The sequence below is a fragment of the Bactrocera dorsalis genome, chromosome 1, assembly GCF_023373825.1.
Source record: "Bactrocera dorsalis isolate Fly_Bdor chromosome 1, ASM2337382v1, whole genome shotgun sequence".
Taxonomy (NCBI): Eukaryota; Metazoa; Arthropoda; class Insecta; order Diptera; family Tephritidae; genus Bactrocera; species Bactrocera dorsalis.
The window spans coordinates 111,505,241-111,793,598 of record NC_064303.1 but is presented as its reverse complement, the minus strand read 5'-3'; the positions used below and the strand labels follow the sequence as shown (position 1 = coordinate 111,793,598).

The 288,358-nt window shown below is 36.9% G+C and overlaps 5 protein-coding genes across 8 annotated transcripts in view; 2 read left to right on the top strand and 3 right to left on the bottom strand.

Moving 5' to 3' along the window:
- Positions 1 to 1,569, bottom strand: part of LOC105230767 (splicing factor 3B subunit 2) — a 3,248-nt gene extending 1,679 nt beyond the window's left edge. Inside the window, exons 1-2 of the mRNA XM_011211738.4 lie at positions 1,412 to 1,569; positions 15 to 1,355 (exon numbers count right to left, since the gene is read on the bottom strand). Coding sequence (XP_011210040.2) covers positions 15 to 1,355; positions 1,412 to 1,423 — 1,353 coding nt within the window. The 5' untranslated portion in view covers positions 1,424 to 1,569. The remainder of the gene's footprint in view (positions 1 to 14; positions 1,356 to 1,411) is intronic.
- Positions 1,570 to 4,778: 3,209 nt separating this feature from the next.
- LOC105230768 (SUN domain-containing ossification factor) lies at positions 4,779 to 37,702 on the bottom strand. Its single transcript, XM_011211741.4, has 5 exons — positions 37,005 to 37,702; positions 14,000 to 14,173; positions 13,613 to 13,794; positions 10,660 to 12,827; positions 4,779 to 8,816 (listed from the first exon to the last, which is right to left on the bottom strand). Exons 2-5 carry the CDS (start codon positions 14,131 to 14,133, stop codon positions 7,188 to 7,190), a joined length of 4,113 nt encoding a protein of 1,370 aa, XP_011210043.2. The 5' UTR covers positions 14,134 to 14,173; positions 37,005 to 37,702; the 3' UTR covers positions 4,779 to 7,187.
- A 20,141-nt stretch (positions 37,703 to 57,843) lies between these two features.
- On the top strand, positions 57,844 to 150,257 carry LOC105230770 (cryptochrome-2). 3 transcript variants are annotated; one of them, XM_029552258.2, is made up of 5 exons: positions 58,407 to 59,294; positions 59,352 to 60,247; positions 70,295 to 70,430; positions 115,762 to 115,855; positions 149,974 to 150,257. In XM_029552258.2, exons 1-3 carry the CDS (start codon positions 58,631 to 58,633, stop codon positions 70,316 to 70,318), a joined length of 1,584 nt encoding a protein of 527 aa, XP_029408118.2. In that variant the 5' UTR covers positions 58,407 to 58,630; the 3' UTR covers positions 70,319 to 70,430; positions 115,762 to 115,855; positions 149,974 to 150,257. The 3 variants fall into 3 exon arrangements, with proteins under 3 accessions (XP_011210045.2, XP_029408118.2, XP_029408117.2); XM_029552257.2 differs by having other exon boundaries at positions 115,759 to 115,855; XM_011211743.4 differs by lacking the exons at positions 70,295 to 70,430; positions 115,762 to 115,855; positions 149,974 to 150,257 and having other exon boundaries at positions 57,844 to 59,294; positions 59,352 to 60,418.
- On the bottom strand, positions 60,447 to 61,652 carry LOC105230769 (uncharacterized). Its single transcript, XM_011211742.4, has one exon. It carries the CDS (start codon positions 61,484 to 61,486, stop codon positions 60,485 to 60,487), a length of 1,002 nt encoding a protein of 333 aa, XP_011210044.2. The 5' UTR covers positions 61,487 to 61,652; the 3' UTR covers positions 60,447 to 60,484.
- A 1,201-nt stretch (positions 150,258 to 151,458) lies between the features above and the next one.
- On the top strand, positions 151,459 to 282,239 carry LOC105230771 (uncharacterized). Of its 2 annotated transcripts, XM_011211744.4 has the most exons (7): positions 151,459 to 153,191; positions 252,877 to 253,367; positions 255,621 to 255,698; positions 258,585 to 258,717; positions 266,647 to 267,097; positions 267,698 to 267,795; positions 279,317 to 282,239. In XM_011211744.4, exons 1-7 carry the CDS (start codon positions 151,619 to 151,621, stop codon positions 279,682 to 279,684), a joined length of 3,192 nt encoding a protein of 1,063 aa, XP_011210046.2. In that variant the 5' UTR covers positions 151,459 to 151,618; the 3' UTR covers positions 279,685 to 282,239. The 2 variants fall into 2 exon arrangements, with proteins under 2 accessions (XP_011210046.2, XP_049314168.1); XM_049458211.1 differs by lacking the exon at positions 267,698 to 267,795 and having other exon boundaries at positions 279,317 to 279,424.
- The last annotated feature ends 6,119 nt before the right edge of the window (positions 282,240 to 288,358 follow it).

Sequence of the window (288,358 nt, the reverse complement as noted above, 5' to 3'; positions counted from 1 at the left end):
TATGAAGAAAATACCTCATTATCTTCGTCATCATCATCATCTTGCATCTTGTCTATTGGCTTTTTGGGAATAGCTGCACCTTCATTCTCCGTAGTTGTTTTGTCCTTCTCTGTGACCTTCGGTTTGTTCTCCAATTTAAATATTTCGAAAACGCGATAAAATTGCCTATACATTGGCGCTAAATCGGCTATAGTTATGCGCTCCGGTATATATTCTATGGTCACATCATCATCACCGGTAATCTCCGATTTATCTTTCTTTTCAACAGCGCTTTCTTTTTGTTTTTGTTTCTCTTTATCCTTATCCCTATCCTTACCCTTTCTGTCCTTCTTATTCCTGCTCGATTTATTTTTATCTTTGTCTTCAATTTCATCATCCGAGTTCTTCTCATTCCGTGCCGCCTGTGCGTCGTCATCTGCTTCTGCCTCATCGGTTTTATTTTCAGCTTCGGCAGATTGATCATTGTCAACGTCATTTATGCGCTCGTTGTCACGTTGCTGCCTAAGTTTGCGATTTTGCTTCTTTCTACGTTTTTTCTTTTTATTTTTTTCGGCACGGCTTTGTTTACCACCTTTCCCAGTTATGCCACCATTCATTTGAGCCTCACCTTCATCATCTGAGTCATCACCAGCATCGCCATAGTCATTACCTATGACGCCAGCATTTCCAACGCCACCACTGTTCGCTTCATTCGAAGTAAAATCTTCCGCATTCACATGAAATTCAGCCGCGCGCTGATCTTTTAATGCCAAAACATCTTCCAGCGCTTTCGGGAGAACCACTTCGGTAGGCTTTTTATTTTTTTCGTCATCATCGACATTTTCACTACTTTCGCCAGCTTCACCTACATTATCCGATGTTGTGGAACTGCCCGTTGTGTTACTACCGTTACCACTTTTAGGTTTCTCAAGCTGCATAGACATGAGTGGCATGGGCCGACCGACCGGTTCATTTTTAGGTACCTCCATACGAGATGGTGGTGGCCCCTGATTCCATGGTTGTGGTGGCGGTATTTGTTGATGCGGTGGTGGTGGCATCTGTTGAGGATTCATTTGTTGCATGGGTATTTGCTGAGGATTCATTTGTAATGGCGGTTGTAGAGAATGCTGCGGCGGCGGTGCCAACTGCTGTGGTGGTGGCTGCAATTGCTGTTGAGTTGGTGGCGGTATTTGCTGTGGTGGTGGGGGCATTTGTTGTGGGGGCGGCAGTTGTTGATGCGGCATATTAAGACCGGGTGGAAATATTGGCGGTGCCGGTGGTCCAGGTAACAAACCTGGTGGTGGCCGCATGCCAAGCAATGGAGGTGGACCGCTTTGCATCGGTACGGCACCTGGCGGCATAGACATTTGTGGAGGCTGTGAATTTTTATAATTAAAAGTCTCTCCTATTTAACAAAATGAAATAGAAATACCTGATCACCCATCTGGTTATTAATTAACAATACTTCAATACTTTTTCAAACACAAAAATGATTTTTGCACAGCAGCTAAACACCTTTTAGAAACAAACGATGGGAAAGTCGCGTTTAAGCATTTACATTTTCATGGTTGTTATCGATTAACCGAAACATTAAAAATCGATAGTGAATGTGGTACGGTGGGATAATGGTATTTAAATCTTTTTTTATGATTTAATAGTTTATTAAAACAATTGACTTTTGAACTTTCAATATTTAATAAAGTTAAATTAAGCCTGCTAGTTCTCAATTAATAAATGTTTTTAATCATAGGTAATTGAAAATTGCATCATATTACAAAATGTTTCATGAAATACATTGTTTTACAATTTTTATTAGCGATCTTAAACGGCGTCAACAAATCCCTCCATGGTAATGGTATACAAAATTTTTTTATTAATTTTTGATCCTAACTAGTTACAAAAGTAGTTGGTTACAAAGCTACTATTTTTAAAGCAGTTGAAAAGTAACTAAGTCCAAAGGCAACCAGTTCCAAAAGTAACTAGTCCCAAGCAACTGGTCCGAAAGCAACTAATCTAAAAGTAACTAGCCTCATAAGTTGAACAAAACAAAAATCTTAGTGTTCAAAGTTCTGGCCTCCAGACGCATATAAATTTACCAGCTCTCAGCTACGGCATAGCTATAGGCTGAAATGGAACCAAGAAATCTTGACAATTATGCAAAAAAACAGTTAATCGTAAAAGTATCTGGTTGCAAAGTAATTAATAAAAAAAAAACTAGTTTCACGGATATCTAGTTGCAAAGTAACTAGTCCAAAAATAACTAGGTCCATAGTAGCTGGTCGGAAAGTATCCAGTTTCAAAATAACTGGTCCCAAAGTAAGTAATTGCAAAGTAAGTGGTTAAAAAGTAGCTAGTATGTAAGCCTGGGCCTTTCTCTCTCTCTCTCATGACCTGGTGATTGTAAAACTCCACCGTGAAGTAGTATGGTGGACAGGCTTACGGAAATCCACCTACCGGAAAGCTGTGCATAACGAGAGCTCTAAGAACCACCGGTGCCTGGGCACAAAGGCATAGTGGGCAATCATTATTTCAGTGGAAATATACAAATTTCCTACTGGCACATGATTAGAAAACTCATTGAACACAGTATGATGGCGGCAGACGCCTACAGAATGGGGGGGGAATCAGATTGAGAAGACTGCAGAAAATGACAAGAGCAAGGCAACGGGGAAACAATGGAGCACCTATTGACAAGGCTATGTTTTAAGCATTTTGGCAACTCATAAATTTTGTTACAAAGAAGAACACAAATCGAGCCATCCGGGCACAAGCTGCACGGTCCCTTTATCTTTCCTCGTCGTCCCCTCGCCTACACGGTTTGTGCGACAAAAAGTGTCCTCGTCCGAAAAGTAATAGGACCGCATCGACTGTACTTCGGAGCGTGCGCGCAACGACTGGATTCGGTGGAGGGCGTTCCTAGCTAACCAACGAGCAGCTGGTCAGTTGTCTCCAAGCACCTGGAGAATCAGAATTAATATTTTCGAGCGACGTGTTTCTGTGAGTGGTGCAAGCCGAAAATGCAGCGTTCTTTAGAGCAGATTTACGCAATTAAATTCTGTGTGAAACTCGGTTAATCTGCGACATAGACGTTTAATAAGATCAAGCAGATGTTACTTTAGCAAGAGGTGGTGTGTTTCGGTGGCACCAGCTTTTTGGAGAACCGATAAGAGGTTGCTGATGAATGAGCACATCAAAAGTGAAAACGATGCTCATTGGTTCTTTCTTGACCCAAGTTTTACGAAGGAAGTTACTAGTTCAAGGTAACTCCCCTCAAAGTAACTACTCTCAATATAACTGGTAAGTATGTAACTAGTCCCAAAGTAACTAGTATTAAAACAACTGGTCCAAAAGTAAACAGTCTAAAATTAATTAGTTTTAGAAGTAACTAGTTTGTAAGTTGATAACAGTTTTCCAACACGTCCTTTTTGGAGGGTCGGGAAGAGGTCGCTGCTGAAGAACGTGCTGGGAGACCTGCGACTTCGACAAACACTCTTAACGTGATTCGTGTGAGCAAAGTTTTGAACTCAGACCGTCGAATAAGTATATGTTAAGTTTATCAAAATCTGTGGTTCATGACATTGTGACGGAGCACCTGAACATGCGCAAGGTGTGTGCGAAGACGGTCCCAAAAGTGCTCACTCACGACCAGAAATTGCGGCGAGTGGAAGTGTGCCAAGAAAATTTGAACATGTGTGCAAGTGCCTCCAATTTTTGAATAACGTAATCACAGGTGACGAGTCATGTATCTTTGAGTATGATCCCGAGAAAAAGCGGAATTTTGAGATGACAGAGGCGATCCAAGCAGCAGGCACCTCGGCTCTCAAGGCTATTTCAGAGAATGCCTTCCGCGATGCCTTCAATGCTTGGAAAGCGCACTGGCAGCGCTGCATCGATCTAGGATCTTATTCAGAATTTTTTTGAATAATTGTAATAATTGATCGATTCAATAAATTTTTTTATATCGACTCAGTCCTATTACTTTCCGGAGAGCCAAATAAGCAGTTAAGCCAGTGTTAACAATTTGCCAAAGAGCTATGAAGAGGAAAGGTATGCGAAACAAATCTTGATGGTTATGCAAAACACTGTTAATAGCGAAAAAACCTTGATGGTTATGCAAAAAACTGTTAATAGTAACTAGTTTCAAAAGTATCTGGTTGCAGTAATTAGTTTCAAAAGGAACTAGCCTAAAAGTAACTGGTCCGAAAGTAACTAGTCCAAAAGAAACTGGTCCGGAAGTAACTAGTTGAAAAAACTAGTTTGTAAGTTGATATGCTATGAAAATATAGTACTATGAAAATTTTAAAATACAAATGTTAATGAAAGCAATTGCTGTTTTTTCTCAAGGCTACATATTCCGGAGAATGCATTCCGTGACGCCTTCAATGCTTGGAAATCGCGCTGACAGCGCTGCATCGACGCAGAAGGAACCTATTTTGAAAGCTTTTAAAGAACTGTAACGATTGGTTCGAAAATTTTTTTCAAATCGTCTCAGTCCTATTACTTTCCGGACAAACCTTATAGACTACTATCCAATGCAACGCTACAATCTCCGTCAAAATTTTTCATATCGGATCGGATGATACATCAAAATCAAGATAAAGTAAGGTTATGGGTGTAAATTTTTAGCAGTGACATGCTCGAATTACACTTCAAAAGCAGCAATTTTGCGCCTGATATTCCTAGAATGAATTAGCAGTAGAAAATGTTAACGAGTTCATTCTCGGTTAACAGCCCTCCCCGTTTATGCTAAGTTTTTTAATGCACGCAATTGTGTATATGGCGATAAATAAAAAAATACATTTTCGAAATTTATTTCTTTTTATTATAGTCTTATATGAATGTGGCAATTTCGTAAAGTCCAATGTATATTTATTTTACCTAAAATACTACTACATCCTTGTTTTATTAAATAAATAACGCCTATAGACAAAACAGCTTTATGGCATTGCATTATTTTATGCTATAAACGCAAATATCTCTTACAAATACATAAAGGTACGCGCCCTTACATAATACAACTACAAGCATGAAATATACACACGAAAGAAGAATATTTAAGAGCTTACACTCAATAGCAACTTTAAATAAATTAGCCATTGAATGTGCAAATGAATCAAAAATAATATCTGAACAAAATTTGTAAGTATGTATGTATGTAACAAATAAGCTTATATGTACTTATGTATAACAATTGCTTTAAAATACATTTTATATGAATAAAGTTAGAATATAATTTACAAACTAGTGAATGCATGAAATATTTACGTTGTAATGAAATGATAACAATATTTTATGATGGTATGGAATAATGCAATAAAGGAACTTAGAAATAGTAGATATGAAAATACAACACACAATGAGAAAAATGAAAAACTGAATTAAAAGAAGCTACCAAAATGGCAATTGTGTATGAATAACAAGTACAAGTAAGGATTATTCCAAATATTTGTATGTTGTTTATATGCACTAGTGTGTGTATGCCAGTAAAGAAAATACAGTACTATGAAAAATTTAAAATACAAATGTTAATGAAAGCAAAATCTACGCGCATTGTTATTATCAACACAATTGCTCGATGAAAATATGTATGTGTCGATTAATCGCTGCTGTTTCTTTCTCTAAATACAAAATAATTCAATATTCTATGTGTAACTACTTAAATTGAAAATTTATTTTGCAATAACAGTCAATATTTAAGTATCTAGATGACTCTATATCAAGGTGTACATATGTAAGTCTTGCCGAAACGGATACTTTCGATTTTTTTTTACTTAACAGCCTACAAATATGTTTGAGTACATAAATGTACTGCACATTTGAACCACTCTATACACACAGGTACATATTGGTATGTACATAAATTTGCTTATAAATAACAATATTCAGGCGATTTAAAAATTTTGTTAAATAAGTCTCAAAAATGTACTATCTTTTTACAATAATAACAATTTTTTCGCCACATACAATGGCTACTTACAACAGTTCATATAAATAGAATATTTCCTCCATATACATGCATACAATATATACAAAACTAAAGTATTCATGACATATATTAAAAATATGACTGAAGTGGGATTTGGAAAACTTTAGAAAAACATTTAAATCACAAAATTACATAAGTTTGTTTTTTAAAATTTCGAATGAGTAAATTTTACATGTTGTCTGGTCTAATTACGAGCATTTGTATAATAAAAAATCTTAAATTTATGCAGTGAAGCTTTGAAGCTACACTCTCTTCGCGTACTCTCTTCCCAACTTTTCATCAAATCGTTGACTTAGTAGTAATTTTCTTATTTATTGCAATCCTTCGAATTGTCAAAATTGTTGATCGTAGCCATATAATTATTTTGAACTCTCTTAACTAAAAACTAAATCAAAAACAAAATTATTTTGTATGAAAATATTGAATAATATTTTTAAAGAAATAAATTTATTACAAGAATATCGGCAGGCAAGCGTAAAATGTCGTATATTAAGTGTTTAATAATTGAAAATGCTTGAACTGAAGAAAATGTGCGTATAAAGCAATGCAGAGTCTTCAAAATGTATAGAATTTGTTAATTAAATTTGAAAATATAAATAAAAATATTTAAATTAAACAAAATAATGTGCTGAACTGAAATTTTAAGTGTTCGAATGCGCTTTGAAAAAAAAAAAGTATAGATTTTCTGATATTTTCTAACCCAAAAAAGTTACGAATACGCTTCAACATGTTGAATATTTTTTTTTTTGAAAACTACAAGCAGAGTTCCAACAATTTTCTAATTGGACCACCCTATTATAACTTCGTATGCAACTACACGAATATGCACGAAGTGATCGTTACTTCATATTTGTAAATTTGTGTAAAATTTCAGACTTTAAGCTTTGCGTTTTACGTAGAAAATATATAAGAAATATACTTCTTACTGGGCTTCCTGTTTCAACCGCATTATGCTATATCAGGCGACTGAAATCCAACAATAAATACTTTGTGTGTTCGGATAATTATCTGATAACACTTGACGCACTGTACGTGAGCACTTATGTCAGAAATCATTTAAATACACACTGCTTAAATGCACTCAAATAGGCGCTTGAATTTCAAAACTTAACTATTTCTAACGGTTTCTCTCTCATTCTCCTAAGCGCACTGTCTTTAGTCAAACAATTTATATTAATTAAGCAAATAATAACTACGCAAATACTATACACCTCAAAATGGTCTAAAATACTTTGCGAAATATTTTATTGAAGCTGCGATTTTTCTTTTTTGTCGATGTGGATGAAGTGGAGCTGCGATTACTATTGCTAGCGATGCTACTGCCATTGCTATGGCTGCCATTAGTGTTGGTATTACCATTACCGTTATCTGTGGCACTCGTGCCAGTTGTTGCCACACTGCTCGCGGCTATGCTTTCGCCCGATGAAAGTATGGCCTCTTCGAGTATGCGAAAAGAGTTCTCCGTACGACTGTTTGGTAGTAAAATTTCCGAGAGTGATGATGAGTCCAAACTGACGGTAGGTGATGCGCGCATGAAACCACCACTTGCTGACACCGAACCACTTAACGCCTTCGGCTCGGCGTTTTTCGAGCGATACCATTCCCAGGAGGTGGATTCATGTGGATGCTTTGTCGATTTACTGTTACGTAGTTTGTTGCGGCTTTTGCCGAATGGTGATTTAAAGAAAGCCGGCGCTGTTAGACGACTTAGCTTTTTGCTCGCCTTCTTACTATCCGCGTTGGCGCCAACCTCGGTCTCCACACCATCGTCCACTTGATAGCCAGATGGACCTTCAGGCATAAATTCGTTGTATGCCAGGTCCGATGTGGGTATGAAATTGTCGAGATCATCCTCTTCGAGTCGTAGACTTTCATCGTATTCCGCTGCACTGTCTATATCCAGTAATGCCGTATTATTTGAATTCGCGCTGCCCATAAAATCGTGCGATACGGAGGCTTGTCGGCGCGGCAGTTGCGTTTTTCGTCTCGATTTGTTGCCAGCGGACTTATTGTGGTTTTCAACACCAGATGCTAGTGGCGGTGCACGCGGTGGTCGTCCACTAACTTTGTCGAAATTTTCCATCAGCTCTGCAGTAGTAACGTTTCCGGCATTTAGCTGGGCGAGATGACGGCGTGCCTGCTGCTGCGCATGTTCGGTATTTGGCCAGGAATGTTTTTCACCTTTGCGTCGTTGCCTGATATTTTGAGCGCTTGCTTCGCCTTCCGCACGCACGATAGTTGTATCATGCGAGAGATTCGTTCCGCTCATATTGTTGCTGTAGCAAATGGACATTTTCCTTTCACGCTGTGTTGGATTTTTCGCTGCATCGCCAACAGCTTCGACAGTTTTACCATCACTGCTTTCCTTCAGTATCATAAGCGCCTCCTCACTGGGTCGTCGCATTTTCTCACCGCTCTGCTGATGATCTGAGAAATCTTCAAATGACTTACGTCGATTGAGTTTTTTCTGCATTGCAGCCACCGCGCTAGCTGTCTTCTTGCGATTCGTGCTGGTGTAGAGCGCTAGCACTTCCTTGGTTTGGCGTCGCATAGAACGATAGAAGAGTATACTGACCATGAGTACGAGAAAGACGAAGGCGCCTACAAAGATGATGACCACGATGCATGCGTGCACCTGCAGCGACAGGTCGTCCAGTTCCTCCTTCAGTTGGGTATTGCGTTGCGCGAGCAATTGTTGTAGCTCGCTTTGGCGGCGATTCTGTTCCTCCAGCGTGCGTACTGTTTGCACCGTTTGCGTGAGTGTGAGTTGTAGCTCTTCCACTTGTTTCTTATAGCGTCGGGATAGTTCTTCCAGGTATTGTCCCGATAGGGACATATTCCGCTCAAGCGCCTGCAGGATAAAAGAGTGAGTAATAAAATTAATTGAATGTGCGATAGAAATAAATATGTGCAAAATAAATATGTATGTATAAAAATAGTTAAATATAGTGCAAAGGCACCTGAAGTCGGATAGCAACTGAAAACGCAAGGATAGAGTTAGTCAAGTTAGAGTGTGTTTTCGACGAAAAGCAAGTTTGAACTCACAACCAAGTACGAGACAGTGTAGCAAATTGTTAAAGACAAAATGTATTTTCAACTTAGAGATTTACTTTTTCCGACTGCGAGGAAAAATTAGCCACGAGGTATTGCGCCTAATAGTAGGCAACAATTTATTTATATAGATTTTTTTGGGGATTTTAGTGCATTATTCAAATTAAGGGTTGTTAGGACAGAGTTTTCAATGATATTCTCAAATGTTACTGCCGTTACTCTACTCCACTTTCAAGAAACCTTAAGCTTAAACCGTATCAACCATCTTTTGTGATTTTTTGTTGTTGTAATGCAATTTCCTGATTATATTTGCTCCTATTCCTCGACAAAGGTTGGCTCTTTTTTAAAGCTTAATATGATTGAGAGAGTTTTTAATTGATTTTTTATAAATATTGGGTAGTCGAAAAAGTCTTTTCGTATTTTGTCATTAGATATCGTTGCGGTCGTGTATCTCCTGTGCTGAGCGTTTTTAATTTGTATACTAAGTTTTAGGACACTTGCTAACTTGGCGAGGAAAAATATTATATACATTTGACCCACTGTTCTCTAACACCGATTAATTTCTAGACCTGCGTAATACTAAGAAAACAAAAATACATCCACAACAACCAACCAAAACAAAAAAAAATGTTTACGTGAAGAAATCAAAGAACCTTGCGTTAGTTAAGCTAAACGGAGCAACAATGTCGAACACGCAAATTCGCCATTATTAATGCCCACCCACTGAAGCCACGTCCAAGACATGACAATAGAAGGACGAACGGCTTGCTGCTGCACCTTGTTTATATCAAAATTGCAGGTTTACTAGTTTAAATAGACGTCTGCCTCTGTACTTCAGTTAGTCGATCAGCTGACATGACTAAAACAATAATAAACTTTGAAGGATACTATAGTGAAAAGCAGGAACCAATCAGTTGAGTAAATGAGTAGCCCCAACCCTTTAAATGCGAGAATATTAAGAAGGTACTATTTGTCTGTCAGGATAACAAAAAAGTAACAAGTTCGCTTAGTAAGAGTAACTTTATGAATCACTCATTATTCACGCCCTGTCAAAGGTTCTGCGGAAAATTTATGATCCTTTGCGTGCTGGCCACGGCGAATATCGCATTCGATGGAACGATGAGCTGTATGAGATATACGACGATATTGACATAGTTTAGCAAATTAAAAGACCGGCCGGCTAGAACATGTCATCCGAATGGACGAAAACACTCCAGCTCTGAAAGTATTCGACGCAATACCCGCCGGGGGAAGCAGAGGAAGAGGAAGACCTACACTCCGCTGGAAAGAACAGGTGGAGAAGGACCTAGCTTCGCTTGGAATCTCCAATTGGCGCCATCTTGCAAAAAGAAGAAACGACTGACGCGCTGAATATTTTGGAAATCCATTAAATAGATCACCCAGAGCGATGGAAGTAGGATTTATAGAAAAAAAGGCTTCACAATTCACACAGTTGGGCGTAATGTACTGTTCATTTTGAAGTAAAGCGTTGAGCCGCTTTATTTGCGCGATTCAAAGGGTAAAAAATGAGAGATTTTAAACCGAATTAAAAACTTTAATGATTGATTAAATAAAGCTAATTTTTTTCAATAATCAGTTGAACCTTAATAAATATTTAACAACAACTATACGCCGAAACATACCTTAATACGATTGGACAAGCGTATGAAGACGCTCTCCGATTGTGGACCGCTGGGTATTTTCTGCTGTAGATTCACGCCAGGCTGACTGCCATGCGCGCTCGCCTCGCCGCCACTCGGCGCTGCTGTCGTAGAAGTAATCAAGTTATCGATGTTCTCCCAAGAGGCGGCATCCTCTTCACTGCGTGAGCCCAATGAGGGTGTAACGGTAGTGGTTGGCGTTGGCTGCACCGGCGGTGGCGCGTTATCGCTGCTCGTGCTGTCAGCAAGCACTTTTAGACTGTCGCCGTTTGCAGGTGGTATCGAAGTTGTTGTGCTGCTTGGAGCGCTGCTGTCATCACTTGAGTCACCGCTGCTCTGCTGCTCCGCTGTGTGGCTGCCAGCGCTTGGTTCGCTGGGTTGCGATGGTTTTTGCAATTCTTGTTGTTCGTTATGTGCAGGTACATTGAATATATTTACATCGGGTGTTGGTTCCTTGCCACCGCTTGTGTGTGGCGCATGTGTTGTTGTCGTTGCGTCGTCTATGTTCGCTTGCGGTGGACGTGCAATTTGCTCTGCTTCCGCTGTCCCACTTTCTGTTGTGCTTGTTGCTGTTGTTGGTGGTGGTGGTGGTGCACCTTCACCGTTAAATGTTGCTTCAGCGTTTTCAGTTGTAATGTCGTCACCGAGTTTTGTGGTTTCGCTTGTAACTAGCTTCTTTTGCGTGCCGTCGATGATTCGAAAATCGTCTTTTTTCAATTTCTTGTCGATAGTTAGATTTAAAGGCGGTTCCGTAACCGCATTTTCGTCTTGCGTGTCGTCCGCTGCAGTTGTTGTTGGTGATTTCGCTTTTGCTTGCGTCGCTAGCATTTGACACAGCGCGCCTACATATTCTCTCGGCAGCAAATTCAGGTAATAACTGTTTTTCACGTCCATTTGCATGCGCATACCCAGTTCGCCGTTAGATTTTGCTTTCAGTTCAATGCCAAAATCCTTGGCGCAAATGCGCGTGCGCAGTAGATCTTTCAGCAGCCATGGCACTCTAAGCAGCGCTTGCAGAGACTGATACTCACAGGAGAGCGCATTGTTGATGCGCGCTACTAGCGGTTGACCACAGTCGACGCAGTTATATGGTCCCGTTGCCGGTGAACGACACTGCGTTGTGTGTGTTTGCGTGATTGTTAGTGTCGTATTCTGTTGGTTTGCGGGTTTGACAAGCACTTCGGCCGCTTTCTTGACGATCGAGAGTACGGCGTCGGAGGCGGACTTAAACAGATTCATATCAGGACTCTTCGCATGTACTTGTTCTTGCCCGAATTCATCGTCAAAATCATCCAAATCGATGTGCGGTGTATCTTCCGTTTCGAAAGCTTCGAACTCTGATGTGCCAAAGACGCGAAAAAGTGACACCGGGCAGAAATGCTCTTTGGAGTAGTGTGAGTGTATGTCAACGCGCACAAATTTGCCAAACAAATGTGGATGTAAGTCAAAACTTTGCACATTCCGCTTATCTTCTGCTATGAAACGACCCACATTCGACCAATCGCGTGTGGGGAAACGATTTGAGACAGCGACGGTGAAATTTTTCGGCGACGAAGAGAACAACTCAAAATTGGCCAATTCGACTTTTTGCGCTTGTATCGCCTCGCAGAGTTCGACGACAAACCAAATGCGATTGCCACAGGGGCTCAACATGTACTCGTCCTTTGAGGAGCTCAACACTGCACCCGTATTGCTCGCATCCGCATTGGAGGCGATTATTTTGGCACCACAATCGGGTGATGCATAGTTCTTGTTACGCATTTTAAGTGGCGCTGCACGTTTGCCATCCCCATTGGTGTGATTCTTTTTCTGCGTGGCGGTATTTACTACCTCCTGCTCTTTTGCCTGCTGCTTTTCAGCGGCCTCCATTTGCTTTTGCGCCCATTCGGAGAATACTGGTATGGGCACCTCTTCGACAGTGAGATTAACGGTATTACCGTCATTGTTATCACCAGCCGCGATGTCTGCTACGGCAGGGGTGGCAGTGGCTGGACTATCGCTTTCATTTTGTGTTGTCCTCGTTGGTGCTTTGGTGGCATTAACAATTGGAATGTTTGATGGAATTTCGCTGGAATTGAGATCTGCGCCCGTCAGCGTCGGCTGTGTGTGTTCACCACCGCCAGAGTCGTCAAATTTGATGATTTCTTCGTCTGCAAAGATTTTTTAAATATTGTAAGACATTTTTTTTTGTTGAGGATTTGAGCAACTATAGATCCTCAGAGGTATAGAATATGTGAGGACAGAAAAAGGAGGAAAAATTGATAGGTGTGACTGCATACTACATGCAACAAAAATTGGAAAATTTCAATCTAGTTCTTTCTAGCCTTCAAATCGAATTAAGGTAACTTTATAAGAAAGATTTTTCCTTTAAGCAGATGTTTATCTTGATTTATACCGGTATATACCGATCCGATCTGAATAATTCCTATGACAAATTTCGTGAAGACAGCTTGTCAAATAAAAAAGCTTTCCATGCAAAGACTTGGTTTCGACAAAGAGCAGAAGAAAAGAACGTGTACTAAAATTCAGATCCATATTTCAAAACCTCAGGGATTAGTTCGTGTATATAAAGACAGACAGATGGACAGACGAACATAATCGACTCAGGCGGTATGCTGATAATTTATATGCTTTATAGGGTCTCGGACGTATCCTTCTGGGTGTTACAAACTTCGTAGCAAACTTAATATACCCTGTTCAGGGTATAATTAACTATTCTTTACGAACAGGACTTAATTTCAGAAATCGAAGAGAAGGTTCGGTTAACGCTAGGTTACAAATAGAAAGAGTACAAGGAAATTTCTCTCAGTTATTGAATTATAGAGACAAGGGATGACCTATGTTATCTCAGCGAACTAAGACTTCCATCCCTGAAGAGTTTACACAACCTAAGGAGGCTGTAGAACAAATAAAGAAGTAAAACTTTGATACTCACCCTTTCTTATAGCCTCACTGCTGTTCTCCAATACGTCCAATGTATGATTTTCATGCTCTCGCGCAATGGTCTCTTTGGCGGCATCAATGACGAGCGCTTCGATATTGCCGCGCGTGGGCTCCAGTATTTCCAATGGCAATTCTGTCACAGTGATTGTAGGAATCTCCGTGATATCCGGCAAGCTAGAAAAAAGCAAAGAGAAAGATAATAATTTAGTCTAATTTTAGTATTAAAACTTTATTAAATATATAGTATATAGATTTTTGGGGAATATTTTGAAAAACAATAAAACCATTTTCAAATTTTCGTCTGTAATTAACTTTTTGTGTGCTTGTTGTTATGTACAAAAATATTTGCATTTATAACACATTCATAATTTTTATTTACCTGAGAAACATCGTCGATATGGCAATCAATTGCGAGAACCAAATCACCCAGAAGAAGATCAAGAACATCGTCAAATTCGTTTTGACTTTCTTCACTTCACCACAAACGAAATTCGTTACGATTTTCAGCAACATTATGATTTTTCAATTATTTGATTGCTAATTTGCACAGATTCTAAGTAAACAAAGTGGGTACACATATACACAAACGCTATTACACACTGCTTTCCATTTAATTGTAACCGGGCAGGAGTGAAAAAATATATTTTTAAAAGAGTTTAATAAAAAAAAAACCCTTTTTGGAGGCGTCTGTTATTATTTTTATATTTTATTTAGTTAAAAAATAATCACTCAACAGCAACAACATTTAATTTGTACCAATTCGGCTTACGGCGCGTACTTGCCAATTCACTGTTAACACCAATACATGATTGGTCAGTTTAATGATTACATGCAAAAAAAAAAAAACAAATAAATGGGGCGCAATAATATCCACCCACACGTTGGCAAACAAAGCAATTATAGTGTAATATATCGAATTAACGGTTCCCATTAGCAAATACAAATTGTACGCCAACTCGTACTACCGTTAGATTTCACATGAGAAAATTGTAGAAACTACTCAGGTTGCTATCAGCAATACACCGGCGTTCAATTATTATATATTAACCGATAAATCAATCAAAAATAATAATAATCACAGTCAGTATGACAACTGATTATCGGGTTCAAACAACTTTTGTGTTTTTTTGGCCCGTTTTGGACGTTCCGAGCAGTAGTTTTGAGACACGTCAGCGTGACTGTTTAAATGCCAACCTACTGAGTAGATAAGAACTGAGTTAACGAAATTTCGAGTACAAAACGCTTTTCAGTCCGCGCTGAAATAATATATGAACAAATACATGCACATTACACCTACAGGGGTATTGAGGAGTCAAAACAATGATAAAATGCACCAGCAACAACTGTTCTTGGTGCAAGATAACAACTTGCGAAGCCGAACTGCGGCAGTACATTACCAGAGGACAATGCCAAAAGATCTTAAGTAATTTATATGCGAGCACTTGTATAATTATACAAGTGTTTACATATGTACATGCCACCTACCAATGTACTTATAACGGGTGATCCAAGTAGAGGTACTTTTTTCATAAGCCTTTTCTGACATATTACGCGTGAGTCGTTGCAAGCTGTCAAACTGTTATTTTGTTCGGTTTTGTTTGGCATTTCGCTCTATGCGACTCTTGAAAAGTTCAAAAAAAAGATCCGACGTTTTCGAGCCAAATTTTGTTCAGCAATGAGGCCAATTTCTGGCTCTGGGACTAAGAGCAATCTGAAAAGGTTCAATAGCTACCATTTCATAAAAAAAAACCATTTTGTTGGCCCGATGGAATCATCGTCGATATTTCTTCAAAAATGATGGCAGTGAGAATGTAACCGTCAAAAGTGACCGTTATCTCACGATGATAACCGACTATTTGATGCGTGAATTTGTGGCTCGTGATCTCGGCGACATTTGGTTTGAACAAGACTTTCCACACATCGTATCAGTGAATGAATTTATTGAGAGAATACTTCGAGGCGATAATTTCATGGTTGATTGATTGGTCACCATGATCGTTTGATATGACACCCTTAGACTTTTCTGTGGGGATATATAAAGTCTAAAGTCTATGCGGACAATCCCTTCGATTCGCCAGTTACAGTCGAAGTGCTCGAACGAGTCATCGAAAATTGGAGTCAATGGTTGGACCATCTGAGACGTAACCGCGGCCAACGTTTAAAAGAGATAATTTTTAAAAATAAATGTTAAAGAATATTCTTTGGAATGATAATAAACATTTCCCATTAAATTTGAAGTTTATGTGTTTTTTCTTTAAAGAAGTAGAGAAAATGGAAATGGATCACCCTTTATGTAGGTAAATACATTTGTTGTTGACAATACAAAATGAAATAAGCATGCAAAATTTAAGTTTTAATTAAATTTAAAAGCGGCACCTATTTATATAATATATATGTAGTATATACTTATGTATATTATCAGGTGTTACGAATGGACAACAAGTACAAAAATACAGTGCATTTAATTTTATTTCGAACTGGTAGGGAATGTCTAAATTCGAACGAGACTATATTTAAAAACGTCTAAATTATTTGCAGAATTTCATAGCTTGAGCTGATATTCAGCAAATGAAAGGTGGAACAAGTTCGAAGCCGCCTTTTTATGGACCGAGATATTGACAACATTAAAACATGCGCGCCGTTCTCCTCCTTAAATTCTATACTCTAGAATATTGTCCTAAATGCAAGTTGATCTGATCAATAACGAGATACAAGAGAACTTGTGCACTCGAGGCAATCTAGGCTAAGTGCCGTCTTTAAGCGCGTACTGTGCAAAGACGGTTGTCAAGATTTCTCGTGAACTACTCAACCGATCTTGATGAAATACACGTCGAAGTCGTAGATAATTCGTCTATTTTGTCAGCCTCGAAATCCAATGCAGAATAACTCTTGCCAACTGCTATTTTGGACTGAGTAGGCAATTGAGAAGTAAAGTCCTCTCTCGACGAACAAAGACCAATCTCACAAGGCACTTATCATTCCCGTCCTTATATATGGTGCGGAAACATGGGCGATGGCAACATCAGATGAGTCGGCGCTAAGAATTTTTGAGAGAAAGGGCTGCGAAAGATCAATGGTTCTTTGCGCATTGGTAACATAGAATACCGCATTCGATGGAACGACAATAAAGAAGAAGAAGTAAATAGTTGAAGAGTTGTCAGCCGGTACGACTATTTTATGATAAGGTCAGAGACTATCTCGCACAACCTTTAGCTCAGATTGGATACTGGCCCGTAGTGCAATGACCATAGTACACATTTAGAATATGAAAGACCTGATGTTTTTTCAACCCTCCTTCTAGTCCAACATTTTTAAGTAGTCCAAAAATTTCTTCTTCACACTTCGATAGTTTAGATATTCAAAAATATCCAGAGTATTTTTCAAAATTCAAAGTCAAAATACTTTTTTTTAAGTTATAGCCGTAGATCGGTTTGAGCGAACAAAGAAACTTTAAACGTGCTTTAAGAACCCTAAGAGAAGAACCATGTAAAAAAAATCACGGTGTAACCTGGCAGACTGTCTATCTTTTATGGTGAATCTCACGGTGAACATTTTTCACCCGCTTTCTAAGGAAAAACTAGCTTCCAACGATTGATACCTGCTGCTCGAATGCTGAAAACTTAATATGGAGTATGTGTATGTATGTATATGTATATGTATATATTTGAAACATATACTTAATATAGCTTACATATACATAGCTATGGGAGGTTACACTTCATAATGAGGGTCTTTAGAGCTTATTTGTTCAATTCAAAAACACAATTGTAAAAATTTGCATTGACGATTGGATTCTAAATATATTTACACGCATTACAACAACTACTAATTAGTTTAAAATATTTCTGGGTCCTTTAATAATATGCACCCACGCATTTGCAAAACTGCGCATATGAAGCGTGACATTATTTTCATCTATTTATAGCATTTTTGTGAAATTTTCGCATTCGCACGTCAAAAGCGCATTGTGTATGTTGGTATGCTGGTATGTGAAACAGTTTTGACACACATTTCGGCAGCCTTCACAATCGTCGCAACCGTGTTGACATATAATTACATATTTTTTCAGACATTTCCCCACACAATGCCGACTTTTGCGCATTTTCACCCATAAAAAGTGGCAGCGGCGAGAGAGATGCAAAACAAAAAAAAAAACTCAAGCGAGAATGCAACATTGGTCACACAGTCATTAAATGCGTCAAAGCGAAATTGTGTGTTTTGTAAAATTTTCTTAGAAGCGTTGTTGTGCATAAAATACGTAAATTATTCGTTATTGTTTGCACGTTGCATTTGACAATGAAATTTTGTCAAAAATTTCGCAATTTGTTTGCTATATTGTTTTTTGTTTTTTATTTTTTGCCTTTCGTTTTGTTCCGAGTCACAGCTGATTGCTTACTTGTGTCTGAATAACAAATATGTTAATCTACAAGTTTTTGTTTTATTCACCAGCATACAACACAACGCAGCATCACCTGCTGTGCATTCACGAATTACATACAGACACCTTATCTTAAGCTGCACTTTTTATAGCCACACTTCGCGCAGCTTGCCAGTTTGCTAGTTTGTCAGTTTCGCATTTTGCATTTTGACATTTCTTCGCAGCTAACGATTTGCATTCGTGCATAAAACACTGTTGGTGAATGCTGTCTGCCTAAGTAGCTTTAACGCGAAAGCATTTAATTTGTATGTAGATAAAGAGGCGAGATAAAGCGTCGCTTTTTTTCGAAACACGCACGGCTAATTGCCTGCACCGTCGTGGCTGCCGTCGCCTCACCTGAGACGGCTAAGCGCCAATTAAGCGCAGCGGCTGTCATTTGCATTTAGTGTTACAATTTATAATAGCTTTTGCCGAAGCTACATACAAACTATACATACAAGCCTGTAGTAGTTTATGTTTGAAAAAATCATTACAAATGCATGAATAAAAAAAACCATTACTGACACAATTATTTAAATATGAATTGTTGAAGGTGCTTTACATCGTTATTATTACTTTTGTTGAAATTTTTTTAAACTGAATTAGTTAAGAATGCTATTTTCTTTATAAGTAGCGGCTTGAATTCGCTGAAACTAAATGTTAAGTAACTAATCGATAGAGGAACTTTTTTATTGCTTTTGTAACTACTTGTACAAGGTGATTCACAAATCTCAAACTCACATACCGAGCAGCGAACTTACAGAGTACTTGAGACATATCAGCGATCAGTCGCATTTCTATTTCAATAGGCACCTGTATTTGGTGTGCAAAGAATCTTGAAGAGACTCTGCAGGCTCTCATTTTCTATGGCTTCACAAAGGACTCCATATAACAGTCCACGTGCGATCACCGATCAGCCATCTAACCCAATCTAACCTGTAGGTTCCCTCAAACTCTTAGTGCACCGTGTAGAAAACCTGGTCAGCGCATATAATATAACAAAAAATGGCACGGTTGATTTTCAGAAACTTATCTTGAGGTGAATTTTTAATCAGCAACTTATTCATAATATACAGGAGCTTGATGTCAGGACCGTACTACTGGTAAGGTATGCATAGGAGCCTTTCTACTAAACGTACGGAGCTTCTGGTGAGTCCCTATCGTTGTATGTAACCTGGCGTTGTCCTAATGGAACACAATTCGTCTCCTGTTGGTTATAATCGACCCCTTCTGGGCGATTGCTTCCTCAAACGGTCCAAATGTTGACAGTTCAGCTTCGAATTAGGAGTTTGGTTGTTGAGAAGCAGCTCATAGTACGAGTAGATGATTCCCCGCCAATCCCACTAAACACACACCAAAATTTTGAACATCAAGCGATTCGCAGTTGGAAATACGGTCCAAGAGGTCTTCGACAATTGGCCTTTAAGAACCTGGTACAGGAACGGTGTTGACGGAACCAAAATTGCGCGTGATTTACTATAACTGTATCAGGATTATGCACACTGTTCAAATTTTTAGTCTACATTGTTGTTTTTATCGAAGAAAATTTGAAATATGTATGAAGTATTTTTTCTTACTTTTTTTGTTTTGGCAATACGAAATCTTATCTTTCTAATGTCATTCTAATGACATTTCTAATGTCGCACTTATACGACGCGAGATACAGATTACCACAGCCATTTAATGGAAAACTCCTTTTTATAATAGGACATACATACGAGTACATTTTAACACAGAAGACAAAGACAACCTTTCCTCGTTTCGGAGGTTCCTATATAGAAAGGTTCCAATAGGTTGGTGTAACAAAATCAAAATCCCATTATAAGGGTTAGCTTTTAGTGACTGATACTATAAGAATTGGATTGATCAATTGGTAACTTTGGTTCAGTTGATCCTAACAAGCCAGATACACGAGAGATAAGGTCAGCTATAGAATTTTACCTAACCTTTCAGAAAAATGCCTGAAACTATTTCTTAAGGGATTAACAATCACTTCTTTCGCCTATCGAGAAATAAATATTACAGAGCTCACCTTATTTAAGCCGAGAGAAACGTTTAACTTGCAGAGCCGAATTTATACATTGATATTAGCTTCATAATAAGCCGACATAATTTCGTGACATATGCCAGAAAGACTTAGAAACTCGGTCAAATGTATAACTAAACATATCGGCAGTACCAATTAATTTTTAAACTGTTATCTTTGAAACAAGAACTGTAATCAAAATGAAATCAGAAGAAAATTGTATTACCAAACTATGTAACTAGTACGCGAATAAGAAGAAAAAAGCAAAACAAACATAAAAAATTAATAAATAAATAAATAAAAAAAAAAACAGATTAAATTCAACGAAGAAATAAATTATAGCCAAAACAAATGCACTGATATATTTTCTGCCTGCATTTGGACCTACATCGCCGGCTACTTAATTGAAAATTTATACTCGCTTGTCATGCTTTCTATATTTTTATCTCATCCGCGCTTTTTATAATACAAACAATGTCTTTTTTTAATACCAATATATGTAATTCATTCACATATACATCTATATGTATGTATGTATGTTGGCAAAATTTGGGGCATTGACCGAATGTGACGAAAAATGAAATCAAAGAAAACGTGTAAACGTAAACAAACGCTATGAAAAGGCCAAAACACGTGTTGGCAGAGCAACAGGTGGCGCCTTAGGAGGCGCTACCTAGCAGGGGGGCGACATTATAATGCGGTTTCATGGCGTGCTTCTCGGCAATTGCCTTCCTCACGCCATTTCTGCAACTGTGCACACTTTGCGTTTTTGTTTTGTTTCTTAATTATAAATTAATTGCGTAATATTTTTATTTGCACAAATTGTGAGTTAATACATACTTGAGTATAATCACGTAGCACAAACATATGGTTTTATAAAAAATATGAATTATACGGCATTTTGACTTTCCTTGACGTTGTTCTTGACTAATAGCAACCAAACAAACACAGACAAGTGCATTTAAAAATATTTGGGTGAATAATATTATATTTAAGGTTATATTTTTCTGATGAAACTATAACACTTAAATTTTAAGAAACAAAAAAAACCTAAACTTTGGCTGCATAGAAGCTTTAATAGCCTTTTCACAGGTACATTATATCATAAGGGTTTAAAAAATTGTTAATCTTGATTTTCATCGGTAAGTTTATACGACGAGTATATACTGTAGCGGTTCGATCTGAACAACGAGCTGCCTTATATAAGAAAATATGCCAAATTTCGAGAAGATATCTTGTTAAATAATCATGTTTTTCACACAAGGACTTAATTTTGATGGATCAATTTTTCCAAAAGCTATATCCTACAGTGGTTCGATATTGGCGATTGCCTCGGAAACTGCCACATTTTCTTCTTTACGAACGTTCTTTCTTACCTTCGAACTTTTTTATAATTATTTTCAACTATAGTCCGACGGAAGGAACTTATATAGATTACCGTCGCAGAGAAATTTACGTAGATCTAACTCTCTTTCAAAACTATTCGAATCACGATATTCTTATCAAGTCATATACAAGATCCCAGAGTTTAGCATCAGATTGTGACTCTCTTCGTACCTTCTGACAATTTTTTAGCAAATTGCAGAGTGAAGAGAATCTTAGATCACTATATGAGATTATTTAGAATTTTTTTTTCTGTTGAAGCCGATTAATCGGTAACTATTCATGGCAGGGTCTATATTCTACCAGAAACCGGGTACGACAGAAATAAATCCAGTTATGAAAGAGATGTAACATTTACTCATCTATAACCTTAATAAATATTCTATGCGGTTTAAATTATAAGGTTCATCGATTGTCTCAGAATTCTTTATGTTAGGTGAAAATAAAACCTCGACAATTGACTAAAGCTGTCCGGACTTCATTAGTTTCTCGTAAACCTTTGCAACATTTCCTTCTTAGTTCCTAAGTTTTATAATCTTTTTAGAGAAAAATACAACTGCGTTCAAACCACAACTGCAACTTCTTATTCCTTCACTGCGCTAGTAAGGTCCACGTTCCATTTCATTCGTAAGTCAAGTAAGGCAATACAATACGAACATATTTCCTTTTAAATGGCTTTTACATAATCCCGAAATTGAAAGCAATAAATATGAAATTCCATTACAGTAATTTTGAGTATTTTAATTTACAGATTTACGCCCAGATTTCTGAGCACACCATGACAACGTAAACAACCACGACAGACAGACAGACAGAGACCGACGTAAGTATATTTCGGCGTAAAAATATTTGCATATCTCGCAAATGTTGATAGAAAGGAAATGACAACCGCCAATTCGGCAACATTCCAGCTGGAGCCCGCTAGGCCTAATGCCGACATAAAGCAGAGAGGGCAGGAGAGGCAACGGAGTCACTGATTTTAACACTGGAGGACTATAATCGTATTTGCATTATTTCAGCCACCTGTAATATGCAAATTGCAGGCCAATGCGCCAAGCAGGTAATAAGGAACAACAAACAAATCGAGTACAACAACAATATAAATGGAGCTATATTTGAATTAGCCAAAGTTTCGATCTTCGGTTAGCGCTTGGAGTCAAGCAACGTATTGGCCGCCACAGCGAGGCGGTTGTGCCACTTCACACCACAAACCGACTGCGAGTGTAATCTGATCTGATTTTACCCGAAAGACAGACGGCGCAAGTGCAAGTGGTAAACAATTTGCGTTGGTGTTAAGAAAACAATTGGCATTAAAGCAAAGCAGCTGCGCTTCTGGCGTCTCGTGCAGTGTGGCTGCGTCACGGCACGTACAAACCAGATAATGTTGGTGCTATTGGTTGAAAACGGCAGTTGTTTGTGTAGTTGGGAAATTTGTGGTGTGGTGTGAAGTTGTGTTGTCTTAGGCATGCTCTACCAGCAACTGAGCATGAAACTATTACCTTTAAGCAGCAAGCGAAACACTTGTCTACATTTGTTGACTTTGTGCAGCGGTTATTGCAGGTTGGTGGAGCGAAAAACACAAAGTTTTTGTTGCATAATATGCGCTGAAGAGTAAACGTCAAGTTAACACACTCAAAAACTTACTAAAAATCAAAATATATATTTTTTTCATTAGGGTAGTTCTAAGGTTCTTTAGAATCGCTCATCTTGGTGTGATTGTCTATCTCTTACTCTAGTATACGAAACTTCCCTTATGGAAGAAATGATATTCTTCAGAGGCTGATCAAAAATTTTATAACCACTACCTCGGCTTCTGCATTGTTATGGTAAAAGAGCGCCTTTTTCTTCGCTAAATAGGAATTTTTATGCGATTCGGCCTCATCTTAACCATCGATAGTCATCACTTTTTCGGCCGACAGTCTTCGCATTAAAGTCCGTGACAATGGATCAGAGATTGTTACTATAGCCGAAGTCAAACACATAAAGATATCTTTCCAATACTTTTGTTCTTAAAATGTCAAGATTGACAGAGAGTGTCGTATGAGAAATTGTTTTGCGGTTTTTGAATTTATCGGTTCAGATGTAGATTGAGGTATTCATAATTTTTAAAAAACCGGAGGGTCCCTATAAATATAAGGTGGGTTTATCCACTTTAGCAAGCTTATGTATCTATATGCTGCATATTATGGGAATCTTCCACGCAAGACCCCACCAAATCTATACTAAATGCGGGACAAGGAGACGAAACCGTTGTTGCAATTAAGCCACCGCTTGCAAATAAACGAATTTTCAATGAAACAATATTGCAAAAAAATATTATACACAAACGACTCGTAAATGAGGAAACAATTAGCGAAAACAATGTGTGGCAAAAAATTTGCCTCAAAACCTAAAATCACGATTTGCGATAAAAAATTCAGTTCAAGCTGCAAATTCGTTGAGTGGGTCGCGTGAAATTCTTTAGCGCCTCTAGCGCATTGTTGCTACGTAAATCAGCAATCAGCAGCGCGGTAATAATATAGCTAACAATGTGAGCGTATGTGCATATGTATGTGTATTGGCTTGTGCGGTACGCCTGCGCTGGAGGGACGCAAATAAAGCTAAAATTAAGTTATTTAGAGCAACAGCTGCACCACACACGCCTTCAGACATATTGTTCGCGGATCATAAGCATATGTATGTACATCTATACATACGAAACCTACATACATATTTAACTACGAGTTTTCGTTGTAGATAGAGTAGAAGCCGAAATCAACTTGTTTGTAAACGAAATGAAAATGAAAGAAAATTAATAGTTGAATGAGGAAATAAACAATTTGGAAATGTAAGCAAATTTTATTTCAGGATCCGGAAACAGTGACACGTTAAGCACACGGAAAGTGTTAACATATGTATATATCCAGCATTCCTTGAGAGTTTAGCGGGAGTACACATGATTATGTTAGACCAAATACGGCTGGGTATGATTTTCAGTACCATCTTGACTTCACTTCTACTGGATGCCAGGCCACAAAGGCATCGAGGGTAATGAAACAGTGGACGAAATTGCCATAAATGGAGTACGGCTAACATCCGAAAACGTGATCAACATTGGGGCACAAATGCATTGTCTATACGACGATCTTGACAGAAGCATGGCAAAGAAAATAAAAACCCGATGTAACGAGCTATCTTTTTAGGAACATGATAGGAATACTAACGGATCACTGTCTGGTGGCGGCACAGGCCCGTAAGATGCGGCTGAAAGATCGAGAAGCCTGCAGTAAATGTCTAGAGCAGGGCATCAAGGAAACGGTGGCGGACTACGCTGTAAGTATTTGGGGTCCCCACGGTATGGTACTCGAGGAGGTATCGATAGTGAGGCTACAGAGTCTGTTAAAATTCGCATCAAGGATGACTACTCCTCTTGGAACTAGCAACTAAACTAACTAATTGTAAGACTTCGAGTAAATAATTTTCGTGAAAAACTATCTTTACATATCTTCAAATATTAAATACGTATACGATGATGAGGAGATGGAATCGAAAAGAAAAATGCGTAAAAAGAGAGTTATCCACAAAGAGTGAAAAGCAAAAGCGAAAAAACTAAAAATTTTGCTTAATTACCACAAGAGGGCGGTTAATACGCCTTGTAAGACAATAAGCAACAACACGCAATCAACTTTATTATTTTTTTCATACTTGGTAGACAATATTATACAGCTGCAGCTGCACACACGAAGAGTAGACAATCAGGTGTTCAATTCTAGGCCGCTAAAAATTGAACTTCGGGATTCATAATTACTAAGGGAAGAAATTTTAATAAAATTACTTTGATAAATACTTTGAGAAAATGTACTGATGACACAAGCCGGCGACTGGTTTGATGACTCCGAAAATATGAAAGAAGTTTGACTGGGATGTTATTAAAACAATGATTTCGAACTTGACACGAAATGGTTTGGACTTTCGAGTTCCAACTCCTGTTTTAGAGCTGGAAAATAGTATTAACAACCAGTAATATTTTCAACAAGCAAGAGTTGTTAAGGTTACAGAAGAAAGTAAGAAGGGTTTCAACAGCTCCTGGTCACGGGGTCAACAATGATTAGTCAAACAAAGAGGCCTTAGGTTATAATAAAAGGAGAGTTTCGAATATACGACTGACTGGTACTGTCGAGATTTTTCCAATTTTTTTCCCAAAACAACGACTACAGATATGAAAATCGAAAATATTTCAACCATAAAAAAGTAAACAACGAAATCCCGGGTGCTAATTTCACCCGATTTGCAAGACATAACATAAAAGTACTTCGGGATTGTACTGTTTAGTGGGCGCGTGTCATTGTGGTGACAAGCGGCATTTGCACGCACATGAGAGTGCATAAACCTTACACTGGTGATATGCAAAACGCACACGCGTTCACACTTGGGCACGCATATTCGCGCATGCGCTTGTGAAGAGTGCGCACAAGCTGTATATTTAGCGTGCGCACACGCGTTGCGAATTCCAAGGAAGTGTACATGCAACAGTATACGCATGCTCAAGCGCATGCAAGTATGCAAGTATGTATGTGGGTAGCATGTAAATCATTCAGCGACACTTGGGTTGCCGGCTGCCGGCTGCCTCACTGTCTAGCCCAGACCAATCAATCTCCAGCGACCGCCACCGGCAACGGCCGGCATTGCTGCGGGCTGGCGACTAAGTGGGTCAGAAAGTCTTTACGGTGTATAACAAGTTTCTACAACAAAAACAACAACTACAAACGTTAATGCACCTACAATAATGAGTTATACCAAGTGCTGCGTGTGTGTGGTCCGGTCCATTGCTCTGTACAGTAGCTAGGCGTTGTTGTTTTAGCTTATCGTTTTTGTTGTTGTCGGTGGGGTTGTACAAGGAAGTAGCTAAATTGCATCATAAATTTGCAGAAAACGTGTAGAAAATACGCAGACACGACACGAAAGCATTATTAAAAGTGAAAAATATGAAAAGTGATTAGCAATGAAAAGTTGGAAAATTGTGTGGGAAGATTTTTTCGAAATAATTACCATTGAAGGGATCAAAAATTATGACCGCATGCAAAAGTATATAATTATTGTTAACCAACTAAATGATATGCAGATATTACACACTGACAGCGCCGGAATTATTTCTGTTAAAATTTTTGCCGATTAGCAGATTTGTGAAGTGTTTTCTCCATGTATAGCTTAAGCTCTGATAGAGGTCTTATATCTTAAGGCGTTTTATGTGAATTTCAAATCTATTTTTTTTCATATACTTAATGTAATCTGCTACTAGAATTTCAGAGCCGCTGAGGAAAACTTCATTAAAACGGCAGGACCTATCGACTCGAACTTTTCATCCGACCTTCCAGCACCTGGAGCGTCAGAACAAACATTTTTTCGCGACGTGTTTCTGTGAGTAGTGTAAAACGTTCGTTAGAGCATCGACCTAGGCGCTTATTTTGAAAGAAATGTAACGATCGGTTCAATAAATTTTTTTAAATCGACTCAGTCCTATTACTTTCCGGACAGCCAAATAAGCAGTTAAGCCTGTATAAACAATTTGCTAAAGGGCTATAAAGTTGAAGCAAAAGAGGAAAAGTATGCAAAATAAATGTCTTTAGATTCATTGAAAGCAGACCAAATAATGACGATTATAAAAAAAAACTGTAATTTTTTTACCGTAACTAGTTGCAAAGTAACTGGTCCGAAAGTAACTAGTTCAAAAATAAGCTGGTCCAAAAGTAACTAGTTCAAATGTAACTAGAGCAAAATAACTTTTACGTAACACTTTTTAGTTGGGAAAGAAGGTTCAGAGTTAAAAAAGAAAAATATGGTTGACATAAAGACATGTTATCTGCACGGAACATATTAAACATTTATACGGATGGCTCGAAAATAGAAAACAGAGTTAGGCATAAGGCAGCCTTTTAAATTACCGGACTTGCTATATTTCAAGCATAGGCCGTTGCTATTAGTAAAGTACCGGAGTTAGCCTGTAATGTGTCAGCAGACAACTCTAGAGTCTTGGAAAGCAGGCCAGGTGCGGATAGTGTACCAGAACCAAGCGACTTCAGCTCTACTGGGTGCCGGGGCACAAAGGCATCGTGGGCAATGAGATAGTGAAGAAGATTACCAAGAGTGGTGTACAGCTACCACCAGAAAACGTGATTAACATTGGAAATTCCAAGCATGCGACGATCTGGAACGATCAACCAATCAAAAACTCTAATCAAAACGGATCAAACTACGAACTCCATACTTTTTAAAGAGAATAAAAAATAGAACTGCGATCTCACCACAATTCCTGAATGAATTTTAGTGCCACATCCCACACATTTCATTGCCGGCGTTCCAAAAATCATGAACAAGTGAACTTAACATTCACTTTCACACTAGTCTGGCGCACATAAACCCGTACGAGTGTGTGTGCTCTGAACTGTCGGCTGTAGGATCTGTCTGCGTCTAACGATGTCGGGTGGTGAGTGGGTGCGACTAAAGTGATAGAAGTAACGGCAATGCGCCATAAAAAGCGAAGTGGCCATAAAAATGTGCACACGAAATGCCAGAAGAAAAAAACACCGCGTCGCGCACAAGAGCGCCTAAATGATACAAACGTTCAGGAAAAGTGATCTCGGCATATGTTTGTGAAAACACATAAATTACTCATATTGAATACCGCTGGCGGTAATGTCTGGCTGCGGCAAATGCTTTGCATATTAATAGGCCAGAAAGCAAACCTTTATTACCACAATTAAGATGATATTAAATAAACGCTTCAAAAACAAAAACAATCACAACAACAAGACTTTTGCTTAATTGCCATGAAGATATTGGCTAAGTGAGCGGCGAACGAACCACACTGAGGTACCGCGTCGTCGATGCACAGGCTTGCTTATTGGTAGTCGAGCCGTTAGCGGATTTTTGAGCCATTTATTTGACGCTCAACCGGCTGCCGTTTGTTTATGGCAATGCCAGTATTTGGATGGAAGTCGTGAAAATATTTAAACCAACAAATGCGAACAATAATTCATTAATAGTTAGGCACAATATTCGTATGTGTGCGGAGAGGGGTCTGAAAGGTCTTGTGCGCCAAATCAAAAAGCAATGCTTGTCTTATAGGTATCTATACTTGTCGGTAGGTGGCGCTGAAGTTGCAAAGGTCCAAAAAAATGAGTTTACTTAATAATTCTGTCCATAATTGGTGGTATATTCTGTGGACCAATTAGACTTACGATCACCTAAACCTTTATAGCAATTAGCACTAGAAATATGTATCAGAAAGTAATCTCATGGGATTCAATATGGTAAGTAAAAGGCAAAATTCAATTAGCAGTTCCCCTAAGTTATTTACCACTAATTCCACTTCCACTAATAGTACCCTTCGGGTCTCTCTTGATGTAATAAGGTGCTCGACGATAAGAAAATCAAGTTTTTGATATGCTATAGATTTGAAATCTACGTGATTTGAACCATATTGACCGGTAGGAACCACAGTTTTTGAAATTGCAATAACATCTGCAATCATATCTAGATTTTCAAGTAAGAGCTTATCTACTTCAAATTAACATCACAGAAACACTATATGGCCTTGAATGAGAACGCTAACAGTTTCGAATGGTTACTAGACTGATCTTCGTTGCGCATCGAGAGCCGATTTTAATGAGTTAAACGCATATCAAAGCTGCCAGTATGAGCACAACATTTATAGATTATGTAGAAATCGTACTTGGCATACCGCTTCTGTGGGCGTTTAGTATAACCTATTTTTCACCAACATACATACATACACAGGCTCAGGCTCACACAGATGGGTTGCTTTGCAGGCAATGTAAAATTTATTCGTTAGCCATTTTTGATGACTTCAAAACAGAAAAATCAAAAAAAAAAGAAAATTCGAGTGCAATTAAATTCGCAGACATTCGAAATGGCACTCATGAAAATTGAGATTGCCTTGTTTACTTTCAATTCAATGTTAAGCTGAACTTTAATGTGCCAATAAGCGTGTCTTTAACAGTCACCCGCAAGGTGAACCATTTCGGTGCATAAATATTGTCAGTAGATATGATTTCGTGACGCTTTAAGTGCCAAATTTATGACTGTTTGAAAGAATTTTAATTAACGGCTTTTGCATACGCTTATGAATGTATGTATGTATGTGTGTGTGTGTTTGGGCAATACGAGGAAAATTGGTATAAAAATTGCACAGTGAAATAAAATGCTAGGAAAAGTTAGTTTTACCTTTCGCTTTACGGTTTCCTTTCTGGTATGTGGTTGTATTTGTGTGTGTAACTGAATTTTCATAATTTTTCGACTGAATAAACTGTAAAATTGTGTTTGCAATAAGTTCATAACTTCCTCGAAACTGATTTAGTTGCAGTTTATGGGAATTCCGTTCACAGATACAAAATATGCATGGATATAAGGATATAAAATGGTTATAACGAGTTTCCCACGAGTATGGACTTGCACGTGTCATTTTTGGAAGAAAGAAAAAACTAAAATCTTCTAAAACGATGGAAAATTGTATGCAAAAAATAAATAGGGTTGACGAAAGCTCTAACCCAAATTTCCTCTTGCTTCCTGAGTACTGAAATCAAAATATCTCACTGAAAAATTGTAGAGTTGGACGTAGCGACAAAATCTCACCCTCACTATGAGCACTAACCTAAAATTATCACAAATGAAAATTTTATTTGGAATCTGATGAATCATATTGACGAGATCCCCGATCTAAACGGGACCGCGCCTATATGGTCGACTGGATGCAGTGAAACGCAGAAGCTGCAAATTTGTCAGAACAGCATAATGAATTCATCTCCAAGTAGTTTGGAGAAATTATCCCTGTAGTCACCTGCTTGGTGCGGAACCGCCTCCTAGGAGCATAAAGAGGTCCTTACTAGACGAAATAAAGCTATACGCCGACCAGACTTCGTTCTGGATACTGCAGCAGGTTAAAGTTCTTTATCAAGAATAGACCTTGACCATGACCTACTAACCCTACACATCTGACAACTTCTCCCTTTGGTCCGACTCAGTCGAAATAGGAAGTTTCCTTGGCCTACCCTTGGACGACGTCGATGACAAGATCTAAATCTTACCATCCTAAAGGGGATTAGGTACCCGTTACAACAACAACTACAACGAGATCCGAGGCACTACCTAACCTTAACTCGCTGAATCCTCATAATGACTCTTTAATTCTATGCTGTAGTAGATTGGTGCAAGAGCTTCACTATAGGATCACACCTGCTTCCAGATTAACACAATGGAAACGCTATATGGAAGCTTTCACCATGCTATAGAGTACTGAGTTACGCACCACCATTACGGAGGGTCTGCCTAAGGATGTGATCGGATCAACTTCAAAAATTGCTTTCTAAAAGCTGTCGCCCCTTAATAAGCAATTAAAAGCCCATGCTCGAATCGTTGTCATAAAAAATCGTGTAAAAAAACCTTTTAACCGTTTTAAGCGGCTTCGATCTTCTGGAGTATTTTGGTTTGGAAATATTTTACTTAGTAATGCAATGAACTCTAGTTTGAGTAAGGCTAAAAACAAGTTCCTAGAATACAGATCGTCCACAGAGAATCTGAATTTCGTCTTATTCCTAGAATAAATTCTTAAAGTTAGGTCTTTTCTGAGGGCTCTAGACTGCCTTATATCGGTATTCTGCGTGAGACGATTGTCTCATGTCTCTAATTGTCACAATAGTAATTTAGTGACCCTGTTATATACTGTATCTGCCAGAATACCAAAATAGGAGACAATCGTCTCAAGATATTAATCTAATAATTAGTTAGTTACCGATTTAGGTTTGCGTTCTAGCCGAGATCTAGTATACTTAGTTCGCTGGACTAATACTATAACTTAACTTAGCATATTGGCACAACTCTTCTTTTCTCGATACTTTAAACATTTCGTTTCAAATTAATTCCATTGTCAACACTACAAAAGACTTGAAAATCTTTTTATGAATAATAAAATAAATCTTTATTATATCTCTATATGCAAATAACGCAATTACGATAAACTAACGTGTCACTTAAAAGTTGAATAATGATAAACTGTAAGCAGTTATCTACACAATATGCATGTAACGGCAAAACCGACAAATTCCGACATAAATCTTTCGAATCGGCTTTAACTTTTCGAAAAGCATAAAGGCGACTGGAAAGAAAACATGAAAATGGAAAAGGAAAATATGAAATGGAGAGTGAGAGCGCGAATAAAAACAAAAACGAAGAGATAAGCTTCCTTTCTGTCTATTTACTGTTAGCTTTCACAGCACACTGAAATGCACATAAACACACGTAAATGATTTTCAATTGTGTATGATTTGTTATAGCTATATTTATTACAGTGTGTGTGTGTGTGTGTGTTCAAATCAATATGTTTTGACGCTCCAAAATGCCTGCAATTATCTTTATGAATATTCACAGTGGGAAAATTCGCATAAAATTCGCAAACTTGAGAAATTTGGTGATTGTAAAATTAAGCGTATTGTTATGCGATAAATAACAGTACATATGTATGTATTAGTTGTGTGTGTGTGTGTTATTGCGGCAAATGAAATGCATTTGCATAAGAAATGTTGATTGGAAAATATAATTAAACTTTAGCGACTGCCTTTGGTAGGCAAAAATTCAAAGGAACATGTAAAAAATGACGGAAAAAGTGATGCAAAAGATAAGAAAAACTTAATAGCTGAAGGAAAATTTATGATAATGAAGAAAAAGCTGCGACGCCAATTAATGTTATTTGGTGAGCATGATAAACAATATACGTCAGCGAAAATTAAATGCTTTTAGCAGCTAATAAATTATATGATTTCTGCAACGCAGCGTCTCCGGGGCGTATGAGTGACATTTATTATTTTACACTCCACGAACTTTGTGAGTAAATAGTGCCGGTAGGTGGCACTGTGATTGCGCATACCAAATGTAAGGCAAACTTAATCCAAGCCTTTATCAAAAATCCTTAAAAGTCAGATAACGAAAGTTAGGCAAAGTCATAATCTTGAGGCGGGAAAAGGTGGAAGTAGAGTAGCTGTGGCTGACACTTTTCATTTAATGTTCCGACTATCTAACGAGTATGAAAAATATGATACATGAATCAGCTTAAGCTACTTAAAAGTTTATTCGACGTCTATCAGTGGGAATCTAGAGGCTCTTAGAACAGTTAACTACAACATTGAATGCAACAAGAAACAGCAGTACTACATTGTTTGATTATTTCGCGAAGCCACTGCTAGTCCTTTACAATTCAGACTCAGTTTATATTTCATATTACGAACTCAAAACAGTACCGACGCTCAAAACATTTAACTTGATTCCGATTTTTACGTATGCCATATTCCAGACCAATATCTCAAAGACTGAGAAAATAGTTCGCGCATACCATATACAGAGGACAGACGAACATGGCTATGGCTGATCTTTTATATATATAATTTATAGGGCGTCCGACGTTTCCTTTAGGTGTTACAAACATCGTGGAAAATTTAAGGGTTACATAGGTTTAGGGGTTTCAAAAAATCGAATTTTTTTACTGTCCTAAATTTTCAAGTTAATCCGCATAATAGTATAGCCTTGAGAACTTGTGGTAGGCTAATTGTGCCGCCTTTTAACGCACTCGAAACTGTGCTTTTGAAGTCGGTTGGCAAGATTTCTCGAAAATGGCGTCGCAATAATCGAGTTGAAAATATTTTTTTTCAAAAATTTCAGAATTTCTTTGTTAATAGTGTATGTTTGTAACAATAAAAATTCTAATAAAATTTTTAATTTTTTATAAGAGAAAAAAGTTGTTGAAAAGGAGCTTTTTTTATTCGAGGAAACCCATGTGATTCCTTAATATAATAAAAAAAATATACCTCACCACCTGACACTTTTTTCATAAAATATGTTTTCAATACATAAAATATGTTTCAAATACAAACTGTCCATCAACCATTTTTTTTTTCCAAAATATAGTTGTAATGCACACGCAATTTTCAATAAAGATCTTCATTTCTGCTAATTACTTTGTAAGAAAATTTTGAACATGGCGCCTAATTGTAGGCAACGCTTGAAATAAAATGAGAATTCTTATCAGCAAATATTTTTTCCTATAATTTATATTATATACTTTTTTTAAGCAAAATTAATAAGATTTCTGTTTGTTAAGATAAAAATATAGCTGTAATCAAATCAGGCTGCAATAAGCTAACCTTTAAATAGAGAAAAAATGTGGCCTACATTTAGGGTGTGGTTTTAATTGAAGCAATAAAATTCACTTTAGATTTTTGACGCTCCATCTTTCTTAATTATCATTGAAAAGCTTTCAACTTAGAAAGTACTCTGCACCACTTAGCTAAGCATATAGATAACTCTGGTCAATGAAGACCTTTCCCTAACTCAATAAAAGATAAACTAATTGACGAAATTTAAAAGTATGCTGAATGTGGTAAGTCCTGCCAAAGAAAGCGAAATTCATCGACTAACAAAATACTGACCAAATTATATAAAAGGAAATTGTAGAAAAAAATATATATTTACATATTTATACAGCTGTTTATGAGTTTATTGAATCATTGAATTTTATGAGTTCTGCGAAAGCATAAGCAACGATTATATAACATAATAAAAGCTTCGCTTAGCTAAATTATTTTGCTAAAACTATTTAATTGTGAATAAGCATGCACTCACACATACAGACAAACATACATAATGAATACAGTAGGCATGCGCGGCGCCGCAAATTGATGAAGTGTTGTAAAAAGTGTAAGTTGCAACTTTTTTTCTGGCTTTTTTTCTCTTAAAGCATTTATTATACGTAATTGGTGAGTTGGGCCGGCGGAGTGCAGATGAGTTTAAATGCGGCATTTTGCTTTGTGACGGCATGCAGCTACAACAAGAATATGCATGACAACAACAATGACATGAATGATGGAAACAAACGTTGCCATGCGGCGTGTGCAGTCATGCAACAAGTGGCAACATATGGCGGCCTGGCTGGCTGGGTGGCTGCCGCAAAGGCTACTGCACGAACAAATGCGGCAATAACAAAGCAGTGGCAATGGCAATAAGCCGGTTAATAAGCAGATTTTGAAGGCCAACGCTTGTAGTATATAAATTTATTCGAATATAAGTATAAATGTCTATTTGTATATATATGTGTGTGTGAATGTATGTGGCTAAGTACGTCCATATGGCAAATTAAAGTGTTAAACCAAATTAAATGTTGCAGTTGTTGGAATGCTGTCGCGATTTTCTTTCATTTTACTTTTCAATTACTTTTGCTCTAATTTGCGCTTAAAGCGCTCAAGGGATTTCAGTTGTAAATTGTGTTAGTTACTAAATTCATTCAATAGCAATTATTATTGTAAAAATTTAATGATAAAGTAAACGTTTCAATTAAATTCCTATAAGTTTTTGAGAGTTCAGTGTTAAACAATTCACTTTCTCATGATAAATTGTTTGAATTTCAACAAATTTCAAAAAAAAAATTAATTTTATTATGAGAAATATATTATTTTTTTATATATTTTTTTTATTTATTTACTTTATAAAATATATTATTATTTTTTTGACTTGTGGGTATTTTTCCTACGAGTTAATAATTTCAAGTTGATTTATTTAATTTATTTTTTTTTTGAAATTATTTCTTGATAATATTAAAGTTTGTGCGATGCAATATTTCATACAAAAATGAAAAAAATACGAATTTAATAAATTTTTACGTATTTTGGCACAACAATATTGTGAGGCTTTCAGGGCATCACAAATAAGTTAAAATATTCATTTATTTGAGTTTTCATTAAAACTCATATTCGCGTACTGAGGAAATTATTATTATATGGTCAAAATGAAAAAATCGCCTGAATATGACTTAGTGACTCGAAGTGTCTCAAATAATTAATTGAATATTTGAAATAAATTTTACTTTTTATAGCCAAACATAAGTTTAATTTTCGTTTTTCTTTTTTCATTTTCAAAATTATATTTAGTAGTTGAAAAAGTCTTTCCGCATTTCTAATCAAACTTCAATATATTTTTTTTTTATTTATAATGAACTTTAATGAACCAAATATGTGCCAGCGTAAAACTTTTCTGATTTTACGGAGAAAAACTGCGAAAAGTAATTTTCACAGGCTTCTCTTGAAGCCAATTTTACTCTATTAAGGGAGTTCTGCATTGACCGAAACAAATGGTAGTCTGATGGTGCAAGATCATGGCTTTATGGTGGATACATAAAAACTTCCCAGCCAAGCTCTCCCAGTTTTTGCCGAGTCTTCAAAGATTTGAGAGGTCTAGCGTTGTCCTGATGGAAGACGAAGCCCTTTCTGTTGATCAGTTCTGGTCGTTTTTTTCGATTGCTTGCTTCAATCTCATCAGTTGTTGACAGTAAAATGTAGAATCAATCGTTCGACCAGGCTGAAGCAGCTCATAGTGGATGATTCCTTTCCAATTCCACCAAACACTCAGCATAACTCTTCGAGGTGAGAATTCTGATTTTGCGACCATTTGTTGAGCTTCACCACGCTTGGACCGTGATTTTTTCGCACATTATTGTTGTAATTGCTCCACTTTTCGTTTTATTTTATCATTCGCTTCAGAAATGGTTCGATTTCGTTTCGTTTCAGCAAAGAATCGCAGATGTTAGTTCGGTCCATTAAATTTTTCAATGGCAATTCTTGTGGTTCCCACCATCGAGCTTCTTTTTATAGCCATCCTTTTTTAAATGGTTCAAAACCGTTTGTTGGTGAACGCTGAGTTCCTTAGCGATGTCATGGCTGCTTATGTGACGGTCCTGGTCAATCTTTTCCATAATTTCATGGACTTTTTCAACGATAAGTCGATCAGAGCTAGGTGCATCTTCCACATTAAAATTTGCAGAAGCGATTTTTCACAAGAAACATTATTCCATCAGTGTAGATCGAAATTTCGAAATTTACAGAACGGAGGCGAGCGAACCATTGTTGTGCGTTTCATTGGTGGCTTGCGTGGCATTCCTCCTTTTTTTTCAAAAATTTCGAAATGTAGCGAATTTATTAATTATTTTCACTAATTTTTAAACAGCTGTAACTTTTTTTAAACTTTCCTGATTTTTTAATTTTGTTTTTGTTAAATAAAGCTTAAAATCTCACCTTTCCAACATTATATAGTATGTATAGACTGCAACGACATCTATTGACAAAATACGAAAAGACTTTTTCGACTACCCCATATTTTTTCATATATTAAATTAATTTTGTAAGTTTTTATGAATACTATTTACATTTATATATTTTTTAATTTTAATTTTTTACATAAAAAAACATTTATATAGTACATAAAATTTATATTAAGTAAGGTTATGAACCAAATGTTATTTTTTATTAATAATTAATTAAAATTTAGTGAGCGTATTTTTTTTTAATATTATTCACACACAAATTAAGTTTTTTTTATTTATTTTAAGCATAATTATTTATATTTTCAATGTCGCCATCCTTTATAAAATAAAGATGTAAAATCCTTACATATTTTATTCACTCCTTAAATAAAAAAAAAAAATATTAAAAAATAACAAATAAAAAAAATAAAATTTTCTATTACGCTTTCGTGAAAGTGCACTGCCGGCACTGTAAATCACTTAACAAATATAAAAATATTTGAAGAAACGAAAAAAAAAATATTTTTTTGCAACTCTGCGCAGAAGCACGCAGAAAGGATGCGTACGGAAACGCACGAAAACAAAACAAACGAACACAAACACACTTTCAGCGAAGCCGAACGCGTAAACACTTGCAATTAACTTCTTCTATGCAAAACGAAAATCAAACTTAGCGTCCTTAAACGTAGACGTAAATATATGTTAATTTATATGGCAGGACATCAAAGCGTCCACTCGTCCCTCGAATGGCACTTGTGTGTATGTGTGTATAAGTGTTAAATAAATTAAGGAGGCGTATGGTGCAGTAATGCAACGCGCGCGTCACGCGGTTTAACGCGACACCAGAGCGCCGCTCGATACGAACGCGTGGAAAACTCAGTGGAAACTGAACGATAATCCAATGAAATTGTAATAATTATGGAGCGCGCTGCGCCACAAGTGTGCAAATTGCCAGCGCTGTCTGCGAGTGAGTGGCAACACCGAGTTGACAGATTGGCGGCGGCGGAGCAAACCGCAAGGCGGCAAGCGGCAGGCGAAAAGTATGCTGGCAAAAAGTGCGATACACAAGAAATATGCAAGGCATAGATATAAAGACACACACCAACTGCTGCTGAGCAGTCAATGCATTTTTGAGTAAGTTGCCGCAAAAGCAATAACGCCAAAAACAACAGCAACAACACACACAACTGTGCATAAGCCAAACCAAAAAAGTGGGCGACATTAATAACAACAAAATATAGCGAATCGAATGTGAGCTGCACATGCACAACACAACAACAATGGCAACAACAGCAATGTCTGCAATGGCGCGTATGGATTTGCAACAACAGCAACAATTGCAGCGAAGCAAAGCAGCTGATTGCCGACTGCAAAGCGGCAACAGCAACAACAACAACAACAACATGTGTTGCAGAATCGATAAGAGCACTCAGCAGCGGCTGAGGAGCTTGTGTGTGAGAGCGCACGCGAGCGCTCATTCGCTCTCACGCGCAGGTGGAAAACTGAGAAAAACTCGGGAAAATTCCAGAGCGCAGAGCGTCCTGCGTTTTTGTTGTGAAAAAATGTTGTCATATTTAATCGGCAGCGTCGTGGCAATAAAAGAAAAACAATAAAAAGAAATAAAATACAACAATGCCACTAACAACTAAAGAGCAACTAAGCGTAATGCGTACAAGTAAATTAACCACAACAAACATGTAGCCACAGGTGCAGCGCCTGCGTTCGATGCGGTCGCCTTCCCGTTGTCATAAACGCAAAAACAAAAACAAAAATAAAACCATAAAGAAAGAGACTCGAAAAGAAATAATAAATAAGTACAACAACGTAACAATGCCGCTTGAGGCGCTGTTGAAAAGCAGCTGTCAGCCAAAGCAATAAAAATAATGCGTGGCAAAAGAAATGTGCGACAAAGTAAAATGTACAACAAATACACGCATATGTAATTAAATCAATAAAAATCAAATAATTGTCCAACTAACTGAGAGCGGCAGCAAAAAAATTGCCTCTGGGCCACAGTAAATGGCAATTAAAAGTTATTATCAATTTTACTTCGATAATAGGCCTGGGCACGCTCCTATTATGGTCAATCAATTTGGCTCACGGCAATTAATGTAAACAATTTAGTTTAGAGCGTTATGGAAAAATGCGTAACAGCTGGTCCTATAGCTGTGGAAATCGACCTAATGTGACACCAAATCAGCTTTATCCTTTTCAGTTTGAGCACAATGGATTCGGAATCCTTGTAAGGATAGCTGCAATTTTTAGTGAACTTATTTTTATGAACAGCACTGTCATCATCTGTCACTTTCGGCTTTTTTTTGTTTTAAAAGTAAAAAATTTCTTCAATAATTTGTCAGACTGGATCAACATACGAGAACTTCTGTTGCCCATTAAGGAGACATTCGCTTTTGGGCTCGCTCAGTGGCTTCATTCAAGCGGCACGAATCCAGCAACACGAGTCAAACGAGCCTCTGCAAACTCTTGCGCTTGCCACTTTTTTGATCTTCCGACACAAGCAGACGAAGAAGTCGGCTGTATCGGTGACTTTTTAAAGTTCCCTTTGGGAATTTTAAACTAACCACGTCACTGAGAGGTCGCCTCAAATCTCATATACAGAGATGAGCACTGAGGAAAAAATATATATTTACAAGAATATTTTTAGAATAAAATCACTAGCCCATCCTACTACCGTCACAACAAAAGTTAGAAAAACGTAAAAATAGTTAAATGTAAGATGTAAGAAATAAGTAAACATTAAAGCTCACATTCCAGCGTGTGTGGGCTGAAATGCATTACAGCAGCAACAACAGCTTAAGCCGAGACCCTGCTAAGTCAAATGACGAAACGAATGCGTTTTGCTGCGCATTGTCAGCTAATGACACCCAACCCGGCACCCACCGGTAAAATGCAACGGCAGCAATTTTATAGGAACTGCGACTTCGTATGCAAAGGCGTTTTGTGGCTATGACTCGTGTTTTGGCCACCGCCACTGCCAAGGAAGTGCTGCGTCAAATTAATGAGTCACTGTCAACATTGCTCCGATAGTTGTAATCATTACTTTTGCTTTTTCTACAGCGCAATTGCAAATGTGGAATTGAATGTGATGTTTTTTGTGAGTTTCTACGTGGGGACCGTGGTATGTATGGGCATTAAGCGGAGAGCGGTAATACATATGAAGCAATTTTCTTTTGCGAACCTTTTAATTTGTTTATTACGGGTCTTTATAGCTTTAAAGTATAGGGTTTATGTTGGGATTTACTGTCATAGCCAATGGGAAAAGTGGGAGAATTTCTTTAGGTGGATTGCGGCTTCGAAAAATGAACTCTTGAGAATCTAATATTATGTAAAAATTCGATAGTCCTTCAAAGAGAGCTTTAAAATAAGCTACTCTCCCTGTTTAAGATATAATGAAATCGTAAAAAAACAGTCACTAAAACAGAACCTGTCTAAATTTTTAACCAAGCTGCGATTTTCGATTGAAGAGTGTCCTACTTCGAGCCAAGGTTTTTTATACTGACCAAAAAACGTAAATTGTAAATCTCTGGTATTAATTTTCAAACTATTATCAAAATAGTATGGCTCATAAGATAAATCATATATCATGTGACGGTATCGACAAAGAATTATTTCTTCAAGAAACCAAGGGTTCAAAAAACAAACAGAACATAAAAAGAGCTTAAAAAAAGAGGTTAATTCTCAAATTCCAAAACAAGTCGACAAATTTGCTTTAGATATATATATTTCAGCATCGGTCTAAATTCCCAAAAAGTGTCATATCAAGCACCCCGGGTTCGATCAAAGTTACCGGTAAATAGAACAAAGGTTTTTCTTGTAGATTTCACTCCTGCGTAGTTAATTCGGAGCAACATATTAAAAAATGTTATAATATGTCATATGATCAAAAATGAACCGGATTTATGAAAAAACGGAAGCTATATTTTCACGTATTTTATTTGAATTATCGCCTTAAAAATAGGCACTCCAAGCATCTCAAGGCTTACTCCTATATTCCGCATACTTGGGATCTGAATGCCATCCCTAAAGAAAATTTTGTTTTTTTCGGTTTCGACTCATTTTTTGGAGTGCCATTCGTTAGATTATTGGACTGTGGACTTCTTATTCAGAAAATCACGTCTCGTCACCAGTGATGAGGCGTTTTATGAATGTGGAGACCTCCACTACGTCGTCTGGTATCTCTTACTTGAATCAGGTCGACGTTGTTTTCGTAAAATATTCAGGTATTTTCGTACAATTTTAGTACTGAGTACTGGGTATGAATCGGCCAAAAAGTTAACTGAAATGTGTTGAATTGATCGATAAGAGATGTTGAGATCCTCTGCTATTTCTCATAAAAAATGTACTAATCTAGAAAAAAATATCTATTCCGTTTGCACGCGCGATTTATAGAACCAATCCGGGTCAAATATTACAAAATGAGTTCTTTACCTTACTTCGACTATATTTATAGAACATTGCAACGTAATAATAACTAGTCGGAATTGCGGAACTATGGTCTTATTTCTTCTTAGAAACTATTTGCTCGAACAAAAACTTAACTCGTGTGAACAATAAACTCACTGCCATTTTGAAATTGCATTACCGTTATATAACCAATTTATTATTGACACTTAAATTTATTTGTTTATTTCATTCAGAAAACTTACAATTATCGGGCACATTTAAGTGATCTACAAATATTTCTCATACTGAGTACCTGAACCTAAGGGAATTGTAGCAATGTTTTGACATTTTAATGCGCTTTTAAGGCATTAGGTAATGCAATAACAAATTAGACGCGCGTCTTACATAACGAATAAGTACACTTGGCGCTTAAAGTTCGTGCCTATGAGGGGAAAAACGCGCATCTACTACTTCCCCATTGCGACTCGACACTTCCTCCACACACACATACACACATAGCGACACAGCCACACGTGAGCGCACTTAGTGTCTCAAGACACACTTGAAAAAGACATTTTCTATAATTGCAAACGGCTTGAAATATGGATAAACAAAGCAAAGAGTGACTTTAGGCACTTTTCGGACACTTAAGACTTAAGCCCAGGCACTCAACGGCCGCCGTGCTCAACTGACCTCAAATATACTCGTTGAAAATTGTTCGCTGGCAGTGTTGCGCTTCGTGTGCTGCTCATTTCGTATGCGATCGGAATCGGTAAAAATAACAAATCCACTTCATTAACATTTACATAATAGTTTTTTGTTAGTTTAACATGCTGTTTTATCGCTATTGGCGGCAGCAGCAGCAGCAGCAGCGGCTGTTAAAAGTTGCATTTTCGATGTGAATTTGAATTCGCGTTCGCATTCGCGTTTGAGTTGGAAGTTGTTCAAATGCAAATGTAAGCGCCGAAACGTTTGACTTCGACTTGACAGCTACAGTTGAACCGATTGTTGCATTACAATTGCTCTATTCAACGATGTCACTGCTGATATAGTGTTGTTGTTGCGCCTGCTGTTGGCAGTTGTTGCTGTTGTTGGTGTCATTGAGTGCATTTATCTTAAGAATTGCAGCAACAAGCCGCATTGTGACAGACTTACACACAAGCAGTCAGATACCGGCCACGACGACGATGGCGATGACGACGAAGACGACGACTCTGTCGGCTGTTAAGCGACAGACGAGTGCAGATAACAATGTCTTATGTATGCCTGGCATTTAAGCCGGCCGGCCGGCTGGCTCGCTGGCTGGCTGCTTGACCGGCCAGGTCCCGGCAATGTTGGAGTGTCTAATTTTTATTCGATGTTAGTTTTTGTTTTTTCTCGGTCTCTCGGCTGGCGTATGCGTTCAACAAAAGTGAAATTGTTGGCAATAAATTTTTGGGCAACATAAAACAAATAAATGCAACAATATAATTTGTCCAATGCTATGCTAACGGCAAAGGTTACCAAATTGCAACGCCAGCACACACAGCCACACTTTCTTGTCGGCATTTCTATCTACATATGTATACACATACTCATGTATGCTTGAATGTATGTATGTATGTGCGTTCGTAAGTGTGGGTTTAAGTGTCGATATACCCACGCTGGACCCCAAACGTAATGCAATGGTCACGGCAATCTGTGACGAAGCATGGTGGCGGTCGTACCGTATTTTCTTAACACAGTGTATGAAAATGATCGTTTCGGTAGGAAATTAAGAAATCAATAACTTAATCAATAAACGATCAACTTTTTCTATCTTCAATTGAAACTCCTTACTTGACTCCATCTCGAAATTGACAAGAAACAAGGATTTCGGAGTTGTGAAGGGTTTCGGAGTCAGCGACCAATTTTACTTGGGCATCCAAGCTCTAGTTCCTGAAACACAAGACTTTTTATTGGCCTTTTTATTGATTAATATTATATTATATCATATAGAGTTCAGAAGAGAGCTCAAATTCTTGACATTTCTTTGACGGAAAACTTCGGCCAAAAATAAGGCTTTTTATCTTCGGAATTGTATTATCTCTTTTTCTCTCTTCATACCTCGCTCTCAATATACAGATTACTATAGACATTGCCGCTGACGTAGTATAGGTTATATAGAATTTTCGACAAAGTCAGTCAGTCAGTCAGTCAGTCAAAGACAAAGTAAAAGGTGACAAGTTAGCATCCGGAGTGTTCTGGCTTTGAAACTCGGGCCTTCCAATTAAAAAATAATCTTCGAGAATTTTGAAAATGTTCCACTTCTCTCGAGGCAATTTTCGTAAAAATAAATTTAGTGGATAATATTGCATGATCATCTTTTCAACCGAAGAATACTACACAAAGTCGAAGAATTCAAAGTGCTCTGAACTTAAGCCATCACGACACACCGAATCCATTGGAAACTGCACCACTGTCCGACAACAAGTCATAAAAGTTCGGATAAGGGAAGTGGTGGGCGGCCGTAGGTGTATTCCCATTGGATTGGAATGAATTGTGGCGCTGTGTCACAGTGGTTTGGCCGTATTTCTCCCGCAAATGAAAACGAATTTTCCTTTCGGCCACATTTGCATGTTGATTTATTAATTTATTTGCGACTTTATTGTGTACCGCCGCCATGGCACGCCGCATTGTCTGGCCGGTCGGTGGTCAGTCAAGGCAAGTCCAGTAAGTACCTACTGTCCGCTGAAGTCCGGCAGTGACGGCAGACGCCGGTGACTGAGTATGCGAACCTAATCAGATGCCGGTCAAATGAAAAGACGGACAAACCGACAATGTAGATACTATACAAACAAAGAGTGAAGTCGCCGCTAAATGCGCGACTACGTCAGGCGGGAGTTGCTAGTGAAGAGTTGAAAAGTAAACAACAACTAAAAGTGCGCATAACAAATAAGGTGAAACAAAAAGGCGAAAAAAGCAAATGATGATGGTAGGAAAAATTGGCATGAAAAAACCAACCGGCTGATGCAGGCAGGCAACAAACCTTACTAACAATTCTGTCCGTTCGTCCGTCCGTCCACTCGTGTAGTTAACCGTCTACTTGTACATAGCTGTCGCGTCCAGTTCATTCAGCAGCTTTTGAAATACAAAGTGGGTAGGCTGTGACGGTGGCTGTAAGGATGGCGTTGGTGGCATACAGCATCTCGACGGCTTTGGGAGTGCGCTGCTGCGACTGCCGACTGCCGGCTGGCGGCCTGTGAGTTTTTCAGATTGTCTTTCCGCCGACTTACAAATGAATGAAATGTTTACTTTGCAATGTTGTGTGGCGATAACGAAAGGTGGGTATTTTCGTCTATTTTTTATCGCGTCTTTACGAAGTTTTTCATTGATTTTTTCCACCGCGTTCAAGCTTGCGCATATCAATTGCGAATGTTTGGCTTTGCAGAGCGCCTGTGAACTCACCATATATGGCGAATGGCGCGGCAACGAGTCGAGTTTAAATGGCAGCAGCGGAAAACAAAAAACAAGTAACGGTTAAAAAATCAGTTACTGCCAGCTCAAGTACTGCCACATACATAATGCATTGCCGCCTCCTTCAGTGGCTTACGACGCAGCCCAAAAACACTTGGACAGTTGCAGTTAAGTATCTACAAGCCAGGAAAATGCGCCACAGTCGTAGATCAAAACACCAGCACCATGACTTAAGAGCGTGGAAATGTGTTGTATGGAGGAAATAATGCAACAAAAACAGCCATAAATAATGCAGCTGGCAGAAAACGCCGAAAATAAAAACAAGAAAATTAAAAATAAAAATACAACAAAAAAGCATCGCACCACAATGGCGAACGTGAAAAATGCGTCACTCAACGAATTCCCAGCGCAATTATTGCCAGCAATCACTAGACTGAATTGCCAGCAATTGCAGCAACGCACTGATTACATCGCGCATTGCGCACCGCTTATGTGCGCGCGAAGCCAACCAGCTAGTATCGACCGCTTGGGATTCACTTTTATACGCCGGTCGATCGGCGCGTAAGATCGCGATCGCTGCGCCATAAAGTTGAATTCGACGGCAGGCAGTCGAGCTCGAGCTCATTTGCATTAAGCGCAAATTTGCGAAGTTTAAATGAAAATGCGCTGGCGCGGTTTGAAAAGGCAACACACGTACACGTTTAGTCTCGGGTTGTTGCTGCGCAGATCGCGATCGCGATCACTGCCATCGAGCGTCTCCCAATCCGCAGCGCGTTGCGGCAATTCCGTGCGCTGTGCGATCGAATCGGAGTAATTGCAAATTTTGAATGATTGCGCGGCGGCGCTTATGCTATCGAAACAACAACAAAAATGCGAACAGCATCAAATCAGCTCGAAGACGTCAGTTCACGCATAAGATTGTAGATTGGTAGTTGCAGACTTTTTTATGCCAACATTTCTGTACTCCCGCGCGATGTGCCGGCTGCCCGCTTGTCTAGCTGTCTGTCGCATTTAAACGGTGATCTCGTCATCATGATCATGACTTTTCGCTGTTTAGCAGCCAATGACAACACAAAAACGACGCGCTCAACGGCAGCAGCAGCAGCAGAATAAACAAGATCACACATGTGTCGTGTGCGGCGTCGGCGGTTGCAACGGCGGCACGGCGGTGATGGCAAATATGTATTTTGTGAGATTATCGTCGCTTGTTATTTGCAACGATCATCGTTTATTGCTGCGGTATTTGTGCGAAAATTGTTTTGTCTGCGACTTGATAATGAAAGTGAAAGTACTAGCGCGGCGTACAGGTAAGTGTCGGGCCCCTGTACTCGCATGTGGGTATATTAAGTAAGCAAGTGCAAACGTAAGTACCGCTGCCTTCGCCGCTGCTGCATATGTAAGTATGTTTTTGTTGTTGGCGTGTTAAAGTAATCGTAAAAGTTCAGCTAAAGCGTAGGCTATGTCGAATTGCTCACTCGTCTGTCCCTCCCGTCAGCTCTGTATGCGTACAATGGCCAGTCAGGCAATTTACAATAACAAAAATGTAAACTTGCTCATTATAAATCAAATAATAGCTTAATTGTCTTCAATTTATTCCCCTCTTTGTTATCCAGTTCATTCATACAGTGTCGCCCGATTTGTGGTTTCGAAATCTCAGGGTTGTAATTTGACAGCTGTCAAACCAGCAGTATAAGAAAATTGGTCGCAAAATGCGTTGAACTCTTTAATAATTCGATGATATCCTTTAGTTTAACCCTGGTAACCTTATTAGGGTGCAGCTTCGCTAGTAAGCTAGGCTTGTAAAAATATTTGTGTAGTCTAAGACTATAGTTTCTGCCAGGTCTTTATATAAACTTTTTAACATTCATCTGAAATGACTCTTATTAAACTTGCGAGTTGCCAAAACCTTTAGGATTGATGCTGTCAAATAAAATATTATGAGGAATTTCATGTCATTTCATTGCATTCAGTATTGAAGCTTCGTTAACATGACATTTGACCAAATGAAGAGCGTTGGTAACTAGAATTTTTAGTTATGATAAAGTTTTGAACGTAAGAAATGAGTATATACGACGAACTGGGACTGGGACTTCCGCGACAGTCGGAACTACGCATTTTCGAGCCAGGATTAATACCAACCTAAGCCTATCAATTCGGCAGGATTGTCCAAAACTTTTAGTGCAAAAATAAAACTTTCTTCAGGACGAGGTCTAAACTGTATTTAATTAGGACGCAAGTGCTTCAAGGAGGATGGAGTAATGTGTAGATGTTCACGTAAGTGAGGAAAATTCTCTGAGCGTCATTCACTTGGGTGTGGCCAGAAACGATTCTTCTAGACCAAGTATCATCTAGGTAGCCAAAAAACATCCGTTTGTAGGCGAGCTAAAGTGAGAAGGCGAATCATCGTAACCTACCTAGAGTTGTAAGCTGGGTTTGGGACCTGCCACGTAAAAAACGCCCTTAATGAAAAGGAACAAAAAGCCATGGAAGAGAAATCCCCCTTTTGATGACGACCATGACAAACGAAATAAGGATTACGATTTGAGGGCATGCACCTGCAAATAGGTTGAGGCTAACCGACTTCGACGAAAATATTCATCAAGCTACCTGGCTAACTTCTGATCGAAAAACCGCCAAACAGATGAATCATGTTGTGATAGATGAAAGACACGTCTCCAGTGGGCATAGTCTCTTGCGCAAACTGTCGGTTCTGCGACATGGAACAGGAAACTCCAGAACACCGGATTTTAGATTGCTAGGTTCCTCCTACGTGGACAGGTATCACAGCACCTTAGTCACGTTCAGCAAGCTCCTGGAATTTTTCAGAGCTCTGGACCTTTGTGAACATATGTGCTATAGGAGAGGACTCAATAGACCATAGATCGTAGTGCAAAGCCTCAATTAATTTCTATCTATCTATCTACATATTTATGCTCTGAACATTTGTTTCATCCAGAAGGAATTCGTGTCGGGGTGCTCATAAAATATATGTATCGATCTAGCTATGTCCTGCTCATTTATCCGTCGATATCGGTCCACTATAGCATATACCAGTCATACAAACTGGTCAATCAAAATCAATACAAAGATCCTCTTAAACAAGTATAAGAAAGCTTCGGTGGAGCAGCCCAAGTTCACTTTTTTTTCAATTCTGTCTCTCCGTTCGTATGTTTCCCTTAACCTGCTCTATTGAATTTAATTAAGCAAATGCTTTTGTTGTTGTTTGTTGTATTTTCGCTTTCTTTAATTGTTTTTGGCTGCACATTTTTTTCTAAATTTTCTAAACAGGACTATTTCACTTGCTTTGCTTTTGTTTAAATTAATGCGGAGCACTATTGACTTGTTGTTGTTATGTTTGTACAAACATTGATTTGTTGTTGTTTGTTTTTATTGCACATTTTAATTGACATCATTTGGAAATGTTGCAACCCGCAGCGGTGTTTGTCAATACTGCAGGCAATCCGATGTGCCGACACACACACACACACACACGAACACACATTGCGACCGCGTTGGTACACTTTATGCGTGTAATAAATTGCAACTCTGCGTCAACAACTGCCGCGGCTGCTATGTGGCTGGGGCTGAAGCTTGGTAAAAGGTCAATGCATGTCCGTTGAGTATAAATAAATAAAAACAACCACACACACACGCTCTTTGCAGCCATATACACATGACTGTGTGTGTGTATGTTTGCAACCACTCATAGAAACATTAAATGCTTCACCTCTTCGCTGCTGTCTTTCAGTTTGGCATGAAAAATGGTAGCATAAAGACAACCATAAAAATTGTTTTTGGCATATAAATAACTGTAAATGTGTAAAGCGACGCCGCAACGTACATAGATTCCTTGTAATTAAGGCGCTTGTGTCTGTAGGATTTTCTCGCTTAGCGATTTTAATAGCGCCAAAAGCCATGTTGTGTCTGCCGCACCAGACCAACAATAGCAACAAAAACATATTTGAAGATCAAACACAGCGCGCTTGCTGCGCCACTTTGGTGGAGGTCACGTGATTCCATGCCGTTGTGTGCAAGCAAATTGTATTAAGGAAGGCATAAAAGTAAGGGTTTAATTGAAAAATGTTGTTAGGGTCACAACGCCTGCGGCTCGACCATTTATAAATGTTACGAGTGCTAACATTATGATTTACTGCGGTCGAAATGTGACAGGTTTGATGGTTATAGGAAATTTGGAAAAATAGCGAATAGAATAATTTAAGTTATAATATTAGGAAAACGATAATCTTAGCCATTAGCGAAAAACGGATAGTCTTCTCCGAAAGACAGTTGGGTTTTTAAAGAAACTTTTGATTGTAATTATTGCAATCAGATTACTTTAAATGAACGATGAGCTCGTTTGCCATACTCAATAATATCGTCAAGCTTGGAATTTGGTCGCTGAAACTCCAACCGAAGGTTAGATATTTAAACTAACAGGCTATAGTCAACACCATATATTGGAAACATGGGATCCATACCTTCCACATCCTGAAACTACCGAGTAACAGGTTTAAAAAATTTCGACTTACCTCAACAAAATAGTTTTTAAGGATGTTTCGATTTCGAAAATCTCTTTTTTGAGACCGTCAGACAAGGGGTGCTATTTGAAAGATGTGGTAACCAATAGAAAATACATCGTCAGAATTCTAAAACTTATCGATCTAAACGGAGTCATATCTCCGAAAGTACAGACCTTGGCAGCGGCTCCAAGTCAATTTAGGTGACGTAGAATCGGCTGATGTGGAAATGTTGTCAAACCACCAACCATTGCAGACAAAAAGCTCGAGTTGCCGCAGAATCGAGAGTTACCATTGCGCAGCTTCGTTCTGAATACTGTAGCAAGTTAAACTCCCCGCATGATCTCTCCCTATAGTCCGCCCCGCCGAAGCAGATTATTTCCCTACCATTGGATGACCTCGCTGACAACTTATCTAATCCTAACCATCCTAACGGGATTAGGTTCCCATTACAACAACATTGTCGTCAGAATGTTAGAGCACGTAGTTGTCAGCAGGCAAGACTAAACTATGCACGACAGTTCAGTTAATTCAAAGATTGCCCGAAAAAATGGTTTTTGAACATCGTAGGAGTTTTCATCACTGCACTTACTCTTATGATCATACCTTCCAGCGATAGTCGGCTCTACGTATCCGAAAAGGACCCGCATTTATATGGCACCATAGACTGCCAACTCGACAGAGTCCCTCAAAATTATTTTAGGAATCTTTTCTCGGCTACAACAACAACTTAGTTTCATAAAGTTGGAATCAGCAGAATGCTTGCCGAATATGCAGACTTCAGTCGGTTGAAACGGAATATCTTCTGCTGCTTCCAATGTTCCAATTTGAAATAAATTATGCACAATAAATTATGATTCATTAAACCCATCAAGCAGACAAATTGTCCTCTTTTAAGTCAGGCTTTCTTGCGACCTCCCTTTCCCACTAACAAACCACCCTCTAAGATCTGTTTAAGGGAGTGCTTATTAGAAAATTGTTTGACGGCGATCTATATTTTCATTGGTCCTTTTAGTAAATGTGAAATTTAGTCTAATTAGAAGATGCTGTATTGGTCTTCTTTCATACAGACAAAAAACAGTTTTTACACATAACGGCAAAAGTTCTGAAAACGCTGTTATGGAGTTCATGCCTTAATTCTTAGCTTTCAACAGTAATTTAGGCAGCTGCAACTGAAATCGCAAGAGAGGGAATCAATGGAAGCAGCGAAGTTGTTTTTTAGAGGTAACCGAGCCGCAATTAAGACACCAAACAAAAACTTGCTGATCTCTACAAAAACTGGTACTCTCTAGTGCTCTCTGTGTCACTCGTTGAGATCTCGAACAAAAAGGAAGGAATAATTGTAAAAGCAATTATGGATATCCAAAGGTGTTGCAGGAATTACCAGTCACAGAGAATAGACTTTCAAAACTTGGATAACATTCACAGATGAAATAATCGAGTTGAAAATCCCTTGTAAGTCCCTGATCAAGAAGATGGGATAGGGTTGTAGTCATGGATTATGTGAAAACACGAATATGTTATTTAAAGAAAACAAGATGCGTTCTTGGGCTATGCCGAAAGGCAGATTAAAGTGGAAGTAAGCTACGAAAATACAGAAACTTCGCTACAGATAAAATGGGGTTATAGCGGAAAAATTGTTGCAAAGCTTAAGAAAGTGCGAAACAGTGACATGCGTCCAAATTTATCAGTGGATTTGTTTTTTGACTCATATTCCCTCCTATTCTCACCTCCCGCAACATTTTGGTCGGCGTAATGGATCGAATCACGCGAGAGGCCGCTTTTGTGTAGGCTACAAAGGAGAAGTGGAGCAAATATCATACTTTTTTTTACCGAAATTTGACTGATTTCTCACACAACTTTGTGGTTTAATGGCACTTTCGAAAGCACTTGCCAGAGGACATGCGGATGAACACCCCAACGACCCCTTTCTAAAACACATTTCAATACACAGAAAGTTACATATAATGAATGAAGTGATAGTGTGAATGTATGTATGTGCATGTGTGTGTGGCGTGCAATACAAATAGCGTTGAATTAAAATTAACTACTAAAAGCAACATCAATCACAAAAGATAAACATTTGAATACATGAATGAATGTTTTGTGGAAATTAACAACAGCAGGATCAACAACAACAACAATAGCAGCATAGAAAACAAGCATCAATGTGGCTGTACTCGTAACATATACATCTATTTACCGTTAAAGCTGCTATCGTTAGTTAACTACCACTTGTTGCGCTTGTCGCTCGTTCAGACTCACACACACACACACGCGCGCGCGCACCGCGTCGTGCCATATCAATCAATTACAATTGAAAGTGATCACACAATTTTATTGCCAAATGTGTGCATATTTTTGATTTATTCCTTTGACTCTGCGGGTAAATTGATTTCTGTTTGTTGTTGCTGCTGCTGCTGCTGTTTCCTCTCTTCCTTTTTTGCACTCTAAATTAGCTTAAAGCGCGAGCACAGTAACTCCTAGAGGTGAAATGTGCATTAGCTTAAGTGGGTGAATCTGTGTGTGTTAGTGGCTGAGCGTGATGTGCATGTGTGTGTGTGCGCGCGCAAAGCAGTTAAGCCGCGGCTTATATCCATACTAAGTAATATTCCTAACGCGCTTAGCTAGTTGAGCTCTAAATTTATCAGCCAGAAGCAGACGAGTGCAGTTGGCGGCCGCGCTAAGCGTATTGAGAGCGGTGTCGGGCGAGCGCGCGCGCGTGCGCTGCGCTTGGACAGGCCAGGTGTCGACTGTAAATGCGTTTTCAATATTTCATTTAACCGCGGCACGTTGGCGTTTGACATTTTTCCCATTAAATGTGACGGCAGCGCGACGGCAGGCGATTTACTAACTCACGTGGCCGCAATGAGGACGACGGCCGCCGCTACCCTTACCGCGCTAGCCAACTGCTACGTACTACTGACATTTGGTGAAATGCCTTTATAAGGATGTTTGATGACGGCGGCGACGGTGCGCAGCCAACGCAAACGATTTATGCATCAATGAAATGCCCACACCGAGAAAATTAGAAAGTAAAACTGTAGTAGAGGTTATTGTGTGTGCGCGCGCAGTGGGGTGGGGGCGGTAGTTGGTGGCGGTGTTGCTTAGCGCTTTGTTGGCCGTCTAGTGGCATGCAGTAGAAGCTGACGTTTGGAAGCGCAAAACTGGAACTAAAGCACGCGGCGCGCAACAAAGGCGCACACATACATACATACATGTTGACGTACAGTTAGTTATCAGCAGCGTGGCTTAAATGTGTGCGCCATGGCAGTCGCCATTTATCGTGGGAGCACCATTGCGCGCCGCGTAGCAGTGCGGGCGGCCGCGCGCTAACGCTGTATAACCAGCGCGCGCTATGTGGGTTGCTAAAAGCGCAGATTTCTTCCTTTACTCTGGCAATATATACATATACATATATATGCTATATGTTTTTTAACTTTTCACATATTGTTTATGCGCAAAAATGCTGCTGTAAAAATTATGCATTTATCCCTAAGGGGTGAAAATGGTGCGCGATTAAATTCGCTCAGCGCCACCACCTTCCCAGCGGAGGCGCGCTGTGGTCGGCAATTCACATATGCGTCGCGCCATCAATGCGGGCGGTTTTAAGCAATTTCAATTCATTTCATGCTAGTGTTTCATTGTTTTTGTTTATTTTTTTTCAAAATATTTTATTTTCACCGTTTTAATTTCGTTGTCATAAAAAATTACATTTAAATGCGCAACGTCGGGTAATTGCAGGCGTTACTGGTCAAGTGGCAGACTGATAAATTGTTATGGACATGCGCGCGCATTAAGGCGATTTTGCTTTCGATTTTCCAAAACTTTTTGTTTTTTTTAGGTAGAAATGTTAATTGTTTCTCGGTTGGTGACATGGTGTGGGAAGCTGTTGAACGATAGCGCTGAGATGTCAGTGAACTACTCGAGGAGAAATTCAGACAGCAGGACGCAGCGCTTGCTGAGATTGTTTTTGGGAGGTAGTGAAAAGGATTGAGATCATTGTAGCTATTGGTGGTTTGGGATTTTCGACAATGTTCACTGGAGGACCCGAGGGCAGGTTTTTAGGGAACCCAAGAGGTCTCCGAACTATCTTAGATGGCAAGCCATAGTTTTTCTTAGGTGATTTGGGATTTGGAGGACCTGAGGGTAGGTTTTTAGGAAAGCCAATAGGTCGCCGAGAAATCTTAGATGACAATCGATAGCACTTTTTTATGACTAAAATTATGAAGGTATACAAAGAAAGAGTTTGAAAAAACAATCGGATCTACGAAGTTGAGAATTGGTCCACATTTCAACAAACATCATTGAAAAATTGTCACTCCAGTAAAAATTGATAAGGCAATAGGGTAAGTACGGAAATAAAAATTGCACAATTTTTATGGGTTTATCGAAAATAAACACGCTACAAGTAATAATGGTATTTTTTACTAAGGACGCTACAAAAGTACACCGCTCATTTGACATTTCTCTTCAGTAAGGTTTGCCATTTTATCATGGAACGATAAACGATACAACAACGAGTCGAAATTTTTAAGATTTACTATCGAAATTCGGAGTCAGAGGCCACAATTTTAAGAGCTGCAAAACCTATTGCCAAGAAAGACGGATCACATATGCGGAACGGACCTGGAATTTTATTCAACCAAGGACGGAATACTCTACAGCATACTTCCAAATTATTTGAGAAATGTGTTCTGCGCTACAAAAACAACAAATCACTAACATATGCATATATTTAAATTAATATTTGCACAACTAAATCCCAAAAACAAAATGGTCCACAATTTTGATATAAAATTAGATTTCTATAAAAAGTATGAAAAAAGTTTGAGACAATTAGGTGGAATTAGCAACAAAGATACAAGGTTTGCCTAAATATATTTGAAAAAAATGTAGATTTCAAGAATTTCAGAACAAAGAATGCTAAAAATACTTTAAAACACGTGGCATAAACAAAGACTATAAATTTAGTTTTTTTTAATATTTGCATGTTTATATTTTAATTATATACCTACACAAATTTTATTATATACAACATTTTTATTACTTATACATATTTATAAATATATACAGAAAAGTTTCCCATAATACATACGGGAAAAATAATATATAAAAAAATCGATGAAATATTTTCGAATTTTATGAGAAAGCAGTTGAATATCAGAAATTGTAAAAATAAACTAATATCTAAGCTAGAGTGTGGCAAACATAGTCAATTTCAATAAATAATTGTTAAATAAAGGAAAAATATTGATAAAAAATAAATATACGCAATTCTTTTTTTATTTTAAAACAAAGTACAAACAAATATTTTCGCCACAACTCTATATACTTATTTTAAAATGCGCATAATAATACGACACGCTTCTTTCTAAAAGTTTTCGGTGACAGCAGCGACCTTCGAAAGAGCGAAATACACATTAACTCGTACAGACATGAAGTCGAACGGAAAGCCAAATGTGGCAACCTTGAACTTAACACCAAACCAAGGGAAAATTGAGTGCCGTTTACCGTACATTAATTGCATTGTTGTTGGTGGACAAGAAATAGAATTGCAGAATAAATAGAACATTAAATTGAATAAACAGACATATTTTTTACGTAAGTTGCGAAATAACTTTAAACAATCTTTAGATTTACTATTTTAATGTTTTTTAAATGGGTGTGTGCAAAAATGTGCTCGACGACAGGCATTGTTTGCCACCGCCGCCGATAGCAGGAACGGTAATAGCAAATGCAAATAGAAGATTAGCGTGTCAACGCTGAGCAAACAAAAAATAGAAGGCCTGAAATCCACTAAAGTGGCACCATATAATTACGTATAAATTTTTGTATACATTTAAAGCTTCCTATGTGTGTTATAGACATCAAAATTGTAGATTCAATCTTCAATGTTTCAATGAATGAAAATACAATGCGTTTAGTTACAGTTATGTTTTTTGAAAAGATAACTAGCGACAATAAGTAGAGTATTTGGAAATATGTGTGTGCATATATACATAAATACTTACATAAAATAACCATAACAAAAAGCTATACATAAAATTGTGGAAGTGAGGTTCCGCATTGTTTTTTATTTATTATTTTTTAGCAATTCTACTTCCAGCGCTAACAGCTGATTTAAATAAAAATATGTCAATGTTTAAATTAAAAAGTTAAAAAAGCGAAATTTTCACAAAACTTTTACAGCTAACTACAATTCTAAATAGTTGTGAAAACCATCTGGAATAAATTATAAAATTATTTGTGCGCACAGTTTTTCCCCCTTGCACATAAATATAACACAATACAATTAATGTGAAAACGAAACATTGTGTTGATAAGGTTACTTTAAATTCAGTCTAAACAACTTGCTTACATATGTACATAAATATGTATCTGTTTAGTTAAGTAGGTACATATTTTTATAATAATGTTGTTTTACTACTGGCAATCTAAAATGACTGATTGCTTGATAACACAAAGTATTTTCACTGTAATTTATTTAAACACGTCATTAGACATTTATTGTTGTTGGGTTCAAGCAAGTTTTGAACTTGGGAATTGCGGTCGGAATTATTATGAAATTATTCACTGTAATTATCAATTCATAAGTACTTGTCTTTTTCTACTTTTTTTATACATTTAACTTGCTGTTTCACCAAAAAAGTTTTATTAATAAGTTTTCATTGACAATGCAATTAGGATATTTATAACATATGCACATATAACCAAGATTTTATAATTATTATTTTTTGATTACACTCTTAATTAGTGGCATACAAACGAAATTGCGGAAAATATTAATAATTAAATAAGAAGACATGAAAAATAATAGTTTATTAAGCTACCCCATTTTGGCAAAAGCAATATTTGACACACAGGCATGTAAAATATTCGCCAAAATTTCATTAGTCGCCAATGAACTGTGGCAATCTATAAATATTGAGGATTTGCTGACACACATTAACAACAAGAGAAATATTTATAGTATTTTCCTTATTGCAGGCCTCTTAGTTTTCCCCCCTGCTTGTTGTTAATGGTCATTTTCGCATTTCATATTTAATTTTTCACCTGTTTTTTTTTTTTTTTGCTTTGATTTTGCATATTTTGAACGAAATTCCGCATTAAGAAATTGTCGATAATTGCGAGACGTGCATACATATGTAAGTACATGTATGTATATTTACAAATTGTACTTAAGTACTACAAAGATGCCGCTCGCCAGCCAGTCGTTTTGTACAAAAAATAATGCACTTTTAAAGTGTGGCCGTAAATATTTTTAAATAAATGGGTTTTTTCTTTCCAAACGCCCCTCTTTCAGTACGAAGGTACATACTATGCATATGTATACTTATGGATGGTATGTATGTATATATTAATTAAAATTAGCTGAGTGCAAAGTGTAGTGAAGTTTGCAATGCCAAAAGATAAATGAGTAAATATGTTTACATTCGTATACATATATTAGTGTTATTATTACATTTTATCAGCTGAAGTTCACAGTGCATACTGGACTTTACTACTTAACAATACAACATTCATATTTACTTTTCTTAGCAAGGCATGAATAAGGCGACGAGTGAGCGTCCGCAGAAATAAAGCTTGAATTGCAGTAGTTTCCTCAATGATTTGATACGCGACGCGAGTGTTCTAAATATAAGTTACGAGATTAATTTTATAATTGTAAGTTTGATAAGAGGGTAGAATGTGGAATTAATATTATATCACACACATACAAGCATTTACAAACATAAAAATGTATTATTGGACGAAAAATTATATTCATTTGTTGAGGGAAGTAGTTTTACATAAACAATGGGCGTCAGTAAGGCAGTCACGACGCAACCACAACAAAGTTATTAATGAGGAATGTAAACAAGTATTCAGATCAATTTCATACGCAACCACTTAAGTATTATTTAACATGTATCATAAATGGTTATTTAAAACGTTTAACGCAAGTAAATTGTCGCATTTGTAAAAAAAATATAAAAATAAGTTGATATCGCTACATTTCATAATAAAAGAACATTACTGAACGAATTTCATCAGTAATCAGAAAGTTCTGTGTGAAATGGTGATTAAATGCATGTTTACTCTTCAGAAGTTATATAGAAATAGATTATAAAATGACTTACCTTTCCTGCACGCTCTCGCGCTCTGCTTGCACATTTTGCAAGTCATCATCGAGCAAGGCAGGTGCTTCAACTGCAACAGCGATCATTTCCTCATTCTCGTTTTGATGCGCTGGTTCAACGGCTTCATTTATAACTACAGCACTTTTTTCACGTATTATATCATTTCTATCATTATCACTTGCACTTGCACTATACATAACACTACTTGGCAACAGCCAACCTTCAGCCGACTCTGTTACTGGCTCTGTTGTGCTATCGTCGAAAACATTGTTCGGCGCATTAGCAGCAGCTGGAGCAGCTGTTTGTGGTGTTTGAATATGTTCACCCTCATTTTTTGTTAATTTTTCCACTTCTTCATTTATCGGTATAATTTCTGCATGCGCCTCTATTGCCGGCGGTGCAGCAGCTGCTTTGTGTTCAACAGCTGCGCCAGCTTCAACAGGAAGCGTTGTCGATTCATCACTACATGCAGCTACAAATTTAGCATTCTCTGTGAGAAACACAAAGAAAAGAAAACAACTGAAAAGAAAAATATTTAATTTATTTTATTAGCAAACCAGACATGTAAATATTTTGTAAAACATATTTGAATATACATTTCGATATATGTATGTATTGCATGCAATTGTGTATGGTCAGCAAATTTTGCGCTTACCTCGTCACCGATAGCAGGCCCAAATAAGCTAATTGCAAGTTGATACGCATATTTTATGCATTCACACATAATACGCACTTTGCAAAGTATATATTATAATTTTGTAATTACTTCTATTTCATTTAAAACACATATTTTAACGCCTTGCTCCCGCGTCACTTTTTGCAATTTTTTTTTCTTGTTTTCCAGTATCTCCCAGTACGCTAGGCACACACGCTCACCGCTTTCACTACACTTTTGCAACCGTTTCTGTATTCACTAATAAAAACATTTAAAAGGCGAATTTCAGGCACTTCTTTTGCATAAAACTTTCTGCTCAAGATTTTTCGTCTTATCTTTGCTTTAATTCGGCTGCTAAACGGTGTAAACTGTAATTTTTTGAATGAAATATGAGCTGCGGGAACAAGAACCTGTACAAGAATCAACTGGAAGCCGTTCAACGAAAATTAATCTGCAAACAAATAAGAAAAATTAAAAAACAGAGAACTGTCAAATCGGAAGACAAACGTCAAAATCCACAAAGCTGATTGGAATTCACGAATGAGCTGTTAAAGCAAACGCAAGTAAATCACACAGTGTTGTTTCTTTCCCATTGAGCGGGAGGTTTCGTTGCAAAATCAGATGTTAATTTAATTTTTTACGTACACAAACAACTTTTAAATAAGAGAAGTAATGAAGTTAATGAGTTTAAAAGTGAGCTACAATTTAGATGTCATAACGAGTGCGTTTTGATTGAGAAACAAGCAGAGAACGTATAATATCTCTGCAACAAGTCCGGTAAATAGGGAAGAGTGCTGCCAAGTTTCATATATACTTCCAATTGGAATTGGAATGCAATTTTACAAGAACAGCTGTTATTTGTTCCGCTATTTGACAGAGTCAAGTGCATTTTTCTTGCGTAAAATTTTAAAATTTGAATTTAATTCCGGCAATGAGCCATGGAGTCAAAAATTACGTTGGTGCATTGGTTTCGCAAAGGACTACGTGTACATGATAACCCAGCATTAGCTCTGGTTTTCTCCAAAGCAGTAAGCCAACCCACAAAATATTGCGTGCGACCGATTTTTATACTCGATACTGCGTTGTTGGAATGGTTGCGCGTTGGCGCGAACCGTTGGCGTTTTCTGCAACAAACACTAGCAGACTTGGACACAAATTTACGGAAATTAAATACGCAATTATATGTGGTGCGCGGTACACCAGCTACAGTTTTTCAACGCATCTTTAAGGAGTGGCGTGTGAGTTTACTAACCTTTGAAAGTGATATTGAGCCATATGCATTGAAGCGTGATGCAGAGATTCAACGTTTGGCTAAGGCAGCTAGAGTAAAAGTGGATGCATTTTGCTCGCATACCATATATAATCCAGATTTAGTAATTCAAAGAAATGGTGGCAATGCGCCACTAACGTATCAGAAATTTTTAAGCGTTATCGAAAAAATAAATGTGCCATTGCCGGTGGCGAACCCCGAGAGATTGTCAGATGAACAAAAGCCCCCCAAGGATACAATGGAGCAAGAAAACACGAATTGCTATGCATATCCGACATTAGACGAACTTGTGAAGCGGCCCGAGGAATTAGGAGAAAACAAATTTGTTGGCGGTAAGTACTAGCAGGGCTTGGAAGTCTTTGTTAATTTGCATATAAATCTTATTGCAGGCGAGACGGAAGGTTTACGCCGTTTGGATGCTTCGTTGAGCAACGAATCATGGGTTGCTGCTTTTGAGAAACCAAATACTGCACCGAATTCGCTTGAACCCAGCACAACTGTGCTTAGTCCCTACCTGAAGTTTGGTTGCCTCAGCTCACGCTTGTTTCATCAGCGTTTAATGTCGATACTTAAGCGCCAAACCAAACATTCCAAACCACCCGTATCATTGTTAGGACAATTGCTCTGGCGTGAATTTTACTACACAGCCGCAGCGTCTGAGCCAAATTTTGATCGTATGTTGGGTAATAAATTCTGCATGCAAATACCATGGGAAACCAACGAAGTACATTTATCAGCTTGGACGAATGGGCGTACGGGTTATCCATTTATAGACGCCATAATGCGTCAATTGCGTCAGGAGGGTTGGATCCATCATTTAGCGCGCCACGCTGTTGCATGCTTTCTAACACGTGGTGATTTATGGATCTCTTGGGAGGAGGGCCAAAAAGTATTCGAAGAATTACTGCTCGATCAGGATTGGGCATTGAATGCCGGCAATTGGATGTGGCTCTCAGCCTCAGCATTCTTTTATCAATACTTTCGTGTCTACAGTCCGGTTGCTTTCGGCAAGAAAACCGATCCAACTGGCGCTTACATAAGAAAATATGTACCTGAACTTGCCAAGTACCCAGCAGGGTGTATTTATGAACCTTGGAAGGCAACTTTGAGCGCACAACGCGAATATGGCTGTGTGCTGGGCGAAGATTATCCACATCGTATAGTTATTCACGAAACTGTGTACAAGGAGAATATAAAACGCATGACAGCGGCTTACAAAATAAATCGTGAAGTGAAAGAGGGCAAAAGTCCATGCGATGAAAGTGGAAAGGACAAACGTAGAAAGGTAGGAAGTAGCACACAGTTGACAAAGAAGCTACGTACCTAATACGACATACGACGTAGTAGTATATAGTAGTATAGTGTTTTTTGTAGTAATAAGTTACTATATGACAGAGCTTTGTTATGTTTATTAAACAGTTAAGTTTATTAAAAATACATTACCAATGACATGATATTTACAAACTGACATAAAAATTTGAAAAAGATAATTGCATAAAATATCCTTGCAACATTTGTAGATTCACTTCTCATAAACGCAGATTTGCATATCGTCTGCTTTGTCCTTATCGTTTGGATCCAAGCGGTAGCGATAAGTTGAATCGCGCAGCATACGCTTGGGCATAATGATCTTGATGCCTTTAAATTCGAATACATTGTTACGCTCCTTCGGTATCGGTGGCAATTTAAAGCGCTCATCATCGCCATAGGCGTCAATGTCGACAGTGCCCTGCTTTTTCTCCTCCTCATTTGCGAAGGCATCTATGTCCACCGGCGCCTCGCAAATTACTTCCACATCGTTGATGGTATTTTTTGCTACCTTTGAACTGGCTGCCGCAAACTTCTGCTCACTGCTTGCGTTATCCACGCCAATTGCTTTAATTGCTTCCTCAGCGTCTATTATTGTCTCCTGTTTGGGCCCTTTTGCAGCTGGCACTGTTTCAGCCGCCATTGGCACCGCACTTACAGCACCATCATCAACTGGTTTCGCAGCTGCTCCATCTTCAGTTTCTTCAGCTACTTTTGTGGACATTTTCCGCGGCAAAATCAAATCAGGCATGTTTTCGTACATCATATCGTCGCCGTAGCCATCGATATTGACCACCGTCGGCATTGTGCGCACCAAAGGCAGCACTGGGCTATTGTCTTGTTTAGCTGCGTTAATGCGTTCTTCCAGATCCATATGTGCCATGCGATCTTCGAAGTCCATACGTCCATAGCCGCTATTTATGTCCACAATTGTCATTTCGGGTAGCTTTTCCTCTTTGGTTGTAGTCGGTTTCGCCTCGTCCACAGTCACAACATCGTTCATATCATGATTATTGCTTTTGTTGGGTACACTACTATCCACCACCGCCTCGGATTTCGCTAAAACGTGCACCGCTTCGTTGGCTAACGGCATTTCGTGGCTGCTGAAGTTCGGTTTTGGCGCCGTGGTGGAAATGACTCGCTTCAGCGTTGTTAAGGTGTTCGCCAATCGATGCGGTTGCATCCATATTTTCGCAGCATAACTTAAGCGTGACATTTTATTTGTTTTTTTTTTCGTTGAAAATTTGAAAAATATATTTAACTCCTTGTAATTCTGCTGTCGTCTATTAAGAGGTTTGCTGATTTCTCTTTATAAATTCCGTTATTTTAAATGCAGTTCTTTTACGCAATAATTCTAACTTGAAATTTATGTACTTACATATGTATGTATGTAAATGAACGATTTGAGGTTAGCTTATATTTTTTTGAAATTTTAATTTCAAAAGAAAGTATTTTTTTTACTTTAACATGAAAAGCTTTCAAAAGAGAAAAGTAATTTTCTCAAAGTAGTTATGTGAATAATATTTGCTTGAAAATACATATGCGAAAATTGAGGTTAGATTTATTTTGGACTATAGATTGACTGATTTGAAACAAAGCTTTAATATCGCCTGGTTATGTTGCTTAGTACTCTTTTTCAGTTTACACATATTCCTTTTTATGCTACGTGAGATGTTGTTGTTTTAGGATCGGAAATCAACTCTGAAGTAATTTGGAGTAATATTGCCAAAGGTACGTGTCGGTTATGTAGACTCGATTGTCGTGGGAACGGCCTATCTAGTCCCTTGCTTTCAGTGCAAAATCTGGCAACGCCACTAAGGTCGCTGATTGACGCTTTTACGTCGTAGACAACTTTGACCCAATCCACTCTAACGTTCCAGCTGTTTTCCCGCTTTGTAAGATGGCATTTATTCTAAATACAATTTGAGGTTATGGTCGACTCCCATAGGGGTTTTCAGTTCAGAGGAGGTCTTTGCGTTGTAGTCTTTTCACATCAGGCAAGTAGTTGTAAGGAAAGCTATCGAGATAACACTACTTGACCGAATCTAAATCGCGGTTACAAGGCCTCTTGTTACAAAAGCTTGTTCCGGTTGTTGTAGAAAAAATGTAGACCGTTTTGATGGAATTTCCAACACAGTCACTTAACGGTAGGTTCAAAAGAGAGTTGCCTAAAATAATACTCACCGATCCAAACGGGGTTAGATCGCCGAAAAGACTGCCCTTGGTCGGATGAAATCCGAGTCAATTCCGGTATGTAGAACCGGCAGTCGTGGGAATTGAAGAGAGTTGCCTCGACAGGGTTGTCCATAGGGGAAGGTAACCGTTCCTATATATATATAAGTCGGTCCATAGGGAAAGGGGAAGGGGTTCCATAACAGAACATATGTTATTGCTTCGTTCCTTCAGCAATCTTGAAGCGTTCGTTTTATTTGGTATTCTTTAAAATTATCATAATTGAGCGCATTTAAGCTCAACGACCATTCCATTCCACGTTAAATGTTGGAATATTTGCTATAATGAGATATATGTTATAATGAAGCTGGAAGTGTTTCATCTTTGGCCCAAAACCGCAAGCTAGTTACAACAGCAAATGCATGCGAGTGTTGCGAAAATTCTATCTCACTTCGCAATGCTCCAATCAGCTTAATATAATCGGCAAGAATAATAATATCCAACATTACCATGCCCTTACACACACATACACATTTATACATTTATGTAACCGTGAGCCTAAAGCTTTAGGCATCCAACGGCACCGACAATCCAAACACTCGGGCGACAATCGAAGCCAGAAAGTAGTTATCCTCAGCTCAACCTCTACCCTCCAGCTGCAACAAAAGTGCAAGCATTGCAGAGGAAAATCAATTAACACAACGTACATGGTATGCCGAATGACAAGCGACCGGTGAAGCTGGTAGGCTTCGATGCTTTCGTGGTGACACGAATAACAATGGCCCACGAATATGAGAGGTAAACCAAATAAACAACTTGTTGTTGCATAAGCACAGGCGTTCACACTTACACACACTAACAAAAATAGCGCCGTGTGAGTGGAGCAGGAATTGTTGCAGCTTCACAGCTGTCCAATCAACCTAATAATTATCAATTTCTTGTATAATCCGAACAAAACACGGACGCTCCTATGCACTCGTCTACAGCTGTGTGTGTTGTTTGTTACTTGGAGGTGTTGTAATTTAGTTTGCTAGTAAATGCCGGGCATTTTCTAATTTCCTCAATAGTTGTGCGAATATTTGTTGGAGCCGAAATGCTGCTGTTGAGTACTGAGCTGCCATCGATGGCATGAAATTAGTTCAATTTGGCGACAATGGGTTCAAGTTTTGGTACCAACGAGTGATGAGAAATGAAAGAGGCTTTAAGAAAAATATTTCATTTGAGTCATCCTTTGTCCTTGTTCCTTGTCTTCCTTACATTCCCGTAGTGAGGTTAGGTTCTCAACCGATTCATGTTACCTTTGATTAGAAATTCTGTTGGAAAGCCTAGCATACCTCTCTTCTTTCTTCTCTGTCTCGCGATCTGAAATTCTACTTCAAAGTCCAGTGAGAAAATTGAGACTCTGCTAAACTTACAGTTATTTTTCTGAAATACATATGGTGGAAGAAAAACGATTGTTCGCACTTTCCACGACATTCGTGTCTACGTAACCGGAACCGGTCCGATTTGTCCAGAATAACGTTCCTCAGCCGTTTTTAAGTGTAGATCTGTCTTGAATTGTAAAGAAATGTATTCGTACCGTAGAAAAAGTATTTCGACTCACTTCTTGAGACGAACACTCCCCAGCTTTTGACGTAGTGGGGCGATACTAAGAAGTTTCGACATTGTTGCGTGAGCTTCGAAGAAGTATTATTATATTAGTATAAACCAGAGGACAAGAGATAGTCGAAACCGTGGATTTCATACGACGAAAGTGCTCGTAAAAAGACGAAGCCTTGTCTTTCGATCCGAAAGTTGATGACCACCGTTTTCTTGGATTCAGAAGTTGTGATATATGTACATGGATTACTTGATATAAGGCAAATCGATCACATGACTCCTTAAAGTCAAATGTTTGGGTCGATTCAACGCTAAATTGTAGATAAAACACCAAAACTTCCACTATGAAAAGTCACAACTTCGACGGCGCCACACTCAAATTGGTTGGCTACGACCTGCTGTTTCATCCACTATATCCTGTTCGGCTTCTTCTTGTTAGCAAACCTTAAAAAGACTCTCCTGTACAGAAAAGAGTCGAATGCGGAGGTTACGCCGCTAAGGAGATATACTTTGAAGACAACAAGACAACCAAAAATCGTTTTTTCGAACGTGTTAGCGAAGTTTAGCAGGTGTATCGTTAGTAAAAATCGCATCTTTTTTAAATTTCCGTTAGTTTTCATCGGTTCGACCTCCGATGCCTTTGAGTAAGATCCCTCATGTTAGCAAAATAGGTGGAACCGGTCCATAAATTCGCCAGTAAAGTATACTCGAACCCTTTTTTAAAAAGAATTTTTCCAATCACCTGGTTTTCTTTTCGAGCATCACTGCTCTTCCATCTTGCAACGGTATCTTATATTCGACTCCACTCGAAGTTTGTGCCTCCTTATTTATTCACAGCCAGTTTTCCATGTAAAGTTACATATGTGTACGTGGACGCACGTGCAACAAAATTACTAAATATGTTTTTGTTTTTGTTGGCATTTCATAACTGTGCTGCATTGCATTAATTATTATTAGATTTCATTTACAAATCATATGTTGCAAGCACAAGGTACTAAGCATGCTGACAATAATTCGAAATTATTTATACTTGTGTCTGTTTATGCAGAAACATTCGCTCGCTTGCTGTCGAAGTGTGTGCCGAGTGTTTATCTTCGTATGTTTGCATATTTTAAGGCGAGTTAGCATAATTTTAGGCGCACAAGCTTGCTACTTTATGTTTATTCATACTACGGGTGTGTATGTGTGTGTGTGTGTGCGGCATGTGTTGAAAGGAATTCAACTAAGCACATGTTTACTCATATATGTATCGTATGTGAGCACACACACACATGCACTTATTTATATTTGTGTTGTATGCACATATTTACATATAATGTATTTATGCCACAATATTTATGTGTCAGTGTGGTAAAATTCTGTTGTCATTTAAATTTTACACTCGACTTGTGATTGTCATCACAACACACACACACGCACACTTACATAAGCATATTTACATTTAATATATATTATGCATACATGTTTAGCCTCCTGTTTATTTACACAAACACATTTTGCGAAATTTTCATAACGGGTTCCACTAAGATTCCACTTAAAATTTACCTGTATAAATTAGTTAGATGCGATTTTCAACAAATTAGCGCCTGAATGTATGCTTTATGATATATTAGGCCAGTGTAGACCCATAACTGACTAGGTCATTATCACGCCCACAAAAGTGGCATCATTAAAAATTATAAAAATATATAAAACCTCGCTAAAGGTTTCCAGACTCTAACCAACGCGGAAATCCCGCGGACTCCGTCCTAGGTGTGAACCAATAGACCTTATGTATCGTCGAAGTCGGTCAAGTCTGCTTAAATCTGTTAAGGTGGCTCAATCTGAGCACAATCAAGTCCTAGCGGCAGCTGGACAGTCAAAGAAGAAGTTTCGAGCTACTAATACCTCACGTTCTTCAACACGTTTCAGATGAGATCAATAACTTTAATGCACCTGTTTCGTTATAGTCGTAGTCCTTCAAGTGTACCTATAACAGTAACAATGATACTTTAAAACTAAGCTGCGTCTCATTCCGCTTCATCGACTATACCCGACGAGTCATTTTTTTACTTTTCGTAAGTTTCCGTTGCTTTTCGCCTGGAGCTGCAAGCACTGACCGTTAGTTCTTCGACAGTGTGGTCGGTGAAGCATCAGAAAGCTTAACATCACTCCCGAGCTCTCCACCAGAACTTGACTTGCCTGAAACCAACGCTATTGGCGCTTAGGACTTTGCGATAACAGGTGGAATTCAGTTTCTAGGTCCAAGAGATGCCTCCGCATGACGCGAATTTTAATATATTCTGGGTGTGGCCGGAGAGTATGTTAAAATTCTTGTATTTTTCGTCTACTATTTCATTGCCCTCGATACCTTTGTGATCTTAGACCCAGTAAAAGGGAAGTTGCTTACTTCTGGCAACACTTCTATAGCTGCCCTGCTTCCTTCTGGCCGATATGCGATACGAAGTTATTGCTTTGATTGCTGCTTGGCTGTCTACGTAGATGTTGACTCTGGAATTGTTTAGAGTGTTGTGTGTAGTTAACATGCGTTTGCAAAATCCATCTTTTTCTATGTTTACCTTGAATCTTCTTTCTCAACTAAAAAGTGGGATCATGTAGCGGTGCTTGCCAACCCGTCATTACCCCCCGAGCTATCTATGTGAATAGTCGCTCCGCCGTTTTTGCTGCGCAGCTATCAGCGAAGAGTTCTATAAGTGGCAGACTTACCACCAGTTCAAGAGCCGCCGTTGGAGTGGTTCTTAGAGCGCCCGTTATGCGAGCCTCTGAGCCTTCCGGTAAGTGGATTTCCGTAAACCTGTCTACCATACCACTGCACGGTGGAGTTTTACAATCACTGTGTAGCACCAGGTCATTAGAGAGAGACAAAAGGCACCGGGTGGTGTCGAGCATCTGCTTACACGCATATACTAACTGAAAATTAAATACAATTTCGTTAAAACTTGCAAATTAGTTCAGAAACTGTTATCAACTTACAAACTAGTTACTTTTCAACCAATTACTTTGCTCTTTTAAACTATTTACTTTCGGTTTAGTTACTTTTGGATGTAATTACTTTTGAACTAGTTATTTTTGGACCAGTTACTTTGCAACTAGTTACTTCCAGATCAGTTATTTTTGGACTAGTTACTCCTGGACTAGTTACTTTCGGACCACTTGCTTTTGGACTAACTACTCTTGGTCCAGTTGCTTTTGAAACTAGTTTTTTTTTTAACAAATTACTGCAACCAGCCACTTTTAAGTACATAAGCACTAGTTACGATAAAAAATTAATTAACAGTTTTTTGCATAACCGTCAAGATTTGTTTTGCTTTCGATGTATTTCAAAACATTTATTTGCAATAATTTTCCTCTTTTACTTCCTCTTCATAGCTCTTTGGCAAATTGTTTACACTGGTTTACCTGCTTAATTGGTTGTCCGCTTTGTTTTTTATTCCATTTCAGCCTTTAGCTATGTTGTTGCTGATAGGTTTGTAGGCCATAAATTTTTACACTAAGATTTTTATTTTCTTTAACTTATAAGTTGCAAGATCCATAGTTCATTGCGTGCCATAATCGCTCTGCATATTTGTATTTTAATCATCATCTCGTGGACTTTCCCTCATTTGCCGCTCCCTGGAGCATATACATATATTTCGTTGGTTGGTGAATGTCATCTCTCTATGGACGGAGTGAAGGATACGCTACTCCTCTTCGCTTGAATAACTCACTTTGGAAATTTTAATTTAATATTAAATAAATTCCCATTGTGTGGGCTTAGCTTTAGTCCTCAAAAGATCTATGTAGTTGTGTTCCGTATCCAGTTATCTATTACATAGCTATTTGAAGGCCTTATAACTTGTTAATGACTTCACTTGTCCTAACTCAGGAAATGTTGTTGTGTAACATATATTCGTGGAACAACGCTAAGCCTCTTGAACCACAAGTCGACAAGTTGACAAGAGCAAGTAAGAGTGCTGTCATAAAAGGTTAGGTTCGGTTAATCTGGTAGACTAATGACGCTTGAAAACTAGCCTGTCCTTAAGTTTGTTGGAAATACCCCGAAATTCGTTTCAGTCAACCCAACTTCCGATTAGTACATACATGAACTCTGCGTCCTGCTTTACATAAATTCCTGTAAATTCCAATCTCTTAACTCAAACAAGTTTCACCATATTTCTACTATTATGTCGTGGAATTGATTTCGGCTTCCTTACGAAGCTTCCTCATAAGCTTACAGTATACGTAATAGACTCATGCCAATTCAACTTCTAATACAGTTAACACACATTTACTTCGGAAGAAGTGCAATAAATATTGCCTTTGAACTGCTAACTTTAAAGTTTTTTCTTGGTCAGACACACAAGGAAATTTACTTAAACACCATTAAAAAAAATATGACAAAAGAAAGCCAAAAGACACCGTTCGGCGATGTCCTTGTGCATAGTCACTTTTTCGTCGGTACGCATCTGACGGCACAGCGATGGATTATCTTAATGTTGTCCGCTCACTAACCGGCCATTAATATCGACTGACTACCGGCCGGTTGGGTTCGTTCTGCTGCCACACCACACTTTACCTTTTGTTCCCTTTGATTTCCTCTACCCTCTGACTTTGGCCAATCCAGACAGGCCCTGCAGTCCGGCTAGCTTTCATTACTTCCTGCACAGCATAAATCACGTTTCACCGGGCCACCGAAGGAGTTGGCTTGCATTTTTTGATTTTCGGCCATTTTGAGTGTGTGCTTAATATTGTGTATCCTTTGGTCGGTCGGTGAATTATCGTGTGCCCGTATATTTGTATGTTGCAGTCGCTCTCGGATATTGGCAACGCATATAAATTACCCAAAAGGTGCATAAAATCATACGAAATTAGCAGCTACAACACAGTGCCAAAAAGGCCGGCTCACATTGTATTGTTTTTGTGTGTTTCTTTCAGTCTTCTGGCTATAAATTCTTAAATTCTCATCGACTTGAGTGGCCCATGGAAATTACTACTTTTAAATGTGTCAAGGTCATTTCCCGTTGCAATCAGTGTTTGATAACTGACTAAATACTTTAAAGTGTTTTCGAATCAACTTTTACCTTTTTGGCGTCTACCAAATAATTATGAGAGCTCTATTATCATACTAAATCCAATGCTTAAAGGTCTATTTATGAAAACTGCGATAAAGCTGGATTTTGATATTGCCAGATATTTTTCGCTTATCAACGATTGTAAAGATTCTACCAGTTGGCGAGTTAGCGTTTCGATAAAGTTCAAAAATACATCGTTTTTCCTACGAGAATCGGTTCTACATAATCGGAACGGACACAGGTTTTTATTCACCAAATGGTTTTATAGTTACGAGTATAAAAGCTTTCTGAAAGTCGATTTAAAAAAAATTATTGAACCAACCGTTACAATTCTTTAAAAACTTTCAAGATAGGCTCCTTGTGCGTCGATACAGCGCTGCCAGCGCGATTTCCAAGTATTGAGGGTGTTACGGAAGGCATTCTCTGCAATCGGCTGCGATGTCTTGTAAGACCTGATTGACCTGATCTTTCGTTTGAGTCTCTTGAGGACTTCCACTTAAAACTTGGCGTTGACGGTTTGTGTGTGGAGTAGACGGTTTGTCTTTGATCTCAAAAAAGACAATGAGCATCGTTTTCGCTTTGGATTTGCGAATTCTTTCGGTCTTCATTAGCGATCTTTTCCCGGCCCTCCAAAAAGGACTAGTTGGCAAACTGTTATCAACTTACAAACTAGTGACTTTTCAACCAGTTGCTTTTGAAACCTGTTCCTCTGGAACCAACTACGTTTGAAACTAGTCTAGTTTGAACCCAGCTACTTTGGAACTTGTTACTTTTGGACTAGTTCCTTCTAGGCCAGTCCCAGGGGCCACAGCTGGGCCGTAAGACGGCTGTGGAAGCGTTGGAATGCCGGCCTTGGTTAGGTAGCTGTTCACAAGAAAGGCGGCGTGAGGGCGTTGTCGTGATGCATCTTCCAATCAGCTGCGATGTCTTGTCAGACTCGATTCACTCTTCGTTTCAGACTCTTAATCAGGCTTACTCTACTAGAAGAGGTTCCAATAGAAACGTCAATAAGATGTTGAAATATCTCTTTTTTTGGGATCGTGACGAAAAATTGCTTGATGGACTTTAATAACCTTTGTTAAATAGGTTTCTTTTATTTATTTACTTTATTTACTTCTTTTATTCTATTGCTTATTCTGGTTCAGTTTGTTGACCGTTTAGTTAGTATGATATTTTAATATATATTTTTCTATTTTTTTCAGAATTACTGTGATTTCGGAAGTTAAAGTGAAGTGTTTTACAAAGTGTTAAAGTGGTTAAAAAATATAATTTGTGCAATAGTACATGATGGAAGGCAAAATCAGCTGACTCATGTGGTGATCTGTCCTCATATAATGGGTGAGTGGTACAAAAAGTTTCATTATAGTTTCTCTTACGAATCGCATAACTTTAATTATTACTTAAGCGTCTGGTGTATTGGAATATATCCTTCCTTTTAGGTCTATGTCTTCATATCACAGTTTTGAAGTAAAATAAAAAAACATGTGTTAAGTTGAAAAGCCTATAACTATAAGTGTAAAACTCTGCCTTCTTGCATTATTTATAAAAAAATTATCATAAACCTATTGAGAATTCCAAAAACATCTACGTTGAATGGAATGAAATATTGAACTCAAGTTGTCGCGTACTTATTATTTTCATAATTTTTTCTGAGTTTTCCATTTAAATATTACACATTCCCCCTCTTCCCTCTGCACCCAACAACTGTGGGATTGCATTCATGTTCGGTAGCCAATAACGCCTTGAAGTAGGCTACATAAATTGCACTTTGTCAGCGTGTAATGAAAAATTCCAGCAAATGCGTTAATAAAAATTGAAAGAAATGCATTTATAAAACTCTTGGCGAACACTTGGAACATTTTTCCCAGAAAATTCCACACGCCGGTGCACGGTGTACATAATTCTCGCAAGTGAGAGTAAATATAAGTTATTTATATACAGTGTCAGATGATATTGGTGTGTGTGAGTGTGTGGGTGTTTATAGTTATGTAAGTGGACTCGAAATTGGCATTGGCAATCGATAACCATTCACAAAGATTTCAATGCCATACACATGACGATAGTCGTATTGCAGTGACCTTGGGCAATAAATTGCAAATTATTTGCGTTACAAAAATGCGTCAGTGAAGAAAAATGAAGTGTAAAAATTGAAAAATGGAAATAATTTAGTACGAAAATCATAGTGATATAATTTTAGGTAGTTTTGTTTTAGTTTATGATGGAATAGGGAGGTCTTGATACTTATTTCTGTTTTATTCCTTAGTTCTTGTACTAATTGATCCTCGAGGGATATCAAAGTTCTTTACTTGGATCATATTAATGTATTTCTTACGAAGCAGCCTACAATAAAAGCCTTTCCTGGATCTGACGTGGCCTTATTTGCTATAAAAATGAGCAACCACCTGATCCAATAACCTTCTGCATAATGCCTTCCGTGGCGTCTTCAATGCATTGACCTATTTTGAAAGTTTTTAAAAAATTGTAACGATCAGTTCAATAACTTTTTTAAATCGACTCAGTCTAATTACTTTCCGGACAGCCAAATAAGCAGTTAAGCCAGTGTCAACAATTTGCCAAAGAGCTATAAAGAAGAGCAAAAGAGGAAAAGTATGCAAAGTAAATGCTTTTAAATTCATTGAAAGCAAAACAAATCCTGACGGTTATGCAAAAAACTGCTAATTAATTTTTGGCCGTAACTTGTTACTAAGTAGTTTTAAAAATAACTGGTCCGAAAGTAACTAGTCCCAAAGTAAATGGTCCGAAAATAACTAGTCCCAGAGTAACTGTTGCGAAAGTAACTAGTTCCAAAGTAACTGGTCCAAACGTAACTGGTCCAAACGTAACTGGTCCAAACGTAACTGATTTCAAAAGCAACAAAACTAACTAGTTTCAAAAGTAACTGATTGAAAATTAACTAGTTGGTAAGTTGATAACAGTTTTCCAACTAGACCTTTTTGGAGGGCCAGAAAGAGGTCGCTGATGAAAACGATGCTCATTGTCGTTATTGACGTCAAAGGCGTTGGCCAACTACTAGAAACGTAAGACGTCTAATAAACTCTTCTCTGTTTGAAGGATTCAACTTTCCTTTTTTGATGAGTTTAACTTGTTATTGGCTGTAAAAATTTTTCCAGTTTCCAGCTGGGGAAGTAGTTAGGAAGAAGAAGATGTACAATAATTTGAACATCACCCCTTGAATGTTTTTTTTACTAGATGAAATCTAAAACACCTTAGAGTCAGTCATCTAGGTCAACTTGCGGGAATAGAAATAATCGCCTCAGACATTTTGTGATGAGTTTAAGGCGCTTTGTCGGAGTAAGAGATGCTAATATAAAGAGTTGCCTGGATTGTTTTTTACTAAAAACAACTCTACGTACAGCCAGGGTTTTATTTGTAGCTTGTAGCCAGATTTTTTCATAACATCTTGTTGCAAGTAGAGAGTCGGATCATAAAATTTATCATTAAACAAATTTCAACTGTGCACATTTAAATTTTATTACACTTTTCTCATAATTTCACTAACTACAGTTACTCGGAGTGTGTGACATTTATTTAATTTACACTGAGCACAGAGTCATCATCATCATCGTCCTTATAATTATGGGGAATGAAATTTTTAGCAGTCATCTCAAAGGAACCTGAGCACTTTTTATAAATTGAATTACACGAATGTACAAAAACACACACAAATACACAACTCGTTGCACGCACACTGCCACACGCAGCAAACCTCAATGAAATTACACCCTTTGTGTGTGCATTAGATGCCGTAAGCGCCTCAACGTGTCTGAGCGACTCGCATTTTGCGGTTCCATTGCGACGTGCCCACAAAGTGTAGCTTGTGTGATTTTATTGTTTTTGTTTTTTATTTTTGCTTGTAGATATTTTTGTTCTCCCTTTATTTCGGGTTTTTTGCGTTGTTTCGCTTATGCAAGCGATGTTTGGAGGGGGTGACCCGGGGAAATGTGAAAATCGCGCATTTAAATCGTTTGGAAATGTACTCCAGGGAGTTGTTCGTTGGGTGTGGGTTGTCGAAATTTCAAAAGAAAGGCAGAACAGTCGAACTACAAAAGCGCAAGGTATACTTTTGGGCGCTACAAGCCCACAGGTATTGGCTCAAATGCAGTCCGCCACTCGCAGTGACGCTTAAACAAATAACGGATTGGCTATATGCAATTGTAACCGTAACGTTACACTTCTATATATACTATATATATGTAATTATGTGTACCTACGAGCATATATGTACATATGTATATTTATTCCTTTGTGTTTGTTGAACAAGCGTTTTAGCGCGAATGTGTGATTTCACGCCACTTCCAACTGCCAGTGTTTCACACCAACGTCCTTTTGCCCGCAAATACTTGAAGCGCTTTATGTGCCGATTTGTTAAACAGCGTTGCCAGTATGTTTGCATGTAAGAATATACTAAATATATATACATACATACATATATATATAGTACGAGTATATATGTGATAATTGAAATAACAAATTTAGCAATTTAATGTAGAAATGTATATTCACAACTACTTGTATTGTTTAAATACTAGGCCTGTTTGATAAAACAGTGAGTTTTTGCTTTTTCGGAACACATTCTTGGTGGACGATACCTTTGACGTCAAAAAAGGCAATGAGCATAGTTTTCACTTTAGATTTGCGCATTCTTCCGGTCTTCATTAGCGATCTTTTCCCGGCCCTCCAAAAAGGGCTAGTTGGCAAACTGTTATCAACTTACAAACTAGTTACTTTTCAACCAGTTGCTTTTGAAACCTGTTTCTCTGGAACCAATTACGTTTGAAACTAGTTTCGTTTGAACCCAGTTACTTTCAGACTAGTTACTTTTGGAATTGGTTACTTTCGGACCAGTTACTTTGGAACTAGCTACTTTTGAACTAGTTCCTTTTGGACCAGTCCAAGCGGGCCACATCTGGGCAGTAGGGCGGCTGCGGAAGCGTTGGGATGCCGACCTTGGGCAAGTAGCTATTCACAAGAAAGGTGGTGTGAGCCGGGGCGTTGTCGTGGTGCATCTTCCAATCAGCTGCGCTGTCTTGTCGGACTCGATTCACTCCTCGTTTCAGACTCTTGAGGACTTCTACGTAAAACTGGAGGAGGAACAAATTCATGGTGGACGGTACCTTTGATCTCAAAAAAGACAATGATCATCGTTTTCACTTAGGATTTGCATTCATCAGCGACCTCTTCCCGGCCCTCAAAAAAAGGCCTGATGCCACCGACACACACCAGTTCTTGCTAAAGCAATATCTGGGTAAGCGGGCTTGATCATATCAAACGTCTCTGGCGCAGATTTACCAAGTTTCAGGAAGTAAATTTCTAAAATTAAATAAAGAGCTTAGCCATAAGGAGAAAAATCTGACTTTCACTACCTCAAACCATGTTATATGGAAAAATTAAAAATGCGTTCTATTAGTCAAATAGAACAGGGCTCAATGAATCGAAACGATCACACAAAAATCTTTTGGGGAATTCGCCAGAAGACTAGTTATGCGCAGTTAAAGCTGTGGTACTTATTTCGGAAATACTAAAGCACAACATTGAAATTTCCTGTCTAATCAAACTTGCCTCGTAACCGTCTACAAATATGTAGATTTCCTTGCTGCGAAACAAAAGTCCTCTGTCAACCGTTGATTTGAACAAATGAATGGATTTTATGTTTGAAATAACAACAAAAAAAGAAAGAAAAAAGTGAATGGAAGGCTAAAATCTCCTGTCACAACATAAGCGGATATGAAAGTTATTTTTACGGAAGAAAATATTTTGACGCGTGTGTGCTTTAGCTGGTTTGGTTGAAATTATTTTTTAATAGCTGAAATTGTGACAGGAGTTATTTAAAAATTTAATAAACAAACAATTGCCAGTTAACTTATGAAAATGCTTTATGGATATTTGTTTTGATTAAAGAAGTTGTGTTTTTAAATTTAATTCAGTGGTTATGTGGTAAAATAAGAAGTCTAGGAGACAAGGAGTTTTTAAGCCTTTTGAAATTGCAGAAGACAATTGGTAATCCAAATAAATTGTTCGACTCCTTCTTCTTTACCGTTAACAACAGCCAGATTCTTCTCCACCTGATCTCTCTAACAAAGAAGGAGAACTTCCTTTGTTTTCATCGACGGGAACTGAATCGAAAACTTTCAAAACTGCAGTCTTCTCCTCCATCCGGACAACATGACCTCGGAATTGTAGCCACAGTCTCTTGATTTGGTGAACTATGTTATTGTCGCCGTATATCTGGTACAGCTCATCGTTATATGGACTGCAGTACTGCCGTAGCCAATGAACATGATAAATAATTTCCTTGTCTGAAACCTCGAAACATTAGCTTCCACAGCGGTATTAGCTTTGAGGGGATACCAAGTTCAGACATATCGACATAGAGGCGGTTCTTTTTCTAGCTGTCAAAGGCGGCTTTAAAATTGACGAAGAGGTGGTGTGTGGTGGCCCTACAAGAGTATGCTCCAGTCTTGAAACTTTTCGATAATCGCCGCATCTTTTGTTAAAATGCCAAAAACAGCCCACATCCACGCTACGCTACATAGTTGAGTAGTATATAGTTTTATACACATTTATATTGCGACCCGCTTGTTTCAAGATATATATTATATATTATTTGATTTTGATCGGTCATGTTGAATGACTCCTGCATATATGCTGGAGTAGTCAAATCTGAATGATTTGTTCGGGAATTTTAGAGCTGTTATGTATAAAATTTTTTAAGGATATCCTTTCAAATTAAAATTTTGTGTATACAAGGACTCGAAACGAGCTTGATCAGTTGTACGGCAGTTGTGGCATCGTCCACCACGAATTTTCGAGGAAATTCTCAAGAGACTCAAATGAAGGGTCAATCGGGTCCGACAAGACATCGCAGCCGATTGGAAGTTGCACCACGACAACGCCCTAGCGCACACCACCTTTCTTGTGAACAAGGCCGGCATCCCAACGCTTCCGCAGCCGTCTTACGACCCAGATGTGGCCAAAAGTAACTGGTCCGAAAGTAACTAGTACAAAAGTAACTGGGTTCCTAAGCAGCGAGTTCCGAAATAACTAGTTTCTAAAAGTGACTGGTTCCAAAGAAACAGGTTTCAAAAGTAACTGGTTGTTAACAGTTTTCCATCTAGGCGCTTTTGGAGGGCCGGGAAGAGGCTATTTCGAAGAATCCCTTCCACGACGCCTTCAATGATTGGAAATCGCGCTGGCAGCGCTGCAGCGACGCAGAGAGAGCCTATTTTGAAAGTTTTTGAAGAATTATAACGATCGGTTCAATAAATTTTTTTAAATCTGCTCAGTCCTATTACACTCTGTACAAACCTAGTATATAGAGTCACACGGACAGATGAACATGGTAATTCGACTTTACTCGTCAAGCTGATCATTCATATATACACTATATATGGTCTTAGACGTTTCTTACTTGATGTTGCAAACTTCGTAGCAAAATTAAAATACCGTGTTCAGGGCATAAACATTGAAAAGTTAAAAAAAAATGTTCCAACGTGAAACCGAAGTCAAGCAAATTGTGTCCAATGAACAGTGAAGTGTAATAAATCTGACCAAATAATGTGCTTTCGTGTGTGTATTTATACGAATCTGTGCACAATCAACTCCGTTATTCCAACATCTATACTCCGTGGGCTATTTACTGTCTAAGAGAGGGAAAATAGATTGCAAGAAAGACAAATCATAAAACAAAAAAAGGAACACATTTCCTTTGCCAAACAGATTCATTTCAATTTGCAATTTTCACTACTTTTGTATTGTTGTTGTTGTTGTTGCTCAGTGGCAACCTGAAAATGGCGTGTGAAAATTACGCTAATGTTGCTCTGGTGAATTGAAAGCACTATTAAGGTAGATAGTTGAAGGCAAGCTTGCTCCATGAATGTATATACATATGCGTGTACTCGTATTTACACACACAGGTGCACACATGTGCGTGTGCTCGTGTGCCTTTGTTCCTTTTGATGATGACCAAATGACTGTGCATAATGTTTGGTTACTTCCAATTTTCCTTAACCTCAAATGCATGCTTCCGGTTTCCTTTCGTTGTTGGTGTTCCTGTTGTTCTTATAACTTTTTGTTGTTCCGGTTGTCTTCTTTTTGTTGTTCCTATAGCTTTTTGTTGTTGTTGTTGCCCGTTTGCAATTTGTACGGTTAAGCATTTCCAGCTCTTCATTTGCTTTGGTTTAAAATTTTGACTGAGTGTGCTAGTTGTTGTTGTTGTCGTCATTATTATCACCTTTCTACTCGCCATGTGTTGTCTACTCGTATGCTTTAAGCATCGTCTACCGCATATTCTGGTTTTGGTAATCCTTTGATGCTAGAAAAGTGCAATTTACCATTCAACCAATTTGCGGCATATATTTTGTTGCACAGTGTAAAGCTGCTTAGACTCTGTGTCATTAGTTGGAAAATTTTTCGGTTGACTGTGTGGTGATGAATCTGAAAGAGCGATGTTAGGAGCATGATTGGGGTGAATACTAAAATCTTACTTTTAATTGCTTTCACTTTACTGGTACCGAAATAACGGGATTTGGAAGTTGTGAACTAAAAATGCTGTCAGGCTAGCAAAATGCAAATGTTTGGTGGTGGCTACATGTATCTGAGTGTATCGTATAGTTTGAAAAGATAATTATATACATATGTATCTCGGATTTGGCCGGTCGGAAGAAATTCGGAGTGCACCACACCTCGATAATCGAAGAAAACTGACAATAATCTTGATTTTTGACGTGGTTTTTTCGGCTTCGGCTCACCTTTGCCACGATATTCGGGCGACTGATTGTCTGTTTCAGAGCCGTAAGCATATATCCTACACTCATCGTCAGTAATAATGCGTTTCAAGACATTAACGTGACGCCGGTTTTCGAAAAAATTGAGTGATTTTGGAACCAATCGTGCTTTTAAGAAAAGCTTAGACCCAAATATTCTTTCAAATTGGTTTTCACTGCTCCTTCCGATATTGCAACGATGCCAGTAAGATCTCCGACTATTAAAAGTCGATTCTCAGGCACCAAATCCTTTATTTCATTGACGTGTTGATCATCATTTGATATTGACAAGTTTTGCCTCGAGATAGCTGTGAAAGCACCACCGAAGTCTAGAAGCTTTAGTGTTAGCCCACTAAGATATGAACTCCGAAGAAAGAATTAAAATATAACGAAAAGCGCATTTGAAGTGAACGCCTTGTTGGAGAAGTTTATCCAAAACCCAAGTCGTTACTCTGTTTTTCTAGTAAAGCAGTTTGGCCTCAAATCCCGGCAATTTATGTATCATATATTATAATAAACATTGAGTCGTAGTAAGAATTACGTAAAAGGCAGGGTATCTTTGCAACCATACTCATTTAGGAGACAGCCCCAAGTCTATCGGGTTGATACTGTGGGTCTCAGAAGATAGCAAGTCGCGGGTGACCAGTTCAGGAAAGGCACATAGCAATCACCCAAGAAATATTGTAGCAGTATGCTAGAATTTTATATATGTGGTAGAGGTCACAGTTTTCTTCTTTGAGCTTCAAGGAAATCATACAAAAAAATGCCAAGTAAAATGGTTCGGTGGTTCAGAGACTTATTGCTTACTGGTCTACTCTGGACTTCTGATAGATGAGCTTATAAGAGTTTTCTAATAATTATGAACCAATAGTTCAATGGGAAGTAACGTTCCTTGCTTTCGGTAGGGTAATTTTAAACTCATAACAACTTTTCGACTGGAACCAAGGGCGAAACGTCTACTGAAGTTCGGTTGTGGACTTATGTTTTAGTACTTTGCGCTTTGTAAGCTCAGTTGAAGGGCAAGCGACCTCTCAATGATTTAATATTGTTCAGCGGTTTTGATTTTTGCCTGGCCACTTAATAAATAATCGCGCCGTCCTTCGCTACAGCTCAAGTGAGCCATCCGAGCAAACGTAAATCTCTTTAGAATTGCGATGCATTTTTGTAAAGAAAACAATTTCCAAAAATTTAATAACACTAAAAGCTTCATTTATCTTAAACGTCCATCCGCGATAGCACAAGTGTCTTTCGCTGACCCAGTGCTCCTCACTCTTCGCACCTCAAACCCTCGTTTACACAAAGTAGTTGGGCGCTGCTCGACTAGTGTATGTATGTACGTTGACGTAGATCAGCACTTACGTTGATTTGCTCAATGCACACAATGCACCCTGTTGTACAACAACACCAATAACTGAACAAGAATTGGTCACATGCGAGCTGCAACAACGTCTTCTTGTAAGCTGCCGAACAAATTGGTCTCTTGCGGTGGTTAACGGCACGCATACAGAACTGAGTATCTTGCCGCTGCTTGCAACGGTACTTGTGGCAAGAACATTCAAGTATGCACTATTGACATTTCAGCAGCCCTCTCTGCCAATTCGTCGTCACACCAGGTATTATGTTGAACCCAACAATCGACGTTCGGCTATTTGTTGTGCTCGCATTGTCTGCTGCCTGTCAGCGCCTGTATGTGCTCTGTGTCTGTGTGTGCGTGTGCGTCGAACATGTGTTTACGTCGTCATTTCCACTCGACACCTTTTCTACTCGCTCAGCTTGCAACATTCTCCGTTTGGCTGTCGGTGCAACAATGCAGCATTCACCAGACTTTGTTGGCTCGTTGCTTATTGCATTGGAATTGCTTAATTTGGCGCATGATTTAGCTAATACCCGCTGATGCTGAAGCTTAAGCAGCTATTGACGTTATACAATACACCAACTCGGCGTGTGGCACGGCGAAAGACTTGTTTGTTATGGGTCTGATTTGCAACCAAGCGGCTAATATTCGCTTGAACAGTTTATTTTTTAGCGTTTAAACGAAGTGAGCGAGAACGCGTTAAGTTCTTAATGTGTTAAGGAAAAGCTACATTGACTTTGATAACTCAGCCTTTGTGGGAAATTTTTACTCTTTGAAGATTTTCGTTATGTTTCCCTATGTACAGTGAAAAGTGGTATTAGATTTTGTTGCTTGAGGAATTTAGATCTCGACCTGTTAGTATCCTGGGTCGCCAAACCTTTCCAGTATTTTTGGCTGACCTTCTCCTATTTGTGATACAAATTAACTCATTTGTCCAGTCTTTCACAGTTGCTTAGAGGTAAAGGGTTCCTAATGAAGTTTGTCGTAGAAAATCTTTTGTTGCCGGTCGTGAACTTACTCACTACACGATGAATGAGTGTATTAAACATATTCGTAAATTCTGTAGGTTCCCACTGACCTGGGGAGAATCTGTGTTCAAATTAAGTAACTAATATCTGGTCGGCAGAGCTTCAAACTTGGTGCACAAGTCATTCGAAGATTAAATTTCAAGATGCACTAATGGTTCGAAGATTAGCTGAAAATTATATTGAACTGGTAATTTATAGCTATGAGGAATGTGGCTCAGATCACAGTCCTTCACCTGGTATTCGCTTGTGATTGCTTCTTCTTCTCCTTTATTGACGTAGACACCTCTTACGCGATTATAGCCAAGTTTACAACAGCGCGCCAGTCGTTCTTCCTTTTCGCTAGTTGGCGCCAATTGGGGATTCCAAGTGTAGTCAGGTCCTTTTCCACCTGTTCTTTCCAACGGAGTAGAGGTCTTCATCTGCTTCCCTCGGCGGGTCCTGCTTCAAATACTCTTAGAGATAGATTGTTTTCATCCCTACGGACAACATGACTTAGCCAGCTTAACCGCTGTCTCTTAATTCGCTGAACTAAGTCAATGTCGTCGTATAGCTCTTACCTTATCGTTCCATCGGATGCAATATTCGCCGTTGCTAATGCGCAAAAGACCATACATCTTTCGCAGAACCCCTCTCTCGAAAACTCGTATCGTCGACTTATCAGATGTTGTCATCGGCCATGCCTCTGCACCATCTAGCAGGACGGGAATAATGAAGGACTTATAGAGTTTTGGGTTTGTTCGCCGAGAGAGGAAGCCCTTGCATACAATAAAAAGTGTAACGAATGTGTGACCAGCTCAGAATTGACTCATGGTTTCGAATGATCCAGATCCAAATAAATATTTACAATCCTTAAATGCCTTAAAGCTTTAATGTATCCAAACCAGACAGATAATTCAGGTCTTCAAACATTAAGTCGATAAAAGAAGAGCTTCCATCGAAGAAGACAAGTCCAAACTGCCAGATAACCGTGTATTTCCTGTTTCCCGTTAGCTTTAGAAGACAGTTTCAGGTTAGGTTAGGTTGGTAAAATAATTGGATTTGGATTGGATTGGATTTGAATTTTGGTGATACTATATGATGCCGCCAAAGAGATTGATGAAGAAAAAGAATATGAAAATGGCATGAAAATGAAAAAAATTTCTTACCGGCGAGGTTTTTGGGCTTATAGAATCATTTATGAACTGTTGAATTCTGAAAAAGCCGATGAAAGGGTTTTAAAATTTATAAAATTTACATACTACTTTATTTCAATTCCTGCAGGTGAATTGAGCTTAACCACAGTGTTTCGTGTGCTGATTATTTCGAAGTTTGGGATTTGCCTTGTGTGGTTTTTTACACACAGCCACTCGCTTTCATTATGTCGAGTTGAGCTCAGTTCAGTTGACTTGAGTTGTGCAGACTCGCTTTGATTGAAGAAGTAAAGTTTGCCGGTTTTTAGAAACACCCTTGTGGAATGCAGAGTGTTTGATGCGGTTGGATTAACTTTGTGACATTTGAAACGGCGATGTCGCACTGATTTTGTGGAGTGGATGCCGAATTGAATACTTTGATGCATATAAAGAGACTAGTAGTAGTAGACTAGTATCAAGCAAAAGCCATATGGCTTTGCCTCCAAGTAAAAAAAATAAAAAGTTTTTGAGAGATACCTTGATTTCAGTGCCAGCTATCGGATATGTTTTGGGTGCAAATATTTTATTTCATATAGTGAATATGACGGTCTAAGAATAGTCAATATGATTCTTAAATTATTTTTTTCCGGCAAAGAGTTTGAATGTTTGTAGTGGATGCAAAAGCCTAATTTGACCTACAATATGGTTTTTAGAAATATTTTGACACCAGCGCCCCCTATCGTGTGATCTTAAAGTTAAATTGGCTATATGTTTCAAGTGTGAACGAAGAAAGATAGCAGATTTGTATTTTTTCACATTGCCTAGACATAGTTTATTCTCTAAAGAAAAAAATTATCTCTTGCATTTCTACCAAACAACAATAAAACAGATTAGTCTTCGGAGTTTCGTAAAAAATATTTTATTTTTCGTTTGTAAATTTATTCTTCACAAGAAGTTATTACATCATGTTTTTAATCATCACTCTGGTTTACCTTATCTTCTCTCGAAATTTGGATCTTTTTAATTTCCTCAAAATTTTAATTAAAATTGTCTTTAAATAATTTTTCGGCATACCATTTTGCAAAAGTTTCTTGTACAGAAGCTCATCTTATCATATGTTACTTGTCATGTGTCACGTCCTATGCAAAGACGTCTGTCAAAGGCCACTTGCATCTCATCTGATATGTACCTCACCAGTCAATTGTCAGCTGTAATCCTTGAATTAAAACAGTTAACTCTCTCCTATGGAATTTTATCTGTGAAAAATCATGTTAAATTTTCTACAATTTTTAAGTTCGTGTTCTGTCAGCTGTCAAATGTCATGTGAGCATCAAATATTAAGCTTTGGTCCGAGTTAAATTTTCGGAAGCTCAATTTATATTTTTAAGCTTCACTAAGCTGACTCGCAATAGTTTTTCAAAATTTCTGTCAACAAAGCCAAAACTTCGGCATCCAATAAAAAACAAACAAACTGCCGCTGCAAAGTGAAAAGTGAGTGCAACACTTGTTTTGGTGTGACAAAAATATTTGACAGCATAAGCAAACACTCACACACATACATACATGCACACTCACAGGCTTGTGGACATGTCTATCACGTTGGTGAGAGAATGGCAGCAACGCATCAGTTATTAAGTGCAGGTTTGCATAAAAAAAATAAGTTTGCATAAAAAAATAAGCGCCTGCAAAATGAATTCATGCAGAGTGTCGCAAAAACTCTGTGTGTGCACAAAAGTAACGTATACGCCTGGGTGGACAGTAGCTACTACAATTATGTATGTATATACAGCGCATGACCGTGCCACACATGCATAAATCATACAATATACACGACGCTATGCTTATGTGTGTGTGTAATTGTGCATACACGCGCTTATTACAACACATTTTTATGTTCGTACACGTGCCTGTATGTGTGTATATATGTCCGCTTCTAAGCTGGCATTTTTATATGCGTTCAAGTGTTTCGCATTCGAATAACATTTGCAGTGGCACATAACAGCATATCTGTTAGATAAAAGAATAACATATAACATCTAAAATTCGAAAGTACCAACCACAATATGTATATCTCCAGGTATGCAGTGCTTGTTGGCTTACTCTAGCACCACTAGCAGAGCAAAATAGCACAACCAAAAATGCTGAAATAATTGAAATTTTAGTTTCAAACACACGTGTGGTCTTATGCCACCAGCTTAATGGGAATGCAACAAAAAATGTATAAATTCGTTCGGTTGCACCGAAGCTATAGCATTCTTCACAGTTGCATTTCTTATAGCATAGAATGGTATGCAAATATCTTTATGTTGCTTTTGGTCGCTCAGTTTGTATGGCAACTAAGTATATGCTATAGTTGTCTGATCTGATAATATATGGTAATAAGTAGTCGAAAAAGTCTTTTCGTATTTCTAATCAAACTTGAACTCATTTTTTTTTTATATTTATAATGAACTTTAATGAACCAAATATGTACCATTTTGGTCGACCACTTTTTGCCATTTTTCTGCTAGAGACATTATTCCATCAGTGTAAAACTTTTCTGGTTTCTCGGCGAAAAACTGCAACAAATAATTTTCACAGGCTTCTCTTGAAGCCAATTTTGCTCCATTAAAGGAGTTCTGCACTGACCGAAACAACTGGTAGTCCGATGGTGCAATGTCAGGACTATATGGTGGATGCATCAAAACTTCCCAGCCAAGCTCTCCCAGTTTTGCCGAGTCATCAAAGATGTGTGTGATATAGTGTTGTCTTGATAGAAGACGAAGCCCTTTCTGTTGATCAGTTCTGGCCGTTTTTTCGATTGCTTGCTTCAATCTTATCAGACAGTACAATGTAAAATCAATCGTTCGACCAGGCTGGAGCATGTTATAGAGGATGGTTCCTTTCCAATCCCACCAAACACTCAGCATAATCTTTCAAGGTGTCAATCCTGGCTTTGCGACGATTTGTTGAGATTCACCATGCTTGGATCATGAACTTTTTCGCACATTATTGTCGTATTTGATCCACTTTTCGTCTCCTGTTACCATTCGCTTCAGAAATGGTTCGATTTCATTTCGTTTCAGCAAAGAATCGCAGATGTTAATTCGGTCCATTAAATTTTTCACAGACAATTCATGTGGTACCCAAATATCGAGCTTCTTTTTGTAGCCAGCCTTTTTTAAATGGTTCAAAACCGTTTGATGATGAATGTTAAGTTCCTTAGCGATGTCATGGCTGCTTATGTGACAGTCCTGGTCAATATTTTCCATAATTTCATCGACTTTTTCAACGATAGGTCGACCAGAGCGAGGTGCATCTTTCACATCGAAATTTACAAAACGAAAGCGAGCGAACCATTGTTCTGCCACTCGAACTGATACAGCATCGTCTCCGGGAACTTCATAAATTTCATTGGTGGCTTGCGTGACATTCTTCCCTTTTTATACAAACATTTTAATTTATCCATTACTTTCACCCATTTTTCGGACAGCTGTAACTATTTTTCATATTCCCCGAATTTAATTTTTTTTAGTTAAGTGAACCGTGAACTATAACGTATGACACAATGTGATTGGTAGCACTGGAGATATACGACTACAACCACATCTACTGATAAAATACGAAAATACTTTTTCGACTGCCCAATATATTCAAAGATTGGAGCGTCGCCTTGGAAAATAATGTATGTCGAATTTCGTGAAGATATCTCAAATGAAAAGCGCAGGGTATAAAAACCTTACGAAAAACTAATAAAATTCAAAAATGTTGACTCCAACGTTGTCTAGTTTGCTGTTCAGTCCGTAAGTTTAGATAGGTTAGTTTAATTCAGCACTACTTTCTGTGGAAATACTCATTTCATTTGTTAGTTTTCTGTTTCATGTCCAATCCTTAATTCAAAACTAAAATGCGGAGTAGAAATAATTTCCTTCTATTCTACTACTATTCGGGTATTATTCGATGAGTCGTAATGATTCAGAGCAGTTACTACTCACGAAAAATAACTGTAAAGTATCAAGACAATTGTTGAGGAGGCGTCAGCAAAGCAAATGCTTTTCGAAAATTCAAGGATACCAGATTATTAGTGTTGCTAAACTCATGAATATTGAAACTGGGTACCAAAATTTCACATAAAGCCTCTCTTATCTACGCTATTATGAATAATTCCTCGTAAACCCATTATATAACGGCAATATCACGTTTTCTGTATTTTCCTCATTTAATTTTCTATTGTTGCACAAGAAAAATAAACTTTATCGCACTTTAAAAGAAAATTTCAACTCAAAAGTACGACATCATCCATTAAATGCCAGCATTTTCGCGTTTCCACGTAAACGAGTGCTTCGCAAACTTTCCGCAAAAAACACATAAACAAGAAGAAGCAGAAAATGAAATACGATTAAAACACTTAAAAGAAGAACGTCAACAGGAAAACAAAGAAAGTATTAAAATGACGCATTTAAAAGAAAAACAAAAAACCAAAAAATGAACGAAATTAACACCTACACGCCTAGACCTATGGCAACAACAAAGCAATGTTGCCAAGCAAACGCGTCAGACAAGCGATTTATTCATTAAATTATGCGCAGGCAGTCGACATTGCACTTACTCCATCACTTGTTCAACACCTACCCCCACACTCACACGCTTAATCGCACACCTACTTGACGCAGGTTTCACTTGTCAGCGCTCAGCGACCGTTTCCATTTCTGTCAAGTGTTATTGTAGTTGCGTAAATATGATACAGTGAGACGGCGAATTAACAAACGAATCATCCACCGTAAAGGGGGTTTCGTTTTGGGACCATAGATCATACCGAGTTTAAGAAAGTCGCGTTTGTCAGCACTAAGTTCAAGGAGTTTATGCTAAGAACTCATTTCAATGAGGTATAGCGGGTAATGGAAGAGCAGAGGGTGCTGACGGCCTGAGCCCATTGTGGAACTAGGTATATGTATAGTGAATTGAAAACCGTGATGTACCAAAAGTGCGGTGGCGCCAAATTGGAGATTCCAAGCGAAGCCAAGTCCTTCTCCACCTGGTCTTTCCAACGGCGTGGAGGCCTTCCGCTTACTCTGCTTCTCCCGGCGGGTACTGCGTCGAATACTTTCAGAGCTGAAGTGTTTTCGTCCATTCAGACAACATGACGCTGTCTTTTAATTCGCTGAACCATGTCAGTGTCGTCGTATATATCGTACAGCTCATCGTTCCATCGAATACAGTATTCGCCATGCGCCAAAGAAAAGAAAGAACACGAAAGGAATTCGCCTTGTCTGAAACCTCGTTTGGTATCGAACGACTCGGACACGTCCTTCCCGATCCTGACGGAGCTTTTAGTCTTGCTTAACATCAGTTTACACAGCTGTATTAATTTTGCGGGGATACCAAATTCAGGCATCGCGGCATAAAGGCAGTTCCTTTTCGTGCTCGATTCGATTCTTTTTACTATGGTGGATCGTCCTCCCCACAAAAGCTGACCACAGGTTTGGTCTGAGTGAAAATAACTGACAAATTCCTACCAAATCCAAATTGGACCCCAAAAAAGCTACCAAAAACGTAGAGCGTTAATTTAGACCCTAAGTCCCGAAAGCTTATTTTGGTATCGGGTTTAGTAAATTATAAAGGACTGAGTGAACAGATGGCGCTAACACCATCGACTCGTCGCGATTTAAGCACCCTGTATAAGCATTGAAGAAGCCTGCGATGTCTGGTGAAAGGAATTTGCGTTGAAATTTCAACTGTAAAATGATATAATTCGCTTAAGCAAGAGCTGTACGGTTACCACGGACAGTTACGCAGCTCATACACGCTCACATATACATATATTTATGTCTACATATGTATGTACCACATATTTGTGTATGCATAGCGCACACCGGGCATACATATTAATAGCAAGTGCTCATATTCCGAAACAGCCGCCTTATTATTGTAATTTTTTTATTCTTGCTGACATCTGCGCAGCATTTCTCTTTCCGCCTGCACTTATGTACGTGTGTGTGTGTGTGGGCGTAAGTGTTTAAGCTGCAGCTGCAATGCGTTTGCACCTCAACCGTGACATGTTGAACTTTTTGATAAAAATGAAGTGAAATAAATAAAAAAAGAAAAACACGCTCGTGAAAAAGTCCAATTAGCACTTTTGCGCTCAAGCTGTGCGCTGCTCACCGGCTGCTGTTCGCCATTTGCGCAGCATCACTTTCATTTCAGCCATCGAAAAGTGTGTTGTTGTCCTTCAGCCGAATGTGCGTACGTCGAGTATGCGAAAGTGAATTTTGCCTGGCACTTGAATGTGCAGTCATCAGCGATGGCATATACACCTGCAATTGTAAATATATATATATACTTATGTATGTACATATCATATGTTATATGCATATTCATGTGTTTATTGTTTGTATATACTCAAGTTGCCATTCTCATACTTTTATTAACATACTTCTCGGCGCGCAGCAATGAAGTACTTGTAGAAATTTCATTAAGATGTTACTACGAAAAAGTTGGGCCGGAAGCGAATATTTTACGTTTTACGTAATTGTAAATATTTGAGGAAGTTCGAGTTGTTTTCAATAATTTAACTTTGCCACGGATCTCAGTATTCCATATCAGCGGTCGTAGTCAACCATTTCCGTCCATTTTGAGACCAAATTACTTAACATCACTGAACCATTATGTGCGAATTATAAAATACATATCTTATTTTAAGTTCATACCTAGTGTCATGAGCGTATGAAGTGAATCACTATTTTAGGTTTATGGAAGTTAAAAATATATTGCTTGCTTTGCGCCATTTTCGGTGAAAAATCATATAGTGCCCAGGGAAATATTCCCTCTGAACTTTATTAATATACATAACTCACATATTCAGCGATATATTCCGGTGTATTAACCAGCGGTACATAAATCTGTTTAGTAAATAGGGATGGTTTTGGTCCGATGGAGTTCATTTTAACTGTACTATGAGACCACATTTGTGGCAACGCAGCTACGGAATATTAACTTAAGGGGTTACATAGCATTCCTCGGTTAAAAAACAGCATATTTTCAAAATTTTTTTCTCATATAAAAAGTGTAATATTTTATTAGAATTTTTTATTGTGACAAATACACACGTTTAAAAAAGAAACTCTGAAATTTTTGGAAAAAAATAGTTTTTAACTCGGCCATTGCGACGTTATTTCCGGTGACCCCTCGGAAAAAAAATGCGCCCGGGTTGGCAGGTTAACTACTTACAGGATCATTTAAAGTGAACAAATTGTTTGTTTTAGTTAAAACATTAACTTAGAACTTCGGACGTAGAAAAAAAACTGAAATTTGGATTTTTAGAAGACATTTTTACAAAAAAATTAAATTTTCGCGACATTTTTTTATTTAAATAGTTGTAATCGAAAAAAATCCTTCGTCCAAGTCTTTAAGAATTGTATCTCAAAGACCTGTGTAAAATTTTATGAAGACCGGATGAGTAGTTCCCAAGAAATCTTGCCAATTGACTTCCAAAATATAGTTTCGAGAAAACGCCTTTAAAGACGACGCACTTAGTCCAGTTATCCTCCAGCTATCCTCGAGCGGATCAACTTGAACTTTGGACAGTGTTCTAGGGATGTTGTAGAATTAATATTAATATTTATTAATACAATAAAACAATTCTATTTTTTGAAACCCGTACACCCAGGGGTAACATTAGTACGAATTCTTAGTGAATTAAGACAAAAATAGAGATAACTATCTCTACCAAAATTGTTATAATTATATATACGAGTAATTATTATATACATATAAAAAAATGATATTTATCCCCCTAGTCCACTATTAATAAATCTGAGTGAAAGTTACGTCTACCCATACAACATTTTTTGTGAAATTTCATGTTTCTCAAACCACTTCTTCAATTTTATCGAAATTGCTTGTTTTGGTACACTCTATTATAATTATGACCGTTTCTTTGAACATTTTCTAAATACTAGGACTTCAGCCATGCTTATTAAATAAGTTAAATTGTTAAAAAAGTGCTCTCCCATAAGTATCCGAAAGTTTTATAACCCATATGAGAATCGCAAAGGCTTACGAAGAAAATAAGTAAAAAACACTCGCAGTAATTTTCATTGTGCCAATCCAAAGTTCCAAGTTTTCTCAGACTCCCTAATAGGATTCTCAATAATGGCTTCAATTAAACAGACAGCCAAAAAACAAGATTAAGGTCTTACATTTATGTTAAAGACGGGTTTAAATCTTCTTAATTTGACTTTCGTTTTAAATGCAATTTATCAGACTTAAACAGACGTTGTACGGAAACTAGTTTTTTAAACTAATACTTCAACCTTGCTTCTTATCGAAATGAACCAGTATATAGGGCTTACTTTTCAGATGGATAGAGTTAACTAATAAAATAGCATTCTCTTTTGAAAATTCAGTCAATTTTCAAGACTTATAACGGAACAAAACACAGAGCATAGAACTATATCATATCAAGAAATACATCTTCAGTTGGTCACCTAGTTCCCGGGACCCTTTTAGACATTTTTTGTGAGGTTCTCTAACTCAAAATATGTTTTTCTCTGAAAGCACACCCTTTATTTGTGCACATATATTATGTACTACCTATAATGACAAGCAACCACAAAATAAACACTGTGTAACTTGATGAATTATTTAATTTCGACCATTTAATGTGACTAACTAAAATGTACGCAGCAACAAAAGCAACATCATAGCCAAGGAGGCTATGTGTAACCGGTGAAAGCGGCTCTTAACGACGAACCCATATCACAATTGAAACACGAAATGCTAAATACCCCGCACAAGGAAGAGCTTTCTTTGTAGATTTAACGTTGGAATAAAGAAAATGCTTCAATTCGCACGTCTGTATGGGCGTTCTTGTTGTTGTGCGCGTAAAAGTATGCACGCTTAAGGAACGAAAGGTAGAATCCTGGCATAGGAGCATGGAGCACATAAAGGGCGTAATACCATAAATAAACAAAAGAATGTGTGCGGCAAAAATAATAAAGTAAAAGCGCAAATAAAGTAAATGAATGAAGCCAAGAAATGCGCAGTGAGCCGGAAATGTCTACAGAATTGTGCCAATCGAGCGGCCAAGCAACACAGCGGCTTTTGTCTGCGGCGTTCGCACGTGCGACGGTTTACCTTACAATGGGGCACTTGACAAAGCGTGTGCTCAGGTATTTCTGTGCGAGTATATGGGTGTACATATGTATAAATATGTATGTGTATATGTAAGCGTTCTGATTGTGAACTGTAGATTTGTAGGTGATACAGAGGATGTGATAAAAATTGGGTTCGGTGTAAATCACTCAAATAGCTTTGATGTAAAGGATTTAAAATGCTAGAGGTACGAATGAGAGTTTTTCACTGATACATGAATAGTTGATGGTTTCGTAAATCCGCTAGATGCCGCCAAATGGTTTTGATATTTATACTCTTCAAACCAGTTCCTACAGAGTTTTATAGTTTTTTTCACGTAACGGTGTACACCTAAAACTAAGCGATAATATATAATATATACAACTGTATATAAATGATCAAGATGATGAGAAACTTCTAAAAGCACAATAAATCAATAACTCTAAATACGCCAGAGACATTAAATTTTACGTCTGAGATGGTATAAGGTTCCTTTTTCGGAAGCAGTGTGAAAATTTCAACGATGGGCGTGGCACCGCTAACTTTTTGGTGAAATCCCATGTCTTGAGACCACTCGAACCGATTTCGACAAAATTTAGTACGTGGCATTCCTCTTACTTTCTTATGTCATAGTGTGTAAATGAACGAAATCGGACAACAACCACGCCTACTTTTCATATAACACAATTTTAACATTCTTGATTCGTTCAGTTTTCAGTACACATATCAAAGAGCAATTAATATAACAGGATAAAACTTTGCACGAATAATTTCTTTAGTATGTGCCTCCTTATGACCAAAAATTGTTTAAATCCAATAAAACTGTTACAGCCCCTGGGTACCGGATATTTCGATCCTGGTACCTACAGTTTAATTTTGATCGAAAATGTCGGCCAATGTGTGATATAAATAACTGAGATTAAGGGATAATCCTTCTCTTAAAATCGTTTGTCTGTACGTCAAAAATAGGTTGAATAGAACCAATACGTCCCTTAGCTCTCATATACCTAATATAAAGATAATCGAACTTCCGGGTGTCTTTGTACCGCAAATATCAGCCAATATGTGAGTTATCCCAATGAAAATAGGAGAGCGTGTTTTATTCATAACAGTGTATATTTGTGTCTAAAATAGATAAATTTGAGCGAAAGCTTGGCATAGGCTCTGTATAACTAAAATCAGGATTTTCGAACATCCGCCTGACTTTACTCTATCGTATATGATTGGTTTTACACCTTATAGTATTTGCCTACATTTGATTCTTGCAAGTTGGAAGGCTATAAAATGTTCGGTTGCACACGAATTTTACTTGTTTTTCATTTAGTTTTTGTTATTTTATTTTTCGTTTCCAGTGGGCTTCGAGCTACTTTTAATTTTTTTGCTTTTAAAAATTATCTACCCTGGTCTCGTAGTGCTGAAACAAAATTATTAAAGCAAAAAATTGAAAAAAAAAATTCTAGTTGTCCTTTTTTTTGACACCCACTGTATGCAAACGCACAGATTTTCACCACACACATTGAAGCGCAAATCTTTTTACTTACACCACTATTTATACAAACATGTGTAACTCCATGTCTTCGACCGAATTAACCGAAAGCCGCCTAATCGCTACAATTTGTTTAGCATACACACAAAAAATAACAACAACTAAAAAGCTGTACGCGTCAATTTACCTTTTTCACCACTTTTTTGCCGACTTTTCGTGCATTTATGTTGCTATTTATGCACCCATCTACATACATTAGCCCCACATACTCAATTTCAGGCCAATTTCTTGTATTTCATTGTTTTTTTATATTATTTATTTTTTCTGTTGTTGTTGTTTGTAATTTTTTATGCTTGTTGCTATTTGCGTGCAAGCCATGATGGTCTCAAATGGATATTTGCACCATTAGCACAAAGTGCGCGATTTTATTGTTACACATTTGTTGCTGTTGTTAGTACTGCTGCTGTGTAGTACGTGTTGTTGCTGCTATTATTGTCGTTATTGTTTGCTGCTGTTGTTATTCTTGTTTATTTTGCAAAAATTGCCAATTATTTTGTGCAAATGTATATTAATCGCGCTCCTTCCCCCTCAGTCATCATCGCCTGCAATTGTGCGCAGGCATTTCAATGGCTGTGCAACGGTGCGTATGAGTAACATGCGGCGACGTTGGAGTGAGTGGTGCGTTTATGATGCACAAAAAGTGGCTGGAGGCGGCAGAGGCAAGGCTATTGTGTTGGCACACAAATGACAGTGCTGTTTTTATGTATTTTTAATGGTTATGAGTGGGTGCGTGTGTGTGTGGGTATTGAGGGATTTTATTTTATTTTTATTTCTTAAATTATATAATCCTTACTTGTCATAACTTTTCTATTAAATTTTAATTCTTTATGTCTTATCTTATTATTATTTTAATTTGTTTTTTCTACATCTTTTTTCTTGTTGTTATTTTTATTTTCCTTTAATTTTTTTCGTTTTTCTTGTGAGAATTCGCTCCCCAAATCCTTAGCTGCAAAAATGTCTACACAGCTTTCTGTGTTATGCCGCAAAATGCTAGAAAATTGCAAAGTGAAAGCAGCAGAAATGCATGCGAAATGAAAAGAGAAATATTTGCAAATGCGAAAATGCGGAAAATAAGCTTAACAACATAAATAGATGCACACACTTATCTTCAAAGTAGATTTGTGTTACCAAATTTGTGCTTACTCATATTATATCTCCCATATATTCGTGCATATTCGTGTTATCCGACTTACTGTGCCCCTACGCATATTTCCATTCACTTCCACTTCGAATTTGTTGATTTGGCGAAAAATAAAGTACACATGCATCAATTTGTAATTTGTTTGGTATTGCAAAATATTGCTGATGCCCAATCAAATCAGAAAAACAAAAAAAAAAAAAAACAACAAAAAACAAAAAAAAATACAAATTAGAACGGAAATATTCGAGAGGAAGAAATAATTATGAGTGCTCGGCCATAATACGGATATACTAAGGTATTTATATGCAGTGCTCATATTGTGGTTTCTTTATGAAGTTGGTGAGAAGTGGGCAAACAGCAAGCAGTTAGTTATATTGGTTAGTCTTTTCGTGTTTCTAATCAAACTTCAACATATTTTTTATATTTGTAATGAACTTTATTGAACCAAATATGTACAATTTTGGTCGACCACCTTTTGCAATTTTTCTGCTAGAGACATTATACCATCAGTGTAAAACTTTTCTGAATTCTCGGCGAAAAACTGCGACAAGTGATTTTCACAGGCTTCTGTTGAACTTAACTTTACTCCATTAAGGGAGTTCTGCATTGACCGAAACAAATGGTAGTCCGATGCTGCAAGGTGAGGGCTATATGGTGGATGCATCAAAACTTCCCAGCCAAGCTCTCCCAGTTTTTGCCGAGTCTTCAAAGATGTGTGTGGTATAGCGTTGTTCTCTTGATAAACGAAACCCTGGATATAGTGTTTTAGAAGCCAACAGAATTATGGACTTGCCATCCTACAATTGCTACAATATATTTTACTTTTTTTATTTGAAAGCAACGTTTGTTGCGAATATGTTTCACTGATTTCAGCTATGTTTTCATCCTACCATTTCGTGCCCCAAATCGCGTGCATAGTCATGAATGAATTCATTTCAATTCCGCCATTGCTTTTGTTGTCCATGCTAATCACGTATATTCTAGTTGCTAATGATTCTGTTGTTGTTCCTGTAGATAGGCGTAATGAAGCTATTTACAGGTAATGAGTTCATTTAAGAAGCTTAATACATAAAATGATCTAGCTTTACCCAAATGGCGTGAATCGCACGGACGTAAAGTGGTTTAAATTGTGCTGGTGTCGCTAGAATTTAGCTTTAATGTCATTGACCTTAGATCTGTGCGAGAATATGTTAAAGGATGTTAGTGAAGTGAACGATTTCGGGATGTGGGGTTGAAGTGGCTATATGTTGTCCTTTGTCATAGCTATAGAAAAGAAGAACTTCTGTGGTCGAACTTATCCATTCCCGCCAGTTCGGTGGCATGTCTAAAGATATGCGCTCCAAAGTGCTTAAGTCTTAACCTCCCAAACGCCGGACAGGCAAGAAAGAAGTGTTGAGTAGTTTTCACCTCATCTTCTTCCATACAGCTTCTGCAGATTTCGTTTGGTTAGATTTCGAACCTTGCAGCATGGACGCCAAAAGGCTTTTGCGACAGCACATGTAGCGCTGGTGGCCCAGCATTGGCCAAGCTTCCGCGAATCTCACCTATCTATTAGTAGAACACAAGAGGGTACGGGAACTCCGATCCACTCCCATTATACCGATAGCGGTTCTATAATGCCTTTCCTTGTCAGCTTATCAGCTTTTAATTTCCTGTGATTCCGCTAAGGCCTTGGTACCCACAAGACACGCGATGCCATTAATAGCAAGTTTAGGTACTCCTCGATCAACCTTGAATGCACTGTTAATGATTTAAGGCTTTTATCGGCTCTATGTTATCTGAGTGAGTAGTCCCTTCTCCTTAAGGAGGCTGCACTTCGGTCTTTTCAAAAGCCCTCCACCAAAATAAAGACTCCATAGAAAATAATAGGTGTTGTAGAGCCAGAGAACCATTTTCGATGAGAGACCCGACCTTTTGCCAATGGCTCCTCTACAGCAGTATAAGGCAATCGGTGCCTTTCTTTGATATTCGGCTTAAATGAAAGCTTCCTATCCAGGATGAGCCCTAGATATTTCACTGTATCCGCCGGTTGCAGACGGATGTCTCCCATTTGCGGCAGCGGTGCCACCGGGATCTTATATCTTCTAGTAAATATTAAATATATATTGTGAACTAATCTTACAACCCACAACTTTGACTTAGAGTGATATTATTTTCGTCTTCCCCTTTACAGATACCATGAGAGATACATATTTGCCTTGCAAGAAATTTCTTGCGGCTGTCTTTGGCATATCCCTTTTTCCCAGTTCTCACTAGGTTTTTGAAGTATTCGTGTTTTTATTGCGTAATCTTTCACCTAACAACCCTCCTTAAAGCATATTTACACCGCGAAAGTGCTGGTTCCGCAGACGACCTCACAAACAAACCTTTTTAGTTCATGTGGTTTTTCTCAGAACTTTAGGAGACTCATCCGATGTCGATAGATAGATAGTCATGCGAACAGAGAAGTCTGCAATCTTAACTTGTCTTAAACACTTCACTACAACAACAAACGATATTAATTTAATGAAGTCATTCTACAGCCTCATCATGGCGTATTTTCCGCTTTCGTTGTCACACAATTTACAGTAATAATTTATTTTCCTTGCATTGCTTGTTGATTAATCAAATAAATTAGCCCTTTAATTACTTCAACGGTTATTAGTATGAAATTAGAATAACTAGACATTATGCTCACAATCACAATAAAGGTCTCTACCCCGCTCACACTCGACTGTGCGGCAAATGGTAGTCAGCGCTTTGAAGCGAACTCGGTTGCTGATTAAATTTACATAAAGTTAGCAACGGTACTTGTGTGTAGCGGAATTCTCATTACTGCTGATAGACTTTGTGAACGCCAAGGCTACGAGTCCATCATTTATTTACTTAATCGGAGATTATTAATTAAATACGCAAGACGAGCAAATTGATAGTGTCATTCATCAGTCAATAACAGGAAATGATTTTGTAGCGAATGAACAGGGCGCTTTGCTATTTGCTGAGATTTACTCAAGTTGGCTATAAAATAATTTTATGACTTGGCTGAAAGCTTCATGTCTAGTAAATGCTGTTAAGAAATAATATGTATTTGACCTACAACATTTAGCCAGTTTTAGTAGCAGCCAACATAAAATCCATATGTCTTTTCATGGTGGTGTTCCACTTGTTCAGAATATGTCTTTAATTATTGGTGTATTTAAAAGAATAATTCAAATTGAAAGTGAAAGCGCTAAAATTTTCTTAGAATATCCGCTAATGTGCGAACTAATTTGATAATTAATTTATAGCGTAATTGCTAAAATATCAAGTAACGCAATTTCCGGATCCTTTTTTGAAGTGCCACTAAATTAATTTGATTTTCGTTATATTTTTAAGACGGAGCTTCAATTAATTTCGCAATATTTCTTTTATTTTTGTGCTTATTCGTACTTTTTGGAAAAAAACGCTATTCAGATTGATGGTTATTGAATTTCGGACTCATGAGTTCCACGAAAAAATACTCAAGCGCCTGCATATGACTAGCAGCACTGACCAATTAGTTGGAAGAAAGCGCAAAAAGCGCTCACGAAAACTTCTACATAAAGGGTCCTTTATGCAGTATGTTTAATTGTAAGCATGTATGAGTAATATATATTTACATTTATACCTAAATATATTTGTATATACAACTTTTTACCCACTTTTCACCAATTTGTGGTTATGTGAGCTCCTCTTGATTTATAAATATTGACATTTATTTGCTGTAATCCATATGCTGACGATTATTAGTATAATGAATATTGAAATTAATGAGCGCATGAAATTCCAATGAATCACTCGTGCGCTCGCATACAAATACAGTTAGTTGGCATTCCAAAATTGCAGCGAATTAGCGAAGAATAAAGCTCTTAAGCTGGAAAATATGCAATTTCATTCAATAAAATAACTTTACAAAAAAATCACTAAAATTCAATAATGATGATGGACTGCTTTAGGCGGGATATTAGTTCAGTTATAATATATAATATTCTGGTAGACCAATAAGCCACGCATAGACCAGTTTTGATCCTTTGCGATACCAGATGGAGTTCAGTTGCTATGACCAAGAGGAGTAGTCAAGAGTTTAGGATGCCTGCGGTTGACGGAATTTTAGGAGACTCTGCGGACCCCAGATGTTTACCCCGTAGTCTTGCCAATGCGGGATAAGTGTACAACAGATGCTCCATTGTTTTCCTGATGCCTTGCTCTAGACATTTTCTGCAGTGTTCTCGTTCTGCCTGCCCCCATCCTGCGGACGTGTGCCGATCTACCGTTTTGCACATGGCTTTTGCTGTTTTTGTTTGGTTACTTCTGGCGACACTGACGTCTTGCTTTCCACTTCTTCTTGATTGCTGCTTGAAAGTCTACGTAGATGTTGACTGTGGAGTTGCCTGAAGGTGCGTTCGAGGCCAACTCCGCGGCTTTCGTAATAGAAAAGACCTCAGTTAGAAATATACTGCAGTGGTCCGGCAACTTATACCTAACTCTGGACAGTATGTTCCAGCACCAACCTTCATCGTCCATTTTCGAGCCATCCGTATAGATGTTTAGAGTTTTGCCCAACCGCCATTACCCATTAAAGGTTCTATATGTAAATTCTCCAGCAGCCTTGTTATTTGCTGATATAACTCTAGCTTGTTTCTTGCAACCTGTTGGTCTAGTATTGGATTCTCGTTTTTTTTAATCGACTTTCGCTTGATATATTGAAATTTTCAGCCAGTGTTTCCTAAATCCACTAAAACCCTATTCTAGTTCGATCAATGCAACCTTGATAGTTCCTCAATCTCATAATAAGAATGAATAACGTCACAGTGTGTCAATGGAAATATTTCGATCAGAAGTAATTATCTGGTTTGTACAAAATCGATTAATTTTCTCATTCTGTTGTGGATACATATGTACATATGTACATATATGTATGTAATTTGAATTTTGTCGTAGGCTTTTAAGGCAATTATTGCCTGCTCTCGACAGTATTGTGTCATACGTCAATTACCTTGTCATTTAAACCCCCCCTGCCTAGCCTATACACCAAAAAATGGCATATCTTATGCATGCATCAACAAGCACACACACATACAGGCAAGCACTCAGTCACGTTGAAAAACATAAACAATAATGTCAATAACAAAAACATACAGAAACATATGCAAATAATGCTTGATGAGCTTTTGAAGCAACCTTAACTTTTCGACTCTCATTAGTGTTTAACTTGTCATCACGAGAATACTTGTAGACGAGGATGCCCGATTGGAAAAATTGTGCAAATATTTGCCTTTTGTACTTACAGTTTGCCAGGGTGATTATTAACGGCATAGATTAGAGTTAGAGTTTAGGTTAAAGTTTCCAGGATGTTAGGACTCTTAAAATTTTGGAGATTGCCTTATGTAGCCAGAAAAAGTTACTGGAGTGTTATGCCTTTGTTTTTCGTTTAAAATGAAGTTTACACTTAACTTAGTTTTATTTCAACGTAACTTAATTTTTCTTAGACTCAACTTTGTTTTATTTAAACTTAATTTAATATTTTCTTGACTTAACTTAACGTGAATTAACTTAACGCAAGTTGACTTTACGGTATTAAACTTAAATAAGTCTGACAGTACGAAAATGAAGTTTATACGTAACTTAATTATACTTAAACTTAACTTAATTTTACTTAAACTTAATTTAGCTTTACTTAAAATTAACTTAATGCAATATTTCCTTGATCTAACATAACTTCAATTAATTTAACTAACCGTAAGTTGACTTTACGGAATTAAACTTAAATAAGTCTGACAGTACGAAAATACAGTTTATACGTAACTTAATTTAATATTTCCTTGACCTAACTTAACGTAAATTCACTTAACTTATCTTTAGTTTAAGGGAATTAAACTTAATTTTCCCTAAAAGTAACTTAATTTAATATTTCTTTGACTTAACTTAACGTAAATTAACTTAACTTATCGTAACTTAACTTAACTTAACTTAACTTAACGTAACTTATCGTAACTTAACTTAACGTAACTTAACTTAACTTATCGTAAGTTGACTTAACTTAACGTAATTAAACTTAAATTTGTCCAACTATGCGAACTGAAAATTCTTCAAAATTCCAGAAATCGAACTTCAGTTATTTAAGCCAGAAACTAATTAATGCTCCAGTCCATTGGAGAGCGTGCGATGGTGAAGTCGTAGTAATTTTCGCTTCCCTTCTTTAAACTTTATGTTTCTATTCCTGCACAGACCTCTTCTAATGGCTCTTGATACCATATATCAATAAAAAATATTTATACTTTCCCAACCTTACAGGGTACTTTCTTTCGTCATCTTCATAAACATATTTATGAAGCCTTAAACACTAATGCATAACTCAAATGAGTTCATGCATCATTTAAACATCATTTCGCCCTCCAAAACATGGGCGTGTGTCAACACTTATGTAGGCTATAATATACCGAGGCGGGCGACACACGGTACACCACATACGCCTTTGTCTCTAACAACACAAATTATACGCACTCCAAGGCATTGAGAGCGGCACCGCCGCTGGGAGTACACAGTTTTCAAAATGAAAAAAAAAAGATATCCAATAAATATGTTAGTGCGCGAGGTGAGCAATGAGCTGAACTGAGCTGTGTATAAAGATGAGCGTGCTGATGACAATGATTACTTCCGTTTCCGTTATGTTGCAGCGCCGCAAGACATTTTTGACGTTGCTACCAAAGGGATTTGACGTCAGCGTCGGCAAGCCGCGCGTAGCTCCAGAAGTGGGGGGGAGGAGCGTGTTAGAGGTCGCGTTGTCAGTGTGTTTGTCCTCTGAACTCTACTTCCCCTAACAATTTGCTGTTTTTTCTTGTACGAGTAGCTCATCCCTCCAAAGATTTGCTTTGTTTATTTACGTTGTATGCTTCTTGTTTACTTTGTAGTTGTTGTTTACCTTGTAGTTGTTATTTGATGGCTTCGTCCGCCATTCGTTGGGTTGGGTAAATATTATAGTATTTATTATCTTTTGCATTGTTTTTGTTATTACGCGTTGTGAGCCATTGCTATGAGCTCACTTACTTATAAATATTTGTTGTTGCACGCTGTTGCTTTCACTAAAAATGTCTTTAAGTTTGTTGTTGTTGGTGTTTTAATTTCATATCACTTGAACTCGTACCACCTGGCCGCTTTGTTTTTCATGTTTTCGCTTAATTTTCCCTTGACACCAGCTGTGTCTCCGCGCAACATGTTTCTTACAACAACCAACCACTCTCCGCCGCACCATCACTTCTTCCCATAGCTTTACCAATTCTCTACTTCATATTGCAGCCTTTTCTTTGCCCGAATGTCTTGTCAAACTGATGGTAAGGTAGCGATAACAAGTTACTGTTACAAAGTCCCCATTGAACGCGATATATTTCAAAGACGACTTTTTGCGCATTCACCGTTAGATATACTCATAATGTATGCCAACAGCTGGGCAGACGATAGTGGTAGCATTTCAGGGCCATAGAAAACAAAAGACTTCTCATATACATATATACTATATATATATATACATATATATCTTGTACTTGTATATATAATCTTGTTATATTTACTTTCGTTGTTGTTGCTCAATAATTGACAATCAGTAGCTGGTTTGGTGTTGTGTTGAAATGTTGTCCTTGCTCCAACCCATCATACCATAAATTCAAGCCGGCAAGTTGGCTTGGTGTCGAGCTCGGGGGAAAAGCCAGCGTAGTCATGCATGATTGATTTTGTTTGGGTAGGCGTGTGTGTGTTTTTGTTATTGTTCATGCGAAGACTCTTGATTGTGCGTATTAATGCACATTGCTACACTTGGCTTGAGCTAAAATAACAAAGAAGAACTTGTGTCACTTGCCTTTTTGGCTTTCTAGTTTTGTCAAATAATAATCCAGGTGTCGATATTCAGTTTACATACATACCTTACATACATATGTACAATATGTTACGACTCACATAATATGTAAGATTGGGTTTAAAACCCCCGTGGGGGTTGTTAGTTTGCTTAGGTAGAGTTCTGGATGGAAAACAGCAATGTAAAAATGGTTTCATAATCTATCTATCATCTATCACTAGTTTTCAGATGACATACAATTTTTACAAGAAGTACCACCTTCTTCAACTTTCGTCATAGACAGGAACCGGTAGTATTCACTTTGTTTTCGGATCAAAAGAGCCTCCAAACCATGCTTCCTTAGCTTTTGGCTAGTCACTATCCATTGTGTGGTCTGACATTGTTCTGATTGATTCTTCTCCATTGCTGTCTAATAGTTGCCTAAACCTCGTTTGGTTCTTCCCGATCCTGACGGAGCTTTCGGTATTGCTCAGGGGATGTGTAGAAGTTCACGCAAGTGAGGAAAGTTCTCTGAGCACTATTCACCTGGGAGTGGCCATTAATGATTTTTTTACATATGGCTGAAGCAGTTCACCACTTTAGGTCTTAGACCAAAATCTCCTCTGGGGGGCCAAAGAATATCGGTTTGAAGGCGAGCTAAAGTGAGAAAGCGAAAAATCCTTCCCAGGCTGGATTTGGGACCCGCCATGTAAAAGAACACCCCCTTGAAAATGACAAAATAGCCTCAAAAAACAGCTCACAGTATATAATTCCCTGCCGCCAAACACATAGCAAAACTTCCTGATTGTCAGTCTTTACTTGGACATCGTTTGCAACGGGTATCCGGGATTCCACCACGACCATTTTCGCTAGACAACCCACTTTTCACCAAACATTTGTTCCACAAACGGATGATTTGGTCGCAGATCGTACAGGGTTTGTCCGGAAAGTAATAGGACTGATTTTCTTCCGCCGCGACTGGATTCGGTATAAGGCGTTCCTAACTAACAAACGAGCGGCTGGTCAGTTGTCGTCGAGCACCTGGAGAGTCAGGACAAAGATTTTCGACCCACGTGTTTCAGTGAGTGGTGAAGCCATTTGAGCAGAGGTACGGGATTAAATTCTGTGTGAAACTCGATAAATCTGCGTTAGAGACATTTGATATGATCAAGCAGGCTTACCCAGATGTTGTTTTAGCAAGAAGTGGTGTATTTCGGTGGCACCAGGCTTTTTGGAGGGCTCTTCCCGGCCCTGATGAATGAGCAAATCCAAAGTGAACACCAATTTTTACGTGTAAGTCCTCAAGAGACTCAAACGAAGGGTAATCCGGTCCGACAAGACATCGCAACCCTGTTTATCCAGATTAATTTGTTAAAAGGCATATGTTTTCTTTGATTCTTATTCCTTTCAAAACCTTCATACTCACAGTTTTTAACGCATATGTTGCGTATACGCAGTGCGCGACATTAAAAATAACTGCTCAAGCCATACTTTGGTATTCTGTGTTATTACATTAATTTTTATTTGGCTAATTTTATGCATGCACATTTTTTTGCTTCACCGCAGTTTTGCACATTTGGAGCTGTCAAATGAATTGTCTTCACTGTCACAGTTTACCGTGACAGCTAATGAGAATGCGAATCACATTGAATTAGCGTCTGGTCAGTGGGACATGCTACAAAAAATGCATATATTATTTAAATATGTATTTATTTATACACTCATACTTGTAAATATATGTATGTATACGAGGTCAATATTTCCTTAAAGCCTCACAGTTGATTTGCTTATTGCTCAAAGCTACATAGTAAATAAAAGCTGACAGGCACTAAGCATCAAAGCTGACGTTTGATTTACGTAAATAATGGAAATATATGTATAATATACACATATGTATATGAATAGCAAATAGCAGACTTTATTTAATTTGTGCAACTAATGTATTGCATACTTAAGTTTTCTGTTATTTTATTTCTGGTTACTTGTATGTCCAAGTAAGTGTTTTATATCACAAAAGGTGGGTTAAGACAATAACCTCGAACCTTTTTATTGTTAGTCGGAAAAGTCTTTTCGTATTTTGTCAATATTGTCATGGCAGTCGTATATCTTCAGTGCTACCAATCACTTTGTGTCATACTATATATGTACCCAATAAATGATCAGCGTGACGATATTAGTCGATTAAGCTATGTTTGGCTGTCTGTATATACGCGAACTGGTCTGCCAAGTTTTTGAGATATTGGTCTAAAATTTTTCACACACTACAAGAATTGACCTAACGAGTTCCTAAGTAGCTGATCCAAAAGTAACTAGTTTGAAAGCGACTGGTCTGAAAGTAACTAGTTCCAAAATAACTGGTCCGAAAGTGACAAGTTTTAAAATTAATTGGTTGAAAAGTAACTAGTTTTTAAGTTGATAACAGTTATCCAATTAGGTTTTTTTTTGGAGGGCAAATCAAAAGTGAAAACGATGTTTTTTTCGACCCAAGTTTTACGTGGAAGTGCTCAAGAGACTCAAACGAAGGGTCAGGTCAATCAGGTCCGACAAGACATTGTACAAAACTTCGAACAAATAGTTCTAATCGGACCACCATGTCATGTAGCTGGTAAAAAAACCGATCAATATAAACTGAGATAAAAATTTTCTTATATGATTTCATAATATAATGCATTTGTCAAACGTATTATAGCGTCGGTGCAGCCGAAGTTAACGTTATCTCTTGTTTTTACTCTTTATAACGATTTCTTTGATGGGCGTACTTCTAAATTATGGAGTCGGGTATTAAGTTAATATAATTTACTGGCTAGCAAATTCAAATACGTTCTGTTCTACGTTCTGTAGGAATGTCTGTACTCTTATGAGTATATAGCACATATACATATGCATATGTACTTCTACATATACCTACATAGTATGTAGATAAAGGCATATATACATACATAGTATACGCACATGCATCCGCCAGTGCCTACATACGATGTGCTAACTCAATTCAATTGCAACGCAATAAAGTTACAACTTTCGCTGTTCCGCTTAACTCAGCTCAGCTTGACTTCAGCAGCAACAGCGCCGCTCAACTCAACTCAACTCAATTCCATTTGACGTCTGTCCTTTTCTGCCTTTGCATCATTCATATACTTCACTGCGACGCTAACAATTTGATTAGATTGACGGGTAGTCGCTACATCTTTCTTTCTTTGTGCGTGTGTGCCACGTGTTTGCTGCCTTGTCATATTTCCACGCGCTTGTGTGTGTGTGTGTTTATACATCGATGTGCGTGTGTTAAGCAACTCGACAAAAGTCAATCGTCGAAGCCAATTTCTACTACTCAAAGCACAAGAAATAAGTGCAAGACGAATGAAAGACAGGAAAAAAGAAAGTTGAAAATAAAATGAATCACATCAGCTTAGCTTAGTAGCTCCGTTAGAGCTGCTATTTGTGCTGTCAAAATGGCAACATCACTTTTCTATTTCCTGCAGCAACGCATATGTAATTCGAAAAATGAAGTAAATAGGAGGGCTGCCACTACATGTAGATACATAAAGATGTAAACATGTAAACACTTTCCACAGTTTCAACTCACCGAGCAGCGGCTTCAATTTGGCGTTTTTTCTCTGCTTGCGCTAAAATTATCACTCTCACACTTACATACACACAATATAATGGTACTGACATCGCTACAGACATAGTAAACCTTATTTTCAACTTATTATTATTCTCTTCTACGCTTTCACTATCAATTCGACATACTGACAGCGAAATCTAGTTTCTTGAAGTGCATGGCAGCTCAGATTATACGCACACCAGCACATATACATTGCCATATTTGTATGCTATTGTGGTAAACAACTCCTCATACCGTTGGTTTTCCTACAGTTCCTCGCTATTTGCCACACACAAGTAGTCCTGTTTGCTTCTCGCTGCGCTGGTATAAATCGAATAAGCGAAAAAACTGCAAATGCATAACGAAATCGCATAACGTACAAGTTATCCGGTGCAAATCATAGTCAATTCGCATGCAAATCCTGTCAAAATATGTACACATTTGTGATTGTGTGTGTTGGATATACTGTTGAACGGACAACAAATAATATTTCGTGAATTCTAGGGCAAAATTTAAAGAAATGCAGTTCAATGAACCTTAAAGGCTGGAAAATTTTGCTTATAGAGTGAAAATTCCCTGAAGTTATTTGGTATATTGCACTGCAAAACTCTCTTTTTCTTTCTCGCTATTTTAACCTCTCTTTAACCCCCTTTGGTCCTCTCTTTTGCCTTCTTTTTATCTGGATATCACTATTTTTCCCTCGCTTTATCTCGACATCTCTTTCTTTCACTTTGCAACTTTCTAGGAGTGTATTTTAAAGATTTAAAGTTCAATGAACCCGCTATTTTTCTAAAAATTTCTCTCACAACAAAAGATAACAAGAAAATACCCACAATCCAACCCCCCGACCCTCTAAAGTTTTTTATCTTTCTATTTTTCTTTCGCTCTCTCTTTATCTCTATTTTGCCCTCTTTTTATATCACATTCGTTCTCCCTTCACCTATCTTTCGCCCTCTCTTTATCTTTCTATCGCCCTCTATTTGTATATAGCCTCTCTCTCTCGCTATATCTCGAAAACCTCTCTCTATCTTTGTATATTTCTAGTACTGCATTAAGAGGAAACCGCTCTGAAACTATTTACCATATTCAATTCTAAAACGTTTTCCCTGTCTATCTCAATTTTCTTGCTCTCTTTATCTCTGAATGTCTCTCTCTCCCTATATTTAATTCAATATCTCTCTCTCTCTCTGCCTTAGATATTTTCTAGCATTGCAGTTTAAAGAAATGAGGTTATATTCAATGTCAGTTTCTCAGCCTTAATGTCGGAGTAAATTTGCAGAAGGAACTTTTTGTGAAATATTTTACCATATTGAACTCTAACACTCTTTTTCTCTCTCATTCACTATATATCCCTTCTTTCACCCCCTCTCATTCTCTAATACTCACTTTGTTTCTCTTTCTAACACTGGCCTCTCATTTTCTACCTTTACATCTTTCTTTTCTCTCATTTTCTATAGATCCTTTTTAGTCACTCCCTTTCATTCCCTTATTCTCACTTTTTTCTCTCCCTCTCTTCGTCCTCTATTTTCGTACCTTGGCATCTCTCTTTCCTTTCTCTCATTGGTTTTTCACTCCCTCTCATTCTCTAACTCTCACTTTCTCTCTATATCTATCCTTTGTATCTTTTTTTTCTGCGTCTTCTAGATTGGAGTTTTATACAGCTTCTTAAAGCATCATATACCCATGTAGATGGTACTGGACGATAGTTGGCAGCTTGTCTTTCGAATATCAAAATATTCACACCGATATTCAAACCTTCTGGGAGTCTCATACTTTCTCATAAAAGCCAATTTGATGCTAGCAAGCATCTTAAGCTCTTCACAAACACTTATTTAGACTTCGGCTACGATGTTTTAGTAGTTGAAGTCCTCATTATGCTTAGTCAGTCAGATTTGTTGCCTGTATCGAGACTTGGTGCTAGGGTCTTGTGCAAGCTGACGGCGGCTGAATTTTCCATGACAAAGCTTATGCTTGGAATAAACTTTCTATGTGCGGGTCTGCTATCATAAATCGAATTTAAGAATGGAAATGTAAGAACATTAACATTGTCATAAATTTCTTTGTTCATTGTAACCCCCAGTTAAAACTAGTTCAAGTACAGTCGAAAAATTCCAACGATGAAATTGAATACACAAATAATACATAGTAAACTTTGGGATTTAATCTTTTGGATTTGGAATATTTGTTATTTGAATAACTACGTAACCCTTCAATTCTATCTATTCCGAAATTAGGATCACAGTGTTTTCTTGCGATATTAATGATATCTCAGATTTAGTGTGTTGCTTGACCAAACTCACTTCTTTAGAGTTTCTCCTTCATTTTCTTTTTCTGCAGGGCTCTCTAAGGTAATATCGAAGAGAAGCTGATACAAGGCTATACTGGTCCGCTGGCTCGCAAGCCAATAGATCAAGAAAAGAAGTGGTAAACTATCAGCCTAGTTGTACTATTTCAGCGCGAAATAGAAAATCTTTTGTTGTTTTACGAAATTGCTCGCTTGACCTTTCCGCAGTAAAACTCCCATCTCGGAAAGCCTTCATTTACACATTCTCACAATGCACTTAAAACTATGTATTTTCCATCGCTTAGAGCAAAAAAGGAAAGAAAATATTTTATAATCTCTCGATTGAGTGCTTTTTTTTTTTCTTTTCTTCCTTCATTTCCCAACGACCAATTCAATGCCTAATTAATCTCTGAAGTTAAACTAATATTTTCTTACACATTTGCACCCATGCAACCGTGTGTGTGTGTGTGCGATTGCAGTAGATTTCCCAAAAGCAATATTGCCACAGCTAAATCGAAAGAGAGAAGAAAAGAAAATCTAATTTCATCCGATTGATTTATTGCGAAGTGCAAATAAATGCTTTTGTCTGTGGTGAATGCACAACACTCCACCCGGATCGGTTACGACGTAAGCTCCGGCTTCAGCTTCATGTGCTGAAAGTGGCTATGTGTAAGGCTTCAATAAAAGCGCGTTTCCGGTTACGCAATGCGCTTCCGGTACTTACACATACACCGTTTATGGAGACTTGTGCGCTTAAATGCAGTTCTTTGGAATGCCATAGAAATCAGCGAGCGCATAGAAAAGAAGCTGCATGAAAGCACCTTGAAAAGACAGTCCCTTAGGGGGAAGAAATTGGGTATTATGTAATAAACGCTATGTTTGCGGCAATAAGGGACATGTGGGAAGATCTGAACATATGTGCTTGCGAACGAGTGGAGATAGTACCTGTATTAACAGTGGTGGGTGTAGAATTGAGATCAGCAAAGTTTTGAAATATTAATGTTTTAGTTTTCGATTTTGTGTATGCGCATTGTATTGTATAGTTTTTTTTATTATTTTTTTTTTGATTTTTTTTTTTTAATTTTTAATTTTATATTTTTTTTATTTTTTTTATTTATTTTTTTATTTTTTATTTTTTATTTGTTTTCTTATTTTTATTTTATTTTTTATTTTTTATTTATTTATTTATTTAATTTTTTTTAATTTTTAATTTTATATTTTTTTTATTTTTTTTATTATTTTTTTTAAATTTTATTCATTTTTTTTTAACGAAAATTTTTTTTTAATTTTTTTTTAATTTTTTTTTTTAAATATATTTTTTTTATATATTTTTTAAAAATTAAAAAAATTATTTAACAAATTTTAAAAATAAATTTTTATACCAATATGATTCTACTTGTACTTATTTCCCGTGCCACCACTGTAAATATGCGTTAGCCTTTGCTAGACAACATGTATGCATCTGTTTGTCGGTCGTCCGCCTGACATTTTATGAGCCCAATCCCAGCATATTTACTTCGCCGGTTGCTGGCTGAGTGTGCCGCAAAGTTGCTTTGGTATTTGTTGTCGATCGCTTGTGTTGCAGGCGCGTTGGCGAGGTGCTTGCAAGCTTGCGGTTGTGTGCCAGCGCATCGCCAACGCCACCGCCTTCAAGGCCATTACTGCAGACACACACGCACAAAGGCACTTATCCACCCGTACACCATGCACTCGACTGCCAAGCGCGGTCGGTCGCTCGCTTGGCACTCCGCTGCGCGTCAAGTGATTTATGACTGCCAAATGAACTTCGACATTGACAAAATAAATTCCATCAGCAGTGCAGCGAAAAAAATCGAGACTGACAGAAAAAAACGAGCGGAAATTATAGAAAGACAGAGAGCGAGAGATGAGTTAGGAGTAGAACTAGATAAGGCTGCTGTGCTAAGTATGCGCTGTGCAACAACGTAATGATTTTATGAGCTTGCAGTGTAAATAACAGTTACAAAGTAGTCAGCGCTGATAATTTGTTTTTCATTTGGCACAGAATGTCATGCGGTACGCCAAATATTTTACTGCAGGCATTCAGCAGTGCCGCCAGTGATGCGGCGGCTACTTTGTCAGCCACAGACTCGTCACTGGCAAAAAATGCAACAACACCACATGTCAAATCACATGTACACAAACGCACCCACACATGTCTAACTGGATAAGCAGTGTCAATCACAACATTTGTTTCTATTTGCTTCTTTGTTTCACAATGTCCGACTGTCTGTGCAGTTTTTGCTCCGCATTCTCAAATAAATTGTATTTGTAAGTGTAGTTTTTTCCTTTTCTCCTTTCTTCGTTGAAATCGCATCCATCGGCGGCTCATCGCCGTCTCATCATCAACAACGGCGTCAGCGTCAGCGTCATCCGATTGATGATTACTTGTAACCTTCGCGTGGATTGGTCGTAAGTGACGCATTTCTTAGGGATTACTGTCATTTTATCTGCGCTCTTGTGTTGTGGCTTTGCGTAAAATAAGAAAAACTGTGTCACAGTGACAGAAACTCTCTATCTTATTATTCCACTCTGTGATAACTTCTATTAATAGCTGATGCATTTCTTTATATAATGATAAATTTGAGTGACCTAGACAATTTCGGCGTTTTCATGGGACTTTTGGACCTTTTCGATCTAGCCTGGACTGCTTTCACTTAGCATTATTCATCAACTACGATAACCGCTGTAGGAACCCAGGTGTTTATCCTTTGCTCCTCTCGAAGTTTTCGATGTAGGTCACACCTTATAAAACTGTGAAAGCATTTCGCAACTGCTCCCTTCTTCTAGTTCGGAGTAGGCTCAACGGATGAAGTCCCACGTTTTGACTGCACCTTGGTCTCTGGGACTTAGCAGTAGATCAATGTTTCTTCTATGGCCACTCCGGATTTCGCTTGAACATCATCAAAAACTGCTGTGATTTGTCCTCTAGGTTGCAATTACTGGTTGGAATACGAAAACTTTTTCATATCCAATATTTCAACGAGAATATAACCCACACAGCCTCATGAGTTTGCTACTGCCTCATTTGCCTTTTTCACTTACAAGATCGATCTGCTAGTATGAGAACGGAGACTTTTGTCACATTGTCATCCATGGTGGCCGTTTTCGCTGATCTTTTGCGTGGTTCTAAAAGCTTGTCGGTAAATCATATAGAAACTTGTCGAACCAATTTTTGACAGTCATCATCGAAGGGGAAAGGTCATCGTAACCAAGCGGGTGGGTCCTTGATTTCACAAGGTGCTTTATTTCACTTCCAAAAAAATCGAATCACCAACCGATATTCTTTTTTTTACTATTTTTCTAATCTGCGGATACGCCTGCTTCTATCCGCTGCAAAAAATTTAAACAATAGTTGTCTACTAGGACTGTCCTGCGCTAAGGTTGTTCCTTTCTTGAAGTTCCCTGATATTATCAGGAGCGACCCTCGTTCTTATCGGTATAGAGGATGCATGGTGGTTTCATGTCCAGAGAGTCATTAGGGAGAATGTCAACAAATGTGTCCTTGGCAGGAAGGCCTTTCTAGTCGGCACGAATGGGGGTGTGGACATTGGAGTGGTTCATGGCTGTCCGCAGGGTTCCATCTGTGGTCAATATATTTGAAACCTTATGATGGACTCTCTAATTGGACGACCTTCTTCTTCGGGTCCATGGTCGCTCGCGGTCTGAGCTAAAGCGGGCGGGAAGACACCTCTTAGAGCGGAGTGATTGGGGTCTCGGACGTCGTGCTGTTTGCACCATATATAGTGGATTGTTTGGTGGGAAGTAGCAACGACAGTATTGGGGACCCAAAAACTTCTCTCAATACAGCCTTATATGATGCTTGCCTGTATGTCGCACCGCCTCGACGGATGCTATGCTGGTTCTATTAGGTGCACTATGTGGTCCAACCTCTGGTCACCAGTCCAGAGCTGTATGGAAGTAGTAGTTTCGGCTGCGAGGTCTCACTGGAGATTAATTTCTGGTACCAGCGGGAGCTGGAGCCTTTGGAATTTGCTCCAGCCTGCCAATATTAGTTAAAAGAAAACACATATACTGGGTATTCCAAAATTTGGTTTTTCCATCATCATCACCGAATTAGTCTAAACTTGCCTCAAAATAGGCTAAAAACTACAATTCGGTCTCATATAAAGGTTTTTGAGTTATAAATAAAAAAATATATATTTTATAACCCTAAACATTTCAATTGCTAAATCATCTGATTGCCTTATTGCATTCCATAAATCCCATCAAACAGACTAGCGAACAGATGCCATGGCGTATACGCAACCCAATACCTGTGAAAGCAAAAGTAACAACACTTCCCACAAAATGCGCAAACACTCGCTATACTGTGTAATCTAACAGCATTTAAATGCAGAATTAAAGTAGATCCACTAATAATACAACAAATTTGCCAGCAATCACCGTTGAATGGCATTCAAATGGCGGGAAGTGTGCTCTTGGTTAAAACATGCGCCGCCTAACACATGTGAAGTGCATTGAATTGCGATCAGGTTGTGTCACAGCCATAAGCCCACTCTGGCAAATGCAATTGTTTGTGTTGCACGAGTTGTTGCCGTTATTATTGCTGCTGTTGCTGTTGAATTTGTTGATATATGTCAGCTGCGCAAATGGGGTCAGCAATGATGTGAAGTCAATGCTAGCGGCAACTTAGTGGCAACAGCAGCAACAGCGGCGCTGAATTACAAAATGAGAAAGCGCAAAAAATGGAATGACAACAAGCAAAACAAAACAAAAACAAATCTAAATTCAGCGCTTAAATGAAACTGGCTTAGCAGTGGTGGCAACAGCAGGCATTATTGCATACATTTATGCTACATGCTGCATGCAGCATGCCACATATGTACACATGATACCTACATTGATACGGGATGAGCGTTTTTGTGGGTGGGTACATGATAGTGTTGTCACATTTTTCGCTTCTTGATGTTGTTGTTGTGCTGCTTGAAATAGTAAGCCAGCTTCCTTGTACTACTTTGAGTTTATTCTTAAGTTTTTTGACTGTTTATACCCTGAACAGGGTGTATTATGTTGGAGACGAAGTTTGTAATAAAAAGAAGGAAATGTCAGAGATCCTATAAAATATATAAAAATATATGTATATAAATGATTAGAGTGACGAGCTGAGTCGATTTAGTCCTGTCCCTCGGTACGTCGGTCTGTACTCGTATACCTATACGTGACCTAGTCCCTCAGTTTTTGAGATATCAATCTAAAATCTTGCGAACGTTCTTTTCATCTCAAAAAGCTGCTCATTTGTCGGAATCGTCAATATCGGACCACTATAGCATATAGTAGCCATACAAACTGATCGTTCAAAATCAAGTTTTTGTATGGAAAACATTTTTATTTCACAAGATATCTTCAAGAAATTCGACATGGCTTTTAGTTTAAGATATCGCTACAATCTCTGGGCGTATTGTTGAGATTGGACCACTATAACATATAGCTGCCTTGCAAACTGACCGATCAAAATTAAGTCTTTGTATGGAAAAATTTTTTATTTGACAAAATATCCTCACAAAAGTTGTCCAAGGTAACCCCACAATATCCAAATGTTTTGTTCAGATCCGACCACTATAGCTATATGGTACCCTCATATGCTGTAAGAGTAAGAATACCCTTGTGAAGGCTATTGTAGCTTGCATCGTAGCTGAATTTAATGTTTCTTCTTGTTGTACGAAATTTATTTTCTCAAAAAAGCATTTTGTTGTTGTTATTTTTTTAAATAATATTTTCCTTTTTTTTATTTAGTTTTTTCATATTTCTTATTTTTTTATTGCTCTTCATCGCTCATTCTACTGTGCTCAAACTGTCTACTTCTGCTGCCACATACCATCCGCCACCGTTAGCTGAGGTTAGCTCTTGTGGCAGCTGGCAGTCAGTATGTTAGTGTAAAAAATACCGTTATTATGTAGAAAGTTTTTTCTGTTGCTCTCTTATTTGTCACAGTTTACTGTCTTTTTTTGGTCCCCACATTCTTGTTGTTGCTTGTTGTTTGCTTTGTGTTTTTGTTTTTTTTTTGTTGTTGTTGCTGTTGAACGATTTTAGCATTTCAAATGTGTCGCTGACATTAGAAAATCAGCGTAAACTCATGTAGCCGCAAGCATAAAAGAACTAAGTGGAATACGAATGCGCTAAGTACGGCATGTGAGTGTGTGTGTTTTAGTGAGCCTTGCTAAAAAATACTTGATTTTATTTCTACGAGTACTATAGCGGTACTTCAGCAAAAACAAGTACAAATGTACATGTGTAAACGCTTTATGAAATGGATAGTTGAAGCACACAAAAAAGACGAAAATACCGAAAAAACACCGCAAAGGGCGAAATATGTGCGAAGCAAGAATATGAAAATCTGAAAAATTATGCAAAATGAGTGACGAAACGAAAATGGAGATTTGTGTTTAATTTTTTAAAGCGACAGCGAATGAGTGAGCGACTTGAATATTCACGTGTTTGCGTTTGTATGCGCGTGTAAATACCGTTAGTTGGCGCAATGCGCCCAATAAGAAATCTATTGTAGTTCTTTGTGAAAAAACAAATGAAAACTGCTTTTAATTAAATGCCGTTAAATGCCAAAAATGTTATTGAATATTTTATATTTATATTTATTTGTTTAAAATGAGAAAATTTGTATTTTTATTGTAAAAAAATATAAAATGTTCGTAAATGTGTGTATTTACATACATACATATGTATGTATATACTTTCCATTCATGGTTTAGTGAATTTTCCAACTGTTTATTATTTTCCATTTATTAACATATTTCTAAAATAATAGTTATCGATTCAAATATTTGTGCTGATATCGTGTGATGACAAATTAAAACAGTATTTTGGTATTTTTTCCCAATTTATTGTACTTTTTGTATGCTTCAAGGCAAAAAAATGAAGGTTACCGGCGGTTTGAAAATTTGAATGAAAAAAAAAATTATTAAATAGAAAAAAATTATACGCCAATGGAAAAATTTGTTTATTAAATTGTGGCGTTTTGAAAAAGTTAAAAACATTTTTTCTACAAGGTTGCCACCCAATCAAAATTTTTAATCAAGTAAAAAAATATTTTTAGCTTATTAGTTCCTAAGTAAAGAGTTTCAAGAAAACCGTCAGTTGGAATTTTTTTGTTGAGGAGTTGCCACCCTTTTAAAGCTTTTTATTAAGTAAAACTGCAAAAATTAAAGTATTGTTTTCTTATGTATTCTATAAATTCGAAAAGCGGGCAGTTTAATTTTTGTTAAAGGGTTGCCACCTTTTTAAAGATTTTATTTTCGTAAAACAGCTAAGCTTAGATTATTATTACAAACTAGGAATCTGAGAGTTTGACGAAAACGTTTACATTTTTTTTCAGGGTTGCCACCTATTTAAAAATTTTAATTCCGTAAAATAGCTAAGCTAAGATTATTATTACCATATATGTATGTAGGTATCTGGGAGTTTGAAGAAACGGTGTAGTGATTTTGTTATTCTTCAAGATTGCCACCTACTTAAAGATTTTAATTTAATAAAATTGCGAAAACGAAAATATGATTGCCTTATATGTATCTAAGGGATTCAGAAAATAATTTTATTAGTTAAACTTCCTTTTATTATTATTGTAATATGGGTATTAAGGTAAGAAAGATATGCTACAACATAAATATCAAAATCAAAAAGTTTATGAAACGTTTTTGTCGAATTTGCCTTTCGGAAGGGTTACTAACTATTTGAAAAACTTCAAAATTAAAAAAAAAAGATTTATTTCAATTTTGATATTCTATGGCCGATATATAGAATAAAGTGTAGGATATTGCTTAAAAACTTAAAAATATTTTGCTCGTCTTAGTTAAAATTCGTGGCAATGAAAAAAGTCCCATGGCCATATAATGAATGACACGAAGCTATTGGTATGAGTACCACCTTACGAAGTCTACTAATAAATAGTGGACCAACTGCTAAGAATTGAGAGCAAGAAAAGGTCAACCAGACCTTTTACAAATTTTAAATGCGCAGCAGTTTCATAACTCTCCGCCTTAGTCTCAAAAATCCCTGCATTGCAAAACTAAATTGAAGTTAGTTTCAGTTTACGGTTTTCTGAATATTCTTGCTGGGTTTTCGCGTAATACCCTTATACTTATATTTATATATTGCGCGAATTAGCACAAATAATGGTGAGTTTTGATTGATTGAAGCGTAGAAATTTTTGAGGCAAAAAAGAAGTTAGAAATCCGGCAGAAGAACCACTCTAGAAAATAAAGCTAAGATGACTACTGTCGCATTGTGTTGAAACGTGAGTTATTTGAGTAATGTCTGTTTGTTGCCTGATGCTTGAAGCTGATGTAACTTCAGCTGAAGTTTAAATTTATCTGTGTGAAAAGTGGAGTAATGATTTCTACTCATTAGTATTCGCATTATTTTGATTGTAGCTGACTTTTGCTTGAGGCTTTTGGATCAGGCATTTTCAGCTTCATAGGGGACGATGAACTTCCTCCGGTAAATATATAAATATTTCGATGTGGTTCAGTATGTTAACGGTTAGTTTTTGGTACATACTTTGAAACGGGATCCCAACTACAAACTACTAAACTTTGTTCTACTCTTTGAGTTGTATGAAATTACAGGGCACGCCTTTGTGCCTTTTGCGCAAGAAACGCTCTCTGTACCAGGTTGGTGAGTTAGGCTTGAAATTATTATATCATTTCCCTCTTGATTTTTTTGTTCCAAGGTTTTTCAGTTCCTTTGGAGATATAAATTATAATATCACTAAGATCTAGCAACTGTTTTACAATGGACAACTCTCATCTAACCTATTTTTTAGGACATTATTATGTGCTCGGATATATGTATATGTAAAGCTAATAAATTTTAAATCTTTTACTTCCAGCAGCACAAGTATGGCTTCGACATTTAAACTGGTGAAGATGGTGAAGTCAATATTTTCATTAAGCTGAGGCCGTTCGGTAGACCTAAGCTAATGTGTGGTAAGTGATCATTTCAATTTCTTTTACTGAACTGAACTTACTGATTAAGATTGGATTCTGTGATTGGGTTATGAAATGGCTTAAGGCGAAGAGTTAGAAGATAACCACTTGCTTGAACATTTTAAGTAAAAATCAAATATTAAATAGAAATAGTTTAAAATGGGCATGCCCCGAAAATACTTGAAAACATTACATTTAAAGCCTTAGGAAGCGGCTTTCTCTAAAGTCTTGCTTCAAATAATTGATCTAGGTAACACCTAGCTACATTTTTTGAACCCACAGACTATCAGTCTCCGCCATATACTAAGCATATTCACATTAATCGAACTAACTTTCAAAGAAAAAACTAGTAAGTTGCTCAACCGAAACGTCTAGGTAACAGCACCACCCAGCCACCAACCGTTCTTCTAAGTCTACATATTTCGGAAATGCAATTACAAATTAATAATATTTAACAGTTTCAATACGATTCTTTACAAAGAGAGAAATACAGTTGCATAGCGTACGGAAGTGAGAACAGACGTGCTGTATAATAAGCGGTACTAATGTTAACACTTAATAGTAGTATGTTAAGCGTCTACAGAGTGCTGTAAAATAGTACTTCAAAGACAGTGTGTGTGGTGGAAGGTGTGAAAAAAGTATATGTGTGTTATTTACAGTTGTTTCTATATAAATTTCTATGAATTGTATTGAATTACATTGCTGCAGGACTGAAGTAAAGTGTGCCGCAGCAATAAATGCTGGCTGGCACAATGGAAATTACCGGAATTCCTACGTATACTTCTATACTTATTTATATGCGTCGAGCTATTTAGAAAGAAAAAGCAAAAAAAAGTTATGATTTTTGAATAGGAAAGTCTGTTTTACATTTTTTTGTTAGATTTTTCCATTAAGTGTTTTAAATTTGATAGCTCTTTCGAAGTTTTTGTTTTACTTTCGGTATAATTTTTTATTGAAATATTTTGTTTCCATATTTTTGTGTGTATTTATTTCTTTACTTTGTATACTAAATTGCATGAATTATTGTTAGTAAATTTTTTATTTTCAATTTTATTATAACAGTAATATTTCCCATAAACATATACTTGCAGGTTTAGCCTTTCTGTCTGGTTAATGGAATTGTCCGCCTAATATAGCGTCTGTTTAATAGAGGTTTAATTGTATTTTTCTATTGAATATAATAATTTTTGTTTACCTTTTGAATTTTCTATAAATTAAAAAAAGAAAGAAGTTTTCAAAGTGACTCCTCTCCGCCTCTCATATTTTATTTCCCTTGAGAATCCCTTATTCCATCTTTTTTCTAAAAATTTTAAAACCAGTCTATTGAAGGCAGTTGACTACTTTCTCTGCTCTCTTAAATATCTTCTTCATTCGATATACGATCGCCTAAGTATTGGCCACGGTTATAGACATTAAAGTAAAGCAAAGCCCTTAGTTGATTTAAAAATCAAAAACCAAAAAGATCCAAAACTACTTATAAAGCTTATTTTTCTAATTGTTACTGATTGTCGCAATAACTTAATATTGATATTACTTTGAAGTACCGCTAATTTAATCTTCTTCTCAGTATTATCATTTCTGTAATCATTGAAGAGTTTTACACTCTTTTAATGTTAATGCCCGCAATGTTGGTAAACTTATAGTGTGATGGATTGAAAAGGCTCACCAGTATTTAAGCTCATAAATAACAATAAATAGCTTTTGCGAAAAAAGCTAAGCAAAAAATAACCCAACATTTTTGTGAAAAAAATAATAAATCTATAACTATAAAATTATAAATATTTTATGGCAAAAGCAATTTTTTATAACATACTATTGCGCTAATAAACTTTTGGGACAGCTTTTAACATTTGTTATACTGTTAATGTAATGTCTGCTGTTAACATCTGTCATACTAAAAACATTAAACAAAGCTCTAAAGTGCTGAATAAGTTCTGATATACAGAAATTAGTACTAAATAGTTCGCCCATAATCATTTAGCAGAACTTCAGCAGACTTAACAGAAAGTTTTTTATTTAGTAACATCATAGGAAGCCGTTATTTAACTACAGAATTTCCTCTAATCGGCATAACATCATCTCATGCTGTAAGAACATCTCTTAACGCATTATTATTTTCATCCCTTCAAAAGCTGTGTAAGCAAAGAGAAGGTTAACATAGTGTTAAAAGAAACAAAGTTATGATGCGCACTCTTTTCTATAAAAATCACCCTTGTTTTAAGGGATGTTTTACTTAAAGGTACATTTGTGTATGGTTATGGGTTTGAGTCTATGTTACAAGTTTTGAGAATTTGTAGTTAAGGCTAAAAGCACTATTTATAGTAAAAGCTTCAGAAAACAGCTTTAATTGCTTGAAAGCGTTTACCTAAAGCATCAATAATGACTATGGGTCTTTTGAAAATAGTAGAATGAAGTGAAAGCTTTTCAACGGTCTTAAACTTTAATGAACCGAGTGAAGAAGGTTGAAAAAGAATTTGTGAGAATAGTTATTTTCTAAAAGACAAGAAGACAGCTTATTCGGTTATTTTTAGGTTGCTCAAAATACTATCAAAACTTGAGGTGGTAGGTCCATCCGTTCTGTAACTAAGATTTCTATTTGTTCTATACAAAGTAATATAGTATATGGTATAAGCATCAAGATCTGGACTTAAGTACGAACATGGTTCAATACGTTCTGAGTTTATTCGCTCGATGGCACCAAAAATTGTAAAAATTGTCATGTCAGTAGATTGTTTGATTACTTTTCTTGAAGACAAGAGCGCTGCATATAGTTACGCTTCTTCAGGTTTTGATGAGCCACACAAGGATGCTTCGAAAAGAGGTTACCACAAAAGAAAAAATGGCCAATGTTCAGGATCTCTGAAACCACCAGAGACCAAGAAATAGTCGAAATGGTGGACTTAATCCTAACAAGTGAACTTAACCTAACTTTCCTCGTAAAAAGTGAAATCCTAACAGAAGCCGGAATTGTAAAACCTACCAGTTTCTACACTATTTGAGAGGGGCAAAACGGTCACAAGCCTCCATTATGCCGAACTTTTAGACCCTTTCGACGCTTAATTGCAGAAATAACGAAGCCATTTGGTGAACATAAAAGTGGGAACAGTTCCACAAAGTAACGGTTTTACTGCCGCCAACTCTCCTGTTACAAACCCATATCATACATAATAGTAACAGCGAAAGAGCGCTGCGAATAGTTGCATGTTACCGATTAAAATATATAGAGCTCATGCTAAAATCTATGTACGAATTCGCCGTAACATTTTCGGAGTTCTGCACCACCCATCCAGCATCGGTCACGCACCTTAGCTGGCAGCAGTCGGTCGGCTGGCAATTCAAAGAAGCAACAAACTTCAGTACTTCCCATTGCCTTAGACATTGTCGTTCAACTTGTCGGCGGTTCCGTTGATGGACAACGACGACACTTTTGTTAGTGGCAACAGTGGTGGCGGCGGCGACGGCGGCGACAATGCCAGCGCCTGATTTCGCTACTGCCATTGTGCCAGTGCGGTTTTGCTTGCGGATGCCGATTAACGACCGGCAACGACCCAACAACCGACGCAACAGCAGCGGCAGCGCACACGTTCGGCACCCAACAGTTGCGGCGATCTCGCTAGTTCAGTGTTGGCATTCAGAACGTACGGATGTCCTGACGCGTAACGAAGCACGTTGAAATGTACCGTTATACGCGCACCGAAATCGGAACGCGTGCGTGTGTGTGAAAAGCAAAAGTTTTTGCCAAAAACAAATAAAAAATTTATAAACGCGTGTGCCAGCATGCAGAACGCGTGAAGTTTTGCATGCGTCGCACCAACACAAACACACACACACTTGTGAGCGCCACATTTGGTTGACGGATGTAAAATAAAAAACGCGCGATTTTGGTGCGTGATGGATTGGCGTCGTGTGAGTGTGCCATTTTGTGTGGGGAGTCCGTGCCGGATAAGTGATATGAAGTGCAAAACGCAACAAAAAGAAAACGAAAGCAAAAACAAACATAAGTGAAAAAGCAGTTGAAAGCAATGAAAATATTTGTAATAGGAAAAAATTGCAATGCGGAAGCAAAATCATAAATTCACACGTGAATGAGTGAGAAAATTGTGACGATTTAATACCATTGCTGTTCGGGGGATATTTTGCGGGCACTCAGCGCACACACACACACACGTACATAATGCACGTTGAAGTGCCGACAAGTGTTCGTTAATAAAATATGCCGATTTAAATTTAAATGAAAGCATAAAAAAGTTACGAAAAATAAACTTTTCCACTTTTCTTTATATGCCGAGGTCTTTTACAGCAAAAAAAATATATGTATAAATAAACAACAACAACATAAGCAATTGTTAAAGGCAGAAAAAGCGCGTGTAATTTGTAGTGAAAAGTTGGCAACAAGCGGAAATCGCTGCTGAAGTGCGAACAAATGTGGCACACGCCTTCCTGCACATCCCAAAACAAATACGAAAAGTAATAATGAATGCATGTGGCGGCCATAAAAAGGTAAATTTCCAGGTCGAGTTTGCAAAATAAAGATGAAAAAATATTCATAAATGGAAAAAAATGTAACAAAAGTAAAAAATTAAAAATAAAAAAAAAAAATAATATAAAATGAAAAATAATAAATAATAATTAAAAAAAAATTAAAATTAAAATATTAAAAAATAAAAAAATAATAATAAATAAAATAATAATTTAAACTTACATATAAAAAATTAAAAAAAATAAAATAAATGTCAGAAGTAAAAAACTTATAATTAAAATATTTAAAAAAATTTAGACCAATAAAACAAAAAAAATCAAGAATTAAATGTAAAACATATATAAAAAAAGTTAAAGTTGAAAAACCAATAAAATAAAATAAAAATATAAAATAATAATAAACAAAAATAAGTAATAAAAAAATGAAAAATAGTAAATATTAAAAAACAAAATAATAATAAAAAAATTAAATATAAAAAAGGAATTTATCTTCAAGGAATTTGTTTTTAAGTTTAAAATCATAAAAAAAAAGTATGTAAATGTGTTTATATCCAATAATCATTGAAATATAAAAAAAATAAACCAGTAAAATAAAAAAATGAAAATAATAAAAAAAAATAAAAATGATAAAAAAATAAAAATAAAAAAAATTAAAGAAATTAAAAAGAAACTCAAAAAAATTGTCAAAAAAATATCAACAAAATTATTGCCAAATTTAAACAATCCAATAATAATTAAAATATTAAACCAAAAAATAAAAAACTTTAAACCAATGAATTAAATAAAAATACAAAAATAAATTAAAATACAAAAATTAATTTGAAAATACAAAAATAAAAAATATGAAAATTATTAGCACCCAAATAAATATAAAATAAACACAACAAAGAAAATATAAATTTTAAAACCAATAAAGAAATATAAAAAAATGTTAATGCAAATGTAACTGTAGAGTATACTTGCATAAGTACATATATATTAATCTATGTTATTGTTGTATTTGTTTGTGCGACGTTTTTCAGCAGCTGCGTTGTGTTCCAGCTGTCAAAGTAGGACAGCGACCATATGTAATGTGAAACTGTAATGTATTTTAACTACTTTGGAGGTGTTTAAAAGTTAAATTTGAGTAGTTATACAACAAAAACAAAGTTTGCTCAACGTTATAATATTACACAATGCTGATAATATATTTTAAATATATAAATTAATTTGCAAATTGTAATTAATATAATGCGATGCACTAATAATTCAATTATAAGTGCCAGTAATGCCTTCGTTTTAAACAAAAATAAACTGATAATTAAAAAAAAAAAACAAAAAAAAACAAAAAAAACAAAAAAAAAACGATAATAAAAAAAACGAAAGTAAAAAAAGAAAACAAAAAAAAAACCTAAAAAACTCCAATTAAAGTACACACGCCCAGCTGTGTGAGAGCAGTGTGCGAAATTGATATGGACTTTAAATACTGTGCTGCAGAGCCACGTTTTTCTGTCGCAAAAAAATTAATAATTGTATGCAAAAATTAAAAAAAAAATGTCTTAATAAGCTTTTGCATTAATTTGTTTCGTGTAAACATTTAATTTTGTTTGTCTATTAAGCATGCAATACAATGGAAAAAAATACAAAATAAATTCTTTTGTTAATTGCTCACATAAAAACCAATTTAGAAGCACATGGAGACAGTCAAGTAAAAAAAAGCAATGCATTTTTATACCCAATGAGCGTGAATTCTTTTAAAACAACAGCATTAATATTAAAGCCGAACTCTTTAATAAATAATTCATTAATTACCTACCAAGTAAATGATAAATACATAATTAATTAATTGTCAGCAAATAATATTAACTGAAGCAAAAGGTTGAAAAATAAAAATAATAACATTTAAAAATTTAAATCAGATTTAGTACAACATAAATATTGCATAAAAATAAATACAATTTCCAAAAATTGTAATATAAATTTACAAGTAAGGTAAACTATCTTCAAGTCAAATGAAAGTTACTTAATAAGAAAAACATATATTTTATGAAGATCTTTAACATTATTTTGATCATTGAATTTGTATGCAAGCTATATGCTATGGTGGTCCGATCTGGGGTCGAATCGTTACATCCGTGAACGTATCACTCGTCACGTAAAAGTCTGTATTTCGTATTATGACATACATGATCGTAACGCTTACATACGTGATCGCAACGCTTCTATCGTAATCTGGCATGATGACACACGTGAACGAGTATATAAACGTATCCGTTCGTTCGAATCGTCGTTCGAACTTAAACTACCAATCGTAATATACAAATTTATGGAAATGTGAGCAAAATTTTTTTAAACTTTAAGTTTTTTATAATTTTTAGGAATAAAGAACATAAACAAGAAACCAATGAATGGAATATCTCATTAAAAATAAAAAAAAAATTATTTATCTGATCAAATTTTTGTATTTTAGTTGCCAATAAAAATAAAATTATCTACAAGGATAGGGATACATACATTTTTGAATTAAAATTATTTATTTGGTCGATTGCGGTGAAGCGGTTCGCCACCCCATTGTCCATTTCTTGTGTGTGATAAGAATCGCAATTTTTGAGGGTCGTAACTAATTGTAAATTTTAGGCAGATGTTATGTAATCCCTCACAAATGTTAACAAATCTTCCACTTTTGTGGGCTAATACCTTCCTCTCTTGTCATATCTTCAAATACTCCACCGTCTTTTTAAGATTCCTATGCTTTGTTCAACGATACATCTACAAAGAAAATTTTATTAATGAGGATTCATAATTTTTTTTTATAACTACGCTATTGCTACGATCTCCTAGCAACCTCCGCACTATTTTTTATGCCCATTACTTTCACTAGAGCTCAAATAAAAAAACAAACATGAATTCATTTTGATATTTAATTAGCTTTTGTTAGTTTATTGAAAATTTCGCAACAGTTTTGACAGTTCCACATCTATTGTGACCTAAAACTACGATCCAAAGCAGTGTGGAATTTAAAAACTATTGTGAATTGAAAATACATTACGATCCGTTTTCTATCGTATGTCATAATGCCAATCACCGCATACGATTGACGCATCGCCTAATTTTTTTTCGTATGTTCGCCGACCCGTGCACAGATGTAACGATTCGACCCCTGTACAATATGTTTGGAAATGGTAGTTTTTGCTTCTATGCAAAATTTCGTAAAGATACCTTGTCAAATAAAAAGGTTTTCCATACAAGGACTTCCTTTTGAACTTCTGAAAAAGAAATGTGCGAAATTTCAGATCGATATCCCAGAAATTTGGGGACTATACGGATAGACATGGCTAAATCGACTTAGCTTATCCTCTTTTCTTTATTAGCGTAACAACCGCTTACGTCCATTGATTGGTCAATATCATCCATAGCTATGCTATGTACATATACACATATATTAGGGTGGGTCAAAAAACGCAACATTTTTTTTCGCTTAGTACTATGAAAAATAAAGGGCAGTTCATTTTCCTACAAAACTATTATATGAACTCTCCGATTTGTAATGATTTTTTCTTTATTGAGTTATATAATTCATAGGAAAAAAATTGCCTTAAAATATTCAATAATATTTATAAAATATTTTAAAAGACCTTTTAGTCGAACATTCAATTCAACAAATTCTATGAAACGATGTATTTTTTCAAGTAGTTGGAAGCGGAGATGTATCTGACAACATATTTTTTAGAATACCGAGCAAAAAAAATACATATTCGTTTTTTTACCCACCTTAATATACATATACATTAGTGTGTTTTTTTTTTGTTGAACTATTAATTTTTTTCTGTCCCGTCACGAAATTTCCTTGAAAATAGCCTAAAAAAGTTCCCTGAAAATTTTAGCCGTTAATATTAACATTAAGAACTGGACCAAGGCCTGTAAAAATTTTCCATAGAAAATACACTACAATCGTAGGTTTTTATCTTTAAATTCCTACAGATCAGAGGTATTTTATGGCATCACTTTGACTTTAGACGCATATTTCTCAGAATTCTTCACTCTACAAAAGTGCCCAGTGCAAAAAAGTCGTAACTCACACCGCCGAGGTAGTACGGGGCTCTAAACCCGATTTTTCCAAGAAATTCGCATTTTTTTTTGTATATATCTCGTAAATGACAGGAGTTATAGAAAAAACGTACATGACAAATTTGTAGGAAATTTTATTTGCTATAAAAAAGGTTCGAGGTCAAAATCGCTATCATTAATAGTTCTCGAGATATTCGGCTTTTTAAGTACAGTTTTATAGAATTTTTATAGATGTAATGAAAAAAAGCTATGAAAATTGCATACAGCCTTACTTATACTTGATATAAAGGGATATCCATTTCGAAGTTACCTTCTTTTTTTTTCAACGAAAAAACACAGAAATTTAATTCGTTATCATTCGAAATAACATTCTTTGGAATTTATTTTTTTTAAGATATTTCTTTTGAACTGCTGGTCACGGCTTCGTCTCAGATCCGTTGAGTACAATTTTCGATGACACATTCGAGCATTTCGACTGATAACTGGCAAATGACACGCCTGGTGTTTTTCTCCAAGGCCTGCATTAAAGTGGGGCTGCCCGCATAGTCTTTATTCAAAAACGTCGGCTCTTCTTAGAAGTTTTCAAAAACCCATAGAGCGAAGCAATGCCGCTTGGAAGGTCGAGCGGTTTCAGTTCTTACACAAGCTGTATTTTGCACGTTTTCAATTTAAGATATCGACTTAAAATGCGTCAAATCGTTCCATGCGTTAGTCCGCCGCCGAATCGATTGTTCACTGCGTGCTGTTCGTGGTCTATTCGGCCGATTATTATACAATAATGAATGCTGAGTCTCCAGATGGATGATTGTGTTGCGAATAGTCCGCTCAGTAGGCCGATTATGTGGACCATTAGTTAAGCAAGGTGCGCGAAACGCATTTTTAACAGAACGTGAATTTTCGTAAAAGAGTTGAACGATTTGTAAATAAAGTCATACCAAATGTATGTCACAACGTCATGGCGCTCTTAAAGTTTAATTTTCGTTAGAAAGGAATGTCGTTGGTAAAATCGCATTTTTCTACTTAATACTATTCTCCAATGTTTTGTTTTTAATCAATTGCCATCTTCAAAGTGATTCGACCAAGCATTTTTCCATGAATTGCCAACTGTCATATAATATTCGTGTTTCTCTTTTAGTTTTCTGTTGAGATTCCTGGCAGCATGGCTTCTTTGAAATTTCTTTTATACTCGTAATAAATATATAAAATATTTATCTCAATATTTTAAAGATAATTTTATTCATATTAATATTCTTATATACACATGTAACTGACAGAATTTCATTCAATGAAAAATTAATAAAATACACAAAGCATAAACTTCATAACTTTAATTATCCTCGACTAAAGTTTCTCAACTGGCACATTTTGGCCATTTTCAGTTTGTTCCTAGGCTATGTACAATTGCAATGTGAGCGGGCTCACAATTTATCGTAAATTACTCAGCGCCGCCTTAAATTCCCACAAGCGTAATAAATATTATTTTATATAAACATACTCGTATAGACATACATACATATGTATATGTATGCATGAATGCTTTTGTTTTCTCAATACATTTTCGAATTTTTAAATTGTATTATTACCGTTGGCAGATTAAACGTTTATACCTGCCTGCCTACCTGTTTTAAAACACAATTTATTATTAATTGAAAAGTAATTTGTTTCGTCATTAATTAATTGCGATATCATAATTATGGCAGTTAGTGTTGAAAAAACTGCGTGTATGAAAAAAGATAAAAAATATAATAGTAATTAAGTAAATTCATTATAAACGCTTATCGGCGCAATAACAATAAAAACAAACATACATATTTGCGAAAAAGAGCAGCCAAATAACGTACAAGCGAACACATGGGTGAATATTGATGAAAATTTTTAAATGGCAGGAAGTTAAGGAAATTATTTATATAAATTTTTTTATAAGGGCTTAACGTGAAAAATAGTTCAGATTGCTGTAATTTGAGATATGCGCTTTTTATATGATCAAAATGTAATATAATATTTTTGTTGGGGTAAGCGAGTGTCACATGAAAGCACAACTCGGTTAAAGTTTCCTTTAAAGTTTTTAGCAAAATGGCTAATATGTAGTTCAAAAATCTTCTCTGTGTTCTTTTGCCGCTTACTTGTGAGCTTGCTTCATGGCATGTGTGGCCATAATTTGCTTGGCATCGAGTGAGGGTTCTAATACAGATACAATAGATAGCCTACGTTCATACTCCCCGATTCAAATGCGCACTTATTGTGTACTTGTCGCATTTGAAGCGGCGAGTATGGAAGTAGGCTTCAGAAACAAGTTTACAGATAATCTCTAACTATAAAAGGTTCGGACTTATAGGCATTATTAGCTTACATAGCGAAGCAGTTTACCTTTTACGATATTCATTATACAAGTTACATATGTATATTGTATAATATGATTTTCAAAACCTCGACGATTTGCGATTATTCTAGATTAGGTTACTTCATCATATCAGAATTTTTAGACAAGACAAGTTTTCGTATAAAATTTAGATTTGAAGCATCCAAATTAAGCATGATTGTTGCAATCCTACAAATGCTTAATAGGATTTCATACACGAAACAACATCTGGAAATTACCAAAAATCCGCAAAATCTTAATGCTTATATGGAACTCAGATTTACATGAAATAACGTTCCTAGACTCATAAAAAAGACAAAAAATATGTAAAATATCAATCCGACTACATTTTATCAAAACTTGTGGATTTTTTTATTTTTATGTGGCAACTCTATTTCGCAGTGTAATTAAATTAAGAACCTGAATGATTTCTGAAAATACTTCTTAAGCTCTTTTACATGTCTTTTAAAGTATTTTTATCAAATTTTTTAAAAGGTGGCAACTCTATTTCGAAATTTACTTTTAAATTAAGCACCCGAATGATTTCTGAAAATACTTCTTAAGCGCTTATGACATGCCTTTAAAAGTAATTTGCTCAATGTGTATTTTTTCTGAAAGGTGGCAACTCTGTTTCGAAATGTATTTAATTTAAGTACTCGAATGCTTTCTGAAAATACGTCTTAAGCTCTTTGACACGCCTTTAATAGTATTTTGTTCAATTTGATTAAAGGTGGCAACTCTTTGAAAAATACGTTTAAACTAAAATATAGCAAGTATTTTCTAAATATTTTTAATATAAACTCTTTCACTCGAAATGCTCTTTTACAATTTTTTTTTGAACAAGTGGCAACTTTATCTCTAATTTTTTTTTTAACGCGTGAACTTATCACAATGTTATTTTTGGTACCTTACCTGTTATGTAATAATTTTCAATATTTTACCAGTTTTTTTAAAAAGGCGGCAACTCAGTGCTATATTTTCACATACATGGCAACTCTGTTCATAAAAATTTTATTAAAATGGGAAAGATAGAAATTCATATATTTTTTATGTCTATGTTTTCAAAGTCTTTCGTACACAATTTTTTTATTTTTTCTAAATTTTTTCAATACTTGGCAACTCTAATGAGAAATATTGTTTAAATTATATTGCTAGAATACCCAAAATACTTTCGAGAATGTGCAGACCGTTTGAAAAAAAAAATGTTGAAAAAATTTCAGCTGAAATTGTTAGTTTTGAAAAAGTTGTTGCGAAACAGTTCATCTGCATATGTAATCTTTTTGACGATTATTATTACTTTTTTAGACGCTTATGTACGTATTATACATATGTATGTCTGGCTGTATTTACGTTTGTTAAGCTTAACACATTTCTATTTCACCCAAATCTCATTTGAATATATTTATGTTTTGTTGTTGTTTTGCTGCTGCTGTTTTTAGTATTGTTGTATTTTTTAAGCAACATTACATGTCAAAAAATTTGATAAAACAATTTATTTTCTCGCATAGTAGTTGAAGCTGAAATTTACATGCCACACTACACACACACACACACACACTCATATCCATGTAGTAGTGACTGTGTAATAAGTATGAAGTGCTCATATGTATGTCTGCGTGTAAGGGATTATTTTAATACGGGTGTAAAGAGCTCGAGCGCCGGTTGACTGTGACAATGTGTTGGATTGGCAGTATATATACACATGCATACATACATAACTATCTTCGTATTTGTTTGTGTATTTGTGTGTGTGCGTGGGCGCTTGCTAATCCAACCTTGTGCCAGAGAATGGGTTAACACGCTTGCGGATTTGACACTATCGGCTTATGAGTGTCATCAGTTTTGCAGAGCACAGCATGGCTGGTGGGCGAACACGTCTAAGCGCCTTGTGCAAGTGATAGTGTACACACATATACACGAAATGTTTGTGAAAGTGTGTGCGTGGGTCTGACAGCTGGCCGCCAGGCAAACAGGCAACTCGGAAAACTTAAACGCAGCGACGGCACATGGTCGGTGCGTGCCTAAGTGTCGGTGGCGGCGACGAACCTAATCAACAAAAATGTCTATATATCTCTGTAATGTATATGAATGTGTATAGAAAAGTCTTTGCATGTGTGTGTGTGACTCTGAATTTCTCTGAACAAGTGTTAAAGGCCTAAGGCATAGCCATAGTTAAATTTGTTTGAAGACATCTATATTGTATAAGCAACGTGAGTGCGCCTAAAAGTATGACTCAATCTTTTTTGTTTTTTTTTTGCTGCCAGATGACCTCTTGTCAATGATAAAAGCACATGTGAGCCGAACAACTCGTAGGATTTATTACATTTTATTGGTCAATTTTGCACAGCTCAACTTGGCAGTTCTTGATTTATTGTGTGAATGGCGAGCGCAAAACGAAAAAAGGATGCTGTCGATAGCATGCTTTAAGGCGCATGCATGCAAACTTGAAGAACTTTAGTAACTGAAGAAGTTAGATTTTCTATATCATTTTATACGTGGCTTGAAATGTGACGGTAGATGTACAAAAATATATATATTTTTATGTGCTTTCTCGCTTTAGTGTGCGATTTTTAAATTTCCCTGCTTCAGCCGCTTAAACCCGCTTAAACAGGTACACAAACGTAATACCGGATCGATGCGCCATCGTTCAAGTGCTGCTTAAGTAAGCTGCTTACTAAGTTACAAGTCAACCTCATGCCGCGTAGCATACTTTTAGGATTAAGCGCGTAGGCTATGTAAACAGCATGTGGTAACGGTTGCCATACACACACATACATGCTTGTGTATGATGTAAACAAGACGAAGTGAAGGTTAAAGCGCAGAGATGTGTTTGAATTTAGTTGGTTGCCGCTATATCATCTGTTTATATATATAAGCGCCTGGGTGTATGCTCCTCTTACGACATATATGCGCCTGGATGTATACTTCAGTTCCAACATATATGCGCCTAGTTGTATGCCACACATAATCATAAACATACAGTTGTGTTTGTATTGCACTCATGCATAATTAGCCTTGAATTTTTGCTGCTTCTGCGAGCGCGCAAGTGCGTGCGTGTGTATAGGTGTGGTGTAGCGCAGCTCATTGAGTGGGTAAACAGTAGCGCCGCCGACAAAAAGCAACACAAACAAACCTTGAAGTCGGCCATACGCCTAATTAGCTGCTTCGACTTTTGCGTTGCGCTTACACAACACATACAAACGTACATTGGCTCATATATGTACATATTACTCACACGCATACACACTAATGCATATTTATGTGTGTGCACATGGAGCACATACTAACTCTGCTTCAGCCACACGACCACACATGCACAGGCAATTAGATTAAACGATTATCGTTCGCTTGTGCGTGGCGTAACATTTTGGGGCGCTCTGTTCTGGCTGAAATTTGTTTTTATTTGACTGGCAGCAACAATCAAAGTTAGCGTTAATTGTTTTAATTTGTCGTTATGAATAACAAGCCGAGTGGCTGAAGTGATGGCGTCGACTTCGTCAAGCGACAAGCAGATAAATTGCAATAAAAATAATTTGGCTAAAGAATAAACATATTTCTTGGCAGTGTGTGCAATAACGGACATGGTTATTATAATGAAGAAACTTGCGCTGCTCACAGCTGCCACATATAGTGATGGAAAATAAAAACAATACTTGTAGAGTCTGTTATAATGTTTTTTCCAGAGACAATCGCCAATATTGGCAAGAAAACTGGGACGGTAGCTTTTCACTGGCTTTTCGTAAGGCAAATTTTTCACAATCAAAATCATTCCATACACACGTCCGAACTATGAAGTAGTTGCATAAGAATATGCCAACCAAGTATATAATTATATATGTAGGTACCAAGTATAGCTTCCAGAGCTTCTGGTGAGTCCCTACCAATGTGTGTGGCCTGGCGTTGCTAATGGAACACAATTTCTCTCCTATTATCCACAGTTGAAGGTTTTTGGGCGATAAAATTTTTGACAGTACAAACCCGAATTAAGAGTGTGACTGTGGTGATGCACCTGATAGTAGATGATGCTCTTCCACTTTCACCAAATACATAGCAAAACTTTTCAAATTTTCAATTTCCAATATTTTATGGATATTTTCTACCATCGGCTTAGCCAAATTTGCGCGTGATTGTCCGTTACATTATCAAAACTATAAATTCTATTCACACAAAAACGGTTTGGGGAGAAAAAGTACGTTGGTCTCCACCCTCTGCCTCCTTTTTTTTACTTCTTTCTCTTTTTCTCAACTTCTGCTCCGCCACCTTCCTTCTAGTCTGGGATTGACTCCACCGAGTTATATATATATTTCCGCATAGAAGCTTAACCCTACACCCTTGATTTCTATACGTCTTACCGCGTATTTTCCGTATTTTGACCACCAATAAGTATATCGTAAGTCATAATGAGATACCCGAAGCGTTAATACCCATTGGGCCACCTTCATTATATAACACGTTTACAGTGCTTTAGCTGCCTTTACCCTAGCTTGCAAATTTGATTTCCATGAGAGCTTCCTGTACCTTGTCTTCGAAGCCCTTGACGAATCTTTATCCTCCAGGCGGCAGATTCGGGTTGCAGGCTCTGATGAGATACATTATCTGGCCCGACTGCTATGGTTTGGTCGGGATCCAAACCCTTCATCGTGGCTCTAGGATAAACCAGTCAAGCTATCACCTTGGCTGTTGCGGCTTTGTATAGCTGTACCGATCGCTCGTCATTACAAGCTATCATCGGCCCTTGTACCTTCCGGCAACTGTGCATGACGGGAGGGGCCTAGATTGTTCAATAGCATCTTCAACGCAACATTAGTTGGCAAAGCTTGTACCCATTTCCATTTTGCTCTGAGGATTCTTGCTTTGAGCTCTCCGTCATCCAGCACACTAATGATAATGCGATTCCGGGCCACATCAGCAAATGATTTGAGGAATTCACACCCATAGTCATCGATCTTTTGGCTGACGGCTTAGCTTCTTCAGCTGACCTCTGTCGCTTGACTACCACTACAGACGATTCAAGTGTAAACTTACTCTCCCTTTCTTATATGAACGTTTTCGCTTTCCTTTTCCTCTCATTTGCTCAACTACTATCTCTGTCTGTTTTTATACATCGCTCTCAACGATTGTATGGATAAATATAAATATTCTCTCGAACTGTTAATAGATAGCATATACATAAGTAGAGGAGGTGGCGGTAAATGGAGTCACTATTCGAAGTAATTTCATTCTTGGTACATTTAAAACTAATATTACTTCTTCTCAAAATTTGTAATTTAATGTAACTCAACCACAAATAGTTCAAAATGTATGATTTTGGTGTTATATATACATTAATACAATAATATGCTTCAATGAAACTAAAAATAGAGTGAATTGCATTTCTGGTGAAATAAGTTTAAAAAAACAATCAAAACAAAATAACTTAATTTGAATTACCTAATTAAAAAATTAAAATATAATTTTGTCATATAAAAGAAAAGCACGCCAATGCAAAAGCCCGAAAGCAGATTATGAAACTAGATAACATAAATGAAAATGAGCAGAAAAAAAGAAGAATAACCGATAAATAAATAAAGAAATAAAAATAAATTGTAATGGAATTCTTTACCACTCTTAATCGGACCAAATCACAATCACCTACAGAATAAATAATAATGATAAAAAGCTTAGAATGTGAAGAAAATAAAAAAAAGAAAGTATAAAGGGGTAGGAAATGGTACCAAATTAAAAAAAGGGCTTTACAGTCATCAAATCAAGTCAAAAGCAACAAAAAGTGAATGAAGAAAGCGGAAATATGAAAGGGGAAAAAGAAAAAATGAAGAAAAAGGAAAAAGGGCGGGCTAAACCGAATATAAAATGCTCTCACAAAGCACCGAAAAAATCTGTAAATTCTGTAAATTTTATTATAAATAAGTGAGAACCAAGTAGCACGTTTACAGAACCAGGTTATCCAATAGAAAGCCAATATACTACTGTGATCAAATTGAAAGGAAAAGAATTTTGTCCATTTCATCTCCTTCAAAGTAATTCCCTCCCGATGCAATATACTTATGCCAATGAATTTTCCAGTCATCTTAGCATTTGGAAAAGGCTTCCATTCAGTTTAGTTTTTATATCCTCAAATGAGTCAAAACGGTGACTTCGGAGCCAGAAGTTAAGGTACATAAATCCGGCGAATGCCGTGGTTGCGGTACGATATTAGTTGAAAATGTGGCGAAATGATCACGAATAACCAATGCATTATTGCACTTCTTTGTTCAATAAATTCTGACATAGTAAAATTGAAGAATTCACTTTTAGAGTCTCACAGTCGATACATTGTGAGTTTGTCTGGCGATTTGTACCAAAATGTTCCTTATGCATTTCGCGAGCCTACTCTATTAAGAACAATAACCAGTAGATGAAGTTTTACAGTCGGTTTTGTATGCTGCAAATCTCTTGTGGCCCGGGTTAGCTAACTTTAGAACTGTTCTAAAGGAACATCATGGTAATGTTTCGAGTTCAGTTCAGTTTAAATCGGTCAAGTGAGATTTAAAATTTCACCTGATTGGGGGTAATAAAATACCCATATTCTAACTTATCCATATGAAGACCTGCTTTTTCATCTTTTGTTTCTTTCGTTATTTGGTAGAAGTTATAGGGGAGATGAGCATGTTTTTCAACCGATTTCATTTTCAAGTTATAGCATGAGCATCTCATAAATTTAATATTAATATCGAATGCTTCCATTAAGAAGTTTTAAGCCATTTAGTTAAGCCTATTCCCTTTATGGCACACTGGTTTGGGTATATGTAAAGCAAGCTTATGCGGTCGGTTGAACGTGCCACATGTACTCGAAAGCCAATTCGTATAGTCATGATCATTTTTAGGTATACGAGTATATCCATACATATATGTATATATTTAATTTTTTTCACGGTCCCTCCAACAACAAAATTATTACTAAATAATATACACAGTGGCGTAAAGCAAGGCTACCCACTTCTTTAAATGGAAACAGAAGGTTTCACTTAACAACATTTTAATTGCCCCCGAACAGCAACAAACCAATTTAGAAGCCTTGAAAACGAATTAAATAATAAAATTCCTTACAACAACAGCAACAAAGCGACCCGAGCGAGAAGCTGGCCACTGAGCGTGGCCGCAATAAAAGCGACGATGGTCCTTCCCAACTGCATTTCGGTTGCTTTTTTCCAAAATTTTTTGGCAAATATTTCAATTAGCGGGAATTTAATGCAATTTTGTATGTGTGAGTTTGAGTGTATGTGTGTTGGTCTCATTAGCATGCAGCGTCGTGCGGTCAGCACGACATAAAATATGCAAAACATTTTCGCGCTTGCACACATACACACATTCATTCATACTCACTTACATGCGCACATCTGCACACATGCACTCTCGTACTGAATTCAAGCACTTACGCAGACAAACAGCGCATACTTAAGTACTTACGCGTAGCTGAATTTTTTTTGCGAGCTTCAGCGCGTTGGCAAATGCATGTTTTTGAAATTCAATTACGATTTTTATTTGGAATTTGTTTTCGAAATTTAATGCAATGTTTTTTTGTTTTTATCGAATTATTTTCGCTTGCGAATATAAAAATTGAATTAGTAATTTGAGTACTGTTAGTGGCTTAACGCAAATTGAAAAATTGTAATTGAATCAATTATTGCATGTGGCTTCCGCCAAGTGCGCTTGGTAATTAAATGCTGAAGCTGGAATTTGCTCAGTCACTCGTAATGTGTTGGTAAGTGCATAAATATATTCGAGTAAACTTCGTAAAAATAGTGTGTCGGATATTTTAATACTACATTCCTCGAAGTTTTGCAGTGGTCGCTAAGCTTTGAGCTTTTTCAGTAAGCTTTTTAGTGCTAAGTACAAGAAGTTATGCTTAGTGTGTTTTTTTTAGTTTGCCTATTTTTGATGTTCCTCTGACCAGTTTAGCTATATTTTTTCAAAACTTTAAGCTCCGTAGGTAAAAGCTTTCGTAAGCTTTTGCATTGAGAGTAAGATGTTTTCTTCCCATTTCGATTTTATTAAGCTTTATTTATGAGTCCAGTAAAATACTCAAGTTTAAAGCACCCCGCATTAAAGCTTTTGTATTGTAGGGTTGATTTTTTCCTAAATTGTCTTTAACGTGTTTTTAATCCCTATTTAAGATATTTTGTTAGTTATTTAAGCTATTTTTTACTAAGCTTAAAGCTGCAAGCTTTTGCATTGAAGGGTTGATTTAATATTTAAGCTGTTTTTTTTAAACTTAAAGCTTTCATAAGCTTTTGTATTGAAAGGTTGATTTTTTTTAATTATGCTTAAAGTGTTTCTGGTTATGATACTTTTCTAGTAATTGAAGCTATATGTTTTCTGAAGCTTAAAGCTCTTGAAGCTCCGTAGGTAGAAGCTTTCGTAAGCTTTTGTGTTGAAAGTTACTGTTTTCTATATTTTCGAATTCTTCAAACTTTGTTTTTGAGTCCAGTAAAATACTCAAGCTTAAAGCACCTGTCATTATAGCTTTAATATTGAAGGGGGGATTTTTTCTTAAATTGTGTTTGATGTGTTTTTAATTCATATTTAAAATAGTTTTTTTGTAGTTATTTAAACTAAAAGCTCTCTAAATCAAAGTTTTTGTAAATTTTTGTTATGAAATTTTGATTTTTTCTTTATTTAAATTTTTCTAAACTAAACTTTTGAGATCTTTAAAACACCCAAGCCTAAAGCTTCCTACATTAAAGCTGTTGTACTTTTGCGTAATTCTTTTTGCTGCTTAAAGCTCGCTTCATTAAAGCTTTTGTATTGAAGGGTTGATTTTTTTTTTAATTATGCTTAATGTGTTTCTATTTATGATATTTTTTTAATTATTTAATCTTTTTTTTCCTGAGTAAAGCTTTCTAAGCCAAAGCTTTCATAAGCTTCAAAGTTGTTGTATTGAAAGTTTGTGTTTTTTTTTAATTTCGATTTATTGGAAAATTATTTTTGAGACCTGTAAAGCACCCCAGCTTTTGTTTCAATACCAAAAGCTTTTACCTTTTCAAGCATAAATTTAATTTTAGAAGCTGAAACCGAATGTGAGGTGCGTTACAAACTCTTAGCTTAATACTTGAAATAAGGAAAAGTATAAATTGCCACTTATTTGTGGGAAAATAACCTTAAATATTGAGCTTTATTAAGCTTTTGTAAACCTTAATCGATTTATTATGTAATTATAATTGTTCAATTAGACGACTAACTTTAATATGTCAAACAGCTTATCTTCAACTTATCTTTTAAATAATGGGTCAAAAGTCAAAGCTTAAAGCTTTCACTGCAAAGTATCAGATTTTATGCAACTCCTTCAACAGCAGTTGTCGTTGCATAATTTAATAATTTTATCCCTTGTAATTCCATCTTTAGCAGCCCTATTAAAGCCATCGTTATTGTTATTGTTGTGCTGCTATTGTTGTTATAGTTGTTGTTGTGCGTATTAAGCGCTATTATTGTAACTGATTGTCTTTGTGTTGTTAATTTTGCTTCCTTATATACATTATTTACGATTATTATGCCAATTGCCTTGACGCTTGTTATTGTTTTTGCCTTTGTTTACACTATTGTACGCCTTTGTTCTCGCGCTCGCGCTAAAGTCCTTGAGCGCACCAGTGGGCGCAACGCGCTGCTTCCGAATGTGACGTTTGCTATTTGCATATGAAAGTAACAATTGAAAATGTGGGCCATGTGCCGAGCCTGAACTGGAACGACAGCGGCAGTGGCAACGGTGGTAATGGTATTTTCAATTTCAATTTTCAGCATCCGAACGCGTGCAACAACCAGCGTGCAACACAACACAGAGACGAAACTTTCAATTGAGCTCATACAAAGGCAACATGTGGTACACGGGTGTAATAATTTTGTTCACCTAACGGTTGTTTGTGGCACATAAACATTTTAAGGATTGAGATAGTGTTTGAAATTTTGATTTTTTTTTCTCATCTAAGAACGTTCGTGGTTGGTCTATATCCCCCTTTAAATAAATATGACGACTTCTGAACTAATTTTTGATTTATGTCGTATTTCGCGATTATTATCAAAATTACATATATTTAACATGTAAGGTGGGGCTGAGTTTTGAAGCAGTCGAATATTATAGGCTGTCGTAATTTCTATAAATTAAAAATATTTATTAATTTATGGTTCCCATTGTCGAAGTTCAGGTAATTTTTCTTTAGTTCTGACGGTTGGAATATATTCGAAAAACTCTACAGCGTGACCAATCGAACAAATAACTGGTATAAATAATAAAATTGACAAATTTGTATAAATAGGTGCAATTGGCATAAATTCATACAATAGCCAAAATTCATGAAACTGGTATAAATTCATGAGACTGAATAATATTGACAAATTTGTATTAAGAAGTGCAACTGGCATAAATTCATACAACTGGTATAAATTCATACAACTGGTATAACTTATTTAAACTGGTATAAATTTATGCGACTGGTATAAGTTATTAAATATGTTTAAATCCAAAAAACTGGGGCAAAATTTGAATCTGGTAAAAGTTTGTAAAACTTTGTGGGTGTATTGTACTGGTATAAATGTGTGAGACTTATAAATACGTAAAACTTTCGTAAATACATAAAACTGATGTAAATACTTAAAATATGCACAAATTAATGAAACTGGTATAAATATGTGAAGCTGGTATAAATGTGTGAAACTGGTATATTTACGTGCAAATTCTGTAATCAAATATAGATAATATTACATGCAGTCAAAACATTTTTTTAGAGGTTTTTAGATACTCTGTTGCTTTCACAGATAAAAAAATATGACTTGTATCTAATGTTTCGCTCCGACTGAACTAAGCCTTTCCGTACTTGTTATTTCTGCTTTATTTTTATTTTATTTCAGCTAAAATACTCTTCTTTTGTTTTGTGTGAGTGTGCTTTCATCATTGGGATATTATAATTACTCTGTTGGCAAAGCATATGCATTTGTATGCACACACACATACATATGTACATAAGTTGAATTAATATTTGCTTGTATGTCATGCCGAGCATTGTTATTGTTGTTTTTCTCTTGATTTCTATTTCAACAATAGCATATTTGATCGTTGAATTCCCACAGCTGTCGCTGTCGCTTTCACTTTAAACTTTTCACTTTCAATCACAAACACGTGCACTCACACACACACTCGCCTGGGTGTATGCGTGTGTGTGTATAAGCAAATATGCATGTGTATTTATATAACGACGCATTGAATTTAAGCTGAAATGCAATCAAACGCAAATTGCTTTGTCTGCCTTCCAATTATTCCTGTATGGGTGTGTATAATGAGTGATTATTCTATCTGTGTGTGTGGCTGCGTGTGTGCGCCTCTTTGTGTGGCTTGGGGTATGCTATTTAAACAACTTCGTATTTATAACTAATTAGTTTCCACTACACTCTCGCATTACACGCATTAAACAATCGAGGAAATAAATCATTAAATCATTAAAGTAAACTGACACTTATACGCTTACATATGTATGTTTGTGTGAACATATGTTTGTACACATTGAGAAGCTTTCATAAATTAATTTATATTTATGAAATATTAAATTTCAAATGCACTTTTGATTAATGATTTAGTTCCTTTTTTTATATAATGATTTCTATGTATATTTGTACACTAGGGTGTTCGTATCGGATGTTTTGGAGAGAAAACAAATTATGTAAAGTAAACAAGCTGTTAATTTTCTATTAACACCTTGCTTAAATAGTTAAAATTTTGGCATGTCTTTAACATAGACGTTTTTTTATCTAGACATGAACAAATATTGCGTAGTCGAAAAAGTCTTTTCGTATTTCTAATCAAAAGCTAAATTGAAGTTTTTTTTATATTTATAATGAACCAAATATGTACCATTTTGGTCGACCACTTTTGCTCTTTTTCAGCTAGAGACATTCTTCCATCAGTGTAAAACTTTTCTGGTTTCTCGGCATAAAACTGCGACAAGTAATTTTCAAAGCCTTCTGTTGAAGCCAACTTTACTCCATTAAGGGAGTACTCATTGACCGAAACAAATGGTAGTCCGATGGTGCAAGGTCAGTGCTATATCGTGGATGCATCAAAACTTCCCAGCCAAGCTATCTCAGTTTTTGCCGAGTCATCAAAGACGTGTGTGGTCTAGCGTTGTCCAAAAGGAAGACAAAGCTCTTTCTGTTGATCATTTCTGGCGGTTTTTTTCGATTGCTTCCCTCTCATCAGATGTTGACAGTAAAATGTAGAATCAATCGTTTGACCAGGCTGAAGCAGCTCATAGTGGATGATTCCACCAAAACCAAACCAAACGCTCACCATAACTTTTCGCGGCGTCAATCCTGGTTTTGCGACCATTTTTTGAGCTTCACCACGCTTGGACCTTGATCTTTTTCGCACATTATTGTCGTATTTGATCCACTCTTCGTCTCCAGTTACCATTCGCTTCAGAAATAGTTCTGATTTCATTTCGTTTCAGCAAAGAATCGCAGATGTTAATTCGGACCATTAAATTATTCACGGACAATGCACGTGGTTCCCAAACATCGAGCTTCTTTTTGTAGCCAGCATTTTTTAAATGGTTCAAAACCGTTTGATGAAGTTCATTAGCAATGCCATGACTGCTTATTTGACGGTCCGGGTCAATCTTTTCCATAATTTCATCGACTACATATAGATATAGGTATAAATATATAGTCTTCCGAGGATTTTTTTCCTTTGAAACTATGAGGAAAGGTTGTATTTCAACTTTGCCATTGGGAGTATTGCCAGTAGAGATTTCGGATACTACACCAATTTAAGAATACAGTTGTTTATCGTACAGCGCCTTTTATATCATGCTGTTAGGTAAAAGCCATCCAAAAATAGTTCGATCGTCGAATTTTCCCAACTTTGTTTGATATTCCTCCATTACTTCTCGTCCAACTGCCCTCAATGTCATCCTCCATGCACTATTGAACCTTGCTCTCTGAAGAACCTTGTAGTATGAAATCCAACACCAGTTAGGCCCATCTCGGCCTGTTGATATCAATTGTTGCTACACATTGCTGAAATACTCTTTCTTTTCTAGATCACAGCTTCAATTTCAGCGTGATTTAGATCTTAAATAGCCTATAGTTGTTAAAAAGTTAGCAAATGCAATCCGTAATTCCTTACCAGAACTCTTAGTACACCAAACATCTATAACCCCTAAATCTCTTCTCGTTTAAGAAGCCACTGCTTTCCCATCTTTTCCTGCTCTTTCAGTTTCTGCCTCACTAATGTGCGCATAATTTCTTAATATAACTGTAATAATAATTTGTGCAATCAGTGCAAACTTTAAGCAAACTTGAAGAATCACTCGTAATGGCACTCGATTTAAATATCCACACATAAAAGCGGCGACAAAAATCACACTCCCAAAACACACAGACACTTGCAACTAAAGGGAAAAGTTAAAATTTCTTTTTAAATGTGTGTGTGTGTGTGTGAAGAAACCGTTAAAAGTGTGTTACGTGCTGCGTCAACACTCGCAGCTAAAGACAAATTGTGCCACAATTTCGTTAAAACTCATACAAATGAAATGAAAATTCAATTGAAAGTGAAGACTGACTGTTCCCAGTAGCACACACACACATATGCGCGTACACATACAAGGCTTCGGCATTCACGTCAAAATGAAAATGGGGGTTTAAGCGGCATGTGTTGGTTGGTGTGGATACAAGCAGCAGCCAGAAGCAAATGTGAAACATATACTCGCATACATACATACTTACATATATATTTATGTCTTATGCATATACATACATACATATGTGTATATATGCATATTTTATAAGTATTTGTATATGTGTATTTGCTCTCAGTAGACGTGTGCTGCGAAATTTGTACTCTGGCTTGCGGCATTTTCATTTCTTCGCCGCCACCTTTGCCGTCTTCCGCAATTCCTTTCGCTTCTACATCGTCTCAATGGGCGAAGCATTAAAGTTGCAAAAACTTGTGCACTTCACTGTCACATTCGACACTTTTCTGAAAGTGTAAAGCAATTCATGTTATGAACTCGGTGATTATTGTTATTATTGTTGTTGTTGTTGTTGCTACTTTGGTAACGCTTTCGCGCTGCACTTGAGTTTGGCATTTATGCGACAATTTGCCAATTGCAAAATATATTTTCAACACGGGTTAAGAATGCAATAAAATTATAGAAATTTATTGAGGCTAAAAAATTTTAAGTTTTATTTCTTTGATTAATTTTTTTTTACTTTCTTATTTTTTTAATCAGCGTAACTAATGACGCAAGCATATACTACTGTTTGCCTAACAAAATTTATTAAAGATTTCTCAAATACCTCGTAATTGATACCAATATTATAGAATTGACACACAATCTTCAAACAGATGGCAACACCTTCAAAATTATTTCCGTCGAAAATTATTTTTCAACACGTCTACTTTGTTGCCGAAATTATACTAAAATTTTTTACGAAAAAATGAAAACAGATGGCAACCCTTTTATTATTATTATTTAAGATGTTTTAAAGATTTCTCAAATACTATTCAATTGATACCAATATTATAAAATTGATAAAAAAATTTCAAACAGATGGCAACACCTTTAAAATTATTTCCGTCGAAAATGAAGTTTTAGCAAGTCTACTTTGTTGCCGAAAAAAAAAATTAAATTTGGAAAAAAATCCAAACAGGTGGCAACTCTTTTTATTATTATTAATTTTATTATTATTATTAATTTTATTATTATTGTCATTGTGTGTCAACTTACTTGAACAGCTTCAGTTTGGCACCAATACCGCCAAGAGGTTTTTAGTGGTTTCATTGACTTTGAAATGGTCGCAACCTTTCTCTAAAAATTTTACTTGTAAACTTTCTCAAATTTCATTTCTTTCACACCCATAGTAGCACAACTTCTCTATCTGAGGTAATTTCTAGAATTACAATTTTTGTGATGGCAACCCTGTTCAAAAATATTAGCGATTTCAAGCCTTTTAAATGTTTGCGGTTGCATACACACATTGCAATGTTTCCGGTTGCAGCAATTGCATTCATAAACTTAAAAAAAAAATTAAAAATTAACTAAAAGTATTAAAATTGGTGGCATCCCTTGTAAAAAATATGCTCAACTGTAAATCCGTTTAAACCTATTGATTCTGCTACCAATTTTAATATAATTCGATTTTTCTTACATATTTTATTAAAACAAAAACTTTAAAGTGGTAACTCTGTTCGAAAATATTTTCAATTGCAATCTTGTTTAAATCTCGGCACTGCATACTTTTATTGTAGTTTTTCTGCTTGCAGGCATTGTTTAAATGTTCTCAATATGTTGGCGTTCTTAAACCGATAAATGAAAAAAATAATAATGAAAGGTGGCAGCCCTTGTAAATATTTTCCTTTGCATATACCTAACCCTCTTTAGTTGAATATTCGTATTAATATAAATAAATTCTCTTATTTCCTTTATGTAACTAAAACTTTAAAGTGGCAATCCTTCTCAAAAAATACTTTCAATAGTTTAACTTCTGCGGTTGAATAGCCATATTGTTATTTTTATGATAGTATTGGTTGCCCAAAAAATATTTAGTAAGTAAGCTTGTAGCCTAAATAGTTAAAAAATATTAAACATGTGGCAACCCTCTAACAAATTTTCAGAGATATGTGGCAACCCTTCTAAAAAAATTTCAGAGACATTTTTTTAGCTTGTCGTTTTTATTAATTTAAATTTTTGTAACAGGCGCCAAGCCAATTGTAAACTTCCTTTAATCTTCTCCATTTTGTACTTTCTGTGGTTCGGTTTGTTGTAAAGACCGATCAATGAAATATGTACATTTTGGGTCCCTCTTACCTCAAAATTTGTATACCCTTTTCATAGTTGCTGTAGTGAGAGACTTTAACGCACTAAACCTAACCTGCTCTCAACTCATGTCTCTCCCAAGGAACCACCGGATAAAGTTTTACTTCATGCACATATCAATTATACTCGTGCATATAGTAAATGCCGTATATACACACCCGCATTTAACCTATCTTACATATGCAATTTAATTCTCATCTCTGCAAAACTCTTCTTACCACATTATTTGCTTTCTCATTGTGAGTCTAGTTTCAAATTGAAATAATAATAAACTTGAAAAATTATTTTCTGCCAACAACTTTCACTTTTCAATCTCAACGGATTTCGAGCAACTTTTGTTCACCCACTTAAAGTGTAGCTATAAACTTGTATATTTGTATATGAGAGCGCATTTTAAGCAAAGTCGCTTGAATGTAGAGAACAAGGCGGGATGAGGACTGTTGGTGTGCATTGTTACTTTTTTCTGCACACTTTTAATGTCTGCACTCGTTGCACTTTCGCTAGCAATAAACACGCGCAATTTCAGAAGAAGAGAAAAGTGAAAAAATACTCTCAATAATAACCGCAATAATAGCAGACACCCAAGGCAAACAAATTTGTGGCCATAAATGAACTTAATAAAAAAAAGAAAATTAACCCAAAAGTGTGAATGTTTGCCGGTCTATTATGCGCTCAGTTGGTTGAGTTCACCCTTCTTCGTTCATTGTGTGGTGCAGAGCGTACGTATAGCAGTACTGTGATGACTCTTAAATGAGCGGAGCAAATAAAAATCTTTATTATTTTTTAAATCTTTTTATGGACTTAGTTAGGGTGTAGTAATTTGATAAGAAATCATTATTATTGTTGATTAGGGAATTGCTAAGTTCGGATGCGACAGAAAAGATGGAAATCAGTATATTTGTTATATATGTAGGTGCTAGATGTAGGCTTTTACGGATATCATCCGTGTTTTGCACTGGCTCATATTATGCTAAGTGAAGTCTCTCGTGACTTCATAACGGTATTTCGTTTGCTAACCGAATATGTTATCTATACACGATTTCTGCAGGGATAGAAAGCAATAAATTCGACTTATAGGGGCTCGAAACAATTTCTTGTATTTTGGCAGCAAATTAGGCCCTAAGTGCTCACCCGATTTTAGTGAGATATCTCCCTCAATGTTCGATGTAAAAATTGTTTTTAGAAAGATAAAAGTTGCTGGAGAGATAGTTTTCATGGTACTTCGACCCACCATGCAAAAACTTAATCTGATGTGCTCAATTGGTCAACTGATTAGCCTTTTTTTGTGTTGATATCTATGATCTATAGATCTATGCTGATAAACTAGTCAGATCCGGTTGAAACCTATGTACATTCGGCACGTTATTGGCCCGGCTGGGCTGAAAAAAGTAGCCACAACTGGACGACACGTTTGGATGTTTGTGTCGACGTATAAACCACATATTATTCGAATATATTTATTGATGCTGAAGTTATCACTTTACGACGGGCCTTTATAGGAAATAGCCCTTAAGTTGGCCCGACTTTTCAAGCCATACCAGTTGAACGTCTTGCTCGCCGATGATCGTTTTGTATTGCAACTTTCACCTTTGCATAGTAAAAATAAATATTACTGATACCAGAGGTATGACAGCTTGTCCACCGAGCTATTACCTTTCATTCTCTTAACCCAACGCAACTGAATTCAACTCAACTTAACTCTATTCTACCTAAGCTTTTAAATATATTCATAGAATTCAAGTATTTCGAAAATATTTTCACAATTTCTTTGCCAAAAAATACTCGCATTTGTCCTTGGCAAGCCATTTGTGTACTAACCTATTCATAGTTAAAGTTTGCGTACACCTCTCGTGTCATATGACTGACAAAGTAGCTGTCTGGTTAGTTGACTGATAGTCAACTCCAAGTGAATGTGACGGGCTTAAATGGTGCCGCTGTGGCGGCTGGAGTTGGTTTTCTCATCTCACTACAATTGTATTTACCACGTTTCCACTTTCCTCTCTTACGATTTCAGGGCTGTCTGTTTTCCACTTCAGTCGTTTGGGAGTGCTGCCAGTTTGTTTTGTTGACATTGCGTTTTTGGTATATTTAGACTTATGTGGAGTTTAATTTAAGCTCACTTCAAATTTCTACGTTCTATTGCGTTTGTTCTTAAGTTCGCACTTTGTTTTAGCGCAAAAAAATAATATAATTTGTCGAAGGCTTGAAGGTGAAAGTATGTCCGTCCACTGTAGCTTAATTTACATTATGGGCTTAGGTAAAAGCTGAGATAGTAAGAAAATCAGAGACAAGTTACAACTTACTCTGGACACTCCACTCGTGTACATTTCCTGTGCGATGGTTCGATTTACTATAATAGAGAACTTCTTAGTTCCGAATAAATTTTTGAGGGTACTTATTCTTAATCAAATTAAACTAAAGTCCCAGACAGCTCTTCTAAACAAAGTAACCGGTTTAGTAACCGATTTCCAAACATTACTAAACTATATTGGGAATACCAGGCCACCCGTCAGACCATTACTAAAACTACCAATGTTCAACAAAAATATCACTATTTTTCACTTATTTACTTCTTGTGCGCCATCAAGTGTAACAAAATTTACAACTTTACGAATTGCACTCCTCGCGCGCCGCCGAACACGAAGACGACTATTAAACAAACAAAGCAAATGTCAAAATATGCCACCTGCAATGGCAAGCGGCAGCGGCAGCAAGCCGTACGGAGCACTCGAATACGACGGTGTACTACCGCAATCTCCACTCACTTTCGAGAGAGCACTAATATCAACTTTGGTCCCGACACGCGGACACGCAAATAAATGCAAGGGAAAAGTTTGAAATTGAATATGGCCAGAAGAGTTTTGCAAGACGCCCTCAAAAGGAATGCCAAAATGCAGTTGCAACAAATATTAAATACCAAAAAACGAGCGCCAAGAAAACAATTCCGGGCACAAATTGTGGTGAATGCTGCAAATGAATTGTGCGCCCAAAGCGGGCGGAAATAGAGGGAAGGAAATACACGCGTACTAGCCGTGGTCGTGGTAGTAGGCAGGAACCCAGTAACCGAATTTGGCTGCTTGGCAGTGCCGACGCGCAGCAGTCGTCGTTGGTAGTTGTGCGAGACCTTGAGGCAACGGAAATACGAGCGGAAAAGGCTGCCGCACAAAGTTTACAATTAGAAATTTGTGAATTGAAAAGTTAGCCGGCCCGAGAGAGTATCGTGACGCACAGTTCGGCGCAGTTCGACACAGTGTTGGACAACTATAAATTGATTTCCACTTGCTTCGAATTCGCAGTATCGAGCCTTAATGTTAATAAAAGCTGATGCATGCAAAGTCCTTGGTTATAAGTAATAATAGTAATACATGCCTCACAAGATTGGACGTGGCACAGAGAGTATATATTTATGGTTGTTTTAAAATGGTACCACTTCTCGAAGATACAAAACTGCTGTTAAAATGTCAGAAGTTCGGAAAAAGATCTTTGAATTGGTTATTGGCAGATATTAGTGAACTTATCACGTTAGTCTCGAAGCAAATCTTAAGACCATTTGTGATAGCTTTTGTTTCACTCCGTTTCATAAACATCGAGACCTTCGAATGTCTAAAACGGACAACAATAGTCGAAGAGTTGATTTTTTGAACTGATCGGCTAGGCCCAAAAATTCACTGCCTAAGCCAATAAAATAGTCACAGTTGAGCTCGGTTTTTCAGAAGTCGCTAGTTCACCTCTACCAGTCATCGTACTAAGTTCTCGAGATTTCTTTGTTTCTGGTAGGTTTTAATTCGAGGATTCGACTCCATAATATTGCAGATATAGCAAACTATTCGATATTTCGGAGGACCTACTCAGACCAATCTCTTGACAGATCGTAATATCCAAAAGAACTAGGACCTATTCCGACGACTTTCTTGGCAGATCGTAATATCCAAAAGATCAACTGATCATTGGTTCGATATTCTTATGAGGTCCTCTATCGGTTTAGGTGGTTTCCATAACGAAGTAAATCTACCATCAATAACTCATTGAATGATTCGATGACTTTGTTGACCTCTGGAGCCAATAATTTTTTTAAGAGATTTGGGATCGGGAATAAAATTTCAATGATTTTCGATACTTGAATTTTTTTATATTTTTTGGTTTAGGTCTAATATCTTAGTTTCACAAAATATTCCTTAACTTTAATTAGTCTACGAGGCAGTAAAGTCAAATTCTTCCAGCCGTATTATCGCCTTTTCTTCAGTCATCTATCTTAAACAATAACCAGTTACCAAGCACTTTATTTCAACCTACCGAATATCGGTACAATTTCTTCAAACTTACCAACACTGTTGGAGTGCAGTGAGTGAAAGAGCGCTAGTTAAAACAAAGTTTGGTAGGCAAAAGGAAATGGGAAACAGAGAGTGAGATCAGAAGAGAGAAAGCGGGGGCGAATGCAGAGCCGCTTAGACAAAATGAAAGACAGGAGTATTCTAGTGAAAGTAAATTGTTTGGCTTGAATGGCTTATTAAATTGATGATGATAGTGATGATGATGATGATGACGAAACCGAAAAAGACGATGCTGATAATGCCAGGGAAAGAAAGTCATAAATTATATTTGCAACTGAAAATTGCTGCACCATTCACCAAAGCCAGTGACTGGCTGAATGCAACTCTAATGGCCAAAACTATAATGACAATAATGGCCATGATGAAGATAACGGTCGGCTATGCAGGCAGCCATGTCAAATATTAGAAAACTACTAATGACTCTTTTGATTTAGTGAAAACTTGAACGAAGTACGCACTAACGTTGACAGCCATTAAAGGGAAGACTTACATAATGGAAATGCTGGCAGTGCAGACTTCGGACTTTTCGTGTTTTCGCTGTTGTTTTTGTTGTTTTTCTTTTACTTTATTTTGCTGCTAGCACCGCTTGAGTTGCCGTCTCTATTTACTTGCATGACATTGCCGGAAATGGAAATTGTTATAATCATGAATGCAACGCTGCACTGCCAACAATACACAACAGTAACAACAACAACAAATATACTGTTGCTGTTGCACAAAATTGTTAACGACAGTTATATGCTGTTATGCACACAAAAATTAATACAAGTGGCGCTCAACTAGCCTACAACTAAACAAACTAGGCTTAAACTGGTTTTATTTTACTGCTTTTTGGACTAGTACCATTTATTTTTCCTACCAAGCAGTTTGGAGATCGAAGCGAAGAAGTTTGTCTTATGTGAGAGACACTTTTATCTGAGTTGGAGGCTCGATGAAAGGGGATTGTTTAACTTGTCGGTTCCCCTTTTTACTCGAATTCAGATCTCCTTTGGCCAAGTTTCTAAGTTCTTCCCCAAGTTTGAACCCGATAAAGTACTTTTCTTTTTTCTGTCGTCTCGTCAAATCCAAAATGACTAGACCATTTATCGATTAAAATTTTAGCTCTGCTTTCCCTAGGAGGTTTCATCACCAGACTACGTAGAGCCGCTATCTGCCTTAGCGTCTGTATGTTGATTGTGCATTTTGACTTGGCAATAGCAGGAAGTAATTTGAATTATGCGCCATTTATACTTGCTACTAAGCAATTTTGTGATTTCGAGAAAAGTTTCACCATGAAAAGTAATTTTTGGCAAAGCGGATATGCAATTGAAATGAAAACGCTGGCTCGAAGTTTCCAAACTCACTAAATATCAAAAGGTTTGGCTGGCGTACGCCCGCCGAGCGGTGCGCGCAAGTTGGCGGCAGTAAAACCTAAACTAGTTTAGCGCGGAGTCTTAGAGTCGATAAAGTGTGTGCGCATATAAACGAGCGAACTGGAAAAACTCGTTCCGAAGTGAGCTGATGCCATTTGACAGACACTAAATTAAGGCGAAGTTGGCTAAAAGTGGGTCAGGAATTTAGGTGTAAGGATTTTGAAAGGATATCTCATAAATTTTAGCAATTTTTAAATCAAAATAGTAATAGGAAAGCGTTTAGAAGAGGTTTTATCACTTATTTAATGTCGATAAATTAATATCGATAAATTAATAATTAGATAATTTAATTTACACATATTTCATAAATAATTATTATTTTATAAATCATATGAGAAGTACATTTGCTCACTCTAATTTAAGTGAAAAATATGTAAAAACTTTTATGCGCCTAAAAGAATGCTTGTGATACCTATATCGAGTGTGCCTATATTGAGAATATTCTCCGTAAATTTGAAGCAGATCCGTGTGTTTAGAGACATATAGACGTATGGACTTTAAACACGTTCTTCTCGTCACATTTATTTCACAGTCGGTGCCGAACGATTCGGGTGGACCGATCGTTTTGACATTTTTTCATGACTTTGTTTGATTTATTTGTCAGGTTAGATAGAAGTAATACGATTTTTGATAATAATTAATGACTTGAAAAGGTAAATTTTTTTGGAAAGCCGCCATTTTGTCAAAAATCAAAATGTTGACTGATCCTTTTTATCATTTCCTACTCTATTGTAATAATATATCTTTTGCTTTTTGAATTTAAAATAAATGTAAGTATAAATATCACAAAAAAGCCATTAATTCTGATTTGAAAGTGTAACTTAAATGGAATGCAGTGAATTTCGAAAATGAGGTTGCCACATTTTTAAAGGAAAGATGTATTTTTATCTGACTTTGACAAGTTTCTAAAATAAAAATAAAGAAAATTTTATAAATATATCGTATAATTATAAACAAAACTAAAGCAAATAATTTTTAAAATCTGGTAACCCCATTTCCATCTTATACGTAAAAATTATGCAAATTACATAGTTTTTTTGGGAATATTTCCTCGCAAATTATTGCTATAAAGTATAAGTAAAGGTAGTTGAAAACTTTTTCAGCGTTGCCACATATCTCGAAATTTATAACTAGTTTAATATATGAAATTTCCAAATATTTGAGATACAAATGCTTTCATTTAGAAAATTAAAAAAATCGAATAAAAAAATTACAATTTTTCTGTATAGAGTTGCCACGTATTTTATTTTTTATGCATTAAAAATCTTATAAAATTCTTTGTTTACTATTTAAGACATTATTTTTCATTCAAAATATTGGAAATATAAGGGGGGCTTGAACTCCGGTGGGACCGACCATGATACCTCATAAAATGTATAATTTTAGGACTCTGAAGTAAAATTTTCGAAAAATTTACAAAGTCTTGGCCGAACAGACACACAACGCGACATTAATGCATCTCGTCACGTTGACTATCTAATTAAAGCAATAAAGTAAGTTTCCTTTTAATCTTCAAGCGTTATTCTTCTCTTCAATAATATCAATCGATTGCATTAAGCCATTCATGTCAAGATTATACAACTTCTTGAAAGTCTTCTTCAGTTCAAAAGTCTTTAATTAATCACTAATTTTGTTTTCTTTCTACTTTCAGTTGGAGGAACGGGAAATCCGCATTAACGTTAAGTCGCACACACGAAGTGCTTTCGTCTAAAAAACGGTAAAAGCAACAAATTTGCTGAAAGTGCGTCTTAAGCGGAGAGCAAAGGTAAACATTGAAGAGATAAGTAGGAAAAAAACAAAAATGGGAGGTGTGACAAGTTAAGTAAGTTAAAGTTGCAAAGTGAACGGAAAACTATTTTAAAAAAGTTAAGTAATAAATTTGAAAAATGTAAATTCAAAAATTAAAGTAGTTAATATGTGAGGAAGAAAATAAAATATGAAAAAACTAGCCAGAATTTCAACAAAATAATATAAAAAATAAGAAAATATAATAAAAAATAAATAAATAAATAAACAAAAAAAAAAAATAAAATAAAATAATAAAAAAAAATTAATAAAATAAAAACATAATAAAAATTAAAAGAAAATATACAAAAAAGCAATCAATAAGAAAACAAATTGTAAATAAAAAAATCTGAGCAACCAAAAGTGAAGGAAAAAATATAAACAAATAAAAATATTTTTAAAAAATTCCATTACTATAGTAATCAAAGTGTGAACAATACTAAAAAATTTCGAAGAAAAATTAGTCTAAATTTTTTTGTAAAACAAAAATAAAAAATTCTCTAAAAGCAAAGTTACTGTAAAGTTTACACTTTTATAAGCTGCCATGTCCGTTTACTTGTGTGCAACACTGTTAAAAGCATATTAAGACAAAAAAGTGCAAGAAAACATACAAAAAGTTAAGCGCTCACTGACTGACTAACTGATAAATACAACAAAGCAACACACACCTACACATTGCATACAATACATTAAGCGCCGGGGCGTATACGTAACCCCTCCATTCAAAGCAAATAAATGGAATAAAAGCACTGTGCAGCGAAGCGAAGTCAAGTACATGTAATGATATAAAGAAGCGAGAGGAGTAAATGGAAGGAAAACAACAAAAGAAAACTTAAAAAATAACAACAAAAACAACAATAAATAAATGCAATAAAAGTCGTGTGTGTGAGTAAATTATTGACGGCGGCAAAGTAAGCAAGTGTGAAGTGAAGTGTGGAGAAGCGAAGGGGAAGAGTAATGGAAAAGAAACACAATGAAATACAGCAAAAAAGAAATTAAAGAAAACTTGCAAAAAATTAAACTTAGAAAGTAAATAAAATACAAATAATGAAGTTTACGAGCAGCCGGCGGCAGCAAAAAGCTGCAAAGGCGGTGCAAAGTGAAGGCCAGAGCGGGAAGAAGATAAAAATTAGTAATTGATAAACATTTCTTGTTCTAATGCAATGCAGCAGGCGGTGAAAAGTTAAATAAAGTGTGGACGTGAAAGAAAACAATAAGGAAAAAAAAAATAAAAAAAATTAAAAAGAAATAAAAAAGCTGCTGGCAACTATTTGCTAGAAAAGACGTGGCAAATGCAGCAAAATGGCACAAGAGAGGCAGCAAATTAAATATCAATAGTGTTACTGTGGCAAACAAAGCATTAGTGGCAGTAACTATGAGGTGCAATGTAAGTAGTTGCGAGCGCAAGAGCCAAAAGTGAGACGGAAAGAAAATAAAAGAAAAATCCTACAAAAAACACACATGCACCACGAAAGGTGAAGAAGCGAACATTTCAAATTACTATCCGTGCAATGTTGCTACAGGCGGAGCCGGCCATGGTGCCCGCGACGCCAAACAGCGATAAAATGTGTTGTTGTAGCGAAAACAACAATCACCACAACCCTGCCGAAGATGGCTCAGCACAGAAACCCCACTTTACTTGCGCCACTTGCCACCAACTACAGGCCAGCAGCGTTAAAAACAATACATGTAGCATACTCTTAGGCGCAATGTCTGATGGTGGCGCAAAACCCGCGTTAGTACGACACTTACGGCGTTGGCAAGCGTGTCGTCGGCGTAGGCGACGCAGAAAGGGTGGCGGAGCAATGAGAAATGTATACACAAACAACAACAATAGCATACAACGTTGTAATAAGCAAGCGCGGATGGCACGAACACCGCGTGCAACGCATGCAACAACTACAGGCGGCGCTATTGAAAAGCGAAAATCAAGAAAACGCATAATCAGTAGCATGGCTACAAGCAATTGCAGGAGCTCAGCAATGGTGGCGCGCTTGTTGCTTGCGGATTACAACGACAGCGGTATGTTGCAAGCGCGAAACAGTAATTGCCTGCGAGCAAGCACAAAAACAACAAGAGCAGCAGCGATTGCCAGCGTGGCACTGGAAAGCTGCGCAGCAACAAAGGCGCTGCTGGGTTTGCGTAGAGCCAGAGCTACAGCAGCAACAACAACAACAAAGGTAACAAGGCCGTTGTCGAAATTGGTGAAATGTGAGCGCCCGATAAAAGTGCACAAACTAGCAACAACGGCGGCTGAACAACAGCTAACACCGTTAGCATGCCTGCACCACCACCAACAACAACAACAGCACGAAACTGGGTTGCAAGTTGACAGCGCACGAATACTGCGCGCCCGTAGCCGTGGCAAACCCGCTGGTGTACCGTTAGAACAACAGCTTATCACACGTGAGTTCCGAAATAAGCAGCTGCCACAACACCAACAACAACACTGCCTTCAACTAACAGCCGCTGCGGCACTACAGCGACCAACTGCCAAAGCAAACTACTTGCAACATCGAAGTTGGCGAAATTTAATTGGATGTGTGGCAAGCACATGTCCAACAACAACAGCTACCGTAATAAATACGATCACAGCAGCAGCAGCAACAAACGTTATTGCATCAGCGCCAGCAACAGCAATAACAACAACAAGTGCACCCAATTGCAACGCGCATTGTTCGGCTGTCTCCGTTGTAGCCACAAAAATGTCAACTACTCGTGCGCTGTCTGCCAAGCAAGACGATACGAAAGCAACAACAACAACAAAATCCGTGTGTGTAGAAACGAAAAAAATATATGCGCAGCCGGGACATGTTGTGCCGTGTGTCATTGTGCGTAAATCCAAGTGTCGAAGTACAATCGCGTTGACAAGCGCATTAACAGTGATGGCGAAAACAGCAGCAGCAGCAGCAGCATCAGCAAGAATAGCAAAAAAAACAAGTCAACCAGCAAAATCTACAAAACGCGATAAACCAATACAAATAAAATTAGTTAGAACCAGAGCAACAACAACAACAACTACAGCAACGTTGTTTGGCAATGTTTTCACAATACTTGTCGGCTTGCTGACACTACATGCTACTGGTGAGTGACACATATACATACATTACTTACATACATATATGTATATTTTGTACATAGATTTTATTTGCCACATATCATTCTTCATACGTATACATAACTGCTTCAGGTTTTCATACAACACATATTTTAGAATGTAAGAAGTTTAATTCACTAAATTATGACTTACGAATAATAAAGTGGGGACAATTTATCGATTTCAAATTGCGTAAACATTCACCTGCCACATTTTAAAAACACATTTTTTTTCTTATTTTAAATACCGTATTAGGTCGCCGAAGTTGTTTCGGTAACTATAATTTCGATTTTTTCGATAATAAAACCATCGATTTTTTTTTTTTCAAATTTAAAATGCAGACATGAATCTTGATTTCGCTGCTAATGTTATAGTGTTATCGATTTTTCCGGTAATATAAAATATCGATTTTTTTCAAAAAAATATATGTATACATTTTCGATAACAAAACTATCGATTATTTTCATTAAAATTTCATATAAATACAATGATCTTGATTTCATTATTGATAATATAGAGCTATTGATTTTTGACAAGATAAATATTCCCACTGAATTATGAATTACGAATAATAAGGAGGAAAAAAATATCAATTTTAAATTGAGTAAAAATTTACCTGACACATTTCAAAAACACAGTTTTTTCTTATTTCCAAAACCGATATTACGGCGCTGTAGTTGTTTCAATAGCAAAGACTTCGATTTTTTTCGATCGATAAAATTATCGTTTTCTTTCAAATTTGAAATGAACACGTTGATTTCGTTTCTGATATTATCGTGTTATCGATTTTTTGATAGTTAAACTATCGTTTTTTTCGATAAAACTATCGATTATTTTCTTTTAAATTTAAAATTATTCATTAATCTTTAATTCGTGAGTGATATTATTGTGTTATAGATTTTTTCACTAATAAAACTATTGACTTTTTCCTTTTGCTACTGATAATATAAAGTTATCGATAATATGAAGTTATCGATTCTATGACAAGATAATTATGGATCCCTATAAAGATTCATTTTTTTACGCTGACATAAAATTATATAGGTATACATATAAACATATTTTTTTATTTATGTTTTTTTTCGACAAAAAATTATCTTAATCTCAAACTCAATACAAAAAATAAATTTCGGATGAATTTTTTCAAGTAAATAAATGTGGTATAATATCTGAGAAAATTCAAATTTACTATCCTCCTTGCGTCAAGCGCAGGTATCCTAATGGATGACTACTCCTCATGGACCTAGTAACTGAGTTCAATTTAATCAATGCGTGGCTCATTGGCCTACCATATAAACTAACCTAACCTATTATCCCCCAAACCGAATAAATACGGGTTCTTAAATTGTTCTGATATTTTTATTTCGATAGTTGATTGCACCTTTTTAAGTCTCTTTTAATTGAAAATTTCTGAAAATTTTTATAACAAAGTTAAATTTAACTCATATAAATTGCATTATCCTTGCCTTAAACTAGAGCCTAACAGCTACTCAGGCTTTTACACATAAGCGGCGCATCCCGAATAGCTAATCAAGTAGCTTTATATGTACCCCCTTTACCATTATGAATTTGTTCTACTAAATATAAATACTTTCGCAAAAATAGTTTCGCTTCAAGCGCCCGAAACACTTATTTCGCGGCACCAGGCAATATCTCAATATAATTTATTACGGTATGCATGGGATTTGCGGCAAAAACTTAGCTGCGCGTTGCGGCGTATTGCTTAGTGACTTCAATCTAGTGCGGCAAGAGCTCACAGGGTAGGGGAAACCAATGCTCAATACCAATTAATTTACAAAAATACACTAAAGGAAGTGCTTGAGCTGGCTGGCAGTTGGGTATAACTAGCTGGTTTACTCCACTTTTAGTTTTGGCATTTTTTTGAATAATGACTTCTAAAAATTTTAGTGCCGAAGTATACATTTTTGGAAAGTTTCATAAATTAAATGCTCCTTAATATAGACTAAAATGTTCGACTCGAATTCGCATTGCCTATATTTAGGATAAAAATATTTATTCTAGCATGACGTTCAAGCGTTAATAACCGTGGCATACAATTTAAGATAAAAGTGGCTTTAAACATAATTGAGTAAATGTCAAAGGAGCTGGGAAAATTTCTATTTTATATTCAGTTAAGAGGCTTTCAATTTGGTCATATGTTCGCCTGTAAGTATACCTCTTTAATACTGTAATAAGTAGTCGAATGTGTGGTTAATTTGATACTAATACAAATACATATTCTATCTGCAGTAGCAAACCCTTTAACTTTATAGCTTGATGGTCAACTCTTCTCTCTTCTTTTTTGTTCAGTTCCAACGTTCTTCATTGCTTTCATAACTGTTTGAAGTATTGTTCTATCATTTCCAATTTATATAACACATCGTACCCTTTCCAAAAATATTTATGTTTTATGTTTCGGCTAATCTTCTATAACAAGTTCAAATCATCGAGACTTTTAAAGGGATTTATCAATATTTACCGCTCTGACACCTTTGTTTATTTTGCCTTTTATTATTTTTTTTTTTGAGGTTTTCGTTTGTTTTAATAAAAGTCAACTTGAACTTGACTCTGAACTTCGCGCATTCCTCATGCCAAAATATATTTACTTCCACTCCAAAACTCCCTTCCCTTCGCTGGTTAACCAACTCTCACACCTTCCCTGCCACTTTATGGACCTCTAGAGCTTTACATCAGCGCCAGTGCGCACCTTTTTTTTATTATTTGTAGAGAGAAAGTTTCGCAAGCCGATTGCCACAAAGGACCTCACACCATCTAGCTTGCTGACAACACCAAACGAACGAAAAAAACTTTTCAACCAACGCCCACCGCCCTTCCTCTGCATTGCGCAGCTTCCTTTCAAGAGAAATATTATCCAACTTGATTGCGGCATCTTCCGCAGTTTATTTGTGGTTCGCCGCACACATGGCGAGCATATGTGTCTTCGTTTGTGTGCATGTATGTGTGTGTGATTGAGTGTGTGCTTTGCAAGCGTTTTGTTTCATAAATAATTCATTAAGACTTTTCAATTGATTTATGTATGCACACGACAATGGCGTACGGACAAAGTTTTCGCGCAAATTCCGATTCTGCTTTATTCGCAAATTCTTGTATTCCGTCTGCTGTTCTGCACTTTCTATGCTGCTTTGCGGCTTTTTTTTCGCATTTAGCTGCTGGCAATTGGAAAAAAGTCGTTGCTTGATTTCTTTCGGCAAATTTACATGCCACCCAGAAAGTTTTAGTTCGTGATTTTTTTTCCATCCTTTCCTTTTTTTATACCCATAAAACATGTGGCACAGTGTGCGGCTGCTTTGTTCAACTAACGGTTGTTTGTAATGCCTAAATTTAGCGATGGAGATAGAGGTTATACATTGGGTAGTCGAAATAGTATTTTCCATTTATAAAGAATTCCATCCTTTTTGCATTAAATTAAAGGTCAATAAGACGTCTAGCTCCGATTTAGCTCAAAAATTCAGCGTTTTGTTCGATAATTTCATAACACCATTCTGAAAGAAGCCCTCGTTCCTATTGGCCGAAAACTAGTTCAGTCGATTTTCACTTCATTATTCGTCATAGCCTTGAATAGATATAATTAATCACGTAGTGCCTGGTCCGGACTGTAAAATATATACATAAGAATCTCCCAGTCAAGCTTTCAGAGCCACTGGCGAGTCGCTAACGATGGCGAGTCGATGCCAGGCGTTGTCCTCATCGAATACAATTTCTCTCCTTATGGCTAAAACTGGTAGATTCAGGGTGTTTCTTCCTTCAGTTGGTTCAGTTATTGACAGCACAGATCCGAATTAAGAATTTGTCCGTAGGGGAACAGCTCATAGTAGATTATTTTCTAACAATCCCACCAAAAATATCGCTAAGTCTTTTTTACCGTAGAACCATTTGCTTCCGAACAAAAAAACTTATAGAACACAATTCCTATGCTTTCGACTATAACTGGCCGATTCTGAGCGATTTCTTCTCTCAGTTGGTCCAATTATTGACAGTACATATCTGAATTACGAGCAGATTATTGCTCAACAATCCCTTCAAAAACTTTTCAAAATGTTTCTTACTGTCGAACCTGGCTTGGCCACCATTTGCTTCCCAGCAAAAGTGAAAAAAGCCTTTATTACGACTTCCTTTAGCGTCCATGTAAAGTATTGCGGACTTCCACCGCTTTCGCTTGGGTTTTAATTTCGTTCGTACTCAGCCCTTCCTTACGTATTTGTTCATTCATTTTTAAGCAGCGTAAGTAAGGTCTGACCTTGTGCATGAAAAATTGCATAAAAGTCAAACGTGTGCGAATTTTAGTGCGTGTAACCATGTTGGGCACAATGTGCGAATAAATTGCATACTTCTTTAGCAAGAGGAAATATTTGGTCAATCGTCAGAAATGTGGTTCCAAAAAAGCAGGTAGGACACGTGAGATGCGTGTTCCAAAGGTTTTCTTTCGCCGGAAATTGGAACAGATATTCAACTTAAGATTTATCCTCAGCTCATTTAACTTTTCTACAATGATTCCACAAGGATTTGACAGCCGATCTAAGGGAGAGAGCATGCTAAGAGAAAGAAGAGAGTAAGGTCTAATTCAAAAAGAGGGATGGTAATCGAAACTATGAAAGAGTTGAAAGTTGATAACAGAAAGTTAAGTGAGAGAAATGAATGTGGTTATGGTGGCAAAAAAAAATTCAAAATTATTAAAAAACCAGTTCTATGAATAATGAAAGAGACTTTAGGTTTTTTGAATGAATTGAAGAAACCACCAAGATCTAAAAGCAAAAGAAGATAAAATACCATATCCCAAGGAAGAACATGCTTAAAACTACACTTAGAGAACAACCAGTTGGCATTAGTAGAAGTCATTTCTTGAATACTCTCTTTTATTTTAAAATAGAAGAAATCTCAGAAATATTGAAAGTTTATTTGGCATTTGCTCTCGAGATCCCACAGATTTGAAGAGGTAAAACGAATTTCTTACATCCAAATACTGAAAAAAGCGATTTTATCAATAATATGAGTTTTCAGTAACATTTACCATGCGACTTTAGCGCATACCGAAGATGAAAGCTCCTACTATCTCCAAGTAGTCAATCGATACAGTTCATCGACTCGTGAAAGCTCGGGAAATGCCTAAGCTTCGCGGATTACAGTGACGATTTTGAGAAGTGCTCACACAGAACGTCCAATATGCTTCCAGCCTCTCTTCAAAGCTCAAAATTTTTCTTACACTGGACCTGCTAATATCATTCCCTCGCGAATTCATTGTGATTTAGTGCTGGGATGTGAAAATTTACTAGCATCCACCATTAGTTGTGAAACACATATGCATCTATTTTGATGGCTGAAATTGCTTTCTCGTTTGTCCGGCTCAATTGCTTTTGGACTAAACCACAAAATCGGCAGCAACAACTGTTACTACGAAAAAACAAAAACCTATAACAACAAAAGCATAAAACAGACAAGAAGGAAGCAACATCAAAATCTGTGGACCCCACGCTGTGTCTTTACTGTTGTTGTAGATATGGTTTTGTGTCAAACCAACTCTTTTCCAGCACACGTTTTTTGTTTTTCTCTTTTGTGCTCACCTATCATGCTAACACTGAATGCCCGGCTGAGTGACTGACTGACTGCCTGACCACGATTCACTGACTGCCACAAACGTTGTGATTTGGCTTCGGACTTTTTGTTTTCGCTCGAACTTTTGTGGGTTTGACTACGCTTTTTACGGTCGTTGATTGCCAAAAATGTTCTAAATTAAAAATCAGTCAAGTTCGACTTTGTCCAATATTGCATACACCTACAAACCTCCATACAGTTCCATATATTGTTGAGAATATTTTGTGAAAGAGAGTTTAGTGTGAAATTGAAAATGGCGGATGGACGGGTGTGTTTCGGTTAGCGCTTTGTTGCTGGCGATTGCAATTTTTAATTTTGACACCATCTTCGGCTTTGTGCACTTCGATTTAAAATTTTTTCACTTTGTTGAACTTTATTGGTTAACAGTTTTGTAGCTTTCGCAAGTTTGAAAGAAAAATTAATTAAAATCATTGACTTTTTCAATTTATTAAATTTACAAAATAAATGTGTACAGGTGTAGAAGTTGAGGTGAAAAACCGAAACAAGTCAGGCAAGTTTTGAAACTCCATTGGAAGGAATACCGAATACACGGTTTAACGAATTGAAGAGAATAATGAAAGAAAATTAAAGAAATTTAATATTTTCTGTTATAAAAAACAGGTGGCAACTCTGTGGCTGAACTAAATATAATTTTATTCTTCGTGACGGACAAATCTTATAAAATAGACGTCATTTTTCGTTTTCGAAACTCATAAGAATGCATCTTTCGAATCAAAACATGGTCCAGATCGAATAGTTAGTCACTCGATAGTGAAAGATACTACACCCACAATTGATATTTGAAGTGATATTTGGTGAAGTGGAAGGAAAGTGAGTAGAGGATGGAGTCATGTGTAAGCACGTCCTTCTTCACCTAATTTTTCCAACGCAGTGAAAGTCTTCCTTTTCCTCTGTTTCATCGGGCGGTTACGGCGTCGAATACTTTCAGAGCTGGACTGTTTGTTTAATGACAGAAGACATTTTGTCTTGCCCTCGTTCACCTCCAGAAGAAGGTTGAAGAAATCACATGCAAGAAAGTCGCCATATCTGAAACCTCGTTTGGTTTCGAACGGCTCGGAGAGGTCCTTCCCAATCCTGATGGAGATTTTGGTGTCAGTTCACACTGCCGTTTCCAAATTCAGACGTCTCGGCATAAAGGCACCTCCTTTCGTGTTTGAAATCGAAGAATGGGTGGTGCATGTCGATCCTCTTTTCACGGGTCTTTTCCAAGATTTGACGCATGGGTATCTGGTCAGTTGTTGATTTTCCAGGCCTAAATGCACACTGATAAGGTTTAATCAGTTTGTTGGCGGTGGACTTGAATCTTTCACACAATTCGCTCGATAGAACCTTACACGCGATGTTGAGGAGGCTTATCCCATGGTAGTTGGCGCAGATTGTGGGGTCTCCCTTCTGGTGGATTGGACAGAGCACACTTAAATTCCAATCATTGGGCATGTTTTCGTCCGACCATATTTTACAAAGAAGCTGGTAAATGCTCCTTATCAAATCTTCGCCGCCGTATTTGAATAGTTTGGACAACAATCCATCGGACATCGCCATCAATAATTGCTATTTGAACTACTTCATGGTCGGGCAATGGAATGTCTCCTTCATCGTAATCGATTAAGAAAACTCAGAATTTAGGTTGTACCTGTTATTACTTGTACAACAGAGTTCTCAGAGTGATCATGAAACAAAAAAGCTTTCTTCATTTCCTTCAAATCAATGCGAAATTGATTTCGAACAATTAGGGAGAACTTAGTGCTTTTTGGGTTGTTGAACTATAGGAAAAAATCGGCAACAACAGTTTGTCAAACATAACCAAACTCAGAAACTAATACGGGTACCGAGTATTCTAAGTTTTGAAGTAGCAGTATGATCCAACGAGTTCGCACACTAAATTGAAGGTCTACTGAAATGAACTATTTCTTAAGAGTTGGTTGAGGTTTCTTTAAGATTAAGGTCGCTCTATATCTCGCTCTATAGCAACTCATTGAAGTAGATTAGGAGTGGCTACGCCGACAGTTTCTATTTGATTTCTGTTTCGAACAAATTCTAGAATCTCCTGCATCCCCTCTTTCTATGACCTATCTTATTTGATAACTAGTATATAAAATTAAGTCTTATTTTTCCCGTGCTGAAAAAAGCTCGATATTATTATTTTCACTCCATCCTCTAGCGTTGCCATTAAAATGGACGTAAACGAAGCAAAGCGTAAAATAATTATTTAATTACCGAGATAATACCAGTTATTGATTTTTTATTGTTGTGTGGTCGGGTGGGTGGATGTATGTGATTTGCTTGACCTCAAACCCACACGAATCCGATTTTAATTCAAGCAAATTGGTGTCGCAACGAAAAAATTTTATATTCACAGCAATTTGTAATTACGAATGGCAAAAGGAAGAGGAGAAAAAATGGAAAGGGAAAAAAGTTCCAAAAAGAAATCGCGGAAGCATCAGCTGGTTATGGACACAAAAACATGAAACAGAAAAAAAACAAAAATTGCGTAATATGTTTTGCCGTAAAGATTGAAATGTATGTGTGTATCAACCACCCCCTTTGCCGCTACCGTGGACCTATGCAGGAGGCGTTGCACACACTGACTGCAGATGGCGCTGTGTTTTTATTAACCGGAAATTATGCGAAAAATGCTGTGCTGTGTGCAACAACAAAAATTACAATGCAATAACAGAATGCAAATGATGCAAACAAAAGCCGTTATGAGCTGCAGTTGCCTTACAAAATAAAAAGTAAAAGTTGAGGTCGCAAGAAAAGAAGAAAAGAGAGTGTGAGAAGCCGGGAAGGTGGTAGAGAGAAGTTACGCGCTCATAATGAGCATGACAGAGGGTGCGACTAAATAGTGGGCCATATAAAATAGCCACAGCTGTCGAACAATGCACGCCAGCCAGGCAGCCACACATGCCACAACGGCCTCTATAGGCCATTAGCGCGCATCGAAGGTTGGCGCATCGGTCGCTAAAGGTTGGACGACGGGTCGACGGTGTGCGCGAACAAAAGGACCGTAAACTTTGAACCAATGCATGAGGCCGCGCAGCACTTTGTGGGCCGCGTGTGTGTATACGTGCTTGTGACCGGTTGGCAGTTGGGACGACAATGACTCCGTTGTTTGCCTTTGCTGCAGCTGCATCCGACGGCGTGCGCACGGCAAAGCGATTAAAAGCAACGAGCAACGGAAATAGCTGGAAATGCAAGCGGAAATGTTGCACAACAAATGATGACGGCTGGGGGGATGTGGAGCCAAGTATGAGCAGAGAATGGGCAGAGTATGGTTTCCCAACAATTCCACAAGAAAGCGTACAATATTTGTGGAAAAGTAGCGGGATGTTGCTTTAAAGACTGAAGCCACTGGAGTCGGACCTGCATTCAGCTATAAAGCCTGCAACAGTCGCAGCGGTAGCCACATGAAAGCCCTATGTACCACGAGACCCATAAAAGCCACGAAAGAAAGAAAGTGGTCGGCCGAGCGGGCGTCCAAAGCGGCGGTAACAAAGCATCGAGTGAGCGTTGAATAAAGTTGTAAAGGCGAACAGTGGAATACAAGTAAATGTTTGACGAATGAGTGGAAAAATATACAAGACAAAGCAAAAAAAAAGAATATATATATATATTCAAGCGTAAAGAGGAAAGCGCTCAAGCCAAGAGACACGATGAGGAAGTAAATTCGAGCGGAATACGGATGGCATACACAAATGGTTCGGTGAAGTAGTGAAGAGCATGCAAGAGGATGCTTAAGAGCCAGCGAAGACTGACAGCAAATGGTGTTGAATTCGTTGCACACTCCATTTCGCCACTACAACAGAGAATGAAAGCGTGTAATTGTCTGAGGCAACGAGTTGCAAATTGTGCATTAGGGAATTGGGTCACTTGAAGTGATAAATAGTGCGGTGGTGCGTCTAGTAATGCGGAAGATAACTTCTCTTATTCTATATCTAATGGCAACAAATGCATAGCTAGAGTGTAAAGACGCGTCTTAACGTGTTTATTATTGCGTTGTTGCTTTTGCTGTGGAAGATAAATGCAAAACGAGAAAGTAAGTCGTGAAGACACATTCACAAGTAGTTGTTGCTGTCGGCTCGATGTCTCTATATGCATTAAAGCAACGCAGTAGTTGTGTTACGTTTGGCGGTCTCCGAACTTTTTTTTTACTTTTTAAGGCTTTAATATAGTATAGTGGTACAGCTCCGACGAAGGCTTCACGAAATTTCAGTCTTTGAAGTCTTCTGCATATCATGGGGAGTTCCAAGGAGCTTCTGAGCTCAGTGGGACACATATTCTCTGGTAGCAGTGGTAACCATGTGGGAATGAAGTTTTCTGCACATCTTAGCGAGTTCCGAAGAGCTTTTGCGCTCATTGAAGTGATTTCTCTAGTAACAGTAGTCCCCATGTCCCCCAGAATTTTTAGTGTTCCAGTCACTTCTGCACTTCATTTTTGACTCTCCCGCTTCTCATTTCATCAGCCAACCAAATTAACTGAAATCAGAATTAGTCCGTTTACAGATTTATGTCCATTTCAAAAACTAGAGACCTAGGAAAAGAGCTTATTTGAAATTTTTTGTATAGCATTCACCGAAGTTTTATGCAGAGTGACTTCTTTGGAGGATTATAAGTTCCAATTTTGATAGGAAATACATTAATTTGAAACCGAGGCCGCAGGTTGGACGGAATGCTTCTATAAGCTTTTCCTATGCGGTCGTCTAAGCATAGATATGTAATTTTTTATGAACTTGTCGATATCGTGAAATATCACGACATAGGGAACTAGATACAGCAAAATATAGATCCTTGGAGCTCGATCTTTTCTTTCCGAGTTCGATTAAAGACCGACCCAGTTTTAACTACCAAGGAGTTCCTATTGAGATCTCTATTGTAGACAATAAATGGAAGAAAAGCTGTAGTGATAACGGGTCCACTATGTTGCATGGATTCTTCGGGTATCGCGGAGTCTTCTCTCTACAGCTTAGTTCTTTTTTTTGCTCGAGATTAGGTCAGAGGTTTTCAGGTCGAGACCAACTTTTAACTACCGGATAACTTTACGCAATTTAGCGAAGCTCAACTACTCCAACAACAACAGTAGTATTTTTTGAATATCAAAAAAGAAGCTCATTTTGGATCCACCAAATTACAGTGCGAACTTGACTTGTCTGCACGTATTATTTTCGTGGTGCCACCAATAAGCCGCGCCGTCGCGCCCTACCAACAAACAAATAACGGTATAACGGCAGCCATAAAGAGCTCAACTGCAGTCGTTTTCACGATGCGTGGCCTTTGTGTTATTAATGTTGCATGCAATGTGCAATTGCCGTACAACATAATAAAGTTGTTGGCTTAAGCGCAGCAAATAGCGACTGCTGCAGCGGCAGCGGCAACGGCGGTAGCAACGGTAATAATCAGCGAACTTAACAATGGCGGCAAAGCGTTCACAAGTCATGCAGCCAGCCAACTTCTTCCGCAATCAAAAGGATGCTGCACGAACGCAGCTGACACACACACACACACATTTGTAAAATATTCGTGCAACTTTTGTTTGTAAGCACGTGTGTGTGTGATAGAGAGGGAGGAGATGTACGTCATGCCGAAAGTTAGCCCCGCGGACAGCTTCTTCTTCAGCCATTTATTGCATGATTTTCTTCGTTGACTTTAATGTCCTGTCACATTCACACGGGCAGACTGTCATACAAACACACATAGCGGACTTTATATATATAAATATATTGTCCGTACAATTCACAGTTTACAACTTTATTGTCCTGGTCTGCCATTGTCGGTGACTTTCTCGCTGTCAGCATTCATTCTCGCTGGCGAAAAATGTACGAAGCAGTGTGCGGGTCGCAGGCGACAATGCGCGCCTGTAACCACAATTGTACACATTAAAATGCAAAAATTAGCTCCAAAAAAAAGCGAAGGACTAACCACAAAAGAAAAGAATAATATTACGAATAAGCCACAAATACAAATGAATTAATTGACTTGCTGGTTTGGGGACCTGTAGTTAGGGCCAACTTTGGTATAGCACAGCTTGCGCAACGGCACGGAAATATCGGAAAAGTAATTAGTTGGGGAAATTTAGTTAGAAGAAATTGAAAATTACTGCATTTAACCTACACTCCGCAGTAAATGTTTAGCTTTCAATACAACTTTCTTAGAAGCTTCTTGTTGACACATCCTATTAGTTATAAACGAGGAGGGAACGCCAATATTTTGAGGAAACTCTCGAATATAAGAGTCACTTAATTCTTTCTGGAGAGTATCTGTGAGAATTTAAGAGGAATGCTTCAGTTAGCGATTTCAATTTCTCAAAGCTCTCGAATATAGGTACGGCTGCTGCCGCTAAAGGCTACCTGGTCTTTCCAACGGAGTGCAGGTGAAGGTCTTCCTCTGCTAAGGGAGTTCTAAGGAGCTTCTGAGCTCTAGTGGAAGTGTGCGGGTATGAAGTCTTCTGTACATCTTAGTGAGTTCTGAAGAGTTTCTATGAGCATTGAAGTAATTTCTCCATGTCTATTACAGTGGTTCCCAAGTTGGAAGTCTCTGAACTTTTGCCAGATATCTAGTGTCTAGTGTTAAAGTAGCTTAATTTTTGACTCACTCGCTTCTCATTTCTTCTGTCAGCCAAATTAACTGAAAGCGGAGTTAGCACCTTTCTTCTTCTTCTTTATTGGCGTAGGATCGGTTATAACCGAGTTTACAACAGCGTGCCAGTTGTTCTTCCTTTTCGCTGTTTAGCGCTAATTAGAGACTCCAAGCGAATCCAGTTTCTTCTCCACCTGGTCTTTCAAACGGATTGGAAGTCTTCTTCTTCCTCTTTCTCTGCTTCCCCCGGCGGATACTGCGTCGAACGCTTTCAAAATTGGAGTGTTTTCGTCCATTCGTACAACATGACCTAGCCAACGTAGCCGCTGTCTTTTAACTCGCTGGACTGTGTCGATGTCTTCGTATATCTGATACAGCTCATCGTTCTATCATAAATCTTCCTCAGAACCTTTCTCTCGAAAACTCGAAACGTCGACTCATCAGATGTTAAAGTTCGATCTACAAATCCTTTGAATTCTCACAGAGTTCGATTTCAGATCTAGGCCCACTTTATCGCCATCGGTTGTCTGGCTCAATATAATCAATTTAGCTGCAATTTATTCCTCTTATTTTTCATTAAAAGTAACGGGCTCTGCTAATTTGAAGTTTTCTCCTGCCGCCTAATGTGGTATGGTGGTTAGAGACATAAATTACTTTATGTTACGGTAGGATCTGAGTTCGATACCTTTTCCAACCAACATGAGAAATGTTTTTCTAATAAAAGTCTCCAATTTATCAGACTGGCTAAGGATCGAAGCTTTTCGTAACTGGGTCGGCTTTAAGCTGGTAGGTTACTCCATTTGTCACACATTATAAGTGTGATGAGAAGCAATTATGAGAGTATAAACGCTAAAATGTATATTTTTGTGTCCGAAGTGAGACTAGCCGGAACCGACCAAGTGTCAATTAATGGAGTTGAGACGTTGGGTAATTTCCATGCGTCTTACCAGACGAACTTATATCCAGAGGAATGTACTTTTTAAGACCCTTTTTAGTAGAGTTTGTCTCCTATCCAATTCTCTCTGGATACCTTTCATTTAGGTTCAACAATTTGTTGTTCGGAATTTAAGTATTCATGTTGACCCAGCAGCTTTTGCAATCAAATTTGACACAATTAAGACGTTGAACTTTGCTAATTGAACACACCGAAAAACTGCACAAAGCTGCGTTAGTAACTCACACATACATGAGCAAGTATTGCGGCGAGTATTGGCTCAATTAATTATTGGCTGACTGTTGCTATGCCCAAACACACACCCATTCACACATATACATACATGCCAACAGGCACACAAGAGAGTTGCTTAGGCAGCTTGTGGGCCAATTGTTCGGGATTGATTTATTGAAAACGAGGCACGAGTCGCCAACCACGCACTTTATACGCTTCGCTACTTTCTCGCTAAATTACAGCCAGTCACACCATTACCCCCCTCATAGTTGCTTCGTTGTTGTCCACCTTTGTAGGCGATAATTTATTTGTTGCCGCTGTGCGCGCCTACAGGTCTTCTGCTACTGTTTCTTCTTTTCCGTTCTTGGTCTTCCTCATTTTCTTCTTCTTACTTGTCATGACAACAGTTTGAGCGCACTTTATTTGATTTACCGTTGTACATACTTTACTACTCAATGCGTGTGTTGCAATTATACCAAATCTTTTGTATATTGCTTCTCTGCTCCCTTAAGTTGCGCTGTGCGCCTTTACTCTGCTTCTTCTTCTTCGAATTACTAAAACTTTATTAATTTGCATGAAAGTGACTTACACGCACACATATACATATACATTTTTTTACTGTTTTTATAAGTAGCAGCTATCCACCAATCATTTCGGTATATTGAATCAACTGAACGACAAGTTCGAGCCTCCGGCTTACAACTTAAGTCCAGCGCCAATGGAGTACAGAATGCCTATGGAAGTATATATGTGTATAAGGAAGCAAAAAAAAAATGTGATGGAATTTTCTCAAGTTCAGTTAATTTGGAGTTTTTGTTAAGTATAGTATATGACGTTGTGGCCAAAAGGTACAAATGTGTTCCCAGCAGGAAAGTCGCTTCAATGTGTTTAGAGTGACGGAAAGCCTTACGTTTCGCAGCTGTGACAAAAATGCTAAGAGATTGGAAGCAGGAAGTGGATATTTGAGATAAAGTGTCGATGAAGTTCAATGAATTTTCGATATTTAATATCGAGACCCAACTTTTTAATGTTAACAGTTTCAAACCTTTATGGAAACTGGTTATTTTTGGCCTAAAATCTGCCGTTGCTGAGTTTAATCTGGTGTTATATACATATCTTAAGATCCATAACCGAAATACTCGAACTTAGTTGGTAATATTATATCCCTAAAGCTCAACTTTTGGAATAGAGAACTCATAAAGCTGATCCTTATTCTCTCCAGATGTTTTCAAGCTCGAACAAAAATTGTACATATCAATATGGATGGTCGATTCGATCGTTTTCACTTCGTTCTGTTACCTTAACTATTGCTTAGATACAGTGAATATGGTTCTCGGGATCATATTTTCAACTGCGAGCTGAGCAAATTTTGTGGGTTTGTGTAATATTGTACAATAGTATCAGATTAACAGTTTTAATAGAGTATTCGGATTGATAGCGTCGATGCTAATAGCATAAGCGAAGCGCGGGTGGTAGCAAAATGAACACTCGACAGAGCAAAAGTAAACTGGATTGATTTATTTACAACTAGTTACCAACTAGTTCATTACCTTTTTCTTAATCATATTATTCTACATTACTGTCAAAAATATTTCGTAAATTATTTATTTATGATTAGTTATCAACTAGTTACCGACTACTTTATTAAGAACTAGTTAATTTTTTCATTAGTAGAATAGCATGCTTTTTGTAAAATGTTTACCGTAATTAAAAGAATAAATTACTTACTTATTTTCCACTAGTTACCAACTACTTACTTTTGGACCAGTTGCTTTTTTCATGGATATTAAATTCTTCATTATTGTAAAATGTTTTCCATAAAAATTATTCGTAATGGCTTAATTATTTACAACTAGTTACCAACTAGTTACTTATGTGCTCGTTGGATTTTTTATGAGCATGGTTTTTACCTTAATATTATAAAATATTTGCCATAAATTATTTATTCGTAATGGCTTACTTAAGTAAATACTATTATATATACACTCCCATTTATAAGCCTCAACACAAGCGCTGTGACGCACATACATACCTATGTATGTACTATATATATTTACGTAAACGTATATACATACTGCTTATGTAAAGAGGGTTCGTCAGCGACTTATATAATTTGATTGACTCGCCGCCAGGCTGATTACTTGAAACTTGTGGCGCAGCATGCCACACCAATACCGACGCACCGAACACTCGCAGGCATACATCTCTCTTTAACGCGCAACGCCGCACACCGCAGCACCAACACAACCGCCATCACCAATACTAACTCCGGCAGCATTTATTGCTTTAAGGTAATTTTAATATTTCAACTGCGATCTCATTAAAACCAAAACCAGCTGTAGCAGCTTGAGCAGCTGGCAGCTGGCAGCTTGTGGCAACAAAGCCACAATTCAACCAACCGAGCCGAACAAACTAACCAAACGACTAAAATGGCGCCAAGGCAAATAGCAGACGGCACAACAACAAAAACCACTGCAATAACCAGCTTTTGTAGCTCGCTCTTAAGCGTGTTGCTGCTTTACAGTTGCCGCTATGTGCGCATAAGTGAATTATTAATTTGTATATATATGTATGTGTGTGTCGAGTTGTGTTTCATTGTGTGCGTGTGCACCTAAGTTGACTTGTTTACCGCATTGTTACTCTAAATTAAGAAATTTGCTTTATAATGCAGCATTTATGCGTTGCACAGACACACACACACTTGTACACACATCCACATTTCACGTTAAGTAATTTGAAAATTTTAAGCTCACTCTCGCATTCTTCATTTTCATTTCTTATTCAGCTGCAAGGCTATGAAGTCGCTCTCCCAAGCAGCTTAAGGGCGTACTTATGTCTGTACTTACAAAACACAAGCGCACACACCCACACATACACACATACATGCTTACTTTGCTAAACTACTTCGCTCTTCATTCCTCTCTGGTTGTTTTTTGTTGTTTAAAGCTGGCAACTTTTCCAGCGGCAAAGTATGTGCATATTATTTTTGCCATTTCCTCTGCTTTGTTGTCCAGCTAAACGGCTGGCGGAGCGAGTGTAGCGCATAAATATGCAGTTATTCCGAATTTTGATATTTTCTTTATATTGTATAAAAATTCCTTAAGTGCACTTCCCGTTCGTAAAGCCCGCACTTTTAGCTCAGTTTAAGCTACTCAGTTGGAGTTTATCTGAAGATTTTTGCAGATTTTCATACGTTTCACATTGCTGCTTTGCCAGGATGTGGAGTGTGGACTATAACAAGCAAGTTTGTACTTGTTTCAGTTTCATCCTCTTCAAGTTACTTACTTGTTCATAAGTCGTGGAATATTTCAATTAATAATGTTACTATTTGAAAAGTTGAAAATTTCTAGATAAAAATATAAAAGCTGCGTAAGTGGCGCTAAGTGAATGCCGTGGGTGCGGTGGAAAGCCTTGCCACGAGGAGAAGGTATAGATTTGCTGCATAATGATTGGTATTCTATTTATTTATAGCGCGATGCTAATATCGAGTGCTGAGTGTGGGCTCTCCAACGTTTTGCAAATAAATATTGAATTAAAACACGTTTATATAATGGTCTTAATAAGATCGAGTCCTGAGAAGTTCTTGAAAAAATCCTGAAAAGCAAGAAGAATTATCATTACGGTTGGTCAGATAGAAGTAATGTTTATTTCCAAACACAAATGAAATATATTCTGGTTAAAATTAATGTCGGTTTTCTGGTCTGGATCGTGAGTGGACAGTAAATTGACTTCCGTCTACTTCAATCTACTTCTTCTTCTTTATTAGTGCAGAAAGCGCTTATGCGGTGCAGCACACCAATAATTCTTCCTTTTCGCTGTTTGGCGATAATTGGAGATTTCAAGCGAAGCTAGTTCCTTCTCCACTTGATCCTTCCAACGGAGTGGAAGTCTTCCTCTTCCTTTGCTTCACCCGGCGGCTACTGTGTAGAATACTCTCAGAGCCGGAGTGTTTGCATCCATTCGGACAACATGACCTAACTAGCGTAGCAGCTGTCTCATAATTCGATGAACTATGTCAATACCGTCGTATCACTCGTATAGCTCATCGTTCCGTCGACTGCGGTATTCGCCGTTGCCAATGCGCAAAGGACTATACATTTTCCGCAGAACCTTTCTCTCGAAAACTCGTTGCGCCGACTCATCAGACTTTATCATCCATGCCTCTGCACCCTATAGCAGAACGGGGATGATGAGTGACATGTAGAGTTTGGTGCTCGTTTGTCGAGAGAGGACTTTACTTCTCAATTGCCTACTCTGCCCGAAGTAACAACTGTTGGCAAGAGTTACTCTGCGTTGGATTTCAAGCCTGACTTTACTGCTTATCAGAAAAGTAATCTCCCACTTCAGTTCATTGCAGACTTTCATGTCTTCGCTAGCAAAAAGGTTTATTAACTACATATATTACTTTAAGTGCCTCTTTGTAAGTAATCCCAGTGCCTTCTCAATCAAACTAACAGCTACGATTAAAGAAAACAAGTCGAACTTTATCCTCACTTCATAAGATGGCACACCATTTTAGCCAACTACCCACTGCCTGCTTGCATATGTGAATTTTAAATAAGAAGCCATACAAATGAAGCTAAGAAGGCAAAAGAGCTTGTGAAGCGCTGCCAAAAAACTTGACTAACAAGCACCAGAACTTTTCGCATCTGAATGGCTGCCAGCCATTCTCGCCACGGCAATAATGCAATGCACGTCTAAGCACGTCGTTACAACAAATTCAAGATTCAAGAAAGCAGAAAAAGTTTTCTAAGCTCTTCAATTCTTTGCTGAGCACTGTAATACATACATATATGGATGGCAAATTGAGTAGACTTCAACGGAATTTAGTCGACTTTTTTCGTTGTGCTCGAATGTTTCTGCTGAAGTTGGCTCCATAGATAAATAGTTGTAGCATAGCTAACTGTAATCTTAATGCAGATTTTAATTAATTAGTACATTTGTGAAATTAGCAGATGATCTTGATTTCTGAAGTAAGCTTTTTTCTTTTCGTAGCTTTAGCTTACAGTGTGTGAGAATTTAGTGCAAACAGCGAATGTACTAGAGCCCAATACTAGTATTTAATGTTGACACCACTTTTCTTACTTAAGCACCAAATACTTTTTGTGGAGTTTTTGGATTCGTAGCTCCATTAGATTAGATTAATTACTGTGTCAATTTCTTCAGCATTTGTACCTCAACAACAACTTCAACTCCTACTTTCTAATATCTAACGAATACCTGAAGATCTCTGTAATATGGTCAACATTACTTTCTGAAGCCTAAAATGTGGATGAAAACTTTAAATGAAAACATCCGTATTAAGACTGAGCTTTGCTATCAAAATATTAAAGACAATACCACAAGAGCGGAGAAAGGCACCTACTTTTCATCTGCATGTTTCAATAAGATACTCTTGTCGAACATGTCTCTTTAAAGTGGCTGTTAAGGCGGATGTAGGTAGAACATATTTAATGAATTAAGGGCGGTCTCACGTTGATCCGATTGAGATGCTCCAGATGGCCTATGCAAGGCAGACTCGTCAAGACCTTAGCACATTCCACTTTACTACGACAACTAATTGTAACTATTTTCGGAGTATCATCCTCTTAAGCAATTGGAGATCTTTTTGTTCAAGAATAGATCTTAACTGCACTATAAGTCTTCACCTCATACGCCGTTGAGTCATTCTTTATCCTCGCCTTTCAGCAAGTTTCCTTAATTCAGCCCGATAAACCGATGCATTGTTAAATACACTACACTCTGTACAGTAATCATGTGGAAACAAAACATGTCAAATACGATGAGAGTTGCCATTAGCGTAAGACCAACAAATATTTAGTGTACTAACGACAACAAGGACACAGAATTACAATTATTCCCCAGCAAATAAAATCACAGTCGCATATGTACTGTATACACGGTAGTTGAAAAGACCCGGTAGGAAAATTTTTACTGAGACTAGAAAATATTAAGCGAAATTAGATGAGATCCTTAGCTAAATTTTAGTTTCACTTTTAAAAGTTTCGTAATAATCGCTCTTCTTTATCGCCGTGGACAACGCTTAGGCGGTTATAACCGAGTTCAAAACTGCGCGCCGATTGTTTGTCCTTTCGTTGTATGGCGCCAATTGTAGATTTCAAGCGAAGCAAGGTACTTCTCCACTTGATCTTTCTAATGTAGTGAAGCTCTTCCTCTTTCTCTGCTTCCCCCGGTGGGTACTACGTCGAATACTTTCAGAGCTCAAGTGTTTTCGTCCATTCGGACGACATGACCGAGCCAGCGGAGCCGCTGTCTCAAAACTATGTCAATGTCGTTGTATATTTCATACCTCTCATCATTCCATCAAATGCGATACTAACCGTTGCGAATTCGCGAAGGACCATAAGTCTTCCGCAGAACCTTTCTCTCGAGAACTCGTAACGTTGACTCATCAGTTGTTGTCATCGTCTCCAAGCCTCTGCACCATAAAGAAGGACGAGAATAATGAGTGACTTGTAGAGTTTGGGTTTTGTTTGTCGAGAGAGGACTATTTCTCAGTCGCCTACTCAGTTCGAAGTAGCTCCTGTTGGCAAGAGTTATACTGCGTTGGATTTCCAGGCTGACGTTGTTGTTGCTGTTAATGCTGGTTCCCCGATAGACGAAGTGGGACGACTGTTTGTTTGATGACAGGGGACATTTCTTGTGGCTCTGTTTTATTACCAGACCCATTTTCTTTGCTTCTTTGTCCAACCTGGAGAACGCTGAACTAGTATATTCGGTAAAGTTTCGAAATATTGTCCAATTTCTTTTTTCCCCAAGAAGCTGGTTTTTTTTCGGAACCACCGATATCAGATCACTGACGGACATATCTGCTGGCTGATCGATCACAATCAAGCTCTTGTAAGGAGAGTATTGTCTAAAGTAAAGTTACAATATCCGTATTATTTAACATATTGTTCATATCGGACCACTATAGCCCAAAGCTGTCATTCAAACTAGCTGCTCTAAAGAGATATCTGTTTCCACCCTTTTTTTCTAAAAACACATACACCAGCGCTGGTGAAGTTAACATTTTTTCTTGTTTTATATTAAATTAATTCTACCAGCGCTTGCTGTCCATCAGTTTGCACGACTTACTCGTCTACTTGAGCGCCGCTCTGAGCGCAACGATAAGTAATGTCTGTTTGGATTTGACGATATGCTTATTCGCTTGTAAGGGCTTGAGTACACTTGTACACAAAATACAGCCACTCACACATTTCTATTGTCTGTCCCGTGCGACTCTGCATTTTGTGTGCCTTTGTGTGTGAGAGTGTGTGATTGTTTAGTATAATACTTTGACGCAAACAGGCAGATTATCGTAAAAGCTAAAGCTGCTGTTTGACTTGGATTCAGACTGGACGCGCTCCTATTATGCCGTCAAGAGCAGCAGGGGATGGGCACTGAGCGCTGACTGCCTGGCAGAGCGAGAGGTGTCTACCTCAAGAGCACTAGCACTACTTTTAGTGCAATCTCCTTAGCTGAGGTTTTTTTTTGTAGCCTTTGTTATGCACTAACACAAAGGCATTTATTTGTAAGCGTTTCAATAGGAACAACAAATTTGCTCACACATCCTATGGCGAGTCAGTCAGTGCATGTAAAAACACACGATGTCTGGATGTATGTGTATGTGTGCCAATTGCTTGCATTTGTGTGCAAAAGTACTTTGGCAGTGCATTATTGCCGCAACATTGTTCGTACTTACCGAGGGATAATAGCCAATAGCACTAAATGTAAGTTAAATGCACACACACACGTAAACTCACATACACATACATATAGCACATATGTCATACAAACATTGCCGACATTCCATTTTTCCAATTCCTTGTAGAATTTCTCATAGTTTTTCTCACATTGAACATTTATTTAATTTTAGTTGGCATTTTCGGGGAATTGCAGCGATTTATGGAACTTCTGCAATTTCACAATTTTATTAAGAGAAAACTTTATTAAAATAAAAAAAATATATGAAAAACAAGTAAGAACGGGCTGGAATTTAGCCCCGAACATTTTATACTCTTTCAACTTGCAGGGATCAAGGATTACAGTCGGAGAAATTCTTTCAGGTGCGAGCAAAATTTTATATTGAAATATTTGAGTTAGCCTTAGTATCGACGTCATTTTATCTATTTTTTATACTATTAACATGTAAAATATTAATAAAATTCTCCTTGGTGTCAATAAGGTATCTCACATATCACCACCAATCTATACCGGGTAAGTCAACAGTGTGTTCGATAATTCTGATATTAGTCACCCGATTTTATCCATTTGAGGTACAAAGATACATATTAGTAAAACACGCTCTCCTATTTTTCTTGAGATAGCTGACATATTGGGAGATATATGTGTCATAAAGTTATCCGGAAGCTCGAAACTCTTTAAAATATTATAGGTATATGGGGGATAAGGAAATATTGACGGGGTTCAGTCCATTTTTGACATAAAGACATATTATCATTAGGAAAGAATTATCTCCGAATTTCAGTTATATATCTCATACTTTGACTGATATTTTCAGTTAGAAATCAAGCAGAGGCAAATATTCGGTCCTTGAACAGTTTGCCCTGGCTGTAATCTGAATTCGCCAATTTACTCATTGTAACAAAAGAATATCAGAAGCATAACACATTCGAAATTTGGTTCAAATCGGTCGGGGGGTCTCGCGATATGTACTTTCACCTTAAATTTCTATTAACGCCTTGTCATAACTGCTCGGAGGGAAAATGTAATATCTCTGGCGTATTTAGTTATAGTTATGGCATACCATGATTTATCAAGATATTTCAATTTTTACTCAAGCGCCTTGAGGTCAATGCAAATCTGTTTAGGCTTTTCTTCCTCGTCTTCCTCGTCTTCTACCTACTAGTTAGAAAGCCTACAATTATGGAAAGGTTAGCCCTACGACGGCCAAAATGATCTTCCGACAGCACAAGAACTGTTGTTAGCCCAGCTGTCCAGTAGTACAAGTACAACGCATAAAGAAAGCAGTGTTGTGACCCATTCCCATTCTATTGATAACCAGGCCATTGTTTTTGCAGTTACTTCCAATTCCGCTGAGGCTTGAGGCCCATACTAATCTTATTGAATTAACTCTTTTTGAACAATTACAAAGGAAATTGGATGTAATTGATTTCAAACGCCCTTAAGTTGATTTTTTCTTGTAGAAAGGTGGTTTCAATAATTTCTTTATTAAAGTTGTTTAATGTAATCTAAACTCTGTATTTGTGATTGTCAATAAACTCGAGTTTAATCTTAACCTTTTGTTTGTGGGTCAGGTTTAATGTTAAACTCAAAAATTACCAATAAATTCAAGCTTAGTCTTAACTCTGTGATTATGAGTAATGTTTAATGTTACACTGGAGTTTAATCTTAACTCTATTATTGTCAGTAGTCTTTAGAGGTAAACTCGAAAATTGCAATAAACACGAGTTTATGATGAAAAATCTCCAAACTATTATTAAATAAAAGAAAATGCTTCATTGGCAATAAATATTTTGCTAAGTCTATCAAAAAGCGAGCAAATTGAGTTGTGTTTAACACACTTAAATAAATAAAACAAATTAAAGTTACATTGATTACACAAATAATTTAATTTTCTATTATGTAGAATCACTTTAAATACATCTATTGATTTAACGTTCGACTTTGCCAGCAGCGCATTAATTTCCTCAACCTCCTTACATCATTTCGCTTCTCGCGCTATTGATTTTGTATCGCTATTATGTAATGTAAAACAAAAGCAAAGCAAGAAATGCTTGTAGGTCTCCAATGACAAAGCAATTCGGAATATGATACTGATAATAATAATAAAAGCAGCACGCAAGTGCAACAAAACAAAAAGTAGCAGAAAAAAATCGAAAACATAAAAGAGCAAACGCAAAACTTGCTTATGCATTCAGCTCAAGGATAACTTAGATTGTGTGCGCTTGTGTTTGTGTGTGTGCATATCGCTTACACATGCTGTGATTGCATGTGTGAGCATTTGCATACATATGTATGTGTACAATAGCGTTGTGTTGCGGAATATTAAAGCAACTAAACACACTAAGAGTGGATTAAAAGTAGACGGAAAAGGACAATAGAAGAAATATGAAAATATAAAAGCTTTTGGTTATCACAGACATTTCAGAGAAGAAATTGAATAATGATAGCGGGTGTGCTGTTAATGCGATGGTTTTAAGACTCAAAGCGGTTTAGCAGATTTTGTTTAATTTTTTTTAGAAGCAAAAATAAGTTCGTTAATAATAATAAACAAATTAAATTAAAGTTTACAAACTATTTTTAATATTTTTCATTTTTTTAAATTATTTTAATTGTCTTTTCTTAATTTTTTCATATTTGATTTAATTTTTTTATCTTATTTGTCTTTTATTTTTTTAATGCATCCTTTATACTTTTTTAAATTTTTTTATAATTTTTTTTTAATTTTTATAATTTTTTTATTTTTTAAATTTTTTTTTTAATATTTGTTCATATTTTTTAAATTTTTTTTTTTTTATAATTAGTTTTTATATTTTTTAAATTATTTTTTATTATTATTTTTAATTTTTATTTTATTATCTTTTTTTTCTTTCATATTTATTTTTTTGTTTTAATTATTTTAATTTCATTTATTTTTATATTTATTTTTTTTTATATTTTTATATTTATTTTTTTTATTTTTTATTTATTTTTTTTTTTATTTTTAATTTTTATAGTTTTATATTTTAATTATTTTTTTAATTCGTTTTTTTTTTTAATTTTTTTTTATAATGATTAATTAATTTTTATTTTTATTTTTTTAATTTTTTTTAGTGTTTTTAATTTTATATTTTATTTTCTTTACTATTATTTTTTAAGTTTTTATTGTTTTTTTTGTATATTTAATTATTTTATATTCTAATTATTTTTTTTTTGTTAATTTTATTTTTTTTTAATTTGTTTTATTTTTTTTAAGACTTTTTTTGTCTAATTTTGTTATATAAATTTTTTAATATTTTTTGTATATTTTATTTAAGTTTTAATTTTTATATTTTTTTTTATTCAAATATTTAATTATTATTTTTTTTACTTAATTTTTTGTTTTCATTTTTAAATTAAATTTTATTTTTTAAATTTTACTTTTTTATTTTTTTAAATTTTACTTTTATTATTTTTTAATTTTTTTTTTATTTTTTTTATTTCTTTAAAATTTTTTTTAATTTTTAAAAATAAAATTCTATAATTTTTTAAATTTCATTTTCACACATTTTCCGCCTTCACTTTTCAATTTTGCATTCTCAGCGCTGCGTTTGCTGCACCCAAATTTTCTTCATTACAGCGCCACCCAACAGCGCTCAGCATGGCGTATACGTAACATAAATGCGCACAATGAATGAATGCAATTTCGCACAGATGCATGGGGGCTTTCGTTGTTTTCCCCACTCATACAAATATGCAGAAAGCAAATACAAATAAGAAAAATAAAAATTAAACAAAGTGCATGCACCGACCGTCCGTCCGTCCGTCCGCCCATTCGACGCTTCTAACTAACTATTTACGAACAGATAAAAGTTTGAAAGTGAATTTTCCTATTACCATTGCCGTTGTTGTTGTTACTATTGCTATTAGTTCACTAATAGCAGCAGCAGCGAGCCAGCATTAGTACACTTTACCTTGACGCCATACCCGAGAGATTCATAATCGCTAAAAGTTCAGAACAGCGGAACAGTTTACATTTCACATGGCAGCAGTGAGAAAAAATACAACAGAAAATAGAAAAAGTGCAAATAAAAAAAACCAAAAAAAAAGTAAGCGCACAATTGGTTCAAGATCAGCGAAAGACGTTGAAAAGAGAAACTCAAAAGTGCGTTGCTTCAGCTGCCACTATAAGCGCAATAAGCGGGTGGTGCTCGTATGAGCGTTGCTCTTTGCTGCTAGACGAGCTAGCACGTGTGTGTGTGTGTGGATGTATATGCATGTTGGTTGGCAAAAACGAAAGTCAGTCAAGTTGAAATTGACATTTGGGATGTCTACTTGGCAAGCTAACTTTTAACTTGCCATGGGTGCTCAGCGGCTTATGCACTTATATAAACATTTGTATGTATGGATGTGTGTCAGTTAGGGCGCTAAGCGCTAGTTAATATTAAATTTTTGCGAGTCTACGAAGTTGAAGATTTAAATTTTTATGTTTTAGCGTGTGTTTGAAAACTCGTTGTAAGAATTTATGTGAGTTTTATGAATCGATTGATATTATGGTTATTCTTTTGGGTAGCAATTTGGGGTACTTGTGTGTATAAAAGCAATCGCTTAACTATAATTTGAGGAATGTGAGTTGGAATGATCGAGTTTTTTGGACTTTTCTTGTATATCTAAAGACGAGTGGAACGAAAATTTATTTAAATGAAGTATTCAAGCAAGTTCAATGAAATATGTTATCGAAAAGATGCTTTAATGATGTCTCTAACGCTCGGAAGTTCGAGGAAGTCCGATAAGTTCTTAGCCTACAAATGGTAAACGAAAATTTTGGAAAGGTGGCATTTAATTCCCAACATGCTCTCCTTTTTGGCTGAATTTGCTTGAGTCTGCGAAGCTACAACTTTTTTTAACCGCCTGAGAAATACGTTTTCTGGCTAAGTATGCCTACATGACAGTGATAAGCTAAGCTCGTCATTTAGATCGAATTTCTGTACGCCGATTTTTTTTTTGGTTTGAAAACGAAATTCTGCATAGTAGAGCTCTGTGCGCCCGTTATTAATTCCAGAAAACGATGAAACGGTTCATCATCATTCCGGTCGATAGGGCAGCCTTGTTCTTGTTCGGAACAGGTTCGCCAGATAAGGTCCACTGTTTCGACTATTTTTTGGCTTATGGTGTGTACCTTTGAATTCATGTTTCGTCATTAAATAGGAAACGACACAGAAATTCTGTCGGATTGTGCTTAAAGAGCATCATATACTGTTAGGTAGTGGTCTCACGGTTGCGCTTATTGTCCAGTGTGAGTATACATTCCGCTTTTGTCTGAGCTATCTGAAATACCTTCAGTTAGCGGTCTACTTAAATGAGATCAAGTACTTTTGTTACGTTATGTCGATAATGTTTGGTAGATTTAGTTTAGTCACACAACTGAAGTGTCTAACATAACACTTTTATTTGACTGTGACAGGCTAGATTCCGAGATCTGCTCCAAAGATAGAAGATAGCCGAACGTATACGGTCAATCCAATGGCCTTGTACCATTTTAAAGACTGTCATTGTTTTAATGTTAAAGAGGTCAATAAGACCGTTTGTTATCCACACTCTTCATCTCTTAGCCACTGTGAAGAGCCGAGAACTACTAAATGGGTTGAAAAGTCCTTGACATAATGTCTTTTCGATATCTGTTCCATAGTCTAAAGGTTCGAGGTCTTCAAAATGCTGTTGTCATCTGCACTTCGTCTTCTCATTTGAGCAAAGTCTTTTACCAGCGTGCCAGTCTTTGAGACAGGAAACAAGAAGTTGGTCACTAGGATCAAATCTGACAAACACGATAGACTGCAAGCATAGCTCCATATTGTTGGGTTTGGATGCTTCCGTAGAACTTTAATAGCGAAATTTCAGAGTGGATAGTTTCACTCAAGCTCCCTAACTTACGTGGAGATCCAGCCGCAGTATATAACAGTTTATGATAACCGTGACCTCATTATTTAGGAGGTGTCTACTGACATAGGCATTCCACCAACTGAACCCCTGTAAATTACATTACTGATTGAGTGAGTCTGCAGAAAACTGCTTTGTACTTTGCCGCGCCATAATGTGTTTATTTGCAATAAAAAACTATAAATTAACTAATTTATTTTCCTTCGCGTGCGCCTGGCGCACCACATCTTTTTATGCCACCCCCTCACCGCACGCTAATTAAAGAATTTGTAAGGCAAATGGAGGAAAAACATAACAGTACTAACAACGGTGCGATGCTCGTGGCTCGCTTTTATAATTGAAATTAAGTCATTCGCGTGTGCGGCAGCTCGATTGCTGTCATACCGAAGCGCGCGCCAAGTCGCCTTCGCCGACGACGATGCCACCACTGTTGCGGTAGAAGCGCCGTTACACACAAAAGACCACAACAAATACGAAGGCGAACTTGACCCAAGCAAATTGCTGTCGCGTCACGTGTTGAAGTTGAGGAGGAGCCATTGCTATGGATAGCCGCCTCGCCTTTTGTTATACCCTGACCAGGGTATATTAACTTTGGCAGGATGGTTTGTAACAGGCAGAAGGAAATGTTGGAGACCCTTTAAGACATTTATATGTATAGGGAATCAGGGTGTTCAGATGGGGTCAGATGAGTCGATTTAGCCATACCTGTCTGTCTTTCAGTGTGTCTATCTGTATATAAGCGAACCAGTCCTTCAAATTTTAAGATATTGCTCTGAAATTTCGCACACATTATTTTATCCCCAAGAAGATGCTCATCTGTCGGAGCCACCGATATCGGATCACTATAGCATATTGCTGCCGTATAAACTGAACGATCGGTATACAGTGATTATATAGAAAACTTCTCCATTTGACGTGGTATTCTCACGAAATTTGGCAAGAGTTATTGCGTAAGGCAATACAACAATCTCCGAAGAAATTCTTCAGATCGAACCACTATAGCTTATAGAGGCATACAAACCGACTGACCTTATTCATTTCTTGCATAGAAACTCTTTTGGTTGTGTGGGGTATTATAGTCTCGGTCAACAATTTTTCTTGTTTTTTTGTTTTCGTTTGCTTATTGTTTTTCTTCGCCAACGCCGGCGGACCAAATGGAATTTCGCAATTAATTTCCATTCGCTCGCGCGACGCGGCAATAAATAGCGACGTTAATAAAAATGAAAATCACACCAAACAAGCGAAGTATGAGCGAAATAAAACAACATCAACAACAACAAATATTAAATAATAAATAAATAAATGTGTTAAAGGAAAGCATAAAATATGGTCAAACACTCATACACACACACACACACACATTTGCACAGCAAATGGAAATCTCACCGCAGAAAAAATTTTTAAGTAAATAATAATAAAAGAAGGGCATGAAGTGGAGTAAAATAAAATATAACTGTGTATAAATAACAACCAGCACAATAACGGCAGTGGCAGCGCCATAAATAAATAAAATACTTAAATTAGTGCGACAAATATGGGCAGCACGAAATCGCGTCTGTAAATATAAATATATTACAGTTAAGCATTTTCGCATGTTTTGGTATGGGTGTGTGCCGTTATGTGGTATGAGTGTGTGTGTGTGCGCATGCTGCTACACGCAAGTGTGTAAATTTATGTGTTAAAAGTTTTTTTCGCGAAACTAGGTCTGTAGTGCAAACAAATAAATCACGGTACATACAATATGAGTCTATTGATGAAATTTTGTGTATGCGGCAATTTCGGGATTTCGGGATTGTAAAAGTGCCTATTTGAATTATGAATTTTAAAGTTGTTTACTAATTTTAGACATACACGTTAAAGAAAATTTCGCTTTTTATAAACCGAAATTTCGGGATTGTAAAATACAACTTTCGGGATTTTATGTGTTATTGTGAAATGCTGATTTTTTAGTTTATTTTGCGTGCAAATTTATAACATTTCTTAAAAACTACAGTTTCGGGATTATGAAATGACGACCACGTGATCTGTAAATTCATGTTTTTTTGTTATTATTCCTTTTATTAGCCATACTTATCTGCATATATGTATGTATTTGAAAAAAAAAATAAAGTTTTCTATTCCAAAATAGAATTCAGTTGAAAGATAGAATTTTTTGTTTTCTTTTTCGAAAGGTGGCAACTTTACTATTTTAAATTTTGCTTTAATAAAAATTTTTAAAACTTCTTAAAATTAATTATAAATGTCTTTTTGAAGGCTTAAGAAATATAATATTATTCTCACCTTTATATTTTTTGAGGGTGGCAACTCTGTATATCTGTTTTAAAAAATCTTGAATACTTGTTTATTACAAATCTCGTACTTAAGATTTGAGAGGTATAAGTTTAATATTTCTATCACTTTTAAATTTTTTTGACAGGTGGCAACTCTGTTCGAAAATATGTCACGTTTAAAAAAGCTTGAATATTTTCTTGAAAACTTGGTTAAAAGCCTCAAGGTTGTCACATATTTCATAACCTTTGGCTCTGTTTTGTTTATACTTTTTTCGTTAAGTGGCAACTCTGTTCCAAAATATATCTCGTCTAAAAATTAAGAAATATTCTTCTGAAAACTTGGTTATGAGTCTCATGGTTCTCACACATTTCATAATATTTTGCTCGTCTTTACTTTTTTCGCTAGGTGGCAACTCTAGTACGAATTAAATTTCTCTGATAATATTCTAAAAACTAGTAGAATGATTTATTAACAGTCTGTTGTACTCTTCTCTATATCCATATATTTTTCAAATTAGCGTAAATATTGTTTCTGGTAATCCCGAAAGTCAATCCCGAAAGTTCGGGATCCCGTAATTTAATTGCAGATATCTTAATATGCATCTGTGTATACCATACGTACGTAATTGTTCAGCAAATGAAAAAAGTGCCAAAGTGTTACGTAAATACCGAAAGGCGCAACACTTTCAGAGGCAGAGGCAAGCAAAAAAAGTAAACCAAACAAAAGCACTGAAGTGTAATAAATTAAAAAGAGAAAAGTAATACGACTATGCGCTTAAAGCAGAAGAAATTTCGCTGCAAAGTACACAACTTCGTCCGGAAAAAATTGTGTCGCCAAGAATGAGGTATTGATGACTGAATAAAGGCTTATCTAAAGCAAAAGAGAGCAAAAATGCTTTAATGAAGAGCAAAAAAAGGCATTTTTTCTTCACTCATTTCTCAATAAACGAATAGCAGAACGTGCGTAATGCTGAAGAAGGCGACGAAAATTATCGACTGCCAAAGTCTAAAGGAATTAAGAACGCAGTGACAAGCAATAAAATGAATGGAACTTAATACTGCTAAAAATGCCAAAGGATAGTCGTTTAAGAGAGACATGAAAATCGGCTTTAATGGTCGTCAGCTAAATATTGTATATTGTGTACTCTAGCTTGTGCGGTGAAGGGAGCAAAATCGTTTCCGATTAAAGCTTTAACTGCACTTTTCGCTAAGCTTGACAATTCGGTCACTTGAGACTATTAAGTTACCTAGATTTCTTGTTTGACCAGACTCAACATAAAACAGAGGTGAAATCCAGTCTTGATCTCTGCTGAGATCTACTGCAACCTCGTTAACTCATTTGAAATCTGATCCATTGGTTTCTAAATTTGTTAATTTCTCCGAAAAGCGAAAGATGTTTTGGCTTTCCGAGCTGTACTCCCCGTCGATTGGCTTTTCCTAGAAGTATCTCAGGCTGTTCATGAGAGTTCTGTGCATTCATATCTCCTCTATGGTTTCTGTACTACGTGAGATCTCAAATATGAGTTTCTCCAAATATTTGCTATTCCGTCTCTCTGGGTTCTTTCTTATATCGTCTTAAAATAAAGTGATGTGCAGGTTCTAAGCAAATTTTCGTGTATATTCTGCCTTAGTAGATGTATACTAGAAGAACCCGTATGCCTTCTGGATAACTGAAAGACTACATAACGGGCCCAAAGACGCTGGCAGCAAGAAATATTTCTTTGTTTCTACATTTAAATTCTATCTCTGAATACAGAAAAGTCAAAATTTAGACATAAAAGACGGGAAAAAGAAATTAGAAATTAGCTCCAAAGCTCCGATGCTCCTTTAAAGTTTAGTTCGCAATGTGTTAACCAGCTTCGTAAAGATGTGGTGGGTAAGAGTAGCTGAAGGATCATCTTTAGTGGGACCTAAACGTTCATACAGGCTTTACTTGGCTCTTCAAGTTCTTCCGTACGAACGAAACGGGGTCACAGTCTGCACTAAGTCCCACCGCACTAAATACTGCCTTTACCGATAAACTCATAATCGCCATAATCCTCAAACTAAAATTGAGAAAAACTTTACTTAAAAACAAATCAACACTTTGGCCACTAACACGCTGAGCGCGCTCGTTGCTAAGAGACCCTCAATGGTGTATGACTTAATGCTGCTGCTGTTGAGCAAAAAATGAGAAAAATATTAACAACCGAACTACTAGTGCTTGGCTTAAAAGCGAATTTAAGTACAAAAATTATACAAAAAGGAGGAAAAGTCGCGAAAATAATGTGGAGAATTCTTCTGCAGCGGCAAAACAGAAGCCATTACTGAAATTCAAGCCGAAACAGAAGAAGCCCACAAGCTGCACCAACAACAAAAACAACAGCAATAACAGCAGTTAAGCGGGCACCCGTGGCCGAAGAAAGCACCGAGAAAAAATACTACAACAAAAAACACAGCAAAGCAACAACACTACACACTTACATAGCCTGCGGAGGCAAGTGGAAGGCAGCGCGCAAAGGACGCACGCAAATAGCACGTGCTGACGAAAAAAGCAGCGTAGACAAAAAGACTTAAGACACTCAAGGCGCCATAGACGAGGTTACAACAAGGGCCGAAATGAGCGCAGCCAAAAAGTTAAGCTGCGACACGCGTGCGACACTACGAAGCGTGTGAGCGGAGGCAAAAATGTGGCAAAAAAAAAGTGAATTAAAACCCGCACAAAAAACTCAGCAGCCAGCAAAGACATTTTTAAAGGCAAGCCAGGCGTGCCACGAGCAAATACCCGCGCACACAAACTATTCCCGAGACCCAAAGTGCAGTTGAAAGCTTTCCATTTTTTTTGGTTGTGTTCCTTCGCTATGCCGAAATGATATTGAGCGCGCAAAGAAACGAAAACAATTAGGCGAGTGCAACAAGAAACGTACAAAAGTTATAAAAAAGAAGCTGGCGCTGGAGAGCCCGCGCCTCACCAAAAAAGCTGCGCACCACAGTGTGCTTGCCAAGCTGTGCTATGCAGGCGCGTGTAAACAGTCGGAAAGCTAAGTAGGCAGAGCCAAGAAGCGGTAATGCGAGTTGTACGTGGTGGTTGGTACATACCAACAAGCAACCATATTGCCAGGTTGGGTTGGAATTGAAGACAAAGTAAGCCGGGCAGCAAAACACTTCGAGAAAGACGACGCCAAAGGCGTAACTATTCGAAGAAGCTGAGGCGTGTCAACCCTTTTCCACTTGTATGCTATTGTTGTTGTGAAACGTGGCCGATTTGTGCCAGATGTGCAATAAATTGAAAAGTAGACATTAAAATGCTGGTTAGCGATAGTAAATCTTTCGACGTGTGAGTTGGTGAGAGGTTTAAACGGGACCGAAGGAAATAAGTTGGGGGCATTAAACATTTTCAAATCAGTATTTCCATATTAAAGTTCAGAGATTTTTATGTCCGTTCAGAGATCAGACTGCCTCAAATTCATCTCAGACTGGGAATAATCCTTCACATAAATGGATTAGGTTGGTACTTACCTATTTTAGAATTATTCTCAGTTACTATTCCTGATGGCTTTGGGTAAATCCCGGAAGCTTGAAACTGCAGATCAAATAATATTATATTACTCTGAGCAGTGGAGATCAGTCAAAGTACGCGTAACAAGTGGAGAAAGCTTGCGAGCCGACTCACCCGATCAAGTCCTAAGACAATAAAGTTTTTGCTGTTAATATGTTGGCATATCGAGAACGAGTTCCTTCTCTCATCAAGACAAATCTTCTGAGGACGCCTTTCAACACTTAGTCGCACTGTTTATACCTTGGGTATCCGAAAAAAATCCAAATCATTTTGGTAAATAAATTTTCGGTAGTCGAAAAAGTCTTTTCGTATTTTGTCAATAGATGTCGTTGCTGTCATATACTCGTATAACCAGTGCTACCAATCCTTATAGGGTCATGACATCTATTGACAAAATACGATAAGACTTTTTCGACTAACCAATACATCGGGTACTTTTAAGGAAAACCGGCAGATCATTCGTAAGTAATTTCGAGATCCTTTAGTTTTGAGGAGAAGAAGAGATCGGTTCTTCATCCTCAAATATACGGAAGTCAATAACTTTTTTAAAATCGAACCAACACCTCGATTTTCTAAAACCACCGACGCCCCGAAAATGCGGAAATTCATCACGTTGAAGGTACTTGAAATTTCCAACACCATTCACCCAAATACCTACCACACTCTTCACATACATTCGCGTTGTTTTCCATTTCAATGACACCCTTCTATCGTTCTTCAATTGCATTGCCTAGCAGATAGCTGTGAGCAAGTGGTGCTTCGGCGGCACTGGAGATCGTTTAAGTCAGTTAGCGCGTTGGCGAAGTAGCGAATGAGCGAAAAAGCGATAGTAAACGCCATGGAGGCAGTGTAAATACGAGAGAGTTCTTAAATTGAAAACCGTTAACAATTTTCGGCATCACTTCGTATTGATTTTCAGCCACTACATATCGAATTGTGTTACTCTTGAGGCCTATGCGCGGGAATTCGTTTGCTTTCGCGTGTCGATATACAGGGTGGGGTAAAATGGAAAAGTGCTAACTTAAAGAGTCAAGTCTCTTCGTCTTGGCCTACTATACTTAAAGTACTTCTTCTAGGTGTACTACGACAGAGTTTATGGAGAGACCATTGAGGTTGCCGATCTGCTTATTTAAGACTTAAGGAAGACCTTCACTCCGTTGGAAAGACCAGATGGAGAAGCACCTATAACCGCTTAGGCGCTGTCTTCGCCAGCAAAGAAGAAGTTGAAGCTGTTAAACTCTCAAGATTGAATTGCAACTAGCGCCAACAATCAGTTAAATTGTATATCTTCTATTGCAGCACCCTATATTTGCACAAGCGCCACGAGTTACCAAATGCAATTGCAACTGCCGGTGTATGTATTTGCAGCGTGGCATGCCATATTTGAGCGCAAGCAACGTTTTTCCCCTTATGTGCCACGTTTTCTTGCACTCTGTTGCATACTTCAGGGCGCAACACCACTACGCACAAGTGCCTAGTACGTAAGCGGGTATGTAATTTGCATTCTTTGTGCCTGACACGTTGCCAAACGAAACAAAAACAACATTTTTTCTAAGTTGCAACTGTCACATGTTCACACCCACGCACATACACCCAGCGAATACACACACATACATCTGTGGCAATTTAAGCAACAATTGTATTTGCGAATTCACGCGCTTCATGCACGTTGCACTGTTGCACAACTTTAATTGCTTCGTGTAAATACGTGCAAATGACTTTGCAATTTGAAAATTGTTTTCCTTAGAAATACACAACACATGGCTGCGGTGCAATTTTCTCGTTTTGTGGCAAGTTTTCGACATCTTCTTGACATTCGCATAAATGCCTTTCTGTATGTATGTATGCGTTTTTGCTAGGCATTTTGGATTGCGTCTTGTTTTTGTGGCAAGGAAAGAAGCATATTTTGTTGGACGGAATTTATTTGCACATTTGTATGTACCGTTATGTTTGTTTTTGTATAAATACTGGGCTTTATTTCTTGGGTATAAGTCTTTTAAATTCATTTAAAGGGAGAAATACTGAAAATTAACTGACCGAGGCTTAGTTTCGGTCACAACCATAAGCTCTAATAGTCTCTGGACACTAAAAATACTTACGAATTTTACATGTCTACTTATTAGTTCCATATCTACATTTATAATTAGCTTGACTTGCCATCTTGTCTCTTCCACAATATCGAAAACTTGAAGAAGACAGCGACAATAACCTTTATGCTCTTGCGAGACTTTGAACTAACCTACGAGTATAATACATACCGATAGTCGAAATTTCTGCTTTTGAGGACATCTGTGGAGATCTCACTGTTGCTTTATTTTCAGACCCCTTACTTCTCTGAAGTACTCGTATATATTGGGTAGTCGAAAAAGTGTTTTCGTATTTCTGATCAATATGATCCCTAAACTTAGTCTAACTTAACCTAATATTTTTTGCAACAAAACTACATATAATGTGAATTATGACGGTGTTTATCATTCAACCATTCTCCTTCTTTACTGAGGATAAATACCCTAGGACAATAGCACTGTATTTCGGATTTTATAGCGTACCAACTGCATTCTCAACTTAAGCGGTGCAAGAAAAATTGGCATGCCATCGTTATTTGGGTATTGTTAGCAAAAACTTCATTGACTCAAAATCTGATGTTGGGTAACCTGTTTTAAGGTTACCAATTTCTTTCTGATCTACATTTCTAATTGCAAATTAAAACAAAAATTTTTGGAAATCCCGCAAGGTTGACTCCTATGTAATTAGTTGTTCTGACTGAAAGGGATAAATGCGAAGAACTGCTTACTTATAGGAAAGTTTATCAAATATTCAATAACCGTGGGGCCAAGACCTTTCATAACATAGTAGTTGAGTTCGCCCTCATATTCTATGAAAATTTGGTAGCCTTCGATTGGCTATCGAATTTTATAAAAGGCTTTATGAGAGAAGTAATGTGCTTATCATTATCTGCCAAGGTAAACTGGATAGACAACTTTTATTTGTTTGCTTGGAAATTCGGAACGAATTCATGTTCTTTAAAGAAGGTGGTGCATATGTAACGACTACAGCATGGTAACTCTGTATGGCACTAATATTACTTCTTCAATAGGTACATAGGTACTAATTGAGGAAATTAAACGAAAATCTTTCCTTTCCTCTTTGGATCTCAAGGTTCTTAATTTCACAGCTTCAAAGTCCATGAACCGGAAATATTATACAAATCGTAAGATAAGTTTCTTCTTCATCCAAACTTTATTCGCCAACATCGCCACATTCCGTTGACCATAGTCCATACTACGAGGGCTGTACGATAAATAACCGACCTAACCATGATGCACGCGACTTTTTCAAAACTTTTTTTTTTATTTTTCTACATAGTCTCCTTGTAACTCCACACACTTCTCCCAGCGATGCTCCCATCTCTGCCTGCCCTAGTACTTGGCGTCTTTGTCTGCAAAATACGAGTTCACGAAAGAGATTGCCTCCTCATTTGACGAAAATCTCTGGCCGCCGAGCGCAGTTTTAAGTTGAGGAAACAAAAAAAAGTCGCTTGGTGCTAGATCCGGTGAATAAGGTGGATGGTCAAGCAGTTCGAACCGTAATTCGTGGATTTTCGCCATGGCGACTGTTGAGGTGTGAGATGGTGCGTTGTCTTGGTGGAACAAGACTTTCTTTTTTTGCAAATGTGGCCGATTTTTCGAAATTTCTTCCTTTAGCTTGTCCAATAATGATGCGTAGTATGCTCCTGTTATAGTTTTTCCTTTTTCAAGATAGTCGTTAAAAATAATTCCATGGCTGGCCCAAAAAACACTCGCCATCACTTTCCCAGCCGAATACACAGCTTTAGGTTTTTTTGGGGCTGGTTCCCCCTTTTCAATTCACTGTTTAGATTGGATTTTTGTTTCGGGCGTATAATGATGAATCCAAGTTTCGTCTACAGTTATCAATCGGCGCCAAAACTCGGTCTTATTGCCTCTAAACTGAGCCAACAGAGCGCTGGAAATGTTCATGCGCGCACGTTTGTGGTCTAGCGTAAGCAAACGCGGCACCCAACGCGCGGACAGCTTTCTCATGCCCAAATCTTGGTTTAATATGTGACAAACAGTTTCTTTTGACATCTTCATAATCTCAGCTATTTCCCTAACTTTAATCCGGCGGTCGTCTAGTACCAATTGATGAACTTTAGCGATGTTACCGTTAGTGGTTACAGTTTTTGGACGCCCAGGACGTTCATCATCTTTCAAGCTCCTACGACCACGTTTAAATTCAGCTGCCCAAAATTTTACGGTGGTAAACGATGGTGCAGAGTCACCATACACAGAGTCCAACTCATCTTTGATTTGTGAAGGCGTATAGCCTTTCAAAAATAAAAATTTAATTACAGCTCGATATTCAATTTTTTCCATTTTGGGGAAATCACCGAAGTAGACTCACAAAAACGACTGTCAACAGATAATTGCGCAAGATAAATTTCTGAAATTTTGGCGAGTAGCTATTATAATATGCACAATTTGAAGTAGAAACTTTTTTTTCAGATGTGCCGCTAGCTTCACGTTGAGGTCGGTTATTTATCGGACAGCCCTCGTAATAGCCTATTGCTACCAGCTTTCCCTAATTGAGTACCTTCGCACCTTGTCAATCGAGATTAATTTATTCTTGGAGGGAATTGCTGGCTTACAGAGCTACATTTCGCCTAACCTAGAATTCCGTCCAAGATCTGTCAGGACAATATTCCATATATTTATTTATTGCCTGTCTACAAGCTTCCGCAATACACACGTGGAGAGAGTATAAAAAGTAAAAAAAAAAATATATGAAAGCGTAAAGTGTTCCTACTAAGGACCCATAAAGGGGTGTCGGTCATAAAATACTTGTTTTCTGGCTTATAACTTATGGCTGGGCATGTCAAAGATTAATGATCTATTACGACCTCTGGGCATGTACAAAGGCATATGTGTGTGTAAACATATAAGCAAAGTAATTTCGACATTTATAGTAGAACTGTGTGCATGTAAATGTGTGTGTATGTGTGTGTTGTGCAATCAGTTCACTCAAATGTTTCTTATTTAATTTTGACATGCAACAAAATACGCACGTATGCACAAATATACAGATTTGCTGTAAGTGTTAACTTATTGCATTGTTGTTGTTGTGTACAAGGCCGCCTTATGCTGTGTCGCATGAAATTTTTGACCTCAACAGAATGGCACATAAATCACAGCGAATGCCCGAACAGCAAATGGAAAGGTCAAAACGGATAAAGAGAGAGAGAGTGAGGAGTGAGAAAGGGAGCAAGAGAGAGGAAGAGAGGAGAAAAAAAGTAGTAGAGATAGTGAGAGAGGGGGCAAGGGCGTGCAGAAAATCTTTATTTTTGCTAGCGAAAAATCAGAAATGAAAAATTGAAATAAAAAACTCTTAAAAATCCCCGCAACGGCACATACATATGTATATGGTATAAGCATATATGTGTTTGTGTTTGCATGTGTGTACGTTACGCTATTTTTGCGGAGCGAGTCACATATTTCATTTTATATTTTCGGTTATTTAATGTGAAAAATGAATAACACATAAAGCATAAGTGGCTTGGCTCGCATACTTTATGAATATCTACACACATGTGTGTGTGTGTGAATGGCATGAGCAGTTAATCCTGGGTTTGCATGCACAAGTCGCTACTGCCATGCATACATACTATACATATACACGTGACATATGCTAGTGGCTCTCTGAATATGTAAAATTTGTATTCTCTTTCATTTATAAGACTTACGTTATTCACGTCACTGTCTTTATAGAATCTGCTGATTCCGTATTTAAACTTATTTCCATTAGTTTTGTAGTCACGCGTGGTTCGTTATTCTTCTAATTGCGGCAAATGACTGGTAAACTAATAAATGCTATTGTTGCAAGGTTTCAGTGTTACAAATATATTTATTATTTAAAAAAAAAAAACGGAAAAACTAGAAAATGGCCTAATCTTCTCTGCACGAAGCTCTAATACCCTACACAGGAGCATTTTTTTTAGCATAAAAGTTTATAAAAACATCTTTATATTAGTTTTGATCGATCAGTTTGTATGACAGCTATATGCTATTGTGAGCCGATCTGAACAATTTCTTCGGAGATTGCATTATTGCCTTAGGTAATAATCCTTGTCGAGTTCTGTGAAGATATCTCATCAAATGTAAAAGTTTCCCATGCAAAGACTTCATTTCGATGGTTCAGTTTCTATGACAGCTATATGCTATAGTGGGCCGATCTGAACAGCATCTTTCGGGATTGTAGCTTTACTATGAACAAAAGCATATGCTAAATTTTGTCAAGATATCTTATGAAATAAAATAGTTTTCTATACAAAGTCTTTAGTTTATCCGATAACCTTTGTATGACAGCTATATTTTATAGTAGTCCAATATCGATAGTACCGAATTGTGTCTGGTTTCTTGGAAAAAAAGAGCGTATGTACCTCAAGGTGTAAATTACGCTTTTGTTTACATCAATGACCCTTTCGTTTCATATTAAAGGTTCAATAACCTATTTTGAGAGGGTCAATGATCTTTTTGCTTACCTTTAGCCAAGTCAACAACCTTTGTTTACATTTATCGAAGGCAACAACCCTTGTTTACATTTATCTAAGTCAACAACCCTTGTTTACATTTATTTGAGTCAACAACCTTTGCTTACATTAGGTGAACGACCCTTTTGTTTACATTTTATGTGGTCAACGACTCTTTCAGAACTAGTTCTATGTAGAATCTAGCTTCGAGTAATTTTGCTGTGCAGCAACAGAGTTGGTTTTCTTTATAATTTCTTCTGTAAAGAGTGGGTTATTTATTTACGAATTCGTAAAACTTGTTAACTAAATGTTTTTAGGAAGAACTCTAACTAACAAATCCTTAGAACGACTCCATGCAAATGTCTATTTAATAAGCTCCAAGAAGTATTGACATTTTGTAGAGTTTGGGGGATAAAATAAAATTTTAAGCGGTCTTAATAATCCCTTGAGTGATCTTAGTTTTTAGCTCTTAGCAAGCACCAAGTAACCAAGGTGTTAAGCTACCTAAAAACAGTTCTATTAGAATTTTGAGAGTTCAAAAACATTAAATCTTCTTAAAGTTGCCTCTCTTTACAAAGGTAAAAGACATAACCAAATTAGTTTTGAGATGCGACAATTTTTGACCTATTATACAAAAATTCGAGTATATTCTGTTATTTGCATCCTTTTACAACAATACAAACCAAGGCTTCAAGAACTGTAAGCTGATTTTCGCAGAATTTCGGCAGCCTTCATATCTGCTCAACTCCTATTTTCTCTCACAAACAGCACAACAATATAACCTGCCAACAATAACAATGGCTTAAACTATTTACGTTGCTGAAACTACACTGATAGACAGTGCAGTGCCTCTCTCAGTCCTTTCTACAAAGCTCCGTCTACTGGCACTAAATCTGTTTAAACCGTCTTATTTCACCAAAAATCACAGCTTCAACAACAACAATATTTGCAAAAACATGAAGGCATAATTGTAGAAATTAAATTTGTATCTAAGCCGTCTAAGGGGGAAAGAGAGAGAAAGTAGAAGAGAGTGAAACTCCATGCAGCAAACCGAAAATAGTTGGAACAACAATAGTATTCCTTGCCACAGTGAGCAATAACAATAACAATAACGATAAAGGAAGTATTAATGTATTTATATTTGCATATGTATAAGTGCCTGCTACTAACAGTGTGAGTGTGTTGGCTAACTGGCGAGTTCGGGAATATTGCTATACCCAAATGTTACGACGCACTGATAAACCCATGAGAAAGCTGGCGAAGATACTATTCGTTTAAAGAGCGCTTACTTCAATGCTATCAAATACGAAGATATGTAAAGTCTAGAAAGCGGTTTCTCATGACTTTTGATATATTTTTCTTAGTTCTATTTCTGTTGCCAGAACAAACATGGTCTATATTACTTTCAACGGTAACGATATCATATACCCTTGGTCTTTCTTATAACTACGTGTCATTTGTAATCGATAGGTCATAAAACTATTTGCAGTCACTTGAGGTTTCTTCGATATCCGCTTCTAAGAGTAAACTGTTAAGCCAATCTCAGGGTCCATTTTTTGGATGAGTTCGCTTTTAGCTTCACCCTGCTTTAATTTTGCTTAGAGTACCTGGATCGTATGAATATATTTTGTTGGTATATGGGATTGGACTATACCGAAATGTTACTAAGTTCTTTATTCATCGAATACAGAGCTACATAGTCGACCTACTTATAAAAAAATTTGCCAGCCTAATCTTCTGAGCTTACTGATTTCCAAAAAAAGAGCAAGCTCGGCATTTCACTTTATGTTCACTGTCAATCAACATCATGAATATTCCCTATTATATTCTTATATTGCTAAAAGAATAAAAAATTTAAATCCGGAGGTACAATGTTCTGAAGCTCGATCTCTCGCTGGGAAAATTAGTTGACCTATTTTGTGGTTCAAACTGGAGAGAATTGGTCGAGAAGAGATACTAGTAATCGATTGCAAAAATTAAAGCCAGGGATATCTGTAGATGTGTGAAGTCTTTGAATCATTTTGGACTGTAGGAAAGATCTTGCTAAATATGCTGACCAAGGGTTCACATTTCGTTTGAGTTATGAGTACTATTTCCTAACCATTATACTTGGTTCAAGATCTTTTCTCACGATCGGTGCATAAGTACTTTCTATATCGATACATGAATAGCCCTCATACAAGTTATAATTTCTACCAGGCTGTCAATCTGTTTCACCAAGCTGCTCCACCGCCTCTCCAATAGGTTGAGCTAATTACAGGAACCACGTGAGTCGAGGCTCTATACCAGAACGTGCCTTTTGTTTCTCTTAAATGCGCATAGCATGAGTAGTATTCAACAACTATACCGTCGTTAGCTCATTGAATTGGTAATCTTTATTCATAACCACTTGGTTCGCTGGTTGCCGCGTTGCATGGCAGAGTTCCATAATTGCGTTAAAAATATTAGCATAGCACTTAAGTGATTTTATCGCAAAACTAACCCACTGCGGTGATTCCGATGCAGCAAAACATGCCAATGATAACAAATGAAACTATATAAGCGGATAAGACGGCATTTTCTGCGAGAACAAAAACTTAAGCGTACTCCAATGCAAATGCAACAAAAACTAGTTTTCGCAAAAAAAAGACAAAAACGAAAAAAAAATTAAAAACAAAGTCAAAAAGAAACAAAATCAAAAACAAACAGAAAAAAAACAGTTGAAATAAAAGCACATAAAAAATGAAAAGAAGAGGCGAATAAACTCCGAGAACAACAAATAATAGAAAACGAGCATGGCAACAAAACGAAAGCGCTAACAATGGCAATGAAAACAACAAATCGCTTTAGACCACAAGTATCCGCAACAAAATCCATGAACGCTGTAACGGCACTGCCAGCCGACTAAATTCGCAATGGCAACAAGAGCGCAGTCACAAATTGAGAGAAAAACTGATGGCACTGATGGCGCGTATGTATGTATGTATGTGCATACTAAATATAATAAAATATAAAAATATTGGGGAAATAGTTGTGGCTGGCTGAGTGGCAGCTGCAGTGGCATGCAGCAAATCCGAAAAGTCAGTACTTTGATAAAGCGTATCTGCTTGTACGAGGGTTGTTTGCTAAGTTAGCGGTGTTTTAACGTTTTTTTATATTTGCTTTATTAGAGGATTTCATATCGTTCTTAGGGGAATGCTTTTCTCAGAAATTAAATTTTATTTGGAGTATCAGAAGTGACGTTTTCAGAGATTATTTGTATGTATCGAAACGTTCCTAAGAAGAAAAGGTGAGGGATGATCTATAATTACGTGGGTTTTGTAAGGTTCTCAAGATTTTTTTCGGATATTATATATTAGTTCCAGGGTATAGTAAGGTTAAAACATATATTGTTTCGAGGGTATCGCAAGGTTCTCAAATAATACATTTTCCAAAGATGGTTTCATTCCATGATTTCTTAAGGTTTCGAAGAGATGATTTTTCAAACTTCTCAAAACATTTCACTTTCAGCGATAATCTGTTAACTTGAGGGCTTCGCAAAATTTTTAAGAAATCTTTTATCTAATATCATCTATTATTCCGTGCCAGATTGGAAGCAGTCAATCTCAGAGGACTTGTACTCTTCGTGGAATTTCAATAGATTGACTCAGTTCAGCCTTCAGAGTCTTGAAATGAAATTGAAATTCACAGAAAAAAACTCTTTCGGATCCCGCATTTAAGTACTGCGGTTCACATGTGCTCCTATAGAACTGAGTCTGAATAAGCTAACTCCTGAAGTCTTTATTGTGCCTTATCTATACTATAATCTTCCAACTAAGACCGTTAAAGTAATGCGTTACAAGCTTTATATCACACACAATTAAGAGTTGCTAGTAAACCGACACAGGTTTGCATTCCATTCGAAAAAAGTCCCCAACTCGGTTAATCGAACTACACTCGTTGCTACTATATACGAAGAGGCACACATTTACGTTGAACAGTGTAGCGAAAGCTGAGACATGGGCGAGAAGGCACTTCTAAAACCCTCCATCGAAAAATGCGAGTAGTAGTGCGATAGAGGCAAATGCGATATGTTAAATGAGCTATGAAGGACAATGGATAGCTGGCGGTTGGATATTCCTTGCATGAAGATTCGAACGTCATAAAAACGAGCGAACAACACTAGAAATACTGCATAATAAAGAAAAGAATTGCATTAACTGATATATAAAAAAGGGTCAGCAAAAAATGTAAACTATAAAAATTTTTCAAATGGAATAAATCGCAGCCAGCTACTGCAAGTAAATACCACAAGCAGGCACGATAAGAGTGGCTAAGAGCGGTGCAAAAGTGCAACGAAGAGTGGAAAACAAAGTCTGAAGTGGAAATTGTAGTGGAAATTGTGGCTTACGAAGTGACCAAAGAGTGGCCAATACAGTTGCGGCTACAGTATTAGCTGGAACTGGCGAGTTTTTGCTGTTGTTGTAATTTGTATTCGCCTTTTCTTGCTGGCATTGTATTTCGCCGCTTTTGGCATTGTCTGGAATTGCGTAACGTTGTGAAGTTTTATTAAATCTGTAGACTTGAAGGTGTTGAATCTGCGATTTCACAAGCTGGTTCTTTATTCTAGCATAGTTATTGACATCGTTTCAGAACTCCCTTGTATTTTTTCCAATTTGGAGAAATTCACTGTGTTTTGTAAAGATTTTAAGAAGCCTTACTTTACGAGGAACTAATCGCACGGAGTGACCTCTTCGAGTTTAGAAAAGTTCGAGGGACTATATTGATATCTCTCATATCGGCCACTTCTTGCCCAGATGTATTTGAACACGAGCATTTTCATGAAATTTGAAAACGGATACTGGATATCTCCTATAATGACTAGTTAGCCGGACCAGGAGATAGTTATTTCAGACCGGAAAGTCTACTAAAGTATATTAGGTACCAGCTGATTCCCTGCTATTGTTAACTCGGCTATGATCGCGTAAGCGGTGTCTACGCCAATTAAGAAGAAGAAGAAAAGCTGATTCTCTATGATTCGGCTTACTTTAGGCCCTCAATGGACCCTGTAAGTAATAGAGGCAAAGGCAATGAGTAGATCTCATAAACAGTGAGTTCGAGCCACGTCCCACGCTAGATTTTACATAACATTTGTCCTCTAATCCAGCTGAACGACAAACTAAACTTTTTGGCTAGAAACGCGACTGAAAACATATTTTCAATCACACCAATGGTCCTCCGCAATGAATCCACCACCTTACCTCTGCAAAAGTATAATGGCAGTGACAGTGGCAACGCCAACAATGCAATTACGGCCATATGAGCATCAATGAGTACAAACTGTTATTATTTATGAAAGAAAAACAACTCTACAAAAACAACAAAATCTACTAAAATAAGTTGAATAATAAAAGCAACAAGAAATGCAAAAATTACTAACCGCCACTGCATTTCAACTTGTTTGTTTCTTTCTGGTCGCAGCGGCTACATGCAATTAAAGTTATTGTTGTTGTTGTCGTTACTGTTGTTGGCACTCGGCCAAATGCGCCAGGACAGTCGTTGAACGTCATGAAGGGCATACAAGGAGGCACGGTGCTTCTACCCTTATTTTGGGCCGCAAAATAGCCCAGCTGGTCAACAACAAGTAAGAGACATGTGAGAAGATAAAGAGGGAAGGGGAAGCGTCCGAGATCAGCGTGGACAACACTTTATTTTATACGCTTTTATTATGCTGCTCGTCGGTTTTGTTTGGTTTTTATTTCATTTTTCGTTGGCTTTTTGCTCGGCGCTTTGACCTTTATGGCCAACTGTGTGCCCCAATTGTTTGGGCGGAGCGCTCAGCACTTTGTAGACATGCATGTGTGAAGGATATAATGCTCAAATCTGCGGACATGTTGCAGCTTACTGCCGTATTTATAGGTGCACGACCATTTACACTGTGTATGTGCATATGTGTGTGTGAAAGTAGAGCATCTCGTTTGTTTTTGTGCAGCGAAAGCTCATTTGAACTTGTGGCCAAATTTCCGCTTGTGAACTTTTACTATTCCCTACATACAGACATTTAACTATATAGAAGTGAATTTATGTTGAGGTTATTTTTTATGTTAAGTCGAGATTTTGTATGGGTTACTTATGCGTTTATTGCCCTCGTTTGTGTACATACTACACATAATAATTTTGTAATTATACTCTTTATTGAAATAAAGCCGAAATGATTATATTAAGAAGCATTTTTAGGCGGAAATCAAATGTATAATTATCAGTACCAATACCAATACAAATACCAGTGCCAATACCAATACAAGTACCAATACAAATTTTTATACTAATACTAAAAATCGATACCACTTTTAATACTAATACCAATGCCAGTACCAGTACCATTACCAATCCAAATACCAATACCAATACCAGTACCAGTACCAATACTAATAATCAATACCAGTTTTAATACTAATAGCAGTACCAATATGAATATCTATTACAATACTAAAAATCATTACCAATTTCAATATCAATACCAATACAAATATCAATACCACTACCAGTAACAATACGAATATCTATTACAATACTAAAAATCATTACCAATTTTAATACCAATACCAATTATTAATCCAATCTAAACCATTTCTACGGTATTTGAACCTTTGTCTTAGATAAAAATCCTTGCCAGATTTTATAAATATATCTCATCAAATTTCAAAGCTTTCCAGACAAACTCTTTATTCCGATTATTCAGTTTAAATGGCAGATATGCATATCCCATAATGGTCCGAAAACGGCGGTTCCGACTAATGAGCAACTTTTTCAAAATTTCAGAACGATATCCCAAAATCTTAGAGAATCGTTCATATGTATGTATAAAAAAACAGACGGACAGACGAGCATTGCTAAATCGACTGAGGTCATAATGCTGATAATTTATATATATATGGTCTCCATCGTTCTTTCCGAGCTATTACGAACTTCGGCACAAACTAAATATACCTACTCTGTTCAGGATATGAAAACGATTACAACAAATTCCAAAATTATAGAAACTAATACGTTTTATGTTCATGCGGCGAAAAACAATTCATAAAATCTATAAAATACAATAAAATGATTGGCGTTACAACTACGAATTGTGGTCGTTCGCAATCTACACTCGCCCAGTGAGTATTCACTGTATTAAAATATAAAAGCGGCTCCCATTGTGCAAATATTTTAGCGCGACATACCGCAAATTCTAAACGCCGAACAAAGGATTCCGCTTGCTAACAACCGCAGCACGATTGTTTTCAGTGGTGCGGCGCACAGTGTGGTGCTCCATGGGCATATAGTATATAAATTATAAGTGGAATTGAGTTATTGAAAATAAATCATCTCATTAAAAGTCGACAACAATGGTTATGTAATGCTATATAGACCACTGACTGTGAAGCTGATGAGGGTGCTTGGGATGCTACCAACTTGGAAACGTACAAAGTGTGGGTGGTTGACACAGTGTGCTCTTTAATTAAGTGAGAACTTAAAATAATGATTTGTGCTTTTAGGAGGGTATGTTTGTAATTGTAATAATGATTACTTGAAATTTAAGGATATTGTCTATATTAAGCAATATTGATTCAGTTCATAATAACTGCCTGGAAATGTTAGCAATAAGCCTATTAAGGTTACTTATTTGCTTTCATTTCTTGGGTTAAGATGTGGCTTTGACTATGAATACTTACGTTCTACTCAAGGGTTTTAGCTATCTATACCTATTCGATAATAGGTAACTATCTTTCATCGCCATCATTTCGAGGTTACAGGTGAAAAGCAGTGAGACCCAATGAGTCTTAGGAAGAACGAATGATCAAGCAGGCTTACCCAGATGTTGCTTTAGGAAGAAGTGGTGTGTTTCATTGGTACCAGGCCTCTATGGAGGGCCTGGGAAGATGTCGCTGGTGAAGACCGGAAGAATGAGCAAATCTGAAGTGAAAACGATGCTCATTGCCTTTTTTGACATCAAAGGCTTCATCCACCATAAATTTGTTCCTTCTGAACAAACAAGCGTTAACCCTAAGTTTTACGTTGAAATCCTCAAGAGACTAAAACGAAGGAACAATCGGGTCCGACAAGAAATCGCAATCAAGGGAAGTCTCACCACGACAGCGCTTCAGCTCATGCCGCCTTTCTTGCGAACAGCTACTTAACTTTCCTTGCCTGAAAACCCCGATGAAAGGCAAGCATTTTGAGACGACCTGCATCGAGCCTAGGAGCCTATTTTGAAAGTTTTTAAAGAATTGTATTATTTTCCGGACAAACTCTGTAGTTACATTACCGACAAATTTTCAAATAAAATTTTTAACTGGTCAAGGGTGGTCAATTCAGTAATTCAAAACTATTTGGGAAATGTTTTCTGCCACTATAAGACCAATAACTTATTACTTGGTGATGAGACTGATTCCAGAGTTGTGTGCGCTTTTCGTAAGGGTCGCTAGGTCCCATTAAGGTCTAATTAGGCGGTTTAATATTACTTTGGTAAGAACTAGCGACCTTCGTAGTCTTCGATACTTGCGTACTCAATATATAACCCTAGCATATCTAATAATATTTGCTCACATAATAAATCTGTCCGGTGCATCTCTTTTATGAGAAAGAGCTCGTAAAACGATTGCGTTACTGCCAGATTTCTTTTCAATTGTCAATCGTTTGAGTGTATTTAATATTTTTTTATTTTCTTCCCATTAGTAATCATAATTTATAGCTGCATCCTAATTTATATGCTCCAATAAAAGCGCTCCATGCTTCATGCTCCACTGTGCCATTCTGCACTGGCCAAATACCGACCATTGACCGACCGTAAGCACTCATAAACTCTCCGCCACTAAACTATCGATGGAACGCGGCGGTGCTGGTCAATGGTCGCCCTCTATTAGGATAACAGTTAACCGCAACGACGAGTGTAATACGAGCACTAAGGGCCCGTTATGACCGCGTGTTCGCTCGTAAAATATCCAAATAAAAATTCTACTTCATTTCATATTTTAAATTAGTTTTTTCTGTGCACTGTTATTTTATTGCTATTATTTGTTGTTTTTGTATTTCTATATTTCCATTTGTCGGTGCGCTTTGTAGTTTTTTCGTGTTGCATTGTTTGCAAACAATTCGTTGGCGTGCCTTTCTTTTGTGTGTGTGTGTGTGTGTGTGTTTGTGGAAATAGTTTTATTTTATGAAATGCAATTGTTTTTGCTGCCATCGTTTTTGTTGTTGTTGTTTGTCAATATTGTTCTAGCATGCTTTATTTGATATTTATTTCAATTTCGCTTTGACATTACTTTTATACGTTTTATGACGCACGGAGCGCAAGCGAATGACCCGTTACGTGGACGGGCATTATTGTAGTACCGTTGCAACCACACACACACACACAAGTGTACTTAAATACATGCACATGAATGTATTTTCTAATTTTTTTGCGCAATTTACTTGTATTGAATTCCTTTTGAAAGTCCATCTTTTATTTGTCGCTTTTGTTGTTGTTTTTATTTACTTGTTTTTATAGCTGGCGATATTTTGTTGAAGCTTTTTCATGTTATTTTAGCACTTTTTTAATGTTTTTTCCACTTCGGCTGCCATTTCACTTCGACAGCAGTTGACAGCGTCGGCGAACGCAGTCCATTGTCTTGTAATTTATTTTTAATGCGAAAATAATTTGAAAAACTTCTACGTCCACCGCGGGAAGGGTGGTTGTAAGCGCCGCATGAGCGCTGAATATAAGATAGTTTTTCTTAGTGTGTACAATTTTTTGAAAGAAAGAAGCAAATTTGCATAAAAAGCGAATTTTTAGTTCGCTGAAATTCAAAACTGGGTGCGATAATAACAGGGGAGTCCAAGTAGAGGCACTTTTTCTTGACAGATGACGCGTGAGTTGTGTCACGCCGTCATGTTGACGCATTTTTCAGGTTGAGCAAGAAATGAAGCTGTTCAACCTTTCCAAGCGACATTGCTTAGGCCCATTTCTGGCTCAATGGGTATGTAAACAAACAAAATTGCCGCATTTGAGTCAAAGAGCAACCTGAAGAGATTCAAGACCTGTCATTTCATCCAGAAAAATATTGGTTTGATGTGATTTGTGGGCTGAAGGAATCGTTGGTCCATATTTCTTTAAAAACTATGCCGGTGAGAACGTAACCGTCTCTGGCGACCGGTAAGCTGTCGAAATGGTCGAAAGTGTAATCGAAAATTATACTCAACGGATGAACCATCTGAGACATAGCCATGGCCAACATTTGAAAAAAAAATCTTCAAAAAATAAATGCCAAAGAATAAAAATTCGTCATAAAATTTGACGTTTTTTGTTTTTTCTTTAAATAAAAGTAGGGAATCTCGAAATGGATCTCCCTTTAACTATATATGTATGTATATAATTTCATATTTTTTCATCTCAAAAGCAAAAATTCTAGAAATGACTATTATGTCGTAGTTAATATTATTACTATTACAGTTGCTGCTATGGCGACAGATTTTGCCTGCATATAAATCTGGATCCGTACAGGTTACTGGGACCCGGTTGTCTTGGAAACGCATCAATTTTTTTTCTGAGAAATTGTCTAAATCGTTCCTGGAAATATAAACTACTTAATAATGACATTGAGTCCATATTGAAAATTTGTTAAATAATTATTACTGAGAATTAATGAGAGCCTGCTAGAGAACTAAATAAAATGTAGATAGCCCTTGAGAACCATAGAGTAGGTGTGAGCCTCTGAGAAAACGCAAGAATAGGGGAGGGCCAATGAGAATTGTAGAGGGCCTGTGAGAACCGGTGAGAAACATTGGTAGCCTACAAGGAAGAGCCGCTGTGAATCGATGAAAACCAGCGAGAGCCGAGAAGAACCAGAAAGAACCGATGAGAACCCTTTGGAATCAGTGAGAGTTATAGGGAACCGAGGAGAAGCACTGGGAATTGGGGAGAGTCCCAGAGAAATGCTGAGAAACTGTGACTAAGGAGAGCTAATGAGAACCGGGGAAAAGTAGTGGGAGCCCATGAGAACTGTGGAGGGCCAGTGAAAACTGAGCCGTTGAGATTTAGTTAGCACCAGTGAGAACTAAGAAGAACCATGCAGAGCACCTGAGAACCGAGTAGAACCAGGCGAGAACCTGTGAAAGTCATTAAGAAATAGAAAAGCCTCTGAAAACCGGTTAGAACTCTTCAGAAGCAATGAGAACTCGGCGAGCACCTGTAAAAACCAATAAAAACTAGAGAAGCCCTGAGAACCGGTAAAAAACCGTGACAACCAATGAGCACCATGTAGCGCCTGTCTCTGAAACTTGAAATGGTCTGAGTAGGAAGACTGAAAACGGTCCACCTCTAGTCTCACCTTACTAGTTTTAGCTCATTTTAATTTACTTGCTTTGTTTTCATGTTGTACACTCTATGTTGCTGGTGTTGTTGTTAGTTTCTATGAAACTAGCAATTTTCTGGAGTGCATTTCGGTTTCGACATTAAGGACTTTGGCGCCATTTTTCAAGCACTTACTTATTACACGAGAGCACACATACTTGTATATGTGGTGGTATGTGCTGCATCTGTGTGTGTTTGTGTGAGGTAGTGTGCTACTTTCACTTTTAACCACACTTTTACATACACATACAGATACACGTACGAGTAAGTGTTGGCCTTTCACTTTGTGTTTGCTGCTCTCCTTGTGTTGATATTTCTGTTTTTGTTGTTGTCGATTTTGCCAATTTTGTTATTTTTTTCTGTGATTTTTAATTTTGCTTCTTGCTGTACTCTCTGAATTTCTTCAGTCAAACTATGTGCCCTTTGACTGCTAATGTGTATACTAGGTATGCGCTTGTGTTTTGTGTAGTGATGCGTGGCATGCAACAAAAAGTTGGGTTTTTACTTTTAGCGCATTTTCCTGCAGGGTTGTTACCACATGTACAAATCCTCGTACATTTATGTATATTTATGTAATGCAGCCCATTCGAGTGACATTTTCCTGCCGCATTTTAGCAGAATGTTTGTGGTATGTTTGGATGCTCATATATGGGCACCGCCTCGTGTTTGTCACATTTAATGGACGCTCATCAATCTATTGGCAACATTGCGACAAAAGCTATGCGCCACTTTTGTGCATTAACATCTTCCATAAGAGCATCAGTACATGCCAAGTAATATTAGACAAACAGGGTGCTCTCAATATGATTCAAATTTTTCAGCTATATGCTGGTTAATACCACAGGATTAGTTTAAAGGAAAATTGTAAAGGATTTCGAGAATAAGTGAGAGTGTTGGAAAGCGAATGAGAAAAGTAACAATAAGCGAGAAGGAATGTGAACTCTTGAGGACCAAAGAAGCCTAAGGAAACCCATAAAAACCAAGAATCAAGGCAGAAAAGCTAATGAAAAGCAGGAAGAATCGAAGAGAGCCTAATTATCATTGAGAATCAAAGATAGCATATGGGAGCCTGGTAGAGCCCATGAGTACTAATGAGGAGCGGAAATTCACGCAGAAAGCAGTGGGAAACTCAAAGCAACACTGAAAACAAATGAACACCAATGAAACAAAATCAGTGGGAATCGAAAAGACCCAAGGAGAACCAGTGAAAATCGAAGAGGGCCAATGAGAACCAGAAGAACCGGTGACAGAAAATGCGGGCGAATGGGAACCCCTAGTACCAGTTTCGATGAGTGGGTTATTTTAAATAGATATAGTTTTGTAATCGAACTAAAACGTTTTTCTAAGGTTTAAAGTGGTTCATCTGTCGGAACCGGAACAATGCTACAATATCCGAACAAATTTTTCAGATCGGACCAATATATCACACAAACCGTTCACAATCAAGAAAAATATTTTTGTGTACACTCTTATGCCCGAAAGATTGTGAGGCGTAACGAGTCAATTGAAAAGTCCTCGACCTACCATAGTAAAACACTTTTTTTAGCAAATTCTTTTTTTTTTTTTTTGACAAAGTTCTTTTTTTTTTTTTTTCGACAAAGTTCTTTTTTTTTCAAGAGTGATACACTGATTACAGTAACCTTCCAACGTTTCGACACCATTTTGTAGTACGATTTGTGCTTTGCCTCAAAGTAGGCCTAAGATGCGGCGATCATCTTTTCATTCGACGGAAATTTCTTCCCAGCGAGCATTCTTTTGCGATCTGAGAACAGTTGCTGGGACCAGATCTGGAGAATACCGTTTACGCTGAAGCAACTCGATGTCGAATTCATTGATTTTTTCATCGTTTTCACTGACTTGTGTCTCTTGTCTTGGTGAAACCGCACTTTCTTGTTTTCGGCTGGTTTTCGACGATTTCGTCTTTCAAATGATCCAATAAGTGTATGTAATATTGATCCTTTTTCAAGATACTCAATAAAATTTATTCCAAAATACATATGTAATTATCTTGTTAGCCGATTGTTGTGTTTTTGCATGCTTTGAAATGGGTTCCTTATGTGCAGTTCACCCGGATGACTGTCGAATAGACTTTGGAGTGAAATGATGAAGTCAAATTTAATCCTTTGTCACATATCGACACAAACACTAGGGTTTATAATCTCCAAGCACTGCTTAGAATCATCAACTCGTCGTTGTTTTTGGTCAAAAGTGGGCTCGCAGCTACCAATTTGCACAGAGGTTTCTCATACCCAAATATTCGTGAATGATATGATGTGCACATCCGTTTGATATCTTTAGAGTGCCTACTATCTCGAACAACTTCACTTTCCTGTCATCCAAAATTATTTTTTCGTTTTTTGATGTTTTCGTCGGTAACAACCTCTTTTGGGCCTTCATTGCGTTCGCCGTCTTCGGTGCTCATTTCAGCACGTCTAAACTTAGTGTAAAAATAATTGATGGTTGATTTGCCTGGGGCAGTGTCCGGAAACTCGTCATCAGGCCATGTTCTTGCTTCAAAAATCTTTTTTCGCTTCAAAAAGTAATATTTTATCAACACGCGTACACCTTTTCCATCATTTTTTTTTCACAAAAATAAAAATTGCTTCACTAAAAGCAATGTAATTCACAAAATAATGATCCGACAGCTTTCAAATTTACATACACGCTTTTTGAAAGTCAGTGCTAACTAAAAATCATATAGGTGAAATCTATGTGTCAGGTCGAGACCTGTTTTATAGCTTCAGTGTAGCCGTTATTAAATTTTTTTCTGATTTCCTTTCAATTTAATCCTTCTTAGTCTAACAAATACCCTGTATTATGTGATGCCACAAACTAAAATGCCTGACTGCAGCAGTTGCATACGCGTGTGCACGACAACACACTTCCTTTGCACGACTGACTTTGCAACACTTTTTTGCCACAAATTTCGGTTGAAGTTTTTATGTGTGACCCTTTTTCCTCCGCCCAAACTTCATGTGTTGTTTTTGTACAATTTTATTTTTTATTGGGCTTTTTATTTTGCTTTTCTAACGTACAATCGAGTTCACAAAGGACACAATGTGGTGCACTACATTAAAGCCACTAAGCGGCATGCAACATACAAACATAAGCTGTCATACACATACACATACATATACACACACATGCTTAAGCATTTATACACTCAAACTTAGGAGGAAGTGTATATACTATATGTGCGCGTGTGTGTGTTTAGCTGTGCTTGTGTGCGTATACGCTTGAGTTGAAAGGGTTAAATCGAAGCATGCCACAAACGATAACAAAGAGCGGCCGAAGCAAAACAAAGTGGAAAAACGAAAAAAAAAAATGAATTTAAGGAAAAACGCAACTTGAAAGTTTGAAGGTGGCAGGCAACACATGCGCATACAAGTGCTCATGTGTGTGTGTGTGTGCGTTTCTGCAGTGATAGCAGAATTTTCGGTTGCGCCACGCTTTGTTGCACCCATCCGCCAGCATTAAATTCAAGTTGACCCAGTTTTGCCTGCAACTACATACACACATTTTGACGCAAAAACTTGCAGCAGCAACGGCGGCAAGGGTAGCGCGTGGCAGTTTGGGGCTGCCGATCACTTAGTGCAACATTGCCGCACATTTAACGGTTGCGTTGATGATGTTGCTGCCGCGTGCTGCTGATGACGCCGACGATGAGGCCCTTCAACATCATGGCAGCATGTGGCAGCTGCACCTTGTGCCGCATATGTGTGTTGCGCCTGTCGAACATTGTGCGGCATAAACTTTGCTCTTTTCACATTTTGCTGAATTTTTTATGTGTTGTTGCACCAAAATTTTTATCAAATTTTCTAGTTGTTTATGTTTTTTCTCGCATACTTGCATCGACTTTACCGTTAGCTGGTTGCTCGGTCGCTTAGTTGCTGGCACATGCGTTGTGGCAACTAAATTGCAATCCAATTAAATGTGGCAGTGGCAGCGACACAGCCGTTATGCATATGTGTAAGTGCTGCGCTGGTTGTTGTACAACAACAAAAACAACATTGTGTAACAACAATGATAGTTTGTAACAACAAAAACATCAATAACAACATTTTACAACAACAATAACATGTTACAACAAGAACGCTTTACAACAACAAAAACATTTTACAACAAAAATAACTTTTTTACAACAACACCAGTGACATTTTATAGCAACAACAAAAACTATTTTACAACAACACGGCAGTGACATTTTATAACAACAACAACAATTGTTGCATATTCCGTTATGCCCTGTTGCAAGCATGCAGCACTTCTTTCAGTACATAAAACACATCAGCATTGATTATGCCACAGCTTGTTGCAACAACGTGTTGTTACTAAAAGCTAAAAATTGCATTACTCCGCACTAAAGCAAATTTACTGCGCTTTATATTCTTTGCCGTTATTTTGATGTTGTGTCCTTAAGTAGATTGCCGCATGCAACATGCGTCAGTTAATAGTTACTCTATTCGATTTACGCTGCACATGTCAGGCATTGTTGCAAGCTGCTACACCTGTCCTTTAAATATTCAGAGTATGTATACCGTTATTGTGCTTAATAGTTTATTATACGGTTCTTTAGCGCACTTGCGTACCCCTTGCAACCGCTTTGAGAGGGTAAATGAAGTGTTGGTCCATATAAATTCGGTGGCAGAAAGTTTCGCAAGTCTTTTATCGCGCTACTTTGTGTATAAACATCTACTTTATTTAAGTTTTGCGAGCGCTGTTCATTAAGCAGTTAAGTTGATAGCCAGAAAAAGCGTGTTTTTTGAGAATTTTGTTTGGAGAACGATTTTATTAAAGAAATAAATAAAAATATACAATTTTACTGATTTTAATGTAGTTTGATCATCAGCGATGCAGTTTAAAATTTTTTATATTTTCGTATTCTTGGTGCCGAGAACCTCCGAAAAAGGTGTCTTGCGGAAAAAATATTTTTTGGATTTCTAAAATCCAATCCGCAAACTCATGAACTACTATGAATACAGTTAATGATTGAAGCGCAAGTTTAAATTTTGATTTTTAACAAAAAAGCGGTTTTCCAAAAAAAAGTCCTTTTTTGATAGAAAACTTGCACTAGCTAACAAAATCGAAATCATTATCAAAAACCGTATTGATTCGATCATTATCTGACAAATATATATCTTATATATATACGATTATGTATATCTACTAAGGTCGTGTGAAAATTTCTAGTCCGTCGGTGCCGGCGTTTTCGAGAATTTTTCCTTACCAACTCTGAAATTAATATTTCGAAAAAAAAACCGTAGAAAATTTTGACAGCCGCTTACACTTGGTTAAAAAATTCGCAAAAATACGCTCATAAATCCGAAAGTGATTGCCGCATTAATTTCAAAGTTTTGGAGAATATTTTCAAATAGTGCATGAACTCTTGGAAGCTAACCCAGTACTCGTATCTCGTTTGTCTTCCGATCGAGTGTGAGTCTTTACGGTTCGTGATATCAAATTTTCAAGGCATCTCAGAGGTTTACGACATCTTAATGGCTAGCATTATATATATTTTCCCTTATATACTTAACCTAAGAAACAGTCGACATTTCAGCTCACTCATCAATCAATCGTTCGACCAGGCTGGAGTAGCTCATAGTGGATGGTTTCTTTCCAACCTTACCAAACACTCAGCATAACCTTTTGAGGCGTCAATCCTGGCTTTGCGACCATTTGTTGAGCTTCACCACGCTTGAATCATGATCATTATCGCACATTATTATCGTATTTGATCCACTTTTCGTCTCCTATTACCATTCGCTTTAGAAATGGTTGGATTTCATTTTGTTTCTGCAAAAAATCGCATGTGAGAAAGACGGAAAAGACTTTTTCGACTACCCAATATATCAAGCTCCGTAGACTAATGGTTTATAAACAGACTTTTTCAGTTGTTTTATAGTTTGGCGAGCCAAAGATACATCATATTCTTTAGTTTCTTACTATTCACATAATTTAATAAAGAGCTTAAGGCAATGCATTTTCATCAAGTTTGTAATACCCAAAAGGAAACGTCGGAAGTCCTATGCAACATAGTGTTTAAATAAAGGTCAGCGCAATCAGCTGAGTATAATTATATTGAACCACTATAGCATATAACCATCATACAAACTGATCCATCAAAATCAAGTGCTTGTATGAGGAACTGTTTTATTTGATGAGATATATTCAAAAATTTTAACGTGGGTTATTGCCTAAGAAATGGTTCAGTTCGGATCACTATAGCTTAAAACTGGCCTACAAACTGAACGACCGGGATCAAGTGCTTGTATAGAAAACTTTTTTCAACTGACGAGATATCTCTACGCCAATGGTGTAATTTTCGAAGAAATTTGTTAGATCGAGTCACTGTAGCATATTGCTACTTTGCCAACTAATCGATCAAAATCAAGTTCTTGTCCAAAAATTTGTTTTTCAAGGGTCTTACAGCTTCGCTGCAACCGAAGTTTGCATTTTTTTCAATCCACGACCACATTGGGAGATAGTTAATCTCCCAACCCGTACGGCAACACCCATCTCAATCTCTATCTAATCAAATTTAAATGAAAACTTTTCCTGTTCGTGCAACAAATGGTGTAAGAAAAACTTTTAGCTGCCAATTCAAAAACACCGTTGTTTACTTTTTTTTTACAAAAAATCTTGAATAAATACCGTTGTATGCACAAAATGCTTGTTTACCTAAATTCTTGTTTGCTTGTCGGGGTTCTTTGCAGTTTATTTACTGCTGCTGTTGCTGCCATCAATGTTGCAAGTAATTTATTTTGACTGGCTACACCATTTACTCTATTAACTCAGTTACAGTTAGTTAGTTTGTTGTGGACTGGCGCGAACCGACAGCCAACTGTGAGCTGAAAGCTGACAGTCAACGTTGCCGCTTCGCTGACTGAGCGCCCGAGTGGTTCAGTGGCTGAGTGGCTGAGTGGCTGACCCACAGCAGCAGCGCGCACTAGCTAAATAAATAAATACATAAATATAAACTTTCACTCACACACACACACTCATACAGAGTTATGTTGATGTGTATAATCGGCGGTGTGGTGGAAAGCTGTTGACTTCATTGGCTCATTGGTTACTAAGCCGCTGCTTGTTTGTGTTGGTATTATTATTTGCCGAGCCGGTTGAGTTGGTTAGTTGGGTGCCATTTTTTGCGCTGCCACTCGGTTAAAAAATGTGATACATTTGTATGAGTGTGCGTGTGTGTGCGTCGGTGTAAATTCACTCGAGAGCGAAAGATAATAGTCATTTATAAAATGAATTTTATTTTATTTTATTTTAGTTGTTGTTTATTTATATTGTTATTGTATTGGATTGTAAATATTTTGTCGCAGTTTACAAACTTGTTCGTATGCTTGTGTATGTGTGCGTTTGTGTTGCAGGTGTTTTTGTGTAAATTTACGATTTTAAAATAAATGGTGTTTCGGTCAATGCGGCAATCGTTCGGACTATTCATCTCGCTTTACACACACGTACTCACAGTTTCAAATACGAGTACACACACATACGCATATAAATAGTGAATATATAAACATTTATATATATTTAAGTATTCAGGACTTCCCTTTTTGAAGGTTACGTTTGGCGTTGTTATTGTAGGTAAAATATACGTACACTGCAGCAAAAAATAATGCAGGGTGTATATATACATTTTTTTGAAAAGCCTGATAATAGCATTTTAATCGAAATTTTCGAACTATTTTTAAAATTCTAAATATATATAAATCTAAGTTCCCTAAATCACTGATACGACTGAATTTATTCCTGTTATTGCCAGTAGAAAATTACATAATTTTTGATACATTTTAATATTTTGTAGGTGGCAACTCTGACAATTTTTTTTCATATAAATGATTTAGTCCAACATTACTTTTGGACCTATTCAGTAATCTTTTTAAACTTGGCGCAAAATTGCAATTTAAATTTTTTTACAAGTGGCAACTCTCAAAATTTTTTTTCATATAAATGATGTAGTCACATCCAACATTACGTTTGGACCCATTTTGTAATATTTTCAGTTTTATTTTGTTCACATGTGGCAACACTGTTCCAAAATATATTTGAGTTAAAGTTGCATATATTAATTTCCGTAATGGTTTCTTTCGTTATCCAGCTTTGCCAGTTATTTTGTAATAGTTTGTTAAAAGCATCAATATCGGTTGGGTGGCAACCCTCTTCTAAAATATTTATTTTGTACGCCAAACCACTCCATGTTCAATTACTCTAAAAATTGTGAACAGTTTTTCTCTCTGTGACCACCCTATTCTAAAATATTTTATATTCTTCTTTTTATAAGTGGCAACTGTGACCAATATTTTTTCACATAAATGATTTAGTCACTTTAACATTATGTTTGTACCCATTCTGTAATAATTTCAGTTTTATTTTATTTACATGTGGCAACACTGTTTCAAAATATGTTTAAGTTAAAATTTCTTCTATTAATTTCCTTAATGTTTTCTTTATTTATCCAGCTTTGTCTCTTTTCTAAAATATTTATTTTTGCGCACAACCAATCCGTGCAATTTTTGGAATTATTATTAAAATTTACAACTAAGATATCATAACTTTAAAATATTTTCAGCAATTTTTCTCTCTGTGGCAACCCTATTCTAAAATATTTTCATATTTACTTACCGAAAATCTTTCTTATGTCTAGATTCGTGAATTTATCGACGAAATTTTTATGTGTGACATGTTTCGGACATTCCTCTGTAAAGTTAAGATTATGATTCATAAAGCTAAGATATGTTGTTGTTGTTGTTGGAGCGATAGAATTCTGCCGAGTTGATAGCCCTTAACTGCATAAAAAATTTCGGTTCATTCCGGTTACGTAGACTCGACTGTCGTGGGAAGTTCTTTCAGTTTGGTCTTTGTAGTCTGGGATCTCTAGTTTGCTGATAATGCGCCCGAGTTTTTTATATGATCCTATGCATTGAAATATACTACCTGAGTTCGTATACTCCTTTCAACTGACTCTGTCTACTACTTTATTATATTTTAATCCGATGTAAAGCCTCGAATGTCCTTGATACAGCACTAAAAAGTATGTCTTTTATGGATTTTTTTCTTCGGTGGGGACTTTGTCCAATAGAGACCTATTTGTCGGTGCTTATCAAGGCATAACCATAATTGGAAGTTTTTAGTTCGGTAAAATTGACCTGCGGGTTATCCGACTTATTGGAACTAGCCACACGATATTTCTAACTAGTCAGGAGAGATTCCCACATATTTTACTGAAAACTTACTACAGTTTTATCTTCGTCTCAATAGCTCACACAGTTCAGTAAAGCATATTAAAAACTTCTACACACGAAATCCAGTTACTACATACTTCTTTTTGTATCACCCTGTATATAAAATTTAAAAAGTCTTCTTTACGATTTTTTCAATTACTTTGTAGTTTCCCATTTGGCCATTGTATTGTATTTATTTACAACACTTTGTATGTTGCTCCTCCTCCCACACTAGCGCTCGACTCCCGTTACGCATTCGAGTCCACATTGTTTGTGAGCGCTGCCAAATGTCTGCGGCAATAAAATACTTAATTTCATTGTTTCCGCATTTACCTTTCAGCATCTTTCAACTGCAACAATGTCGTGACATGTTAAGTGTCGTAATAACTCAGTTGATTTAAAGGGACTTACTTTGTGTGGACGCATGCCCGTACTATTAGGTAACGATCTCAAGATTTATCAGCAAAGTTTTTGCATTAAAATGAGAAGATAAATGTTGGCAATGTTAAGGCTCTGTGTAATATATTGTCAGTAGTTCAAAGTGAATGTAATGAGGTGATTTAGTTTGGCTGCGCAGTGTGTGAGAAGGTTTCTGTCTTCTACTGGGATCTAAAGGTATAAGGAAGAAAAATGAAATTTAATCAAACTGAATTAATAAAGTTGATTGACGCAAGAAATTGCTCTACTCTCAAACTAATTCACGACAAATTGCGCTGGGATTTAGAGCATAGATCTTATCAAATACAAACCTAGCTCTCAAGTCTTATTTAGTCTAGCTGCGTTAACAGAATATGTTGGTATATAAGCCATGCAGGCGAAGGTTCTAATATTCCGCATAAGTCTCACGTCACCTTCGGTTTTATGTTAGAAATTTGAAGGTTTTGTGCCTTAACATGCTTCTAAAATGCCACATTCCTTCGCCCCAGGATTCACTTAGTCCCAAAATCTGTGTTTTTACTGGTTTCTTAGAAGTAACATAACTCTGTATTCATGAAACTATTAGCTTAAGAATGATATGTAGCTGCGAATAATTATTTTCTACATAATCTCCAGTATTATATCTTCTATGCGAAATTTCTACTGTTATAAACTCTCAAAAAGTTTCCCTGGTACTGTTATAGCCGAGTTTACAACAGCGATTCCAAGTGTAGCTAGGTCCTTTTCCACTTGGTCTTTCCAACGTAGTGGAGCTCATCTACCTCCTCTGCTTCGCCCGGCGGGTACTGCATCGAATTCAAAGCTGGAGTGTTTTCACGCTAATTCTACTTCTTCGTTGCTCAGACGAACTGCACTCGAGTATTGCTATGAACTAGCGGAAGTACTCACGACCAGCTCAAACTCATCCAATTTTCTACATTTGGTACACAGTCTCAGAACTGTTCCGCATTTTTCATGCTCTTCCTTTCCTGTATTCACTTCATGTATTTTTAGTTACAATAGAAAGTAACAGTCATCTCATAGTTCATTTTTTGTTCTTGGAGGGGGAATCTTCATAGATATCGCGATTTTTCCGGACGATATGTACGTATTGGCCACTAAAGATGCCCTCCTTTGGGACCACGCCTAAGCAGAACAGTACGCCTACGTAATAAACCCTGAATTCCGTCGCCGTTGCTTGTATTCGGGTCACAGAGCTGCCGTTAGGCATTACATCATGGGACCCAGCTTAGCCATTCGGCTCTTCAGTCACACAGTTTCGCGCTAAGTCCGATTAATCCTTCTGTTTTCGCTGCTTTCTCCCTTATCTCTTGCGTAGTTATAGCTGCCTACACTCTTTGTCCCAGAGCACCTTCGATTGGATCTTGTGAAGAACGATATTCTCCAGTGTCACTCGATCGTTTATCAAGTCCTCTCTCTTTTTCATATTTTGAGCTGAAAAGGAAGTTATACAAGAGGTTTTCTGCGCTGCTGTTACAGAAAGAGCAATTTGTATTTTCTATATTTGTAGAGGTATTCTCTGTAACAACGATCCCCTGTTAAAAACTGTGTGAGATAGAAATCAGTTTCCCGATGCTTCCCTTCTTCTCATGCTTGTACGCTTCAAATAAGTTTGCGAGTCCATTTCCCCGTTGCTGCTTCGTCCCATCGTTTTTGCCATTCGTATAGGCTCCTTTCTCTTTCCAGTTTTCTCTCTTCTTTCGTTATGCGGATGCCAGTGCTTTTTGTTTTATCGGAAGCTCGCTTGATTTTCTTGACCGTTATGTCTGGTGGCATGCAACCCTAATTGCCTTTAGTCGGATTATTGACTTCGGCTTTTCTGATTAGGTTTTCTGCTGCAGGACTGTCCCCCATATAGGTGCAGCGTACATACATAAGTCTGAATTGACTTACTTTGTTCAGAAGGGCTCGTCTACTCTCTCTTGGTCTACTAATGTTAGCCATTATTCTTGTTAGCGCCGCCGTCACTCTTGGCTCTTTACCGCTCGCTTTGTCTAGATGCGTCTTACAATTTAGTCTCGAGTTTATCATCACTCTTAAATATTTCAATGACTGCTGCGTCGTAATGGTGTATCCATCAATATTAAGTGTGGCGACCTCTAGTTTCTTCCTGCTTGTAATTCATACTGCTTCCGTCTTTTAACCAGCTAGTCGTCATGAGCCATTCCAAGATTTTTGTCGCCGCATGATTGCACAGACGCTCTATTTCACTAATTTCTTTCGCTACCACGGTCACTGCGATGCCATCCGCGTATCCAATTATTTGTACCTCCTTGGGTAGGTACGGAGCCTTGTGGAACTTCGCCCGTCACTAAATAGCTTTGTGGTCCTTCACCTTTGTCATACATGTAGTAGGTTCATTAAAGCTGTATCCCTTGATTTTTCACTTTCAATTGGGTCCAATTATCTTGAAATCTGAAATCTCAATATGAATCTTAACCAGCCAGGCTATCGTAAAGAACTTAGTTCCGCGATAAACCTTCCAAGGTTGTTGTTGATTTTCTACCGCCTTGAGTTTTCATCAATTTAGAGGAGTTAAATCTTTCAGGGTCGTCCAAAATGGTGGATCTGTTCAAGATTTTGGACACTTCTGTTAACTTCCGGAACGGAACCGGTCGACTAAAGCTGCCACATAAACCGATCGATCAATATGAAGTCAGCTCGGACCAATGTAGCATACAGCTGTCATACAAACTGCTCGATCAAAAGACAAGCATTTTATATTAAACAATTTATTTGACAAAATGTCTTCACGAAATTTCTCACGGGTCATTGGCCGAGATACCGCTACAATTTCAGCACAAATTGTTCAAATCGGACCATTATAGCAAAAAAAAAAACGGTAAAATTTTTTTTTCAAGAAAAAAATTTTCCACTTTTATTATAACATCTTTCTAATTGCGACACAGGCTTCAAATGGTTTCCCGCAAACCACAAAATTTTCATAATTAGCAAATGAATTTACATGAAATTCCGTGATTCATTATAATCGGCTTCTTGGAAATGCTTTCAAGCGCGAATCTTATAATACCGTTAAATCTGCTTAAAATCAACAAATTTGCAGCGACTCAGTGATTAAACGAAATAAAATTAATATAAATAGAGTTTAGGTAATCAGTCATCGCTTAAATAGGCTTATGAGATTTGCCTCTCGGTGTAAGTGTGTGTGTGTGTGAGTGCGCACGAATAGCTTTGCTGCATGAAATATGTCCTGATAAATTGAGTGAGTATTTCGATAATTTTGCACAAAAGCGCGTCCACACGATTTCATTTGAGGACTATAAATCAAATATTTAATCAAGAATGGACACAAATGTTATATGTAGTATATATAGATCAAAATATATATATATGTGTTTATGTGCGTTTATGTCTGCTTATGCAATTATATGGGCGCATACACGCACGCACACACACACAAATTAATGTTAGTAAATTAACATCAGCGCAGATATGACCACATACACACATTTACCCACTCACCTAAAGTCTACAAATACAAAAACAATAATGTGTGTTTGCAAATCCTTCAAATATTATGCTCCACCGTCGGCGCGGTCGAGGCAGTCGCGCTGTCAGTGGCAAATGTCATGACAGCCAATGAATATCTTGGAATTCAATTTGCCAGCAAATTCAATTTACCACTGCGCCTTGCTTGCCATTATTAGTTGTTGTATTGTTGTCGTTGTGCCTCCTGTGCACCGCCAGTCGCACGCGGTCTTCAGCCGAAATGTCCTTGACACAAAACATTAATTTCATACGCGCGTCGGAACTCCCGCCCGCCCACTCGCCCGCTCTAATTATCCGCGAAGAAGTGTAATTTGCTTTAAGTAGCTGGGCGTTTGCCGCCTTGCCCCGGCTTCGAAAAGAGGCGGACTGTTTAGACCCGTGTAGCGGTATCGGCACTGATTTGTGGTTGGTACAGCCGCTACGCCCCCCCTTTTGTCTGCTTTGCGGCCAAGCTCTCCGTCTTGCCGCGCTTCGTTTGTCAATATTTGAATTATCTGTTTAAATTAATATCCGCAAATTCACGGAGAAGACAACAACAAAAGCAACGCAGTGCTCTGAGCGCGGTGTGTAGTTGAAGTAGTTAAATTTGTTAACCGTTTAGTGCGTGTGTTTAATGCTTGAGATCCGCGACGGAGTTTATGAAATTGTAATCTCTTTCTCTCGTTTGAGTTTAAGACTACCAAGCCTGAGGGCTATTTTGGACCATCTTCTTTGTTCCTCTTTCCGTCGAATTCTCGGTCTCTTATAAGCTGGACAAAACTGAACTGTTTGGTAAGCTTCATAATTTCTTTGTAATTCCATATTGTTCTAAAGACATATGAATTCTTGCATTGGCACTCCAATTTGATTTTAGGAACGACATCAGAAAACAAGGCGGAGAGAAGTAAGTTGAGAGAGAGAAAGAGGTTAGAGAAATATATAGAGCGAGGGAAAAAGGGAAAGAGGAGAGAAATACATTAAGATTCATAGAGGTAGAGAGAGAGAAAGGGAGAGAACAGGAAAATTGGAAAGGATCAGGCTTTACAAGCGTAATAGCACCAATCTAGCAGGACAGGTACGATTTCTGCTTATTGAGGTCTAATATGGAAAACTTTCTTAACTGTTTCGAGGTATAATGAGTTTTGACTCGAGGATACTTTATTACGTGAGGTTCGAGATAGCTCCTGGTAGATGACATCAGCACGGTCGTGACATTTTCGGAATTTTGATATTTCATAGACGATCCGCTGAGGTTCTGAGGTCATGAAAAAAGAAATAGTAATAAGACAGAACTGAATTGTGAAGATAGAATTGTTTTTCCGTTTAAATAGATAAAGTTCTGCTTCTACGCAAAGAAGAGTAATCAGTTCCTAATAATTCCTAAAAACTGTCTATAATTCTAAATATTTCAGACTGCTAAGGTCTACATTCCTGAACTTTTCTTCATAGCAGTCGACGGAGAGCTAAAAATTACTTTCTCTCTCGTAATGATCCCGATCTTCAGACTGGTAAGATCCATATTCCCTAACTCTTCTTCGTAGCAGTCGGCGGAGAGCTAAAAGCTCTCTGTCGCTTAGTGATCGCGATCTTGTAGTTGATCTTTTCGATGGCACAAATACTTTAAGAGTTGCTCTTGAGAAATACTCATGGTTTTGTAGTCAGGCATAACTCCTTTCCTAGCTCAACATCAAGATTATGCTTGATACAAATTTGTTTGCAGAATTTCTACGAGCGACATCTGTCTATGGTTTTCCATAGCCAGATTGAGGGTCTTCCAACCGGTAGGTTATTAAAGACCACTATCTATCAAGTCTGCTACATTTTTTAAAAACTCCTCACAGGAAAATCATTAAACCCTACTGGTTAAAAGCTCATCGTAAAGACACAATAACCAAATCATTTGCAAATATCTCAGCGCGACATTTGCCTGTTCTGCCTCAATGCACGAATCGGTTTCGTCCAACTACAATTCAACACATTTGAACTCACACCCGCATTACTTGGTATTTATACCACTGCAGTGATTTAATTTGATCGAAATGCCGATTTCGGCTTCGCAGCCAATTGACAGAGATTTAATTGAATCTTGCGACTTAACGGCACTGTCTCCACAGACAAGCCGCCCCAAATGCAGTGAATGTGTGCTCAGCGAAGCAAATAATAATTAAGTGTAAATTAGAATAGTCGCCGAATGGTGTGGCGCATTGAGCGTTGTGTCAGTTCGTCGAAGGAAGAGAGTGAGCAGCGAGCGGGGTGCTCGTGGATTTGCGGGAATGTTTGCACAATTTGATAAGTGTCCTTTGGAATGGTCACTCATTATAGACACATTGTAGACGTTTTATCTCCAGCATATCAGTAAACAAAGCAACTGTGAGCGGATTGTGGTACATTTGTGGCAAGGCTGAGTGGAGCATGTTGTGTCCCACACTCACACACACACACTCACATGCATACAATCCTATAAATGATAATTTTCTGTCATCTATTGTGTGATAATGCCTTTAACTGTGTATATGTGTCTGTCTGTTTGTACAGCTGCTAGTGGTTAACTGTGATTGTGTATGTGTAGCCGTTTATCCTTATCTGCGCGTGTCCTTAAGTGTAGCGTGGGCGTGAGTTTGTGTGTGGTTGTCTTACGAAGGCGTCGTTCTGTCCTTTCTAATTGCGGTGCATACTAATTAGTAGTCTGTGTCTGTGTTGTAATTTGATGTTGTTGCCTTTCCTACGAAATTGGCCTTGTAGTTTGGCCAAGTTTCTAATTGCTAATGTATCTTTCGTGCCCTAATATCATTCACCGCCTTTGTTATCTCACTTTTGTCATATGCTTACATTTGTACGAGTCAGATTTGGCTGGCTTAAGCGTTTGATTACACCATCCAATTGCATGCACCTCGAAGTAACAAAGTATCGCTATTTCTGTTAGATATATTGCAGGTGCTATTGAATTGGCTAGGAATACTCCCTGTTCTATTTCCTGATTTAAAATTATGCTATCTTCGTTTATATTTAGATCTATTGGTACTATAACCTCTGTTCTGGGCGGTACTTCTAAGATTCTATTTGACTGTATTTGTGTATCTATTATTAACGTGTGTTCATAGTTGTTAATTGTTGCAGTTAGAGTGAATGTTTCGTAGTCAATTTTGCATAAATGTGTGACTAAAAAATCTCTGCCTAAAATTCCATCGGTTGTGGTGGGGAATTCGTCTGTGACTAAATGAAAATCAATGCTAGTGCTATCTTTTCCTACTTGAAAAGTTAGCTTAGCTGTGCCTAATGAAGTGATTTTGTCTTTTGTGATTCCCGTTAAATTGCTTTTATTGTTACTATCGTAATCGAATTCATTGTTGAAAGGGTTTTTGCATATGGATATGTCAGCTCCTGTGTCGATTAGAAATGTCATGGGTTTGTTGAATTGTGTATTAAAAATTGTAATGAAATTTGTTAAATTCTGAGTGATGACATATATTTTATTTATATTTGTATCTTGCGAATACCCGGAGGAGGTTAATTGTCGTCCTCCGGGTCGCCTACGTTTCCCTGGAATTGCAGGAAATTTACGTGGCGACCGTTTCTGTTGAATTGAGCACCTTGTCTATTATTATTGGGCCTGTTGTTGTAGTTATTACTATTGGTCGGTCTAAAATTGTTGCGGTTGTTGTTGTTATAATTGTTTTGTCTTTGTACACTATTATTATTATGAAAAGTGTTATTGTTGTTATTATTCCTAGGATAATTGTCATTTCTGAAATTATTGTTAGTATATCTGTTGAAATTGTTGTTGCTTGAATTGTTGTTGTTTCTAAAATTGTTGTTATTGGGGTATCTCCTTTGGTCATTGGTGCGATTATTGTATCGTTTATTATTTGAGATAATCATAACTCTTGAATTGTTGTTTTCAATAACCTGTTCAAGTTCTAGGGCTAGGTCCACCGCTGTGTCTAGCGATTTGGAAGTGCGGAGAAAACAGTTTGTTTGAATTGGTCGTTTAAACCATTTTTAAATACAGTTAAGCTGTATTGCTCATTTAGTTGGGTGACGAGTGCTTTTTGTTCAGTAGTGGCATTAGGGCCAATTTGTGATATTTGAAGTTTATTTAGTTCAGATATTAAATAGAGAATTTTATTTTTGTAATTAGTTATATTTAGGTTTCTTTGTGTTAAGCTGGCTAGTTGATTTTGTAGTTTTGGTATAGTTGTCGTGCTTTTATATTTATTTGTCAATAAGTTTTTTAGGTCTTCTAGTGTTGTGGGCGGTTGTATTGCAGTTATGTTCGTTCGTACTATTTGTGATAGTTTTACATAAATAATAAAGTCAATCAGTGCTATTTTGCCTGTAGGTGTTAATCCATTGTAGACTATTTCTACAATTTTTAGAAATGATTCTAACTCTTTATGATTTCCCGAAAAGTTGGGAATAGCTTTTGTAGCCATTTCTAAATTGAATTCAGACATTGTTCTTGTTGTGGTATGGGATTCAGTGTTTGAATTTTCAGAATTCGAAGTGATTGGTGTGGATATTGAGTGTGGTATTGACATATCAATGTTGTAATGCGCTAGAATTTTTATTAATTTGTCTCGCAAATGCCAGAAAATTTCTAAACATATATCTTTGTGTTCTTTTGATAATTTCTCTTTGTATACATTTAGTATACTTCGTATTGATTCGAGTGTTACGAATAGTGTTTGCAGATGCTTTTGCACTGTGTCTTCTTTTATTTTTATAGTTTTATTTAAGCATTTATATGCTCTATTGAAATTTTCTTTCTCAATTAAAATATGCTGATAAATTTTTTGCCATGTGGCCATTATATATTTTTATTCATATTTATATTTGTGCCTGTTGTCTAACAAGGCTACGCTTTAGTTTGTTGAAAATTTGCTTTATGATAAATGATAATATGATAATTGTGACAATTATTGTTAGAAAAATTTCTAAATAGCTTGTGCTTGTAATGTTGTCTTTTAAAATATTGTTATTTTTATTATTATTATTGAAGTTGGAAGTTTCTTTATTTTTTTTTTTTTTAGTTTTTTCAAATTAGTCAGCTGCTTCTGTACCTCCCTCTTTGTGTCTGTGCTGGTTGACAGGTTGAGCTGATGGTATAAGATCGCCTTGGCTCTGCGTTGTTGGAATCTTCTGCCGGCGCGTTTCCTTTTTTCCCTTGGTGGTGGTGTAAGAGGGCGTTTTATCGCCTGCTGTCGACGCTTATACTCTTCGATTGTTATAGGTTTGGGGCCCGCGTCTTTTGGGGTCGGCACGTATGCTGGTTGTTGGGTGCTATCGTCCGTCGTGGTGGCTGCTGGTGTGTATTGTTGTGCTCTCAATAGCCTTTCGTACTTCAGTTTGAGGGCGTCAAATTCTGCTTTTGGTACGAATTCGGTGTATTGGTCCTCTGGTGCCATGTAGATGATTGAAGTAATTTGCAGTAGTGGGCTGATGAAATGTTGTTGCTGCAGGATTTGAAATTATGTCCTTCGTTCAATTGGACAGTTTGATGTGTGTACCAGCAAATTTGGTTCGTGACTGCAGTAATAAAATTTAATGAAAATAGGATCAGCAGACAGGATCAAAAGTTTTGGTTCGCAGGATCGCCATGTAGAGGATTGGCATGTGGAACACCTAACACACGATCACATCGCTCAGCCTACTGATGTGAACGCGACAAATTATATTTTTAAACAGCCCCTTTGTGAGGGCTAATCATTAAGCTTAGTCAGCCGGAATGATTTGGTTGAGATTCAAAACAACAGGTTTGGTTCATGTATGCTCTGAATCTGTCCTTTATTGAAAATATAAGGGTATTTATACATTTTGGTTTAACTGACTCTTCCATGACTCCGCCCCGTGTATTTCCAGTCAAAACCCGGAAAAGTATAAAGGCAGCCAATCAAAGTGATTGCTGACCTTGCAGAATGCATTACAATGCGACTATACTGTTTACTCATTAGGTTGCAACACTTGTTATTTTTAGAGTGCATTGACCGTGTTGTTTGCACATATTGATTGCAACATAGAAAATATTATTATTGAATTTCGTCTCGTTTGTAATGCGAAACTCTTTTGTGTATGTCGCTTTGCTTATGTATTCTTGTGTGGTCTTTACAAATGTGACTAATTCATGAATTTGCTTATTATAATTTATGAGTGCTTGGTAAGTGGCATTTAGGTAGGACCACTACAATATATATATCAATATACAATATATATGTATATATTCATATTTTTCTCGCAGTTAAGGTTTCTTGGCACATTTCTTGTAATACTCAAGCAACATTATTGGTGGCAATTTTTCTTGCTCCTCTCACTCTCTTTGACGCTTTTCAATATTTTTTAAAATTTCTGCATTTTCTAGTACCTCATTTTGTTACAAGCGGTGATCGTTTATCTCTCTAATCCCATGTTATCGGGAGTAGTTCTCAAGAAGAAATCCAGTTTTGAGAACTGGTAGAACCCACGTTAGACGGATTCCGATGAATAACACAATTGAGAAATTCAATGAACTAAAACTATTGTGAAATCAGATATCATCCCTATTGGAAAACCAGACACTACCTTTTCGGTTGTTCTGAGCATTCCGGAGAACCTTTTTCTATATTTCTTTCTACCCAAACCAATATGCTTTACCAAGAGCCTAACTGAACTCCTTTTTTTCCTTTTATAAATGTGGGCCATTCCAGCGAGTTCTTGGCTTCTTGATAAAAGAAATGTGTTAGAATGGAACACGGATCACTGTAGTAAGCTATAAGCCTTTACTTTTCTTCACTTCATAGCAGTACTACAAAACTATTTCGTAGTTTTGTCTGACCTGAGCAGATCTATTGCATGTCTTCTGCCGCATGTGAAATGTGAAAAACTGTTTTGATATTGCAAAATACTACTATGCTACCGAAAATGAAGTTTTTATTATCTAAACAATCTCACAAGTTTGACCTCTATAACTTTTTTCTGAAGTTCTTAGAGTGCCTCAATACTTTTCCCGTGATTTCCGCGCCAAATATTAAGTAAGATATATAAATGTGACTCAATACCGCTTTCACGTTATCAGTTCTCAGCTGTCGTCAACCATTTATAACCTGTCAATTGTTTTATGCCATTTTCCTGCACTCGTTTGACACTTGTCACCTAAAACCTGTCACCTCTCAACTTACAATCATGTCATTAGCACATTTGTATAAAATATCTTTTGAAACTAAATAACATTTAATACTTTTAAGGCAAAGCAAAGCACAATAATTGTCACCTGCCAACTGTCAGCTGTCACAATAAAAGCCTCAAACTAAACGATTAAATTCTTATGTGTTATCCCTTTCCATTTAACTTTTTAATTCTTTCATCCTTCATCTGTATCAATAATTGATACCACAGATATTTAAATTTCAATCGCCCAAAAATTCACTTATTTATTTAGTGACTATTAACGCAGCTGTCAAATTATTTTCCCAAATTTTATTTGCATATCAAAATATATATATGTATACCTACGATTTAAATAAATCTGCTTAAATATTGCCACAAAAATAAAATAAAATAACTTATTTTTATTGCTGCAACCATATTTTAACTGCCCGTACAGCTGTCATTTATTAAAGTTAATTTTGACAGCAGCATGCTCACACAAACGGAAATATGGCAATCGCATAAAAACTGCCGAAATTAGGCTATCAATCTTTTACAATCCCCTTGTGTAGCATAAAGTGCAACAATTTTAGAAAAATTGGTTTATAAATAATAAATTAATGCAGCAATTTTTTCCGATAAATTCATAAATACATATTTGCTTAAAGCTTAAATATGCTGGCGCTGAAATTTGCACGCAACACTGCGCTTTGTTTACTTATTTATTTAACAGTTTGTGCATTTGTGACTTCTAAAACTTTAAAATTTAATTTAAAATATCGATTTGCAATTTGCCGCTAAAAATGTGGCATTTGAATGTTGCGCATAACATGTACTTAAGTCAGCGCGAAATTCGCGTGTAACCGGATACTAAATGTAACAAGAAATGCGTAGCATTTAAGGAGTGTAATTTGTTTTGAGAAATCTGTATTAAAAATATTAAGAAAACTTGTTCAATGGAGTGCTTCACTACACTAAGAAAGAGACTTTGATAATGACAATAATTAAGTCAAGAAAATCGTTGTTATTTAACGGGAAGGTAGAAGAGTGAAGGTACTTTTTTAATAGCCCTTTTTGAGAGATCACGTGTGAGTCGTGTCAAGCTGTCATGTTATTTCTGTTTAGTATCGTTTGGTGATTCATAATGGAATGAGTCCTCACAAACGTTTACAAGAACTGAAGTCGCAAAACCTTCCAAAGCGAAAAGTTCCAAGAAGATCCAACGTTTTCGAGCCAAATTTTCTCCAGCTTGAGCCAGAGCTCAATAAGTATGTAAACAAGCAAAATTGCCGCATTTGGGTCGAAGAGCAACCTGAAGAGATTCAAGAACTGCTAGAAACGGCTTGGTGTGGTTTGTGGAATCATCGGTGGATATCCTACTATTGATGTATGAAATTGAAGCTCGTGATCTCGGCGATATTTGGTTTCAACAAAATGGGGCCACTTACCACACAATGCATCAATCAATGGATTTATTGAGAGAACACTTCGATGAGCAGAAAATTACACGTTTTTGGCCGGTCGATTGGCCACTTAGATAGTGTGTTATCACACCGTTAGACTGTTTTCTGTGGGGATATGTAAAGTCTAAAATCTTTGGAGCAAAACATCACGCATGTCATTCGCCTGATATCAGTCGAAATGCTCGAACGAGTCATCGAAAATTGGACTCAAAGGACGGACCATCTGAGACATGGCCGCGGCCAACATTTGAAAGAGATAAACTTTAAAAAATAAGTGCCTTTGGAATGATAATAAACATTCTTCCTTAATTTGGAAGTGTTTGTGATTTTTCTTTAAAAATGTAGAGAACCACGAAATGGATCACCTTTTATTATCTTTCGATGCTTTACTCATATAACCTCGAAGTTTGAAGCAATCATGCTTCCAGGAACCATTCTATGATATGGCACTATTAGAAGTGGTATTCTAAGATACATATACGATATTATCACCATGGTCTTGGCATTCAAGTGATAAAGCTAAAATCTTACCGGACGCTAGCTGTTAAAGTTGTATGGAAGAGGATGAGATGGAAACGTCAGACACTTTCTCCTCCATTGTCCAGCCTTTGCAAGACTGAAGTCGAAACATTTCGGCAGTCATACCTTCGGCAAACCAGGAGATATGCGAATCTGACATTAACCATCTCAACAAATAGTTGATGGGCTTGTAAGGGTCTTATGATCTATTGTATAGGAGTTTTAGGTACCACAACAGATCGGTATTCTAGGCTGTCCAAGTGAGATCCCTGCTATGATAGACCTCCTAACCTATGCTCGTTCCTCTGTAAACCCCATTGCATTTTGCACTAAAAAATGTCAAATGAAGACGCATTATTTTCATGCAATAAGCTATCAAATGAAAACTGTTTTCTTCTATAGCTATTTCCACTCTTCTGAAATATGTTACAAGTGCTTACAAAAATTCACAAATAAGTAAGCTAGTGTGAGTTTCCCAGAAACAGCCGAAAAATAACTGTATACAAATGCTGTTTCAAATCTATTTTCAACTACATAACTCTTTGAGTTAGAATTTCCGAGCATTTTTTTAGTGACACAATGTTGTTTGGAATTGTAAACATATTTGTAAACAACTTATTATTTGGGAAAGTAATATTTTTACGCAAAATAATTTTGATGTAAATATTTTGTACTTTGCTTATTGGCGTATTAATCCGATCAATTTCAGTGCTGAGCGATTAAGAGAAGTGGAAATTTTCATTTTATTTTTATTGCAATCGAAAAAAGTTGAGTACTCGAAGTCTGTTTTGTTGCACTGTTCCGTGTGTTTATTGCTATTTTCTACTATTAAAAGCTTTGACTCTTCATATTCAAGCAATGGTCGTAGTGGGAGAGATTTGAAGTTTACCATCGAATGGTGTAACGCTTTGACGATCCTTGTCCGGTACTGGCTTTTTCTGCGATTGTGAAGGTTTTTGCTTAAAACATTATAGAATCCCATTTGAAAACATTAACAATCTGCTCTCGAGTGCCTATGTTAAAACTCTCGATGACAAACTTCCGAGAACATGTGTTTGGCAAGTGAGATGATTGTAGAATCTCTATAAATGAAATTTTGCTTGAACTTGCATCGACATATGAGCTAAGATACTTAAAATAAGATTGAAACCTACGAATTAGGAGGGACACTTTGACTTTAGAAATATTTTAATTAAAAAAAAAGACCGAATAAAGCTAATGCTAGCAAAAATGTATATAATCTCAAATGATCAGTTAGAAAGCTACAGGGTCCACGGCCTTTTCTTTTTAGTTGAAACGAAGCAGGCAAAAAAAAGCTTTTTTCAAGAGCAAATTTTCCAATAAATTTTGAATTTCGGGTATATCACTCTGTATTGGCATTTTTAATATTCACAAATTCACTTATGTACGAAATTATATTGGTATTTAAATATATTTTCGATAATAGCAAACTGGCATTTTATTTTGAACACATTGTGTTGTTACCCGAGCTCACATATAACCAACAAAGTTGACATCTTCAAGCGTACTTTCGACTTTTCTTTTACAAATTCAGCTAAACTTTTGCTTTCGAACCAATATTTATTTAGAGTTTTGTTGCCACATATGCATACATATATACATAAGTAAAAGCATCTGCCCTGTAGTGAAGAAGTTTAGCAAAATCGAAGCTGCTTTTCGTACCTAACCAAAATATCCAGCCTGGTGTTGTTGCTGTTATAGCGGCAGAAAACATTTCTGAAGAAATTTCGTGGTATGGTGCCGAGTCGACAGTCCATGGCCGGATAATAATCCCGGTCCGCTTCGGTTACTTAGACCCGACTGTCGTGGGAACGGCCAGCACAGCCTCTTTCAGCATGGTTACATCTAATCTGTGTGGTTACATCTACTCCGATTTTAGGGCGGTTGCATTACTCATGAGCTCACTGCCCTTATGTCTCGACTCGTTATCGCAGGAATCGCGTTACTTTATGATTAGACTGATGCCAGTAGACTTGCAGAAAACTCCAAGGCTGATAAGCTTTCTTGGTCAAGTATTTCAGTATTTTTAGCTGTAGTATGAAGACGGATCGGCGCTTTGCTCTTTTCTGGTCTAGAGTAGATTGTAGAGCTCTAGTGAGCTTCTTACTGGACCCTGTTCGATCGAGACTCATGCGGTAAGATTGAAAATTAGAAGAGATGGAGATAGAATAATCTCAACACTTCCTTATCGAATGTGGCGCTTTCCCAGATCAAGGCTAAAATACCTCGCATGTCTTAACTTTAGGCATCGAGGCGAAATACAGGGATTTCTGATAAGTTGAAGGTGCTTTATCGAAAGTTAATAACCAACTAAATAAATTCTTATCTGGCTTCAAACAGGACTGGGCTTAGCGATTCGAGTGTCATCTCTCGTCATCTAGGATGGAGCATTCAGCCGGCAATCGAACCTAACCTAGCCGAACCTACTTCGATAGTGTAGTGTTTAGCCGTAGTTCGAGCTGCTCACTTCATTTTCGTAATAATTCGTCGTATGATGAATTTTGGACTTCTTCGTGCCAGTTTGAATTTATGGAAAAGGTATGCAAAGGAATTCGTCAGATTTTCTTATGAACCAGAACTAATATTTTACTATAGTTTTTGTTTCTGTGGTTGTTGTCGTATAATTTTTGAAACTATTCTGATCCTAAACATCCTTGGCTGTACAAAAATCCGCCTTCATTCCGCCTTCACTCCGATCCGGCTATCATGGGAATAGTAAATTTTTTCACTCCAGCTTTCCCAGCAGACAGCTTGAATACACATACACTTATCCCAAATACACATGCAAACTGTGCTTGTTTGTATTGTGTCTGTATGTGTGCGTGTGAAGCGTGCACTTGTGTCTATTTATGCATGCATTTTATATGCATTCTGTGGCACCACGAACGCCATTGTGCCTCACTGGCCGCCATCAACTATTTATTTTTATTGCAGTTGTTGTTGTTGCAGGCCACTGCATTTGGGGAGAAGTTAAAATAAATACTATTCTTCTTCGAATACTTTACCCGCAAAACAACAAAAAATTCGAAGTTTTAAGTTTGAAAGTGAAGATTTTTGTGCTGCGGTATCTTTTGTTTTTGTATTCCTTGTTTTGTGTGCTTCTAACTTTCTGTATTTTTCGAGAATTTCTCACTTGAGAGCAGCTAAGCCATATGTGCGTTTTGAAATATTTAAAATCTATTTTATTGTTCTGGTGATAACGAAATGCTTAGAGGAAGCCTCAAATCCTACGGGATTCTGGGTATTTGTTGGCCAATGTGTGGATATTTATTATATATTTATATGCACGGCAGCTCATATGCATGTAAATTTGCAAAAACAAGCAACATTTATTCATAAATTTACAAAAGTGAAATATGTTACATATTAAGGGTTAAAAGTAGATTGTGATTTATTGTTATTTCTGGTGAGGGATTAAATGTAAAGCCACTTAGGCTTTTTAGCTGCAACGCAACGAAAGAATTTATTCCAATGAAATATAGTTTTTAGAAATATCTTACAAATAATTTTTGAACTTTGCCACGGATGAGCAGAGATAATCAAGCAGCTACAAGATTTTCTTTTTTATAAATTATGGATAATAATATTACTCTCTATGGTAGATTATTATAGATTAGAAAATTTGTTTTTCTGTTTTAAGGCATGCATTAGGCTGCACTTACCTTGACTTGTTGATATTACCTTAGAACAAATATATACTGAAGCGTGTAACTTGAAGCGACTTATTTCCGAAAATGAACGTAATTAATGCGTATCGTCCCCTGAAACTCTCTATAATCAACATTTCCATCGTACAGTTTTCTTCATTTTATATCTTTCCAAGAGTCCAAGATAGGGTATAAGCCTTAGTAAGAAATAGCTTGGTGCAAAAAAAGACATGCCCAGTTATCCTAAAGCATCCTTCAAACCCTAACGTACTTGGTTGACCATGTTTTACGAATAGCTTCCGAAACGACGCTTAACACTCCTTTCTTGTTGACAGTTTGGCCGGTCGGATCAAATTCTGAGTGCACCACATATCGATGATCAACTGTCCACATAACCTTGATTTTTGACCTACTTTGACCTGGTTTATTTTCGGCTTGGACTCACCTATGTCACGGTATTCGGCCGATTGGTTGTCTGTTTCCGGGTCGTAAGCAAAGATCCAAGACGCATTGCCCGTAAAAATTCGTTTCATGACATTCTGGTGGTGGGAAAGGGAAAGCTTTGTTTCACAGACGTTACCGTGACGCTGTTTTTTAGAAAAATTGAGTGATTTTGGAACCAGTCGTGCTTTCACTTTTCTTAGGCCCAAATGATCTTTCAAAATGGTTTTCGCTGATCTTTTCGATATTCCAACAATGCCAGTGAGATCTCTGACTGTTCATCGTCGATTCTCAAGCACCAAATCCATTATTTTATTAAAAAGATATTTGGAAAAAAGCGACTGGTAAGTTTTATTTAATCCGCTTAATAGTATAGTTTTAGCCCTTTTCGACTGCCATTTGCTATAGTCGTTGCAGAACCCCCTCACTGGAATATGATGCATATCAAAGCAGAGTATGAAAAATTGGCTGGTTTCATTCTTGTTCGCCAAACCGTTGCAGTTCATTTGGGATAAAATTTACAAATTGTCAGAAAGATAAGAGAATGCTGTTGTCTCAGATGGGAAATACTTTGACAGGGATACTACTTTATATGGATTTCTTAAACAAACGTTAAAATTTTGAAAATCACAAATATAGTTACATAGATCCAATGTACATTGATCTATGTACACTTAAATATACATATAATTGCTTTAACTTTTATGTAGTGTATTCAAACTAAATTTTATTTATTTTATCTAAAATTATTTTTTCACTTTTCAAATTATTCAGCAGCCTCTAATTTATTCATGCAACATTTCACAGCATTCTTTAAATAAACACAACAACCTTACTTAAGGATTATTTTACTGCATTTTACCACGATACTGGCTCGTAATACTATTCAACCAATTACTTTCATTTTCCTTCTGCTACACCAAGTATTTTACCAAAATAATAAAATAAAATACAAGTATTTTCCTTAAATAGCGCCTCTAGAGTGTCGGCAACCACAAATGTTGCAACTTTGCAGTTGTTGTGTTTTACTGCTGAAATGTTGTACGTTGCATGCAATATGTATGCGTGTTAGAGCGTGAATTTGTTTGGGTGTATATTAGGGTGTCTTTTGTTTTACAAGTTGATTTTTTTACAAACGCGCCCTGAAAATTCAGTTCATGCCCTAAAAAAAGATCCAATGTAATTTATTTATGTACTCTCTCTCTCTTTATTTTTAATTTCAACCCTGACTACATCATTTTTTTCATTAAATAATTTTCTCATGCCTTTTACATCGAATTTTTTTAATCTCTTGAAATCAATGTTTTATCCTCAAAGCAAATACACCTACAACTTAGCAAAAATAATATTCTAATACAATTTTTTTTTGCTCTATAAACAACTATTATGCATTAAAAGTATTGTCTACAAATAGTACACCATGTCGTATGAGCAACACATATTGTATACATTACTTGTATATTTGATGCATAATTTTAATTTTGGCGCACACGGCGTATGAGTAACTTCGTGTAACTTTTCAAAGAACATTTTTATGGAAAAAATCAATAAGATGGGTTCGATAGAATATCTCTTTTTCCAAGTTGTAGATTTACTTTCCTGGTGCATACTATACCATATACATGGGAAATGGGTTATGATTGAGGCAAAGTTTCAATCGAAAATAAAGGGTTTTACGTTGGATCCTTATTTAGGTAGCAATTGAAATTCAAGGGAGCGTGTGCAAAACAAAGAAAACAAAAAAAAACACTAACCTCGGCTGCACCGAATCTATAGTACCTTTCACCAGTACCAAAGATTACTTACAACAACTTTGATCGAGCAGTTTGTATGGTAGCCATATTTTTTAGTGAATCTATCAGCACAATTTCTTCGAAGATCACACTATTGCCTTTGGAAAATAATCCATACCAAATTTGATTAAGATAGCTCGTCAAATAAACAATTTCCATACAAGCACTTCATTTCGATCGTCCAGTTTGTATGGCAGCTATATGCTATAATGATCCGATTTTAACAATTTTTTCGGATATTGTATTATTCTCTTAACTCCTGCCAAATTTGATGAAGATAGTTTGTATTATGAAAAAGTTTTCCATACAAGCACTTCATTTCGATCGTTCAGTTTGTATGGTAGCCATATGCTATAGTTGTCCGATGTCGGTCATTCCAACAAATGAGCAGCTTTTTGTTGAGGGAAAGACGGGTGCAAAATTTCAGATCATTATCTTAAATCCTGAACGACTAATTCTCATATATGGTATACAGACGGGCGGACATTGCTAAATCGACTCATCTCGTCTAATCATTTCTATTTAGACTTTGTAATGTCTCTAACATTGCCTTTTTAGTGTAAAAAAGAGCGTGGCAGACTTAAAATACCCTTTTCAGTGTTTAAAAATAACCTTGGGAAATAACGGGCACCCTAGTAAGTACATATACATATATTTGTATATGCGTTGCAAGTACTGCACTTGGTTCAGTTGACGCTTGTTTATATGCATATTTAACTAAACACTACAGCAATCTGACAGGCAACACAACGGGTTTTGTGTGTTTTTAGAAAACTTATCGAACTGCACAGACTCTTCTGCACCTAACTAAATACATATATGGCTGCTGTATGTGTTGTCGCTGTGAGTGTGTGTGAGTGTGCGCAAATGTTTATTTGAGCGTAAAAGTAGCTGAAAAGTAACACTACACTACAACACACACTCACACAGTTACACTCCCACATTTGTTTGTGTACGTTTGTGTGTGTGAGCTGCTATCACCTCATCATGCGCTTTTGCTGGCGCACACGGCGTATGAGTAACACTAAATACCCATCGAGTGAAACCGGCATGATGTTTACTCGCTAACAACAACATGATGCCTGTGCAGTTTTGTACTTGTTGTTGCAATGTTAGTCTCAACTCGTGTGCTTGCAAAATAGTTGTCAGTTTAGTTGCTTATTTGCGGATAGGTAAACAGCAAATTGTTGTATATTTTTGCCATCGCAACAACACGCACACACACACTCTCACTCTCTTACTCGTTGTTGTGTTGGCATTGTTGTTGTGATTGCCACTAGTACTATTTGTACAGGTGAATGCAAACAGTGCAGCTAGTAGCGTAACGGTAACTGCCTCCTGCCAGTAGGCGTTGCATTGTGGTCGACAGACAATCGTGTCTATTGACAGTTACTCACACACACACTCAGATACAAGCAAGTGTGTTGCACGAGTATATCCCATGTGTGTTGGTGCGGCTGCGCCAACATATACTTATAAATTATTTAAAATATGCACGTCCTTATTTGTTTATAACGTCAGTTTGCGGCAGAAACTCACTTATGTGGGCAGAGTTGTATGAAATTGAGTGGTGATTGCTTGGCTATCGTTGTGTGGCTGCTCGGTACGAAATTGTGCAAACACAGCCATTTCCACACACATGCTGGCTGGTAGTTTGCTGGCTTTAATGGAAAGTTGTTTTTATAAAGTTCTAAATCAAATTCAATTAGAAAACTTTTCGAGTGATAATTTACTTAAACACGCACTATTAAAGCTTATGGCATACAACCTTGCATATTTAACCTATTTTTGTATGAGTGTTTTCCCATAAATACTTTTATGTACAGTAAAGCAATTTTAAACTAGTTTTTACATATTTCATTAGACACACTGAGGGCGCAGGCAATAAAATTGGTGTTGCTATAACCGCATTGTGACCCGTGATGTTGAAACCTAACTGATGGTGGCTTGTCTGAAAATTCTCTATTTAGATTTGTGAAAGTTATTATTCCTTAGCTAACATCTCGTTATATCAATGGAAGAAAAACCGAGTCAAGATAGGTGAAACCGCTAATATATACATTAAGGGGGTAAAAAATGAATATTTGTTTTCGCATAGGTTAGGTTAGAAGGCTGATCTTGAGAAATCGCACGAGGACTGCTATATGTAGTCCTTTGTTCTTTGTGGGGCCATAGAAACCAATAACTCTTGGGTTCGTACTTATAAATTAGCAAAAAAAAATTTCGCAGACGTTTAATTTCCATTCCCGTCAGTTCGATGTTTGAATATATGCGCTCCAAAGTATTTAAATCTTGACCTCCGAAACGCGGGACAGTCAAGAACGAGGTCTTGAGTTATTTTCACCACATCTTCCTCCTTTTAGCTTTTGCAGATGTCATCTAGTAATATTCCCAGCCTTACAGCATGTACGACAATAGAGCAATAGCCCGTTAAAAGTTCCACAACCTATCTGAGTAAATGTTTGATACTCTGTAAAATCGGTTTCTCTACACTTCTAAGAAAATCTCTCCAATGTCCTCCGTCACACAGTTTTTAATTTTTCTTGTTACTAAATAAAACAATAGGTCATGTCTTGCTTCCAACTTGAAAAAATATCTCGTTTCATATATTTTGTGGGAAATTGAAAGCTCTGAAAAATGGTCTCATACATTTTTTGTAAACCTTCCTAGAGCATATAATTTCAAAGTGAAATATTCAGTGTCTCTCACTTTTATTCCTCCTGGAAAGAATGATGTCGAAGTAATTTAGGTGCTCATTGGTATCTTAGACTTTCTGTTGTCGCTATTTACATATGTATATAGCGGCAGAGAATAGTCCTAAGCTCATTTCCTTTGAATCTTGACAATCTTTGACCGAATATTTCGGATTCCATTCCAAGTACATTGCTCCATTATCAGATAAATGTCTTTTTAGACCTTTTGAAAGTTAATCTGCTGAGATCATACTTCATTAGAAATAGTAACTAGAGACTTAAGTTAGCTTTTGAGGCTAAATTACGCGACGCAGATTATGATGACCTAAGAGAAACTTAGGTAGATAGAATTATAAAAATTTGAAGCTTTGCCCTACTACCTTTAGTCTTTCATACCCTCTCCTATATCACATATGATCGCAAAAGTCAAAAGACTTTTAGGCACTGACGAAACGCTTTAAGGTTAGGTTAGGTTATGTTAATGTGGTAGGTCAATAAGCCACGCATAGATCATTTTTGGTCCTTTGCGATACCAGATGGAGTTCAGTTTGTAGGTCCAAGAGGAGTAATCCTCCTTTAAAATGCCTGCTTTTGACGTGAATTTTAACAGACTCTGCGGCCTCACTATCGATACCTTCGCCAATGTATCATACCGTCGGTACCCCAGTTGCTTACAGCCTAGTCTTGCCAATGCTACTGCTACTTGGCTGTCTACGTAAATGCTGACTCTCAAATTGCCTGCAGATATATTGGAGCCAGCTCCACGGATTTCGAAATAGCAAAGACCTCAGCTTGAAACTTGTATACTGCAGTGGTCCGGCAACTTAAAAGGTTATCTTATGTTCAACTCCGGACAGTATATTTCCGCACCAACGCCATCATCCAACGCTCTAAACCAATAGCAAGTCTGTTGAGAAGGTTAATTTCAATTTCATTTGATTCACGCCAAAAAATGGAGCAAAAAAATTGCTTACAATTCTTGCGATTTAAATTCGCAATAGCAAGTCTCATAGGTCTTTTCAAATATATGATTAATGGTATGGGTTGAATCAGTTTTTTTTTGATAATTTTGCCATACTTTGGATTCCTCTTCTTTCACATAAGATGTGGACGAAACAAGAACTGCGTGGTCTTTAATTGGTCTTTCGGTTTGGTCGCCCTATCCACTTATTATATTTCTTCTCTAATCGCTGTCTTTGAGCTCCGCTATCTCTGCAAACTGTCAAAAGAAAATAGCAATAAAATTGCAAAGTCTATATTCGATTTTAAGCAGGGTACTTGAAAGTATTTAATGTGGTATAAGCTCTTAAACTTCCTATGTGCCTAATTATGCGAGTATATGTGATTTATACCAGTTGTTAGTTCGATTCGCCACATTCGCAAGTTTTATCGAATCGACAGCAGCTTTTAGGTTCGATTTTGAACAGGGTACTTGAAAGTATTTAAAGTGGTATAACCTCTCACTCTTTACATGTGCCTAATTATACCAGTATACCCACCTTATACCAGTTGTTAGTTCGATTCGCCACATTCGCAAGTTTTAAAGAATCGAAAGCGGCTTTTAGATTGTTGTATATCACACATCTGAAATCACAAGTCAAGTACTTTTCAACTATAACTCCTATTAAAAACTTCTATGTGATTGAGTTTAATTGCCAACCCGTCAACAATAACGAAAAACAACCGTAACAACAACAATTAAAACTCCGCCAGCAATCGCGTGCCATCAAAGTTAATATGTACTTAAAGTGAAAGTTTTCTGGCTCCTTCCTCTACCATCTTTTCAACATTTCATCCTTTCATCGGCATCAATGCCTCCACATCACTCCATCACCGAGTTGCCATCATTACAGCCGACTGTTGCTCTTCCACCGATATCCACCGACATGTAATAAGTGAAAAAGTGTGCATTTAATTAATGCAAAAAGTTTACTTGCCACTATTTGTTGCAAGTTGTCGATGCAAATTGTGCAACAGGCGAAAAAAAGCGCAACGAAACAAATACAAATACGCAAACAACGACAAACGCTTATTACGACAGTGAAGGCGAAAGCAGCAGCGCACACCACCACACATACACACGCATTCAATGCGTATATAGTTGTGTTGCAGCAGCAAGTAAGCTTTGCAGTGGCATGCCGCACAGCCGTTTCACTTGCGCTTACGTAATTAATTAAATGACTCAGCCAGAGTTGAGCCGAGTTGATTGAAACTTCTGTTTCGTGTGCGAAATGAGTTGAATTGCTCCTGCTGTTGTTGTTGTTGTAACTGCAATTGCATTCGTCGTTGTTGCTGTTGCTGTGCTTGTAGTTGCAGTGGCATTTATGTTGCGTTATTGAATGCTGAGAAATTTTTATTGCCCTGACGTTTTCGCTCTTCAAATAATATCCTTATTGCTCGAGCGTGCTCGTGGCTCGTGGTGTTTATACAATAAATGTGATTTGATTTGTTCGACAAAGTGAAAATGAAAACCAAAACGCTTTTCACTAAACTTTCACTCATCAAGTTGATGGAATGTAATTACAAAACTTCGTGAAAAAGTGTGTAAAGTTCCAGCTTCTAAGTTTTTAACCAATTGGTACTTTATTGGGGATGTAAAGTAGGGCTAAGCTTGACTAAATAACAATTTTAAAGAATTTAAATCATGAGATTATGCTGTTTCAGTTCGTGTAGCACAATTGTTTGCTCATTTCCGTTCTGGAAAATTCGATGTGAGAGATGCACTTCGCTCTGATCGACCTTTCGATAAAAAGAAGTCGATGAAATTATGGAAAAGATTGACTAGAATCGTCGTATCAGCTGCTATGACATCGCTAAGGAACTTAATCATCAAACGATTTGGAACCATATGTATAAAAACGACTGGCTACACAAAGAAGATCGATGTATGGGTACCACATGCATTATCTGTGAAAAATTCAATGTACCAAATTAACATCTGCGATTCTTTGCTGAAACGAAATGAAATCGAACTATTTCTGAAGCGAATGGTAACATGAGACGAAAAGCGGATCAAGTACCACAATAATGTGTGAAAAAGATCATGGTCCAAGCGTGGTGAAGCTCAACAAATGGTCGCAAAGCCAGAATTGACGCCTCGAAAGGTTATGCTGAATGTTTGGTGGAATTGGAAAATAATCATCCACTATAAGGTGCTTCAGCCTGGTCGAACGATTGATTCTACATTTTACTGACAACAACTGATGAGATTGAAGCAAGCAATCGCAAAAAAACGGCCAAAACTGATCAACAGAAAGGACTTCGTCTTACATCAGAGCAACGCTGGACCACACACATCTTTGATGACTCGACAAAAACTGGGAGACCATCGGACAACCATTTGTTTCGGTCAATGCTTAACTCCCTTAATGGTGTAAAGTTGGCATCAAGAGAAGCCTGTGAAAATTACTTGTCGCAGTTTTTTTCCGAGAAACAAGAAAATATAGAATAATGTCTCTAGTGGAAAAAATGACAAAAAGTGGTCGGCCAAAATGGAACAAATTTGGTTCATTAAAGTACAATATAAAGTTTGATTACAAATACGAAAAGACTTTTTCGACTACCCTATATATTATATACATAAGTGATCACCATGACGAGGTGAGTCGGTTTAGCCATATTCGTCTGTCTGTCCATTCGTTCGTCCGTCTTTATATATGCCAATTAGTCCCTCCGTGTTTGAGATATTGTTCTGAAGCTTTACAACCATTCTAATCTCATCAAGAAGCTGCTCAGTTGTCAGGCTGCTGCTATAGGACCACTATGGCATAAACACATATCATACAAACTAAACGATTAAAGTGTTTGTCTGGAAAACTTTTTCATTTGACAAGATATTTTTACCAAATTTGGTCAGGGTTATTGCGCAACGCTGCAATCTTTGTAGAAATCATTCAGATCGAGTCCTATAGTTATCGTACACATGAAAGTTCTTCTAGGGAATCCTTTGTATTTTTGAAGGGTATTATAGCTTCGGTCAGCAAAATGTCCTTACCTTTTCTGAGGTAGTTGTTTTTTTGTTTTCTTGGATTAGCATTGAACTTTAGGAATTCCTTTTGGTTTGCTTAAAATATTGTTAAATAAATATTCTTAATGTTCCATTATCCTGCTGTTCATTATGCAAAGTTTCCTCTCATACTCTCGACGTTTCGACAGATTTCTGTAGATTTGAGTTACGCTGTTGTAACGTGACAAGTTCCGAGCTCAAATATGGTAGAACTTAATCCTGAATTTGGCATGGCACTTCATCACTTTGCTTATCAGAGTCTCTGAACTATGTGTTCTATGAGATCTTTGTGGCGCATTTTCTAGCTTTACAGAACGCTTGACGGTCAAAACAAGCCCTAAATTACTTTCTGGTTAGCAATGCATCATCTTTTGTTTTTGTATCTTCTTCTTCTTTTATGATTGTTTTTGTATCACGTATGCAATATTTTCTCGTTGAAATTTAGCATAAATGCACACATACATATGTGCGTGATATAACAATGAAATTCGAATTTTTGCCAAATTATGCTTCATTTCTCTCTTCAATCTTAGTAAATTTACCTCCGTATGTTTACACATTCATTTATACATATTCATTCGTATTCAGTTAGCACCAGAAATTCTGCCTAATTGTCCGAATATTCCCATTGTGCCATAGAAATAAGTATGTGTGTGCTTATTTGAAACGGAAAGTTTCCAACACGCTGACGTTTGCAGAATTTCTTTTATTTCATTCTCTTTTAGCTTCATTTGATTTAGACAAATATTATATTAGATGTGTGTGTTCGCTTTAAAGCCATTTTGAGCTAGCTTTTTATTCCGGGAGCTGCTTTATTAAGTGCAGACTTCATCTGGCATATTTTCGGAATATTTTGTGCTGAATTGACAAATTTGTTAGAAACGGAGAGATGTCTTTCTTATTTTTCAATATTTTTCCGATGTAAATATGTAAATAAATTTATAGTTTTGCGGAGAGAAAATAGTTATTTAGGTCAAACCATGATTGCAAAATAGTTTAAAATAAGGCAAATATGTTTGAAATTTTTTAATTTGAAAGGTTCTTCTAGCATATTTTAATCTGTGAAATCGGTACTTTTACTTATGGTCTTAAATTTGTTTTTCCGAATTTCGTTTCTTAGCTTTTGTAATAAGTTTTTAATTGTTTTTGTTTTGGATTTTGTTAGAGAGCAAAGTTATTTCAAATTTTGTATTCATACTCTCTTGATTCGTTTTACTAGAGTATAATAGTTTCGGCTTACGGTAGTTTGTAGCTATTTAAAATAACAGTGTTGGTGTATGGAATTCAAACAAAGCCAAAAAACTGTTTTCAAGAGGAATATAGATGACAGATGTTTTGTAAACTTTGAGAAATAGTCGTAGTCTTGCTTCCTGGCCTGAAAGAAAGCGGTACTGTCCGCATAGACTTTAGACTTTACATTTCCCCCCACAGAAAAAAGTCAAATGGTGTGATATTACACGATCTTGGTGTCCAATCGACTGACTCAAAACGTGAAATTATCAGCTCACAGAAGTGTACTCTCAATAAGTCCATTGTTTGATGCGATGTGAGAGAAATGGCGCCGTCTTGTTAAAACCAAATATTGCCGAGATCACGGAGCATCAATTTCAGGCATCAAATAGTCGGTTATCATGGCGTGATAGCGGTTGCTATTGACGGTTACGTTCTCGCCGACATTATTTTTGGAGAAATACAGCTTGATGATTCCACCGGCCCACAAACTACATCAAATCGTTGTTTTTTTTTCGATGAAATGACAGCTCTTGGATTTTTTCCGTTCCTTTCCGTACGTCAGTCCGAATTGCTGCGAACGGTGTCGAATAGACTCTCCAAAATGAACATTTTTGGTCACTGTTTTCTATATAAAAATTGATGATAACATGCAGAAAACGGTACATAACTTCCAATAGTTATAAATTAATTTTTCAATATTTTACGTCCAGTCTTCTATATTTAGCTTAGCTTTATTAATAGGCTGGATTCTGTTTAAGAAAGTTGTAGTTATTTTAAAAAATAGTGAAACATAGCTGAGGCGCTTAAAGTCCATTAAAATAAATTCAATTTAGAAATGAAATACTTAAGAGGTTTAATTTTAAAACTTTTCCACGCAAACAGTTAATAGCAAAATTTAAACTAAATTTGTAGCACCTAAAAACTTTCACATTCGACTTAAGCCACTTTTCCAGTTCAGTGCATAAATATGCTTTCTCACATAATATAATAATGAAATTTCCGTCTGCAAAATCAATTTCATACTTTTTAAGCAAATTTCCATAACTCAGCAGTTTCAAGTAGTTTTCCTTTTATCACGAAATCTATTATTTGATTATTATTTATTTACATCTACAATGAATTTGTGTGTGTGTGTGAGTGTGTTGGTTAGCTTTGCTATTATTCGCGTTGTTTTTGTTGTTTTTTCTCGCTACTTTAGCAAGCGAAGAAATTCATTTGTTCGACGGCCATCATTTGGTGGCATTAAAAATTTATGATATTCATTAAATTTGCATAACTTTTAGCCAACGCAGGCAACACAGCGACACATCGAAGCGCTGGCTCAGCAGCCACGTCCCACTGACCTCACCGACGGACCGCCACTGACATTATAAGCGCACTTAGTCTCCGCAGAAGTGGCGCGGCTTTAAAGTGAAGCGCCGAATTTCGTGCAATTTTATTCAAGATTTTCATACTTGGCACAGCTGTCAAGCATATTTTGCAAAAATAAACAACAACAACAGCAAAATAAATGTGGAATTTAAAGTGGCGCAAGCAAAAAGCGACTTAAAATTTTGCTAGCGACACTAAAAACTACATAAATTTGATAATTCCATGCACACACTAAGCTGCCAGCACAGCTGGTGTTAATATTTTTGCAAGAAAAATAAATTATTTTTTATTCAATTCCTTTGTGAGCTGTTCAATTCTTTTGTTTCAGTTTGATTTATAATTTTATTTGCTTAACTTAACTTGTTTTTGTATTTTATACAGCATTAGCAGAAATCAAAAAATCATTGAATCAGCTTAATTTGTTTGTTGTTGTTTTGCTTTTTACCATTTGTTGTATCAAAGCTTTTTCCTCAAATTTATTATTAATTAATGCTAAATGAAGCGCTCGTTATCGAAGCTTTTAGCAATATTAATCAAAAGACTTTGAAAGTATAAAACAGAAAGATAAATAACCAGAAGAAGTTAGAGCAAATACCTAATAGAGACCGGTTGCATCTGATTCTGACTTAAAACTTAAGAATTCGTGAAAAATCTGAGTGAACAAGATTATTTTATAAAAAAAATGGCATAAAGTCACGGCATTCAACATCTAGACTCAACCTTAGCTTGCGAATGGGACAAGAAATAGGATTAACCCCTTTTAGAATGTCGTTAGGATTGAGATGATGTTGGAGTAACAACCGTCAACAACGACTGACGGGCTATTGTCTGCTATTGTCCCAACTGTCCGGTTAAAGTTCTGGCAAACCTCAGAGTAGTTTCCCTCCTTTACGCTGGACGGCTCTGCAAGCCTAGTTTCAAAAGACTTTTCGTGAAGACTTGTCTTGACCCCATGACCAAGGCAACATTGAGGCCATTAAGGGCAAATATCTCTTGAGGATGCAATGAACCAACTAAGAAAAAAAAAACAAGAATTCAAACGCTGACCGGAAGGAGGTCAAGAGAAGTGAAAGGAGGTTGGAACCGATAGCCAGATCTTTTCCAGTGAGAAATACTACGTATAGGGCTAACGACAGTTAAAGGACCGCAGCGTGCTTAGGTTTAGGAATTCCGATGGCAGGTCTCTCGGGGAATGAAAGTTCGGCAATAGAGGTCGGAAAGCAACATTCTATCAGATTCATGTGGGGCTTTCAAGAAGATCAGATGCTTATGAAACATAACCTATAATCAAGGGACATGAGAGGATGCCTCCCTTCATAAAATACCTCGATTGGAGCACTTCCAGATTACCAATGCCTATTAAATACTACTACTTCCTGGATTAAAATACTACTATTTCCTGGTACATCTCTTTGGAACGAGAAAATACTATCTTCCGCAGGCATTGTGTTATATATCTTCACTACTCAGACAAAATTAGAAACACGACTCGATCTTGAGCCCTGGGCTTTAAGAGATCGTCTAAATATGACCCTTCGGAAAATAATTAATTTTTGTAATTTTTTTTTTTTTTGTGGAAATTTAATAATCTGTCCGGTTTTTAGCAAAAAGTATCGAATTTGGCTCTTTTTTAGACAGTTTTTCGTAGAAAAAATAGGACGATTTCGAAAAAAAAGCTTCCATAGGGTGATGGAGAGTGCCGTTAGAAATGTTCTCTCCAAATTTGAACTAGATATCTTCAAAACAGTTCCTTTGAGAGTGAAACCCGTTTTGAGAAGCACCGGTGATGCAAAAATTAAAGCAGCGTAAAATAAGAGATGCATATTTAAACCATTTCTCTAAAAGATCAACTTTTGAATATGCTTTACTTTTTTCTTAAACTTTCTACTTCAAAGCCAATAAAATTTAGGGCAAACAGTTTTCGAATCTCAATGCAGTAGTAAAATGTTTAAAGCCCTTCAACAATAAACTCTACACATTTTCTTTCGCCAATTTTCTTTGCCGCTCTTCAAACGTTTGGCCAATGACTTCTCATCATGTCAGCGCTCGGCGATACCTAGACTTTTGTCTATAGCGCTTCGGCCCGCGCCACGTCGCCATCTGAGACGCTAAGACAGGCAGACAAATAGTCGAGACGCAACCGAGCAGTTTGTGCTACTCGATTTGCATAGAAATGTAAATATGCAAGCTGCGAAATCATTTTAATGCCGTCTAGAGAGTAAACAAAAAGGCATAAAATCAAATAAAATAAAAACGAAATGAAGTGAAATAGACTTTCGAAGTGAAAAATCGAGCAGAATCCGTAGATGAAGAGGCAACGTCATCTAACGTAATCAACACAATTAGAGCAAAGTTTCTTACGTTGATTGACTGCACGGGGAATACGAGTAAGCCACAGGGAGTACGTCGAGCCGAAGTGCACACGGCTTGGCGGTGAAAGTTACATAGAAAGCAATAAAACACTTCTCAAAGATTGCATGCAGACGGGCTTTATCGTTATTGAGCTTTTTGTCGGAATATTAAAATGTTTCTAATAAGCAGGATTCGGTTCGTGAATGAAATAGTAAATTTTTTTTGATAATTTTTTTGTTTTTCAATTTATTGATTACCATCTGCTCAAATTTCTTCTGGAGATAAAAAAACGAAATTTTCACATTTTTTAATACCAATCCTTATTATCGCCTTCAAAATAGGCTTCTGATTCAATACAAGGATTTTGATGCTAATCAATTTTCCATACACCTGTTATAAGCGTCCACTGCGATGGCCTTCATTGTTTGTTTTTTTTTTCGGTTTAGGCTCATTTTTGGAGCGCATTCGCTAGTTTATTGAACATCTTCACTCAACTCAAGTTACATTGAGTTTGATGAATGTTGGATCCTCAGCTACGTTGTCAAACTTCAACTTATCTTTATATATATAAATCTTCTGACCGTGTGTTTGCATTTGAACTGCTCCTAAACGGATGGCTTTGTGTGATTCGAGAATGGTTTAGGTCAATTTGGCTTTAAATGTTTGACCGATGGATGGCGCTACCATCGCAGTCAATACATCTATGGGTAGCTATAACATTTTCTTCATACCTGCTAACAAGATAGTGGCATAAGTTGATAAAAAGGTCTATTAAAATTTGAGATATACAGAAATCTTTTCGAAGCATTGCACAGAGTAATGTAATATTTAAACGGGAACGATGAATACATATATGCGTACAATTTCAAATTGATCCTTCCTGAAAAATAATAAAATTGCTAAATATTAAGAATGATAGAATAGATCTGCAATCAAATACACAATGCAATGAATTAAAACTGTTTATCATTCGATGAATAATATACCACGGGCATCCCAAAAGACTGATGCCATTTTGCAGCCGATTTTTTTGTCTTTTCCGCTTGAGAACCGTTTCTTAATATTCCACTAGGCTGACAATCGATTGGAATATCATCTAAAATGAAAGCGGGTCCTCTAGTTTTTTATATATTTCGAAATTTCCAGAACGAAAGCGAGCGAACCATTGCTGTACTGCACAAACTGATACAGCATCGTCTCCGTGAACTTCACAAATTTCATTGGTGGCTTGCGAGGCATTCTTCCCTTTTTTATACAAAAACTTCAAAATATAGCGAATTTCTTCATTATTTTCTCTCAATTTTGAACAGCTGTAACTGTTTTCAAATTCCCCGAATTAAATTTTTTTTGGCTAAATGGAGATTAAAATCTCACCTTTCCAACACTATTTGGTATGACACAATGTGATTTGTAGCACTGGATATATACAACTGAAACAATATCTATTGATAAAATACGAAAAGAATTTTTCGACTACCTAACCACAAACAAAGTTTTGTGTAGTTGCTTGGTTATAGTACCATCTAGGGGTGCTCTTTCGAGCCTAAATTTAATTTCAATATAATCAGACAACATTTTCTCATTTCAATTATGGGAATGTGATTTCGAAATGAACGCACGACGTTCAAGGACTCTCAGGTAAAAATACAGACCTTTTATTGCGAAAATATGTATGTTTTTATGAAGGTGAGTGTGTCAATATGCTTCTTAGCAATTAAAATCGAATTTAAAAACATTTAATTTTCTATGATTTTCATGCGTAAATAATTGGATATTCATACATGTCATATACATATGTATGTATGTATATACGCTTCCACTGTCACAGTAGCTTTCGTGTTTTCGAAGAATGAGCAACAAAATTGCAGAAATGAAAAACAAAAAACAAAAGAAAAGCTTAAAAAACAGTCTGAAAGGCGAAATCAAAAAAGTGCGTCAAAATAAAATGCGAAGGCTTTATATCCCAGAGCGCAGCAGTCGTTCAAGAAAACACCAAACAACAACAGCAAAATCTCGTGCGAAAACAATTGAAAAGCGTCTCGTAAAAAATGAAAATAAAAACTGGAAATTTCTCTCGTGCGTGCGCCATTTGCGTGCCAGATTTTTGCCGCCTGCCGGTTGCACTCCTTCGCACGCAGGCAAATACCCAAATTCATGTGTAGATTTCTGGTAAATACTTTAAGAGACCCGGTGCGCAAGTTAAGTATTAACTAGTGGTGATGGGAGAGGGGCTTAGATGTGAGCGATAACACTTCCCTTGTAGTTCTCAAGAGCTTAGCGAATTCTCCACACTTCTCCAAAAGAGTCAACTAGAAACTAAACACAAATTAGTCAAATATTGGATAGTCGAAAAAGTCTTTTCGTATTTCTAATCAAACTTCATTTTTTTTTTATTTATAATGAACTTTAATGAACCAAATATGTACCATTTTGGTCGACAACTTTTTACTATTTTTGCGCTAGAGACATTATTCCATCAGTGTAAAACTTTTCTGCGACAAATAATTTTCACAGGCTTCTCTTAACGCCAACTTCACTCCTTTAAGAGGGTTTTGCGTTGACCGAAACAAATGGTAATTCCATGGTGCAAGGTCAGGGCTCAAAACCTCCAAGCCAAGCTCTCCCAGTTTTGCCGAGTTATCAAAGATGTGTGTGATCTAGCGTTGTCCTAATGAAAGACGAAACTCGTTCTGTTAATCAGTTCTGGCCGTGCTTTTCGATTGCTTGCTTTAATCTCATCAGTTGTTGATAATGAAATGTAGAAAAATGTGGAATCAATCGTTCAACCAGGCTGTAGCAGCTCATAGTGAATGATTCCTTTTCAATTCCACTAAACACTCAGCATAAACTTTCGAGGCTTCGTCAACCTTTCGTCTATCCTGACTTTGCGACCATTTGTTGAGCTTTTTTTGATGTCATCTTATTGAGCTTATCTAAAGTCAGTCTTTAAGTAGTTCGTTTCTCATTTCGCAGGCTTGGAAAGGCATTTTTTGCAATTGTAGTACAGGTTGTTTGATCCAACCGAAAGTATTTGAGTTCAACATGAATCGCGTCTTTTGAGAAACAGTTAAAACACAATATTTATTTGTCATGCCTTGAGCAATTAATTTCCAGCTCTTCGCCAAGCGATTACGAACTCAGCGCAGTTCACACATTTGAAGCGATTTGACACCAACCGGCTTCGCTGTCTTCACTACACTTTAGGCGCATTAAAATTCTACTCTTAAACCACACGCCTTGATATCGTTCGCGGCAGACTAGACGCCCTCTCCCCCTCACATTTGAGTGTTTTTTACACCTACCCAACAGCAAGCAAACGCTTCGCAAGTGCAATTTACATTAACAGCAGCAAAAGGTAAAGAATAACAATAACAATAATAGAATGGTAAAAACATAAAACACCTGAATATATACATATATTATGTATGTAAAAAAGTATATATATTCGGGTATATTGATACATATGTAAAACGTATATGCTACGTATAATTTAGAGGTTAGGGTGAATTTTAACAAAAAGTTTGAATGTGTGTGTGTACGAATGCGCTCGCATAAAACAAATGACAGGAAAATCTATGCTGACATACAAGCAAATAAATAAGCTTTTGTACCCAGAAACATACACACATACACATACATTGACACATACATATAAAACCGTGTAAGTAATAAAGCATACCCAACATTTATAGGCATTGAGGTGTTGGCATAAGGGCGAAGGGGAAAAACGCAATAAAGCTTAAGGCATACAAAGTAACGGAAATGAGCAGCCAACAGCTCGCAACACCCACCGACACACACAAAAACACACCCAGCAACAAAGCACTAACGAAGCCAAGCCGTATATGTGCATTTAATTGTTTTCCCTTACAAACACATGCAGTTTTTTTGTGCCGTTAGCAAACTTACTGCACATACATACATATATAAATGAATGGGTGTTTGCTTGTGTTTGTGTGCCGCTTGTTCCACAGTGAAATTTGTATTGTCATTGCCACAACTGTTGCATTGCAAATCGAAAAATCAAAACAGCAAGTAAATTGAAACTAAAAAAGGGAAATAAATAAATGGAGAGTCAAAAGGAAATGAAATGTGCTCAGCCATGCATTTGAAGTGTCTAAAATGAAGAGGAAGGCTGTAGAATGAAATCGAAAGTTAACAAGAGCTTTAGCTTTCACTTAAACCGGGTTTTGTTGATTTTTTTTTTTTGCGTTTTTACTTTCTTTTTTTCACTTCCATGTTCATAGCCTCAACTTTGCTTTAAGTTTTATCGAAGTTTGACTACAAAAAATAAAAAAATGCGAGTGTGTATTTTGTGGGTACGTTAGGACGTGTTATGTGCGGTCGAAATCGAACATAAATACTTTCGTAAAGCTTAAGACAGAAGTTGCTTGAAATTTGTAGATCGAGATGATCGTACTTCGTGATATCTTCCTTTTATAGAACAGCTTGCCCTATTTATTTGGGCCAAAATAGCTTTATTCATTCTTAATCCACAAATGGTATAAAAAAAATTTGAATTAAAGTTAAACACGAACGAGCAGGGGCGGATCCACGGGGAGGCAACTGCGGAGAGTTCCTCCCTAAAAGTTCAAAGTTATACATTATTTTCATCATAAGTGACACCTCGCGAAGAAAAGGACTTTGAGTTGCAAGTACAAAATTATATAGTTCCTCCCTACTCTGGATTCGCCCCTGCAAACAAGCCAGATTCTTCTTCACCTGATTTCTCCAACGGAGTGAATGTCTTCCTCATCCCCGAAAACAGTCAAAGCCGGAGTGGTCTTTTCCATCCGGATCTGGTCAGCGCAGCTTCTATTTCTTAACTGTTACAGCTCTTCGTTCCATCGAATGTGGTATTCGCCGTGGCCAATGCGCAGGGACAATAAATCTTCCGCAAAACCTTTCTCCCGAATATCCATAAGACCGCCTCATCAGATGATGTCATTGTCCATACTTGCTCACCTTATAGCAGAACGGGAATGATGAGTGATTTGTTGAGTTTGGTCTTTGTTCGTCAGGAGAGGACTTTACTTTTCAATTGCCTACACAGTCTTGGCAAGAGTGATTCTGTTTTCCATTTCGAGGCTGACATTGTTGTTCGTGTTGATATTGGTTTCAAGATACACGAAACTATCTACTCTGTTTAATACACTGTTGCCAATTTTAAGATAATTTCATAATGCCACTCACTGCGAAGTCTTCGTCTTTATTGGCAAAAAGCTAGGACAGTCGATTTTTACAAGCTTCTCTTGACGCGAATTTTTCGCCAGCAAAAACATGCGCCATAAACAAAACAGATAATAATGACGTGGCGCCAGATTTGGACCACATTGAGGACGTTTAATAAGTTCCCAGCCAAACTTCCGGTGCTTCTAGAGGGAACATAATTCCTCTACTTTAGGTCTATGCAGGCCATTTCTGAGCGATTGCTTTCTTCAGGCGATCCAATAGCTGGAGTTCCGAACTTCAATCCACTAAACCTAATCTACTCCAGACTCTCCCACGGAACCAACTAATTAAGCATTACTTCGTGGGAGCGATAAGACATTTAAGTCTTTTCTATGGCACAGGCTGACGGATGCCTAATCTGCTCAATATGTCTCAGTTTTGTCATGATTGTGGCTGCCGTTCGCTGACAGCTTTCCAGTTCTCAGTGGACTGACACGTGAGGGGTTTTCACCGTAAACCCACCACCGAGTGTAGTTTTAAGTTTTTCCCTTAAAAAGTGAGGGTAATAAAGGAATACATGCTTACAGTCTTCAAAGCAATCTGAACACGTCGATTCGGACTAATGTCATGCTGGAATCTGTACAGATAGCTTCTAAAGCACCCATATCCACTTATTATTTGGGTTAGTTGGGAATCCAGGTGCCCATGTCGTCTGTCGATCCATGAATGAATGTCCGGTATTAGTTCGTAGGTCCACCGTCCTTTGAGTGAGGTCCTATAGCTGACAGAACAGGTCTGAATTGAAAGTTTGGCCATAAAAGAGCAGCTCATAGTAGAAGATTCCCTGCCAATCTCTCTGAAAACAAAGCAAACTCGTCCGTCTTGGCTTGGTCACCGTTTGCGCCAGTTTACACGATTCGACCCTTACCCTAGTAAGTTTACACTTCAGAAATTGATCGAATTAGTCGCGATTCAGCAACGCTTCACAGATGGATGTCACCCAAATATCGCGGTTCTTTCTGCGTTATGTAAAGAGTTCACAACGCTTCATCGCACCAAAATATATTCCACGCTAGTCACTCCTTCACATTGAAAACGCAATAAACTTCAAAGTCCCTTGAAATGTGTGGTATAATATAATAATTTTGTTGCGAAAGCAATACCAATTATTTCTAAACCGTTACAATAACTGTATCAGACCTCCGCCGACTCATGCATTACCCTTTGCATTATCACACCAAAACATTTCTGTAGAACGAGCATTCAATTCACCGACAACAGTACTAGGTACACGCTGTTCCACTCTCTGAAAGCTTGACTTTCAATGTACTTTATTTATGTACTTCAGTACTTTCCAATGTTAGCGTGTACATTGAAATTGTTGTTGTTTACGACTTTTACCACACAAATCTAAATAAATGCAAATGCAAATACTGTGAGTGTGGCGGCGGCAAGTCAGTTAGTTGGAAATTCTAGTGAGCAGCAGTTTTATTGTCGACTAGTTGACAATCACTGTGGCACAATGTGGCTTTAAGCCAACAATACGGTATGGACCATACACACAAACAATAAGGGACCTACTACACAGCTGTATTGATGGTGTTGTGTCTTTGTCATTAAAAGTTAATTGAAAATCGTTTTTTATGGCGTCAACGAGAGCGCTACTAAGTATAGATGTCTATATGTGGACATACGTATAAACCTAACTGCACACAGATACGCTATAAGTACTTAACTGTGAGTAAAATTTATTCCTCTTAGTTTCTCTAGTAGTAATACACGGACGTAGAAAGTTTTAATAGACTTTACAATATGTCACACTCCAACAGCGAGACATAAAAAAGAGAATATTAAGTACTTCGGATATACAATTTCTGAGCAGAGGGCGAAATCTACTAGCAGATGTCTAACATAGTGTCTTATGTCACCAGATTAATCCTTGGTGTGCTTTGTTTTAATGAATAGAAAAATATTATAGAATTAATTGGTACATTTGTTAGACAGGAACTCACGTTAATCTCGAAGTGTGAAGCCTTAAATCTATCAAGAAATAAATCGAATAGAACAATTAGCATAGAAAAGTTACTGCTACTAAGTATCGTATATTGCTGAACTATTTTATAAAACAAGAAAACGCATTGAGTTCGGCTGCATCGATGTTAACGTGCTATAGAGTTGTATTTTTTATAACATAAGGGACCTAGATTAAGAGCTTGATTGGCTAGTTTATATAACTATGTTCGTTACTTATAGCCTTCCTTTAGGGAATATCCCAATTTCGTGAAGATATCTATGTATGTAGTCAAATAAAAAAGCTTTCCAAGTAAGAACTTGCTTTTAATCGTCAGACTGTATGGCACTATATGATATATTGAACCGATATTGGCAGTTCCAACAAATAAATCGATGCCTGTAGAGAAAAGGACGTGTAAATGGCAGATCGTCGAAAACTCGAAAACTAAGAGACAAGCTGGCGTACATTCCGGGTAAAAAAAGGTCTGTGAATTAGAGATATTTGTCGCCAGTCAAGTCATATTTCTGTCATTATTGCCGTCAAACTTCCAACTAATTTAAAAATGATGACTTATGAACACAAATCTTTTATTTTCTTCAAGCGATTTAGAGCAATTGCGAATATCAATTATTATTTAAAGCAAACTATGACCGCACTTTTCAAGATCAATTGATAGAAGTGTCATTTGAAATATTTTCAGAGTCAAATAGTCAGTTTTTTGTCATTGAATTTGAGTAAAATTTTTTTGTTTTTATAATAAAAAAGAAATTTGTCTTAGGTTTCCTCACAAAATTTCATAAAAATCGGTGTCTACGGAGACAGCTAAGTTTTGTCAGAAAGTTTATATTCATCATTGTAGATCGTTGCAAATCGGATTCGGATGTTCGTCACAGATTTTGACAAATACTCTTCTTGTGAGTTTTATCTAGATTTTAACAGATGGCTCAGCTTTCTCGTTCCGCGACCTACCACCTCAGTTGGGTTAGGTTAGGGTGGATGGCTAATCCTTCAGCACGACGGAGCATTACACTTAGATTGTTATGTTCAGTCCCTTGTGAAGCCAGGCGCAAAACATCTGTACCAACTACTTATAAATTCAACTTTTACTTCTACCCTCGACCTATAAAGTTACTCCTTGATCCATCAGCCAGAAATTAGTTAAGTACTCAGCTGACGATAATGCCCAAAACATCCGATGGATACAAAATATTTGTTGTCTGAAATGGCCTATGAGATAAATAGTGAGAAGAGAGAGAGAGAGAGAGCAAAGATCCTGAGAGAGGGAGAAAATATTCAAAGGGATAGAGAGAGAGAAAAGATCCTGAGAGGCGGAGGAAAAAAGAGAGAGTGAGAGAAAATACCCAAAAAGGGGAAGTAGAAGAGTTTCCTTAACTATAGTTTACATTTTTGGCTCCTTAGAGCAACCAGTTGCCTCAATGGTGCAATGGTCCATTCAACAGTTTCATAACAAATGATGTCACGTTTTCCCCTCAATGAGAAAGACTTAGAGTCATCTGTACTGCCATGAGTTATCACAAACTAACCGACGCAGCAACCTATTTTGAGCAGCTTAAGAACGATCCTCCTCTGATTTCACATTCCTCAACGAGATACAATTTTATCACAGTATGTCCGCGTCGTAAAATGAAAGACGCCGTGTAATGCAATGCTCTTGCCGTCTATAAATTCCAATAACCTAAATTTCCCAGTTATCGCAATTTTCTAATAACTCCTAGGAACATAAAAATTTATAAAGGAATTGTGAATAAATATAATGAAAGGAATATAATTAAATTGCATTCCGCGGCAGGAGCTGGAGCAGCGAGCTGGAAGAAATTAAATTAGCGCACAACGCGCGGCTGCATAAATATTTATGCAATTTTCCTCATAAATTAATGTTAACTTAAGCGCATTTACACTCCGCACACACACACACACCTACATACATACATACAAATACAGTTTGGACATTTTCCACTTATCTCTTATCGCAATTCTTTTCACTATTTTCAGTGCTGCGCTGTCTCCTCTTCACCGCACTGACGGCGGCAACTGCTACGGTGACGGCCGCGCCGTTTGTGGCGCAAAACTCATTGCTCTTGCTGTCACAACAAAGGCTGGGGCAACACCCGCACAACAACAACAACAACACGAGTAGTGGTAGCAACAGTAGTAGCACCTTTCCTTCGACTTCAGCGCATAATTACAATCACCGACACACAATGCTGCCCGCCACGCTCGCGTCTCCCGCAACACAGCCGCCAGCATTGGCATCGCCACCAATACGTACCAACCGTATGATGGATATTGAGGTGTTGAACGGCAGCAGTTACTCTGACACCTTGAAGAGTCTCTCCTCGACCATTGAGGATGCGGAGGCGGCGCAGGGTGACGTAAATCAGCTGCCAATCTTTGACTTTGGCTTGCCGCGTAATATAACGGCACGTACCGGTCAAGCGGAAGCTGCAATTAAATGTCGAGTCGAGCGATTGGACGATAAGTCGGTAAGTGGATGGTGAGGTGCATACCCACACTATGTATATGTATACTCGTACATGTCGATATGTGTAGATATCTGTCTATAATGTGGTTGCTGGTTGGTATTTGAGAAGGTAGCACAGAAAGCCAGAGTCTCGAATGTGGAAGGGTTTGAGCGCTAAGGTAGAATTAGTCAAAAAGGTTGGGGTATGTAATTGCGAAGAGGAAAGCACAGGCAATTTAGGTGGGAAGCGTGCAAAACCCGGAGGTGTAAGAAATGAGTGAGATGTAGGAAAATAAATGAGGTTGTAGCTATGGCTCGACAGTTGAATGCTGAATTTAAGGACGTGAATGATTTGGAAGTGATAAGCTGAGTTGCTTTTCCGTCCGTCTGTCCGATTCAGACAGTTTTTGAAATCGATCGATCTGAATTTTTGCACACATATATTTCTCCTAAAAATACTGTAAATTTTTCGGATTCTCTGATATCCGACCGCTCTAGCAGATAGTGGCCTTACGAACTGACCTACCAAAATTAATTATTCTCTGGTAAACTTGTCCGGAAAGTATAGAACTGAGTCCATTTAAAAAATTATAGAACCAATCGTTACAATCCTTAAAAAACTTTCAAAATAGTCTCCTTCTGCGTCGACGTAGCGCTGCCAGCTTGATTTCCAGAGCATTGAAGGCGTCACGAAAGGGATTCTTCGGAAGAGCCTTAAGAGACGAGGTGCATGCAACTTGGATCCCCTCTGTAGTTTCAAAATGGTTGCCTTCCATCGGCCTTTTTAGGCAAAGAAACAAAAAAAAGCCCTGGGGCCACATCTGGGCTGTAAAGCGGCTGCAGAAGCGTTGGGATGCCGGCCTTGCTTAGATAGCTGTTCACAAGAAAGGCGGTGTGAGCCGGGACGTTGTCGTGGTGCAACTTCCAATCGGCTGCGATGTTTTGTCGGACCCGATTAACCCTTCGTTTGAGTCTCTTGAGGACTTCCACGTAAATCTTGGCGTTGACAGTTTGTCCTGGAAGAATAAATTCATGGTGGAAGATGCCTTTGACAACCGACCAGTCGCTCGCCAGGAACGCCGTCTACCGAATCCGGTCGGTGCGCGCATGCTCGTACAGTCACGGCGGAAGAAATTCAGTCCTATTACTTTCCAGACAATCCGTGTATCTGCATGAAATATGACATAGAATATAGTCCAGGGCAGTAATGCAATCCCCGAACAAATTTTAAGATCGAGTCACTATAGCATATAGCTGTAATACAAACTGACCAATCAAAATCCAGATCAATATCTTTTTATACCCTTTTACATTGTCAGAAATACACATGTGTGTGAAGGGTATATGGCGCGGTACAGCTTGCAATTAAGTCGAAGGTGTTTCTGCTTTCAAAATATGCTATTTATATGGGTGCATTCGGGACTAAGATAAATACTCTTCCCAAATTTTTAATAAAGGTGCCTTAATGTTAACTCAAATACCCTGCAGACGCACCACTGCGGCGCTACAACAAAAACTCTCACACTCTTACGAATGTAAACAGTACCAAAATGACTATGCACACGCCACTGTGTGCAGAAGGTCGAAAACTGTCGAAGCCCACTTGTGTCGCCCACTTATATGCTCTTTTGTGGTTTTGCCATTTTACTTCAATTCTCAACACAGAAAAAACAAACCCACGAAAAACCCCAAAAAGGGGGATACTTCAAGCGCTACTCAACCCCATAACCCTTGAGCGCCCGAACACACACACACACACACACACTTTTTGACACCGAATGCTGTTTACGACTGATTGAGTCGCTGCTGCGTCGCTTCGCATTTTAATGCCACATCAATGGTAGTTTTATTTAATTTCCTCTTAACCCTCGCAATCATTTCTCATTTCGATCGAGGCTCATTAATCAATTTCCGTTTTCCACTTCCGTTTCGGTTGCGGTTGTGCCGATTTTTGTTCGCCTTTTTGGTTTTTTATTTTTTGCGTCTCTTTGCTGCAGAGCAAATAATACATTCCTTCTGCTTCTTTACAGCTGTGAATTCGCATTTTTTGTAGTTTTTTAATTTATTCACGTTGCTTTTATATGTCAAACTTTCCATTTTCATTCACTAACCTCACTTTTTCTCAATTTTCTTTCTCGGTGCTTCGCTTTCGGTGCGTCCGACGCTCGCTGCGGCTTCATTGACTACCTTGGAACGCTACGCTCGCACTGACGGTCTGTGTTGCGATGGTTGGTTGGTTTGCTGGTTGACTGAATGGATGGGCGGTCATCAACAGGTCTCGTGGATACGTAAACGTGATTTGCATATACTGACCGTAGCCACGGCGACGTACACATCGGATAAACGCTTTCAGGTGAGCGCACACGATTCACACCAGCCCGAGAGCTACTTAACACTTGTCTAACAAATTAATAATTCGTTTGAACTGTGTATTTACCCTCACATAGAGGTAGGTGTGCTTGTATGTAGGTCAATATGCACAGACAAGTGGATGGGTTTTTATAGATGCTTGGGTTAAATAAACCTAAAAGTGAAAGTAATGATTCTAATAGTTTGCATGTGATCACCTGGTGTCAGGGAGGAGAAAATACTAGTGCGATTGCAGTTTTAGTTTTTGTTGTCTGTAGATAATTTAGTTTATACCTGGCTGATTTAGTTACATGTCAGTATTGGAATAAGTCTTACGATATTCTCATTTAAGCTGCCTCAAAAGTCGCCAGCGATATTCTTTTGACAACATACTTTGTAATTTTTTACATCCATTCCAATGACCATTGCGTCATTTTAGCTTCAAATGCTGTTTCGGCCTCGCCAAAGTTTTAAAGGTTTCCGGCTGGTACTGTTCGGTTATTTGCGACATCATCGGTTAGCTCGGCCATTGGTCTTGTCCACAGTAAATTTTTTCCGATCCAACAAAACTGAGGACCCAACTAAATTTCCATATTCGTAGTAAAGTCCTATAAACGGTATTCTCTGGTTTCAAGCTAACATAAATTAACACTCTTCCTTTGAAAACTGGAATATCCGCTGAAAATTTGGTTCGAGCTTTCTCTTAGCAAAAAATCAGATCTAACCACAACAGAGTGGAGGTCTTCCTCTTTCTCTACTTCCCCCGGCGGGAACTGCGTGAAATACTCCTAGAGCTGTGGTGATTTCATCCTTTCAGACGACATGACCTAAAAAGCGTAGCCTTCTCTTAATTCACTGAACTATGTCAATGGCATCGTATATCTCGTACAGCTCATCGTTCCATCGACTGCGGTATTCGCCGCTGCCAATGCGTAAAGGACCATAAATCTTCCGCAGCATCTTTCTCTCGAAAACTCGTAACTTCGACTCAACAGATGTTGTCATCGTTTACGTCTTTGTACTATTAAGCAAGCCGGGGATGGTGAGTGACTTATAGAGTTTGATCTCTGTTCGTTGGGAGAGGACTTTACTCCTCAATCGCCTACTCAGTCCGAAGTTGCACCTGTTGGCAAGAGTTATTCTGCGTTGAATTTCGAGGCTGGCATTGTTGTTGGTGTTAAAACTGGTTCCAAAATACACGAAATTATCTACGACTTCGATGTTATGACTGTCAATAGTCATGTGGAAGCGAAGTCGCGAGTGTTGCGACTGTTTGTTTGATGACAGGAGATATTTCGTCTTGCCCTCGTTCACTACCAGACCCATTTGTTTCGCTTCCGTATCCAATCTGGAGACAGAACTAACGGCCCGCATGTTGAGGCCAATTATACTAATATCATCGGCGTACGCCAACAGTTCCTTTGAATATTAGCACATAATTTTTTGTTTTTAAATAAAAATTTTTCCGAAAGTCCTTGAGTATCTTAATTGAATTCCGTTCGATCTATTACTCAGGACTCAATAGATATGAAAATTCTATATCTCCTTCATAATTTCGACTTAATCAAGTTTTCGGAATCTACACGTTCAATGCTGAGACGCACGTCTACATGTATATATCTCCTCCACCAGACTCCCTTCCTATATGTTTAACGAGTACAGCTTAATATGTATTTACACGCACTCAACTGCAGGTAAATGACACATTTCAATCAACTTCATCGATCTTAATTCCTTGCAATGGCGCAATCTGCTAATGCCCCAGCACTCATGGAGTGAGTACATAATCGAGTGTGTGTAAATATATGTATAGTATATATATATACATATGTACATATACACAATCGTCTGTATTGTCCATCACTGGTTGTCCTACATAAAGCCCAGTTCCATTACTTCGTATATGTACATATTTATTTATGTATGTAGGCATGTGCATCTTTTATTCACGATGTAGGAAATGACATTTGGTAGAATTTCCAATGCAGTTTGCAATTGCGCTGTTAATATTTCAAGGGTTGACCGATAAGTTCCTATAAAATAAGCGAACTTGAAAGGTGTATGCTTTATGGAAACAAAAATGTAGTGGAAGACCCATTAGTGTCCCAATCTGACACATTTGATTAACTCTCACTTTTTTAGTCATAAAGTGAAATTATCGAATTCCATCGTCTCAACAGATTTTTTGATAGACCGATGCTTCTCCGTTATATAAAGATCGAATATGTGTTATTTGGTATCACAAAGGATCGGAAACAGCCATAAAGCGTAGAATAACCTCACTTATAAAGATGTACTTAAGGTGAAGAAGAATGACACTCTTTTTTATTACCGAGCAAAGGGGTTTTCTCTTGTTTTCTCTTTCTAATTCTATCTCACTTTCTCTGAACGTCAACGGAAAAGGATCCGTAAAGAGTGCAGCGGTAGGTTGATTCTATAATCCAAAAAACTTTCACGCAATTGCAACGACTGCAATCCTGAAAATCAGACAAAAATTAATCGAAATTATATTCTGTAAATCACAAACCTGTGAGAGCTGCTCTCTCTGCTGGCAAATTCTCCCAACATAGCCTATCAAAATTAGTTCACGCAACACTTTTGGATCGAATAAACAATTTACAGCAGGAAGCTATAACCATTAAGGAGATACATTTTATCTGCAGCCAACTAGTCACCAGCTATGTCAGACATCTGTTGTCATTGGTGCATCAAGCTGCTATCGTAAATTTCATATTTTTTATTGACTTAGTTGCTCGGAACTGCAACTGCACTTTATATCCACTTTTATTGCATATGCAAATGCATACATACGTACACATATACATACATACATTCGTACACACATACATACATATATATTTAGATACGTGAAATACTTTTTCCATTCCAGGTGACTTCGTCGAAAGATGGACGCGAATGGACGTTGCATGTGAAATCGCCGCAGGCTCGTGACACGGGCATCTATGAATGTCAAGTGAATACCGAACCAAAAATGTCAATGGCATTTCAATTGAATATCATTGGTAAGCGCGAATAGGCTACAATAGAGTATGAATGTAGATACTCATATATAGAGATGTTCATGACATTTGATTTTACATACATAAATACATAACAAAGCCTGCTTGAAAGTTCTTTAAAGAGAAGTCGTCATACTGCTTATTCTGATATATTACTCTGAGCGGGGTATATTAAGTTTACAAAAAAGTTTTTAAGTTGTATATATACTGATTCGATCTAGTCATGTCGTTTGTTTTTCCGTAGATACCCGAACTAGTCCCTCAGTTTTTGAGTTGTCGATCTGAAATATTGCACAGATCTTTTTTTCTCCCAAGAAGTTATCTTTGTCGGAATCCCTGATACCGAACCATAATATCATATGGCTGTAATACAAACTGAACAATCGGAATCTGGTGCTTGTATGGAGAACTGTTTTTTACTCGACACAATATCTTCATGAAATTCAGTATTGATTATTTTTTTTTTTTTTGGCAAGATTTCCAATATTATGATTTTGAGTTGAAATTTTTTTTTTGTCATTTTAGTTATTGTTGTAACGGCTAGCTAAATCCCCGCTAGGATGGTAAGGATTAGATAAGTTGTCATCGAGGTCATGCAACGTTAGGCTCAGTAAACGTATTGTCGGGGTCGGATCATAGGGAGAAGGGTGTCAGATGGTTAGCAGGGCATGCAAAGAGACGAACAATCAATACCTGGGGAATATAGCGGGTGAGGTAGGTTGGGTTAAGCGTTTCCAGACAGGTTGTAATGGGTTTGGCAGCGTGTTATTGTGGTCATAAGGAGGGTTTTTGTTCCTAAGTCATTCCCCAGCGCATGTGGTTTTAAATGGCTTGGCGGATAACTTCTTGCCTTTGACTCGGATCCTTCTCGCGCACCATCTCCAATTCAAAATTTTCGAAGGTATTGATCTTTCTTCACGCTCAGACGGTCGTTAATATCGCAATCGTCTTTAAAGCGACCTAACCAATTACGGCACGTTGTTTCACTCTCCAAAAACTTTTTGGAGTTCCCGCTTTGCTTCATCCGCCAATTACTTTGAGTCTCTCTAGCGCAGAACCCTGGGGAGGGGATGTTTCGTCTTCTCACTTTAGCTCGCCGTCAAACAGATGTTTTTTTTTGGCTACCCAGAGCATATTTGGTTTAAGACCGGAAGTCTTGAGCTGCTTGAGCCATATGTAGAAGAATCATTTCTGTTTATTCCCAAGTGTATAGCGCTCAGAGAACTTTTCTCACTCGCGTGAATTTCTATACATGACTCCATTCTCCAATTTATTTTGTTTTTCAAATGTCTGGGTCAAGTTTATCATGTTTTGATTATATCAAAATCGATCACCACTAACTGCGGGAGCCATCGATTGCCAAACAGCGGCAACTTAGTTGCGCACCTAAAAGTATTCAGCAAATGCAACAGCTTTAAAAAAAAAACAGTTCGATAAAAAAAACACATTTTGACAAAAAAAAAGTAAATTTTCCAAAAATTTCAAAATTTTCAATTTCAATATTTTGCATATTTGCCAACGCACTTCCACTAGCACTCTCATATTTTAACATTCATCGGCAATTATTACTATGTAAACTGTCCGCTACACACACACACACACACGAACGCTTAAAATAAATAAATGCGAGGAAATTGTGGCAAAATATTAGTATTAAAATAAATCGGTCACATTTATTTGCGTTTAATTCGATAGCGAGAAATTTGCATACGATTTAAATAAGTCGTTATTGAGCGCATTTACATGCATATAAGCATATCACATGACACGATATGTTTTGACACATATGCCTAACGGCGTAAGTATATAATTACGTCATAGGCGTAAACAAATAAAGCCGTAATTACGCTTGTTTAGCAAATTGCGCGCCTCGTTGCTACATTTTGTGCAAACTCTTGACTCTCAACTGCGTGCTTGTGAAGTTGTTTTTGTTATAATTGTAATATTTATTTTATTGAAATTTGCAATTTTGTATTTTTCTGCTTCGAGAGCTTTTTATTTTGGCTAGGCGGGAGTAAGCAATAATTGCCAGTGTGGAGTCAAGCATATTTAAAATTGTAATATGTGCTGTTAGTGACACTGTGCGGAGAAAGAGAGTGTACGGAATTTTTAAAGGTAAAATACCAAAATTTTATTTGAAAAAAATTCAAAAGTGCTACAGTGAATTGTGTACAGTGAAATGTAGCGAAGGCTTTTAGTATTTTGTTGAATTTCTTTGTTTGACTTCAAAGAGCTTTTAGGTCATTTCCCGAAGCGCAACTTTGAACTTCTGGAACAGTAGAACAAGTAGAAATTTATAGAGTCAAATCTGATCAATAAACAAATATTTTGTTATAAGTCTTGTCGCTTTTCATGTTGAAAATATTGATCAAAATTGTTTAAATTGATCCTTAAAAGTTCTTCAAGTTTAAGGAATCGATTTGTATTGTTTTTCTGATAATTTCTGATGATAACATGCGTTAACAGAAATGTTGGGTGTCGGCTGGCTTGAGACACGTTTTCCTACTCTCTAATGTCCTACCGATAAATGAACTTCAGTCCAGGCCTCATCCTCTCGGTTGAAAATATTACTAATAGGTATAATTAGATTTTCATTTTGAAAAAAAAAAATTCAATAATACTGTCGCTTAAACTTTTTTGTCTGTAATAGATCTACAGGAAAAAAGAAATGTCTTCTAAATTCAGTGCATACTTCTCTCTTTTTGTTCCACTGTGTATTGGAAAAAATAGTGAAAAAAATATATTAATGTTTAATGCAAAATTATACAAGCGTATAGAATTATTTTCATAACATTTCCATAATGATATGACTTTTATGTAATTTCACATTTAAGTGTAACAGTCGTCCAATTTACCTGTTCAGCGGTGCGTATGAGCGACAATATGCTGATAGGCAGAAAAATGAACGCTGAAAGAAATTATGAATAAATTGTTGTAGTTTTAGAAACAGGTGGTCGCTGATGCCACGCTTGACTAAGCAACGCGATATATAAAATTTTGGTATAATTGGCTCAGCAATTAAAACAAAGCAAAGCTATACACTTTTAAGCAAGTATACATGGTGAGGTCTCAGTTTATCCAGCATAATTATTCAGCCGATCAATAGCATAGCAACAGACAGCTTAATGTTACCAATTGATTCAAATGAATTTATAATTGAATTTATGGCGTAAAATCCTCAGTTGTAATTCGCGCGCATCACTCATACGCCATGTAGCACCAAGCCCATTGAACGAATTCCTTCGATAATGACGATGAGACATCGTTAAATGCGATGCAGCTTAGAATTTTGATAGAAAATATGCGTTGAACACGTTTAGCTGTAATCAGCAGCAAGATTAAAAACACTAAACCTCAAAAAGATTCCATATACTTTTTTTTGTATACTATATATCAATGTCTGCTGAAGATCTTGTAAAATAAAGTCATCTTATAATGAATACTGTGCCTTATTGAAATTCGCAACAATTTAGCTCTTATGGCGCACAGATCTAGCTCGTTAATTATAGACTACCAAAATACTTCTTCCGTCATTTGAATGTAATGAAATTTTCAACGTTAACGACATGCATTGTAGGTGTGTGTCTAAGCTAATACTTTATCAAACGGCCAATAACCATAAATTCAGCTATGCTATTCTAAGACGAGTTAAGTCAAAACGAAGTCGTGAAATTACACTTTGCTTCTCACAATATTACATCTGTCCGAAATTGGATTAGCAGAGACGCAAACCACCGTGAACATCAATTCAGTTTATTCGAAAATATTTAGCACTTTTGTATGGCAGCTTGTGATCTACAGCTTGCAGTCAAAAGACCACAATTAATCGTCACTTTAAATTTGCTAAAACATTGCTCGCTCGCAATTTCTTGATGGTAGCGCATTAAAAAATCTTAAATGCAACATTGCAAATTTTCGAACGCAAATTAATGGAATCACAGAAGCGATGGCGGAAAATGCCAAATGAAAAAATCTCTTCTGGGTAATTAAAAGAATCGATAAAATTAAAAGGCCACAAATACACACAGGCGAACATTCAATTTATATGCAAATTTATGTAGCCAAATGCCGCTCGCACCCCAGCAACTGATTAATTTCGTTAAACATTCGCTATTTTACGCACTGAAATGCTGTTATTTCGAGGTCTTTATACAAATGTGAATGTGTATCTGATATACTTGGCGAAAGAGAACATTTTATAACTGCCATTTAAATGTGTTTTCTGTCGCCGCAAAGCATTTCATGTTAATTAGCACGCTGAGCAAGTGATAATAACAGTATTTTCGTCATATTTCTACTTGTCATGCAATACTTCATGGTCGCGCTGTGTTGGTATCAACGCGACAAATTGACAGAGAGAAAGTTTTATTGGATGTGATTTTATGAGAAAGCGAAGGAAAAGTGAGATGTGAATGTATTACGGACAGACTTCAACGTTCAAAAATGATATAATCAATGACCTGAGCATATAGAATATCTTTTGGATGAATTACCACATATCAATACGAGTATTGCCGTTAAAAGACTCTCACTCTTAGCTACTTTAAACTAAGTACAAAATATTGTTTTTGTTATAAATACTCAGAAGTTTTCAAGCCGAATACTGCTGCAAATTCACGTTCGATATTCGTATGAAATCAAGCGAGTAAGAGACTAATTTGGGTCTTCCTCAATACGGGCACTGCTTTGTCTCACTGGCATGGGAACATTTTGTACTGTGCCTGTGGATTCAAATTTTCCCATTAAAGCCGCAATGTTAAATAGTTAGATAGCGATTGTGACGATCATAAATTGGACGTAGCGCGCTTAAAGTTAGGGAAACTGACTCCGAATTTCGGTAGTAAATTTATTTGTTGTCGGTTATGCGTTATTTGCTGTTATGCAAATATTATTTATTATTGAAACAGGTTCCTAAATGTAGGCAACATTAAACTCATATGTCAACTACAAAACGCTGCCTACATTTAGGCTGAATCCATACAATTTTATTCCCACTAATACGCTCTAAATTGCAATAAATACTTATAGCTCCGTACTTTTGTTTTTATAATCTGGATCTTGGCTTTTTGCGTTGCTATACAACAACAATTACTCCACCAGCTGATCACAATAAGCGTCCCCAATTAAGAGTTAATTAAACTATGCTCGCCAGTGTTGGTTATGTGTGTGTTTAACCAAATTACTTTTAACTTTTTTTTTGCAATTTTGTTGCACTGCAGCCCAAGCCAAGCGCCAGCTGCTTCAGTAAAAAGCAACATGGACCAGAGAAAATGAGAACGACGAGTAACGGACGGTGTGTTATTTTAAAGCGCAGTCTCATTTGCATTGCAGTAGCCAGCAATTTAAAAGCGCCAAAGACGTTTGTGTTGTATTTTCTCGACCCTGCACCCTCCCCCTCCAACGACTTACTTCTTGCCACCGCTTTGGTGCATGCAAATTAAATTCTTATGCGGCGTTTCTTCGTACTTTATGCGCCATGACTTCTGAATGGCCTTGAATATGCGCTAATTTGCCTGGCAACCAACAGGAAGCGGCACAATATTAAAGTTGCGGCTGAGCTGCAGAGTTTTAATTAAGACAACTTGCCAGAGCTTGCCCGCTCTCCCGCTTGCCGCTCGCTTTACTTTTTTCTTGTTTTCGGCGCCTAATTAAACTATGCATTCGCTTATGTAAAAAATCTGCTGCACGCAAAAATACCGCAAATTGGCGAATGCAGAGGCTTATTGTGGCCCGGCAAAGCCAACAAGCCACCACTGCTCATCTGTGCGGCGCCTGAATGCAATTGCAACCTCGCTAATTAGCTTCGGAATCGGCGGTCTTGCCGGCAGCCGGAACAGCATTTCCATGCGAGCTCCTCTACATAGCATCCGCACAGCCAACTGTGTACGTATGTGCGTGTGTGTCAGCATTACAAATTGGAAAGCTTTCTTTGTGGCGCGAAAAAATACTATTAATACACAAAAATAATAAATTTTTAAATTACTTATGAGCTCACAAGACACAACCGACTTTCTGCGGTTGCTCTGCATAAGGATACGCATTCGCGGGGCTCAAGTGTACTCACTGCAGGCATTTGTATATATGAATGAAAGGGGAAGAGAATGTGAAGCACGTTTCATAATAGCATCAATTCTTCGGATCGGGCGCGTTTCTTCTTAACTCTCGAATGTAGTTGTCAATAATAATGACGAGCGTGCTACGATAAGTGCTTAGCCTTACTAGCCTTTAGCGACTTTGTTGCTGAAACATGTTCCTAAATGTAGGCAACATTAAATTCATATGTCAGATATAAAACGTTGCCTACATTTAGGCATCCATACAATTTTATTCTCTCTAATGCGCTCTAAATTGCAATAAATTGCTATGATTTCGTGCTTTTGTTATTATAATCTGGATCTCGCAAGAGAAATTTCTTATCTTCTATTAAATTTGTTTGTTATTTGGCATGAACAAACTGAGTGCAGCGTTTGATACTCCTGATAACACCGTTTTCAAGACAGTCAGCCCTAAATATGTAACCGGAACGGACCCGGATTTTTATCCCGCCAAGGACGGTCAACTCGGCAGAATTCTGTCGATTCAAAAACAACAATCCGTAGAAGCTTCGTGACCGTCGATGAAATCTGGTTCCACATATACATACTGGATACCATAAAATAATCAAAATAGTAGTTTTAATTCGACGAACATCTACATCGTTTACTTGAAGAAATTGATCACAGGGCTATACATTTCCAATTTATTCAGCTCACTCCACGTCGACGCGTAGAAAAACGGCGCCTCCATAGCCAAATTGATCTAATTAAACTTCCCATCCACCATATTATCAAGATTTGTCCAAAATTTGAAAAAGTCATTCGGTGCACAGAAATTTGAGTCCAACGAGTATGTTTTGGCTGCTTATAGGTTTACCTTGAATGCTTCCATAAACTGCATTTTCAGTCGGGTTAAGAGTTTACATTGGTTTCCTCGAGCAAAAAACAGCGTATTTTCAATATTTTTTTCTTTTCATATAGAAAAATTAAATATTTCATTCAAATTTTTTATTGTTTCACAGATACAAAAAAATACGCAAACATTTTGTGAAATTGAAAAACAAAAATTTTTGAAAAGGAAAATATTCAAAACTTAACCATTATGACATAATTTCCAACAGATCCTTGAAAATAAAGGGTGCCTTAGCGTAGACAGCAGAACTTCTTTCAGGATTATATGAAGAAAAAAGACAAAATACGTGTTATAATTAAAACCACTAACTAGGTATTGAAAAAACAAAAACATGAAAAAATATATTTGATAGAAATTAAAAAAAATAATCAAAACAAATTTAAAAAAATTTCAGAAAATATTTCTCAAGCTTAATGGGTTCTATATTGAGGAATAAGTCGCCATATCGCCAAATTTTCACATAATAAGAAATACACTTTACTTTGCCAAGCTCACAATTCGTAGAATAATTTCTTTTTCCGGTTTTGTCCGAACTTTGACCCTCCTTACTGCTTTTATAATATCTTTTTTTTTTTATGAAATCCTTGCTGATTTCTCGCAAATATTTATAAAATTAAGTATGTCATGTACGCCATGTATTGCATTTATTTATTGTTTGCAGATGATTTTTATCGTAGTTGTTGTATTTTAAGAAATCCTGTTTAATTGATAATTGTGAATTTACTTTTCGTTATTTAAATAATTTTATTTTTACCTTTTTTGTGGAGGCACAAATATTTACACATAAATATACATGTAAGATACCATATATTTATATTATATATACATATGTATATATTTCACATATACACAACCGCATACACACACACACACACACACATGCCACGGTATTTTATTATCACATTAATTTTCTTTATTTTTATTGTTGTTTTCTCCAACCACTATTTATATTTACTGATGTATGCTCTGCTTGTGTCACCACAGAGATACCCGCCGATTCGCGCGCCATCATCAGCGGCCCGGCCGATCTGCATTTCAAAGTCGGCAGCGCAATCATACTCAGCTGTCATGTGCAACAGCCGAGCGTTCGTGATATTGGACCGATTTATTGGTATCGCGGCGAGCATATAATTACGCCATTCGAGCTGGACGAAGATGAAGAGAGCAACAGCGCCACTAACAGCAACAACAATAAGAACAAACATAGTCATGGCAACGTTGGCGGTGACATGTCTACGCCAGCACTGACGGGCAATGAGCTGGCTGCTGATGTGACAGCGCCGATAACAAATGCCAAGGCATTGACTGCTGCTGCTGGTGGCTCGAGCGCAATGGCGGTCACAGCGCTGCACGATGGCTTAAGCAACGACATAACGCCGGACTTTACGGCGCGCATCGCCATGGAATCACAGTTGGGCGACACAATGAAATCAAGGTAAGTCGGCGCGGCGGCATACACACTCCGCTTGTCTAAAAGCCACAATCAGGTGTGATGTGGCGATGCGGGGGGTGATGAGATAGCGCCAGCGCTTAAGCGGCCAAAGGTGAAATGGAAAGCGCTGTCAGGCTTGTCGGCTCTTTGAGCATGTCAGCATGCAAATGCATGTGGCAAAGTACTGTCGCCTCTATCTTTGTGCGGCATGCAGCCACTGTTGCATGTGCCGTCATAGTATGTTAATGTGTGTGTGCGCCTGCACTTGTCACTTTGGCTTTGATTACACTGTGCGGCGCAGCATAAATAAATATTTGAGCCTTTACATTTCAATTCATTGCCTCAATATCTCAAGGCGCCTGCTTTGCCTGCCGATGTCAACCGACACACACACACACACAAACATCTGCACATATTTGTCGCGTCAGCGTCTGACTATCGTGCGTTCCATAGCGAACTTGCGCCGCGTCTTGCATTTTCACACTCATCCATTACACACACACACGCACACATAAGCTTCAACTTGTATATGTCTCCATTAATGTGCTCACTCTTCTGCTTCTTGTTCTTCTTCTGCTGCTTTTTCATCGCGCTCATCATCAGGTTGCGCATCTCGAATGCACAGACAACGGATACAGGGAATTACACTTGTCAGCCGACAACGGCGAGCAGTGCCAGCGTCATGGTGCACGTGATTAATGGTGAGTAGTTTCATTTGTTGCCACTGCTTCTACTTTCTGCTTATTACCAGTGCGCGCATATTCGTATTTATCTATCTATGTAGGTTTGTATGTATGTATGTGCGGTTATGTGCGCATTTGTCTCCCGTGACAGAAGTAAAGGATAATGCAAGGCTCCTGCCTCGTGCGCTTTCATAAATATCCTTGGCAGCAAGGCATCCAATTGGTTATTTGGTGTTAAAGGTTGATGCGGTGATGCCACAATGATGCACACATATAGTATATAAACGTACATATCTACAAAAGTACATACATACATACATACGTACTATTATGTGCAAAAAAAGTAAACCTTTTTTCATAATTTTAAAATCCTTAAATTATTCTTCAAAATCTTATTTCGTCCCCCTCAAAGTAATCCCCCTTGTGCCCAGTACACTTGTGCCAACGTTTTTTCCAATCCTCGAATCAGTTGTTAAAGCCAAATTCCCCAATAACCTCCAAGCGATTCACGAAAACTCACGAAAAATCAATGCAGTATGCAAAGGTCCATTATCGTGGTATAAAAACCAAAAGTTTCCGCCCCAGAATTTTGTAGTTTCGCGCAAACGCCACAGCACTCAAATAGTGTTCCTTGTTGACGGTTTGGCCGGTCGGAAGGAATTCGGAGAGGGCCACACCTCGATAATCGAAGGAACTAGCAACATAACCTTAATTTTGTAACTGGTTTGACGTGGTTTTTTCGGCTTCGACTCACCTTTGCCACGATGTTCGACCGATTGATTGTCTGTTTCCGGGTAGTAAGCATAGATTCAAGACTAATCGCCAGTAATAATACGTTTCATGACATTCTGATAGTCGAAAAACATTGTTTTACAGACGTTACCGCGACGCTGTTTTTCAAAAAAATTGAGTGATTTTGGAACCATGCGTACTTTGACTCAAGCTGGTTTTCACTGATCTTTCCGATATTCCAACCATGCCAGTAAGATCTCTCACTGTTAATCGGCGATTCTCAAGCATCAATTCTTTTTTCCTTCCCTTTTCGGCTGCTTCGAAACTATAATGGCCTTCAACAGTGTATTTCTTATGGCAGTGTAGAAATGAAGTGTAATAAGTACGAAGCTTCAATATTTCTAGAAGTTTTGTACCGATTTTATTTCCATTAGGTTAGGTTAGGTTATTTGTAAATAATTTAGGCATTCAATATTTTAATTTTTCTGGAGCTAAAGATCGATAAAAGTAAAAAAATATTAAGATATTTTTTTCCAATTACCCACTTTGTCCATAGATAACATTAATTTAAGCATTCAAACAAATATTTTGGTGCGTGTCTTCGATAAAATATGTGTTTTGTGCGCCTAATTGTAGGCCACATTTTTCATTAACATTTCTATAAAAGAACTGGTGTGAGCCAGCACATTATATTAACGACATACCGTATCAGACATTCTTTTCCCCACTGTGCGACAATCGCTTCATTGCGTCAGTCAACGACTTAGTCAAATTTATTGCTCGCAGGAGAAGATCTGTGAAGCAACGCCGTCCCAACAATGTACAATAAGCGCACAGCACGCAGAAGAGGTGCCGACACGCCCTGTCATTGTTATTAATTGTACTTGAACAGCGCGTAGCGGCACTCGCCATGTGCTTACAAGCTTGTCTACACACATATACGTACATAGATGTGTAATTGGAGGCGTGCTGCAGCGGCTTCCGGTTCTAGGAATTTGCGCCAGCACCGAGAAGCGAGTAATTCCGCAAATGAAATGATTTTGTCATCATTTGTCGCTGGCTGCCTGTCACATTAGCAAACCTACAGCAGCTTATGTGCGTTTGTCGAGTATATGTGTACATGTGTATTATATGTATGTAGTAGTATGTTTACTTGTAGACATGATGAGTGCGTTACAAATATACTAATATGACAGAAATGAATTTGTTAGATTCCTTATTCCGTCACTTCTGTCATTAGTTATATGCTAATTTAAGGTTAGAGCAAAACATAACTGTACATATGTAAAAATAGCACATGAGCATATATATGTAGATGTACAAATGAGTGGGTTTAATGTTTTTTGTTGCCGCTTTGCCTGCGTCAAACTTAGGGTTCTTATCAAAATATGTCAACATTTGTATACCTAATGGCTTGGTCTATGCCCAGTATAGCCTCTATATGTGCATATATGTATTTATTTACATAAATAATTATTATAATGACTGTCCTAATATTTGTGTGAGGTTTTGCTTAAACATTTTTATTCCGGTATTCAATTACGAGTGCCCTAATTGGTCTATAAATACCACATATGTGTTTAATAACCCAGTCGTAAGTCACAGTCTAGCATGGCATTCAAAGCACAGGACATATTTATTAAAAGTTTTCGACCGTTTCGAAAGGTCTGGACTTTGTTTTCCTGAGATTAAAAGTAATCTCATTTAGTTAGTAAGAAATTTTATAGGCATTATGTACATATAGTCCTTGTCTAAGGCCCAACATTTGTCTCAGATGTCGATTTTTTATTTCATGAAGCCCTAGATTTTTTTAATATGATACTATACATGAATTATATAGGTGATACGGATGTCATTTCGTTCATTCCTTCTCTAAACCTCGATATTTACCTCATATTCTGACCAGCCCTTCTCTAAAACCCATCATTTCTTTTTTTCCGTTCTGTTCTTGTCTGAATTCGCATTTTTCTTTATATTTTCTTCTTTTTCTGCAGCCCTGAATTAGATTTTTCGGATCGTTTCTTAACCGAACACGTCAAATTTTTCTCATTTTTCATATTTTCCACTCCTCTTATACTCTGAAGACCCTAATTTTCCACCAAACCGGCAACGTTTTCTTTGATACTTATAGTCTTCATGTTTGGGTCAGTTTTTCTCTAAATACTTACGTTTCCCCACATGTTTGGACCACACCTCGAATTTTCTTGTTTTTCTGGACAGCTAAGCCTAAAATTTCCGACATATTCACGTCTACCGACCTCTTCTCCTATTAAGCTTCCAATTGTTGTCATATTTTCTTCTTATTCTGGCCAGTTATTCTCTGAAGCCTTAAATTTTTCTATTTCTGGTTAGCTCTTTTATGAAGGGCAAAATTATTCTCATATTCCGACCATTTTTTCTATGAGGCCGACCAGTTCTTCTGTTGTTGCTGTAGCGGCAGAAAGTATTCCGAGTTGATAGTCCTTGGCCGAATAAGAATCCGTTCCGGGTCCGTTCCGGTTATTTAGACACGCCGTGGAAACCAGTTGTTCTCCCACATTCCAATTAGTCCGTTTAATCCTCTGAAGCTCAGCGCAAAATTCATCTCCGTGCATACAATTTACCAAAATATTATTGTCTACATACATATTTATCTCTTCATTTTAAGCCGAATGGAGAGCTTTTGTCTGCACACCGCTTTTTCGGTTAAATACATTCTTCTCGCTAATGGCTGTGGTGCCGTTGCCCATTTATTACACGCCTGAGCTTGGTGTGGCTTTTTTGTCGATTATGAATGACTTCCTGGTTGAATGGTTGGCTAGCTTCGCTTTTGTGGTATCTATGAGCATAGACTTATGTATTATGTACATGCTCATGTGCTTGTCGGTATGTGAAGCTCTCTCTATATATGTACATACATGAGATTCCAATGCACATTTCACATATGGCAGTTGTCAGTAAAATTAATGATTAGAAATGCCCTTTTTTGACTACCACATATGTATCAGTGCGACAGCAAGTGAAATTTGGAATTATAAACTCATTTTCTTTTGTAATTTGGTAATTTGTAGATTTTGCTAATTTTGAAGCATTTAATATTACTCTACTTAAGAGCCCAACAAGTTTTGAAGTAGGCATCCATCATACAGTGGTCATTTATTATAGTTATTATGGTATTATATTTTATTAGAAGATTGAAATTCATATGGATAGCTTGTGGTGGGCTTAAAATGCTTCCTACCCGAATAAACATGCTTATATTTAAAATTTATTCGAAGGCTTTAAAAGCTATCTTTTTATTTATAAATGAATTGCATGTTTTATATTTGTTGCCTGATTATCGAAATATTATGAAGTTTATAGATTAAATCTAAATAAATGCAACAATGGCAAGCATCCTAATCCAGTTGTGTTGAGTGAATGACTAACACACGGTGAATAATATGAGTATGTTTGAGCGCGAGAAATCCGAAAATATGTCTGACACGTTAACCCTTCAACCCAACCCTTAAACCAATTCAATTTCTTGTAAAATTAATCAAAATCGATGTGAAACATGCACCTCGCTCTGATCGACCTATCGTTGAAAAAGTCTATGAAATTATGGAAAAGATTGACTAGGACCGTCACATAAGCAGCCATGACATCGCTAAGGAACTTAACATTCATCACCAAATGATTTGAATCATTTAAAAAAGGATGGCTACAAAAACAAGCTCGATGTTTAGGTACCACATGAATTGTCTGTGACAAAATTTATTGGACCGAATTAACTCTGGAATTTTTTGCTGAAATGAAATAAAATCAAACCATTTCTAAAGCGAATGGTAACAGGAGACGAAAAATGGATGAAAAACGACAATAATGTGCGAATATCTCACATCTGCGATAACTCGGCAAAAACTGGGTGAGCTTGGCTGGGAAGTTTTAATGCATCCACCACATAGCACTAACCTTGCACCATCGGACTACCTGTTGGTTTGGTCAATGCAGAACTCTCTTAATGGAGTATATTTGGCTTCAAGATAACTCTGTGAAAATTACTGCGAAAAAATGGCAAAAAGTGGTACATATTTCGTTCATTAAAGTTAATTATAAATATAAAAAAATAAGTTGAAGTTTGATTAAAAATATTTAGCAGAGTTAGAATACTCCGATTTAGGTCATACTGTTTTTTTCGATCACCTATTCTCATTTAATCAAACCCTTATTCCTGTTGGTAAAAAACCGTGATATTTAATTTTTACTTGAGGCGACAATAACAGATATTAAGCTCTTGGTTCCAGGTCCAGACCTATACTTTGGAAGCATTAAAATCTCCTAAGCTCCCGGTGCTTCTGGCGAGTCATTATCGTGACACTTCTTGTGTTGTCGTAATAGAACATAATTCCTGTCTTACTGCTCAAAGCTGGCCGCTTCTGGGTTCCCTCCTTCAGACAGTTCAGTTCTTGACAGTACTGGTCCGGTTTAACCTCCACCGTTGTCGTAAGTGACAAAGCACTTCTCGTCATCAGCAACCACCCTTTTAAGAAATGAAATGATTTTGTTTCTATTAAGCAGCGATTTGCAGATGAAAATTGATACATGACGGTATTTGCTTTAACACGTGTGGCACCCATACATGGAGCTTCCTTTTCTATCCAGTCATATTAAAATGGTTCCAAACAGTTTTTCGAACAATTTTTAGCTTATGAGCAATCCAATCTCTGCTTACATTGCGATCGGGACCCGATTTTCATTATTTTATTTTATTTTTTTTTCAACAAGCGCGTGGTGCACCTTTGACAATATAATTAGCGGGATGAAATCAAAATTGCTGTCTGGATGTTATAGCGTCAGATCCATTATCATTATTCACATTTTCTGCTACCTGGTTTTAGACTTTGACACGAGCTCAAACGATTCTGAGTCAAGCAATCACAAAACTGCCTGAGTTTGTTTTTTTTACGAGATCTTATCTTTATATAGAATTATGGAATATAGTAATTTTTTGAACTTTCAAAATATCTAATGCTTTGTGGTATTGAATATGAACAGTAGCGGACGTGGGGTTCCCACTTTTTCAACTTGTGGTGAGTTTTACTACCGCACGTACCTTTATTGTTTGTGAGATCAAACTTAATTCTTGATCTACTAATCTAAACTGCTAGAAGAAGGATGAAGTTATAAAACTATACTGTTTCAATTTCAGCAAGTTTCCAATATATTTTCAAAGAATAACCAATCGAAGGGTTACCTGTAGGTCGAATGGGAGGCAAATTAATAGCTTATATTTAGTAATCTGAGCATGAGCAGTTTTATTGTTTCTTGACCTTTATCACCTGCTTTCTGTACCTTTCTTTCAGTAGTTATCTAAAGTAGTATTGGTGTCCCCATCTAACTTTTCTGAAGACAAGTTAGTATAATTTATTGAACCGAAACGAAAAGTTTTTTTAAAGCTTACTGAAGTTAGCTCTTCACCGCTCAGCTTCGCCTCTCTAGACCTCTACTATATTATAAAAACCTATTATAATATTTACCAAATCAATTTTACATATACCCACATACGAATGTACTTGTATATGCGTATGTAGATAGGCATATCTAGTTAAAGTCACTGATGAATGAAATGAATAGTCTCACTCATTCGTTTACGCACTTTATGCTACTACACACACACACACATTTATACTGATTGCCTGCAATACTATCGCTGTGGTCCACAAAGCACAATATCATATTACTGCTTTGTATTACAATAAACAAATACACGCAAAAAATGCTCACGCACACATACACACATGGATCCTCATACATACATATATACACATATGCTTATTCATTGCTCTTTTTGCCACTTTGTAGTGTAGCAAATTGAATTAATTTGTCATTGCAATGTGGGCCTACAAAGGGAAGTCACACATGCGCGCACACACACACCCATACTTCTGTGTATGTTTACATATCTGTACATATATTAACCGTGTATGTAGTTTGCTGTTTCATCATTTGTCTTAGAGACGCAAGTGAACAAGTTAGAGCCTTTTAAAAACAGAAAAATGAGTAGATATAATAAAATACTCAATACTTAATTTATAAGAGCATATTTACTCGCATGAGTGTGTGTGTGTGAGTTGCTGTAGGCGCCTTTATAGCTGGAATGTCCTGTCTTAGCAACAAATTCTTTTAATGCTTTGTCTTCGCTTTCCGCTTTCATTGACGCAACAACAACCAACAGCGTGACTGACTGAATGAGCAGCTTTGCCTGTATGTGTGTTACTCTTTGTTCTTGTACCTTTGTGTTGGTGACTCCATGGACGACGCCTGTTTTATTAGATACTACAAATGACTATGCATAAATCACGCTTCGTTTTGGAGTATAAAGCCAGTTATAGTTTTTTTGGATTTACATATTATGCATACATATGTACATTAATGTATATATTATATACATGAATATATTGTTGCGACTGCCACTTTTATTGTTCCAAATTCATGTTTCGTCTGCTTTTTTATCAACCCACAAAAACTGAATGAATACATTGTGATCATGACTAAGTGTGGATAGGAATATTCACACGTACATATAAACGGATTTACCAATTCACGTGCTTACACGCATATTTATATATACACATATATATATATATTATATATATTCTAAGCCCTACTATTTACCATAAAGCATTGTATTTCCAAGTAAGTTTCTTTATATACATATGTACATATACATATATGTATGTACATATATACATTAGGGTGGGTAAAAAAAAATTATAAAAAAAAATTATTAGCGAGTCGAGTAACAAATTATGCATTAAAAAAATAATTGAATTAACATTTATTTTAATTTTTTTCTTTTGTAAAATCGAAAATCTTAATTAAAATAATTTATATGTTATAATCTCGAATTCCGGACTAAAAAAAGATTAAAAAAAAACTAAAAAAAAATTAATATAAACTAAAAAAAATTAATAAAAATATAATTAAAAAAAAAGTTATAAAATTAAAAAAATAAAAAAATAATTAAAAAAGCCTAAACTCTTTTAAAATTTCTATTTTTTCGCATTTTCGGTCTTTGTGTTCTACTATTTTGAACTAGAGCTCGCACAGAGCCATCATCTTCAATACTGTGATATTCGATTTAATTTAAAATTTTTACTGTTAAATTGAAAATTAGAATTTCAAATTTTTAATCCCAAAAACAGTATTTTTTAGTTAATTCAGGTTTCGGCAATTATGAGAGACAAAATATTTTTTCAAATAGTAGATACTTTCTTTCTCTCTAATAATGTTGAATAAATAGGAAACTGAAAATTTCAGGATCTCCCAGCTATTATTAAAAGCTCACACTTTTTTAAGGTGTTAACTAACCAATTTTTAGGAGTAGAAACAACTTTTTTTTTACACACCCTAATATCTAAATGTATGTATTTGTGTAGGCGGCCAAGTTTCTTCCTATTCACTAGCTATATATATGACTGTCATAAGCTTTAGATTCGTGTAAGTGATAATAATTGAATATGAGCGCATATAAATCAGTACTACATTTGTTGTTGTTGTGCGCGCCAAATATCCTCGAGTTGTCAATTATTAAAGCGAACGACGCGAATTAATGCTGAAGATCAACGTAAAATTACCATAAGTCACAGCAAATTCGAAGTGCCAATAGTAAATGAAAGTGAATAAATTTAAAGATATTGTTTTTTAATTTGTTCATATATTCAACAGAGGTTTTTTGTGTCTTTGTATAAAATTTTCATCACCATATAAAATAAATCTACAACTTTGATAAACAAAATTTTGCGCCCTACAAAAAGAATGCCTTGGATCTTGGATTTGTTCCACTAAAACCTTACTTAAAAAGTTTTAAGCAGTTAATGTAATATACAGTATGTCCTAAAATTAACCGATATTTTTGGATATAGAAATGCAAACTATAATATCTTTAAAATTTTTATTTATTTATTCAAAGTAGGTTCCATAAGACAATAACCAATATTCAATACAACGTTTGTAATAATCAAAGAGTGCATGCATAGATTCTTTCATGTTTTTATTGTGAATTTTCCAGCACCGCAGCTACTGTTGCTTAAATAGCTAGAATATCATCATAAAATACTCCTTTCGTATTGGTTTAGAATTATGGAGAAAGAAAATAGTCACATAATAATGGATCAGGCGAAGCCTAACTTGGTTGTAGAACAGATCTTTCCTTTGCCAGGTTTTCCACCAATTCAGCACCAGAAGCTAGTTTAGATGACCTGGCTGTCATTTAATTCCTCTTCATTATTTTTAAACCCTTATGCAATTATAATCATGAACTTTTTTCATCAATTCGTATGTCTCTGGGAATTTATTTCTTTTTTCAAGTTCCATTTTTAAAAATTAAATATATTATTTTTTTATATTATATTTTCAAAGTTTAAATATCTAAAAGAGGATTTTTAAAATTCAAATTATTTCCGAAGATAAAGATATTTTTCTGACACGGCTACCAAACTCCTACCTACCAATATCGGTCAATATTTGAGCTATTTCAGGAAGAGCATGTTTTGCTCATAACAATATATCTTTGTACCTAAAATATATAAAATTGAACGAATATTTGACCTAGCCCCCATTTACCTGAAACAGGAACATTATTATATTAAATATAGTAGTCTTATATATTAAATATAGCAGTCTTTATACAGTTTAATATCATGGTGTAAAAAAATCAAATCGATCTTTTAATATCAAAACCTTTTAAATCGCAAAAACACTTTATAAATCGTAGACGTGCGGGTGACATACTTTATTGCAATGTATAATACTGTAGTCAGTTCGTGTATTGAATAGAAAAATTTCACAAAACAAAACGATGTGGGCCAAGTTTTGAGAATCTTTCGAGAACTTCTTCTGCAGTGACTTCAATGTCATGATGCGTGTGCAGCAACACCAGGCCGATCAATCTATCTAGAAGCATGTTCGTCCTCAGCCACGTCGAAAAAGAGCATTCAGAGCTCGCATTTGTCGCAGGAAATGTGCAGAATAAGCAAAGAAAACTATGAATTATGGAGTATAGGTCTACATCGCAGTTCTTCAAGGTTTTCAGTAATCAAGTTCACTTTTGAGCTTCAGACTTCGCACGACGTTGTCATCATCTAAAAAAACCTTTGAATCTTTCTATCAAACAGTCAATAAAATGTTTCAAGTCTTTGGGTTTCAAAGCACATACTTTTTCTAGAAGCAGAAAACTCAGCTGAAATCCATTCAATACCTCTCTAGAAAAGCGCGTATTTAAATCTTCACTGATTGTATCCAACAGAGTAATGCAAATTCTTGTTTTTTTATCATCAACTTTCAGTTCTGCCGCCATTTTTTTCGTCTCTGAATAAATGGATCGAAAATTTTCATCAGCTTTTTGTTTGCGATTTCGGAACATTACAAGCAGCGTATCTATCATATTTGATGCTTTAGAGATAGTTATATAGTTATAGAGTTAGAGATAGAATATCAAATAGGCGAAAAATCCCAATTATAAATTCAGAAGCTATTTTAAAATCTCTATCAAGCCGCGTTGCTTAAATTCAGCACTTTCAGTTACGGATCTGATTATATTTATTAACAATTTAAACTGCAAATGTTGCTACACTTTGTAACTTCAGTTATATTTTAGCAATATTTATTATACTATTCAAAAATTGAGAGTTTTTAATAGTTTCGGAAATAAAATGGCAAATTTCTGGATTAAATTTCTGTTACTTAATATTTTTCCTGTTTAGTAAACTTACGAATAAGCCATTTAGCTCTTGGGGGCTAGATAATATATATAAAATTGATGGGATTCCGATCCTCTGGTTGACATTTTACACCTTGAGGCTTGGATTACTGCAAGTTGCAAGAGTATAAAATTTTCGGTTGCACCCGAACATAGCCCTTTCTTACTTGTTTGCTTTTTGAAATTTTTTCTGTATTCTTCTAATGCTAATAAATAACTAATAATGGATTATAAAAATATAAATTACCTCTTTTCACACTTCAAAAATTACCTGAAATTCATGACTCTAGACCTTTTCAAGTTAAGTTTATACATATTTGAAGCATACGTATCAAATGTACTGAACATTCCTATAGTACGTCATGGCGTATGAGCAATATAGAATTTATAATGCATTTATATGATGAAGGCTGATTTAAAACGTTTAATTTCCTGCCTTTGAGGAAAAATAATAAAGCGCCTATCACAAGGTCTAGTGGAATATTAGACATATCTAGTGAAGTATACCGTTAAATTGGTGAGGTAGCATGTCCGAAGCTAAATTTATGACAAAAATTAGCCAAACGGGTAACCGTTGATATACATTATTAATTTAATTTAAAAAAAATGTTTCAATTCCTATTTTCAGTTTTCACCATCTTAAGTATTTGCATATTGCTTATTGAAAAACATGTAAATTTTCATCGTTCACAAATTATTGCCGCCATTTAGAAAACTCACAAGTCTACAATTGCTGAACCACCAGCTGTCCTTCTACGCCTCTCGCACACAGCAAGACAGCGCGACAATGGCGCTCTTCAATTTTTTTAAATTGTTTGCTTATTTGCGGCAGCCTCTTCAGCCTCTTTAGTCTGTTTACTCGTCCGTCCGTCTGTCTGCGTGTCCATTTTGCCGCGCAACATTTACATTCTATTATGTTATTTATTCGCCTGCTGACTATTCATTTCATTATCTGCTATTAATATAAATGTATATACGGAATTGTACATATATACAGTTATCTGTGTATATACTCGTATAAGTGTGAATGTATTTCTTTTTTATTTATTTATTTACTTACATTCGTTGTTCCCTCTTCAATTACAGATGAAAATCCGGCGGCCATGCAAAAAAGCAGCGCCAGTTCGATGCGCATAATAACAACAACAACAACAAGAAGAACAAGCTTGGAAGCGCGACTGCCGTTGCTGTTACTAGCAGCAATAACAACAATAATAATAGAAACACTAATGACAAAGGAGAATGTAATAATGCGAACAACAGAAGCAACAATGGCAATAATAGCAACAATGACAACAACAACAACGTTGCTGGTAACCTACTTAGCTGGAGTATGTCCGCTGCAGCAACAACAACAGTGCACGTGGCAGGAAACGCAGAAAGTGAATTGGCTACGCCAACAACAGCAAAAACAGCGGCAACAACAACAACAACAACAGCAGCGAAAGCTTTAGCGATTGTGTTAGCAGCAGGCATAGCAAATATTCTGCACATCCTTTGGGTATCCTTCGCAATGTCTTGAGCATTGCTCTTTTGTGATAGTTGTTATTGTTGTTAGTTTTGTTTTGTTTGCTTTGGCGTTTACGTTTCTTATTGCATTATTCTAATGGCGCACTCATCTTACTAAAAGTATATGGAAACTGACACGCGAGCACACACACGCACCATCGTTTTCACACACACACACACAGAAGCATTCGAACGCACACATACACAAACTTTTTGTTGCAGCTGCTCAACTGCTGAAGGCCATTGCTGTTATTGTTGGTGTGACGTGAGCTGCTGGTGACACTGTCAGTCCAGAGCTCCAACAACAACAACATCTTCAATAATATTATTATTGCGACTGTCAGGTGGCAGCAGCTTCTTGATGCTTTCGGTTAATATGCGCTTGTCGGTGGCAGCTGGCAACAAGCTCATCAAAAGCAGAGAACCAACAGCACCACCAAGACTGCGGCAGCAACTAACTAGCAGCAGAAGCAGCCTGGCGTAGGCTGGATTGCCAATTGCAGGCTCATCCGCCGTTTGGTCTTGGACTTCCACTTGTCCTTCTCCTCCAATTACTCCTCTGAGCCATTGCCGTCCATCGGTCGTTCCAATAGCTTAACGCTAATGCCGGCACATGGACTCTGCCACAGTAGCAACTCCTCAGTCCGTGACAGGACCACAATCTGCATTATCTCAGTGGCATTGTTGCCGCTTGCCGACGCATTTCAACGTTAAAGCAGCGTCGGCGCACGCAAAAGACGCCTAACAAGCTGACGTCGGAGAAAATATCATTGAAGACGACTAAAGACTACCTACCCATAGACTTACAAACACACACATGCATAACATATACATATACATATACCCCGAACATCATGCAGAAGCAGCCTTGATTGCTGCCATGGCTCCTCTGAACACTGGTTATTCGGAATGCTGATTGCCCATCGCCTCGGAGCTGAGGTACATAAGTCTTTGGGGTGTGGTGGCGGTGCTTAAGTAAATTTAAATATGAAACGAAAAAGAAACAAAGCGGAAACAGCAAAATAAATAGGACCAAATATGGCAAATAAATATATACAGGGTGTAGTCCTAACTTATGTCGGAGAGAGGTGCAAGTGCAGGCAGCCAAAATGGCAAACCGCTTAAATATTTGCATTTCATTTTGCTAAAAAACCAATGAAGCAAGTGAAACAAAGAAGATATGTCCTTTTCATATAATATTGTACTTGAGGCGCCGTGTTGCCAATAGTTAAAAAAGTTAGAATGTTGCCACCTGTTAGCAAATTTAAAAATTTTTGAAAATGTTCAAAAGGAAGGTCTAGAAGGCTCAAAATTTTAATAATAAATTTAAGAGGGTTGCCACCTTTTTCAATTTTATTTTCATTAGTTCAATGAAATATTAGAATAAGGCTTCAAAGAAAACAAATTTAAAAATTATTTCTATTGAGAAGATTTTCGAGAAGGGTTGCCATATCTTTGAAAAATGTATTGAAAAAAATTACCAAACCATAAAGGTAGCTGAAAAAACTGCAATGATTTAATCACATGTATTTTCAAATTTCTAAATTTTCAATGGATGTGTGTGTTTCGTATATGGAGATCTTTTTTTGGAAATCCCTAATACTTATATTTTTCCAAAAACCTTTACCTTTACGGATTTACATCTTCGTACAAAAAAAGGTTCAAAAGTCGGAACCCCAACATTTCTGATGAATTTTCATCTTCCTTATCTCGACCTCACATCTTATGTGTCTAAACGAAAAATCTTCCCCTTGAACATTTTCCTACGCCACTGTAAAATATATGCAATAAAGTGGACAACGAAACAATTCAGATAATAATTTAGAAAAACAATACTTGCCACTCTGAGTAGAGCGGGTAGGGCAGATTGGATAACCGTATTTACATACTTCAGAAATGTGGCCATCAAAAATATGTAAGCAGTCAATCACAATAAGCACAAATTTGATTGATAAATGCCGAGTTGGAATGCGAAGCTTTCAGCTGTCGATAAACAAGGTAGTCGACCGGTAAATATGTAATCAATGGCTAACAAGCGGAAGCAAAAGCAAATGAAGGCACAATTCGAATGTAATCAAAGAGGGACAAAGAAAAGGGAGCAATCAGTTGGAAAAGCAACAATGAGAGCACGTGACAACGCAATTTTTCTGATTGCTACTAAAGGTGTCCATAATAATTTCTTTATAAATATTATATATTTTTGGTCAGAATATTTTTATCCTCCGCATAGTTCCAGTTAATTGTGGCTCGAATAATTTAATTTACAAAAGATCCCAACAAGGTTTTTATTAGAGTAATTAACCACTCATTTGTCCGAACTCGAGCAGCTTTATACTAAAGTTACCGCTCTCTCTGTTAATCACTTTTCCATACCACATGCTATGTTAAGTTAAGGTTTACGTACCTCTAGAGTGCATAAACTACTATAATCATATCAATATATGGGACTACATCTCTGAGGGTTTCAAAATTTTGCCAGTTGTCGTTAGCCTTCTTCCTCAAGTTTCAACCGGATTGGTCTCATTACAATATTTATTCGTGATTATCATGTTCCAAACATTTTGAAGGCATATTGTGAAAATATTTATGGAATACTCTTGCAAATAAAAGCTTCAAAAATATACTCAAACAAATTACTGAGGTTTTAAAAGTGATTGTCGGTTGGGTACCCCCTCCTTAGCACTGATAAGTGTCTATTTTCCTCTCACACTGCTTTTATGAAAATGTGTGACTCAAGTGTTTTAACAGGGTAATAAGTGAAATGGTAAAAAATCTGTTGCAAAACCTTGTCAGCTCGGGGCTTTCTTAAATACCATCTCTTGTTTGTTTTCCCATTTTTTTAATTTATCACTTTCGAAATGGTGGCAACTCTGGTTTCAAGATTTTTTATGTACATTTTTTTAGGCATCTCGCAGAGATGTCACCGTTCTTAAGTTATTTAATGCAGGCAATTTTATTCTTCAGTCGGGTGACAACTCTATGAAAAACATTCACTCGCTGAAACACTCTTTTGCTATAGAAGAGACAGTGTAGTTCAACAAAATCAGTTTATCAGTGAAGTATGCTCAATCAGCCATTACTCCATCGGCACAAACGAGTAATATGAGATAATTTTTCAAGCAATTAATATTGCCATAAGTTTCCTACTGAAATGCGTTAACCCGTCAACTACCTGCTATGAACTTATTTTGTCATTTTGGACGATCTTCTGAAGAACGGCAAGTTTCTATTGGCATTTCTTAAGCCAAAAAACTAACAGCAGAGAGTACAAATTGAGATTGTAAGAAGCAGAGAGAACTAATAGTTTTTGCTAGCAGAATAACTATTGTCACATGAAGACACAGCTGTTAAATACATAAATATATAAACAATCCTGCAAACCATCTATCAGTTAAATAACCGTTTAATTACCCAAGCAAAGATTTCTGTTCTGTTTCTGTTCTGCCTCTGTTCTGTTTCTATGAGTTTCTTAAGGGCCAATTGACAAATTCAAACCGAAAGTCTTGTGTGTTTGCGATCGTTCATCCTTTTCTTACACAAAGCCCTTATTAGTTGCACAGTGTGTACGTATTAGTTTCCGCGCCAATGTATTGGATGTTTAGGTAGACATGACTTGCTGAAAAGCGATATTTAACGCATTTGCTTCAATTTTGTTCGTTTTAATGGTTAGTAATTAGGAAATTAAACATTCCATTGAAAAGTGTTGAAGTGGTGTGATTATTAAAAATAACATTTTGTTGTTGTTTCGCTCTTTGGAAGAGTAACTTACCAAATTCCGCATACTTATACATCCTGATAGCCAGCAGCTTAAGAAACAAACTTATAATTTTACAAAAATGAAGGTAATGCGTCTGTACATAATTATCTTTATTTTTCATAAATTTTGCAACCATTAACCCTCCGACTTCTTCACACATATAAATTGAAAGTAAACACAATAAATTTCATAAAATATTCGAAATTTCCTTTTTCCCGAGTTAAATTAATTTTTTTTGGGAAGGTTTTCATGTTTTTTTTTTGCTATTACTTTTACCTCACATTTTCAGAGTGCAGTAGGGCGTTAAGATTACTATTAGTATAATATAAAAGTATAGTTAATTAAATAAAAAAAAAACAATAGTTGTATATAATAAAATCAAAAAAAGCTGCAACAACCATATATATGTAATTATATTAAGAATAGCAAACGAAATTTAAATACATGCATACGCATATACAAATTTATATTCTTGTGTATGTATGTATCTAACTATATGTAGAAATTTTTTATATATTATGTAACTAATAAAAAGATTATCGCTTTTGTTATTTTTAATTTTTTATTAAATCTTTTTTTGGATTGAGTATTAAAATTTTTTTAGCGTGAATACATTTTTTTATTCATTTTATTTTTAAATATTTATTAATTTTTTTTATTTTTTATTAATTTTTTTTTTAAATTTTTTTATTTTTCTAAACATTTTTTTATATATATTATTATGTAACTAAAAACTAGATTATCGCTTTTGTTATTTTGAATTTTTTTCGATTATTTTGAACATTTTTTACAGCAAATATAAATTATTTTTTTTTTCAATATTTTTTTAAATTCATATTAATTTTTTATTAATTCTTTTTTTTTTAATTTTTTATTATTTTATAAAAATAAATTTTACAAATTTTGTATATATTATGTAGCTAAAAACAAGATTATTGCTTTTTTGTTTTGAATTTTTTATTAATTTTTTTTTATTTTTTTTCAAATTTTTTTTTTTGCTTTGTTATTTTGGATATTTTAAAAAATGATTTATTTGAATTTAACATTTTTTACCGCAAATATAATATTTTTTATCTTTTATTTTTTTTTACAAATTTTTTATTAATTTATAAAAATTAATTCATAAATTTTTTGTATACTATGTAACCAAAAACAACATTATCGCTTTTTTTTATTTTAGATTTTTTAAAAAATGTTTTTTTGAATTGTTAATATTTTTTTCGAAAATTTAATTTTTCTTTAATTATTATTAATTTTGTTTTTAATTTTTTCAACTATTATAATTTTTTTTTTATTTTTTTTTTATAATTTTATTTATTTTTTTTTTAATTTTTTTAATTTTCATAATTTTTTTTAATTTTTTTATTTTTATGCATTTTTTAATAACAAAATCTTTTTAGTAATATATTTTTTTTAATAAGGATTTGTATTTCATTGAAAAAAAAACAACAAAGTGAAGTAGCGTAAATGAGCGGCGAAATTTCGTGCAAGAGATTCCGCAATGTTGAAGCATAGAATTTATATATTAAAATAAATCCAAAAATAAAAACGAGAAATCCACTCGCTGCCAAGCTGCCGAGTAAAAAAATGTAATCTTAAAAGCAAAAACCTAAAACCACAACAAAAGCATATTTATATAAGTAAGAATAGGCAAACAACTATATGCTTAATACATAAAACTGCATAGCATAGTATATAAGCATGAATACATAGTATACATAAGTAAATAAACACATATGTACTGCGTTATATGTACAAAGTGGATTGGTGGATAGTAAATAATGTGCTTATATAATGCAAAAATGCAAGAAAATAGTAAAAATTAAGGAAAACAGTTATGTATATACAAACTTAAGTAAAACTACATACTTTTAGGCGGTTAAGCCGCAGCAAGCAGGCAACAAATGCAACTCTGGCGTTAAGTGCGGAGCAAAAACTGAATTGAAATCAAACGAGTGCGTGTTGTAATCCAAGCGAAATAAAAGTAGAATAAATGAAATAAATAAATGCAATTAAAAGGTAATGAAAAAGTGAAAAAAAAACGAAATAAAGGGAAATAAATTAAAATACAAAGAAAAATCAAATTGTTCTCAATGCGTGTAAGAAATCGAATCAATTAATGCAATGAATGTGCGAGTAATTCAATGAATGCTAGAGTTAAAACCGCGTTAGTACGCAATCGTGCAATGCTATAACGGTACATTATGCACTCGAACGAGTTAAACGCAATTGCGTATAATTGGAATGTGCGTTTTGCGGTCAAATGCAGGCGAGATCCAACGCACGCATTAACACAAAGATAAGTACCAATGCACACGCACAAATAAATATATATGTGTATATGTATGTATGTGGCTATATAACCATACATTACCACAAAGTAACAACAAAAAAGCTATAATACCCTTCACAGGCGCCCTTCTTTTAGCTTAAAGGGGTATAAAAATATCTTTATCTTGATTTTCATCGGTCTGTGTGTATGGCAGCTATATGTTATAGTGGTCCGATCTGCACAATTTGTTCAGATATTTTACCTTTGCCTAGAGAAATAATTTATGCAAATTTTCATGAAGATATGTTGTCAAATAAAAAATATTTCCATACAAGGTCTTGTTTTGATCGATCTGTTTGTATGGCAGCCATATGCTATAGTGAGCCGATTTTAGTGATTCCGCTATAGAAACAGTTTTTTGGGGAGAAAACATCGTGTGCAAAATTTCTGAGCGATATCTCAAAAAGTAAGGGACCATTTCGTGTATATACACCTAAAGGAACAGAGGAGCATATCTAAATCGACTCAGCTTGCCATGCTGTTCATTCAATACTTCATAGAGTCTCCAACAATTCCTTCTATATCTTACAAAACTCATGCCAGACTTAATATACCCTCCCTAGGGTATAAAAATTAAGTTTGTAGCCAAATCGGTGTATGTTGAGCGCGTGTGTGCGTGTAGCAAGCATAAACCGCTGGGTAAATATGCGCTCTACACTTGCGTGTTTTTGCTAAATAGCAAATTAATTTCCGTTATCAGCATGCTTACCCAGTTTTTGCATGCAACTTTGAAAGGTAACGTGTTTTTGTTGTTATTGTCTTCTTTTTTTACATTTGCTCCAAAGCAGCTAACGAAATTAATTGAAAAATTGCATTTATTTCTTTTGTAATGCATTTAACGGTAAAGCGTAAATTCAATTGTTTCCGTTATTTTTTAAATAATCGGCGGAAAAAGCTTAATCCTTCTTATGGAGATTGTAGGCAATTTACACCAAATATTTTTATTTTTTTATGTTCCGTTTTGTCTTTAATATTCTGAGTGTTTTGACCAGCTAACGGTACTTTTTAACACCTCCATTATAGTAAGAGTTGTTATTATAAATATATACAAATGCATATTTATTATAAATGTTTGTATATATGTATATATATAGATACAAGTATATACTTATTTCAAGATCGAGAGATCGTTGAAAACATGCCTCGTTCTGGACGACCTTTGACATCTTCAACTGATGAAAATATGAAAAAAGTGAAGAATATGGTGCTTTAAAATCACCAGGCAAGTGTTAGAGAGATCACAAGTCCGTTCGAATGATTTTGGTGGATATTTTGGGTATGAAAGGGGTCCTTGCTCAACTGGTCCCAATAAGCTGAATTTTTTTTTAAAGGTCTCTTTGGACGTGGCACGACAGCCAATTCCGATCCAACATTCATGGAGAGCATTATATGCCGATGAGACATGGATTTATGAGTTTGACAGGAAAGCAAATCAACAATCATCGGACTGAAACGAAGAAAACGAGCCGAAACCAAAAAAAAAAACCACGCCAAAGCCGCTTAAATTCAAAGTATTTTTTTCGTTATTCGTGGTTGGTCGAAAACAGCCGGTACTGTGGATTCATGGATTCATGTGTTTTATACGATGATAAGCACCATCGCAATTTAAAGCCAAAAACGCAATGAATACCATCGATCAACTACAACAAAATTCGCTGAAGCAGCTGAAGGTTTTCCCAAAAAGTGCTTATGAAAAGTGTTTCGAGGATTTGTGGTGGAGATTACAATGAAGACGCCAAAATAAATATTTATTTACAATTTCCGGGTACAAAACAATATAGCGTAAAACAAGTGGTAACATATTTTCATATATTTTCTAACATACCTTTTTATTTTTCTTCTTTTAATAAAACCAAATATTTATGACGAGCATAACTCTAAGCATTATCTTACATATTTTATTTTATTTAACGCGTTTTTAAATATATGGTCATTCTTAACTGCTACTTTTAATTTTATTCAATCATTTTCCTCTGCTTAAATGCCTGTAAAGTTCTCATTTCAGTGTGTATATTTTCAATATACACCTATTGTGATGAAGTGGATTCTTGCTGGGACCGAAATACGAAGGCTAAAGAACTGTCAGCTCTTTGATGAACATGATAGAGTCAATAATTTGCCAGGACTACAGTTTCCACAGTGTGAAAATAATTCTAAGACGATTTGGTCGAAAGGCGATGCGTTCGACCCGTTCCCACTTTAATCGGGTCTAAGTAACCAGAATGGGCCCGGACTTTTATTCGTCCAAGAACTATCCACTTTGCATTATTTTTGCAAATTACTTCCCGAATGTTTTCTGCTGCTACAATAAAAAAACAAACAATGTGATCTAGCAATACTGCCCATCTGCTGAAAGTAGTTAGAAAATTTATTTAGCATTGATGGCCATTATGTGTACATATGTACATACATATATTTATTAAAAATATTAAAATAAATAGAATGAAATCATAAGCAAGCTAAAATAATTGTTTTATTTCATAAAGATAAATCAGAACCATTTATTACAAGGTTAAGACACTATTAAATA

Excerpts from the sequence above, each read along its gene's own strand:
- LOC105230768 (XM_011211741.4), bottom strand. The coding sequence starts at position 14,133 with ATGTTGCTGAAAATCGTAACGAATTTCGTTTGTGGTGAAGTGAAGAAA. Across the intron at positions 12,828-13,612 it reads CAGTGAGGCTATAAGAAAGG|ACGAAGAAATCATCAAATTT; the intron begins GTGAGTATCAAA and ends AAATCTTTGCAG. Across the intron at positions 8,817-10,659 it reads GCTTGTCCAATCGTATTAAG|GCGCTTGAGCGGAATATGTC; the intron begins GTATGTTTCGGC and ends TTTATCCTGCAG.
- LOC105230770 (XM_011211743.4), top strand. The coding sequence starts at position 58,631 with ATGGAGTCAAAAATTACGTTGGTGCATTGGTTTCGCAAAGGACTACGT. Across the intron at positions 59,295-59,351 it reads AGAAAACAAATTTGTTGGCG|GCGAGACGGAAGGTTTACGC; the intron begins GTAAGTACTAGC and ends ATCTTATTGCAG.
- LOC105230769 (XM_011211742.4), bottom strand. The coding sequence starts at position 61,486 with ATGTCACGCTTAAGTTATGCTGCGAAAATATGGATGCAACCGCATCGA.
- LOC105230771 (XM_011211744.4), top strand. The coding sequence starts at position 151,619 with ATGTTGCTACAGGCGGAGCCGGCCATGGTGCCCGCGACGCCAAACAGC. Across the intron at positions 253,368-255,620 it reads AGCGATTGGACGATAAGTCG|GTCTCGTGGATACGTAAACG; the intron begins GTAAGTGGATGG and ends GGTCATCAACAG. Across the intron at positions 267,098-267,697 it reads GGCGACACAATGAAATCAAG|GTTGCGCATCTCGAATGCAC; the intron begins GTAAGTCGGCGC and ends GCTCATCATCAG.